The sequence below is a fragment of the Hyaena hyaena genome, unplaced genomic scaffold, assembly GCF_003009895.1.
Source record: "Hyaena hyaena isolate Hyena2069 unplaced genomic scaffold, ASM300989v1 scaffold_80, whole genome shotgun sequence".
Classification (NCBI taxonomy): domain Eukaryota; kingdom Metazoa; phylum Chordata; class Mammalia; order Carnivora; family Hyaenidae; genus Hyaena; species Hyaena hyaena.
In genome coordinates, this window is record NW_024080712.1 from 440467 (window position 1) to 728824 (window position 288358).

The 288358-nt window shown below is 47.9% G+C and overlaps 2 protein-coding genes and 1 pseudogene across 10 annotated transcripts; all 3 read right to left on the reverse strand.

Moving 5' to 3' along the window:
• Positions 1-19645: 19645 nt before the first annotated feature.
• GPM6B (glycoprotein M6B) lies at positions 19646-174047 on the reverse strand. 5 transcript variants are annotated; one of them, XM_039233943.1, is made up of 8 exons: positions 60768-61053; positions 52365-52484; positions 34146-34332; positions 32452-32608; positions 26299-26470; positions 24545-24618; positions 23706-23771; positions 19646-20883 (listed from the first exon to the last, which is right to left on the reverse strand). In XM_039233943.1, the coding sequence occupies exons 1-8, from the start codon at positions 60826-60828 to the stop codon at positions 20734-20736; spliced, it is 987 nt and encodes a 328-aa protein (XP_039089874.1). In that variant the 5' UTR covers positions 60829-61053; the 3' UTR covers positions 19646-20733. The 5 variants fall into 5 exon arrangements, with proteins under 5 accessions (XP_039089874.1, XP_039089877.1, XP_039089876.1 ...); XM_039233944.1 differs by lacking the exon at positions 19646-20883 and adding an exon at positions 22024-22444 and having other exon boundaries at positions 60768-61057; XM_039233946.1 differs by lacking the exons at positions 52365-52484; positions 60768-61053 and adding an exon at positions 173903-174047.
• A 57331-nt stretch (positions 174048-231378) lies between these two features.
• Positions 231379-249936, reverse strand: GEMIN8 (gem nuclear organelle associated protein 8). Of its 5 annotated transcripts, none has more exons than XM_039233959.1 (5): positions 249832-249936; positions 245108-245223; positions 241945-241989; positions 240710-241145; positions 231379-231898 (listed from the first exon to the last, which is right to left on the reverse strand). In XM_039233959.1, exons 3-5 carry the CDS (start codon positions 241954-241956, stop codon positions 231642-231644), a joined length of 705 nt encoding a protein of 234 aa, XP_039089890.1. In that variant the 5' UTR covers positions 241957-241989; positions 245108-245223; positions 249832-249936; the 3' UTR covers positions 231379-231641. The 5 variants fall into 5 exon arrangements, with proteins under 5 accessions (XP_039089890.1, XP_039089892.1, XP_039089889.1 ...); XM_039233961.1 differs by having other exon boundaries at positions 240710-241121; positions 245108-245227; XM_039233958.1 differs by having other exon boundaries at positions 245108-245227.
• Positions 249937-258447: 8511 nt separating this feature from the next.
• Positions 258448-258646, reverse strand: LOC120232885 (annotated as a pseudogene).
• Between the last annotated feature and the right edge of the window lie 29712 nt (positions 258647-288358).

Below are 288358 nucleotides of genomic sequence, written 5' to 3' on the forward strand. Positions count from 1 at the left end.
GGCATTAAGGAGGACACTTGTTGAGATGAGCACATGGAAGTTGATGAATCACTAAATTCTGTTCCTGAAATCATTATTACACTATATGTTAACTAACTTGAATTCAAATTTCAAAATAATGTTTAAAGGTATAGAAGGTGTTGACGTGGTTGGCCTACATGTTGCAAAATTAGTACCAGCACGATGTTAGCAAACACGTGATTCGTGTCACATAATTTTCACTTACAGGTACGAGAACATAGTAACTTTCAAGTACGTGTTAATATTTTTAACTGTAGTCACAATGCTGTGCATTGGATTTTCTGAATTGGCTCATCTTGTAACTGGAAGTGAGTACTATTAGACCAACATCTCCTCTTTTCCATTCTCCCCAGCTCCTGCTAACCACTATTTTAGTCTGTTTCTAGGAGGTCACCTTTTTAAGATTTCACTTAGCATAATGCCCTCAAAGTCTCTCTCTCTCGTTGTAAAGAGCAGGATACCTTTTTTTCTCATGGCTGAATAATATACCATTGCGTGTATATATGTACCATTATAATCTTGACTCATTCATCCCTTGATGGCCACTCAAATTTCCATATCTTGACTATTGTGAATAATATCGCAGTGCATGTGGCAGTCCAGATCTCTCTTCAAAAGCCTGCTTTCATTTCCTTTGGACAAGTACCCAGTCATGAGATTGCTGGCTCACAGGGGATTTCTAGTTTTTACTTTTTTGAGGAGCCTCCCTACTGTTAACCACATTGGCCACACCAGATTGCATTCCCTCCGACAGTGCACGAGGGTTCCCTTCTGCACACCCTCACCAACACTTGTTATCGCTCGTCTTTTTCATGATCACCCTCCTAACTGGTGTGATGTGATGTCTCATTGTGGTTTTGATTTGCACTTCCCTGATGATGAGTGATGTTGACTGCCTTTTGATACACCTGTACGTTGGCTTTGGGAGAATGTCTGTTGGGGCTGCCTGGTGGGCTCAATCGGTGGAGCACGGGACCCCTGATCTTGGGGTTGCATGTTCAAGCCCCACATTGGTTGTAGAGGTTACTTAAAATCTTTTTTAAAAAGTTCAGTTCCTCTGCCCATTTTTTAATTGGATTGTTTGCTATTCTTTAGTCATATGAATTGTTTATATAGTTTGGATATTATCCTTCTTAACCAATATGGTTTGCAAATACTTTCTTCCACTCCATAAGTTGCCTTTTCACTCTGTTGATGGTGCCCTTTGCTGTGCGGAAGATTGCTGATTGGATTTCCTCTCACTTGTTGATCTTTGCTTTCGTTGCCTTTCAGTTTTGTGTCAAATTAAAAAAAAAACTCATTGTCAAGGCTGAGGTCAGTGAACTTTCCCCGTGTTTCCTTCCAGGAATTTTATAGTCTTGAGATCTTAGGTTCAGGTCGTTTTCGTTTCAAGTCTTTAATCCATTTTCATTTGCTTTTTGTGTATGGTGTACAATACGGGTCCAATTTCATTCTTTTGCATGTGCCTACCCAATTTTCCCAGTACCATTTATTGAAGAAACGACCCCGTCCCCTTTATTTTATATATCCTTGTATATTGTGGGCTCATTTGTTGTAAATTAATGGACTGTATATGAATGCATTTCCTTCTGGCCTTGCTCTCCTGTCCCACTGATCTAGGTGCCTGTTTTTATGCCAATACCAATATCATAATACATTTTGATTATCATAGCTTTGTACTGTAGTTTGAAATCTGGAAGTGTGATACTTTTAGTTGCGTTTGTTCTCAGGATTGCCTTAGCTGTTCAGGGCTTTATTTTGTGGTTTCATACAAATTTTATGATTGATTTTTTCTGTTTCTTTTTTGAGCATGTAAGTGGGGGAAGGGTCAGAGAGAGAATCCTAAGCGGGCTCCACACTGGGGCCCTCCACGTGGGGCTGGATCCCATGACCCTGGGATCATGACCTGAGCTGAACTCAAGAGTCAGATGCTCAACTAAGCCACCAGGACCTTCCCCTCCCCTGCACTTAATTTCCCTTTCTCATGCCTCATTTTTAGTGTGTAGAAACACAGCTGATACCTGGAAATTGATTTTCTATCCTGCTGGTTTACTGCTATCACTTCTTGGTTTTAATGTGTTTTTGGGGTTTTTTTAAAGTGGAATCTTTAAGGTTTTATATATATAATATTATGTCACCTGTAGATACAGACTATTTTACTACTGTTTTCTGACTTGGATGGCTTTTCTCTCCCTTGCCTAATTGCTCTGGCTTGGTCTTCAAGTACCGTGTTGAATAAAAGTGGCAAAGTTGGGCATCCCTGTGTTGTTCCTGATTTTCGAGGGAAAACTTTGAGCTTTTTGCTGTTGAGTATATTAGCTGTGGGCTTGTTACATACGGCCTTTATTGCACTGAGGCATGTTCCCTCTATACTCTGTTTAGAGTTTTTATCATGAAAGGATATTGAATTTGTGAAATGCTTTTTCTGCATCTAATGGAATGACTGTATGACTGTTATCCTTCATTTTGTTAATGTGCTGTATAACACTGATTTGCAGATGTTGAACCATCCTTGAATCCTTAGAATAAATCCCACTTGATCATGGCATGTAATCCTTCTAATGTACTGTTGAATTCATTTTGCTATTTTGTTGAGGATTTTGGCATCTGTTCATCAGGGATGTTGACTTCTAATTTTGTTTTTTTTATTATGTCCTTATCTAATTTTGATATCAGGTTAATGCTAGACTTGTAAAATGAGTTTGGAAGTGTTCCCTTCTGTGTTTTTGAAGAATTTGATAAGAATTGGAGTTAACTCTTCAAAAAAAAAAAAAAAAAAAACCGTTTAGTAGAGTTCACCAGTGAAGCCATCTGGTCCTGGACTTTTTTCTTGTTGGAAGATTTTTTATTATTCCATCTCCTTACTGGTAATTGGTCTCTTCAGATTTTTTATTCATGGTTCAGTTCTGTTAGGTTGTAGATTTGTAGGAAGTTATCCATTTCTGCTAGGTTGTCTAGTTTGGGTATCATTATTCATAATAGTCTTCTAGGAGCCTGTGTATTTGTATAGCATCAGTTTTAATGTCTCTTCTTTCATTTATGATTTTAAGTCCTCTTTTTTTTTTTTTTTTTGGTTCATCTAGCTAAAGGTTTTGTTTATCTTTTTTTTCTTAAACTTTTTTTTTAATGTTTTATTTATTTCTAGGAGAGAGAGAGAGAGAGAGAGAGACAGTGTGAGCAGTGGAGGGTCAGAGAGAGAGGGAGTCACAGACTGAAACAGGCTCCAGGCTCCGAGCTGGCAGTCAGCACAGAGCCCGACGCGGGGCTCGAACCCACGAGCCGCGAGATCATGACCTAAGCGAAAGTCGGATGCTTAACCGACTAAGCCACCCAGGCGCCCCCAGGTTTTGTTTATCTTTTCAAAGCACCTAGCTATTAGTTTCATTGTGTGGTTTTTGTTTTTTTTATGGTCTCTAGTTTCTCTTTTATTTATTTCTGCTCTGATTTTTGTATTTCCTTCCTTAAGCTAGTTTGGGGCTTAGTTCTTTTTGTAGTTCCTTGAGATGTATTAATGTAAAAATGTAAATTTTAACGTGGTTTTTTTTTTCAAGATTTTTCTTGTTTCTTAATGTAGGCATTTACTGCTATAAGCCTCCCTCTTAGAACAGCATTTGCTACATCCCATAAGTTTTGATACATTATGTTTTACTTTTCATTTATCTCTGGATGTTTTTTTTTTTATTTTTCCTCTTTGACCCATTTGTTGCTGAAGAACATGTCGTTTAATCTCCATGTTTTTGTGTATTGCAGCTTTATTCTTTAAAAAAAATTTTTTAATGTTAATTTCATTTTTAGAGACAGAGCGCAAGCAGAGGAGGGGCAGAGAGAGAGGGAGACACAGAATCCAAAGCAGGCTTCAGGCTTTAAGCCATCAGCACAGAGCCCTATGTGGGGCTCAAACCCACGAACTGTGAGATCATGACCTCACAGTTAGTGGAAGTTAGACATTCCACCAACCGAGCCGCCCTGGCCCCCCTCAGCTTTATTCTTGTAACAAATTTTTAATTTTATACCGTTGTGGTTGAGAAAGATGCCTGATACGATTTCAGTCTCCTTAAACTTTTTGACTTGTTTTGTGGCCTAACGTGACGCATCCTGGAGAATGTTCTGTGTGTGCTGGAGGAGAATGTGTAGTCTGCTCCCGCTGGATGTGTGAAAGTCAAAAAAGGGAAACCTTACTTGGAATGGAGTTGGAAAGCCCTGTCGGGAGGAGCTCGCACACACTCAAACTTTCCATCATGGCCTACTTCATTCCTGTGCCAGAAATAGTTGACTTTATTGCCCCAATAGGAGGAAGGAAGATTGTCTCAACAGCAACAGCCTACCCAATGAGAAACTGCCACAATTCAGCGGATAAGTAGCCGTCACCACCCTAAACTTGTTTCTCGCCAATAGACTTTTAGCGCCCCACCCCCATTTCCTCCTTTGTCTCTATAAAGTGGTGGTCCTCTCCCAAGTTCTTGCAGTTCTGCTGCTATTCTTGGATAAATTCATTCTGCTGGTAAAACACCTCGCTGTTTTATTTTTAAGGTGGACATTACCTGGTGATCAGCAGTGGGATCTGAAGGAGACGCACCCTTGAGGAACTAAGGACCCGCGGAACTGTGTGTGGCAGCCACGTGAGCCATTCGTGCCCTCTGCTTCCCCGACTTGTCTTTTTCCTGGTGGTCGGGGAGACCTCCTCCCAGGCTCGCGCTCGCTCCCTCGGGTTCAGCTCTCGGACTTTAGCTGCGCTCTCTTGCTGTTTTTATGAAGGCATCGCCCTTCCTGGTGAAGACTCGTTGGTTTTTATTGGTCCTGTTGCTGTTGGCCGTACCTTCTCGGTAAGTCACCTATCCTGACCACAAGGGGGGGGACACACAATTCCGGGTGTTTCGTAGTTAAGACGCTTGAGGGACTCTAAAAGCAAGCAAGCTAGGGTCGACCTAGTCCTTGGACCAGGCTCTGTACCCTTCTGGAAATGTAGGCGAATCTTTGGATGATTTGGAATTGTAATGGCCATTCTGGGGAAACTTTGACTTGGCTAAATCCACCGTAAGGGGCACTCTTAAAAGAGGATCCCGACCCTCTGAGCAACAATGAAGTGGTGTTGGGTATGCGGAAGCTTCTAAAAGACAAAATGATTTCAAAAGCACTCCTAAAGAGCATGCAAATAAAAATTTCTCATGAAAAACAAAACAAACTGGCCATCTGAGCAGGTAACCTTAACTTAATCCATCTTCTAGAAATAGAGTTTGAATCCAATTCTTCTTTTGAGTTATGAAGGGCGCCTGGGTGGCTCAGTCGGTTAAGCCTCCAACTTTGGCTCAGGTCACGATCTCAGGGTTCATGAGTTAAAGCCCCGTGTCGGGCTCTGTGCTGTCAACACAGAGCCCACTTTGAATCCACTGTCCCCTTCTTTCTCTGCCCCTCCCCCACTCGCGTCCAAGAGCTTGCTCTGTTCTCTCTCCTCTCTCTCTCTCGAAAAAAAATAAGCATTAAAAAAAATTTAAACTTCTAAGTTTTGTATTTGAGACGTGGCTAGGGTTTTTTGTGGATTTTTTGTTTTTTAAGCAAAAGCTCTTAACATCTCTGTGTTCGTCTATTTATGTATATCTGTGTATGTCTATATTTTTCTACTTACAGATAGTACTGCCAAAATTAATTTGTAAAGAACTCTGGTTAATTGGCTTAAAGAAAAAAATGCATCTATAAATTAAGTAAACCCAAATGTTTTCTGGGTTCACATGATCGGGATAATCAGTAAGTAAAAGCTAGTTGAAGTTAATTCATTTAATAAGACTGACATGCCTTAGAATTCTCAACATTGAGGGGTGCCTAGTTGGCTCAGTCGGTTAAGCATCCAACTTTGGGTTATGATCTCACAGTTTGTGGGTTAGAGCCCTGCGTCAGGCTCTGTGCTGACTGCTCAGAGTCTGGAGCCTGCTTCAGATTCTGTGTCTGCTCTCTCTGCCCCCTTCCCACTCATGCTCTGTCTCTCAAAAATAAATGTTAAAAACAATTTTTTTTTTTTTAAAGAATTCTCAACGTCGGGGCGCCTGGGTGGCTCCATCGGTTAGGTGTCCGACTTCAGCTCAGGTCACAATCTCGCCATTTGTGAGTTCGAGCCCCGTGTTGGGCTCTGTGCCGACAGCTCAGAGCCTGGAGCCTGCTTTGGATTCTGTGTCTCCCTCTCTCTCTGCTCCTCCCCCACTTATGCTCTGTCTCCCTCTCTCACAAAAAGGAAAGAAACATAAAATTTTTTTTAAACAGAATCCTCAACGTTGACTACAGTGCAAACGTGCAGTGTTTATTCTACCTGGGTTTATTAGTCAATAAACTTTATGTGGTTTCTTGCAAAATCTGTCAGCAAGAAAACTCACCTGAGATGATGGGTGGTGGTGTCTAATGTGTCATGAAGCTTTTGTGAGTAATCTGAACATAACTGGCAGCACAGAATTGTGGAGGTAGAGCCCCCCCACTAAGGAATGTGGTGGAGGCCTCCTCAGAACAAAGGAAGGTAATGTGGCCCAATTAACTCCAATACACGTGTGCATAACCCTGACATGACTCTTTAACATGGACTATGTCCACTCAGAGTATATGTGTCACCATATACGGGAGACAGGCAAGTAGAAATTGCATAAAAGGCTGCACCCCTGTGTGCTTGGGTCTCCGCCTTTTTGGGGTCTTAGCTTGCTGAGCCCGTGCCTGCAGGAATAAAGCTGCTTCCTGGAAAGAAGAGCCTTGGTGTCCTGTCTCTCTGTGCCAGAATCCTGCTACATTTTGGGGCGGGAGGGGCTTGCTTCCAGGACTCAAAGATGATGCTTTTCATCTCCTTTGTCGCTGGGATGTGAACCTTGGGGTCGCTGGGAGGTGAACCTTGGGGTGCTGGGAGAAGCGACCCTGCCTGGTGCCAGCAGACTGCTTGATGCAAAGGAGACCAGCCCCTCCCGGTGTGGCAGGGTGAGGACCCTGGACGCACAACGGAACCCATGAGGCCCAGGTGCCGCCTCGTGCCCGCCAGCCTTTTGTGGGCCACTCGAGCGGCCCTTGGGTAGACTAACTGCTGGACCCCGACACCATCCCTTATCAGCTCGAAGAAGCCAGAATGGTCATCGTCCATGTTCCCTTACGACAGTTAGGGGCCTTATTCTAGGGGGAGGAATGAGCAGGGAGAGGGGTAACATTAAGCAGGGAGAGAGAAGGGACCTTCCGGGAGGGCATAAGGGGGGATCTAAATGAGACGGGCAGTCTAACCCTCAGGCAACAGATGCAGGCCTTTGGCTCTACCCGAACCACCATAAACCGCTGGATCAGGGTGCGGTTACCTGTGAACCTGATCACAGGCGCTCACTCCTTTAAACCAGGAGATGCTGTATGGGTGAAGGAGTGGAATGTCCAACTCCTAAAACCCCTCTGGAGGGGCCCTTTCACTGTCATTTTGTCCACCCCTACTGTAGTAAAGGTAGCTGAAGTGGGTCCCTGGATTCACCACAGCAGAGTGAAGCCGGCATCTCGAAACCGGGAGTGCGTTCCTGATCCATCCACGCGGGGCGAGCTGACCCTCTGCAACTCCGGAGGCTCTGGGAGACGGCAGCCCTGCCCGAGTCACTCCGGAAGCTGACAACGCACAGGAGAAGCCTGAGAAATCGACAGTCCGGTAGAACAGACCGTCCTTATTTTCCGTATCTGTTTTCCTTATCGTGATCCACTGTCACCCGTGTTCCTCCCTGTTACTGTGATTCTGGCTCTACTTTTCGCCATGGGATTGGCCAAGGCTGCCCTGGCTAGCTGGGAATACGATGAGAGGCTTCTGTTAGCCCTCACCTTTCCTTTGTAGATAGGAAGCTTCATTGGTACGGGTTGCTTCTAATCTGGACCCCTTCTGTAGACCTGGGTTCCTCGTCACGTGACCCATGTAGTCACATAACCAAGTCAGGCCAGGGAGTCGCTTGGACCTTGCTATATGGCCCTGCCACCTGGGCGGAGGATGGGTCCTGGGGCTGCCGCACCCCCGTTTACACGCTAAACCGCATAATCAGTCTGCAAGTGGTTGTGCCAATTATAGTCAATGAAACTGCCAGGGCTTTTCCCTTACTAGCCAAGTAGCAGACCAAAATGCACGATGCCATCTATCAGAGTCGCTTGGCCTTTGCCAGATTACCTGCTTCCTTCTGAGGGAGGAGTTGGTGGAAAGATCAACTGGAGCAACTGCTGCCTACAGATCGATGATGATGAGGGAAAAGTCCTAGAGGCGATCGCAGACTGACTGAGAAAGGTTGTTCATGTCCCCATCCAGACCTGGAAAGGTTGGGAGTTCCTGGGAGGGTGCCTTCCCGCTCTCGAGGGATTCAGAACCCCCATCGGTGTTCCTCTCTTGATTTGGGGCGCTGGCTTACTCCTGCCTTGCCTAGCTCCCCAGCCTCGCTGAGGCAGTGGTCAAAAGGAAAATGGCCACGCATGTGATGATGTTATAGAAATAGAAACCTCTGAGCCAAGATGATGCTCTTTGACCCAAAATAGGGGGTCTGAGCATCAAAGGCAGGAATGTAGTAGAGGTAGAGCCCTTCCCTAAGGAAGGTGGTGGAGGCCTTCTCCCAACCGAAAGAAGGCAACGTAGCCCAATCGACTCCTATACACATATGCATAGCTCTGACACGACTCCATACCATGGACTGTGTCCAGTCAGACTATATGTGTCACCACATATGGAGACAAGTAGAAATTGCATAAAAAGCTACACCCCGCTGTGCTCGGGGCTTAGTTTTTCGGGTACGAACCCACTGAGCCCGTGCCGGCACGGGCTGAATAAAACTGCTTCCTGGGCAAAGAAAGCCTCAGTGTCCTGTTTCCCTCTGCAAGAATCCTGCTATATACTGAGTTGTTAAATTATGGAATTTCATTGACTACCTGGGTAATTTTTTAAGCAAGATAAAATACTAAAATACTAGTTACTGAACGAAGATTTATCCACTTGGGGCTTCTTAGTACAAAGACCCCAAAATATGTGGGTCTATTAGTAAAATGTGCTGAGAAAATTTTCTATGAGAAAAGCATATTTCTTGAAATGATAAAATATATTTATCAATTTGCCACAATTGCTTACATTTTAGTTTCTGCTGGGAATTAAGGGTTCTAAGGGTTAAGGATTCTAAATGCATGTAAAAGTACACCTGCTAGAGGCAATAAGTGTGAAGGAAGAAGACGACTGTAGTTGAAAAGTGTGCAAATGATGGGGTTTTGGAGTGGTGGGGGTTCAGACCTGATGGCCAAGAAAGAATTCTTGAGACGTCTTTGGTGCAAAAAAGGTGATTTTATTTTATTTTTTTCCAACGTTTCAGAGAGATGGGGCGTGAGCAGGGGAGTGGCAGAGAGAGGGAGACACAGAATCCGAAGCAGGCTCCAGGCTCTGAGCTGTCAACACAGAGCCCGATGCGGGGCTCGAACCCCCGAACCGGTAAATCATTGACCTTAGCCAAAGTGGGATGCTTAACTCACTGAGCTAACTAGGCGCCCCCAAAAAGGCGACTTTATTAAAGCACGGGGACAGGACCCGTGGGCAGGAGGAGCTGCCCTGGGGCCGTGAAGAGTGACTAGGTACACACTGTGGAGTTGGGGGAGGGGAAGGCAAAGGGGAGGCCTCCGGAGGGCTTTGCTGTGCTAAGAGGTCTCGCAAGATACCTGGGACCTTGCTACTGTCAAGCTAAGGTCGTTTTCCCCTAGCAAGGCCTTAGCATCAGGAGGTAGGGTAGGGGGCTCCTGGAGAAATGCTCTATTCTGTTTTTATTTGTCTCAAGTATCAGCCAATGGGCTGCGGGTGCTCAGGAAACTTAATTGAACCTCCACTTCCTTGTTGCCTGTGTTCCCCACGTCACCATGGAGGGGAGGGTGATGCTGGGCTCCGGGCAACTGAGTCTGTGGGTTTCTGGAGGCGAGGCTGTTGGTAAGATTGCCTTTTTCTTATAATTTACGAAGACATTTGTAAACTGACGGAGACTCGTGTCCGGCATGACTGTGACCTCTGTCGGTTAACCAGCGGTTTTCTGTCCTCTGCCCTTGGGCAGCCCGGAGTGCCTGAGGAATGTCCCACGTATCCGCGGGAGGGGGCGGGGAACACGGCGGGTGTCACCTTGTGCTGGGCCCTCAGCTTGCCTTATGCTCCTTCATCACAAAGCTTTCGATAATCTTGTCAAACTTCTCTAAAATTTTAAATGAAATGTTTTTGAGCTCCAACTATAAAAAGAGCGATGTTGTCTAGGGCCATACCACCCTGAACACGCCCCCTCTCGTCTCGTCTGATCTCGGTTATACTAATTAGGCTTATTTGATATGTTAAATTACATGGGAAGCATTGTCAAAGAAGGAATACTAAGCCTTCTTTGTTTCGTGTTTGTATAGGTATGAATATACGTGTTCTAAAAATTACATGAAATTAAAAAAATTCTGCTATGTCCTGGTGCAGTGTTATCAGTCATAATTTTTAAAATGTATGTCACAAAATGAACCAAATTTACTTATCAATTGTATCACTGTTTTTTTGGATGTGCGTATGAACTTTTTTTTTTAAGAAACATTTTTTTTATGTTTATTTTTGGGAGAGAAAGTGTGAGGGGGGAGGTCAAGGACAGAGTGAGAGGGGGGACAGAGGGTCCGAAGTGGTCTCTGTGCTGAGAGCTGTGAGCCCGATGCGGGGCCCGAACTCACGAACCGTGAAATCATGACCTGAGCCGAAGTCGGACGCCTAACTGAGCCACCCAGGTGCCCATCTTTTTTTGTTTGTTTTGAGAGGGAGAGGGAGGAGAACACCTGAGAGGGGGCAGAGGGAGAGGGAAATCCCCAGCAGGCTCTGCAGGCTCCGTTCAGAGCACAATGTGGGGCTCTAACCCACAAACCGGGAGACCACGACCTAAGCTGAAATCGAGTTGACACTTAACGGACTGAGCCCCCCAAGCACCGCTGTGTGTGTGAACTCCTATCAAATCTTTGACAGTGGCCATTTTCAAGTCTGTTGTCACCTACAGTTACTGTTTTACTCTGATGCTTATACAACAAATGTTCCTACAGATGCTTCATCTTGGAGGAGATTCCTGAAAAAGGAGTGTGACAGGTGGTCTAGAACACAGGGATTTGATTACTTGAAGAGCCTAACACTGAACTGGGTAAGAATTTCTAAAACTCTAATGAAAACCGATTGCTTTAATGCTTTGTCTTCCTGATTTAAAGCGCGCGCGTGCGCGCGCACACACACACACACACACCCCCCCACCCCCCGCCTTTTTTCCCTCCTCTCCTTTTAAGCTCTCTAGAACTTAAACCAACTTGGTAACAATGATCGAAGCGTGCGTGCGTTTATTTTTCTCTACCTGATCCCTCCAGAATTCTGAGACTCTTAGTAAATACTCTTATTTTTCATACCAATATATTTTTGGAAGTTCGGTGCGAATCTGCTCTTTTTGTATGAGGATGTCCAATTCACCTGGCCTCTGCTTTGGATCCACAGCTGATAAAAAGGGACATACTTTCAGTTTTGCAAAAGCACAATCAAAGCCATACTGACCGATCACACTCGGAGAGAGAGTCTTGCACGGTGCGCGCTCCTGGGAGGCAAAAGCGTCGTCCTAATGTGCAGCCCAGAGATTTTGTCTCTTGGGGAGGACGTCTCCAGAGAGACTCTTCAAGCCCGTGGACAACCGTGAACCGGCTCTGCCGCTGAACTTCAAAGAATACTCTCGGAGCCGTGTATCGCATCTGCGGAGGTGCCATCCCCTGACTGGACCCACGCCATCCGGTGCCCCGGGAGTAAGGGTGCCCAGAAGCTGAAACAGGTGAAGCTGCTTTCCCAAGGCGGCCGTGATGTGGTTTCAAAGGGGGTTTGGGCACCAACAGCCAAGGAAGAATTCTTGAGATGTTTTCGGGACAAAAAGGTGGATATACTAAAGCCTGGGGCAGGGCCTGTGGACGGGAAGAGCCGGGGTTCTGAGGAGTGACTGATCGTACACTTCAGTGTTGGGGGAGGTAAAGACCAGGGAAGTTGCCAAACGGAATTTTTTTTTTAAGTTTCTTTATGTTGGGAGGGGGCGCAGGGGGAGGGAGAGAGAGAGAGAGAGAGCGCGAGCGGTCCAGAGGGGCAGAGACAGAATCTCAACCACGGGTTAGCCTGGAGCCCGACTAGGGCTCGAACTCACAAACCATGAGATGGCGCCTGGAGCTGAAATCAAGAGTTGGACTCGCTTCACTGACCGAGCCCCCAGGTGCACCCCCCCCCCCAAAAGGATTTTCATATGCTCAAAGAGTTGTTTTTTTTTAATTAAAAAGTTTATTTCTTTCGAGAGGGGGGCGGGGGAAGAGAAAGAGGGAGAGAGAGAGGATCCCAAGCAGGCTCCACCTGCCAGCGCAGAGCCCAACGTGGGGCTCAAACTCCTCAACCCTGAGATCATGACCTGAGCTGAAATCCAGTCAGTTGCTTAACCAACTGAGCCACCCAGGCGCCCCTGATTGCTTCCTTTTTGTTTTTAATGTTTTTATTTATTTTTATTTTTTTTAATATAGTTTATTGTCAAGTTGGTTTTCCTGTAACGCCTTGTGCTCCTCCCAACAAGTGCCCTCCTCCGTGCCCCTCACCCCTACCCCCACCCACCATTAGCCCTGTTTGTTCTCTGTATTTAAGAGACTCTTATGGTTTGCCTCCCTCCCTCTCCTTAACAGGCTCCTGGCGGCCTGGCTGTTGTCAAGCTAAGGTGGGTTTGCCTCATCAAGACACTAGGGGGCGCGAGGAACGTCCCCCTCTGGCTGCCTCAGGCACATGTCAGCGGGGCCGCAGGTTATGAGCACATCGGATTTTCTCCTTTGCCTTCGGTCTCCACATCAGCTACACCAGGCCAGTACGCCTTCTTCTTGCGGTCACTTCTTACTTCTCCGTCTCTGACCGTGGAATCTGTCTAGGAACTCCAGGAGGGTGATGATGTTGGCGATCCCTCGGTCTTACGTGTCCCAGGTGCCGCTGTTGATCGTACCTGCAGGTCTCTGGGGGTTACGGGTCGGAGGAGGCTCTTGACAGCTCGGCGCCCTCCTACCTAGTTCCAGACGTTCCCCAGCCACAACCACGCTAGTTTAGCCCGACACGGCCACGTTGGCCAGCCATGTGATGTGCGCAGCCCCCACTTTCTTTTCCCTGTCCAAGTACAGTCTATTCTCCTGCGAGGGAGGTGCAGACGGGCTCATTCCTCCTTGCAAAGCTTTCAGAAAAGACCCTTTCAGGACGAGATGGCACCTCACAGAGTGTCAGGCCAGGTCCTCTGACTCCCGGCTAGGAACCGTCACTCGGGGAATCCAGACCTGAGACGCAGCCCTCTGACTCCACTTTGCTTTCCCTGTTTTTTTGTCTTTTGATTTTTGAAATGTTTGTTTATATTGGAAAGAGAGAGAGACAGAGAGCAGCAGAGTGGCAGAGAGAGGGAGACACAGACTCCAAAGCAGGCTCCAGGCCCTGAGCTGTCAGTGCAGAGCCCAGCGTGGGGCTCGAACCCACAAACAGTGAGATCATGACCTGCGCCCAAGTCGGAAGCTTAACAGACTGAGCCACCCCGGTGCACCTTCTTTCCCTTCCTGTCTGCGGTGGATGGCATTGCCCACAGGCCTGGGAACGTTTGGACGGCTGGGGGTCAGCGCTAAGTGGCAGCTTTGAGGGTCCCTGTCACCATCCATAGTAAATCAGAAGGCTCCCTTTGCCCTACCCCAGCAAACCTCCGTGACCACCTGAGCCGGGAACTCGCACGAGGCAGTGCAGGGGACTGTGGGTGGGCGTCCGTGGGGAGCTGCTCCATGCCGCCGCAGCAGTCCGCCCAGCGGTGATCACTTGACCTGTGGGCCGAAGGAGGTGGGGACAGTTCCATAGGCCTCAATAACCTGCTTGTAGCAAATACCACCTGCCGCACAGGGGTCACTCCTCGGGAGGGGCAGAGACCCCGCCGTACAATGTCAGGGCGCAAGCACGGCGGTGCAACGCATTTCGCCTGGTACTCCACGGTCCTTTGTTCAGTTGGCTACCTTCAGGCCTAGGGTCGTACTTCCGAACCATAATCCAATTTGGAATTGTCCCGCTATGTTTAATTCTACTCTGTGTCGTTAAAGTTTTGTACCTGTGGCCCGTCAAACCTTCGTAGATATGATGAACCCAATAAGGTAATGTGGGCTCAGTGCTTTGAGCTGATCTGCAGATAGACTTTGAAAGGGAAATCTCCCTCCTAACCTTGTTACTCAAATGTGACCGTAAGTGGTTTCTAACTGCTGTGCACTTTCCCTCTGACGTGGGACAGGATAGCCAGGCAAGGTCTGGCATAGCACCAAGGGACAAAGTCACTAAATAGAACTCACCTCTTGGTCACTTACGCTTTTGGAGAAAGATCTGAGTTTTTTTTAAATGTTTTTATTTATTTTTGAGAGAGAGTATAAGCAGGGGAGGGGCAGAGAGAGAGGGAGCACAGAATCCGAAGCAGGCTCCAGGCTCTGAGCCGTCAGCACTGAGCCCAACGCAGGGCTTGAACCCACGAATCGTGAGATCCTGTCCCGAGCCCAAGTAGGACACTTAGCCAACTGAGCCACCCAGGTGCCCCACAGGGACACTTGATTTAGACTGGAGCCAGGAAGGCCTAGGGGGAAGCCTTCACACATGAACTTCCTGTCCCAGCTTCCTTCATATTCCCAGGCGGGCCGAAGTTCCCTTTACTGCCTCGGCAGGAGGAAGGTTTTTCTCCTTGCCCACCAGTCGCCTAGCAGGTGAGACACCCGTCACCCTCCTGGACTCTGGCTCAAGGCGGTTCCCCCTTGCTACCTCCTCTTCCCTCTGTAACGTTCCTCTCCTTTGTCCTCTAGGCTCTGCCCGTGGTTTGCCGGCACTCGTGTGTCCCAAATTGCAATTCTGCTATTCCTGAACAAACTCATTTTGCTGGTAAAATAACTCGCGGTTTTATTTTTAAGATTAACAGATGGAATGTTCTATAAATGTCTGTGAAGTCCATCTGGTCCAATGTGTTGTGTAAGTCCAGTGTTTCCCTATTGATTTTGTCTGGATGATCTCTCCATTGTTGAAAACGGGGTACTGAGGTCCCCTCCTGTGACGGTATCACTGTCTAGTTCTCCCTGGAGGTCTGTTAAGATTTGCTTTATATGTTGACGTGCTCTGATGTTGAATGCATCAGTATTTACAAATGCTCTATTTTTGGATGAATTTACCTTTTTACTATTATCTGGTGAATTTGTCTCCTGTGACCGTTTTTGTTGTAAAGTCTATTTTGTCTGATACCCTATTTTTTGTCTGATACAGTTACCCTTGCTGTGTTTTGGTGCTTTGCATGGAATACCTCTCCCCATTCCTTCACTTCTGGTCTGGGGTGTCCTTAAAGCTAAAGTGTTTTGTACGCAGCCTATTTATGGATCGTTCGTTTTTTTTATCCGTTCAGCCACTCTGTCTTTTGACTGGAGAATTGGGTCCATTTACATTTAATTATGATACATACGAAATTACCATCACCATTTTGTGGTTTTCTGGGTTTTTGTTTTTACTTTTTAAAAATGTTTATTTTTGAGAAAGAGACAGAGCATGAGCAGGGGAGAGAGAGGGAGACACAGAATCTGAAGCAGGCTCCAGGCTCCAGGGTCCGAGCTGTCAGCACAGAGCCCGACACAGGGCTCGAACTCACTAGCCGTGAGATCATGACCTGAGCTGAAGTCAGACACTTAACAAACTTGAGCCACCAGGGGCCCCTAATTAGAAATTAGGTTTTCTAATTCCTTTGTTTCTTCCTCTTGTTCTCCTCCTTTGTATTGATGATTTTAAAAAGTTTTTTTTTTTTTTTTTTTTTTAATGTTTATCTTTGAGAGAGCAAGAGAGTGAGCACACGCATGCGAGCAGGAGAGGGGCAGAGAGAGAGGGAGACCCAGAATCCAAAGCAGGCTCCAGGCTCTGAGCTGTCTGGACAGTGCCCGACATGGGGCGCAAACTCCAGAACAGTGAGATCATGACCAGAGCCGAAGTCGGATGATTTTCAGTAGTGACATGCTTAGGGTTCATCTTCTGTGTATCTTCTCCAGGTTTTTGCTTTGTGGTTACCAAGGAGCTTACATAAAATATATGTTTAACAGTCTTTTTAAGCTCCTAACAACTTACCTGCGAATATACATAAATGCTCTGCATTCATACACTCTCCCGGCCACATTTTTTTTTTAAGTGGCCTCCAAGCCCAACATGGGGCTCAAATTCGCCACCCTGAGATCAAGAGATGTTCTACCGACTGAGGCAGCCAGGAGCCCTTCCCCACCCCCGTGTTCAGTTTTTGATACACATTAGCAAATTATCATATAGTTCTGCTTAATACTTTTGTCTCTTAATCTTCACCCTAGTGTTGTGACTTACCCAATACCATGCAACATTACAGCATTCTGAACTTAAGTGTATGTTTACCTTTACCAGTAAGTTTTAGAGTTTGATGTGTTTTCCTGTTGCTAATTAGCATATTTTCATTTCCGCTTGAAGAACTCCCTGTAACCTGGAAGGCTGGTCGAGTGGTGCTCAGCTCCTTTACCTCTTGTCCACTAACCTTTCTCTCGCCTTCAGTTCCAAAGGACAACATTGCAGGTACAGTGTTCCTGGTGAACTCCATTGATAGCCTTGTTGGGTTTCTCCTGTATGTTACAAGGTTTTCTTTACCTGCTTTAAGACTCTCTAACTTTGACAATTCAGTTATAATACGACTTGGTGTGCGTTTCTTTAGATTGATACTTTTTGGAACCCTTCAGGCTTCCTGGCTCTCTGACAGGATTAATTACAGTGGCCTATCTTCCAAGTTGGCTGATCCTTTCTTCTGCTTGATCTAGTCTGCTATTGAACCCCTCTACTGAAATTTTTAGTAGTTATTATTGCGTTCAGCTGTATACTTTTTAATATTTTCTCTTTGTTGAAATTTTCAGTTTGTTGTTCTGACCTCTGAGCATCTGTATAACTTAATTTGAACCCTCAGGTAAATCACTTTAAGGTCTGTTTCTGGAGCTTTATTCTTTTTATTTTTTATGCTTATTTTTTGAGAGAGTATGAGCCAGGGGAAGGGCAGAGAGAGGGAGAGACAGATGGGAAGCAGGCTCCAGGCTCTGGACTGTCAGCACAGAGCCCAACATGGGGCTCAAACTCCCGATCCCTGAGGTCATGACCTGGACCGAAAGTCAGACCCTTAACTAACCCACCCAGGTGCCCCAAAAGATGCAATGCACCTTTTCAGATGGCTTTATCATCTAGAAGGTCTCTCGGTGCATGCTGTGCAATGTGGGAACGCCTCTGTAGGCTTCCCTGATCCTACCTGGACAAGACCCTCGGAATGCATCTCTTCACACCTGCCCCAGGTAGGTAAAGTTTAAATATCAAATCAGTGAGGAAGGCTGGGACACAGTTGGGAACAAAGGACTTTGCCAAACCTGACTTCGCTCTATTTGTGCATTTGTTTCCTCGAAACTTTCTGTAGTGTTATTCATCCCTAACCGTCATTTTGAAATTTTGCTGCAACATCCCAGCCCCAAGGGGCTCTGTGCTAGCTAGAGAAAGATGTCATGCTGTAGGAAAAGATACTAGTAAAGCGGAGTGTCTGCTTTTAAAGCTTGTTCAGTTATTTAAAGAGAGGGGGAGAGAGAATCCCCAGTAGGCTCTGCAAGAGCAGCACAAAGCCCAACGTGGGGTCAGATTCATGAGCTGTGAGATCATGACCTGAGCCAAAGTTGAGTCAGATGCCTCAGGTGCCCTAGTTGCCATTTATTTGATGGACTTCAATTGTGGCTTTATTTTCATCTCTTACAAGTCCCGTTGCAAAAGGTAAAACTAGAGAAATGAAAAATTGGTACTCTGCCTCTGCGAGGTTCCAATAGTTTGGGGTAGGATTACGGTCCATAATCAAGAGACTGCATGCGATCTTATCTAGATGGGAGTCACACACAGCTTATTATTCAGGGGACTCCTGTAACAGTTGCACAAATGCCACCAAACATAAGTAGTGGGACAGCATCCTAACTGGGCCCCTGACTGTTCTTCTGCAGAGCCTGGAGGAAGGGCCATGACCTGAGGGGCCGCATCACTGAGAAAGGCAATGTCTCCATAAATGGACAAGAGCCGATGCTTCGAAAGGTCAGGTGAAGACAATCCAACCGGAGACTCCTGCAAGCAGGTAAGTGGTTGAAACAGTCAGAGAGAGTAACTGTTGCATTGCGATCTTTTACTATTCCTCAATAGGTCATCTTTCAGTAGACTTTTATACCTTGGGTTTGTAAAGGAGCCCACAGTTACGCGGACCTTTAGGAAGGATCGTCGCTGTTTTGTTTTTACTTTCCCCAGGCCTACACTTCGTATTAATCCCATACCGATAATTGCTTTCACTTGGTCACGGCTCTAGAGCTGTTGGAAGCATTTTCTTTTAAACGCGATCTCCACGCACATGTGAACGCTCAATTATGCGTGCTGTTTAAAAACGAAAAAGAGAAATGATCTATAGACACAGAAAGATCGTATTTATGTATGGTAAAAAGGCAAGTGAGTGAAGCTATACTTTTATTGCATTACTCTTAGTACATCCACAACTATTTCCACCTAAATAGATCCTTAAAATAAGCATACACAAGTATTGACTATTATCTACAAATATTTATTGTAACACTTGAATAGAACTACAGGAAGCCCTTGGCACGGATAGAAAATATTGATTCACTGTTAGGTTACAAAAATTTATACATAGCAAAATTTAATGCTCTTTACATAAAAAATATTAGACTACTTCAACAAAACTTTCAAAAATTCCTGGTAACAGCTACCAGAATTAGAAAAGTAAAATTAGGCTTTAGACACGGCCTCTTCTAGAACACTGGACTCTAACAGCACCTCCACTGCTGGAAAAAAAAATATTGAAGTCTGTCATGCAACAGGAGAACAGAACAAGCTATTCTGGAACAACTGATCTACGTAGAAGAGAGCTTCTCCCAATTAAAAAAAAAAAAAAAAGATCCAAATAGGCATTTTTAGGCATTAACAACAACAACAAAACGAATCCAAATGAAATCTTATCCTTGATGTTCAATTTTAATAGCATCTTGATAAAGGTATGCTTCCTTTCGTATGCTTCCTTTCATCTGAAGACGTTTCTGCACACGTGTAGGTTTTAAAATCCAGGGAACAGCCAAACCACAAGTTAATTCTTAACATGAATATACAGAGTTAATCCTATATTATGCAGCCCCTTTTAAAAGCACGGATGCACCCAACGGTTATATGTATCATTTCCTAAAGAGCAACACAAAAGTTTACCGTCACGAATACCCAATACCTCTAATCACGTAATGTTCTGGAACAGAATGACCGAGGAGGCAAGTTTCTTTTGAAAATGGCTTAAACTCAAGAAGGTGGTTTTTTTTTTTTTTTTTTTTTTTTTTTTTTTTTTTTTTTTTTTTTTTTTTTTTTTTTTAGGAACTAAATACCAACCCTAATTCAAACTACTGAAGTATTCAAGTCTAGAAAAGTAGGAGGTCTGTGGTCTCTTTGTAATTCGGTCTTATTTATAGTTGGNAGAATGACCGAGGAGGCAAGTTTCTTTTGAAAATGGCTTAAACTAAAGAATTTTTTTTTTTTTTTTTTTTTTTTTTTTTGCTGAACATCGAACTTTTTTTTATTATTCCAGGAAAGATTTAGATTTAAAAAGGAACTAAATACCAACCCTAATTCAAACTACTGAAGTATTCAAGTCTAGAAAAGTAGGAGGTCTGTGGTCTCTTTGTAATTCGGTCTTATTTATAGTTGGTGTGAAGCTGTAAACTTGCTATTCAGACCACGTAAAAATGGTTTAGACTGGTGGTCATTTTAATAAGGTAACACTTCTTAATTAAGAAAACATTGGTGGAACCAAGGTCGATGAGGGATTTGGGGTGTCCTGTTGTAAAATAAGCTCTTAGAAATTTAAAAGATACTCATTAAGGCAGAGCTGACATTGATTTCCCAGGAACAAGTGGGCCGCTGGATTAAAGGGAAGCTATTATCAAATTGACTTTGGAAAGCTTGTCAATGCGCCACAATCCAGCTTCTTCAATGGCAGGTGTAGCCGAATTATAGTATTGGCATTAGTGAAAAATCGATTTCTGATTGGATCAGGAGATGAAAGTGTCCTGGGCCTAAAGGGTAGGGAAGTCAGCAAATTAAAAAAAAAAAAAAAAAAAAATTATTAAGACTCACATGATCTTTGAGCCAAAGTTTAATAGATGTCAGCACTGGAGCATGACAGCCACTGCACTCGATTCCCTCCACAGGGCACTCGGCGGGCAGAGGGCGTACGTGAATGGACAGTCACCTCGCTTCATGCCGGCGGTCCCGCTCAAGCAGTATGCCGCATGCCCCTGGCCTCTCACGGGAGGCTCGCTCTACTGCTGAATGTGAACAGGCCCCAAACCTCAGAGAGCTGAACAATCATTTTGTCAAAGTGTTGCCCTTTAAAATGGCTCACGTGAAGCCTCTGGTATCTGCTGTAAAGAAAAAGTTTGCCCTCCTGGAAGGTGCTCCTAGAACTCCCTGCCAGCAGGTTGAGACAGACAGTGAAGGGTTTGTACCTCTATGTGGGGGGAGGGGGGGAGGGGGGACACCTCGGGACGGCAGAGCCGCTGTCTGCAGATTTGGCAGAGCTGTCACTGTGGCGGCGGTAACACTCTGGCAAACGTTTATGTGTAAGAATTGAGTTGTTCTTTTGACCGGGCCTGGATATCCTGCAGCTCTTGCTCTTCCTTTGCTTTGATATCCTGGTAAGCCTGCATTTTGCTGGCGTCCTTTAAGTAAGCCCAGTTAGAAGACAGTATCATGAGGAAGTGGATCTGGAAAAGAAGGGTGAGCATGAGGGCTAGTGAGCACGGCAGAAGGGAAAGCGAGCTGTGAGGCAGGTTAGACGCTCTTAGCTGTAAAAAGGGAGAGGGTTATTCTGCATGAATTCTCGTTCTGCGAGCAGAGCCGGAAGCAAGCTCCACTAGAAGGCTGGAGCGAAGTTAGTACACACACGTGATGAACTGGAAAAAATGGCCCAGGTTACTGTTAAAAAGCAAACGCAAACTAGGAGAGAGTGTGGTTTTGTCGGTTACCCTTGAGGGAGTCATTTAAAAACAAAAACAGAAACGCGGACGTTCAGAAACACGCTGTGTGCGGAGTTTAAAGTAAGGGCCGGGCAAAGATCTAGCTTTTCTGTGGATGAAAATCGATTCCCCAGAGGCCTAAAAGCGAACGATATTTATTTCGAGTGAATGAGAAACTACACATTTAACACGGAGAACTCAAGTGAATGTCAAAACCAGAATTAGGAACTCTAAGCAAACAAGCAGGCAGTCTGGGTTAACACATTTTGAGGAGGGAAACTACCTTTTCTGTTGCATCACTGCCATGACTGCATTTCACAGAACGGAAACGTCCTTATTCTTTACAGCTGACGTGGCAAACACTTCTTTCCCGCCTATTTTCCTGGTCTTTCCTGCAACATCTACACCCCGAGTTCCTCATCTCTCCTGTTCAACACAGTGGAGGCTTTCCGACTGCAGGCACGATTTCTCTTCCCCTTACAATCTTACGTGCGGTTTAAGAGCTGGCTATGCGGAATCGGTCACTACTCACCAAAACACAGGGGAAGGTGGCCCATTCTGTGGCTCTGAAAGGGAGGGTCATGGTGTGCAGAAAGGAGCAACCCCCTCCCCCCACACACACATAGAAATCTTGGTCTCAGAGAAAGCAGCGGGCTGGGCTTTACTTTTCTTCACGCTGTCCTCTAGCTGACTTACTTGAGGGGCATGTATGGGGCCGTGAACCAGGTAATCAGAAAAAAAATTTTGTAATCAATGTAAAATAGGTCTTTTTTCTCCCCAGAGTCTAACAAAACAGAATGCAGATCAAAACCGATCTCTCCTCCATCTTCTTTTGAGCACTGCTGCTACGGGTTACGAAGCCAGCAAAAATAACGGACAATGCAGGTGTGACAACGTGTTAATACTTCATTTAGAGATACCGCTCAAAGGTCAAGAAAATTATTATTTTTTTTAACAGATGCTCACGCCATGCCAGTAAAGAACTGAATCCTTTTCAAAACGTGGAAATAAGCCAGATCTCATCGTTTCTGTAATTCACTTCCGGTAAGTCATCTCATTAATCTACAATGCAAGGTGAGTTGACTAAAGCTATTTACAAATTACTGTACCACGACGGTAGCAACCTAGACTCTGCGTTCGTCTGGGAGGGGTCGGGGTGGGGGGCGGTCAGGGCTATTTCAGGCTACCGGGTTGAGCTCGCTAAAGCTCCTTGTTGGCCTTATGCAATTTAGAATTTAGTGCAGCAATCTTCCCGACTCTTAAACTTCAAAACCGCATAGTTATAGGTAGTAGCCATCATGTAGATCAGCTGGTGAAAGAGAACAAACAGGACAGTGAGATGCAGGCAATCAGGGCTGGTGCCCGCTCAGCCCCAAGGGCTTTCTGGGTCCCCCACCTTTCAGCACACGGGTTTGCCTACGGCGCACACGCACTTTTTCTCACGTGCTCTACACACCACTGGTCCTCGCCTCTGCCCTCAGTACCTTGATGACCAAAACTGGGAGGTGTCTAAACAGTTACTAGAGAGCGGGGTCCGCAGCCTGCGACTGGAAGCTAAAGGCCCCCTTTCACCTCGCCTTCCCCCAGCTGCCTACTCAGCACCAATGAGTCACCTCTACAAGAGACCAGGGTGCCAGCATGCTATCACAGGCTGTTCTTCTCAGGACCTCTAAAGAGCACAGGTTATTTCCCTCCTGTCCCCCTGCCCCCAAGTCTTAGATTTCTTAAGATCACAAAAGCAAGCCCTCCCAAATTACACCCATATCTGCAGACATAAACCTCCACGTGCAATACAGTTGACCCCCCCCCCACCAATATTTGCAGGTTCCCTATTTGCAAATCTCCCTGCCTGCTCAAGTTAGGCTGTAGCCCCCCAAATCACTGCTGGTGGCACGGTCACCGGCGGGCCTGCCGCACCGTGGGGGCGACGTGGTCTCCCACACTGCTTCCCCGGTTGGGACCCGTACACGGGTGTCCTTCCTGCAGTCGAATTAGGGCTGTGGGTTTCGGGGCTTTTTGTGATTTTTGCTCTTCAAATGTTTCCTAACCGTAGCACTGAACGAAGTGCTCTCGAAAGTCTCTGGCCAGCACGAGGGCCCGGAGGTGCCACACGAGCTTCATCCCGGGAGGAGCTGTACTGCTGGGGGCCCGGGGTAATGAAGCAGCAGGAGGTACTAACTCACAGTCCTTAGACAGAAACCCCTAAAGCAAGGCCACATGTTGACCAGTTAGGCGAAAAAGGGCGGGACCAGGGCCTCCCTGTTTAAGGTACGTGCACGGATGTGTATGCATACATGTTTCTGGTTGGAAATGAACCTTTCTTGGCAAAGTAATCGGTAAATGCCGATTCTGTCCGTGACTGAAGCCATGAAAGGAAGGGGCTGATGAAGGTGCAAGCCCGCCCCCGGCCAGCCCAGGCTAACAGCTGCGTTGTTCCCACAGAAGCCAAACTCCACTACCCGCCTGCACTCTGGCCGGGTGGCGACACGTAGCCAAGGTGGCGTCCCCGAGGTGTCTGCCTGAAGGGAAAGCAGGGAGCAAGTCGCGGCCGGCCCGGGGCCGATACTCACCAGGGCGATGACGGTGGCCCCGGCTCCCGCGCAGGCGACGATGAACAGGTGATAGGACACGTAGAACTAGGAGAGAACAGGGCAGCGTGTGATGCTCTAGGTGGAAGGATGGGGCCTCACCCGTTCCTCCCCCGCGACAGGCCGGTGCCGCGTCACAGCCCAGCCAGGCCGTGCCCTACACCTGTGACATCTTGGTAGCTGGGGGCTGGGCCACAGCGGGGAGGCACGAGTAGGAGCCCCTAACTCTCCCTGCCTTCCAGAAGCATGCTAGCAGTCTCGGAAATGTGCACGCTTCCTCCAGCGCGTTTAACAATGTTCTTTTATAGACAGTTATAAACCAATGCCTGAAGAATCTTCTGAGGTCCGATTTTAAACCAAAGCGTGTTAGGATTTACTGCCAATGAAGGCTGAACGCGAAATAGCGAACCAGTGATGAACTGACTAGATGAATAGAAATTGGGCTTAGATAGTTTCAAGGGAAGCATTTCGATGAAGGTTAATTTGCATTTGGTCTGTGATAAATGTCCTAATTTGAAAAACTATGTGAAGGTGAAAGAAGAATCTAACATGAATTTTCAGATGTGCGGGACTCACATTATTGCCCAAAGAGAAAGCTCTCGGCCCATTTCACACGGTCTAGCCCATTTAGTGAGGCTCCTTAGCATTTTCTAGGTCCCAGATGGGCAAGTTCCGGTGATTATGTACCATGCACTCAACAAGATTTCCTTCCTAGCGTTTGCACCACGTTTTGCTCTGTCTAGGGAGGAGAGCAGAGCCCTTTCCTCAGCCTGCTTGGCCAAGTGACCGGCTCTACGCCCCGTGGTGGGAGAAGGGTTTACCTCGTTGGTGTTGCAGATGTTCTCCAGGGCAGAGCCACAGATTCTTCCTGGGAAAGCGTTCCAAGGGATGATCCCTGGGAAGTGAATCCACACACGACGTTAAGTTACCAGCACGCACGGCAGTGGCGGGCTCTCGATGGTTCTCACCCCTTGGGTTCCAGTTACAAGGGACTCACACGCTTTCTTCTTCACGGACGCTTGGCCTGTCTGCGCTCTGCAGACCCGGCTTTTTAGAATCAATAATGAGTCCTCCTTGGACAGGAGGACCAGAGCAAAGTCAAGTAGTCTGTTAGAGACTTAAACCTGAATTTGTTTTTCCTCCAGATTATGCTTTGTTTAGTTGGGCCGATATCTGTAAAGACTCATGTTCAAAGCTGTCTGCCCTAGTACGCATTTGTGACCTCTAAACAGCTGGAGGACAGCCCCCCTTGTAGAGCACTTCCTGGTCCCTGGACTTGCTACTCAAGTCCCGAAGTGGAGAGTCTGTACACAGAGTTTCAAGGCAATTACTTACTATGGAATTTGGATTTAGTAGGTCTTTTATATTCATCTACCATGTGCCTCTCACTATACCCTTGATTCCTCTCTGCCATAACCTGGCCCATTGGGTTGCTCTTCTGTTCGCGATCCTGTAGCAGGTGTGTGCTTTTTAAAGAGAGCCTACGGCTCACGTTACGCTTCTCCCAGGAGGTAAGGAAGGATTTTTTTTTTTAAGTTGCTTATGTCTTCCATCCGTGCCCAAGGGGAAGGGGAAAAGACAGGTCCCCACAGCGTCTGTGAAACCAGCGATTTCAAATATAGAAGACTGAAAAATATGATGGCTGATGGCCAACAATTCATAGTGAAAATATTTAATAAGGACATGATAGACATCTAGACATTTACAAATAGTGTAAAAACCATCTTTACGCCCTGATTTCAAACCCTGGGCAAGATGATAAAAGAGCAGTCCCAGGGGCAGTTCTGGGCAAGTTTCTCATTATGTTGTAAGATAAGACATGGAAGGCCAGCCCCATGGGAAAAACAAGAAGCACAAACAACACAGTCCTCTCTCCCCCGAAATCTTCCCTTCACTTTTAATGAAAAGTTCTTTCCCCCCCACCTCACTGTTTCTGCCAGCAACAGGATTTCCTACCATCTTGGCTAAGGCACTAATTAAACTCCCTATTGAGGAGGCCGCCTCTCAATTTAGTTGACAGGAGCAGCAAGGGCCCCTTCTGGGGCTTGGCAAAAGGAACCAGCCTTAGCGGCCTGTGGGGAGGATCCCATTCATTAGAAAACAGGCTTAAAGGGGTTTCCAAAGAGCCGGCTTTTATAGCGTGCAGTCTGATGACTTTCCGCTATGGCTGGAGTTTGTTGTTTTCCAGTACAGATAAAGTTTAGTCATTGTTAGAAGACCGGATCTGAAGAGTGGGACAGGGCAATTAATTGGACTCCAGTGTCTCTGCAATATTTTGGATGGAAAGTGGAGCAGTACAAAACTGAAAAGAACTGGAAAAACAAGTCTGGGGGCTTGGGGATCATAACACACAATTCAAAACGTTTCCTTCGCTACGTAACCAAAATCTGAATTACAACTAAGAGCCTCAGTGAGGTTTCCCTCCAGAAAACAGAGCGTAAGTGAAGAATGTACACTCTCCCAAGAGAAGAATGTATGAAACCGATCACGATGATTCAGGACACAGCCCTGTAACAATTCAGGTCCAGGCGTGTGCACAAGGACAAAGGTGTTGGGGGGGGTCACAAGGAAGTACCGTATTGCCGGATATCCACGCAGATCTGCTCCACACCCGCGGTGCCGTTGGTCTGGGGGGACTTGATGACTTCACAGGTTGACCATATGTTATAGAACATAAACACCGGCACCGCAGAGAAGCCAAACACGCCGAGCCAGGCCACTCCCAACACGTAGGTGAGGAAAACGAACTGAGGCAAAAAAGGAGAAAGAATCATCAGCGCTCTGGGCCACGTGCAGCCCCTGGAAAGAACGCTCTCATAGTTCTGGCCAGATAGCGGACCGGTGGGACGCACTCACGGCGCCACCGGAGCGACAAGGCAAAGTGACAAAGGAGAAGCGAGGGCTGGGGCAGGGTGTTCGTGCTCTCCAGGGCTACAGCATGGAGGATGTACTGCCACTGCGGGGACTCTGCAGGGCCCTCTCTTCACTAACTGGGACGTGCTCTCCCTCGTGCAAGGTTACAGAGCCGATCGGAGCAGCAGGGAGGAGGCCGTCCCTAAGTGTCCGGTCCACACTTGCCAGGGTAGGGGGGCGGAGGCGGTCACAGGCCACTAGAACCTTGCCTTTATTTCACACAACATATGGGCCGTCACCAACCTGTGCTACAGGAAGCCCTTTCTCAAAAGGAACCGCGCTAATTTCAAGATCCTGCGAAACTGCTCAAAGCGTGAAGTGTTTGAACCTTTATAAGAGCCTTGAACACAAGCTTCATGCACAGCGGAAGACAGAATTCTCACTTTCCTCAACTTTTCTTTGTCGTTAGGATTCAGGGCGCAGAGCAGTGGTTGAGGGGAAGATCTTCCGTCGTGTCCCCCCACACGTCGCCATGGACAATTTCAGCAGGACTATAATCCTTCTGCTTTACTTCCTAACCTGCCTTGACTACCGGTTTTCAGAGAACTTTGAAAGGCTGTTCCAAAAACGTCATGGCGTGGTATTCATATTTTCAGAACGCGCACCCACAGAGCTTGTGGGCGATGGTTTGGAATTCTAATTTGGCTTTTATTTTTTTTAAGCCAGTGCTGATGCCCCGAAGCTTCCCTCAAACTTTCGATTCTGCAGGAGAGAGGATGGGGGGGGCGGGAGGGGGTGGGGGAGACAGGCTCCCTCGGGCCGCCTCCTGCTGGGCCCTAGCCCCTGAAAGTGCAGAAATAAGTCACTTTTATTCCAAAGGCATTTATACTGCCGTGAGCATTTGCATTTCTAAAGATACTCGAAGAGGCAGATTTCAGCAGTTTCTGCGCTCTGGAGGGGCTACTGGAGACTGGAAGGGTCAGAAAAGGAAGCCTAAAGAATACTTTCTGCTAACACCGCAAAGACTTGAAAAAGGGCTCGTGGTTCCTGACTCCGTGAACCTTCCAGCGGGGGTCTGCACTCCAAGTCCGGTCATGGCGGCCTTAATAAGCGTTCCGTTGCTTTCTCAGGGCACCAGGCCTTCTAGAGAACAAAGGGCAGTTTCTGCCCCTCGGCTCCCCTTCTGTCCTTACCATGCGGGCTCCAGCTGTCACCAGGCCTCCCTGTCACCTCCGATTTCTTGACATGCTCTAAGGCAGCCTTGAAGGTAGAGTCAGACCCCCAAGGTATTGTGCTGAGGTTCCAGACCACCACAGTAAAGCACCCCACTAAAGCGAGGCACAGTAATTTCCTGGTTCCCCAGTGCATATAAAAGTTACAGTATAGTCTGCTCAGGGCGCAATAGCATTATATCTGAAAAAGGTACCTACCTTAATAAAAAATACTTTTATTGCTTTAAAAGCAAAAAAACAAACAAACAAAAAAAAAGCTCCCCGTCACCTGAGCTTTGTCAGGGCGTCCATCTCCTTGCTGGTGGAGGCTCTTGTCTTGTTGATGGCTGCTGCGGCAATTTCTTCAAATAAGACGACAGTAAGTTTGCTGCAGCGCACGACTCTTCCCTTCACTAACGATTTCTCTCGAGCCTGCAGTGCTGTTTGATAGCCTGTTACCCCCAGAGCGTCTTTCAGAATTGGACTTAATTCTCTCAAAGGCTGCTTGATTCAGAAGCCCTTCTAGTTACCGGCTGCTAACAAAGGAGAGTCAGCTTGTCCTTGGAAGCTGTGAAGCCAGGCACCGACCTCTCCTCTCCTCTCTAGCCATGAGAGTCCTAGGCAGCATCCTCCTCCGGTAGAAGGCTGTTCCATGTACACTGAAAACCCGTCGTTTAGAGGAGCCACCTTCGTGCGGCACCTGAGCTAGATCTTCCGGGTCACTGGCTGCAGCTGCAGCCTCGGCACCGGCGGCCTCGCCTTGCACGTCGGTGTTATGGAGTCGGCCTCTTTCCTCAACCTCATGAACCGGTCTCTGCCAGCTTCCTCACCTCCCTCCGCCTTCACAGAACTGAAGAGCATCAGGGCCTTGCCCTGGATTAGGCTTTGACTTCAGGGAATGCAGTGGCTGGGTTGATCTTCTGTCTACAGCACTGAAACGTTATCACTTGTGTGATCATTTCCTTCAAGAACCTTCCTTGGCATTCACAACTTGGCCGTTGAGGCTGAAAGCTGGGCCTCTTGTGCCAATCTGGGATCTCGACATAGCTTTCTCACTGAGCTTGGTCATTTCTAGCTTTTGACTGAATGTAAGGCATGCAATTCTTCCTTTTCCTTGACCTTTAGCGGCCACTGTAGGGCTAGTAATGGCCCTGATTTCAATAGTGCTGTGGCTCAGGGACTAGGGAGGCTAGAGGAGTAAGATGGGTGTGCGGGGGAGGGGGGGCAGCCAGTTGGTAGAGCAGACGGCACACACACGACCGTCAAGTACCCCATCTTCTATGGGTCATGCGCCCGAAAATAACTGCCCTCGGAAAATCAGAGATTACTGATCACAGACCCCCATGACAAATAAAATGAAAAAGGCGTGAAACAAGGGAGACAGGGGAAAGGCCAGTCGGTGAGGCAGGCGGAACACGTACAAGGCGTATCAGTTAAGTTTGCCTTCTTAGATGGGTGCATTGGTTGCCCCCAAAGCAATGACCATAGCAAACTCGGAGATCACCAAACACGACGTGAAACGAGCCTCTACTTTTGGGAAAATGGCGCCAATAGACTTGCTGGACACAGGATTGCCACAAACCTTCACTCTGAAAGAACAAACCTCACAACAGCTGTGAAACCCAATACAGCAAAGCACGACAAAACGAGGCCTCCCTGCATCCAGAACACCAGGGTGTGAGGTTCCAACTGCGGCCTTGCCGCTTGTTGGACCCAAGCTTCTCTTAAATCTAACATCTAGAACAGAGAAGAGTGAGCCGTGCTGGTTGGCAGGGGGGCCCTGGAGCTTGGCATGGTGGTACAGAAGCCACCGTACACACTCACACCTCGTCCAAGAGAACTGTGTTTCCCTCTCTCCCTGCCCCTCCCCTGTTAACGCGTTCTCTCTCTCTCTCTCTCTCTCTCAGGAATAAACAAAAAAGCCCACTTGAAATGACAATCTGACTTGGGGTATGGAATTGGAGAGGCTCCAGTCACCAGACAACTAACTAGTTCCCACAATGTGTGGTGGGTCTCATTTCAGTAGGTGGTACAAGAACACGGTTTTCTTAACGCCGCCACCGACACTGGAGAGGACGTGGCCGTGGGAGCACGGGCGCATGCACGTTTCTGTCCCAGCACTGAGACACGGATTATGCAAACCGATCCGAAAGGGGCCTGGCAGAGACTGAAAGCGCAAGTGCGCCATTGTTGAGGTCCCACACCCCCTGGCCTTCAGGTGAGCTTAACCACAGCCCCCAGGGGCCACACGGCTCAGGCCGGCTGGCTCCGTGGAGCGCTCTCCCCTGGCTGAGGCCGATGGGGACCGGAACACAGAGCTGGGCCTTGACCACGAGGCATCACCGACATGAAAGAGTAAAGGGGCACAGACAGGGGCTGTGGGGGTGGAGAAGCGGGGTCCAGGGGCCCAGCCAGGCTTCTGCACTCCCGCACACATCGCCTCTGGCAGCCCTGCCCCGAGACTGTCACAGTTAGAGCCCGGTGTCGCTCGTGCTGCGGGAATGAGGGACCAGCGGCTGCTGATGGAGCACAGGATGGGCGGCGTGGCAGCCCGCCAGAGGGCGGAGCCTGGGCGGAACCAGATGGCCTGCCTGAGACATTTCCAGAGCTCACTGGGTAAGAGATGCCAGCCAGAGCCTGTGGGCTCAGATGACCGGGAGGTGGGCCTGCAGAGCAAGAGGGACGTGGAGGTGGGACCTGAGGTTCTGACAAATTGCACCCCTGGGGGGGCATCTCCTTGGCCGCCTCCTTGAGCCCCACGGCATGCCTTACCTCTCTGTTTCTCCTCAGTTCCCCATGAAGTCTCCTTTTCTTCGGGCCCCCCGGGGCCCTTCCCCTCCCCCAACCCTCGGTGTCACCGTGACCACGCCCACCCCGGCGCTCCCAGAAACCCCGGCCCAAGTTTCTCTGGGATGCGCTAGGTGACTGCCCCCAGATACCATCGAGGGTCTGACGCCGGAAGCACAAGCGACCGATCTAGCGCTCGTCCCCTCCTGTCACACTTAGTCCCACACACCAACCGTGGCGCCTGGCGGGCCACAGCCTCGCACCTGCCCCCCGCTCACCTTCCCTCCCTCCTGTCCTCCGTGCGCGCTTCTTCCTGGGCAGGGGTCTCCCGCTCCCCGCCGCTCTCCGGGCCTTTGCCCAGCTGGTCCCTGTCTCCTCCCCGGCAGCTGTTTCCACCCTTCTGCACTCCGGCAGGGGCACACCGCTGGCTCCCGGGAGCACCCCCATCTTTGCTGGTTCCCTTCCCCCCGGAGCCGGCCCCCCCCATACTGTGCGTGCAGCAGCGGCGCCCTGCTGCCGGTGGCTCCGGGCTGGGTTTCTTGCCCCAGCCTATCTGGCAAGGACTCCAAAGCTTCCCAGGAACCACGGGCCAGAAAGGGAAGCAGCAGGGAGGGGGCATCTCAGCAGTGTCCTTACGAGCAAGGTCACTCCTAGGACAAGCAGAGGCCAGGGCCCCCCAGGGTAAGATAGGCCTGGCGCTGTGCCACACGGCACACACCCGGGCACAGAGCAACGAGCTGCCGGCCTCCGAGGAGGATTTTTCTGAATGCTGGGCTCCCCTGGCACCGGAGCCAGTCTGTACGTCCTGTCTTCGGGGAGAGCAGAAAGCTCGGGGAGCGCCCAGACGCCAGCAAGCCCGCGGCGCGACAGTACGGGCCGGCCCGCCGCCTTCCGCAGCCACCGGGGGGTCTCCTCCTCGGCCCTAGCGCTCCTCTCTCGACCGAATAAATGCCAGACCCACACAGCCCCCTGCCTGGGAGATTCTTTGACGTGAACATGACATTTACGACCTCCAATTCAACGTGCCCCAAATCAGACTCCATTCATGCCTCTTCCCCCGTGTCCCAGCCTCTCCACCCACCACTGGGCTTCCTTTGGGGGATGTGGCACCTTACGAGCCGGTCTTTTCATGAGCTCCTAAGCTCTGTCCTCCTCTAGACCAGGGGTCAGCAAACAGCGGCAGGAGGCCCGACTGGGGACAGTTGAGACCACATACCAGCCCGGTCTCAACTCTCGAGCTCTGCTGGGAGAGCACGGAAACAAACAGCCACCGACAGCGCGGGTGTGGCTGGCTGCCCAGAAGACGACGCTCACCAAAACGTGAATCTGACATCATTTCCACGGATCATTTTCCCCGACAAGTTAAGGACACATAGCCATTCTTAGCTCGTGGGCCGCACGAAAACAGATGGCAGGCCAGATCGGCCCCCAGGGCTGGCGTGCGCTGCGAGCTTCTTGAGGACAAGAGCCTGTGACGAGCAAACACCCCGCCAGGTGCCTGGGAGGAAAAGAGCCTGGTACTTCCAGAGGAACGGCGACAGCGTAGCGCAGCCCACAGCCTTTAGGGCCACAGTCCGTGTTCCAAGACCAACGAAAGGGGGCACGGAGACGACATGGCAGTCACCTCCGGTCATAGTGAGAACCTTCTATCTGAAAAACCCATCAGGGCCCTGATCGCCTATATATCCATAAGGGAAATGCTTGGCGCTCCAGCCGCAGGCTTTAGTCTTTACCGAGAGGAAGTTGGAGGTTTCTCCATCTCCCCAACCCCAGACTGTAAGAGCAACGTCTGTGTTGTGGACTCTCCCTCCACCCTCCCTCAGCCCACAGCGCTGTGGCCCTCCCTGTGTGTCACCCGACCGGAGACACGTACTCACCATCCCACTGATGCATCGGCCGCAGGCGGTTGTTTTAAACTCGCCATGCAGCTCCTTCACGGCGCTGGTGGTGTAGAAGCCCTCGGCCAGCAGAATGATCCCGTACAAGAAGAAGAAGGACGCGATCCCGTAGATGACATACTGCATCAGCTGTATTCTGTGGAAAGGAAGGCGAGATCCAGAAAAGGGAAGCTCACGGCGTGGCGAGGGGAAGATGTTTTCGCCACTGCAGGGAGCACATGAGGGTGGGTGATGTCCGGGACGCCTCGCGCCCCAGCGATGGCTGCCGTGGGCTCACGCGGCATTCCAGGCAGCCTGGGCCTTTCTCCCAAGGTGGGCCCGAGGGTCAGATGGACAACCTCCCGGACAGGGGAGATGTCTGCTTGGTCAGGGGCAGAGGCCCACTGGTCATCGTTGAATATGCACCCCAGTCCTGTGCCGTGAGGGTTAGAACCCTTGTTTCGCGAATAAGTACACACAGGCATTGATTGCAAAGTGAAGTGACGCACCCAAGGACACGCAGTTAGTGGCAGAGCCAGTCCTGAACTCTGACCAAGGACAACACACTTTTTCGGCCATCGCCAAACGCCTCCCAACCAGGCCCAGTGCGTAACATTACCCTCATGAGCCCCTACAGAAACGCTCGGGGCTTCTTTAAGGAGGAAGTTCTGCACTGATGTTCTCGTCACACAAGGAAGCATGGCCGTGGGTATTTTGTTAGGCTTCCTGGACGTTTAAGAGCCATCGATTGGGCTCACTAGCGAGTTAGATCAGGACACCTCACCCAGGGTCAGCTTTGGTAGCTAGTTCTTGGACTTCCTCGCACACAGCTGGCACTCAGGGAGTCCCCTGTCTGGGCTGATGGTCTTTACCACTGCCCCCCGCCCCCCACCCCCGCCCCGCTGCATTTCTTTGGATGTCATTTGCGAACACATTAAACAAATAATAAAATCCCCTAAGGACTCTCCAACGTCATTCCATTATTGTTCAATAAAACTTCTCGCCTTTTGCATCTGGGAGACAAGTTTCTTTGGGTCACAAGATGCCTAAACGTGGTGTGAGACTTGGGGAGTCCAGGAAAGCGAAAGACGGCGCTGAAGGAAGTCGAGTAAAGGGGACTATTTGGAGGGGATGAACACGCTGCTGTTGAGCTCGCGCCGTCACGAGAATCTCTGCAGGGAGCTGCTCAGCCTCCACTGGAAATTCTAGAACGGGCGGCCAGAGACTTGGGTCTCAAGCCCTGAAACGTCCCGTTTGCTGCATCGGAGGACACCCTGGGATTCGTTCTCCTGGAGGAGTAAGCAAACTGGCCCTGCACACTGAGAGTTGGGGCAAGTGCTCAATAGGGTCCCTCGCAGTGTGGGGATGGTCCTTTCCTGCAAAGACTAGGGGGCATCTGCCGCTTGGGAGCTAGGGGAAGCGTCTCTGGCGCGAGCACCTTGCCACCGCCCTACCACGTGCAAAGCTACCGGGTGCGGAGTCCTGTGTGTCCCCCGTGCAGGCTCCAGGGACCAAACCCTCAGTGTCTGCTCGGCCATTTCCTTTTTCCTCCTCTCGTGCGCTTTTTTCTATCTGCCTACAAGTAAGCTTCAAGAAAAGCATCCGTCTTCTGCCAGGAGAGCACACCAGGCTCTTCGAAACGATCACGAGGCAGCTGCGTGTTCAACACGTCTGCAAAGGAAGCGAGTACTTACACCTCACTCAGCAGGGCATGGTCACTGGTGTTGGTGGAGAAGTGTTGCTCGAGAATCGCCACGGTGCCTGCGAGGGCCACGTGCCCACAGCCGCAGAACAAGGCGACCCCAGAGAAGCAGAGGATGGTGGCCACCAGAGAGGCATAGGGGACTCCTCCCAGACACTTGATGCAGCATTCAAAGCAGCCTGGACCCAAAGGAGAGAAAACGCAGTGGTTACGGGCACGATGCCTCTGTCTTCATCACCACCGCGCCTCCGCAGAGACGCTCTACCTTGCCGTCTCCCCTCGCATGCTCTGTGCCCAACGGCTCAACGTGCCCAGGGCCAGTCGGGTCGTCTCCCACTCTGTGGTCAGCACCCTGGGGGTCTGAGGGGGGAACGTAGCCCAATTTACTCGGGGTGAGCAGCAGAGCAACCAACTGACAAATATTCTGAAATAAGTCCCAATCCTAGAACTTCCTCACTGACCTGGGGCTGGGGGGCACTCATTCCACTAATGAGCTCAGAAGAGAGGGCAGCTGTGAAGCTATAGTTCCATGAAGAATAGTCACCGCCCCCAACCTGAACTTTTGGGGGGTTCAAGTGGCTCTCTCTCTGCAGCAGCCAACAGCTTTCTCCCAGCCTTTGACCTCCTGGGTCACCAGAAGCAGCAGACACAGTAATCACACTGTTGCTGCATTCAGAAAGAGGTCAGTGTGGTCGTTTGGGAAAGGCCCTGGGGATTCTGGGTCCCCAACAAGTACAAAGTCACCCACATCCACTCAAGTGGGTCCACTCAGGTTTCATTCAAGTCACTCTCAAACGCCCTCAACTTTTTAATACCAATGCCACCCCAGCCCAGACAAGGCCAACGCTTTATTCCTCTTCCCACCCTCCCCCACTTCCACCTGCCTCCTTCCCCAGTACAGGTGTTCAGAGTCAGATCCAGAACTGGTGGGTGACATTTAAGTACTTGAAGGAAAAGGAACAGAGGAAAAAAACAGAAAAGACAAAATGAGCGTCCATGAAGTGAAATGAAGGAGAAAGAGCCACAATGCATGGTTCATCTGAAGAAGAGTTTTCTTCACTTAAAAAAAAAAAAGCAAAAACAAAACAAAACAAAAAATACAACTTTTACTTGAGATGTCCAGAAAACTCTTCCCAAGGGGCAGCGCCAGGTGACATTTTCAGTTCGGAGACATTTACGTTTCAGTTAAAGCAGTGCTGGCCTCGGGGGAATGTGGGTACCTCTCCTGACCTGCTATCCCTGTTATTATTATCCAGGCCTTTAAGTAACTGGCTCGTCAGGGAAATTGAACTCTGAAGGCATTAGGATGTTTAACAGCAATCAAGAGCGGTTCCTTGCTTCAAGGCGAGCACTGATTAAGCCGGCTAATGTTCCCCCCCAATCAGTCTTTATAGTGGACGAGGAAGGACTACCCAGCATAAAGCGCTGAACAGGACTTTTCTGTTTGGGGGAACGTCTCATTCAAAAGCAGCATTTGCCTGGGGCGCCCGGGTGGCTCAGTGGGTTAAGCGTCCAACTTCAGATCGGGTCATGATCGCATGGTTCGTTCGAGCCCCACACGTCGGGCTCTGTGCTAGCAGCGCAGAGCCCACTTTGGATCCTCTGTCCCCTCTCTCTGCCCCTCCCCCACTTGTGCGCGCTCAAAAAATACACATTAAAAAAAAAAGCAATTGCCTAAACCCACCCCAAAAAGGGACTATAAATCCTCGTTACCAGCTGTCTCTTCAGTTCACTGGAAAATAAGAATGGTCAGGGCTTCATAAGCAAGTGTGCTTTCTTTTCTGTCAAAAGATGGCTGGCAGGTGTCACGAAGAACCACCTCCCAGAAATGGATCACAAGGCTAGTACAATGGGAACCGGCACACAGTACAGTTCAAGTTCACTAGTAAGGCGGTACCTTCAAGAGCTTTGGACACTTGAGATTTGGGAGCAAGGACGACGGAGTTTCGTCTTATTCTGTCATACAACTTTCTGGGGAATGAGGGGAGAAGAGGGCAACTGGAGGTTCCAAATGGTCTCCAGAAACCCCCCCCCCAACTCCTAAGCAAGAGAAACTATGATCCTCAGCCTCGTGGCCCCTTACATAAAGAGCAAGCAGACCCGTGTGTCATAGCTGTCATTCACTGAGTCTCCCGTCCTCAGCCTGTGGGGCGGTGTGCAGAACAAGGTGAATGCCAGCTTTCTGCCTAATGAAGTGGTGGCTGCTCCTCACCGGACACACGGCCCCGTGCTTGCTTTAATGCTCTGTTACTGCCATCTTGAAGTTCAGCAACCCACCTCTGCAGAGGGACTGGCCGGGTGCTTGAAAGAATGACTTTTCCCTTCCCTCTGAAGGGAGGGGCAGTTCCCACCGTCCTGACCATCAGACTCAAGGCTCAGAGTTCTCCTCGACTAGGGGCAGGCAGACTACGGCCTGGGTTTTTTGTAAACAAAGTTTTAGTGGAACGCGGCCGTACTCATCCGCTGACAAGCTTTGGCTACTTCTGCCCCACGATGACACAGCCAAGGAGCCCAGACAGGGAGCACGGGGCTTACAAAGCCTGCAACGTTCACTAAGCATTTACAGAAGGGCTCTGCCGACCTGACCCGGGACGCAGCGGTGCCGAGAGGGAGTTCCCAGCACCAGCGGCATCACCTCTCAACAGACTACAAAGTGCCAGTTCCTGCGTCTCGCCCCAGAGCTCCCCAAGCAGAAACTCTGGGGGTAGACCCGGGGACCCGAGTTCAGCAAGCCTTTTGGGGAAGCGCCATGTACGCCCCAGCTGGAGAGTCACGCAAGCTCTTCACTCGGTCAGCTCCACCTGTTTCCCTTTAAGACCAGCCAAACTCCAGCACAATAAAAACCCAGCTCCACAAGAGGATTCCTGGCTCCTGGCCAAGACAGAGTACCGGGGAGCGGATTTATTCTCCTGCCTGAAACAATTAAGAAACCGGACAAAACATATGAAACAACAGTCTTCAAGACATTAGACAGCAGGCTATGAGGAACCATCCGCGGCTTATGAGTCAATTGTTAAAATAAATGCTCAACACAACCAAAGAAGCGGTGCTCGCTCAAAAAAGAGAAACTCTTCCCCAGAGCCTTGCTCTAATCTCCGTCACTGCGGTCCCTTAAAGGCCTTGTTTAACTGAAGCTGTCGGTTAAGCGGATTAACAGCGGCACTGGGAGGGAGGCAGGGAGGGGCCGGCCCCTCATTTGTTCCATCTCATTCCATCAGTGACTGTTCAATGCTCACCAGGTGTCTCCAACGTCCCACGCACAGGGCTGGTGGCCTAAGATGGGCACGATGCACCCTCTGATGGGGTTTACGGCCTGTGGGGGGAGAGCGACATCAACCAAATGGTCTACCCCAGAAATGCTAGGGGAGCAGACAATGCGGATGTCCTAAAGCTTGGGGTGCGGCGCAGCGATGGCTTCCAGAAATACAAAGGATGGATTTGAATTCCCTCAGTAAAGGGAGAGGATAGGTGAGGGAGGGTGCTCCAGGAAGCAGGCAGATGGCGAACAAAAGCTCTGTGGTGGAAAAGAGCAGGGTGCTTTCCCAGGGATGAAAGAAGCCAGAACACAGAGCCTGGAGAGGGCAGGGTAAGGAAGGCAGGAGGGGTCTACCGGAGCTTGACCCCTTAGGGCTTTCCAGGCTGCGTTAAAGACTCTGGATTCTCAGAATCATGTGAGGCCATCGAGCATTTTTATCCATAGGCAACAGGTTGGGGTTGTAACCAATCACTCTGGCTGCTGTGACAGGCCCACAGTGGACGTGGAGACCATTAGGTGCCCAGTGTAATAACTGAGGCAGCCCGATCAGGACAGAGGCCACGGAGGCAGAAGACGTGGTCACAGAGGTGGTTAAGATGCCAAATGGGCACAACTTGGTGTGGATTTGGTGGGCTGGGGACAGACTGGGGAGTGGCATGGAGGACTCCGTAACGTCTGGCATGTGTAACTATACGGGCCCTGTGCCCCTCCAGCCAGGGTTGACTGGAGGAGGGCGAGGCTTTGAGAGCACACAGGAGTTCAGTTTTAGACATGCTGAGTTTGAGGCGACTGGATATCACCTCAAGGGAGGCTTTCTGGGGGCCGATCGGATTCGTGGGTCTGTAAAGAGCTAAAGCTGGACGCCATCAGCTTCTGCTGGATGGCAACGAGAACTTTCTGAGGCCAACAAGAGACATGAGTGGACCACTTACCAGCTGAAAGGGACTTGGACCCTTTGCTTTGCAAAGCGGGGTCCTTGCATGAGCAACATGGACTCCAGGAGGGAGCGTGGGAGAAACACACTCTCGCCCCAGCCCCACCCAAGGCCAGCAAGCCCCTAGGGGATCTGTGTGCCGGAGAGTTTGAGAAGCCCATTTCTGCAAACAGTCCCATCTCCCCCATCCTGGGGGGTGGGGTGCATCCTGAACCCAGCCCAGGGGCCCGCTTTTGTACTCGATCCGTGTTTGAGGTTTTCTCCCTAAGAGGCAGCCCGGTGGACTTGGCCATAACGCTCTAGCCACTTGCCGATCAAGTGGAAGTTCCAGGGTCTGCAACGAAGCAAAACAGAATGTTCCAAGTTGTTCAGTTGTCTCCAAAGGAGTACAACTCCTTTGTTACAACTCTACCCAAGTACCGCCCGCTTCAGAGATGCTGGCAAAGACACTTCGGTGGCGCACCAAAGTGGGGCCGCGGAAAGCCCGCTCCACGGTCCCCGCGGCCGCGGTGCCCAGGGTGCCTCTACAGACAGAGGGGCTGGGTCTGTGACTCGGGCTGTCCCCACTGTGAAGAGTCAGTCGGGGCCGATGTTTCCAAACACGGAGGTGGCGCAGAGGACTGGCAGAGCACCCCGCTGTCAGAAGTTTCTGCTAGCTAAGGGAGAGGCATGCTTTCCTTGGGTCGTCCCGCACATGCACAGACTGAGTTTTCCCAAGCTTCACACCAGCGATGGCGGTGGTTACCACAGACCAGAAAAAGCCAGGAAAGCATTTTCTGGTGACTGATCTGCTCATGTAAAAAGGGAAAAAAGAAAAAAAAAAAAAATCAACGCTAGGGTTTCTAGCACGTTTTACTAGTAATGGTCAGTCGCTCTCACCAAACCCCCAAAAACCTCTGTTAGGTTAGTAACGTCTTATGCCTTCATGTAACCAGGCTCTGGCTAAAGAGATTTTTAGATTTTGATTCACACAAAAACTCCAGTGTGCGTTAGCCTAAGAGAGTTTAAATATAAACCACATAGTGGGGGGGTGGGGAAATACGCATCAATGCCTCTGACTCTCAATGGCCATTTTGTCTCCAGCGCCTCTAGAACCTTTTGTGCAGAACAACAGAATAAAACACGTTTTGTCCCCGGGCTTGCGGATGGCCGTTGCCATGGCTGAGTTCCTAAGAGCCCAGTGATTTGCCCCCAGTTGTCTGTGATCCTGGCTGCAGATTTACTGCTGGCTCAGAAGGGGGGACGGCACGAACAAGGGCTCAGATTCTTTCCCAGGGAAGGAGAGTGAGCGAGCGAGCAACATATTCTCTCTCTCTCTCTCTCTCTCTCTCTCTCTCTCACACACACACACACACACACACACACACACACACACACACACGGCCCTCTAAGCGCCGCCTTCCCTGCTACTTTACTGGTTTCCAAGGAGCCAAAAAATTGGAAGAATTAACCAAGGTTTGCAACTTTGAAACAACAGGCAACCGGAAAATGGAGGCAGACAGAATCCTACTTCAGAGAAACAAAAGTGAATGTCAGCAGACAGAGGCCTCCCTCATTCTGAAAGGGCCTGAGCAGCGGTTCTCAACAGGGGGGTGACTGTGTCCCCCAGGGGACATTCAGCAACGCCTGGAGATATTTGTGGTTGTCACTACATTTGGAAGGAGGTGCTACTGGTTCTTGTGCGTGGAGGCCGCGGATGCCATGCGATGTCCTACGGCGCACAGGACAGCCGCAGTGCCGAAAGTCAACGGGGCCACGGTGGGAAAGCCAAGATCGCAGGAACAAAAAGTATTCATTGTTTAGATCGGTGATTTTGGGGACGCTTGTACCAAGGAGCCAGGGACGGTGCCCAAGACCGTGCAGTGCAGTGTACCACCCTCCCGCCACGTGCATGCGCACAGACACACGGCAGAGGATGACGGGACACAAGACGTCAATAGTGCCAAAGGGGAGACCACCCGGCTCAGAGGTTACAAGGGCAGTCGCGGTCCGCGACAAATTCTACCACTATAAAACAAAAGCATAAGGGGCGCCTGGGTGGCTCAGCCGGTAGTTGGGGGTCTGGCTTCAGCTCAGGTCACGATCTCACAGTTCATGGGTTCGAGCCCCGCACTGGGCTCTGTGCTAATAGCTCAGGGCCTGGATCCTGCTTTGGATTCTTTCTCTCTCTCTCTCTGCCCCTCCCCCCAGCTCGTGCTCCATCTCTCTCAAAAATAAACATTAAAAAAAATTATTTACGTCTTAAATTGAAGAGCATTTTAAAGTCCTGATGCCCAGACGTCACCACAGACCAATTGAATCAGAATTTCTATGGTGAGACTCGAGAACTAGAGGTTTTGTTTGTTTGAATGTTTTTTTTATTTTGGAGAGAGACAAAGAAACAGAATGTGAGCAGGGGAGGGGCAGAGAGAGGGAGACACAGAATCCGAAGCAGGCTCCAGGCTCTGAGTTGTCAGCACAGAACCTGACGCAGGGCTTGACCTCACATACCGTGAGGTCATGACCTGAGCCCCAGTCGGACCCTCAACCGAGCCACCCAAGTGGCTGAGGTTTTGTCTTTAAGGATAAACAACAACAACGAAGCTCCTCAATTGATTTCAGTGAGCATCCACGTTGAAGAGTAAGTGTCACAGAGAAAGAGGCAACAAACCAGAGCCCATGGGCCACACTCCACTCTTCCTATGGGCTGGGAACTACTAATGCTTTTTTTTTTTTTTTTTTTTTACATTTCTAAATGACTTTTTAATATCAAAGAATCACATTATTTCATATTATTTTGTTATTTCACAATGCAAGTATATGAAATTCAAATTTCTGCGTGCATAAATAAGGTCTGATTGGAACGCGGCCACGTGCGTTAGTTTAGGTACCGTGTGTGGCTATTTTCAAGCTGCAAAGGCAGAGTTCAGTAGTTGCCACAGCTCTTTACCATCTGGCCCCTCACAGGACAAGTTCGCAGAGGTCTGTTAAACAGCGGTGCCTCTCAAACTTGAATGTGCCTAGACGTTCCTCGGGAGATCTCGTTAAAGTAAAGATTCTGTTTAGGTAGGTCAGCATTTCTCACCCACTCCCCAGGTCATTCTATTCTGCCTAGAACGGAACCGGAACAGGGGTGGGCGGGGGGCCAAGGCCCTGGGAGACCCTGAGACTCTTGCAGGGGGTCTGCAAGGTTAAAACTCTTTTCATAAATAGCACTACGGTGTTAGCATTTTTACTACGCTGACATGTGCACTCACGGCCCAAAGAATGAATAAATAAAAAGTTAAAAAATAATTTCACTTAAAAGGGCCTTGACACAGTAAAACATTATTAATCTGAGTTGCGAGCTGAACTAGCACTTTTTTTTTTTTTTTTTTTAGGAACATCGCTTTTTCTTGAATTAGTGGCTGACAAACTATAGTTAAGATGCGGGTGTCTGACAGAAAATGGCTCAAAAAATGACCCGAGTGAGCGGGCCTGTCACTTCGAAGGAAACAGGTGATGGAATCCGTTTGTTGCCAACAGATGCGGGCTAACTTGGACCTGCCACAGTGAAAGTGCCAGCTTCCCCGTACTCCAAAGACTTCTGGATGGACTTGGTGGCCATATTCACAAATGAGACTTTTCTGATCTGACACAATGAAACGTAGCAGTATTTGGAAGACCTGCACAACTCAAAGAACCAATACATTCCACGGGACCGATGGGCAATGTTACAAAATCACCTGAATACGGAGCCAACCGAAGGGCAACAGAGCGCAACCGATTTTAACAGAACAGAGTACACAAAGGTCACAGTATGGCTTCAGAGTCCACATTACAAATGATGTTTAGGGATCCGCCCCTGGTTGAATTTTGCTCTGTTTATCAAGCTCCACAAGTATATGGAAAGGCCATTAAGACATTGCTCCATTCTCCAACTACGTATCTAGTTTTTTCAACCAAAACTAGTTATCCAAGGTGCCTGTGGATGAATGCCAAGGCAGACAGGAGAACGCCGCTGGCTGACGGTAAGCAGATAGTAAGGAAATGTGCAAAAATCTAACCCAATAGGACCCTTCGCCCTGAGGTTTTACTTTGTTTTGAAAAGTAGTTCTCTTTCCTAAACACTATTTCTGTTAACACGGCCTGGGTTATTGTTATTCTAAATAAATATGTCCATTTAATAATAAATGTGGTATAATTTCTAATATGGAAAATATTTATAGATATGACCCACATCGGCAAAAGTTTTTTTGGGGGTCTGTTATTTTTAACAGTGTAAGTCAAGGAGGGTGAGGGGGGGCTTCCCGATAAAGCGCTAAACAGGAAATCACTTGAATGACCGTTCGCTCCTTGGATCTCTCTCGACCTTCTTAGAGTCGACATAAAAGTCCGACTGTACAATGCTAAGAATGCTGAGACTATTTTTAATGCTGCACAAGGAATGGCTTCTCAACAGATCCTTTTACAAGCTTGCCCTAAAATTCATTAAATGAGAAACGTTCCTTTTTGTGGCACATGGCGAAACCCTTCAAATAGATGAGCTTCTAACATTTGCAATACAGCAGGAGCAGCCGAAGATCATTATTCTCAGAGGAATGATACAGTCCCACGTTAGCAAGAAACAAATTCAGGAAACAGACACCGGCCGGTCTCTTCCTTGGCCCGTTGCGGGATCGGGCTCAGGTTTTCCTAAAGATCACGCAAGCCCTCTGTGCCTAGTGACCAAGTGTGGGAGTGAATCGCTGGGGAACCGGACAAAGAGTAGGGGAGGCGAGCTCAAAAGTTCAGAGGACACAGATTTGAAAAGCATGGGGATCTGCAGGGCATCCAAGAAACCGGAGAACTACCCGCAGTAGTGAGCTTTAGCTGCAGTCGACCTCCTTGACCGCTGGGGGCGACAGCGTCTGTACATCCCAGGCTGGGGTTCGTTCTGCAGGCCCTGTGCTGCCACTTGGGGCTGGACTGAGGGACATAAACACAGGAGAAATCATTTAAGAAGGGACTTGACTCAGGGACACGGGGAGTGAGCTAGGGACAGATAAGGAAAGGGTGACGGGTGGCAGACATGTAGACAGGCCTTGAGGAACAAATGGCCCCCGTGGTCAGGACGGATGGACAAGCGTGTGGGGAGGAGAGTAGGCCCAAGGGGACCATGGGCGCGTGGGAGAGCTCAGGATGACACCAGGGCGGCGCCAGGGGAGAGGGCGGGAAGGGAGGTGGGGCCCCCTACGGGCGGCCTCCCAGCCAGCCAGCCCCCCAGGCCTTGCGCGCCTCACTTCGCAGGCAGCCGGGTCAGAAGGCAGGTCTGTGAGCAGATCAGTGTCGTGGGCTGCGAGGTGCATGTACGATGCACGTGGCCGGCTGTGTAGGCAGGACTGGAAGGGGTGCGAGGCAGCCCCTCCTGCTGGGGGTGGGGGCGGGGCGGGCCTTTATTCAGAGGGCACAGGGTGCATTCAACGGAGACAGGAAGGATGAAAGCCGGACAAGGGCTGGAGCCATTAAGCAGCTTTTAGAAAGAAAACACCAGGCCCAAAATGGCGTCACTCAGGCCAAGTCCTCAAACCAGGGGCTTAATACCTAACCTAACTGTTGTTTCAACCTCTCCCAGAAATGCAGTCTTAACCAGTCAGTCAGGAATTGCTTCAATCAGCCCAGCGCCAGAGTCTGCCACGGGGGCCTTCTCCATCCCCTGAAGAAAGAGGAGGTCATCCACATGAGACCCCTTGCTTTCCCCGCCTAAGGAAGAGGGGCGTTGCCTGGAACAATCCTTTTCTTCTGCTAAAACTTTCCCGCCCCACCCTCCTTCTATGAAAACCTTCGTTCTGAACAAATATCCAGAGCCCCCTCTACTTGCTAGACGGGATGCTGACGGATTCGTGAATCACTTAACAAAACAAATTAGATCTTCAAAATTTACTCAATTGAATTATTACTGAACACAGTCAACATCACACCACACTTTATAGGGATGGCTTGGCGACACACAGTGGAAGAATTTATGGGAAAAAATCCTCCTAAGGGCCATTCCAGAAAACGCAAACTAATCCGGAGAGACTGAACGCAAAATAGCGGCTGCTTGGCCAGGGTAGGCGAGAGGGAGGGCTAACGACCCTGGGACCCCTGCGGATCCACGGACGTGTCACCATCTGGCTTGTGCGGCTGGTGCCACGGTCATATGTCAAACTTATCAAATAGGCCACTTTACGCATGTCAATTATACCTTCGAAACGGCAAAAAGACCAGTTTCTCAAGTTTGATTTTTACAAAAGACACTAGTAATTTTAAAAGGCTGTGAATCCTTTTGGGGAGCTAAGGACTGGCAGCAAAAGGCAGGAGCCACAAGCACCTGGGCGGGGTGGGCTGAGGGGACATGTCCTCATCTCCTGTGGCTGCAGAGCCCACAGGCTCTCCCGACTCGGTGCCAGGGAAGTGCAAGGGCAATTGCAAGTGCAAGGGCAAGGAGAGAAGACTGTGCTCTAGGAGGATGAAACATGCACTTCCATGTTGAAACATCTGTACAGTGTGTGGCAGACAGCCTTCTAAGATCCACCCAGAGGTCCCTGTCACCTGATATTCACACGCTTGTGTAATTCCCTCCCCTGGAGGGCGGGCGGGACCTAGTGACTTGCTCCCCTGATGAGGGACTGAGTCCTGCCGATGACCGCGGCAGTGAGCTGGGATCCTTCCATGGTCGGGCCTTCAGATGAGACCGCAGCCTCGGCCAACACGTTTATGTGGCCTCATCGGCCTCAGCACTGTCTGCTAAGGATGTGGCGACTTGGTGGGGGGCATCTTGATGGTAAACACGTACACAAGTTGCCTTTGGGTTTCAAGTTGCCGTTGTTCTTTAGAAAAGTATTTTGAACTGAAATGATACTCTGCCCAAGACAGTATAATGAGGAGCTATTTTCCTAACCAAGGTTAGGATCCTCTGTGAGTACAATAGTGGTCCTCCAACTGCAGAGGGCATGTGAACTGCCTGGGGGCACTGAGGAAAATATGCCAACTTCCTGGGACGTGCCCCAAGGCAAGCGGGTGTTTAACCAGCATCCCTGGCCATTCTGATTCAGGGCATCAGAGGCCCAAACTTTGAAACATCACTTAAAGAAATGAACGCTAGATTAAGGAGTAGCACTTGTCATGACGAGCACCAGGTAAATAAAACAAAAACTTAAAAAAAAAAAAAAAAGACCTCAATATTACACTAAATAAAACAAATGGTCTTTACGTTATCACAGAACAGAGACGTTGCCCAAATACACAGGATGGAGCAGCGGATGGAAACAGCTTCCTGACATCCATTTCACAGCACGTGGCTTATTATAGGGACCCTCAGAGAAGGACCTGAAAGAGACCAGAGAGGCTGAGCTTCCAGAAAGAGCCATGGTATACTCTCTGAAGAAGGGCTGCGCTTTAGCCTAAAGTCCGTGAACAGTGGATCCCCTCGGGGAGCAAGAATTCTGGGGCCTGGAGAGAAGACGGTAAGGGATTTTGAAGATCTCAGGAAAGTGAGTGATTAGCGAAATCTCTGGGTGCTGCCTCCCCTAAGGAGATTAAATTTGCAATGTGGGCTAAGAATGCAAGTACTTTAAGTCAGGGGTTGGCAGGATTTGTTTTTCCCTGTGAAGGGCCAGAGAGCAAATATTTCTGGCTTCGCAGGGGCCGTGCGGTTGCCACCACTCAATTCTGTTGTCGTGGCAGGAAAGCAGCCACAGACCATCTGAACGTGAATGGGCGTGGCTGGCTCTGATAAAACTTTAGTTACCAAAAAATGCGGTGGGTGGCATCACCAGCTTGGTCTAAGTCAAGTCGTCCCGGGAATCTCTCTAAACTCTTGTTTATTGCCATGGGGAAAGAGCACATGAATGTAAACAGGGTTGTTTTAAGAGCATGGAAATGCTCGTTTCAATCCCATTACTTCTACCAGCCTGACATTTTACCACTAGAGTTATTCCTTGGGGGGGGGGGGGAGCCCTGTCCACAGAAGATTCCAGATAAAATGCAAGCATGATGATCTTCAGAGAAAGCCTCATCCCACCTAAATGACTCTCTGACACCCAGAGCTTTCTGTTTAGCACAAAAGGCATTTTATATAAGCTTTTGACAGACATGGAAACACGTGGGTGTGTGTGGCTTATTTGTGCGCGAACAGAAGGGATGGCCGAAAGGACACGGCCTTGGCCGGGGGGGGGGGGGGGGGGGGGGGGGGGGGGCGCAGTCTCAAGCCTCCAGCAGCAAACTTCAGCTCCGTCCCAACTACTTCACGGTATGTCCAGTTAGCTCTAAGGGTGGCAAATGGGGTCAAAACACAATTCAGTTTAATTCACTCTCAACAGAAAACACAGGACACAAGGGGTGTCATAGAGGAAGCCGAGAGCAGATGTCACTGTTCTGAAAAGACTGAGAATCAGTGCTTTGAATCCAAGTTGGTGTCCCTAAAACCAGATGCTGTGCCTGACAGAAAGCCCCAGATCAACATTCAAGAGTGATCGATTTGCTTCGCATCTCGGCTTTCTTCGTCTGCCGCCTCTGAGTGGAGGCTCAGAAGCAAGACCAAAAGGCAAAGGGAGCTCTAGATCGGGCAGCCATCATCAGCCACGGGTACATAATCAGGCGCTAACCACAGACTAACAAAATAGCTGCTCAAATAAATGAACATTCATGAACAAGAAGTTATATATATTTGGCTGACCTAATAATAGTCTTTCGTAAACGTGCCATAAAATCGCTAACTGCTATATATGCCACATTTTGGAGGGGAAGGCGCAGGTGATTTGAAAATGGAATCACTGATCCATAGCAGAAAACCAAATGAACAGAACTCTAAAAAGAAAACAAAAACTAAAAACACAAAACCCTCAGAAATGTTATAGCATGGAGATGCCCAGGTGGCTCAGTCAGTTGGGCGTCCGACTTTGGCTCAGATCATGGTCTCATGGTTTGTGAGTTCGAGCCCCGTGTCAGGACTTGTGCTGACAGCTTGGAGCCTGGATCCTGCTTTGGATTCTGTGTCTCCCTCTCCCTCTCTCTCCCTGCCCCTCCCCTGCTCATGCTCTTTCTCTCAAAAATTAAAAAAAAAAAAGAAAGAAATGTTATAGCAGGAACCTGAGCTGTAATACGCTTACATTGTGTCCACTGTTAACCTTTGTCTAAGTGGAAACACCTGGAGTTGCTGGCCACCCTCAGACTGGGCCGTGTAAAGGAAGAAAACTTCTCTAACCAAACTCTCGCAAACAGGGAGGCCTGGCCAATCGGCCATCGGAGTCCACACTGCACAACCACATTGTGTGTTACGGGTGACACCAAACTTCAGACAGAGCCTGCGATGCCAAAAAAAAGATTAAGGATCTTTTCCTCCCTTGAAATACAGTTCGAGTGTATTCACTGAGGACCTCACATTGAATGGCCTTACAGCCCCGGGTTAGGAAAGAGCGACCCTACAGAGTAACAAGAACCCAACAGCACTTCCCGGCACGTGGACTTCTGCTCAACTCTCAGCTCAACACCCGCATCCACCCAAGCTCTCCGCACACCTTCCCGACTGAGTAGTTCCTAGGTGACAGAGCACTCTCTGTCTGGACTTTTGGAATGATCTACAGCCATCTTGAACCAAGTATCCGAACAGTTCGGATTCGGGAGACGGGCAAAGAGGGAAGTGGTGATTGGCAAAGGGTGGGGGTGGGGGGCGGTGGCAGCTGTGCTGCTCCTCAGCTATCAGACTGAAGGCGGGGCCACCCGTGGAGGAGCGCATGCTGCGTCATCCCTGGTCCCTGGGCTGACAGCCCCGGTGACGTAACAGCGTCTTGCAAGTCACTGGGTGGGATGAAGGAACATGATGAGGGACACTTTCTCCTCGCCCTCTCTGTGCCACGAGGAAACCAACCTTTCCGGCTTTCCCTGCCCCCCCCCCCCCCCCCCCCCCCCCCCCCCCCCCCCCCCCCCCCCCCCCCGGCTCCTTCACCAAGATTTGGAACTAAGGAAGGAGAGAGCAAAGGTCACTGTCCCTCAAACGAAGCAGGACCTTAATGACCAGCAAGTCTTGTGCACCCTCTCCGTTAACACAGGGAAGAAGAAGGACTCCCTGCAGCAATTCTCAGCCTCTTCCAGAGAGAGAGAGAGAGAGAGAGAGATTTCTAGATCCCATGAGGATAAAATCACTTCCATTCCTTCCCAGTTCTCCCTTCTTACTCTTGGGCCTTCCTCTAAATTAGTGCTTCTCTTGGGGCCCCTGGGCAGCTCTGTCAGTTGAGCATCTATCTGACTCCTGGTTTCGGCTGAAACCATGGTTCGTGGGATCGAGCCCCACGGCAGCCTCCGCACTGATGGCGTGGGGCCCGCTTGGAACTTTCTCTCCCCCTCTCTCTGCCCCTGCCCCGCTTGCTCGCTCTCTCTTAAAATAAACAGACACCTAAAGGGAAGTCAATAAAAAAATATTAAGTTAGATCTGGAAATCTTGTTGAAATGGAAATCGTGAGTCAGCAGGTCTGGACTGGGGCCTGAGGCTGCATCTATCATCAGCTTCCAGGTGACGCCACTTCTGCTGGGCCACAGACCGCACTTCTAGTAGAGGACGTACCTCCTCTCAGATGACACCCTGAAGTCTGCATCGCGCCATGAAAAACAGCAGCCTGGGATATTCCCTACGTGTTAAGAACGACATTCCATCAAACGCAGGCACAGCATTAAATATTCCTTCTACTGCCGCCAGCCCAGGCCCCCAGGCAGCCACATCCTTGGGTTCCCCATAGGCCTGGAGAAGATGTGAATGTTATCTGGCCAAAGCAGTTACAAAATGAAAAAGTAGCAAAACCAAAACACACACACACACACACACACACACACACACACACACACACACACACAAACACAAAAAAACCCAGATGGCAGAGGGTAACTATTCAAGTCCCCAAAATGTAATTCTACTGGGAAGTTACACCAAAGAGGAACACGAAAAGATCAAGGTTTGCAAAGCAAAATGGAGCTACTTAGACTTTTCCAATTGGGAATAAGTGAGTTGGGGTTAGGAGCAGAGGGGATCGCTGCTCTAACAGCTGCACAGGTAGGAGAGGCATCCTCTTTTGGCAAAGATCTGCTCAGCCTCTCTCAAAGCCTCTCCCCCCTCCCCCACTGGAAAGAAATGAGAACTCTGGAGAAAAAAAAAAACCCACCAGAGCCATATGGAATTCTCTATTTTTTCCCCTCACACCATCTGGTTTGGGATCTAAGTACAGAATGGCAACTTGGGTGATTTGAGAGCCAACAAAATCTCCAAGCAACTGGAAAGGAGCTAAGGTGGCTGGGCTCGGTGCCCTCGCTCCGGGGCCCTAGCTGCCTTCTTCATACCTTGCTGCGTAAGCTCTGTGTGGCTGGCTCCGGCCACACAGGGTCCCCAGTGTGTGTGCCGCAAAGGCGGATTTGTCCCAATGATTTTAGCCAATACACACAAAAAGGGACAACAGCGTGCGGGTATAAGGGCGTCGCAGGATCCGGGAAGGTGATTCTATACACCGAGTTTGGTTTCCTCCCGTTTAGACAACAGCCTGCCTCTTCACGGAATTCTCACCTGTTAAGTGTCACCAGCGATGGGACGCTATCGAGAGGTCGACATTCCTCGTCATACGGTCCCAGAATCCCCCAAACTCCGAAAGCGAAGGACTTGGGGCTCTTGTCTGGCTCATCCGGCAGCACAACCTGTTCCGATCTGAACCTGATGCCACAACCTGACCTGAACGGGCGAGCACGTGCCGGTCTTGGGTTCCCCAGGGAGATAAGCGTGCCGGACCCATGGGAGCGCCCAGGCCTGGCTGGTGGCACCGTGCAGCACACAGGGTGTGCACCCCATTCCCTCCCCAAATCCCAAACTCAAGTCTGAAACAAATTTGGCCCCAAAAGTTTTGGGGGGGAAATGAAGCCTATATTTCAGTGCTGCTCAGAATGGCCGCAGCCCGGCATCCAGCTGTAGGGTCAGAAGCACGGGGGTGTCCTCCCAACGCTGTGACAGGCGACTACCCGACAAGTAGCCACTAACAGAAGCTACCTCTCTCCCCCCGCCCCGAGAAGATACCAATGTCTACTCCTTCCTGTACAGTCCAGGAAAGACACTTAGGTTTCTTCTTCATTTAATTGGCCTGTTGCATGCCAATGCATCCTTACATCGCAGCCCACGCTCTCTCAAGCAGGTTCTGATAACGTGGAGGCCTTCCTGTCATGGTACCAAATATCCTCATCCCTGCGTCCTGTGCGGTCTCCTGGTGCTGGGGGTGGGTGGGGGGGGGTATTGCTTTTTAACAAGAGTTTGAGATACAATTCACCTACACAAGTCGCCTGTCTTAAGTGTACAATTCAGCGACTCAGAGCGCGTTCACAGAGCTGTGTAGCCATCGGTAGAGCGTAACTTTAGAACACTCCCATGACTCCAAAAAGGATCCCTTATAGGCACGAGCAGTCGTTGCCCACTCCCCCTCTCCTCCAGCCTCTGGCAAACACGAGCCCACCTTCTGTCTCTCTGCATTTGCCAATTCTGGAAACTTAATATAAATGGAGTCACCAAGAGTTGGTCAGTTACGTCTGGCTTCTTAGCATAGTGTTTCTGAGTCTCATCCATGTTGTCCTATCTATCAACATTTCATCCCATTTTATTGCTGAACAGCATTCCACTATGGATATATCATGTCTAACAGCAATTTTTAAAAATGTTTGTTTATTTATTTTGAGAGAGAGGGAGACAGAGAATCCCAAGCAGGCTCTGCGCTGTCAGCGCAGAGCCGGACGCAGGGCTTGATCTCACAAACCATCTAACAATAATTCTTGAATCAAGATTCCAGAACCCTCTCCATTCTTAAAAGGATCCACGAGAACAAAGGTCTGATGTCACTTCTTGCTCACTCTTCCTAACTGGCACCGTGTGTGCCCGCACACACCCATGCACACACGTACACAGCACGGATGCCTGACAGCCACATGTCAAAAGAAGGAATGCATAATTCAAGACGTAGAACTAAACCCGACATCAGATTTCACGTTAATTGACCTGAAGCCCCAGTTTAGGTTTTAAAAGAAAAAAAGTTTTATTCAATTAATTACAGGTGTCACGACTCTGTGACCCAGTGAGTGTCTCACGCTGTAGGTCAGGGTTGCTCTTTCTCTGGTTGTGGATCCCGCCCCACTGCTCCTGACCGGTTCCTGAAAAAATATGCAGTGCAAGTACTTGGGAGGCCTAGGACCACTACGGGATCCTGAAAAACCAGAGCGATACCTGAGGCCTTTGTGGTGCTTACATGATCTGCCACCCTCCCTTTGGATCCACAGCTTAAGTAACTTGAGGTCACCGGAGTTGTAGCTGACCCAGCCGGGTAATAAGATACGTGCAGGCTTTGGGAATGCGGAGCGTGGGCGTTCACACCGCTCACTGTTCTCCCTGCCCCTGGACCCCCACGTGTCCCTCCAACCTAGCACCTGGCGGTTCTGAGGGACCAGTGCTCCTCAAGAGCAAGGCAACAGGAAACCAGACCCAACAGACCTACCTGATGGGACCGAGCACACAGTTATCCGATTCTCGTGTCATGGGCTTGGATTTTTCCTCGTCAAAGACCATGACTGATGTTCCGACAGAGCGCTGCAAAGCACTGTGGCCTGGAGGCCGTTTGGGGACACTCATGGCTCCTGGAGAGTCCCGACCCCATCTTTGGTGCCATGGAGGCCAAACGTGCCACACACCTCCCCGCCCCTCCCCCCCGTTACTGGCTCAGACGTTGGAAAATTTCGGAGTTAACCCAAAGGTTCATGTCATTGCACACTGCTCCCTTTGAGAAGAGGAGGTGAGGGCGAGGAGAGGGGAAGGAGGGAGAAGAAAGAGGCAAAAGATGGGGTGGAATGGAGAGGAGGAGAAAAACAAAAGATGATTACAAAAATTTTAAAGGGCCACTTCCACCCACGCCCCTGTGGACAAATTAACGCATCAAACAAAACATGAAATATCACCACACCGAAAGAGCCATCACAAATATTCAAGATAACAGTTGACTTGCTATTCGAATTCACCCCGAGGCTGTATTTACCTGGACTGCTCAAGGGGCTAGCCCTGTCCCCCAGGGCTGGCACGGGATGGTACTGGTGGTTCTTTGAGCCTGGGTACATCCAGTGGTACCTGCCAATTTCCATTCCAGCTCTGCTGCTCACTGCCAATTTCAGGTGGCAAAGAGTCAGTGTCTCTATCTCTGGCAAAGATTCTATATCAGCATTTATTCTTTTACCACAGAGTTAAAGGAAACGGGGAGTTTAAACAATACGCTACTGAAACACCACCTTTCTGTACTGTCTGGTCAACTAGGCAGGATGAATCGAGAACGCTGGCGTCCCCTCCGTTCTTGAAGTTTACAAAAATCTGCAAGATTGCCTTTCCCCTCCTTACTGTTGCCATCGCCGCCCCACTCCCCACCCCACCCCTCAGAATGCTCACGCTGGATAGCTACTACTCGTGGTGAAAATCTGCCTTCTCACAGGAATGCTGTTCTTTCTGTTTACTGCACTTTTGAGCCAACAGAGCACCATCACCGCACCTGGCCAGGCGAAGGGAATACAGGCTCACCCTCCGTTAGGGCGTCCAGCTCCAGCCTTGAAAATCTGCCAGAGACCCTGGGGTCTGCTGAACCTTCGATAAAACCCCTGTCCTCTCATGGACGTCTGCCATATTCTGTCAGCTCATCTTAAGCTCCGTCCTTCAGAGTTAGAATGTTCTGGATTAAACCCTGTCCCAAATACCTCCCCGTGTTCTACACAGAGGTGGCTGCTGGTCGTGGGCTCCAACCATCATTTACTCACGCACATGGTGACAAGTGGCCTCCTAGGGACTCAGGTCCCTATGTGGTAACAGGACTCCGTGTCCCACTTCTTAAGGGACTGGAGAGAGAGGGATCCACCAATGTGCCTGACACAGAGTAGGCTGCTCGTAACGCTTAGTTGAATCACAATCTTGAAATCCCTAACAGAGCATAAGGTCAAGTCGGGCCGGTTTCTGGCTGAGCACCCCACCAAACCTCCCCTGGGGCTACGCCCTGTGTGGTGCCTCAGATCATTAAGGAGAAAAAATGATTCTGATGTTGATGTGGGCAATGATTCCATCAGAAGACCAGGTTATAATGCTCCATTAGGCACCTGCGAGCGCTGAGGGTGAGGCCGGAGGAGACCGCCACGTGATGGGGCAGCAAACCAAATGCCAGACCGGGTGCGCTCGAGACCTCGCGAAGCCTGGACAAGACCCCGGCTGCACCTGGCACGACCTCGGAAAACTCTCAAGGTTCTTTCCGGCTGGGAAGTAGAGGCTTTTCTAGGCCGTGTTTTAAAGAAAGCCTCTTTGGGGGCGCCTGGGTGGCTCAGTCGGTTGAGTATCCGACTGCAGCTCAGATTATGATCTCCCGGTTGGGGAGTTCGAGCCCCACAGAGGGCTTTCTATGGTCAGTGCAGAGACCACTTTGGAACCTCTGTCTCCCTCTCTCTCCGTCCGTCCCCTGCTTACGCTCTCTCTTCCTCAATAACAAACATGCATTAAGAAAAATTTAAAGACAGGTGGCTTCCAGGTAAAGCAAAACTGTCTTTTCAAAGACATTTTAGGGGCAAAGCGGTGCTAGGGTGAGATCAGAACTGCACGATGAAACTGTGCCGCTGTGTTGTCAATAACAGTGAGGGCAATTCACGTGGGCGGGTTCTCGTGATGCGCCAGCCATCGTGCAACGCACGCCGCACCTGCTACCTCAATAATCCAAGGTCTCATACGTGCCACAGCCATCCTGTGAAATCGGTACTCTTGACTACTCTATCTTTACAAGTGGAGAAACCACGGGCAAGAAGAAGGGAAGTTGCATGCCCATGACCATGCAGTCAGGGGCGGAGGAGCCTGGCTATGAACCTGGGCCATCAGACTAGAGAGGGCACACCTGTGAAACCGCCAGATTATCCTGCTGCTGTGGCCCGTGCATGTGCTACAAGTTTCTACTCTTGCCAAGGTACTGGTGAGCTCAACAAGGGGTTTTCTGAAGTCTGCAGGGAGGCGAGCCGTGCTTCGGGCCTCCTAAAGACCTGTCTCAGGTCTCAAGCTCCTGATGTAATTTCAGAGCTCTGAAAAGGACTTACCTCTCCCCTTTCCCTGGGTTTAGAGTTTTGCTTTACTGCTCAGGAGATTCTCTCTCGGATGTGGGTTGTGCTACGTTCTAAGAGCAAAGAAACCCAGTGGAAAGAACCAGAAGGAGGTTAAGTGTCTGTGAGCCCTTCACATTGACCTCAAGCAAGAGGATCCCAAGTAGTTCGATCACTTTTGATCTGAAAATGTTTCGTCTTCCTCTAAAAAAATCTCTCTCTCACGCCCAACACTCCAGGAGGTGTCCACACAGGAGTGTGTATTTGGCTGAAGGCGAGGGAGCACCTTGGGACCCTGTGGACCAAGAAATGGACCTCCAGGTCCCCCACCACACTGACCTCACCCAAGCCGGGCCATGCGAGTCCCTGAATCTCTGCACAGGACACATCCATCCTCTAGACCTTCAGGCAATCGGGCACAGGCTGCTGGGCAAGGACAATACGACACCATGGAACGCCCAGAGCTGATGCGCTTCCTGAGCAAAACATGGCGGCCACGCCAGACATGTTGGACTCAGCATAAAAATACTACCGCTCCAGCAGATGTGGAGACAGGATCAGTAAGTGGATGGTTCTTTTCCAATACTTCTGGGAAGGCCTTTCTGCAACAGTCAATCTTCAGATATGAAAGAAAAGAAAATCATGTCTTCTTTGTATGTTTGAGCCCAACTTAAAGGCTCAATAATAAGTAAATAAATAATAAATAAATAAATAAAACTAGTAAAGAGCACGGTATGCATTTTTGCTTAAAAGGACAGCATCCCGTGCCTCGGAAGGGGGTCACAGGATTGCAAGGAGAAGCCTCTGCCTGAATGGTCTATTACCTCACTGTCGATGTCGGGCAAGTGGCAAGAGTGGGGAAAATGTAGCCACTCAGCCAGGGAGATCCCAGCTTATGCCCTATGGGAGCGTGGGGGGTGGGGGGTGGAGGCTGCAAGCGTTCTCCTTAGACAGAAGAAGATCGAGATGGGCAGGAGATGACTCTAGGTTGTCGAAGAAGTACAGAAAAAGACTGACATTGGAGACACAATGTGTAGCTGGGGCTGAAGGGAGCAGTTGTGGCTGATGGAGACAGTCCCAACTGTGGGTGGCTGTCCCCAAAGGTGGGTATGAACCAAACAACGGGGACTTGAGGAAAGGAAAACAAAACAACACCTTGTGCTCTTTTCTTTTTTTTTCATGTACTTCGATAACATGACTGATTTATGCCACAAGGCTGAATAACTGAACTGCAGACTGGTATCTTTTTAGCACCTACAAAACTATCACTGGAGGCAACGAAGTGACGAAGACTGAGCTTCCTAGAAAGACCACTGTCACTAGGCAAGGTCTTTAAAAGCTGTATCTATCACCCTTCATTTTTAGGTATTTAAAATATTCAAGGAAAGCTACAACAACACTATGAAATATAGCAGAGGTCAGCAAACGATAGCCACCTGTTTTTGTAAATAAAGTTTTATTGGAACACAGCCACATTTATCGGTTCACTATCCATGACTGTTTCATGCTACAGTGGTAGATCTGAGCAGCTACAAAAGAGACTGCATGGCCTAAAACACCTAAAGTATTTACTCTCTGGCCCTTTATTGACGAAGGGTGCTGACCCTGGATATGGAACATAGCCAGTGAGGCTTGAATGCAGCAAGAAGTTAATGGAATTAATCAGATCAGCCTCCGTAATGACTTTATTTTCTCTTTTTACTTTTTTTTTTTTTTGAAAAGAAGCATCACTGGGCTGGCTAAGGATGAAAATTCTCCTCTCTGGTACTGCTGTCTGCTAATGAATCTGCCACCAGTCGGCTAATTTACGGTGAAAACCAAGACCCTAGGACACATGATGGTCCCTGAGATGAGTTAGCACCCTTCTACTCCTATGACTTGAGCTGGGAAGGCAGAAGAAGAATAAGGTTTCAAAGGAGGATATGGTTAAGTGACTAAATCAACAGATGAATGGGCCACCAGGTCCATTTGTGAAGCAGAGACTGGAGCCTCCCTTTCCTACAAGCCAGTGTGTGTCGCCTTCTTCCCCCGTGCCACGGCCACCGCTCTTCCCGGCCAACCATCTCACGGGGCTGTAGGCTTCATTCTCATCACCAGTGCCGGTGAGGGGGCATTTCCTTCATGGGGACACTCGCTGGCTCCTTCCCGCGTTCGCAGGTACATCAAGGCTAACGAGTCATGTTAATAAGCTTACTTACTCTAAATCGACTTGTAGTTTCAAGTAACAGGAAAAGGCAATTCGTAACATGACAACCTGAACGCAAGATTTCCACTCAATTTCAAGGAAGGCAAATCTGGGGTTTCCAGAAGTGGGTCAGAATTCTTTGTCTAATGAAATAGCAAGGCCAAGTCTTGAAAAAAATCTGCTGATGGAAACAATAACCTAAAAGTAGGAGATGCACCAAATGGCTCAACTGAGATCGTTTCCATCCTTAAACTGTCTAAAAAAAATAAATAAAGTAAAAGCAAGCTGTATCATACCTACCACATACATCCAGCACCATCTGGCAGGCCGTGCTTTTTCTACAGCCTATTCCCCAGACACCCTCTCTTCAAATGTCCTCCTTGGCAGATTCTTAAAGGGGAAAAACTGCATCTACAACTTTCTCTGCACTACAGTCATATACTCAAGTTAGAAAATGTCAAGAAAAATCTCAAACGCTCATCATTTATAGATCATCAGGAAGAGCATAACGTGTTAAATGCGTCCCTCGGGGACTTCAGCTCACACATATTCTGTAAGAGTGCTGTTCTTCCTAAACAAAAGGTCAGAGGGCCCGAAGCGTACCCGTTTAAAACAAAAAACCTAGACACGTAAGATATTATAACTATGTGATCAAAAAATTTAAATGGAGGTGTTCATTATCTGAACGAGTCAACAACTCAAATTCATTTCTCACTTTGCTTACGTCCTAGAATTTATTTCTAATTACGCATCATTTCCGATTCACTGTCTTTTTTTCTTCCTCTGTGGTCTGAGACGTGGAACTCTCCTCATTATTTCAGCCGTGATTCCCGGCACTTAAGTAGTCCGGCTGTAACTGTTTCAGTGGACTCCAGTTTCCTACATGTAATAAAACAATTTGCATCACAGATTTTTTTCCGCACAAAACGGCAATGGATTCCATTGTTTTCCTACCCCTTGACTGAGGGCTCCCAGAAATTCCAGATGCACTGGTCTTCACAAATGAATTGCTATCAAGTAATACTCCACAGAAATAAATAGAAATGTAGCCCCTCCAGGTCTTCATTATGGAGGCCCATGATCCGGGTTCCTCTGTCTTACTCATTTCTTCCACTTACTCTATTTCACGAATTGGTTTACTCAATCCTCAAACTTTGATTTCATTTAATGCTTCCGACGTAAAAACGGTTATTTGTAATCTGGCGTTTCTTACGTCCATCTGACAAGACCAGCTTGCTTTCCTGAAAAATTTCTGGAGATCACTCAATACCTCTTGGGAATTTTGACCTCCCTGCAGTGGTCTGTGGCAAAAGCGAGGAGGTGATTTCAAAAACACGTATGGGTTTTTTTCCCCTTAAGGATTTAGATTATTTTTGTTTAAAATAGGAACACAGTCATTCTGATTTCAAGACACAGCTCCCTTTGTCTTGCCGAAGGAAGTGAGGCCAACTAAAAAAGTTGAAGTCAATGTACAAAGCTAGGTTTAATTTATAGTCTTAATAATAATCCAAATAATTCTCCCAGGCTAGAATGCCCAAGCTACGGGGTACTAGCCAGTGGACAAGAATACCCCGAGTTAAGAGGCAGGTATGGTCCCTAGCACTAACTACTGAAAAGAAACAGGAAAGAGGGAATGGAGAAGGGGAAAATAGACATGCATGAAAGACTCTGTGGGGAGTGACAAATGTATAGGATTAAATTTCGTAAATTAAATCCCTTGCTGCAAGGCTTAAATGAAACACACACACACACACACACACAGATCTGCCAGCTCCAGAATTATATAACGCATTCTCCAATTATCTCAGGATTTTAAATGTACATTTCCAGGAAGTCAACATTTATCTTATAAATTTCAAATTAAATCTGAAGGAATACGGGAGTGACAAGCGGCAGAAACATTTCTGACTGTCACTTCATGTCTCTGTGTGTGCGCGCGTGCACGCGTGTGCCCTCAGAATGACAATGGGTGAGCAAGCTGGGAAATGACAAAGGTGAAACTTGTGTGGGTTGTGACTTGGGTGCAGCTGGCATATGAACTTGCTTGTCTCAACGAAGATTAGTAGATGAGCCATCCTGCAAATCAGCATTTATGGCGGGTCAGAGAGCGATCACAACCCTTGCGGGCGCAGGGCACACACACACCCTGGCCCGTATTCTTACTCGAGCCCGTAACTATCCGTGCGATAAGACCTCGTGTTCACCTGGCATTTGTGAACTATGTCAACAGCCAGTGTCTGTCAATTTTGGCGATTTTTAGAGTTCCTCCAGGAATTCTCTTTCGCTTCTAATTTTGTCTCTGAAACCATAGCTAACTACCAGCTTTTCCCAAACAGACAGTCAAAAGATGTAGTGCAGCCTGTAGGTTTGGTATTAAATAGTATTTAATTGATGTAAAGTAATAGCAGTCCCTTAAGACTAGATGAGGAAGAGAGACACAGCCGTGCAGTGAGGATTTTAGATCGGGCGTATGCCCCTCGCTTGCGTTTGGAGAGAGAAAAGAAAGGGATGTTTTGGCGGAGTCCGTGATGGTTTTATTAACGGCTTCTCAACGGTTACTCTGATTTCTTAATACGGCAAACACAGTATTAATAAAAAGCGTGCACTAAATGAAGCCGTCTATTTTAGGAAAGCGTTGCTATAGACTCTGAGAGGCTTCCTCACAACATCGCTATTACGTTATTTATGGCCCCTGAACTTCATCTCCACTCATCACGGAAATGAATCTTTACTTTTATCTCCGTTCCTCAGCTTCACAAACACTCCCAGGAGCTTCTCTGACTGCTGTTTGGTCATCCTATACATTAAAAATATATACAAGAAAAGGTACGGTGTTGGTTTGGTTTTGTCGCTGAGGGGAAGCAGGCTTCATGCAGGGACTGAATTAAACTACCAATTTTAAAATCAAAACGCTAGGTACCTAATGAGTGACATGCTTAAAAACAGTTACAAGGGCAAATTTCATGGTGTGTCTATTTTCTCATACACTGATATTTAATTCAAAAAAAAAAGAAATGGCTCTGTTTAGGATACAACATTATTCAGGTCCCGTGTACAGAAGAAATCCCATATAAAAACAGGCAGCCTGTACCCAAGCCTGCCGTTAGGCATGAAATTGTCATGTTTGTAGGCGTAAAATGGTTGACGGTCAGCAATCTGAGGCCGTTCAACCTACATATTCGTAAGTAAGACAGAGTTGCGCTCTCACCCTGGAAAGTCGCTACTGCTCAGGGAATGTGTGCAGACCCCAGGGCCACGGGAAAATAACCTGAGCACGATGGCTTGGGACACGCGAGCCACCGCAGGTGGAGAATGGGATATCCTTTAGGACAGCCTGTACGTGTGGCTGAGGGGGACAGGCGAGCGCACCTCACCGCATTGTAATTTAACGGTGGCAGAGCGGATCCCACGGGGGTGTCACGCTTGACACCAGTTTTCATCCGGCAGAAGACAGATTAATTTTAGCTTCTGTTTTCTGCCGTTTTCTTACCGCAAAACTCTGGTTTCTCTCGCAAAGCCATTCCCTGGGTCAACATGGTGACAGGATTCCCCTTAAGGGACAGGACCTTTACCAGTTTCCCTCCTTCAAATCTCCAAGTCATAAAGAGCAGGGCACCCTGCACCCCTTTCCACCAGCACTGGGCGACAGAGCTGACGTCTCCTCTCTGAAGCTCCAACTCTAAGGGGTTATTACGTGTCACAGTCAGGGCCTGATACAGGGAAAGAGCAATCATATTCAATAAGAACATCAGAAAATGTCCAAAATCACTATGGCATCAGCGGAACCGAAGCACATTTAGTCCGTGTGCCCCTCCGGTTCCTGCTCGGCATCAGCAAACAAGGCATTTCACGTCCCCGCACTACCGCGATCCAGCTACCCAGGGTGACAAACTGCGGACATCCTTTTGGGAAATCCCACATTGGGTAGGAAGATCTGGAACACGAAGGGGCTGAGGAAAGGCTGCTCTATTAATTTAACATCAGCCTGCGGGAAAAAGAAAAAAAAAAAAACCCACCCCAAAGCAAGACCATGCCACGGGGATTGTTTCAGTAGTATTTTACAAGAGACACAAAACCGGGCTACCCCCTTTAAAGCACCCCCAGTGAAAAGCTTGAAACAGGCTATTGTCAGAGCGCTGGGTACCTTTTCTCTCTTGGCTTTGTTCAGTATTTTCCTCGGCTGCAGTTTCCATGGCTGGCTTCATACCATCCACCAAAAATGCTTTTCCCCGCTCCCCCGACACGCACTTTTCCCCTCCTCTTCCTTTTCTCTTGGACTCCCCTCCGTCTCTTATTTACACCGCGTGATTGAGAGGTTCTGTTCTTCACTACAGTAGATTACAGTCCCTTGCAAGATGCAAAAGACTCGTCAGCGGCAGTTTCCCCCTGCCTACTGGTGCAAAGAGACAGCTGCCAAGGAGCAGGCGGCCACACGTCAGCGAGGATCCCAGTTATAACGCGGCCATCCAGCGCCCCCGTCCCACTGCGGCTCGGGGGGGGGGGGTGCCGGGGAGGAGAGCCGCGCCCCCCCAGCCGCCGGCTCCGGCCGCCTGCGCCTGCTGAATGCTAATCAGCTCTCCCAGGGAAGAACAGATTTGTGACATCAGAGGACGGGATGCGGAGGAGAAGGGAGAGTGAGCCCCCTCCCACCATGTGACTCAGCTGGTCCCGACATGTGTTCTCTTGGGAGAATGCACGCCTTCCACGGCAAAGTCCTTCCCGGGGGCTGGACCCCATTAGGGGGCATCACAGTTTGAGTGAAGTTCATTTGCCCGGACCCTGGCAGACTATAGTCAGAGGACTAGCCCATGGTCTCTATTTTATTTGCCTTCTTTACGATTTGTCTTTCACATAGCCTCTAGCTAGCTTGCTAGATTTTAAATATATATAATAATAGTAGTATATAATACAATCCTGTATTATATATATTATAGCATCTATATTAAAGAGAAGAGAAAAGTACATAGGAGGGAAGAAAACCCAAAACGTAGATTTGACCATAGCTGTATGCGACTTGGCATTAGAATTCTAACCCATTCCCTGTCTGTATCTGTCTGTCTATATCGGTCTATATCTAATCCATTCCCTGTCTATAACTCACACACAAGGCAGTAAGAGAAACTTTAGCTCGAGCCCAATTCATAAAAAGCTTTCCCTCCATATTTAAAAGCCTCACGTGCTACAAGCATATCTAACTGACATCGTGGTGGCCACCTGGAATGAAAATGGAAATGCAATGGGTTTTCTTACTGGGCATGATTATTTGTATATAGAGCGTTATTCATTAGAACCTATCCCTCAATGTCAAAAGGGTGTTTTCAAGAGCATTCTCAGTGTTCAGCATCAAGGCTATTATTGTACCAATAATGACCGACTGCCGGTTTCACAAGCCTTCCCGTGTACCCAGATGCTATGGGACCACAGATCTCAGCCCATCCAAGCATATGAAAGCCTTTATCATGCTCAGGAGCTGTATGTTTCCAAGTATCACTGGTTTCTATACCATGATTTAAGCATTTGATTGACCCACTTACCTTCACCGTCTCTATTAAAGATATTTATAGAAACTCAAGTCAACTACAGGGATGAATGTTGAAAGCCACGGGGTGACGGGCTCCCTGACAGAGAAGAGCCTACTACCAGTTTGTTGGGTTCAGCACCCACCTTAGAAGCCAACTTAAAAACAAGTTAAAGACCACGGTCTCCTAAAAAAATCTCTTCCCAGGGTCTCCTAAAAAAATCTCTTCCCAGGTTTGACGCTTTGTCGCTCAACACTTAAGAAAAAAATGTGTAAGACCCTGAATCAAAATCCTCCAACAACCTGATCTTTCAATGCCTGAGTTTTAGATAATCCCCAAAGCCTTCTACATTCAATATCCTTGGCCCCTAGTAAGCCAGAAAAGACGGTGAAAAACCAGTTTAGCCTGTTCCAACATTTTCTTTTAATTTTACTTCTCACTTTTCACGTTAACCATCCTCCTCGAAGTCCACACCCACAATCAACAAGGCCTTTAGATTACGGCCCCAGACAATTTTATTGTCTCATGGCGAGAGAATTGAGAAGCGTGGCAGCCTACAATTTCAGACCTTCAAAAAGGGATTCATTTGTGATGTAACTGCCTCCACAGGAACACCTGACGATATGTCCGAACAGGGCGGTCTAGTGTATTTTTGCAGAGACTACTTATGGGCACTCAGACCCAATGATGGCACTTGTCACTTTGTGACAGCCCTGTTTTCCTGCAGCAGTTTGAGAACGAAAACCGAAACAAAATTCAATTCGGCACCAAAGGGGACAATCGTGATTAGCTCTGTTATTGGTTTTATTTAAAAAATATGTAGCAAAACCATTCAGTTAGAGAACTGGCAGAATAGAATACTTTTTAGGCTATTACTTAAGAATACTGGGGTGCCTGGGGCGCCTGGGTGGCTTAGTCGGTTAAGCGTCCGACTTTCACTTAGGTCATGATCTCGCGGTTCGTGGGTTCGAGCCCCGCGTCGGGCTCTGTGCTGACTGCCAGCTCAGAGCCTGGAGCCTGTTTCAGTCTGTCACTCCCTCTCTCTCTGACCCTCCGCTGCTCACGCTGTCTCTCTCTCTGTCTCCTAGAAATAAATAAAACATTAAAAAAAAAAACATTTAAAAAAAAAAAAGAATATTGGGGTGCCTGGGTGGCTCAGCCAGTTGAGTGTCTGACTTTGGCTCAGGTCATGACCTCAACAGTTTGTGGGTTCGAGCCCTGTGTTGGGCTCTGCGCTGACAGCTCAGAGCCTGGAGCCTGCTTCAGATTCTGTGTCTCCCTCTCTCTCTCTGCCCTCCCCTGCTCGTGCATGCTCTCTCTCTCAAACATAAACAAACATTAAAAAAAAAAAAAAGAATATTATTCTCAAATGTTGTTAAAGTGGGAAGGCAGATTACGGAAAACGTTCTACATCAAATACGGAAGGCTTTTTAAATTTAAGTACAACTCTGGTTCTGTATCATAGTCCTAGAAAACAAAACCATTGGACCAAAGAGTCACAAATTCTCCAGCTGACACCTCGATCTACTTTCACCTTGAAAAACTACATGCAAAAGAGAAATTCACCATTTCTGCCTTATTCACAATGTCACCGCTTCCTTTTCGTTAGGCTGGGAACGTAGGACAATTCTACAAGTTACCTTTGTAACTTCAGACGAAGACTCAAAATCTCACTGATGTCTGTGAAAAACCATTTGAATCGGAAAACGCGAGATAAAAAAAATATTAACAGCAAAAAAGAAGAATATACATTTATAACACTTCTGAGGCACGCAACCATTTTTGGCCACAATAACTGGATTATGTAGAATGAGTAGGCTGGGAAATGTCTCATAAAACTGAAAACAACTCCTTGAGCGCCATGAGTTAAGTCGGTCTGACTGGAGGCAAGGAGACTTCCGAAAGCCAAAATAAAAAATAACAATCACTGACCCGAAATGGATGGGTGAGACCAAACCATGTATAATTGCTAATGTGGACTAAGAACAGTAGCCCCTCGTGGTTCAATATATCCAAGACTTGTGTAGAGTTCTGGCCGGTTCAGTAAACACGCACGGAGTAACCTTCCACGTGCTAGCCTCTACGTAAAGCATAGACTTAACGAGAGACCGTGCGGGTCCCCAGGTAACCTGCAGACGAAGGGGCCACAGAGAGCCTTCCTAACTGGGCAATCCCAGCGGCTGCAAGCACCCTAGGATCACAACACGGAAGGTGAGAGGCGGGAAAGAGAATTTGGGGAAAGCTTCGCAGAGTTGAGCCCTTTGGTTGGGGACTGCCAGGTAGGGAAGGGCAGGGAAAGGTGGAAAAGGGAAGGAGAATGGGAAAGGGCAGGGCAGGGTGGATGAGAGCAGGGAAGGGAGAGAAGGGGAAGGTAGAACAGGGAGGGGAGGGCATCCCAGGAAAAACTAGAAAGCACACAAGAAGGAAAGCGGGATGGTCAATGTGGCGGGGAGCGGATTTTTCTGACCGAGGGTCCAGAGCACAGGGCGTGTGTGCTGGGGATGGTTGAGTGGCGGGAGGGAGAGGAAGCGAGGTGGCTGGGGATCAGGGAGGCTGAACACAATACCTGGTTAGTCCTGGAGGCAGCGGGTGAGGAGGGAAGGCCTGAAAACAGATGTCATCCGTGCTTTACAAAGGTCATGGGGTCGGTGATGTAAAGGACAGAGGGGCAGGGTGAGGCCGGCACACTAACTAGGAATCTCCTGAAATAGTCCAAGCGAGAGATCGTGAGGGTCCGAACTATGGCCTGGGGAGGAAGGAAGGACCCTGAGGACGTCTCACTGGATACTTAGCGCCTGGGGATGGAAAAGAAGGATGCCAAGGAGCATGGATGAGCAAAGAGACGATCGTGGGAGGGATCAAAATGGGGACCCAAAGAGGAGGAGGAAGACGCTGGGCGCAGGAGACGAGCACCCACGGTTTGGGGGGTGTGGGGACACCCCGTGGGAGCTGTCTGGGAACGTGGCTCCAAAGGAGAAGGGCTGACCAGAGACTGCGGTCTGGGGGTCTCTGGTGTAAAGGGGGGACCTTGGGAATACAAGGCCACAGCTCTGCTCAAATGCCACCTTCTTGGGGACCGTTCCTGACTTTCTTGTGATAGTAGCCTTGACGTGCCCAGTCCCCTTAAGCTGCGTTAGATTTTCATGACCCAGCACCGACCCATCCAGGCCATTTCCTCGCAGACTGTTTCTCTTCCCCCTGGAACAGGAGCGCCTCACGGACTGCGACTGCTGTGTTTTGTTCTCTGCTGTACCACCAGCTCCTAGAACGGTCCCCGGCACGCAGGAGGCCCTCGGCCCGTAAACAAATGGTGAACAAGCGGCCAGACGTAATCAAGGACAGAGACCAGACATACGGAGATCAGAATTTAAGGGACACAGTCTCTTAAAAATAAAGGGACAGGGAAAACTTTAAAGGGAGGGTAAGAGGCTAAGGAGGAAAAATCAGAAAAGCCGGGGAACAAAGCCAAACGACGCATAACGTTAGCATCAGGGGTCATCAGACACCGTGGAAGGAGCAAAGAGGGGGACGGCGGACAGGCAAAAGTATCCTTGACCACCAAGTAGTCACTGGAACTTCCTGGAGAAGAGTTTTGGATGATGGATGGGGTCAGAGCAAGGTATCTTGGGCTCCTCCACAATTACTCTCAGAATATGACATTCCCAGGGTCCAGGCAAAACATGCATCCCCTACCTAGGGCTTCATGCCTCTTCCTCTCTGTCTTGGGCCAAATTCCAACTTGTCAAGATAATTTTGATTTTTCATCTGTGATCCGTTCCATTAATATCTTCCCAGGTTTATTTTGTGACTAATGACTGGCCGTCAGTTCTGCAGCGTGCGTGTACGTGTGGGGTTCCCACACCAGCAAGCAGCTCTCCGACACCAATAGGACGTCCTATGATTCAACTCGTTTCTGACACTATCTACCCAGGGCATAGCATCAGGTCCCACAGGTCAAGGGCTCAGGCCGGCGAGACTGCCGCCCCTGGCCAACTCAGATGCCAATTCCAAGTCCGGGTTTTCACCTGTGCTTCTGACTGACCGGCTATAGATCAGAGGTTCCAACGACCCCCTTTCCTTCTTGGGTTCAACTCATTTCCTAGACCGGCTTATAGAATGCAGAACAACATTGTACCTATTAGATTACAGGGTTATTATAAATGATATTAAGGGATAGGAATTAAGAGCTAGCTGAAAATATGCACAGGACAACGTACGGGGAAAGCACACAGCTACTGAGCCCTTGCCAGGCATGTGACTGTCCCCAAATTTCCAAGTGCTCGCCAACCCAGAAGCTCTCTGAACCCGGGCCTTCTGGGTTTTTCTGGAGGCTTTGTTACAGAGGCACCACGATTTCATTAGTGGCCAGAGCTGGGCCGGGGGGGGGGGGGGGGGGGATACACGGCGAGGCCGCAAGTGAAAGTTCTAACCCTCTCCTCACTTGGTTGGCTCCCCTGGTGACCAGCCCCCAACCTTAGCTTCCACAAGTCACCTCATTCACATAAAAAAGGCACCTTTATGGCTCTCCATTACAGGAAATCCCAAGGGTTTTGGAAGCTCTGTGCCAGAAATGACGACCAAATATTTGTCTCCTAATAAACCACAAATTCAGTCTCCTACTAAGTGTGCCTTACGTGTCTCATATGGCCGTGATCCAAGTAACTCATGGAAGAGTTGAATGTGACAAGATGGCGGCGAGAGAATCTTGTACGGGCCACTGCGGACACCATCCCGGTCAGCTGACTGGCTCGTGCGTTCATTCACTCCTTCATTCATTCAGCCAAGGTTCATTAAGCACCTACCGCGTGCCAGACATCGAGTCCCTGCTCCATGTCACATGGCCATGACTGTTCAGTCAACTGGGAACTCATCAGGAATGGGAAGGATGCACGAGAACGCACAACAATCCACTTACACGTCCTTATCCTGGTCGCAAGGCTATCAAATCAAAGGTGTCAAATCCCTACTCCTTCCACTTTGCTCAAACCCTATTACAGGTTTCTTCTCTTCAGAATGACTCCTCGCTGGGGAGTCACTCAATCACCAAGAGGGAGGTTTCCATATTTATTCCAACTACGAATTCCTCTGAAATTTTTACATTTCAACCCACGGTTTTTTCCCCTCAAAGTCCAGCCTCTCAGTACCCAAGGCAGAGCCTCCTTCATTTCCTTTGCATTTACCTCTTTTTCCAGTCTGGTCACTGACGGGTTTCTTTACAGACCATCCCTCCTCTCCCGGTGATGGACGCGCCCTCCATCTTTCCCTTCTAGTGAGCCAGCGTGTCCTCCTGATCCCCCAAGCTCCTGCTTCTCACTAAGGCTGCACTGGTGGAAGACATCCCGCTGGCCAACTCTGGCCAAGGCAAGCAGCCCACAGCCACTGAGTTTCCCCAAGTCCTATTCTTCCCACGCAGTTTCCGGGGCCCAGAAGGCCTTCACGTGCCCAGGCGTAATCCTTGCTGGGCCGCGCAGAGGAGATCGGTCCCCGGAGTGGAAACCCCAGAATCAAAGACAGCCTCACTTCACATTCTCGTGTGCTTGCGTCAATTTTACATAAGCCGTGTTTTTAAAGAAAGTTTTGTTCAGCGACTCTTATTTTCACATTATTCCTGAGGATAAAATGAAAGATGTGTCCTAGAAGCAAACATCTGAGGTTTGGAGGGGAAAGAATTACCAGTACTGCAAAAATTCTTAAATCTTACGTTTCAAGCAGAAAAGATATATATATATTTTTTTTATTGTTTAAGAGAGAAAGAACACAAGTGGGGGAGAGAGACAGAGGGACAGAGAGAGAATCTTAAGCGGGCTCCATGCTCAACACGGAGCCCGACACGAAGCTTGGTCTCATGATCCTGGGTTCATGACCTGAACTGAAATCAAGAGTCAGACACTCAGCCAACTGAGCCACCCAGGTTCCCCAGAAGAGATACATTAAAAAAAAAAAATTTTTTTTAATTTTAGAGAGAGCGAGTGTGAGCTGGGGAGAAGGGGAGGGGTGAAACGGAGAGAGAGAGAATGAATCCCAAGCAGGCTTCATGCTCAGAGCAGAGCCTGACACAGGACTCGAGATCGTGAGATTGTGACCTGAGCCAAAATCGAGAGTCGGACACGGAACTGACTGAACCACCCAGGCGCCCCAAGATACGTTTGACACAAAGAAGTGATAATATTCAAAATAATACTTCTGTGCTGTGTTCAAAAGGTAGCATAAGTTAAACACCATGGCAATTAGAAATGGACAGCCAGAAATTTAGAATACGATTGTTTAGAATTGGATCTTTTCCATAATTGGACCTTCCCAAAGCCTTATCAATTTGGCAAAGCTTCTGTGTCCCTTTACCAGAATGAAAGTTCTCATTTCACATCCAGTGTGGGGTTTTAATGCCTTTTGATTTCTTATTCTTATTCTCTTTGCTGATTTCCTCAGCCCCTCCTCTACGTTTGTTATCCTTTCCTTTACAGGACATGACTCTCCAGAAAGCCAAGAGCTACAATGACAAATCACATCGGATGACTCATACCAAAATCTCTTTGCAAAGCTCCGCGGATGGAGGCCGTGCTTCTCTTTCATGCTGGAGGCAGTTCCCAGGTGGGCCACTGCCACAAACCTGCTGACACCGGGGACGACAGGGAGCCACAGGAGCCCCTGTGAGCCCAATCCCGTCACCTGTGTAAGGACGCGCAGGGTCCTCCGTAGAAGCGACTGGGGAGTTTGGCAAACGCAACCGGAGGGTTGGAGAACCTCTCTCTTCTGGCAAAAATTCCAGCAAACACCATTTTGTCAAGGCGAGCCCGAGAGCCGGTTTGGCCGGCGCAGGCTGAGGCTTCACGAGACAGGGACAGGTGTGGCGCGACGGCTGTGACACAGGGGCTGGGGGGGTGGGTAGGAGGGCGGTGCTACGGTGTCGGGAGGGTATGGACTGATCTGTCTGCCCCAAGTCAAGGGCAGCGCTCTGTCTTCCATCAGTGGTGCCGAAGGTCAGCACCAGGGCCGTCTGGGGCTGGGTAATTCCTTGCTGGTGGGGGGGGGGGGGGAGGCGCCCTGTGTACCGCAGGTCAGTAGGCAGCATCTCTGGTCTCTATGCACCAGATGCCAGTAAGCTCCACCCCGACCCTGCCAACCACAGATGTCTCCAGACGCTGCCAAGTATCTCCCGGTGGGCAGTCAGCCCCACTTGAGAGCCACTGCCTTAAGTCTATTCTTTCTTCCCTACCGTTTCCTTGGGCTGTTGTGACATCCGGTGGGCCAGGGGCTTCCTATCAGAACCACGTGGGAACTCTGAAAATACCCGTCCGTGGCCCCACCCCCAGACCCTGATCTGACTGGAGGTGTGCGGTGGGCCTAGAGCTTTAAAATCGCCCCAGGGGACATGCAGCCAACAGTGATGGTGACCAACCAGAGCCACTTCAGGAAAATTCTACAGAAGGCTGTCTGAGCGACGACTAGGAGGGGGTCAGGGCGGCCAGGCTGGACCAGGGAACAGGTGAGGCAGAAATGAGAAAGTGGGCATCACAGCGGGGGGGGGGGGCCTCAGGGTTGACCCGGAGACTCTGCTTGGATCCCTCAAAGGACGGTGAGTGCAGAAGGGAACGCGCGGGGAGGTCAGGGTCTCTATTCATTTCCTGCGGCTGCCATGACCAAGTGCCTCAACGTGGGGGGCTTTCGACAACGGGAATGATTCCCTCACAGTCCCGGGAGGCTGGAAGCCCAAGATCAAAGAGTCAGGAGGGCCACGCTCTCTCACGTGGCCTCCACGTGTGTCTGTGTCTCTTCTTGTAAGGGCACCAGTCCTATCGGACTAGGGCCCACCCTCATCGAGTACGGCCTCATTTTAACATGATGACATCTACCAAGACCCGATTTCCAAATGGCGGCATACTTGAAGGTTCCGGAACTTAGGGCTTCAACATTTTTTTTTCTGGGGGATATAACTGGGAGATGGTCCAGAGCGAGAGAGCCCCCGGGGACCTAACAATACGGGGTGGGGGCTGGGGCTGGTGGGAGCACTCCTCTCAAAAGACGCAGGGGAGGTCGGAGATCTCGGGCAGGAAGAAGTGGTCCGCAGTCGAGGTGGCCAGAAGGGGCAGGCTTGGCAAAGGCCGCTGCCATGGAAAATTCCAATTTCCTTACGAGCGTCAACACGAAGATCAGAACGGAAACCGGCTAACAGGCGCACTGGAGGTCCGGGATGCCAGCCGGAGAAGCGAAGACAAGCGCAGGCAGATTAAGGGGAAACGCAGTAAGGAAGCGGGTCCCAAAGTGGCTGGTGCTGGAGACCCCAGGACAGGCGGGGGCAGCTGTGGGTGGGGGTCGGAACACTTCCCGTCCGGAGTGGGAGTCAGGGAGCAGCAAACGGAGGGAAGAGAAAAGGATCGTCCAAGATTGAAGGAATTCCATTTTACAAGAGGCGGCGGGGACAGGGAGGTGCAAAGGGACTGTGCGGGGGGCACCCGGGGCGACAGGACGGGGGGTGGGGATCAGGCCGGTAAACCTCCGACTCTCGATGTTAGTTCAGGTCATGGTCTCACGGTTTGGGAGTTCGAGGCCTGTGTTGGGCTCTGCTCTGATAGCACAGAACCTGCTTGGGATTCTGTCTCCCTCCCTGCCTCCATCTCTCTCTCTCGTCCCTCCCCTGCTCGCTAGCTCTCTCACTCTTAAAATAAATAACCTAAGAAAAAAAAAAAAGGAACTGTGCAGAACAGTGAAGGGTACATTTTTCACTGGATTTAGTCCATGTCACAGCCGTAAGAGGGACGTATCAACAGCCCCATTTTAGGGGGGACATAACGGAAGGTAAGACCATCTCGATCTTAGGCCGTTTTCCCCGAGTCCAGATTGCTTGGGACTCTAGCGGGGCTGAGTCATCAGGGGATCTGAGGCCCCAGGGAACCCAGGGGAGCAGAGCACGGAGGCAGAGGGAGGGACATAGGCGGTACCGTCACTTTGAGTCTCGTCGCATTGGAGGGGAGCGGACCCCCGCGTGATGGAGCCTGACCTAAAGCCCAAGCAGCACCAAGGACCAGATGACGAGGTGGCTTTGATTAAAAAAGCGAAGCTGCCCTTCCTCCTGGGTACACAGGGCGCACACAGCAGGGGACAGAAGGCAGGTGCACTGATAACGTGTTTCCTGAATCCCCTCCCCGAGCTCAGATGGCTCACTAAGAGCGATGCATCATCAATGAGCTCCCCCTGCCACGGCTCCCAATCAGGTCACCCGTCGCCCATGTGCCAGCCGACACGGGCAAGGGCAGGCCTCCTGAACCCCAGCGAGCCGCGGGGCTGCAGCTGCTGGGATCCGCCGCGGGTGCCCGGGGACGGCTCCGCCTCCGGTGCCCAGAAGCCACAGGGACTTGGGTCTTCCCCAGAGAGCAGGGGTGGCTCCACTCCAAGCCGGGTAAAAGCGGGGCACTCAGCGGGGGATCTTCCTTACACCACCTGCGAAACCCCGAAACCCCAACCCACGCCGCCTCCCCCAGCTCCTCTTCCCTTCCTGAAAGGCACGGCCCCAAAGCCCGCCTCCTTCAGGAGGCCTCCCGGGTTTACCTGCACTCATTTCACACAGGAGACACCCTGCCTCCGCCTGCCTTCCACACAGCTGGGAGACGATGACCTGTGCCGACCCGGAGCGACCCTAGCTAGCCCTCCATGTCGCACCCCACGGGAGGCTTCAGCCTGTTTTGCTGCAGGAAGCCAGCCATTTTCAAATTCAAGGTTAACTCACAAGACGCGTGGGCTGTGAAAATTCCCACCGCAGAGGTTGCCCAGTTATGGCACGAGCCTGGCGCGGTGGGGATAAAGACGGCGTGGCCCTTTTCAACCCCGAGAAGTCCGCGTGAGGTGAGGGGGCCTCGTTCTCTTCCACAGGCAGAGTCCCTGTCCCCTTCCCCCAAAATGCACTCGACGGGAGGATGAACGGGTTTCTGTTAGGCTGCGGGGTAAAGGCGCCGTATCCGGCGGCCGCACCCCTGCACGTGCCTCCCCGGGAACTGGACCCTCCAAGCCCAGCCTCACAGCGCTCCCTTCGCGCTGCTCTGAGCGGAGAGCATCACCAGCCCCGAGGGCCAGTTATGGTTTCCCACCTTGTTCACGCCCTTCCGTAGCTCTCACCAGGTCACCACGCAAAACCGGAAGGGCTGGCTACTGGGGACACGCGGCCGGCTCCCGTCAAGGGCTGTCCCTGTCTGCTACGGGGCGAGCCAGCAGCCGGGGTCCGCGCAGCGTCCAGAGGGCCCACTGCGTCCCCACGAGATGGGGCGGTAGCTTAGGGGGGCGGACAGGCCCAGGACTCAGGAACTGAGGGGCTGTGTACCGACGCTGCCGCGGGAGCCTTGAGCCGCCTTCTTTCGTCTTTCCCTTCCCCGGGGTGGCCCGAGGCGGGCAGAACCATCCCCCTCACGTGGATGGAGAAGCCAAGACCCGAGGGAGCCCGAAGGCCTTGGCCAAGGTCACACGGCTGGTCAGAGGCTGGGCTGAGCCTTGACTCAGGCCACAGGATGCCACAGGTGGGGACTCAGGCGTCAGACTCAAGTGGAGAAGTTCTACAGGCCAGGCGACTGGGCCATCGGCTGCCATCAGCTGCTTGCCCCAGGGAATCCAGGCCACCACGCAGACTTGTTCCCTCCTGCCCCCTCTCAAACCTCTGGTACAATGCACAGCACATGTCCCCAGTGAGGGGGGGGGGGCTCTGTCTGTATCCTCGCCCACCACCCCTTACACCAGCTCTACCAGCTACCAGCCTCGTGAAGGCACCTGGCCTTCCTGAGCTTCGGCGGTGCCATCTGTGAAATGGGCCCACGGAGCACTTCCTTCATCAGGCTGCCGTCAGGGCAGTGAGGGAGCCAGGGCAGACAAGGTCTCTGAACAACGCTTCCTACGTGATCCTTGAGAGACATTAATATTTCTATCTCCTCGGTTCTTTTGCTCCCGCCACCATCAGACAGGTCCAAGGTCCTTCCAGAGCTTTCCCTGTCCCCGAGGGGTACACTTCTGAGCTCTCGTCCGGCCTGACTGGATGTTGCAGGTCCCTCCTGACTCCCACATCTGCCCCAGACCCCCCCGAGGAGGTCCGGCTGGGATGTGACTAAGCTGCAAATAAATAAATGGGGCCAAGATGAATAAGGCCATGAGATTCAAAAGGATGTGTCCCCAAGGGCACCCTTTAACAAACTGTCAAAATCGGTTGGTGGAATCTGGAGATGTTGCCCACACCTGGGTACTCAGAACCAAATTAGATTCGCCTCTGATTTTTATTAAAAAAAAAAAAAAAAAAAAAAGAAAGGAAGGAAGGAAGGAAGGAAGGAAGGAAGGAAGGAAGGAAGAAAAAAAAGAAAAGAAAAGAAAAAAGGCACAGAGAGCCCTGCCCTCAAGAAGAGCCTCGAGCTTGGTTTAATGCTCTGATGTCACGGTGTTCGACCGCCTAGTAATTTGATCTTTAAATCTGTATTTTGCAAGTGAGGCCTGATGAGGCAATGGAGCTACGAGCTCTGTGCCACAGCACTTGCACTTGACATTGACAACGCCCTGTGAGCACAGAATTCCAGTAGGCCCACAAGGCACAGTAAGATCGGTGAGATTCAAAGTCAGCGCGAGGGAAGCAGGTTACATTCACCACGGAGTGAGTGAGCACTGGCCCGGTCACCTGCCATCATGGGGACTCGGGCCACACACATCTGAGCCTCTGCTTCTTTATCTGTCAGAGGCAGGACAAGAGGCGTGAAATAACCATCCCCGGCAGGCCAGACGCCAGCTATCCTAGGGTGTAAGGAGGGCCACCAACGGAGAATAAATCTGAGCGACCTCACTGAAATCTACTAGTATCTGACGTCACTAAATCGCACACAAGGTCTTCATATTGGGGAATATACAGATTCAGAGTGTCTCCAAAGAAGGACAAATCTGAGGGACGACCTCTGTACAGCGTTGTTTTTCCCTTTGGAGAGAGTGCGCGCACACCAGGCTGGGAGAGGGACAGAGGGGGAGGGGGAGAGAATCTTAAGCAGGCTCCACGCTCAGGGAGGAGCCCAACTCGGGGCTCCATCCCATGCCTCCGGGATCATGACCTGAGCCGAACTCAGGAGTCGGAAGCTCCACCAACTGGCTGAGCCACCCAGGCACCTCTGTATCGTTTCTTGACCTCAGGAACGGACATGGGGCCAACGAGCTACTAGGTAAAGGCGCTGACCAAACGTTGACGGTTTGGTCAAACAACGTGAAAGTGTGTCTCTAGGTCCCAGCAGGACCCCGAAAGCCAGAGACGATCACCGTGAAGCCAGAGAGATGCTGAGAGCGGACTGAGAAACTGCCCTGTGTCCCCAAGACAGAACAGAAGCACTGAAAACACACTCCAGCAGGGGTTTCCCCACAGAGGATTGAAGAACCCTCCCGACGGAAAACGATTTGCACCAGCCAGCACCGCTTCCTGGGGAACAAGTAACACCAAACGAACCTGCTTTCTTTTGCTATTTAAATATTTAATTTGTGAACATAAGAACGGCTAATTAGAAAAAATGGATTTTTTTCCCCATGAACACTTTACGAATCAATTTTATTCAAACTCTTCTGCATCTTCAACACTGCCTCTCCGGCCAGCCCTCCCTGTGCGCCCCTGCAAAAGGACTATGTGGAGTCACCTACCAGGTTCGAAGGCCCCGCCCCGGTATCTTTGCTAACTTCCGAGCGGACACCCAGCACTTCCCAATGCTCTGCAGAGGCCACTGAGACACGCACAGCAGGCAAGCGGCCGCTCGCAGCACACGTAACTTCACGTCCTAGTTTCTCCTAAATTCGACACTAATAATTTCTATGGCAGAGGCATGATGCATTGCCAAAGCCAGTCTTTTTTTTTTAAGATCACCAGATCAGTGAGTGCCACCTTCCACACTGACCCCGCAAGCCATTTGGTCAAATCCTTCTCCTGTCTGTGGGGGTAAGATGGTGCTGTGACGTCGGCTACGTGCCTTTAACACGTGCTTGTTCACTCTATGTTCTCAAGCAACAAAAAGCTTGAGGTCACTTAATCTTAAACTCAAGTGGAATCAGAATGGGCTCATGGGACTTCAAAGTGGACACCAGATGATGGGCGTCAATTCAGAGAGGACGGTACCGAGTACCATGCCGTTGGGCTTGCCCTCTGTCTGCGCCATGGAGTTTGGCAACGTCACCCAGTGCCCTGAGAGGGCGAGCCCTTTACCTCCATTTTACCGCCAAGCCAGTTCATGAGGTCACTGGAGTCCGCCTAGAAATTCTTCACGGAAGCTCCAATGAGAAGAATTTTGTTCAGTTCTTCCCTGATTTTCTGGTCCAGCTTAAAATAAATGTCACGTACGCGCCGGATCCCAAAGCAGGAGGAAAATCTTAAAACCATCTAGCTCTTCTTTCCTTTTCTAGTCTGTAATTGGGAAAGACAGGACTCAAGATCCAGGTCTCTTGACTCACAGCCAGAGGAGCACTTGTTTTCGCCTGACGCACAGCTATCAGAGCAAGCACTCTGTTAGGGTAAGACCTAAATGCCTCTTCTGCAATGCACGCCCTAGACAGAGATAATTCTTCCTGAAATACACATTACATCTTCACACAAACACATTCATGTATTCCACAAGATACCTTCTAAAAGCAAGAAAGTACTGGGCCAAGACAGCGTGACAGAAAAGGCGACATAAATCTTTGGAAATCAATGCCTGTTAACATCAATTTATCTTTTTAATGAAAAGCCACTGATAGACTATGCCGCTGGATTAAGTGAGCTAACGCACGCCACGGGCTTTGCAAGAGAGCTGGGGACACTCAATAAAAAGTAGCAGTTATGATTAATAGGCAAGACCAGAGTGGGGTTTAAAACGTTCCCCTCCCCACCCCCCCACAAAGGCGATAAAGCTCCAGGGTGAGGCTTGTCACCCAGCCCCGGCCACCGGATAACGGATGGGGAATGGTCACATGCTCCACCCGCTCTCAGGAGAGAACCCAGGATTGTGGGAAATTCCCGGCTCCCGAACGGAGATCTCACTCATTCCCGCCCACTCAGGGAAGGAGATCCAAGCGCAAGGCACGGACAGCAGTGCAGGATAAGAATAGAGGCACGCATTCATCAACATCAAAAGGAAATCCACTCACACCTCCACGCTCTGTTACTGGCGACAAACGGGAACTTCTCACCAAGAACCCTAGCGCGTGTGATACGTTCCAGAGCTGAGAATGGCTTTCTTTTTTTGAAGTGCCGGTTTCTGAGGGTTGGCTGGGAAAGGATGAACTGAACACAGCACTCTGAACCTCCTCTGGATTCAGAAAATGTAAACATTTTTATCTCTAACTGGCCACCCTGATCACTAGCTTGCTTAGAATGTCCAAAATCCTACCGGAAGAGGGACTTGCTGGGTAACCTTTTCTGCTGCTCAGAGACCAGTTTCATGGGTGAAAGGGATGGGCAGTGCGTCACGTTCACACCAAAGAGTTGACCAGTCAGTACATTAATTAGGTGGGACATGGACTCCTTTTGAAAAAGTTACCTGATTATTTTTCACTAATGGCTGCTCATTTCTTTTGTTAATATGCGAAAGACAGGAGATCTACATTTCTAAGCCTACTAATCCCAGGCATTCAGCGGGGTCAAGACAGAAATTATTTCACAGTTCAAACTCTTATCATGAAAAGGGATTGTTTTTATTACTGGGAATCACAAGCAGTCAATGTGCAGATTTGCCTTCCTCCATCTCAGCTGGGCTGCTCTATCGGTTCTCAGTCTGAAACCTGTGCCGAACATCTGAACTTCCGGACTTCGCAGCCAGGACATCTGCATTTCCTTCGCCTTGCCCTCCTCTTCCTCAGAGAAAACCCAGGTACCTCATTATTTCGCCATCAGAGCCATACGAGCACTTACAGTAGGACGCGCGCAGAAGGCGCCGGAAGCCAATTTCTTCCTTTCTAAATACTCGTGATTTACTGCCAGCAACACCGAAAACCAGTTCTAAACCTTTTAACTCTTCACAGCTCATTTGTTCACCTGACACACATTGATCAGGCTCCAGCCCCGGAACAAGGGTTGTGCCGGGCACGGTGAGGTCACGAGAGCGGAGGTGGTCCGCGTGCGAGCAGCCGCGGGGATCTGGGGAGCAGAGGGACACACTCCCTCACTCGGAATTAGCGAATACTGACCTACCTACCCACTGGTGTCGCGGCACCGTCGCCGCGGCGGCAATCACACGGTATCTCCCTCACCGGCCCGGACAGTCCGCGACAGGCTCCGCGTCCTATTGGTTCCCCAGCGCAGGTGCGGCGACCGGCCAGCACCGGAACACACACCACCCTCCACGGGAGGACCAGAGGAATGGGAGGGGGGCGGATGGGTAAGGGGTAGGGATGGAGCAAAGCTGAACTCATAGGCGAGTGGCAAGGAAGCCTTCCTGGAGGAAACACCATCTGGATCGGGATACGGAGCAGCGGTTCACACCCAACGATGCTTTAAGGAATTTCAGTGTCTTCACGAGTCCTCACCTGTCGAGTCTGATAATATTCAGTCCACACACCTTAAACGGACCGGAAAGACGAAATGAGAAGAGAGCAATGCGGTAAGAACAGGGCCCGGCTACTACAGCAAGTATTTACATGAGTGCAGACGAAAGCTAGTCATTTCCACACGCCTTTCTCAAAGCCATCGTTACACACCAGACTCGCTCCAAGCTGGCACCGTTAGCAGCGGTGGTCGGAACCATCAAGAACCCTTCTGAGGGTTTTGCGCATCACTGAGTGTCAAAACAGGCACAAGAAGTCTCGCTCCCTCGCTCGGGTTTGCTCACCTCCCAGTTGCGTTCAGCTTTTACATTTTTTATAGTGAAATGTGTAAGCACACGAGCGCTGCTACACATGAAAAATGCTCAACACGATTATGTATTCACTTCCGGGGAGCTAGGGACAGGGGGGCAGCTAGGGACAGGGCGGCAGCGGACAAGCGTGCCCGAGTGAACTCAAACACATGCGAGATGTCACTCAGAGTAAGGTGGCTCTGGAATGCTGATCTTATGCCACCTGTCGAGGTTAAACAACAAACAAACAAAACACATGTTGGACCACTGCTTTGTGATCGGAGTTTCAGTGACACAAGTCTTGGGCTCGCCACCCTTACCAGTTGGCACTTTAAGTCACTAAAGGAGGTGGTAGATCTGTTTCTTCACTGTGACATTCCTGACCTGCTGATTTGAATCAGAAAAGCGGATTAAAGGTAGCTGCTTACAGACTGTGATTTTAAAGCCGAAACTGTGCTTCCCACACCAAAGAACAAAACCCAGACCTTAATAAGGAAGAAACAAATCCACACAGCCCGTCATTTAAAACCCTGCGTGTGTCCACTGTGTGAGCTACTTTGTGGAGGTGGATGCACGAGCTCTAACCTGCGTTTCTATCCAGCGAAGCTCTGTGGGTGTAAGGAACGTCTCATTTTCATAGGGCAGAGATGTACCAAGTGTTAGTTTTTCAGAATTTATAGTCAAGAGGAACAAGGACTCAATGTCTATTTAAAAAAAAAAAAGCACATTAGAGACCACTACGATAAAGACCCGTTTTGATTTCACACCTAAAACCAACCGCCATTCATATCCACTCAGCACTCGACACGAACCCAGACTGCAATTAACATTCATTTTCTAGCTTCAAACGGTAGCATAAAATTCACTTTCGTGGGCTATATAGACTACACTCCAAGTATACCTGACAAATTTACAAATTGCCTCCAATGAGTCATGGGGAATTTCAATTTGGAAGCATTTTTTCTGGTCTTAATGGCTCCTTGGTAATGCGCGCGTCATTCTCCGGTTATAAAATTCGCGCATTTAAAAACTAACCGAGCTAAAACGTGCCCACAGGAATCAAATCAATGCACCTCCCTGCATAAAAATCAGCCAGCCGGAGCAGGAAGGAAAACACATTTTTCCCATTGTTGAGCGTGGGAGTCCACATCCAACACCGTCATCTCACTGTACAGAAATCCCGGCTAAACGTGCCGCACAGAAAGTAAAGGTTTAACACATAAAATCCAGCGACGCATCCAGGGAGGGCACCGAAGCCATAAGTTGAAGACTTGACTTCAGCTATTAAACCACAGTAAGGCTGGTGTGGAAAGCACAAGAATCCAGACAACCCTTTAGTCATGGCCTTGGCCTGATGAAGCTTTTGCCATTTCAGATCACTAATTTCTCTCTCTCTCTTTTTTTTTTTTTTTGTTCTTTTTTGTTGCCTGTGTCTCGTCTAGGAGGCGGAGGGCCCGGGTGCCTTGCATAACGCCCCCACCCCTGTGCGCGGAATAAGGAGCACAGGGCCTTCCTGCAAGGGGCCTGGCCTCAGTGCCCTATACAAGGGGGCTGTCTAGCAACGACAGGAAGCAGCGCCTGGGGGAGGAGAGAGCAAACCCCCGAGAACCCACTCAACCCTGGGCAGCCTGCGGCCCCAGGGTGGGGGGTGGGCGTCCGGCTGCGGAGGAGGGGGCAGCAGAGCTACCGTCCTATTCATCCCTTTGTCCCCTTGATCTTCATTCATATCGCAGAGCTGACAGGCCCAGAGAAGACTCCGGAGGGGGAAAGGGGCCTCAGATTAGCATATTTCTCCCCTCCACACAATGGAGGCTTTTAAGCTTCTGTTTTTTAAAGCCAGGGGGCAGAGAGGAGGAGGAGGAGGCGGAGGAGGAGGGGATAAAGCTGGGCCACTCTTAGCAACAATGTCTGCCAGCACTGATCTGCCCCTCTCGGAGAGGCCGGTGTGTGTTTCAGTTTCCTTAAAGCAAGCCCCTCGACAGGCCTGAAAACTTAGGAGAAGATACTGATCGGGCCGCGGTGTAATAAACATCCTCCCTCTTGTCATTAAGGGGCAATGAGACCCTGATTTTAAAAATTAATTCTAAAGCGTCAGCCCTCCCTCCAATCCTGCTGTGGCGTATGGCGTCCCCCCTTCCTCCTGGACGGAAGGACGAAATGAAGAGACGCGGTTATTGTAACTACTTATTGAGGGGGAAGCCTCAGAGGGGACGCCCTCGCCAGGTTTATTTACGCGTTTCCGATCTTCAGAGATCAAATGGGGAGAAGAGGGTGGGTGACAGGCGGTGGGAAAGCTCCGATCGCCCCCAAGACGCGACTGGGGGCTGGCAGCAATGACCTTGGGGCACCTCGCCTCAAAGGCGGTCTGTGCTAAAGACCTCCCCGGTCCCCTTCGTCTTCGCTGAAGGACAGCCCTGAAGCTGCAAGAGGCGCTGGCCCGCAGAGCAGACGGGAACACCGGACAGGTCATAAAAAACCCACATCAACCCAGAAACCTCTAAGAGGCCGGCCGAAGACATGATCTGTGTTTCACGCCACCGTGTTATCAAATTCTCCAAAAGATGGGGGGGGGGGGGTCTCAATCCGAGGCGGAGAAATGAAGATTTCTCTGACTCAGAATGAATTCTTTGAAAGGGCTCTGCCCCTTAACAAATAACTCCACGCCATCGGAGAGCATTAAAATGCTGCCCTACTTCACGCCAGCACCGGTTCCTTCCTTCCTTCTGGCTCAGGCTGATCTTCGAGGCCCCCGGGGAAGGCAGGCCGGGGAGGCTGCGAGAGCTAGAGCTTCTCCCAAGGCCAGGAGGAGCCAGGCGCCGGCTCGGGCTAAGCCTGGCTCTGGAAGGCGGCCCATGCGCTCCTGCCTTCTCTCCCTTCTGGAAGGGACGAGGCGGCGGCTGAAAACGATGGACGGGCCATCTGCTCTACCTCCCAACCACGTCCCCACAGAGCTGGCGTGGTCTCTCGCCTCTCAGAGATGCCTAGACATCGCCCCCTCCCCTGGGTCCGCGTCCCTGAATAGGAGCCAAGTGCACCTGCATCTGTGTGTGCGGTCCGGTCCCTCTCTCCAGTGTCCCCGGTGTCCCCCCAAACCCTTGGCTCCTACGTCCATCTCACCTTCTCCTCGACAGCACACACCCTCCCCCTCTTCTCTGTTCCCTGAGGTTTCCCTGGCCTACGCGGCCCCTCAGTGCGGGCCTCTCCTGAACCCGGCTCCTCCAAGGATTAGGGCCGAACTCCTACACTGATGTCCGTGAACCGCTATGCTGGACCCCTGAAACCACTCTGGCACCCTGTTAACTAACTGGAAGGAAAATTAAAGCTTGAAAAGAAAATAAAAGGAAACAAAGTTTCCAAAAGAAAAAAGAAGAACACTCATGTTCAAAACGGTAGCTTAATTCTCTCCAACGTAACGCAGAGGTCTCGGGCAATCAAGTCAAAACGCTGACAAGCCTTTCCGTAGGCCATCAACAAGCTCATTCGCAAGTTCTTCGAATGGCAAGGCGAAGGGACTACACCAGCCAGAATTATTCCGAAAGAGGACAAAGTCAGAGGCCTCACATTACTCCATCTCAAGACTCCCTATAAAGCTCCATCAATCAAGGCAGTGTGGTTTTGACAAAGGACAGCCGCACAGATCAGCGGAGCACAATAGAGAGCCCAGAAATAGACCCATGCAAAGCAGCTCACTTTTGACGAAGGTAATTTCCCGGAGAAAGGATATTCTTTGCGACAAAGGGGGCCGGAACATTCGGACATCCATATGCAACATATGAAGTCAGACCCACATGCCTCACACACAAATGAACTTGAAACGCATCACAGACTGCAGTGTTAACCTATAAAACTCCCAGAGAAAAATGCAGGGTGAAATCTGCATGACCTCGGGTTTGGTCATGGGTGTTTATTTGTATTCATTTATTTTTTAAAGATTTATTTACTTTTGGGAGCGTGCGGGGTGGGGGAGGCAGAGGATCTGAGGCAGCCTCGGAGCTGTCAGCGCAAAGCCCGATGCGGAGCTCGGACTCAAGAACTTGAGATCATGACCTGAGCTGAGGTCGGCCACTCAACCTACGGAGCCACCCAGGTGCCCCGGGGATGGGCGTTGAGATAGAACACCGGAAGCAAGATCCAGGAACAAAAAAACCTGCCAAGGTGAACTTGACAGCTTAGGAGAGCATGTAAGAATAGTTTGAAAGCCCTTAGTGACACCGGCTTCACCTAGCTGATGAGTTTATATGACAAAGCTCATTCTGGATGATGCCACAGCAGAGCCGGAGTCCTGTCCTCCAGTACCAATACCTGGCTGAGCAGCACACTGCCCACCAACCCTCAGACTCGGTGCCCCCCACCCTGCAGCCACACGGGCCGGCCCTCTCTCTGAAGCCACGTGCGTCCCCTTGCTCATCTGTTCTGCTCATGGATTAAGTGTGACCTCCCCAGCTGCCTGAGGGCTCTGAGCCTTCCGAGTGTCCCCTATGGCCTCCCTCAGTGGCTGGCGCATTGGTGTACAAGAAATACCGCAAACCCAAATGCTCACGCCCAGACATTGGTCAGGCTCCCATTTCCATTGAGCGCTGCCTAGAACACTTAGCCGCGTCAGAAGCAATTCCTTCCCTCCCATCTTCCACTGTTTTGGCTACACCTCTGTTCTCCTCATGATCCGTCTGTGACAGTGTACGAGGCTCAGTTAAGGAACCGGTCTCTCTCATGAAGTCGCCCTTCCTGAAAAGGTAAGATGGCTCCCCAAAAGCCCTGAATACTAAACGGTAGCCAGCGATTTCTCTGCGAGGCGTCAGTGGCTCATTCGCAACACATATGCGTGCACGTTTGTGCACACGTCCACACATGTGTGCACATATACATACATGAAGGGAAGGATGAAGGAAGTTTCAAGGGGGACGAGGAAGACGAATTCAGCTTAGAGTATTTTGACTTTTGAAGGGTGTAAATAAAATATTTAAGTACACGGATGTATATATGCCTGTGTATGTGGGTATATGCGTGTATACTATATATATATACAGATTTGAATGCACATATAAACATAGGTGCACATGCAGACGCGCATCGCACATGCATACATTCATGTATGTACATGTGCACACACATTCATATTCACGTATACACATACCGTCTGCTAAGTATTTCACAGCCTTCTAAAGTCAAAATGTGCTAAGCTGAATTCATCTTCTCCACCCCCATCTGATGCCTCCTTCTCCTTCCCGAAGCTCTCCCTTCCTGTCAAGTATCACCACCAGGCAAACGACTTAGATCTTTCAGGAGTTCAGAATCCCAGTTCCTCCATCTACCAGCTGTGTCGCTTCAGGGCGTCATTTCACTTCTACCTCTCTGGCCACCCGTGGCCACATCTACTGTAAAACCGTCCTAATAAATGCCCACGTCAACATATTGCTTGGAGGAGTCGTTCAAATTCTACAGAATCTTTCTACAGACCAGACACACTCTCTCAAACGTACAGTATTTGGCTACGACTCGTACGTCCTGGATGAGTTACCAAGTGTGTGTGTGTGTGTGTGTCTGCGCGCGCACGCGCATGCACGCACTTCAGCAGCCAAAATCCATCCTTGCCCCTTTATCCACCCTGTCCTGGACTCAGGCTTGGGTAGCAGTGATGGCTTTCTAGCTGGTTATCAACCTCTGTGATTTCCTGGACCTCAAATCCCAAACCAAGCCTTATCTGCCCAAACTTAACTCTCTCCTGGAGCTGTCCCCACAATCTCCAAGGGACCCCCTGCCTGCCAGATCAAGATGGCCCACGTGGGTCACCACCCTCCCCCACAGCGTCATCCATGCTCACCTGCAGGGCTCGCCACGGTTACCCACCCGGAGCCTCCTGCCTCCGCTTCCCGGACCAGGTTCCTTCTCACACTTTCCTCTCCCCTCCCCCTTGTCCTAATTCTATTCATTTTCGTGGCATAACTCAAGGGCCACAGCTCGTGGGAAAGCCTGCCAATGATTCCGTTCTCACCCCATCTCACATCCATGCCCCACCAATTTACCGCATTATGACGTTCTGTCTTTTTCTCCAGAGCACCCTTGTGTTGAAGTCTTACATTCCAACAAGACTTTGACCTCTGATGGGCCAGAGGTCACACACGGTACCCCTCTGGTGCCTTGCCACCACCACACCTAGCTTGGGATTAGAAAAAGGTGGTCCCATTCGATGACAACGCACTGGTTTTCAAGTACTGACTACTAGAATATTTGAAACGCCTCTGTCCTGCGGACTTCTAAAATAAGAGTATTATTTTTCTATCTTAAAAAAAATAAAAAAAAGGACCACACCGCGCCATCTCTTTGAAGACACTGGCAAGTAAACAGCACTTGATTACCAGAGAGGGAAAATCTGGCCAAGTATATTATAAAGTAGGGCTCAATATGTGGAAACACTAAGTGGTTTTAACTTTCCACCTAGTGTTTGTGAAGCCCAGGGGCCTCAAATGACCTCAATGTTGAACAGGAGGCACATCCATCTGCCAGCAGTAATTATTTTATTGACCTGATTAAAGAACAACTATTTCCATGCTCAGAAAGATCTATCCAAACGCATCAGCCTTAGGCACACAATGGCAGTAATTAGAAATGCATATTTCCCTAATTAAAATATGAGTCAATGGGCAGAACATAAAATAACAGATTAATATTTACTCAGCATCTTTCCTTCACTGGTCATGATGTATGACTAAGCGAAAGCCCATTTTCAAAAAGCTTTGAGAGATTACTAACACACCGTATAATTCAGCCCATTTCAAGTGTGCAGTTCAATAGTTTTTAGTGTATTGCTTCCTTAGGTCACCATGGTCTAATTGTGAACATTTTGGTCACCCTGAAAGAAACTCCGATCCTATTAGCAGGCAATCCCCAGGCCCCTCTACCTTACCCCCCAGCCCAACTCTGGTTCTAAGCAACCACTCATTTCTCTATAACCTTGCTTGTTCTGAACACAGGAGATGCGGTCCTTTGTGACTGGCTTCTTTCACCGAGCACACTGTTTCCAGCGGTCATCCCTGAAAACTTGATGTAGCAAGTATCAGAATTTTTTTTTGACATGAATAGACACTTCTCCAAAGAGGACATCCAGTTGGCCAACTGACACATGAAAAGATGCTCAACATCACTCATCATCAGGGAAATACAAATCAAAACCACACTGAGATACTACCTCACACCTGTCAGAATGGCTAACAGTGACAACTCAGGCAACGATAGATGTTGGCGAGCATGTGGACAGAGAGGATCTCTTTTGCACTGCTGGTGGGAACGCAAACTGGTACGGCCCCTCTGGAAAACAGTATGGAGGTTCCTCAAACAAATTAAAAATGGAACTCCCCTATGACCCAGCAATTGCACTACTAGGTATTTACCAAAGGGATACAGGTGTGCTGTTTCGAAGGGGCTCATGCACCCCAACGTTTACAGCAGCGCTATCGACAATCGCCAAAGTCTGGAAAGAGCCCAAATATCCATGGATGGATAAATGGATAAAGAAGATGTGGTGTGTTACTTGGCAACACAAAGTAAGTATTGGAGTATTACTTGGCAATCAAAAAGAATGATATCTTGCCATTTGCTACTATGTGGATGGAACTGGAAGGTATTATGCTCAGTGAAATTAGAGAAACACAATTATCATCTGATTTCACTCATACGAGGAATTTAAGATGCTAAACAGATGAACACAAGGGAAGGGAAGAAAAGAATATAAAAACAGGGAGGGGGACAAAACGTAAGAGACTCTTAAGTGGAGAGAACAAGCAGAGCGTTGCTGGGGGGGGGTGTGGGACGGCGGACGGGCTAAATGGGTGAGGGGCATGAAGGCATCTACTCCTGAAATCACTGTTGAACAACATGCTAACTAACTTGGAAATTTTAAAAACCTTAAAAATCAAATCAAGATGCAGATCTCTTGAAAAACTTTTCCTTCTTTTTAAATTGATAAATAATATCCAAAGGAACGATACACCACATTTTGCTTATCCGTTCTTCAGCTCGTGGGCATTTCCCGCTGCTATGGACATTCATGTACACATTTTTGTGTAGACTTGAGTTGTCATTTCCCCTGGGGTATACACGTGGGAATGGAATGGCTGGGTCACATGGTAACTGTATTTTACCATGTGAGGAACTGCCGGACTGTTTTCCAAAGCAGCCATGCCATTTACCATTTTCACCCACAGTGTAGGAGGGTTTCATGTTTTCCATATCTTGACACTTGTTACGGTCTTTCTCATTCTAGCCATCCTAGTGCGGGTCAAGTGGTATCTCATTGTGGCTCTGATGTACGTTTCCCTAAAGACCAAGGCTATTGAACATTTTCGTGCTTCTTGACTATTTGCATTATATTTTTTAAAAGAAATGACCGTTAAATCCTTTGTCTACTTTTCTTTGGGGGCGGTCTTCTTATTATTCAGTTTAGGACTTTTAAAAAACATGGATGTATATTCTGGATCCAAGTCTCTTCGAGGACTTTCAAATATTTTTTTTCCCCAGTGTGTAGGGTGTTTTTTTCACTTTCTTGACAGGTACTTTTGATAAAGTCCAATTTATCTCTTTTTCTCTTTTGCGGCTCGTACTTTTAGTGTTATTCCATCTAAGAAACCACTGTCTAACCCAAAGTCATGACAACTTATTCCCTTGTTTTCTTCCAACAGCTTTAGTTTTACCTCTACATTTAGATCTGTGATCCATTTTAAGTTATTTGCTGTGAATGGTGTGAGGTGGGGCCCATCTCCATTTCTTCTGAACGTGGACATCCAGTGGTCCCAGTATCATTTGTTGAAAAGAGTATGCTTACCTCCATTTAACTGTCTTGGTACCTATCGGTCCATTAGGGCTGTTCTAACAAACTACATAGACTGGGGGGCTTAAACAGCACTCATTCATGGGGCTCCTGGGTGGCTCAGTCAGTTAAGCGGCCAACTTTGGCTCAGGTCATGATCTCACAGTTTAGGAGTTTGAGCCCCGCCTCGAGCTCTGGGCTGACAACTCAGAGCCCGGAGCCTGCTTCCAATTCTGTCTCCCTCTCTCTCTGACCCTCCCCCATTCGCGTGCGCTCACTTGCGTGCGCTCTCTCTCTCTCTCTCTCAAAAATAAACATTAAAAAAATACCTCACTCATTCATTTCTCACAGTTCTGGAGAACAAGAAGTCTAACACCAAGACATGAGTAGAGTCCCTATCTGGTGAGTTCCACTTCCTGGTTCATAGCCAGCCCTTCTCCTGGCATACTCCATATGGGGGTGAGGGAGATCTACGGGGCCCCTTTTACAAGGGAACTCATCTCATTCATGAGGGCCCTACCCTTATGACCGAATCCCCTTCCGAAGCCCCACCTCCAAATACCATCTCACTGGGAATTAGGGTTGAACATACGAAGGGGAGCGGGGGAGGGGGACGCACAAACATTTACTCTACAGAAGTACCCTGGTTAAAAAGTCAACTGACCACAAATGGAAGGGTGATTCCTGGACTTCCATTTCCAGTACTGATCTATAGTTCTATTTTTATGCCAGTACCAAAATGCCTCGATTACTGTAAGCTTTTTAGTTTGGGGGTTGTTTGGGGGTTCCCAAACTCCATGTTGGTAAAATCCTATTTTAACTCAAGTGCTGGATGCACCAGAAGTGACTGGAAAAACCTAATTTCACATCTGACCGCTCATTAGACAGCAAAAACTTTCAGTGCCTCGTCTTCTGACAATCAGAAGGCGTCTGGATCACATATACAGCCTATGAAAGTCAAGGATCCCGTTTACCAATTTCAGCACCTTAGTGTATTCGGAATTATTTGACCAAATAACATCAAAGTTATTATTTCAGCCGGATGCAGTAAGAGGAAGGCCAAGCCGTGGACACGAAGACCCAGGGCACAAGAAACTGGACAATGTTATTGTACAGGCCAATGTTGGGATCTAGAAGGATCTTCAAACTTTTTTTTTTTTTTAATGTTTTATTTATTTTTGAGAGAGAGACAGCATGAACAGGGGAGGGTCAGAGAGAGGGAGATACAGAATCTGAAATAGGCTCCAGGCTCTGAGCTGTCAGCACAGAGCCCAACGTGGGGCTCAAACCCACAAACCGCGAGATCATGACCTGAGCTGAAGTCGGACGCTTAACCAACCGAGCCACCCAGGTGCCCCAGGATCTTCAACCTTAAATAAGACAAAATATTTCATGCCTGTCTACTGCTTCAGGTGGTTTCCCCTTGGAACCTACCGACACGTCCCCTACTGTCAGGGATATGTATGGTTGAGAGTTCATGAGCTATTCTTTACCACTGGCTATCCTCAGACCAAAAGAAAGAAAACAAAAGAGACCACTCATCGTCTTTAATGAGGAAGACCAAGAAAGCCAAAAGAGGTCTTGCCTCACTTGCTTGGCTGTCTTCTAACATTTGCCAGAATGTTCTTCTTTTCCACAGCAGAAATTTGAGCACCTGAAAGACTTCCGGCAAAGAGTATTTATTTAGGATGGACTGCCATTTCCCATCTCCCAGAAGTGTGGTTCACTTGTGTGAAATAGCCTTCTAGCCAACCTATTCCGACAAACATTCCAGAAACAAAACGTTTCCTGATTGCACGGAAGACAGACTGTGTTTTTCCACGTGGGAATAAGTTAAGAGGGACAGTTCTCTCTCCTTTACTCTGTACTTTTGTGTTTATGTTCAACTAAAAGTTCCTTAGCTTTCAGCGTACCACTAGTTATATACTCATAAATCAGTGTTCCGGGTTCTGTCTAAATCTTCCGCATTCTACCACTTCTATGGAATGGTTCGGCTGTCCACAGGATGGCCAGCAGCCTCGGAAGGCAGGTCTTAAATTTGCAGTGCCATGTTCTGTGAGGGGTACGTGGCCACACAGAACCCAGGGCGACTCCAAATCCATGACCCTCATCGTGCATTTTTCCCAGAAACTTCCCCCTCTCCGTGCAGGAAGTGGTGTCTTTCCGAGGGTTCTTCCCGAGCCAGGAAGGGGCACTGTGTCCAAACTGGTGGGTTCTTCGTCTTGGAGAAAACAAGTGGGAAGGGGGCGGTGCTCCACAGGAAAGGAGGCCCAAGCCGCTGCTCTCCGTCCTCCATTCCTTCCCCCTTTTTCATTTTCTGTCTGTCCCTTCCTCAGTCACTTGGCCGTCTCCCCGTCACATCCAAACCTCTGGTCTTTCCTCCTGAGTACTGTCCCTTTTCCGCATTTGCATTTCCGCTCTGCAATTCTGAACTTCCACACCTCTATCTACACACCTAATCCAATCGCCCCCAGAATTTCTAGCCTCGTTTGTCTAGTTCTGATCTGCGCTTCTGGACACTGTCATCGATGTTCCCAGGCTCTCCCTGAACCGAAAGAGACTCTTTCAACATCCTCTACTGACAAAAAGGCTGCCTTACACTCGCTGTAGGCTCGTATTCCGGTTTTCTTGTTCCGTGGAGCAGAGTGTAAAGAAACCTTCTCTGGCCACCTAGAGCAAACACGGACGTCTCCTCTCTCCACAACACTTTTGTTTTGTTTTGTGCACTCGCTTTTTCTTCTTTGACTAGTTATCTTTCCAAGAACTGACTCAGCCTTGCGCAGCAAACATCAGGACTGTAGTGGGCCGCCTGCACACCCAGCCGCGGCTCCCTTTCCGGCCTCTTCACATCCGTGTACAAAAGAGGGGGGGGTGCTTTTGCTGATCTACACCACCAGGACAACTACTAGCGGGCAAGACCAGCAGATGGTCTGTCAATACGTCTGTTTATATTGAGCTTTTATCTCCCAGCCCTGGTCATGTTTCTGTCTATTAAATATATCAACAAAGTCCTATAAGTCCCAAATCCCCAAGTCAGTAATAACATAAAGATGAGACCTCAGGAGAGTACTGAAGCAAAGATACCATCTCATATGCCCACAAAACCTCCTTACATGCGATAGCTGCCCACATTCTGCGCGTCGAACAGAAAAACTGGACAGAAAAATCAATGAAGAGAGTGATAAGGCAACTTTGGTCAAAGTCCAAATCATTTTTAATATAATTAAATATTCAGAGACCAAATTTTAACATTTACCAGTAAGTATCTCTCTCAAAGTCTACTTTAAACACAGAAGGATTCCTGTTCTTTATGGATTTTGGATTACTTCTAAACACAACACCTAAACATCCCATCGAAACTCTAATGCGACACTAATCCCACCTATATTTTTGCATAGTTTAAATACACAAATTATGGTTCTATTCAGCCTCCTTTCTGTCACTCAGGCCCTCACAATAGCCATTTCTTTATAGAAAATGGAAGGGTTTGCTAATCCATTAGTCACTCAGCTCTAAGTAGATTAATGCTGGCACACTAAAAAATGGCTCCTATAGATCACGTCAAATGAGTAATTCCAATTTTGGACTTTATAATCAAGCCCAAAAGGCCCTCCAAATTATAGCTTTAACACCTGCCTCGGAGCAGGGTTCTTTTTGTAAGCAACGTTTTGTAAGCACACTGTGGCTTAAATATTAACGGATTTTCAAAATTGTTATTTCTCCAATTTTACTTGTTTCAAGACGGAGAAGGTCAAGTACAGAACAAACACCTACAGTTTCTTTCTCTAGTCTAAGCCTAGAACTACATGGAGGTTCGATGGCCCTGACGAAGATATTAGGGGAGCCAGCTACCAAAAAAATAAACTAAGAAATTTCAAACACTTGGCCTGTTTACTCAAGCAATTGCCCTACATCACAAATGTCCCTTGCCTGGCAAAACTCAACGTAAGAAGGATACACTGCTTCACACAAACTAGAATGGTCATAATCAAAAAGACGGTCACAAGCGTTGGTGAGGATGTGGAGAAACTTGACCCCTTGCTCACTTGCCTGCTGGCAAGGATGGAAAATGGTGCGGCCACTTTTGGAAACAACATGGGAGTGTTTCCAAGAGTTCAACAGAGTTAACACATGGCAACCCCACTCGTAGGCATAGACCTAAAGGAAATAAAAACATGTCCACGCAAAAACTTATACACGGAAGTTCATAGCAGCACTGATCATAACAGCCAAAAAGTACAAACACCCCAAGTGTCCATCAACTGGTAAATGGACAAACAAAATGTGGTTCATCCACACAGTGGAACACTATTTGGCAATAAAAACCAAGTACTGTTACATGCTTTTCACACATATGAACATGCTGCTCAGTGGAAAAAAAGCCAGACACAAAAGAATGCATAGAAGTCCATTTATAGAAAAAGTTCAGAAAAGGCCAGCAGTGGAAAGTGGATTTGTGGTTCCCCAGGGAACCTGGGACAGGGCAACGGGGACTAATGGTAAATAAACTCAAGTCATCTTACTGAGTGACGGAAATGTTCTAAAATGGGACTGTGATGGCGATCGTACAGCTTGGCAAATTTACTAAAAGCCATTTAATTGACCTTAAAACCGGTGAACTTTCTGGTATGCAAGTTATACCTCAATACAATTGGTTAAAAAAAAATAGATGTTGGAGAAATAGTCAGGAAGCAGGTACAGTAATTTGGGCCAGAGCTGATGACGGCCTGGGCTAGGGAGGAATGAAGTGAGAGAAAGGTGAACTCATTCACAAGAAGCTGAGAAGACGGAACCGTCGGGATCTCCACAAAGCCCTTCCTTACCCGCTGTAGCATCGCACAAACTCCAGGGGCACCAACGCTAAGTCCCATTCGTTTCGACCTAATCACACACTGCCTTCCATTATCAGCTGATTGCTTCGTGCACACGGTCATTGCCTGGAGGCCGGATGTGTCCGTGGATGCACCATAAATACTCACAAACACACCGATGGTGGAACAATGGGACATCACCAGCCCCAGGCTAAATATCACTGATTATTCTGGATTATATCAACAGTCATCATAATGTGAAGACAATAAAACTAGCAATTACCTTCACACAGGACTGGCTAGAGCTGTCAACACAATAATAGAGTAAAATCAATTTGTCAGAAAATAACCACCATAACCGAGAGCAAACACAATCATGGAGCTGGCCAAAGGCAACATTTGTATTTTGGTGGGAAAACTAGAAACATAGCAATACTCTGAAGAACAGGCTTGTCTCCCTAATTCAGAGTCTGTCCATTTACTAATTCAAGTTTTAAGCCCATGCAGAGCAGGAGAAAGAACAGGGTCCGGCATCTAAGAGTCTGGATCATGGCTGAACCATTCCCGTGAGCTTGGACAATATGTGTAAGCCCTGTAACTGCCAGCTTCCTTGAAAAAAGTGAGAACACTAAATGTCTTTCATTAAGTCCACGGGAGACATCGACAAAATTACGTGCAACCCTCAGGACACGCAATGAATCAAAGTATTACGGTTTTTATTGTGGGGGGTGACGGACCTCCCATCCTGGAACCATGGCCCAGTTGTCCAGAAACTCATGGAGAAGGTGCTGGCGCTGGGGTCAGTGCTGCTGTGACTTACTCGAAGGTTCGACTGGCCATATTTTGGCACTCTGCCAAAGCTGAGCTGGTTCCTCTAACCATGCTGAGATCCCTACCACTACTCAGAGCTTGAAAGAAATAGTCACGAATGCTCAAACTGGTAGCTTCGAACTGCTCACAGTTAAGGAAACTCTGCTGAATAAGTCTGGGGGCCATGAGGTACGGATGTGATTTCATGTCAGTGGCGTCATAGCCAAGTATGGCATCACTGGCTATGGTGTTTCAAGACCAATCTTTAACATCGGTTTCTATTTGGTACTAGGTGCGTGCTCTTGGACCATGTGTGATCAGGCCAGTATTTGAGCAAAATAATGTATCCAAAAACAAGTATTACTGTTTTTATTGCGATTATCATTTAAAATATTAGCAGTGACCTGGTGGGAATGCAATCTGGTGCAGCCACTCTGGAAAACAGTATGGAGGTTCCTCAAAAAATTAAAAATAGAACTACTCTATGGCCCGGCAATTGCACTACTAGGTATTTATCCAAGGGATACAGGTGTGCTGTTTCGAAGGGGCACATGCACCCCAATGTTTATAGCAGCGCTACCGACAATAGCCAAAGTATGGAAAGAGCCCAAATGTCCGTCGATGGATGAATGGATAAAGATGTGGTATATACGTACAATGAAGTATTACTCGGCAATCAAAAAGAATGAAATCTTGCCATTTGCAACTACGTGGATGGAACTAGACGGCATCATGCTAAGCGAAGTAAGTCAGAGAAAGACAAATATCATATGACTTCACTCATATGAGGACTTTAAGATAGAAAACAGATGCACATAAAGGAAGGGAAGCAAAAATAATATAAAAACAGGGAAGGGGACAAAACATAAGAGACTCTTAAATATGGAGAACAAACTGGGGGTTGCTGGAGGGGACGTGGGGGAGGTGGGCTACATGGGTGAGGGGCACGAAGGAATCTACACTTGAAATCGTTGTTGCACTACATGCTAACGAACTTGGATATAAACTAAAAAACTAAATCAATAATAAAGTATTAGCAGCGATCGTTTTTACAATCAAATTAAACTTGTGTTATATTCACATCCTCGGAGAAAAAAGTTTATTTGCGGACACTTCTACCTAGTAACTCATTTCTGTTCCAAACCACTGAAGTACGAGCAAGAGAACACAGATTCTGAGCCTGAGCTGGGTTCTAATTTCAGCCCTGCCACTTACTGGCTGGATGGGCAATATTGCTATTGGGCAATAGCTTACATCCTCCAATCCTCAATTTCCTCACCTGTAAACTGAGGATGATAATAACTCCTTCAGGCTGACAGATGGTTAAATAGATCTAATGCACACAGAGCGCCTCATACGCTGCCGGCGACACAGCGGGTCCATGATGAACGGTACCTACCATCGTTATTAGTCATACGAAATCACCATTGTTAAGAGACGCGCCTTGCTTATGGTTCTTCACATTTTTTGCTGATCGCTAGATGTCTCAAAGAATAATGCATTCTGTTGTAGAAGGATAAGTGCAGTCTTTCTCAGACATGCAATGAAATAATCAACTGAAATGGATGGAAAATTATCCCATCCCAGACTTCAGTTCCCCAAGAGAAGTACACTTTCCACAACCTTTGATGACCCACACCTTCAAAGACGACATCTAGCCAAGTTATCATTGCCAGGAAGGCGGCCTATTCTCTGTCTTGGAGACACACGCATTTTTAGGAAAGAGATCACTTGTTTGTGTCTTCAAATTTCTCTTGCCTCTTTGTAGAGAAGAGCTCCTCTCCACCTTCCTCCGTAACCCTAAGCAATCACATACCCAACAGAGCATATACCAAATTCCATGGGGAATTGTTCACGGTTTACCACAAATAGCCTCTCCGAAATGATTGCCATTGGCCTTGCCTATTACAAATGAAGGATAAAATCAAATAAAAATGTATCCCAATGTCCTCAGGTCAACATCTTCAATCAAGAGATGGAAACCACTTTTTTAAAGTTATCATAAACCAGATCTATGAGATGTTCAACGAGAATAAGAGAATTCCCTTTATACAGCTTATGTCTTTTGGTCTGTGGAAAGAATACCTGCATTGTTTGTTTTTGTTAAAGGTAACAGAGTGCATGGAAAATCCCTCTATGTACTGTATGCATTAATAAAATACAGAAATGAACATTCTAAATATTTCACATGTGGGCCTAAAGCTAACAAGCCATGGCTCCTAAGGAACCTGTCTTGTTTGAGTGCCTCCAGGAACTGAGCCGGAAACAGAGCTTGGTTGCAAGTAGCTCCTTTGGGAGTTGATCACAGGAAACGTGGGTAAAGGAAGCGAGAGAAGGGAAGAGAAGGTAGGCAATAAAGGTAAGTTAACAAGCAAGTTATCGCTGGGGGTGACTGGGTCTTAGGCCCACCACTGGATTCCGAGAGACTGTAGAGAAGAGGTGCTTCAGAGCTCTCCTGCCATGGGGCAGGGGAGCTGGGGTATTTATACACCAACTGCCATCCATCACTGCTTGGGGCTGCTCCTGGAGGGTGTTAATTCTCTTGCCGCTTCTGCCCTGTCCACAGAGGGGCAAGGCAGAATCTGGTGGCCAAAACCCTCGGGCAAAGAAAAGCAGGTGCTGGCACTCCGAAGTTAGATGGGAGTTCACTGAAGTGGTATGGGGAGGGGGCATGGCAGCACCCACAGCATCTGCTGCAGGTAGGTTACTTAGGCTATTAAAGGGAAATCGCATGAAAACACACATCAGGATAAGGGCCAAGGACGTCAGGGTGGCTCAGTCAGTAAACGTCTGACTCTTGATGTCGGCTCAGGTCGTGATCTCATGGTTTGTGGGACTGAACCATGCATTAGGCTCTTGCACGGACAGCACAGAGCCTGCTTGGGATTCTCTCTCTCTCTCTCTCTCTCTCTCTCAAAATAAATAAACCTAAAAGAAAAAAAAAGAGAGGGACTAGAACCTTCAAAAATGCCAATCCCTGCTCAGAAGCGAGCTATACTATGGAAAATGAATTGGATATGAATCCACAGAGTAGCGACTGGATTTTTTTATCTTGTCATGTAATGCTTTTCTTATACGTAGGTATTTTCTTAATTTGCTTTCTATCAAGTATATGACGGTATGAGCCATAACTAAACAACACTGTGTAAATATTCTAGGCTTTTGCCCGCCATGTGGTCTCTGTCCCACCCTACTCAGCACCTCTGTTAAAGCACCAAAGCAGCCGGAAACAATACAGAAGCGAGTGGGCGTGACTGTGTGTCAAAATGTTTTTATTTACAACAACAGGTGGCTGACTTTCTGTGAGCAAAGGGAAAAGCGAGCTCCAAGACGATAAAATTGCTTGTTTTCACTTATGAGATGCCCTTGACAGACCTCATCTGATACTGCCTCTTCTCAGCCCTTCTGATTTTTCGTTGATTTTTAAAAATTTTAACAGCTGATACAAGGACACGATTGCAAACATCAAAAACAATGTAAAGAGCTATGCTTTGAAAATTCTCACTTCCCTGGCTTCTATGGGTCTTACTTGCCCCCACGAGGTCACCGCACTTCATAGTTAGAGCTGAAGTACACTTCCCACCTTCCCTATGCAAAAAGCAGCACTGTATCTACCGTTCTGCACCCTTTTAATTAGTTTATTTTTTTAAATATTTTTACTTCTTTCTAGGAGAGAGAGAGAGAGAGACAGCGTGAGCAGGGGAGGGTCAGAGAGAGAGGGAGACACAGACTCTGAAACAGGCTCCAGGCTCTGAGCCGGCAGTCAGCACAGAGCCCGACGCAGGGCTTGAACCCACGAACCGCGAGATCATGACCTGAGCGAAAGTCGGACGCTTAACCGACTAAGCCACCCAGGCGCCCCTGCACCCTTTTAATTTAATAGACACAAGAAATCTTTCTACACAGCAGTATACAACTTCATCCTTTCTTTTCCCAGCTGCGTAGGGATTCCTGGTGGGAACCTACCCTCTGATTGTCCCCTCGGAGACCCAGCTGGTCCCCTCCCCGGGCAGACCCTGCTTTGGGGTTTTTAGCGACTGACCACGTATCCTCAACAAGGGCTGTTCACGTGTGCACTCCCAGCAGCAGCACCCAAGAGTACCTTCTGACCTGCTTTTCATCGGGAAAAGCCAGAAAAACACCTCCAGTAACGATTCACTTAGGTATGTGTCCCCAAGCCCACACCTGTGTGCGGAGAGCGGCCAGACGGGCTGCTCGCAGCTGCGCTTGTGGCTAAGATTGATTACAGCGACGCGGGCGGGTCCGCAGGGGGAAGGCGCACGTGGAGTCTGCAGGAATGCACGTGCGCCTCCCCGCGCGCTCTCCCTCCCAAGAAGGGTCACACGGAGCGCACTGGGCTCTCGGCAACGGAAACACGACACATCCGAGACGTTTCTGCCCAGGGAAGCCATGGAAAGGACTCTGACTGGTCACGTAGGCACCCCCCCCACCCCCCACCCCTCCACACACACACACACACACACACACACACACACACAGATCAGGATTCCAGACTCCAGGAAGGAAAGCAGGTGTTCGGTATCATCCATATTGTTTGCACAGTCTAGGTCCCCCGGAGCAGCCTTATCAGGAAGGGCAAGTTTCACACCCGTGTAGGGAGCGTGTTTACCGGCCGAGCTGGCACACACCAGCCAGGGGCCAACCTCGCCAGGAGCCAACCTCGCCAGGAGGCCTGGTTAAGGGGGGCGGCCTCAGGCCTGCCTTGTCAATCCCCGACCCGATCTCGGATGGCACGGTTTCAGGGATGCTAACCAGCTACTCTGAAACGACGCGGCCCGTGGCAGGAAGGGGATGTGGCTTCTGGCACACTCGGGCTCAGAGGGGGGAGTCTGGACCCGGTCGGCCGCGTGCCTCGACCCTCTCTCCACACCACTTGAACCCAGCCGTAACTCCCAGGTGCTGCCGCGGGGCGATGTGCCTGGCCTGACAAAATGGTCTCCCAACAGAAGTAATTACTAGTTATTCCGAGCTGCTTTGGAAAAAATGACCCCATTCTTTCACTCTACAGAAGTACCAAGAGCCAAAAGGGCATGGAGGGCGGGGGCTGGCTTCACAGATTTCCCGGCACAAAAGGCTGTCCTAGCTCAGGGAGCAAGCAGACTACGGAACAGCGGTCGATCGGTTTACAACTCAGATTTAAGAATCCACATTCCTTCCAGGAGACTTCTCTTCTGTGAGGATACACATTTCCTAACACAATCTACGTGCGTCCCTTTAAAATTCATCATAGAACACAAATTGCAAAACGCAATTCTTCAGAGCTGAACGGTAGGAAGGCTTACGAGAGGGCGCCATTGTCAAGTTCATTTTTTTTTTTAATGTTCATTTTTGAGAGAGCGAGCGAGCAAATGAGTAAAGGAGGGGCAGAGAGAGATAGATGGAGGCACAGAACCCGAAGCAGGCTCCAGGCTGTCAGCACAGAGCCCGATGCGGGGCTTGAACCCACGAACCGTGAGATCATGACCTGAGCCGAAGTCGGATGCTTAACCAACTGAGCCACCCAGGTGCCCCAATTTTTCTTAAGTTAATCTTTAACTGGAGTATACATAAATGCACAACCAAGTGTACATCTCACTTTGTTTTCACAAAAGGGATAGAGTCGTGCAACCAGCTCCCAGATTTAAAAAAAAAAAAAAAAACCCACGTCCCTGGCACCCAAGAGCCCTTCCTCTTGTGCCCCTGTGGCCCCACCAAAGCCAGCCACTACTACTCTTTGACCAGCACTGACCCGCTTACTCAGTTGGGAGTTTTATATAAATGGATCATGTGGAATGTTCTCTTTTTTTGTCTGTGGTTTATTTGCTATCGCTGCGGAGAGAAATCCATTGTACGAGATTTGAACCGTGTCCAGGTTGGGGCTATTATGAAGAGTTCGCCTGTTCATCTGCAACATGGTCGTAAAAAAATTTTTTTAAATTGACAAACAGACCTAGAGCCAAGCACGCAAATCCTAAGCATACGAGTTGATGCATTTTACACACACAGGCACACACCTGTGGAACCAAACCCAAGAGCAAGACACAGGATGCGTCTGTTGGCACAGAGCCTGCTTCGGATCCTCCGTTACTGCCCCTCCCTGCCCCTCCCCTGCTCGCTCGCTGTCAAAAATAAAAATGGGGGCGCCTGGGTGGCTTAGTCGGTTAAGCGTCCGACTTTCGCTTAGGTCATGATCTCGCGGTTCGTGGGTTCGAGCCCCGCGTCGGGCTCTGTGCTGACTGCCAGCTCAGAGCCTGGAGCCTGTTTCAGTCTGTGACTCCCTCTCTCTCTGACCCTCCCCTGCTCACGCTCTCGCTCTCTCTCCTAGAAATAAATAAAACATTAAAAAAAAAATGAACATGAAAAACAAAAACCCAAATAAATAAATAAATACCAATCGCTTCAAAAAGAAAAGCAACTGCCCAACCCCACAGTGCATTGTCCACGGAGGTGGTGCAGCGAACCTGGCCAAGCCGCGAGTTCGATGCCAGGCCCTGCCATTTGCTGCAAAGGTCGCCGCAGCCCAGTTCGACCTCCGCAAATGAGGCGGCGGGGCTCCACGGGCCCCAGGGCCCTCTGCGGCAGCACAAGGCCACACGTCAAAACCACAGCCTGCCCTGCCAGGCCCTCATTCCCAAACCCACATTCTTTCTGCTTTTTTATCCTGGATAAAGACAAGGAGCACTTAACCACGGTTTCCCACTCATTAACTCTCGAGTTTCTGATGTCTCATTAAATCATCCCTCAGCCGTCTCTTCTTCGGGTTGAAGACGTGCAGCTCTTTGAGTCTTCCCGTGTTGGCTCTACTCCAAGTGTTTGTGGCTCACCTCAGAACCTTCTCTGATTCTCTACATGCCTCTAGAAACTTAAGCCCCAACAGAACGGGGTTTTTGGAAAGCCAACCAAAGGCAATTGAGGAGAGAGAATCCCAGACAACGAACATCGCATCTGGAAAGAACCTTCCTCCTCAGAGTGTGGGCGGAAGCCGGCAGCCCCAGCGTCGCTCGCCATCTTGGGACAACAGCATATGATCACGCTCCTCCCCGGAGCCCCTAAATCAGAGTCCGTGTCTGCACGAGACCCCCAGGGCTCCTACGTACCCTGAACCTTGAGAAGAGACGATTTACTGGTTTCAACTGCTGCTCTAACAAGTAACCACAGGCCGAATGGCTTAAAGCACTACAAATTTACTCTCTCCCAGTTCTGGAACCAAAGACCCAAAATCATTTTGATGGGCTCAAGTCCTGGTGTCAGAAGGGCTGCTTCCTTCTGAGGGCTCTAGGAGCGAATTTCTGGGCCTTTCTAGACAGTGGTAAGGTCTAGTTCATGACCTCGTTCGCACCACCACTATGACTGCCTTCCCAGAGCACAGAGGAGGGAGGACCCAGCTCCGCACTGCACACACGGCCAAGTCAGGTGCTGCGCAGATCTCAAAGTCGTTGTTGAGGCTAGAGGGAGCCCCATTTACCCAAGGCCTGAAGGCACCCCATTTTGCACAAGGCATGCTAATTCCATCCTCACTTGTGGGAAGGCATATTACTGTTCAGGTGCTTTTCAAAACGACCCCAAATGGTCCTACCTCTCTTTCATTATTAAATATTGGTGCATCTTGGGTGCCTGGGTGGCTCAGTCGCTAAGCGTCTGACTTCAGCTCAGATCATTATCTTGCGATCTGTGGGTTCGAGCCCCATGTCAGGCTCTGTGCTGACAGCTCAGAGCCTGGAGCCTGCTTCAGATTCTGTGTGTGTGTGTGTCTCTCTCTCTGCCCCTCCCCCTCATGCTCCATCTCGCTGTCTGTCAAAAATAAATGTTCACGGGCACCTGGGTGGCTCGAGGGGTTAAGCGTCTGACTTCGGCTCAGGTCATGATCTCCCAGGTCATGGGTTTGAGCCCTGCATCAGCCTCTGTGCTGACAGTTCAGAACCTGGAGCCTGCCTGGAATTCTGTGTCTCCCTCTCTCTCTCTGCCCTTCCACTGCTCACGCTCTCTCAAAAATAAACATTAAAAAAATAATAATAAACAGTCAAAAATTTTTTTATTTTTAAATATCTGTGCTTCTTCATCCCCTGCGCTCTCAAGAGTTTTCTTTCTTTTTTTCCCCTGCTCTCTCAAGCCCAGGCACCACTAAATCATTCTGTTTGCTCCCTTCTCCCAAGCTCACACCTATTTGCCACCACTATCAGTGGTATGCTGGTAAACTGCTAACAACTGGCTCTCTGGGGAGTGGGTGGGGGCGGGGGTGGTGGACGGGGACCCACACCTGTAGCATTCTCCCTCCTCGGTGTTGTAAATACTCCCACCACGGCCGATCGTTAGCTACCAATGTGACGTCACCGAAGTCAGAGTTGGAAGGAGACCTCACAAGCAGGGCAAGAACCCGTCGCTACCACTGCCGTCGCTACCACTGCAGCAGACCGGCAGACGGGCGGGAACCCTCTGCAAGCAGATCCGTGAAGATGACCAGCCTCAGGGTCCTCTACAATCGGAGTCTTCCCGACATGCTCCAGTGGGGCCAGTTTCGAACATAAATCGTGACCTCTATGCCGCTGCTCACATTACTTCCAGCAGAGTCTGTCCAGCCTTTCAAAGTCTTCTCTGCCAGGGACCCTCCCCAGCCATGCCATTCCTCCACTGAATTGTCACCCTTCATTTTGAGCCACCCATACTCAGCCACGCCACACACCTTGAATTCTATCGCTGGTTGAGTGCATGCGAGCATCTGCAAAGCCCCGACAACTTCTCTAACAATAATGATCGGCAGTGTTAGGTATCTTCACCATCACCCTCTGTATCTTTCACAGCAGACAGGCATACAGTGAGCGCTCGAGAGCGTGTGCTTACTTTCTCCTCGGACCTCTCAACAGTCCCTCCTCTGAATCATCTCAATCATCTCGTGAGCTGGGTCTGTGTGAAAGCCACTCATCCCTGTTCTAAAATACAAAAAAAATCTAGGTATCATACAGCCTTACAACTGGCAGCGAGCGTGTTTTAGCTCTGAGGTAAAATGGATATACGTTAAGCTTCACCTACTTTTTAAAAATGTTTGAGAGCGAGCTTGTGCCCGAGCGGGGGAGGGGCGGGGCGTGGAAAGGGGAGCCACAGAAGGATCCGGAGTGACAGCAGAGAGCCCAAAGCGGGATGCTTAACCGACTGAGCCCCCCAGGCGCCCCGAACGATTTTTATTGCTCATTTTTTACATCTTCATGGAATTTTTTTTATGTATCAGGCACAGTTATAAATGTATTATGCTTACTATCTTCTTCAATGCTAATGTCAACGCCAAGGGATGGGTGCTGTTAAGTTCATCTTTTTAAAAGACATGAACTTGCTGGGGCGCCTGGGTGGCTTAGTCGGTTGAGCGTCTGACTTTCGCTTAGGTCATGATCTCGCGGTTCGTGGGTTCGAGCCCCGCGTCGGGCTCTGTGCTGACTGCCAGCTCAGAGCCTGGAGCCTGTTTCAGTCTGTGACTCCCTCTCTCTCTGACCCTCCCCTGCTCATGCTGTCTCTCTCTCTCTCTCCTAGAAATAAACATTAAAAAAAAAAAAAACATGAACTTGCACGTGTTTACACAGCTAGGCAGTGGGAGAGGCGGGTTGGAACCCTGCTATCCCACGCGGTTGTCATAGAGATTCGAGTGGTTAATACGAAGCTAACGTGAAGTGCTTGGAACAATAAGGTTCCCTACATGTTAGCTCCTAACTGTGCTCGTCCCCACCCCCTCCACCCCCCGCAGGCTCCCACCACCCACAGACTATTCAACAGCCTTTGAAAGAAAAGCCGCTCAGCTACCGCTCAGCTACAGAGGTGAATGAACAATGCAGGGTCGTTGCCAAGTGTGCCTGTCCGTTACACCGTCCCTGTTCCTGGCTCCCCTCTCTTCTCTTCCCCATCCTCCATTCCAGGCCCAGAGCGAAAAAGAAATCCCGGTTTCATCACCTTGGCAACGGATATCACGTCACAGCAACGACCAAAACATCACTCAGTGCGAACCCACACGCTACGACGGCCACGCCAGCGAGCTGAAACACTCGATGAGCTAGCTGCCCACGTGGTTTTTACACAGGAAGGAATTTTAGAAGGCGAGAGAATCCTCATTAGGTTGTTTTCCCATCAGCCTCTCTCCTCCCTTTAGTTATTTCACTTTTAAGGATTTTAAGAACCGACCACAAAAATGTCACATAAACCTTGCTGGGAAGAGTAAAATACGACTGCCACTTAAAATCGACAGGACTCTTGGGGCGCCTGGGTGGCTCAGTCGGTTAGGTGTCCGACATCGACTCAGGTCATGATCTCTCAATTCGTGGGTTTGAGCCCCGCACTGGGCTCTGTGCTGACAGCTCAGAGCCTGGAGCCTGCTTTGGATTCTGTGTCTCCCCCTCTCTCTCTCAAAAACAAGTAAATACTAAAACAAAATTTATTTTATCAACAGGACTCTTAGAACACTCTGGTACAGTGAGTGGCTCCCATGTGAAGCCCAAGCAAGGCAAAGCCCTCACTGCAATTCCAGAAGATGCTTTTTAAACAAAAAAGCAGTCAGGTAAGAAAAACTCTGGTGAAAACCCTGTGGAGAGGTGTCTGAGCACCGTTCCTGACACGCTAATTACTTACTGTTCCCTTTTGATGCTATCAAGCAACTCTAACATTTTCCCCATGTGAATCAGACCATCATTAGCACAGTCAAACCCTGAACCTATTTCTATCTGCTTTTAAATAAGGGATTTCTTTCATACTCTTTGCTGAAAATAATTCCGAAAAAAAGTCGACCGTCGGCCATTTTTTTCCTACTACTATACTGGCTCTCAGCACTGGCTTTCTGGCAACCACGAGGATTGGTATTGGGATTTTGGTAGTGAAGAGGTTAATAACGAACACCGTGCTTTCAAATGGACTCTCAGGGCTCGATATTGTACTTAATCAAATAAAAAAAAATCTATTTTAGGCTCTTGGTCTTCTAATTAATTTGTTAATTGAAAAAGGAACCTAGATAGATTCAATTGAGAAAAGTAACAGATGCAGATGGAAACGAAACTCACAAGAGAAATAAAGGACACAGAGCGTAAGGGCGTCCCTCCGCATGCCTGCACCGGGCCTGTGAATTCCCACAGAAGTGGAGACAAATCCTACACATATTCATATCGACACTTCTCGGGGTGGGGAGAAGTTTCCAACACCTTCTTCAAGTGGGCTGTGACCCCAAAATGGCCTAAAATCTCCAGGTTAAAACCACACAGTCCAACAAGTGGATCCTGGTCCTTGGAAGCTCAAAACCAAAAGAAACATCTGCTGGCCTGCAGCTGTGTCCCCTTCCACCCTTCCTGGGGGCGAAGGAGTCACGATCCGGGTGGAAATAGGGGAGAGACTGGGGGGGGGGATCCCTGTCGGTTCTCGCTGTCCTGTGAGGTCACATGCATGAGTTTGTGAGTGACTTCTGCAACATGGCAGGTAGGTACAATATAAAGGATGTGAAACAACACTAATAAATAAAAGCATGGTTTTTTTTGTTTTGTTTTTTAATGTTTTATTTATTTTTGAAAGAGAGATAGAGACTCAATGAACAGGGGAGGGTCAGAGAGAGAGAGGCACAGAATCTGAAGCAGGCTCCAGGCTCTGAGCTGTCAGCACACAGCCCGACGCGGGGCTCGAACCTACAAACCGTGAGATCATGACCTGAGCCATGTCGGACACTCAACTGACTGGGCCACCCAGGTGCCCCAAATAAAAGCATGTTTTAGAGCCTTTGGAAAATACCCATGAGGAAAGTATTATGAATATTACCCCCCAAAGAGCTCTCTCACTTCTGACTTCGTTTGTGGAGACACCATTTCAAAACTAGTAGAACCACTGAAAGCCACACAGCCTTAAAGTAACCCCCCTCATCACAAGCACCAACTCTTTGCATCTTGGAAAGGCAACATGCAGAATCTTCGCGAACAGTATCCTTCTCAGTTCCGCTCAGATAAGGGATCTTGTACATTTGTACCTGTAATACAATTTCATGAAGCCATGTCCGTGGGCAATCTGAAAAATGAAGAGCAAAAGCCATAATTTCGCCTAGTCTTAGTATGTCTCATTTCTGGAGAAGAACAAATGCCCCATCCACACCAAATAAAAATTAACTGAACCCCGTTTGGTTCATTTATGCTGCAGCGACTGTTTCCAACTCCTATGAACATGGCGGATTACAATTCCACACCCCAGCGTGGTTTGAAAGAAGACAGACTCAGTGGAAACTTCGTTTGAAGACCTCAGGGACTCGGCCTCAGAGAAAACCACAAAAGCTGTAACACCACAAGCAAAAATAAGCTAGTAGTAGTTATTCAGACGCCAAACTGTCAATTGTGCGACCTCTTTCCATGTTGGCCACTTCCCAGGGCTCGTTATGAGAAAGGTTGTTCTCTCTCCCAAATGAATGCAGCTTTTGAACACTTTTCTAGTTACATTTGGTCCCAGGGCCGAAGGATTATTTTCACCATGATCTCCTAATGGGAAACTCACTCACTTTCTTCCTAGAGAAAGAGCAGCCCTGTGATGATTCTAGCCAGTTTTCAAAACCCCAGGATCTGTGGCATTTTCAAGGCAAAGAGATGAAGTCTTTGGCAAAACAACAGAGAAATGATTTCCCTCTGGTCCACCCTGGTCCTTCTGCTTCAGCTTGCAGTGAGGTTCTAAGAGGAACCAGAAAGAATCAGGCACGGTGCAGCTGCAGATTTGTACGGCCTGTGAAAACCAAATTGGGGATTTTCCCTAAAGCGGTTCTTTTTGGGAATCTTACTTTATTATACCCAGAGCTGGCAGCAAATGACAGCAGGATGGGGCCCATTTATTTCTGGGGAGCAGCGAGAGGTCAGTGCAGGCAGGAGAAAAGGTTACCATACGTCGTATCAATAAAGTTCTATTAAAAAGGTCATCTGTTGCCAGGTCGTCCAGTCCGTAGTACAAAGGGACGTTGAAAATCACCAAGAGACTTGACAAATCTGAAAGAAATCGATGCTGACCCTTAACCTTCTCCCCATCTCTATGAGGACACGTGTGGTCCTGTAAATAATTCTCTGAATCATATCTCTGGAGCACCTTGTTCAACAAAAAAGAAGAGCCGATAAATTCTGAATGACTTGGCCTGGCCTGGCCGCAAATTCCCTCCTGTAGAAAGCAGACGAGGGGGCCACTATGCTGGACCAAAGGTCTAGAGGTTCAGAAAAATGTAGATTTGATTCCAGAGTCAGATCTGTGTTTCTGTGTTTTTTTTTGTTTTGTTTTGTTTTTACTATTTAGTTTTGAGAGAGAAAGAGCAAGCAAGAGTGGGGGAAGGGCAGAGAGAGAGGGACAGAGGATCCCAAGCAGGCTCCGCACAGGCAATGCAGAGCCCGATGTGGGGCTTGAACTCACGAACTGTGAGGCCATGACCTGAGCCGAAATCAAGAGTTGGATGCTTAACCAACTGAGCCGCCCCGGCGCCCCACTGGGGTCAAGCTCCAGAAGAAGGGAACCTGAGGGAAGACGGAACAGTTTAGGGGAGGCGCCCTTCTCATGCAGTAGATGTGAAAGAGAAGGGCATGTGTTAAAGAATACATAAGAATTTTAGAGGATAAGGTCAGAAACGGTGAGCTTCCGGAGCATGGAGTGTCAAGTGCAGCAAAGGCTGCGGTGAGAAGGCCAGGGGGTGCCTGGTTCTGCTACGAACCAGTCTCATGAGGACTCAGGGAGGGGGGGGGAATCACTCACCCCTACAGGTCACTTACCCTAAGTACAATTCTGTTTCCTCATTTAAGTATATTAACTTTGAGAGAGAGAGGCAGAGAGAGAGAGAATCCCAAGCAGGCTCCGCACTGTCAGCGCAGAGCCTGATGCCAGGCTCGAACCCACAAATCATGAGACCATGACCTGAGCCAAAATCAAGAGTCGGAGGCTTAACTGATGGAGCCACCCAAGCACCTAGATTTCCTCATTTCTAAAATCAGGTAGTCACTGGCTTATAGGGTGGTTGTAAAGATCACACGTGGGGGCACTCTGTAAACTCCAAGGCCTTCCAGGATCTCATGATCAAAAACAGCCAAAAGATCACGCGCCAAATTCGTGGCCTGATGTTTTAATTCCAACAGGTAAAAGGAAACCTGATGGCCTCTTCAACTTCATCTTGCTTCTGACTCTCGGACAAGAATAAGGACGTTCAGCCAAGAAACAGTAGAAAAAACAATACGTAGAATAGAGCATGAAGGCCTCAAACTGACTGGAAGAGATTCTAAAGGAATTTACACAGTATAGTCAAGACAGATCACACGCCAAGTGCTTGCAGAACCGGAAGATAAAATAGTTAAATCCTCCCCTGTCATACCAATGGAGTCAGGGAAATGCATTTGTAATTTTCCAATGTGAAAAAAAGACCCAATGCCTCGAAGACTCTGGATTACTGAACTTGATATACATCCTAGTCAAGGGTCTGCAGTAGATAATTAAAGAATGCCTTGTGAGCACTCAGGGGAAGATGCAATGATTATTAGATGTAAGAAGATTAGCCTCTCTTGCTTTTTTCCCCCCAGAAAAGGTAATTAGATTGCAAGGCTGAGGGAATTTTCGAGACACAAACTACGTGGATAACACAAAGCGCCTGTAAAGGCCTTTCAAACTCCCCTTGTTGACAAGAGAATGTGGAGGAGCCGACCTTTAGCGATGTCAATCCCTGACAGATGTCCAGGCTGTGACAGCAGCAGCGATCCAGGCGTTCTCCAGGGACTGGAGTGGACTGCGGCCGGCCCTTCCGCTACCGAAGCGCGCTTATCAGCGGCTCACACAAAGGTCCTGAGACCTTAAGTCTGTAGGCGACATGAAACTAGGAAGTAAGGCCAACCCCCTCAGTGACAAACATCATCAGATGCCAAAAGGAGTATGATAGACTGAGGAGAACCTCTCTGAAAAGGCTAAAGGTCATAGGAACAAAGGTCATATCCGAACTTAGCCGTCAGAAACCAGATGCGTGATTTCCAGATGGGGGGAAGCAACACGACTCCTCAGCAACACGCAGGAAAAGTCTGAGGGGCTTAGTGGACAGAAACACCAACTTGAGCCCCCTAAAATGTTCACTCTAAAGGGCAATTAAAGCTTACGCTGAGCAAAAACACGGAACCAAGATGTTATCTTTTGTTTGGTATTCAGTTCTGGCTGCCATACTGTCTAACGTAACTATACGGAGTCTGATAACTAGGCGGAAGGGCTGGCGGCAAGATTAGAAAGTATGGAACACAAGTACTTGACACGGCCAGGTTCTCTTAGATTCGGTGAGCTGTCTCCCTTTCACATCAGTAGGACGCCAGAATAGAGAGGAAGATTTAAGTTGGACAAAGGATTTTCCAGAAAGTGCAAAGTTCTTCATAGATGGTAAAATAGAATGTGGGGGGGGGGGGGGACACCTGGCTGGCTCAGTGAGAAGAGCGTGCTCTTGGGGTCCTGAGTTCAAGCCCCACGTTGGGTGGAGAGATTACTTAAAAATAAAACCTTAAAAAATAAATAGAGTGTGTGTATGGAAAGGTGACCCTGGAAAAGTTATTTAAAAGATAGAAAATCTGCTTTCTATGAAAAATAACTTCTACAGAGTATTAATCGACATTGCTAGGTTTCAAAAAAGGTCAACACCTCAGCAAAGTAAGTTGGCAGTTTAATCGGGTTCTGAGTTTTGAAGGTAATCTTTTCAACTGAGTAGAACTATAGGATTTTAAATCCAGACCCAAAGCCAGTGTTGGAGTTTTCTTACATTTCCTTATTTCCCGTAACTTTTGCTAATGGAACATGAATTAGATATGTAAATCAGCTCTCACTAAAAATGGAATACAGGATCTTAGTCATCTTTTCTTAGATAAAATTGTCTACTGTTGGTTATTAACCAGCCTACATAAGAAAGAATAACTTCTGAAATGGGAGGGTTGCATAAGAGTTTTCCTTTACCCTTTGGGTCAAATGAGGGGAAATTCCATGGCACAGAATAAAATGTATGCTGTTCCCACAGACGAGATTGTTTCCACAAAGTTTGGCAATAGCATTCTTGGACAACTAGTATCTTTCCTTTCTCACCCTCATTCAATAAAGTGATTCACTCGGCAGCTCCCTGAAGTGGTGGTTATTGATTTGGACATAACATAACCCACGTTTTCGTTTCCCTTTCTGGGACCCTGGGGTCATTTCTTGCCTCAATTCTGAAGATGTTCCAAAGTGGCTGATCGTGTACATAAGTAAACGGCACCGTGTGGGATGTGTGGAGATGGTGTACAGACTTTATCCCAAGTCTATCTTGTGGATCAACACATGCGTAGACCATGGGAGGCTCGGGGAGTATTCTACCCTAGGATGCGACCAAAAGCCATCACAGTAACGTCCAAAAGATACTCGGTGTCCATCGACTGACGCATGGGTCCACTAGATGGGGTCCGTTATGCATACAACAGATGACCACTGGGCCATAAAAAGGAAGAAGTGTCAACACAAGTTACAACACGGATGAATCTCAAAAACACGGTATGTGAAAGACATCAGACCCGCGAGATTAAACAGGATTCCATTTAAAATAAGTGTCCAGAACAGGACGTGAACAGAGAATGACCTAGAGACAGGAAGTAGAGAAGTGGTTGCTTAGAGCCAGGGGAAGGAGTTGGGGGAAATGTCAAGCGATGGACGTGGGTAGAGGGGTTTTTCTAGGGGGACGGAAAGGTTCTAAAATCCTAAAATCTAAGTGCAGGATCTAAAACCCTCCAAGTATTCTAGGACAGTGACTTGTATGCTTTAAATGGGTGAATGGCATGGTATGTGAATTACAGAACCACCAAGCTGTTTAAAAACCTTAGAGATTAAAAAAAACATTAGGGATTCATGATGAAAACGTAGGGCCATCGATTTGTAATCAGGTTATCCAGTTTAGTTTTTTGTGATGAACCAACAGTCTCTTCTTGGGCTTTTTTCTTCTCCTTCCAGGATCCCCTGTTTGGTGGCATTTCAATGACTTCCCACTCCTTTAGATATAATTGGTTTTTGTTTTTATTTTTTATATATTTTTATTTATTTCTAGGAGAGAAAGAGAGACAGCATGAGCAGGGGAGGGTCAGAGAGAGAGGGAGACACAGAATCTGAAACAGGCTCCAGGCTCTGAGCTGGCAGTCAGCACAGAGCCCGACGCGGGGCTCGAACCCACGAACCGCGAGATCATGACCTAAGCGAAAGTCGGACGCTTAACCGACTAAGCCACCCAGGCGCCCCTAGATATAATTGGTTTTTAACCACTCTTTCGGGAGAGAGAGGCTGACATAACTTCAGGCTACCAGAAGGGTCACAAAAATATTAGAATCTTTCCACACATCCTCCACCCAGCTTCTCCTTATGTTAACATCTTACGTAACCACAGAACATTTACTGAAGCTGAAATATTAACCTCGATACAGTGTGAATAACGAAGGCACAGAACCCCTTGGGCTGTTGCTAATTTTCCCCCACTCACGTTCCTTCTCTTTCTATTCCAGGATCCAGTCCAAGATCTCACACTGCACATCTCCTTAGCTGCCTTCCATCTGTGACAGTTCCTCAGTCTTGGTTTTTCATGCCCTTTCGTCTTGTGAAGAGTACTGGTCACGTGTTTTGTGGACTGGCCCTCCACATCAATCTGTCTGATGACTGCTCCCGATTCAGTTCACCTTGCACATTACCGGAAAGGAAATCTGGGAAGTGATGCGATGCATTGTATCGGGGCCAACGGTGTTGAGATATTAACCTTGATCCCTTGGCTACGGTGGGGTCTGCCAAGACTCTCCATGGGTTTAAACTTTAAGATGTTATTTCCATACATTAAAAAATATTTATTCACTGTTCGCCATGTGCCAGAGATAAATAACATTAGGCTCCAGGACCATGATGCTCATTCCCGTCTACAAGTCAAGATGGTTTGTGAAGCCACTTAAACGCACACATTCCTGGGGTGCCTGGGTGGGTGGGTCAGTCGGCGGTTGGGAGTCCGACTTTGGTTCAGGTCATGATCTCACGGGTCTTGAGTTCAAGCCCCGTGTCGGGCACTGTGCTGACAGCTCGGAGCCTGGAGCCTGCTTTGCATTCTGTGTCTCCCTCTCTCTCTCTCTGCCCCTCCCATGCTCATGCTCTGTCTCTCTCTCAAAAATAAAGAAACATACAAAAAGAAAGAAAAGAAAAGAAATTTCAACACACACATTCCAGGCTCAGGCTCTCGGGACTGAACCAGTAGGTGTAAGGGAGATATCCCAGGAGATCGTGACCGTGGCCTGGGTAGAGACACAGAAAGAGGACAGTGGCCCTACTTTGGAGGAACGCTCAGGCCAGAAGGAAGGAGGGCACACAAGTCTTAAGTGATGACCACCTTTCTGGTGAGGTACGAACTCGGGGCTGTACGAGCAGCAGAGTCCCAACATGGTGGCAGGGAGGAGTCTGACCACCCCCCGCCCCCCAAGTTCCCATGTGCCTAACTCTTCAACAGCTCTGGTCTCCGTATTTACTTCTTTACAACCGTGCAATGGATCTACGTGTGCCAAGAAAAGAGTGATTCACGGAGTTTGCGAGCATTTTGTCAGCAAAGCCATGTTGCCTAGAAAAGTCCCGGCAAAAAGGGAAATCCTTTACAAGTGTGAGGCCAGGGCTGTTTGGCCGCTTTGAAATCTGCTCAAAGAAATCAGAGCTGTTCTAGCCTCTGGCAGCACCGAGAGATTTGGTTGGGGGGGCGGGGGGAAGGCAGGCAGGGGTCCCCAAGCAGGGACTTCAGGCTGAAGAGGAGTTGGCGCCACACAGGAACCCCAGAGGCTACCCGACTTGTGTCCACGAGCTCATTTCACTCTGTTCACCTGATACCTTTCACGACCAGGTCTTGTTTAAGCAGCTCAGTCTGGGCTTATCTTACGTTTTGATCGCCCGGGGAGCTTCGAAAACATACAAATACCCAGATTACTCCCTGAGCTCTTGATTTCCCTGGTTTGGGGCACAGCCTGGGCATCTAGCAGGTTTCGTAATCTTCCCAGGTGTGGCTAACAGGAGCCAGGGCCACCCGCATTCCAGCAGCATCGATTTCACTTGGGAGCATCAGAAACTCAGCAGCTCGGGTCTTATCACAGACCTAGTGAAACAGATTCTGCGTCTTAACAAGATTCCCAGGTAAGCTGTACGCACGGTTAAGTTTGAGATGCCTTCAGGTAGAGCTGCTCTCGACCACAGAGTGGCCACTAGGTACGTGTGGTTATTTAAATTAAAATTCAATAAAATTTCAGAGTCAGTTCCTCAGTTGTATGAGCCCCACTTCAAGGGCTCAATAGCCACACGTGGGCAGTGGTCGCTATACTGGGCAGCAGAGACATGACATGCCCACCATGGCAGAAAGTTCTATGGGCACTGGGCTAGAGTGTCGAATGAGCAGTAACCCTTGATACCCAAGGAAGGAGGGGTGTCAGGGAAGAGGGGCGGAGGCTGCTGGGTCCAGCTGTTACTGCAGGTGCGGCGATCTCCACTCACCTTTGGAAAACAGGCTTCCTAATAACTACCCAAGAGAGAAAGCCAAGATGGTGCCACCTTTAGGCAAGACAATGAGGTACCTGATTTTGACCTGTTGAACTTCATACGCCTGTGGGACATTCTAGTAAAACAGAGGCACTGGGGAGGAGGATTGCAGAGCCTGACCAGATGCCGCTTTTCGGAGTGACAAGAGGCACCACCAGGAAGGATTCTAAGACAGGAGGCACACATTGGGACTTTGGAGGCCGACCAGGAGATACGATCACTGGGGCAGAGCGGGGGAGAGAGAACAGGGCTAGAACTGTCAGTCTGAGTCAGACACACAGATGGGAGAATGTGGAGTGGAGGGGACGACCCAGCTGGGTGTGCAGGGCAAGGAAAAGAGACAGTCACGCACAGTCTGTCAACGTGAGAAGGGCGAGCAGCACAGGAGGAGCCGGAAATCAATGCTCAGAGACAGGAGGGAAAGCTCCTCGAAGTCCTGTAGACGGAGGCAGCCAGGAGAGGGGGCGGAAGGGTAAGAGGCGTGCACGACTGAATGTGACCTTGGAGGTGGTGGTACAGGGCAAGGCCAGTACCCGCCTGACCCTGGGCTTACGCGGCTGCACAGTGGATGGCTCCTACCATTCCCCACCCCAGGCGTCTCTCTGGCCCCGGGGAAGCAGTTGGAAGCTTGTGAACTGAGCGCATGAGTGCCGACACAGAGAGACAGGGCGGTGGAGTATGGGAAACAGAGGGGAACCCCACCTCGTGCGCTGTTTGCTCGGGGGAGCCTGACGGAGGAAGACAAGTCTGGCCCCAGGCCCTCGCAGAGCTGTGTGGGGACTCGTGCATAGGCCCAAGGTCTCAGCAACCAGCAGGTCAGCTCACCTGCTCTTCACGTGAACCTCACGGAAGACAAGGGGCTGAGCGCCCGGCCTGAGGCCCGGCCCCCACCCAGCGCCCAGGAAGCAAGGGGAGCTCAGACTCATCCCTGGACCTGCCAGGAGTCACGCGCAGTAGCCTTGTGTCCCGGGGCTCAGGTTCAAACCCCGGCTGTATCACTTAGCAGCTGGGGAACCTTAGGAAAGGGGCTTATGGACTCCAGGTCTCTGTTTACGGTTTTTTTGTGTTTTTTTTTAATGTTTATTTTTGAGAGTCTGCAAGTGTGAAGGGGCCAAGAGAGGAAGACAGAGAATCTGAAGCCAGCTCTGCAATGACAGCAGCGAGCCGGATGTGGGGCTTGAGATGGTGACCTGACCCAAAGTCGGACACTCAACCGACTGAGCCACCGAGGCGCTCCTGTTTCCGGATCCTTAAAAAAAAAAAAAAAAAAAAAAAAAGATGACGGTGTTTCCTTTTGGGATGCTGAAAAGGTTTTAGAACTTGATAGAGTCGGTGGTTGTAAAACACCGTGAGCGTATTATTAAATGTCACAGAGTTGTTCAATTTAAAATGGTTTATTTGGGGGCATCTGGGTGGCTCGGTCAGTTAAGTGTCTGACTCTTGGTTTCAGCTCAGGTCATGATCTCACTGTCCGTGGGATTCTCTCCCCCTCTCTCTCTGCCCCTGCCCGGCTTGAAGGTGCTCATGCATGCTGGCTCTCTCTCCCTAGCGCTCAAAATAAACTTAAAAAAATAAAAATGGTTAATTTTAAATTATGTGAATTTCATCTCAAAAAAAAAAAGGGGGGGATGACTACCTGCTTCATAGGGTGGTCTTGAGATTAAATTAGAACATTAAGCGATGAGAACAAAGTCTGATGCACAGTAAGCCCTCCAATGATATTGATTATGATTAGATCACAGTCCAGCTGTCCCCTTCCTTGTAAGTGCCATGAAAATGTGCTCCAGGGATCTAGACCATTCGAGTGTCTCCATTTTTGCCTAATGGATGGTTTTAAAACAAGCATTTATATTTAAATATGCATTTCCTTTTAAAATGCATCTCAAGTATCCTGTCCTCCACATTTTCCATCATTGAAATGGCAAGTTCCCATTTCATTAAGCTGTACTTTGTCTTTCAAAAATCATTTTAAATAGAGCATTAAAAAAAACTGGGCTTCTTTAAACGACAAAAAACACTGTGTCATCTTTTCTTACCCTGAGTAACACAGGAGAATACTTAATAGTACGTATTGTACAAAAAGACACATTTCAAAATGAGCTGCCGGCGATTTACAATGGATATATTAATACTATTTTTATCCAAAAAGAATGGGATTACAGAAGACATTATGAGATAGTCCAAGGCTTTGTTTCAACCGTTTGTAAACAAATGCAAATAAAGACTGAAGCTCTGATCTAGAAATAAATTGCAACCATCTCATAAACAGAAGCGTACCCTTTTCCGAGGCGTAAGGAGAAAAAGTAACAAAAAGGAGTACGTTGCGGGAAATTAATACAATCAGTGACATATTCCTTGGTAATTAGATTCAACAAATATGCATTACACGACTAGTACATTTGACACGTTCCATAAGGTGCCGGGGGATACGAGAACTGTTGAGCAGCTCTGAAAGCTGCGGGCTCGTCAGGAATGATGCGACGCTGGCCCACTCATATACTGTTGAAGGTTGAATTGTATCCCTATAAAAACAGATGTTCGGATCCCAACCTCCAACACCTATGAACGTGGCCGTATTTGGAAACAAGATCCTTGTAGATGGAATTGAGTCAGGATGAGGTCATACTTGATCAGGGTGGGCCTAACCCAATGACTGGTGTCCTTACAAGCAGAGGGAAATTGGGACACAGAGGAGAGACACAGAGAAAATGTGAAGGTAGAGGCAGAAAAGCTTCTACGGACCAAGAAATGTCAAGGATTGCAGACAGCCCCAGAAGCTGGGAGAGAGGCCGAGAATGGATTCTCCCTCAGTGCCTTCAGAAGGAGCCAACCCTACGGGTCCCTTGGTTCGGGACTCCTGGGCTCTGGAACTGTGAGAGAAGAGACTTCTGTGTAAGGCACCCTGTTGGTGGTACTTTGTTACGGCAGCCCTAGGAAATGGATACACATGTCATCTTGGACATACCGTCTTCAACGACCACAAGAGGCTGAATAGAAAAGGGGGGTCAATGGCACAGGCTGTGAAGGCCTTGAGCTGTGTGGCCTTGAGCCAGGTACTAAATCTCCCTGTGCCTCCGTTTGTGGTTCAGTGGGAACAACAGAATCCACCTCACATGACTGTCGTGGAGATTCAACGTGACCTAAGTCAAGAAGGCAGCAGTACTGCTACTACCATTATTCTAAAGCTTTTAGTTTTGCCCTATATGACTAACAATCCCTCCCCTCAAGCCCCCTGTCCCTCTGGACTCCTTAACTGACATTTCAGTATTTCAAATATGGTAGAACCAATGATGCCTAAATTTCCATGAAAACCCAAGTTTCGTTAGCAACAGAATCAAAATCTATGTTTGTAATCTCCAATTGTTACTAGAATAGCCCAATAATAGAACGGCAAGAATAGTTCCAAGCATGTTTGGGCACAAAGAACACATATCCTTGAGAGGCTGGCTGCAGTTGGGTGCAGACAGAGGGACAAACATCCTCAAAACCAACAGAAATGGGGCAGATACAAATGAAGATGCGAGGAGGCAAAAGTAAAGCTTCTCTATGTGGAGCTGAGCGAGAGGCATTCATCGGACAGTCACGGACGCACAAGTCATGGGAAGTTGCAGGGAACCATCGGGAAAGGCATCACGATAGAGGCGATTCCTAACATGGGTTTGAAGCAGAATGGATCTATATGGTAGAGGAAGACTGGCAAAGAACCAGCATGGGTAGCTCCTTTGTAAGTTAAACATCAAATTACTGTAAGAGTAAGCAATTTTACTCCTAGAATACCCCAAGAATTTAAAACAGGTGTGTAAGCAAAATCTGTATACACATGTTCATGACAGGCCACAGAAAGGAATGAAGTGCTGATACGTGCTATAACGCGGATGAATATGGAAAACCCGATGCTAAATAAAAAGAGCCAGACACAAAAGGCCACACGTTATAAGGATCCATAACAGGCAAATTCAAGGAGACAGAAATGAGATCAGTGGTTGCTAGGGGCTGCGTGGAGAGGAAGATGAGGAACCGCTGACGGCGTTTCTTTTTGGGGGGGAGGGGTACCAATATTCTAGAACTAGGCAGTGGTGTTTGTACAACATCATGGACGTACTAAATGCCGCTGAACTGTGCACTTTGAAATGGTTACTTGGTAAGTTTTGTAGGTGTTTTATCATAAAATAAAAATGAACTAAATGACGAGAATAAAAGGAAAAGTTATACAAGAGCAACAAAAAAGCCACGGTGAGTGACACAGAGCAACGAGTTATAAGAAAGGAACTAATGGCGATTCATTTGTCACGGAGAGGAGGTTAATTTGATATAGTGCCTAAGGCGATCCCTTTTTAATAAAAGATCAAGGGAAGAGCCGTGCGCAACAAACGATGGCCATCTTCAAGACTCTACACAGCCTCAGACTACAGATTGGGTCCTACGCTACTTTGGGATCCCTAATGAGGGTCTTCAGGGGGTCACGGACAAATTGTGGTGACTGGTTATTCATCAAGGGAGACACCCAGGTGATCATGCAAGACATCTACATCTTTGCCTTCACAATGTTACGTCTCACTTGTTAAAAATTTCTACATGCAAACGTTCTCTGGTGAATGCTCAGCAGTCCTGCGTTGCCAGCATAACCGGCCACCCAAGAGTGGTACACCCTTTCTGAGTAGATAGTGGCACATGGAACTTTCAGCTGTTTATGAGACATACTAGGGAACAAGACGCCAGTGTGAGGGGCAAACGGTGGGATGGATCCAGCCAGATGGGCAAAGGCGGTCTGGAACGATCTGCTGTTGTGAACCGGGCCTGCGGCTGACTCTGAAGGCATAAGGAACCTTCTGCAAGCCCGTGCAAGCTCAGGGACAGCATATGTACCCACAAGCACTGGGGACGGCAGACAAGAGAATGGCTGTTTCCCAGTGGGACCCAGCCTCCGGTACAGAGTGCCATATGCACATCTTGAGCAGGCCTGTTGTCTGACAGCGTCCGAGATGACATCATGCACATACCATGAGGCTGCATCATCCCCTGTCTACTTCCCGCAATAATGGACAAGCCACCAGAGTCATTTGGGAGCACCAAGTCAACTCCCAAGCTGGGGGGCAATGGTGAGCCTGGGATGTGTGGGAGTACACGGGCCAGGCCAGACTATTTTCTGGGTGACGTAATGTCCAGCTGTGTTTCAGGGTCACTGCAAAGCCTGGGGCATGGGGCAGAGGAGGACACTTCCCCGACCACCCCTCTCCTACAAAGCAGCTCCTTGCCGCACCCACATGGCTGAAGACCAGTTGGGAAATACATCCCAGATCGAAGTACAGATGATGGGATCAGCTTCCTTCCAAATACATAATGCTCTCCATCTACAAGTGACACGGGGCCTTGAGAAGCTGAAGAGTGGACTGTGACGTGGGACAGAACAGTGGAACAAGATCTCGACATTCTCTAAAGTATAAATGGATAGCCCACCAAACCGTACTGGGGGCATGTAAACCTGACGGGGGACGCTGAGTAGAGGGTTACTTAGGGCACCTGATCAAGTGGCAGAGTTCCTTCCCCAGCAGTAGTTTAAAAAAAAAAGTCACAACACGTGAAAAGATGCTCAACGTCACTCTTTTTTTTTTTTTTTAATGTTTTTATTTATTTCTAGGAGAGAGAGAGAGAGACAGTGTGAGCAGGGGAGGGTCAGAGAGAGAGGGAGTCACAGACTGAAACAGGCTCCAGGCTCTGAGCTGGCTGTCAGCACAGAGCCCGACGCGGGGCTCGAACCCACGAACCGTGAGATCATGACCTAAGTGAAAGTCAGACGCTTAACCAACTAAGCCACCCAGGCGCCCCTCAATGTCACTCTTCATCAGGGAAAGGCAAATCAAAACCACAAAGAGATACCATCTTACGTCTGTCAGAGTGGCTAAAATCAAGAACCCAAGAACAAGTGTTGGTGAGGATGTGGAGAAAAAGGGGCCCTCGTGCCCTGCTGGGGGGCTGCAAACCGGTGCAGCCACTGTCGAAGACAGCACAGAGCTTCCTCAAACCATTAAAAATAGAACTACCAAGGGACCCAGTAATTCCACTTCTGGTATGTAACCAAAGAAAATGAAAACACTGATTTGAAAAGATCTACGCATCCCTACGTTTATAGCAGCATTATTTACAATAGCCAAACTACGGAAGGAATCCAAGCGTCCATCCATAGATGAATGGGTAAGGAAGATTCCATTTTACACACACACACACACACACACACACACACACACACACACACACGCATAATGGAATATTACTTAGCCATAAAAAAGGGTGAGATCTTGTCCTTTGGAACAATGTGGATGGACCTAGGAGGTATTGTGCTAGGAAGTAAGTTAGACAAACACCATATGGTATTACTTATATGTGGAATCTAAAACAAGTGAACAAAAAAGGGCAGAAACAGACCCATTAAATACATCAAACTGGGGGTGCCTGGGTGGCTCAGTCAGTTAAGCGTCCAACTTCGGCTCAGATCATGATCTTGCAGTTTGCGGGTTCAAGCCTCACATCAGGTTCTGTGCTGAGAGCTCGGAGCCTGGAGCCTATTTTGGATTCTGTGTCTTCCTCTCTCTCTGCCCCTCCCCCACTTGTGTGATCGATCGATCTTTCTCTCTCTCTCTCTCTCTCTCTCTCAAAAACAGATGAACTTAAAAAAAAAAGTCTCAAATAATATCTCTGGCCATCTGGGTCCTTTGATTCACTGGATTATATGTGTTTTAAAAACCATTTCACCATATTTGCTTTATCTTTTTCCTGAAGACATTTCACAACCAAGTATTTCAGTAGACATCGAAAAGACACACTTTCCTATATAAACACAATGCTGTTATCACCCCTATGAGAGTTAACAACTTCGCCCGCCCGTATCATCATGCAACGCCCGTCTCTATTCAAATTTTGCTAATTATCCCCTGCCCCCCGCCCAGATGTCACTCACAGTTGGTTTTGACTGGACCAGGACTTCACAAGGGCCCGGCTAGGAGACAATCAGAGGCAAATCTAGAAAGCAGAGAAATTCTAAAACTCAAAAATTACACCTTGATGAAGCGGCGTCGGGCTCTGTGCTGACTGCCGGCTCAGAGCCTGGAGCCTATTTCGGAGTCTGTGTCTCCCTCTCTCTCAGACCCTCCCCTGTTCACGCTCTCTCTCTCTCTCTCTCTCTCTCTCCTAGAAATAAATAAATAAAAAAAAATATTTAAAAAAAAAGAAAAGAAAAAATCAAACCCAAACTTTTGTGGATTTTCTTTTTCTATTTAGCGCTTGGAGGGAAAAGTAGGAACAGATTATTTGGGCCAAGAAGGGCTTCCCACCCACCCACCCACCCCCCCCCCACACACACCCATGTGCAAATGCTGTGACTATGGGTGAATCTCCCCATCAGCATGGGGCAGGGGACCACACAGTGGGGGTGCCAAGGAACAGACAGTGTACGAACAGTGTACGAACGAGAAGGCAGCCATGAAATAATTTTTTTAAGAACCAATATAGAAATCTGGGAACACAAAAATGTTGGAAATTTTCAGCGCCTCATAAAAGGTCACCAACATTTACTGAAGAACGGCTCTGTGCCCGATATAACCACATACTTTTCCTTTAATCCTTGATGAGATCTTTCAAGGCCATTTACCATCCCCATTATACAGACAAGGACACGGAGACCGGAAGAAATTCGGTGGCCTGCTGGGTGGCCAGAATCATGGTCCCTTCCCCCTCCAAAGTTGTCCCCATCGTCATCCCTGAAACCTGTAAATACCCTACATTATACAGCAAAGGGCGATTAGGATTATGGACGGAATTAAGGTGGCTCGTCCGATGACCTGAAAATAGGGACATGAGCCTGTAGTCATCATGGCCTTAAATGTGGAAGAGGGAGGCGAGAGAGTCACAGTGATGCAAGCCTAGGCATGGGGGTGGCTTCCAGATGCTGGGAAGGGCAAAGAAAAAACTTCTTCCCTTAGAGCCTGCAGAAAGGAAAACGGCCTCGCTAACACCTTGTTTTCCGCTCAGTGCGACCCCGGTGTGACTCTGACCTCTGGAACCTGAGCTACCAAATTTGTGCGTGAAGCCACTGTCATCACAGTCTGTCACAGCAGCCGCACGCCACTTAAGAGCAGGAATAGAAAAGCCCGGACATCCTTCAATTTCACAGTATTACCTGGTATGTTTATCCGCCACTCCTCCCTGACAGTAGCTAACGTGTCCGTCTGCTTTCCTAACTCGGTGTTAGGATCTGAAGGTACGGGTCCCCCACCCCCCACATTTAATGCCGCAATCCTAACCTGCAATGTGACATGTTAGGTATTAGGACGAGGGGCCTTTGGGAAGCGCTTAGGTCAGGAGGGTGGACACTCATGAGTGGAATTAGTGCCCTTATACAAAAGGTTCCAGAGAGTTCCCTGGCCCCTTCCACCATGTGGGCACACAGCTGGAAGGTGCTGGTCATGTGCTAGGAAGAGGCCACACACCACACACGGAATCTGCCGGCATCCTGATCTGGGATCTCAGCCCCCAGAACTGGGAGATACACATTTCTGTTCTCGGCCACCCAGTCCATGGTGTTTCGTTATAGCTGCTCAAGTGGACCAAGCCAAGCAGATCTTATACAACCAAAGGAAAAGACCCACAAGCAGGTTGGCTGGCAGCATGAGCCACCCAGGGATTTAAAAAATAACCCACTGAAGCGCCTGGGTGGCTCAGTCGGTTAAGCATCCGACTTCAGCTCAGGTCATGATCTCACGGTTCTTGGGTTCGAGCCCCACGTCGGGCTCTGTGCTGACAGCTAGCCCAGAGCCTGGAGCCTGTTTCAGATTCTGTGCCTCCCTCTTGCTGTGACCCTCCCTTGCTCACACTAATTAAAAAAAAAAAAAATTTAAAAAACCCACTGGAGGGAAGTTGCCATGTAGACCATCACCCACGGGTGATTGGAAATATGGTTCTTAAATTCAAATACAAGGCTGCTGGTTGTTCTCAGGAAGGGTTTTGTTTTTTTTTTCTTTTTCTTTTTTTATCAGGACAGCCAGGGACTTCTTCCAATTTAGACCCTTAAATTCCACTCAGGAAGGACATAATTACTTCAGTTCTACAACTCGGAAAACTCTGATAAGCAACCAGCCCAGAGAACTTGTCAACACTACACCCTACAGCGCCATCTGATAGGAAAAACCGAAGTAAAACATGAATAGCCTCCAACATAAAGAGCCGGATTCAAACGCTTAATGCCAAAAGCTACCCGAAAGCGCACCACTGGCTGGAAAGGATTACAATGAAAGAGACGAGGCTCGGCTGGCTCTGCTCCTGGGCCACGTAGCACTTTCCACCCTTCTCTATCAGCAGAAGCCAATGGTCCCCCCCCCCCCCATTTTGTGGTGCATCACCTGGAGGGCATATTAAACCAGTGCTGAACCCACCTCCAGAGTCTCTGAGTGCGTAGGTCTGCTGAGAAGGGGCCCAAGAATGTGCATTTCTAGCGAATCCCCACAGGATGGACCATCGGTATGAATCCATTATTATCCTCACCTGAAAATCAATTTCACGGTGGGGGGGGGTGTCAGAGTCAGCTTTTCGTTTTGAAGAATGGAGCCCAGCCGTGTAGATCATTATGACAATTTTCGGCTTCTGGGAGAATTTCTTTTCCCTTGCTTCACAAAGAACATGGAAGACCCTTTGCTTACACACCCGCCGACTCTGCTAGATATGGGCAAGCACATACATGGGGCTGTCATCATCTGACATTGCAGACCACATCAGGGTGGAGGGCTCACTACACAGCCATACAGGCAGAAAATGATGCTTTGTGGAACCCAGGGTAGGCAGAGGAGGGGGTCGCAGGGGACGGGGAGTCGTGCCCAATCTCCCATTATAAGAGACAGCAGACAGTGGTGGTCCCCTCTCCCATTCCCATAAAATCCAAGGAAGCCAGAGTTCCATTTTCTTTTTTTTTTTTAAAGTTTATTTATTTTGAGAGAGACACAGAGCATGCACATGCATGAGCAGAGAGACAGAGAGAGAGGAATCCCAAGCAGGCTCCATACTGTCTGCACAGAGCCCAATGTGGGGCTCGAACCCACAAACCACGAGACCATGACCTGAGTCAAAACCAAGAGTGGGACACTTAACCGACTGAGCCACCCAGGCGCCCTTCAAGTCCTCTTTCTAAATCAGGGCAAGAGTCTTGATTAATCTCTCATTACCTGGGTTTCAGAATGAAGACCTTTCGCTTTGTTGTCCAATATGGTAGCCACCAGCCCCAAGTCATCACTGAGCACTTGACTGGGGCTAAGCCAATGAGAAGCGTTTGAAAGGTAAGATACATACCAGACTTCTAAAAGATCTAGTATGAAAAATAATGTAAAACATCTCAAGTTTTAGGCTACGTGTTGAAATAACATTTTGGATATATTAGGTTAAATAAATTAGATCATTAATTTTACCTTTTTAATCTTTTAAATAATTTTTAATTATTTATTTTTATTCATTTTTTACTGTTTATTTTAAAGAGAGACAGAATCCGAAGCAGGCTCCAGGCTCTGAGCTGTCAGCACAGAGCCCGACACAGGGCTCAAACTCACAAACCATGAGATCATGACCTGAGCCCAAGTCGCACACTTAACTGACTGAGCCACCCAGGTGCCCTATCTTTTAAAATTTTTAATAGCCTTTTCAAAATTACATGTTGCTCACATCATATTTCTATTGCAAAATATGGACCCAAAATATTCTAGAATAGTTCATACTGGATAAAATATCTGAAATAGTTTTCCATGTTGGTAATGCATATTTTCTTCATCAGTTTTTTTTTAAGTAGTCTCAACACCCAATGTGGGGCTTGAATTCATGACTCTGAGATCAAGAATTGCATGCTCTACCGATCAAGCGAACCAGGCGCCCCCTCTTAATCAGATTTTTAATCTAGAAACAAATATCCGATTCCTCTAGAGTCTGAATGTCAAATAAATTCATCAGGGCTCCTTCAACTTATCCAAAGGCACATGACTAAGTAATGCTCTGCACTTTCTCTCTTTCAAGAGAAGTGTGTTTAGGGGCAATTCTACATTGTTCTGAAGCAGAAAAAAAGGTTTTTAAGGGCCTATCCACCGATAACGCAACCTCCCCAGTCGAAAGATGCTGCAAATTTTACCTCATCTTCGTTTGCTCGTATTAAAAGATTCTGGAACCATGGTCTAAGAAGAAATAACAAGCAGTCTCCATTTTCTTGCCACATCGTTTCCCTGGAGAGCTACAAAATAATGCGGCATGTCATTAAGTGGGCTGAGTTTTCCCACACACATTAAAGAACTGAGCCTGAGTTCCTGACCAAGGACTCCAGACCAAAGAGACAAAGACATAAATAAGAGACAGAATATATGCTCTCCAGCCTGCAAACAAAGGATTCAAAATACGGAGAGGGTCCATGTAGTGGATGGACCCAGAGGGTGAGACTCCGGAGAGCATTTGGCCCAGCCTGTAATGCAGAGGGTGGAGAGGAGACCCAGAGGAAGGGATAGGAAAATAACGTTTGTCAAGCATCTACACACAGAGTGAGTACATCACCAGTCGCCGCTGAGCACGTGACCTGGCAGATCACCCTCCTGAAGGCACAAAGGTGCTGATGGCCTTACACGCCTACAACCCTACTTAAGGAGACATCAAGTCACTTGTTAGTGCACGAGACCCGTTCCCCACTCTGCAGTCCCAGAATGGGGCATCTTTTCTATCCACTCTGCACCGGTTTTCTACCAAAGGCGGTATAAACTGTGCGGAAAACAGCTATAATTATACACGGAGAACTGGGTTATGATAAAGCCTACAGACGCTAGATGAACAACACAGTTTCTGTGACTTGATTTCATCCCAAACATATTAGTTAACACAAACACTAAATATTCGACCACTCATCTTGCTTCCTCACCTGAAAACGAAGAGTTCTTCGCTATTCAGATAGATGTCCAGGAAGTGTAAGCCACGTACCTTTCTTTTCCCTGCGCTAAGTTACCCCTGGGGCACACAGAGGCCACCTTCGAAAACGCCTGCAAGACTTTTGCAATTGCTGAGACACCACGACCATGTGGTCGGGAGGTGAGAGGGCAAGGACCCCGAGAGGTGGCCCCGCTCCCTACCCTGACTGTGCTATGCTTGGGCAACCCCCCCAGTGGAAAATCTGCAGAGGCGGGTTGGCGGCAGTGCACGAATGGGGGTGGGGCGCGGTCACCCTCCTAAGGACACAAAGGTCCGTACCACCGTGCAGTCCCTCCACCTCCAGTCACTGCTGCAGACAGAGGGATGGAGCGGGCCAAGTGCAGCTGAGGCAGGCATTCGCCAGCAACGAATGAGCAGAGAAGGAAAGCATGCACAGCAGGGAACCGAGGCTTGCCTTACACGGGAAAGCCTACAGTATTTTATGTTTGGATTTTGAAAAGATGGTTTTTAATGTTTATTTATTTATTTATCGGGGGGGGCGGGCAAGCAGGCGAGGGGAAGAGAGGGAGAGAGAGAATCCCTATTAGGCTCCTTGCCGGACACAGGGCTCGTCGTAGGAACCGTGAGATCATGACCTGAGCCGGATGCTTAACCAACTGAGCCACCCAGGGGCCCCTGGATTTTGAGAAGTTTTAGTTTTTCACCTCCTACTGCCTCCAACTGTTATCATAACAGGCCCTCGTGAAAAGCAGACACGTTTGGTTTTGGTTTTTTTCCAGCTAAAACCCACAGAACAAGAACATCTGAGAGGCATAAAAACTTACACTATGCTTTTCTGATACACTTGTAATTTGTTGAACCAGCAAGAGAAACGCATTTTTGACCTTGCGATCTACCCCCGTCTCCTGATTGGACAACCAACAAGCTTAAAATGCTTGTCCTTCCCACCAAGTACTGCAAAGCCTTCACCAAATTAGTATTCTCCATATGCATTGATGCAAATTTATTCCAATTTTAAGCTAATGGATTAGAAAGCAAAATCTCCTCCTGAATTTTCATATCTAATCAATGACTCATTTAACCTGATGCCTTCAGGAACTCAATCGATCTCTTTGTGGGCTACCACATTCTTCTCCAGTGAAATCTTAGAACATTCCTGGTAAACCCCACACCCCCGCATCTGTATGTTTATAGCACAGTACGTATCAGGACACAGCTGCTTTACTTGAGCGTGTGAAAAATGTTCCTATACATCCACAGTGTTGATAAGTTCCCAGCACTGTTGACATGACACAGCCGGGAAGGGATGAAGTCCCCATGCAATCCAGTCCCCTGTACTCACATTTCATGACACTTCCCCTTTTGGCGTCCATGACGGGAGGCCATCAAAACCTAAGCGCTCCCGCTGACATGGGCACGTCCCCAGCTCTCGATGTGACGTACCAACATGGAACAAGTGAAGAACTTCTTTCGGCTCCCAGTGCCCTCGACCTGAGGTCACTGCTGGATCGAAGGTAAGGACAGCAAAACAGAGCAGCCCTTGTTCTCAGCGGTTGATGCACGAAGTGGGGTACGAAGCACGGATTCCCCCTCTACAAGTGCCCTTCACCTTCCAACCACAGGAACCGCGGTCCGATCCGTGCCTACTGAGTCCGCTGGGAAGGCTCTGTGTTTCTACTGCTGGTAACAAACACGGAAGTCAAGCTCAAACGATGATGAGCCACGTGGAAAGAGTTCATTCAGTTCATCATCTTGGCTCTCCCGGATTCAGAGGGCACTGGAGCCCCTTGGGGGAAGACACAGGTAAGGGGGAACAGCAGGAACTTCCTCATCCCGGCCTAACTATACCAGAAACAAGGGTCCCAAGAGCAAGGTAAGTGAGATTCAAAAGTGACCACCGTCCAGCCTCAAAATCCCCACGTGATGGAGCCGGTGCTCCTAACGGAGCAGCTTTATATTCTGTGGGTGGGTTGACTACAAAACCACAGACTGAGAACCACTCGCTTAGAGAATCCCTAGGCCCCCTTTTCAGCGTTCAGGGTCCATTTTTTTGTGATGCCAGTGGCGACCCCCAGGTCACGAGGAACACGATAAACACGCATGGAAAATGTCACACGCTTGACACATTTCTCCACACAGCTGTGGGTCGCCACAAAGCCCACGTTCTTGCAGGCCATTTGCTTAGAAGCTCGGTGCCGAGAACAAGCTCTCAATCACGAGGGATCTTCAAGGGCATGCACAAATCTACGGAAGGTAAATTACCTTCAACTGCCTCGCGTGTGAGGCGGCAAAGGAGAGAAAGGTACACATGCTGCTTTCTCGCTCACCCTGGGAAATGCAATCAGGGCTTGCGTTCGTCACGTGGTTTCTGACCGAGCCAATATTTGGCAGTTCAAACCCTGCCCGGTCAGCCGCGTCTATGTTCTCTGTCCGGAGCCCTGCACACACTGTGGCATTATGCTCCCGCTCTCAGCGAGGGCAAACGGGAAATGCATTCTTTTCTCTGGAAGAGAAAGACGTAACTTTTTGGCCTTCTATTTTTCTTCTACATGGGGCAAGATTATGTCGTTCCGTCCACTTGTTTCCTGCAACTCCCTTTTGCTCGGTAGATGGTTTCAAAAAGCAAGAATAGAAATGAAGTAGAAAAAGAGTAGTAGTTTCTTTATTGGGTTTTTTGTTTTTTGTTTTTGCCTTCTGTCTCCCAAGCCAATTATCTAATACAGAATCACAGCTGATTGTGATGGTAACAATACCTCTTTCTCTGTAAAATATTTTCGCATGGCAGTACGGCTCTCTGGCCTCCAGATATACGCACCATTTTCCTTCACGGGCGACCAACAGCTCTCCAGGCTAACTGGAACGGGACATTAACCAGAAAGGAACTTACAGACTTCTCAGACCCAGAAGGGGTCTGGGGGCTTTGTTCATAAGGGAGATTCTGATTCCGCAGGTCTAGGGTGGAGGCTAGGCCCGTGGATATCTAACAAAGACGCAGGTTTGGGTGACATTAATAGGCATTAATAAGCAAACTACCCCAGGGGATCCTAATTTAAGCCAGTTCTCACAGAACAACATCAGAAAAATAATGCTTAGGCACCACCTCTCCATCTTACCACTCATCCGGTGGAACATAGAGGGTATTAAATCTGGATATGTGGATAACAACCAATTCCCATTCCCAGGAAGGTTAATATATATGGTAGCAGTAGATCCATCCATCCAAAGACTATTTGCAGAATGTCTACTAAATCCCACAAAAACTGCTAGGCACTGGGGATATCGCGGGGACCAAAAGATATGGTCCTTTACCCTCATAATGCTGGCAGTTTAGTGGGGAAATAATCATACAAAGAATCAAATAATCACACAAGTCGGTATGATTTCAAGCTATGGGTAAGTACTAGAAAGAGACAAGGGTCTAAGGATAACGTAGAGAAGGGAAGCACACAGGGAGGCCCGGGTGGCTCAGGTGGTTAAACGTCCGACTTCCGCTCGGGTCTTGATCTCACAGTTCATGAGTTCCAGCCCCGCATCGGGCTTGTGGCTGTTGCTGTCAGTGCAGAGCCTACTTGGGCTCTTCTACGACCCCCCCCTTTCCCCCGATGACATTCTCTCTCCCTCTCTCAAAAATAAACACATTAAAACAAAAAAGAACAGGGCAAAGATACGGCTGGTCTACTGTCCAACCAACGATCACAGAACCACAGATTTTTTTTACTGTAGTAAAATATGCACAGCACAAATTTTTAATTCAGTGGTATTAAACACATCCAGTGTTATGTAACCATCACCACTATCCATTTCCAGAACTTTTCCATCACCAGAAGCAGAAACTCTTGTACCCATCAAACAGTAATTCCCCATTCCACCCTCTTAATCACAACTTTTTAAATATTTCTGAGAGAGAGAGAGAGAGAGAGAGAGAGACAGCATGAGCAAGGGAGGGTCAGAGAGAGAGGGAGACACAGGATCTGAAGCAGCTCCAGGCTCTGAGCTGTCAGCACAGAGCCCGACATGGGGCTCGAACCCACGAACAGTAAGATCATGACCTGAGCCGAAGTCGGACACTTAACTGACTGAGCCACCCAGGGCGCCCCCCCCCCTTTTTTTTTTTTTTTTTTTTTTTAACTAAAAGGGGCTTTGGGAGCTTATACTTCCATAGCCTGATTCTACAGGAGGAAAACCGACTTCCTGGTTCAGGGTACACGCCCCAGTTGGACGCTGTAAAATAGAGTTAGACATGGAGTCACGCCATCAGCTACATGCTATTCCTTAATCGCTCTCGGTAGTCACTGACAAAGGACAGGGGTGTTAAAACTTCCAGCCCGTGAGGGCGGCACTTAGGAAAGTTCCACCATGTCACTTGACACAGACACCAGAGACATTTGGGGCCATCACACTTTGCACAGGGCCCAAATATCCCAGTCGGTACCTGGAACGGCAGCCCTGGCCTCTCCAGCTGTGACAAACCAGTCTCCAGAGACTGCCACACATCTCCCGATGGGCACCATCACCCCAGCCGAAAACCTATCAGTTACAAGGATGCTTTTCTTCAAGGGCTGAAGGACACGGCGTGTGCCGACTCAGGACCCAAAAGGAAGCCATACCCTCCCTTCCGAGAGGACAAACCCACTTCTTACACATGCAAAGCTACGATGTCTCCACCAGGATGCACATTAAAACCACCCACGGGGATGTTTATGGGGTGCCTGGGTAGCTCAGTCGGTCAGGCGTCTGACCCTTGATTTCAGCTCAGGTCATGATCTCATGGTTGCGGGATAGAAACCAATGTCAGGCTCCACACTATTCTCTCTCTCTCTCTCTCTCTCTCTCTCAATCTCTAAGTAGATAAATAAAACTTAAAATAAAAAATATTTTTAAAAAATCTCTCTGCCCAGGCCGAGCCCCAGACCAATCAACCCGGCATCGCTGGGGGCAGGGCTTGAGCCTAAGTGGTTTTCAACGCTCTCCAAGTGAGCAGAACCGCTGACCTAGCACTTACTACTCAAGCCTGGTGGGGGTCCGTGGCAAAGCAGCAGTGGCATCACCTGGAAGGTCGCCCCGGGCCCCACGGCAGACACACTGAATCCGAATATGCATGCAGCTTAACTAGACGTGCAGGTGATTCACATGCACATTGAAGTTTGGGAAATGTTTCTCTGAAATTCTTAAAAAACAGTATCTTAGCCTGTGAACGGTCATGTTCATCTTGTTTTCCGGCTGCACAAAGCAATTCAAATAAAAACAAAACAAAACAAAACAAACCCTGCCAACAGTAATTTTCAACGAACTGCTTCTCAAGTTCCCTCCTCTAAGCCCAAGAGGCCGTACTTTGGGGGACGGAAACATCAAGGGAGAAATGGGGCGCGTCTGCCATGGTGGACAGTTGTCTGGGTCTGCAGTCCCCAAAAGGGGGCCGACGCAGGGCTGTGTGCTCTGTGGGTGCTTAATCAATACTTGTCGGCTGGCTGACCGGCCCAGATGTGAGAACAAAATGGGTTTCTCTGGGAGTCGGGGGGAATTTATCCACCTGACCATCTCCTCTGATTTGAGGAGAGCAGTCACAGGTCCGCTGGTCTCTAGGTTTGGGGAAAACAGGGTGGGGGAGGGGGGAGCTGGAGGAAGGGACGCCGAGAGGAAGACCAGAACAGCAAGAGGCTGCAGAGAGCACAGAATGCATTACTGTACTCATGGCATGAAATACACAGTACACGGAAGGAGAGCCTGCCAATCACCGCATAATGAATTCGCTTCTGGCTGCCAAAGTAGGACCCACAGAACAATGGACAATTCGAGCGGCTTCTGTTTCCACAATGCAGCCTTGTGAGTGTCCACAGGCAGAAAATTGTGCCTACCATGCACTGGGCATTTTTCTTTCTGGGCTGTGCTCTAGACCCGGGCAGCAAATTGTGTCCCTAAGAAACAATTCATGACGGGGCTAGGAAAACGGACCTCTGGGCCGCCTGTCCGGGACAGTCCTCGGGTAGGAGACAGGATTTCTTTTTCTGGACCCCATTTGCATAAGTAAAAGCAGGCGTTCGGAACAGCAGCGACTGCTGAGTTGGCGGAAGGCTGACATATGGAAAGGACTTTGAGGATCTCCTTGTCCACAGAACCATCTCAGGCACAGCCTGGGCGTCATACTGTCGCCTGTGAGGATTCAGTCATTACTGGTCAACTGACTTGACAAGCCGTCGGTACTCCCCATCAATAAGCTCTGACGAGCGCTAAGGGAGATTGAGAAAAGACAATCCACGTTATCCGTTTCCGTGTGCGCCGCACTACCACGTGGCCTCCCCAAATGGTCCCCAAGCGAGCATTTTCAGAAGTCTGAGAGTACCCACATCTGCACACAAAACCTAGGGGCGTTACGAATACTGGCCCGGTGAACACGGGACAGATTTTCACTTTTGTGCCTCCTCTGAGACAATAAAATCTTTGCTTCTCCACTACACGTTCACGCATGCCTGCGTCACATACGGTGCGTATTGCTTTGCCGACCCTAGTTTGGCTTCCGCATCTGAAACGGGGCTTGTTGCGTGGTGACCGATACTATGTGACTTCTGGAGAGGGAGCAAGCGCAACATGTACCTGTGATGCTCAACGCTGAGGAGAAGGTTCTGAGGAAAACACACAAAGGCAACGTGTATACACCTTCCAATACCCTTTTCTTTCCCAGTTCAAATGAAGAACGAGCTTTGGTTCATTCAGTTCTCCTGAAGTCATCTGTGATAACCTATCCCCCTCCTTCCCTTTGAGGCTCCAGCAAATTCTACAGGGGTACCAATGGGCTCCACGTAGAACTTAGGACCTCCTTCCTGAGGCTTCTATCCAAAAACAAATGGTCTTCTATGCAGCGCCCAAGGGTCAGAAAGTATGCACGTTCACCCCTTCCCCCAACAGTCTCCCAATGAAAAAAAATTTTTTTAAGTAATCCCTATGCCCAACATGGGGCTCAAACTCATGACCCCAAGATCAAGAGCCACATGTTCTACGGACTGAGCCAACCAGGTGCCCATCCCCCATTTTTCTTTTTATTGATATGACTCTCTCGAGAATAAAAGCCCACATATTCCCAATACCTGTAAACTGAGATACATATTATATAAAGTACTAGAAGCATATATATTAAATGTTTTCTTTATTTTTAATTTTTTAATGTTTATTTCTGAGAGAGTGTGCACGTCATCAGGGAGAGGGGACAGAGGATCCTAAGCCGGCTTTGTGCTCACAGCGGTGAGCCTGATGTGAGGCCCAAGGTCACAAACCGTGAGATCATGACCTGAGCCGGAATCAAGAGTCAGACGCTTAACCGACCCGAGCCACTCTGCCGCCATTTCTTCAACAGAGTCTCAGGGATCCTCAAGATCTCCTCAAGATCTCCATCTGAAAGGCTCACTATTCTCGGAGTTTCTCAAATAACCAGATTTCCCTCCTAGCTTAAATTGAGTCACCAGCTAGAGTGGGATGGCGTGCCGGCCACACTGGCTGAACCCACAACGCAGCAACACTCCTTCTGCCAAAGACTGGCTTCCACCTTCTCTCCAACCCACACACAACTGGCGTGGAGGCTGATTTACATAAAGTACCAGCCTCAATCTCCCTTCTTTTCGCTGCTCCGCTTCTGAGCGCTGATGCCGATGAAAAGCGACGGTCACATCTGACGTGGTGGCCAAAGACGCAGGCAGAGAGAGGAGGACATGCGGGACCGCAAAGTGCTGTGTGTTCCGCGCACTGGTCCCAGGAGAGACTGGGCAAGTCAGGCTCAGACCCCGGAGGCCACCCAGGACCGGCGTCTTTACTCTCACCGCGACCTGGCCTTCCCCGAGGGCGTGCAGGGGCGCGGCACGCAGGGGCGCTCCGCACAGGGCTGGCCGATTTCATGCGCGGAAGGTAACTAAGCACTGCGCCTTTGTCATCAGGCCTGGGGACAACTGAGGAGCGAGGAGGGGCCGCCCTCCGTGCCGGGAGGCGGTGCTCTGCTGGACGTCTCTCTCCTCCTCTCCTGGGAGCCTCAGACATGCCCGCAGGTCTCGAGTGACAGGCTGCGGCCCTGCAGGGCACCCCGTCTCTCCAGTCCTCGGAGACCTCACGGGGAGCGCGTGGCTGGCACTAAGCCTGGATCCTCCCCAGGAGTGTGAGCACAGCCGGTTCCAGGACCGAAACTCACGGTGGCTTGGGGAAGAACGCTCTCCACGGGGCCCCTCAGGGGACACGGTTTCCGCAGCGCAGCCTGGAGACAAAGGAGCAAAGCCTGGCCACTCTGATCCCCTCCGGGTGACCCCAAAACATCTGTGCCCACGAAGCTTTTAAGCAAGCCCACCGATTAGGGGAGCGTGCATGACGGCCACCGCAGATGCGACACGGAGCTCTTCCTCTCCGACCTAAAGCCCCGCTCTGGCACCGGAAGGGTTGGGGAAAAAAGGATGCTGTGCTCTTGTGGTAAATGTAGGCGAAATACCGTGCGATCTGGCTACACGGACCGGCTAGACAGTTAAAGTTTATCACGCAATTGCTGCCCAACCTGGATCTAAGTGCGTTTGTGGAGGGCAATTCCTTCCTGCGTGGGTCTTAGAGTCTATGTCATTTCACTTGTCCGAAACAGCTGAATGACAGACTGAGGTACTTTGTTCCAACTTTTTGCTACAAATGAAATCATAGCTTCACTCATTTGCCACCGATCATTTACGCTGAACAAAAAATCGTAAAACCTCCTGAGGTGAGGATAAAGAGTATAGCGGATCAAACAGTTCGTTAGAAACACAATGCCGGGTTCTTTTCCGGATGATTTGCTGTGGAACCGCTTATAGATCTTGAATCTGCAATGGAAGGAGCCTGCTGCTTTTAACTTACTTTAAGGACATAATGTATCAATTTGCTGGGACGTGGGGGTTTATAGAAGCAAAGAGCCTACCCAGGCTCTCTCATCATCCTCTTTGACAACTGGTCCCCCCTAAGAGATTTAAAAGACAACAGCAAGTGAGTTACAGTCGCTGCTTTCCCTGAAATGTTACAACATCATCTTGGTGAGAAAAGAGCTCGTTACTTGCCATGCAAATATTTTCTTTTGGGGATTTTTCTTATAATGGGAGATCTTAGTATGAGCAGGCCCACTGGGGCATCTTGGGCGATGCTCTCTGCTTTCTTTACAGCTTCTAAATATATCCACATAATCGCAACAGCCCAGAGGGGCCCATAAGCTCTTTAAGATCGTCCGCTACGACCCCGCCCCACAGGAAGGCACGGACAATGGCCACCGCTAAACCTGCAAATCAATTTCCACACAACATCCCATAATAATCTGGTATTTTTCATTTTTAGTTGTTTTAAGATTTCTAAACATGTGTTGAAACAGGCCGCTTTCATTTCCCTAGAGGGTAATAATATTCCTGAAGCAAAAATCTTAGGTCAAGCCCATGTGTATTTTGGAAGAGACCAAAAGCTGGAAAAAAAAATAACAGATATAATGGGGGCGGAGGGGGGACAAAATCATAGCCAATTAGTAACAAACCTTTCTAGGGGTGCCTGGGTGGCTCAGTCAGTTAAGTGTCCAACCTCGGCTCAGGTCATGATCTCACAGTCCGCAGGTTCGAGCCCCACGTCGGGCTCTGAGAGCCTGGAGCCTGCTTCGGATTCTGTCTCCCTCAATCTCTGCCCCTGCCCGCTTGCTCTGTCTCCGTCTCTCAAAATAAAATAAAGCCACTAAAGAAACAAAAAAATTTAACAAACCTTTCTGGGAAGTGACTAGCATGGAACAGAATTTTCCAGAGTGTATACTGAGGATTACAAGTTCCAAGAGATGTTAGGTATTCCACAATTCAATAGCTTTGAAAAATGATGCAATTTATCTCTCTCCCATGGAAATGAGTGACAGGCTTTAGAAATATAGCAGCAGAGCAACTACTTTTTAAAGCCCAGTGTTCCAGACACTTCTAGGACCTCAAAATCCCCGTGTTCCCCCTAGGAATAGCTGTCAGTATCTTGAGACCCTAGATGTCCGGCTGACAGGACAGAAATGCTGATACAACTAGAGTCTTTTAAATCTTAAATATAGCACTTATGAACAAGCATTTTAAAACACGTATAGCTAGAAGGTAAGTAGTCCATAATTTTAAAAGTAAAGAGAAACGAGACCTCTGTATGCCTGGAAAATAACAGAACGAAGCACTGTGACTCATGCACTGTATAGTTTCAATTGCCACTAGCTAAGTGAGAGGTGTTACTGCTGCGAAACCATAGCCGTGTGGAGATGAAAAACCCAACAGTCAGAATCAGCTATTCAGAAAAACACACATTCAGCCTACATATTACGCAGTCCTTGTGCTTCTATAAGCTATTTTTAACACAAGACTTAAAACACATGACTAAAGGGGCGCCTGGGTGGCTCAGTCAGTGACGCATCCAACTCTCAATCTCAGCTCACGTTGTGGTCTCCTGGTTCATGGGATCTAGTCCCACGTTGGGTTCTGCGCGGACTCCGGAGCCTGCTCGGGATTCTCCCTCCCTGCTGTGTGCGTGCATTTGTACATGCGTGGTCTCTCTCAAGATAAACAAACTAAAAAAAAGGCATGACTTAATATTAGACTGAACCACACGCAATCGCTAATTTTGTACGCAAGAAAATGGGCACGTGTTGGCAGGTTCATACGGTTCACTCTAACAGCGGACTTACGTAGAGACAGGCAGAAGATAGGATAGTCTGGCATTGTAAAACTTAAGAGAAATTGTTATAGTTCAGTGGATTGATTCTACAAGTGGGGACAAAAAAATAACGTATATTTATTCCAGATGACCCCGTCAACTGTTCAGCAGACATGTTTTCACTTGTAGGAAAAGTCTGGATTTTCCTGTCCTAAGTAGATAGAACATGCAGACTCAACAAGTCGTGCCCCACTGGTGAGCTTGGTCTATAAAATTCCACCAGCCTTAGGGTTCGTTAGGCGTGTATTTTTCAGATGCTTTGCTCCCTCGGGGTCAAGTTTTAAAATCCTCCAAGACGACCCAACAAACCTTTTCTCCCTTCTAGGAGCAGATCAGCATCATTCAGTTTACGCAAGCTGACTATCATGTCATCTTCTGAGAGAGACTCTACTTAAACTTAAAAATACTTCCCAGGAGAAAAGTGCATAGTATTAAAATTTTTTTAAGCCAAATGGAAAATCACATTTGACAGGAAAGACTTTTCAAACAACCCAGTCTCACACGAGCTACCTTTATCTCTTGCTCTTGTTGTTCCAAAGGATTCAAAGACCAACTGCATTTAGAGATCCAGATGCTGCCACATGTACGGCCTGCGAAACAAGACTGGCTTGTTAATAAGCACACCCAGACCCGTGTGTCAATTTGTGCTTGTTACTCTCTCGAGGCAAAAGTCTTCCACATGGAATGATTTCTACTGTTACAAAGAGTCTTCCATCTGTGGATCCACTGCACCACTTTCCTACCCAGCTGCAAATCATGTTCAAGAATCTAAAGGAATGTCCCAAGTCTCTCCCAAAAATGTCCAGATGGGCTCACTCACATAACACTCCAACGAACAGCGGCGGCTGGGCATGCGTAGCCTGGTCGGCAGCCCACCACATTCACATTCCATGAGACATGGGCGATCTCACCCTCACCCTTCCCCCGGTGGGGTCTCCGTCCCCAAGGACATGCAGATCTCCCTGGACATCTCACACTTCCACGTGTTTTCCTTTTAATCTACTTAACTGCATTTCTTTACATCAATGTTCATTTCCTTCCCCGAGTGCAACTGATTAGAGGTATCTATTGATGTCAATTGCAGCACTTGACTGCAACAAACTATTTGCTGCTACCAAGCCATGTGGGTATCACTCTTATCAAGGAGGAGAGGGTGTGAGGGGCGCCTGGGTGGCTCAGTCAGTCGAGCGCCTGACTTTGGCTCAGGTCAGGACCTCACGGTCCATGGGTTTGTTCGAGCCCGCGTCAGGCTCTGTGCAGACCGCTAGCTCAGAGCCTGGGGCCTGTTTCGGATTCTGTGTCTCCCTCTCTCTCTGACCCTCCCCTGCTCATGCTGTTTTTCTCTCAGAGATAAATAAAACATTAAGAAAATAAAAAATAAATTTACAAAAGGAGAGGGGGTGTTTTCAGGAGTCTGTGCTTCCTTACTGGAGGGGAGAGGGGAGCATGTAGTTTCCTTTGGGCAAGGCTTTCCCATTTAGGCACTAGTGACACCTGGGACCAGATGATTCTTTGTGGGGGGGCTGTCCTGTGCACTGTGGGATGTTTAGCAGCGTCCCTGGCCTCCGCCCAGCAGATGTAACAATCAAAAACGTCTGCAGACACTGCCAAATGGCCCCTGGGGAACAAATCACCCCCAGCGGAGAAGCACTGATTTAGACTTTCTGGAATTCTGAGGGTAGGCTGAGGACCCTTTATTACTGCCTCTGTGCTCTCTTGGGATACTGCTGCTCAAGGCTGGCCAGGACCAGCGGCACCTGGGAGCTTGGCGTTAATGAAGATTCTCAGGCCCCACCGAATCTGCATGCTAGCAAGATCCATGGCTGATTGTGATGCACAGAAGAGTCTAAAAGGCACTCATCTAATACCTGAGCTTGGCATCTATCTTTCAGGATCTTATAAAAATCATGATGCACAACTAACGTGCCAAATACGGCTGACACACCAGAGTCACTTATTATTCAACAGGTGATTTCTTTCCATTTGTTTTTGACTAAATGAGAGAGAGCGAGGGAGGGAAAGAAGGAGAGAAGGAGGGAAACTGAAAAATTAAGCCCTGGTTCTCGACCCCACCGTCGCATGGAGATATTAGCTTGGTGCCAGTCACTAACCATAGACTTCCCAGCCAGGCTTACTCACAAGGCAACAGGAAACACAACTAACAACAGTACTTGTCCCCTGCACACTCCAGTGTACTGTCCTAATTTCAAAAGCAGATCTATTTATATATAAAAATGTGTGTTTTCAAAAGAGCAATATCCCCCGCTCCCCGACAGGATGAAAACGAGTTGAGGGGCAAAATACAATCTTACTCTTTTTATGTCCGAAGTACAAACACACACACAGTACGTAAACATATATACTGGGTACCTACGGTACTCGTAACGTTTCACGGGGAGGCAATTAGGAAACAAAAGTCTAAAAAGTCTTCTTGCCTGGACAGGTAGATAATAAATAAAAAGATTGAGAAATACTCCTTAAAAAATGATGTCTTAAAAGTCAAAGATTTCTAAGACCCCAATGTAGTCTTGGGTAAACGGACCCTCATTAAGTGCACAGGAACGCACTAGTACTTCCGGTGGGAGAAGCAGGAAACAGAAGGCTCAGGGACAGGGAACAGCATGGGGACCACACCCTCAGAGGCCACCCTCAGAGGCCACTTCCAAACTGGAGGGACCTTGGGTACTCTCTCTGCTTCCGAGCCTCAGTTCCCGACCACCTGAGCAGGTTGCCATGAGGATGACGTGCACCAGTAAAGGCGTCCAACACAACCCGGCATTGAGAAAGTTTTCATGAGGCACCTGGGTGGCTCAGTCGGTTGAGCGGCCGACTTCGGCTCAGGTCATGATCTCACAGTCCATGGGTTCGAGCCCCACGCTGGGCTCTGTGCTGACAGCTCAGAACCTGGAGCCTGATTCAGATTCTGTGTCTTCCAATCTCTCTCTCTGCCCCTCCCGCGCTCATCCTCCGTCTCCATCTCTCAAAATCAAATAAAGATATAAAAAAAAGTTTTTAAAAAGAAAGTTTTCATAAAATGTTAGCTTTTACTATTTAATCATCCTCCCCAGCTAGAAGACTTTTAAATGTCGCTAATTTGGGGGGTTTTGGCAAAAAACATCTACCCCTTATTTGTAGTCCAATAAATAATAGACCTTTTTATTTGAGAGAGAGAGAGACCATGCAGGTGTGTGCATGAGTAGGGGAGGGACAGAAGGGGGGTAGAGAGAGAAGCCCAAGCAATCTCCACGCCACAGAGGCAGTCCAAAAAGAATCCTCGCTCTTTGCAAAAACACAATAAAAAACCCCAGGGCTTATGGGAAAAATGGGGTTAGAGACACGTGTTAAAAAGACAGAAACCCAGTAAAAATGGTAGGATCATGTCACACACGCTGACGGGTTAGGAAATAGGACTAAGTATTTTACATCACCGTGAATAAAGACCTGAAGTTTGCTGGTGGGGGACGCATCAGAGAGCTGTAGTGCAGGGGTGCCAGGAGAGGACCAGAAATGGGGGTGTTGTCACCCCAGGCGTGGGTGGCTGTGGCTCCTAACGCACAGGGTGTGCCAAGGAGCTCACAGATGGACGGGTGTGCACGTGCGTGTTCTGTGGAGCCCAGCTCTGCGTGGGAGGGAGAGGTCATTTTCGGCTTTAACCTAGTGTTTCGGCAGGAGAAAAACGGGCCCGTAAGCAAACGTGATCTTCTGATTGTTCCCGTTCCCCAATAGATCAGTCTCATTGGCACACATTGGCGGTTTCAAAGCAGGCATCACGAGGGGCGCCTGGGTGGCTTAGTCGGTTGAGCGTCCGACTTTCGCTTAGGTCATGATCTCGCGGTTCGTGGGTTCGAGCCCCGCGTCGGGCTCTGTGCTGACTGCCAGCTCAGAGCCTGGAGCCTCTTTCAGAGTCTGTCACTCCCTCTCTCTCTGACCCTCCCCTGCTCACACTGTCTCTCTCTCTCTCTCTCTCTCTCTCCTAGAAATAAATAAAAAAAAAAATTAAAAAAAAAAAAGCAGGCATCACGGCAGAACTGACCGTGTTTCGGAGCGTGCTCAACTTCCTCATCTTGGGTGTTGTGTGAAGACAAGGGATCGTTCTTCGTAATTCCAAGTCAGACCCATCGGAATTAAAAGATACTTTAATACCCATCAACTACAGTCTGAGGCCCCCAGAGAGGTCTAGCCCATTTTCTGTCCAACAGCGCTGTCGAGTAAGAGCGTTTCACACCGTTCCTGAGTGTCCAGAATTCAAGAACTCGCAAAACACACATGATGTGCTGAACATGGGTGGGACGCGGCTGTGGGGAGGGTTCTAGATTCACAGAGAGGGGTCTGCACGCACACCCTTCGGTGACACGCGACATCCCTTCACCTCTCTGGGCCCTGTTATCCCATCTGTAAGCTAAGGTTGCTTTGAGATGAGAGAACACACGTTGAAATCACCTAGGCCAGGGCTCGAAAAACAGCAGTTGAATGTCAGTCTGTAACCAGACTGACACGCAATCACGAAGAAAGCACAATCCTCATCCTTCCAAGAGGTAAGGGGCACCGTATCAAAAACATCCTTTATTCTCCTGACTTGACAAAAAACAGGGCATTGAGAGGGCTCTAAAAATGCAGAGGAAATACAAAATAAACGCCGCAAACACTAAGACAGTTTCGAGACCCAGTAAGACGTGGAAGCAAGCAGCAACTCGTACCAGCCCAGGGAGAACTGCATTTCCTCCCCAGGGTTTCACTAGCTTTTGTCTCCCTGGCTTCTTGGGTTACAGTCTAGAATGTCCCACTTCCTGGTCTAAAAAGAAGACTCAATCTCCTGAGTCTACAAAAAGTTATTCTTGCTCAATCCATTCCTCCCGCCATGGCCTTTGAGGGAGCTTTGGAACATCTGGATGTTTCCACTCTTCCCCAGCTCTGCCAGCAATAAGGACCTCTTGTTCCCAAAGTCCAGCCAGACACACAAGGTCAACGCTACAAAATCCAAAGATGTTTGCTTGCTTGCTTGCTTGGGGACTCCACATTCAAATCTGCTTCTGGAGCAGAAAAACAGGCACTTCTATTTGAAGACAGACACAGAGCACGAGAACTCGGCTGTGAACCCCACAAATTCTCCTGACTCTTCCTCCACTCAACTGATCACGGACATTCAGACCCCAGAAAGGTTTCCCAACCAAGAAAAGAGATGTTTTGAAGGCCAAAGTCTGCCTGCCGATTTTATCCCCCATTACAAATGAATGAAATAGGGGCGCCTGGGTGGCTTAGTCGGTTAAGCGTCCGACTTTCGCTTAGGTCATGATCTCGTGGTTCGTGGGTTCGAGCCCCGCATCGGGCCCTGTGCTGACTGCCAGCTCGGAGCCTGGAGCCTGTTTCAGTCTGTGACTCCCTCTCTCTCTGACCCTCCCCTGCTCACGCTGTCTCTCTCTCTCTCCTAGAAATAAATAAAACATTAAAAAAAAAATTAAAAAAAAAAAACAAATGAATGAAATGGCCTCTGATTCGAAGTTTTATTTTTAATAAAGAATTAAGTGTCACACAGAAGCAGAAAGCGACGAAGCGTAAGCTTCTAGTATCAAGAGTCCTCATTTGTCGATCTGAGTTCAAAGTTCCTCTACGATCATTATGCTATTAGTGGAAGCAGACAATCAATTGACTACATAAGAGGAACCCAAGGGTGAGTTTTTCCTGGTAAGGTCCTTCTTTATTCCTTTCTGAGAACAGATACCTTCAAAAAACAAGGAGGAAATACTTCAAGCCTAAATACAACGTTTCCCCTCAATTTCTTATTAAAGGTGGGGCATGCCTGAGTGGCTCAGTCAGTTAAGCATCTGACTTTGGCTCAGGTCATGATCTCACGGTTTGTGGGTTCAAGCCCCGTGTCAGGCTCTGCGCTGACAGCCTGGAGCCTGCTTTGGATTATGTGTCTCCCTCACTCTCTGCCTCTTCCCCACTTGTGTTCTCTCTCTCTCTCTCTCTCAAAATACATAACTGAAAAAAAGAAGAAAAGAAGAAAAAAAGCTCCCACGTAAAAGAGCCGCCCCAAAGCTAGCAGAAAATTAGGAAGGGGACCAGAAGGACCTCAGCCTTCTGTCTCCCACCCTAGTCGGGGCTCATGATCCACACTCACACCCAAAAGCCAGTCCAATCAGAGAGGCGGGTCTCCTTCTATGCAGCCAGCCTCCACAATCCCAAAGGCAGCTACTGGTGCCCCTCCCGCCGCCCCTGAAAGCAAACGCGCAACCACACCACAGGGCGAACTACAGAAGGCTCATGTGACCCAGTCACATAGAAAAAGTACAAAGGATCAGGCTCCACAGAGACGGAAGGAGACTCAGCGGAGTGCACCCAGTTGGATATGAACAGGTAGGTCCGTAGGTGAACTCTACAGGTGATCCTAGAACCAGCCTGGGACTCTGGGGCTGGACACTAGTTCCCAGAAGTGACCACCAAGCAACCTGTTACGAGCGTCAGGGTCAAAGCTTCATCGAGGGGACGTCATCAAGGCATCGCTGAATGGGACAGACTTGCTCTCATGTTCTTTGCCGTGGCCACTCTGTCCAAGGGTCCCTCTTCCAGACCATCCCTACCCATGGAGGCTCTGCAAGGTCAAAGCCCCTTGATACCAGGCCCATCTGGTATCCATCCCTTTGTTTTCCACCGAGGATTTCAAGGCTTCTCTGCAGGTCAGAGGGCCAGCCTAACTCCAAGCTGGGCAGATACTACCTGCCGGTTACAGAGCCTTAGCGATGCAACACGCACCATGCCACGCGCTGTTCGTAGAGCCAACGCACTACTGACTTTTCACAGCATCCTATCAAGAAAGCACAATGGCCGATTACAATGTGGACACTGAAGCTTGGAGAGAAGAAGTATGGCCATTTGCCCAAAGCAGGGAGTTAGCAGAATCGAAATGTGAGCGTCTAATCCCTAGGCTTGCGGGCATTATCATTTTGTCACGCGGGTCCCTGGGTCTTCCCTGGTACAGGGCCAGGCTCCAGGCAGGGGGGCGCTGGCGTGCTCAGGAAGGCACAAGGTCACCATCACCTAACTGCATGTGTCTCTGGGTAGGGTTCCCCTGGGTAGGGTTCCCCTGGGTAGGGTTCCCCTGGGTAGGGCTGGGAGAAGTGGTTCCTTCCCAAAAGGCATCACAGATCCAGTGGGTTTCGGAGGTGACTGTCCCACTCAGGACAAGGCATAAACATAAACAAATACAACACGACCACAAGGCGGAGCCAGACGTGAGTGTATGTGTCTGGCCCGGGGTAGCAGAGCCAGCTGGGTGTGAAGGCCAGGCTGGGCCATGGATGTGGGAAGAACGAGGCATCACAGACAGAACGGGAGATGAGCGCCCCTCAGTGGCTGGGAGCGGAGGGACAGACTCAACGGACAAGGCAGGTTCTGAGACAACATGGTAACAGGATGGAACTTCTATCCCCTTGGCCATCGACTCAACCCTCAGGACGCCTGCTCTGAATTCCGTGCTTACTGCAGGAAATAAGACCGAGCATTTGGAAGAAAACAAACTAAACTGAAGTACAGCTATCAAAATTTAAGAAGCTGAAATATATATAGAACATATGTAATCACATAACGCGTTATTGTATATACACGTAGAGTAAATAGGTTTGTCCTTGATTCATGGGGCGGGGGGGGGCGGGGGAGAGCATCATATACAAAGTAGTGATGACCATAACACTATTTTGAGATCTCTGCCACCCCTACAATGAAACACGAATAGACCTGTGATTTCTATTAATGACAAAGTCACAGAAATTGCCCAAGTCACCATGATTTGTTGCCCATGTTTGTAAGAAAGCAAACGCTAAGTTTTCACTGGATGTGACTGAAAATACGGATTTATGTTTTTCCAAATCCAATCCCTTCTGAGTTCTGTCCCCAGGAACCCCCTGGAAGCGTGTGGAGCCCTTTAGAAGCCCTTGCTTTAAACCAGGGGTCGGTAAGCTCTAGCCCTAAGGCCAAATCAGGCTTGCTGCCTGTTCTTGTAAATAAAGTTTTATTGGCACACAGTCGCATCCATGCGTTTCCATGTTGCCTAGGGCTGCTTTTGCACTACAATGGCCCCGGGTGAGTAGCTGTGACAGACATTTACTACTGGCCCTTTCCAGAAGCAGTTTGCTGATCCCTGTGTTGGACGGACTCAGTGAGCTGGGAATTCCCTCAATGTCTGGCACCAGCCACAGCTCAGGCCTGATACCCTGGGGGTGGGCGAGGGGGCCAAAGATTCCAAGCAGATCCTTAAGGCTCTACCAGGCAAGCACCTAATGCCTCATCCATCCCTTTCAAGGCCTCCAGATCTTGCTCAAACTTCAGACAGCAGCAGCTCCCTGAACAAGAAGCTGGTCTCTGGGTCTGAGACAAGAGTGAGGCCAGAATAGGCTTCTTGTAGCTTCGGCCTTCGAGAAAAGTCAACTTCTGTTTTGCTGCAAGGATGTGCTGTGGCCTTTCGAAGACCACATCATCCTGTACTCGAATGCGGCTCTATTAAGGAATTTCTTTTAGTTCTGAGCTTGTCAAGGCCCAGCGGCTGCCCAGCATGCGTCCTGAATCCTAGGAGGAAAGTGTCGCTCACACCCGACAGCTGGAAACTCTGAAGGGAAGCGAGGGCCGCGTGGACTGGAGGGTCCCCTCTCGGGCACGCTGATCCAGCCACCCGCCTCGCGCCCGAACTTCATGTCATCTCTCCCCAAAGAACGAACATCTAGAAACCTTCAGCAACTTCGGGGCGACCGAATGCCGAGCGAGGGCTTCCTCTTTGGAGAGTTCGAGCAGCTGCGGCAGCAGCACTGTTTTTCTTCACATACACCCCCCCCCCACCGGGTTTTCTCTCCAGCAGCTGCTTTTGTTGCTTGTTCGAGGGCCTCCTCTCACTTGCCCTCCCCTAACTTGTTACAAAGTTGGGGACTGGGGAGGGCGCCGAAGTACAAAGGCGCGCTTGTTAAAAATTTGAGTAAATCTGGGCTAATAGCCAAATTTAATTCTAAAGACCCATTTTGGAGGCTCAGGGCGAAAATGGAACCTAGCATAGGTCTGGCTGTTTCTAGGACACCATGTCCCCATTGCGGGGGGAGGGGGGGAGCGTGGGGGCAAGAGCTCAATTGGAATCTGTGGGCCACCATGTTTTGAAGGCTTGACACACATTAAAAAATCAACCATTTTTCACAGAGCTAAGCTAGAGGGATTTTTCATGTGCAGTGGCATTTTGTGATCACAGGAGATTTTAAACACACAATCACAGAATTCTTCTGTTTTCCAAACCACACCTCGTTAGACCCCGCCTTCCTAGAAATGGAGCAAATCTAGCATTTTTATGTTTTCTTCTTTGAGGAAACGTACCCCCTAATGTCGTTCACAGTTTAGGATTAAATCCACTAGAAATATCTAATACTTCCAAGAAGAGAGCAGCTGTTGGGAGAGAAAATCACCACCCAGGTTCATCAACTCTTTTCTATGATCTCGTTACTCCCCAAAGTGATTCCACAGAACAATTTTTAAAAAGCGAACCTCGGGGCTCCTGGATGCCTTAGTCAGTTAAGCATCTGACTTTGGCTCAGGTCATGATCTTGCAGTTTCAGGAGTTCAAGCCCCGTGTCGGGCTCTGTGCTGACAGCTGGAGGCTAGAACCTGCTTCAAATTCTGTGTCTCCCTCTCTCTCAGACCCTCCCCTGCTCACGCTGTCCCTCTCTCTCTCAGAAATAAATTTAAAAAAACAATTTTTTTTTTTAAAAACAATTTTTTTTAAAAAAGCGAACGTCAACATATCATTCGCTTATTAAGTTATGTGGTAGTTCTGGAAAAGACACCCTTTTGTGTTTTATAGTCATCCTCGTGGAGATTCTGGAACAGTGGTCATAAAAGTAATATCACTAACCTGAAAATGATCAAACTGCACTTAAATTTGAGGGAATAACTGAACCAAAGAGTCTGTAGACTTTTTCTGCTTCCGTGTCTCCTATCAGCTCTACAACCCATGCGCAGGTTAATCAGGACATAAAGCTAATTGTTTTTTTTTTTAATTTTTTAATGTTTTATTTATTTCTGAAAGAGAGAGAGAGAGCGCGCGCATGCAAGCGTGAGCAGGGGAGGGTCAGAGAAAGGGAAACACAGAATCAGAAGCAGGCTCCAGGAGCTGAGCTAGCTGTTAGCACAGAGACCGATATGGGGCTCGAACCCATGACCCATGAGATCATGACCTGAGCCGAAGTCGGACGCTTAACCAAGTGAGCCACCCAGGTGCCCCCAATTATTTATCTTTTCAGGCTCCGTCAACTCGTAAGGGGTCACAAGAGCCCTGTGTGCGAGAACATCAAAGTGGCAGCTGATGTTTACTGGGTACCTACCATGTCCAACCACAGCGCCCGGGACACGCCTGACATCTCAGTGAGTCTTCACGACACCCCTGGAGAGGTTTTGTGGTGCAGAGACTGTGGCTTCCTAGTGAGGGGCAGTACTGGGATTTAAATCCAAGTTGGTGTGGCCTTAAAAAGGACTCTTAACCATTTAGATGCGAATCCAGGTCTTTTGTTTGTTTTTAAGTTTATTTATTTTGAAAGACAGACGGGGTGGAGAGACGGGCAGGGAAAGAGAGGGAGAGAGAATCCCAAGCAGGCCCTGTGCTCTCTCTGCAAGGGGCTCAAAGCCATGAACCTCGAGATCATGACCTGAGCCGAAATCAAGAGTCGGACGGACGCTTAACCGATCGGGTCACCCAGGCGCCCTGGTTTATCAAACTTTAATGTGGACTTATTAGGGGTGCCTGGGTGGCTCAGTAAGTTGAGCGTCCAACTTCGGCTCAGGTCATGATCTCACGGCTCATGAGTTCGAGCCCCAGGTTGGGCTCTGTGCTGACAGCTTGGAGCCTGGAGCCTGCTTCCAATTCTCTCTCTGATTCTCTCTCTCTCTCTCTCTCTGTTCCTCCCCCCCTCACACCGTCTCTCTCTCTCTCTCTCTCAAAACTAAACATTCAAAAAATAAAATAACATGGACTCAAACACTGCACATCCTTTTTTAAATTAGCAGGAAAAAATGACCCCCCAAAATACCTATTAGAGTTCATGTACCTCATTTCCAGGGCACTCTCTCAAGTCTTGATTTTTAGCCTATTCATTTTTACTTTATGTACAATTTTAACAGCTTGATTATCTGCTTTATCAACCACGATGAGGGGCAGAACTCTGAAGATGGAGACAAGGCAGCACTGAGCAGACAAATGAGACTGGAGGGGGAAATGATGCAAATTATATATAGAAAGCGCAGCTCTTTAAAACCACTTAAATGCGTGGGCCTGATTCCTCCTCACTCTTATGTCGTAACACCGCCCGAGTGGTGTCCTCCATCAACGATACTTACAAAAATCGATCCGAATCCACGGATGCCTCCTTAGCCAAATGACTAGAGTTAGTATCACCAGCAACGAAACACACAGGCATCACGTGTCCTCTGACTGACTACACCTCAAAGGGAACGTCAGACATCCCGTGGTATTTTTCTCGAAGGACAGAATCTCAATCTAATCACAAGAAAACATCAAACCCAACTTGAGGCGCACGCTCTCTGACCAGCACAGTGCAAAAGAGCACAGACCGGGAAAGACCAGGAGAAACTGAGGCACGGCCACAAACGGGAGGAGACGAAGGACAGGTCACAACTAAATGCCACGTGGGGTCCCAAACTGGATCTGCAACAGAAAAACGGAATCAGAGGAGAAACGGTGGGCTCCAAATGGACCCTGTAGTTTAGTTAACAGGATTGTGCTGATGTAATTTCCTGGTCTTGATAATCCAGCTTGGTGAATGGAATACGGGAACTTTGTACTCTTTTTACGATGTTTCTCTAAAATGTTCTCAAAATAAACAAATTTTAAATGGACCAAATTTGGTTCCCTGTATGTATGTAAAATATATCTTAGAGATCTCTGCTCCAGAAATATTTAAAACAAAAACATCCTGGTTCTTGGGGCACCTGGATAGCTCAGTTGGTCGAGTGACTTCGGCTCAGGTCATGATCCCGCAGTTCGTGAGTTGGAGCCCCGCGTCGGGCTCTGTGCTGACAGCCAGCTCGGAGCCTGGAGTCTGTTTCAGATTCTGTGTCTCCCTCTCTCTCTGCCCCTCCCCTGCTCGTGCTCTGTCTCTCTCTCAAAAAAAAACGTTAAAAAATAAACGAAAGAATAGACTTCCCATGTACTGAGCAGAGAGTTCGCACATGAACACGTGGTAGAAAATAAATCTCATTCCCATTTAATAAGGCAGTACCACTTGGGCAATACCTTTTTTAAACAAACTTTTTATTTTAGAACAGTCTTAGATACAGTTATCTAAGAGAAGATAGCACAGAGAGCTCGCATATACCCCACAGCCAGTTTTCCCCAGCGTTAGTTTCTTAGATTAGCACAGTGTATTCGTCACAATTAATAACGAGCCCCACCCCAGATACCGGTGTTTCCGCGGTGGCTGGCCCCGCTGGCAATCCGGGCCGACTCCTTACATGGATGACAATGAAGATGAACTTGGTGCTAATCCTGTCTTTCTTGAGCACTTGCTACAGGCCAGGCACTGCACTCGCAGATTACATACATCATTCTAGTGAATTCTCACAATAATGGAATTAGGTAGGTGCCTTTTATTAGTCTTTCTGCATGCTGGAGAGACAGATTACCCAGGAGGAAGGGGTGGAATGGGATTCAAACAAGGACTTTTTTTTTTTAATGTTTATTTTTAAGGGGGGGAGGGGCAGACAGAGAGGAAGACAGAGGATCGGAAGCGGGCTCTGTGCTGACAGCAAACAGCGTGATGTGGGACTCGATCTCATGAACCACGAAATCACGTCATGAGCCGAAGTCGGACTCCTCACTCGGACTTTACCGAATGAGCCCCCCAGGAGCCCCAGGACTGGCTGGTTTCTAAGTAGGGACGCCTAACCGCTGCAGCCGTCAGCTAACCGACACCTATCCCCAGCCGTGCGTCCAAGCTTCCCATGTGCTATGCGCGGTCACTCGGCTTGATTTCCAGTAACTAAAAGCCTTCAAATTTCTTCCAGTTTGACTTTCCCTTAGACTCACCCATCCTTCCCTCTTGCTGGTCAGTAACGCGTTTGGCACCTGTCACTTAACGTGTACCCTCTCCTTCCAGCCTAACCCCACTGTCCGAGGACTTGATCCAGGTCACTGATAAAAATGGGAAACTGGACAAGACCCGTGAAAATTCATCCAGGCTCCCGTGGCTCATTAACCAGCAACGTTTGGGCCACACTTCAAAAAGTGTCCGCTGTGTCTCACGAGGCAGAGGCTGGCCCAGTGGTTCTCGACCCCGGCTGTACATCAGAACCACCGGTGGAGCTTAAGAAAGTTCCTATACCCGAGGAACACTCCAGAAGATTACATCAGAATCTCTGGGGGTACGATATAGGCATCAGCGTTTTCACAGCTCCATGATCTAAGAAACTGGAGAGATAGAACAGAAATATCACTGAAAGGGAAGATGCTTCTCGAGTTTCTCAGTACTGACATGAGGCTCATTCATTTAAGAACCAATTACACAGCTAGAATATCAAAGAATAAAACGTGAGAATGCCATTTTACGTAATTTATTCTCCAAGTGGGCTCAATTCATGCAGCAAAACAATCATCAAGAAGCTACAACGTGGTCTATTTATATTCCTGTATAGCCACATGTGGCCAAGATGATAAAAAAACAAAATTCCAAAAAACTGAAAACATCCTTTGTAACAAAAAGCTTTTTTTAAGTTTATTTATCCTGGGGGGAAGAGAGAAAGAGAGAGCAGGGGAGGGGCAGAGAGAGAGAGAGAGAGAGAGAGAGAGAGAGAGAGAGAGAATCCCAAGCAGGCTCCATGCCGTCAGCGCTGAGCCTGACGTGGGACTCGAACTCATGAACCATGAGATCATGACCTGAGCTGAAATCAGGAGTCAGGTTCCTACCGGAGTGAGCCACCCAGGCGCCTCCCCTTATGATTTTCTTAACATTTTCTTTCTCTAGTTTACTTGACAAATAAGTACCTAATACATCTAACATACAAAATGTGTGTTAATTGACTATGTTATCAGGAAGGCTTCAGATCAACCGTAAGCTATTAGTACTGAAGTTTTGGGGGAATCAAAAGTTCTACACAGGGAGACCTGGCTGGCTCAGTTGGAAGAGCGTGCAACTCTTGATCTTGGGGTCATGAGCTTGGGCCCTACTTTGGGCACAGAGTTTACTTTAAAAAAAAAAAAAGTTCTACGCAGATTTTTGACTGAGTAGAGGTCGACACCCTAGCCTCCCACACTGTTCAAGGGTCAACTGTAATAACAACAACAATAGTAGTAGTAGTAGTAGTGACGATGATGATGGCTTAAACAGAGTATTTTCTATGAGCCAGGCACTGTTCTATGCACTTTATATGCACACAACCATTGAGCACTCAATCTTACAGCAACTTCTGTCGCGGTGTTTCAGAGAAGAACATCAATGCCCAGAGAAGTGCTCCTGTAGGTAACTGGTGTTGAAATCCAGCAGTCTGACTCCAAAGTCCAAGCACTAAACCATAAAACGACAGAAAGAGTGGTGGTGGCATCGACACACAGACTGAGGCCTGGGGTGGTCCAGAGAGAAGGTGACAGAGCTTCAAAGGGCTCAAATCAGAAGAGAATCCTCTTGGGGGCGCCTGGATGACCCAGTCGGTTAAGCGTCACACCCTTGATTTCAGCTCAGGTCATGATCTCACAGTCATGGGATTGAGCCCCGTGTCGGACTCCGTGCTGACAGCATGGAGCCCGCTTGGGATGATCTCTCTCTCCGCCTCTCCTCCACTGGTGCTCCCATGCTGTCTCTCAAAATAAATAAACTTAAAAAAAAAAAAAAAAAAAAAACCGAGAATCCTCTCTTGACTTCCGTGCCAGGCTGCTCCTTCCTATACCATAGTTAGTCGTTTCTTAGGTGCCTTATGTATAGACCAGAGCCGCCCAACAGAATTTTCTCCAACGACGGAAAGAGGAGATTGGTGTTGTCCGGTATAAGCAGCCTCTCGCCACGTGCGACTGCTGAGCATTTTAAATGTGGCTAATGTGGCTAAAGAACTGAATTTAATTTAATTTCAACTACTTCAAATGGAAAGAGCTAGTGACTAGCATATTGCAAACACTGCTGGGGAGGCCACGGAAGGGGTCTCCGTTTGGCCTTTTACAATTCCTTTTCAACCCAAATTCCCTTCCAGGCTCGGCCTCCACGCTCATTTAACAGCTCAGCGGCCCGGCTCAGGCTCTACTGAAATAAAAGGCCACCAAGGGGTTTACGGGAGCACGAGCTCCCTGAGCGCTTGCCTGGCAAAATCGCCACCGCAGGCTCGGCTCCAGAGTGGACTGCGTGACTCACAAAATGGGGCAGAGTCCAGGAAAAGATTTCCTGAAGAAAAGCCATTTCCTTGCAAGTTGAGGATTGAGCTGGTTTCCAAGGAGCCGGAAAAGGTTTCAAGATAAGGTGAGTGGCCTGCCTGCGACACGGGCCCCAGCCGTGAAATTGAAGACATCGTCGGCCAAAGCCATCGCCCCCCACCCCCCACCCCCCCATCAGGTCTTCATTACCTCCTTCCCACCGTTTGCTTTCCCTGGCTGAGAAGGCGGAGGCCAGGAGGAACCTGAACAAACAGTCACAGGCTTAATCGATATCAAATCCAAGGATAAAATCCAAAATATTGACGTCGGGGCTTCTAACACGGAGTTCCGGAAGGCACTGCCTTCCCCGCAAGAAAACAGGCCCATTTCTCGGCAGTTTCTCTCTAGTTCAGAGAGCAGAGTAACGCTGAGCCAACGCAACGCTCCACTGTTGTCCCGTTCCAGGCCCTTTATACACAGGACACTTTATTAGCATCTCAACTCCAATTACAGACACCCGCTCGAGCCCCGAATCGCCTGACCTCCTCCATTACGCTTGCCCCCCGTGACTGAGGTTTCTGTGAAGTGTGGACACAGAACGATGAAGCAGCAGACAAGAACGCGATGCTTTCGAAGCAATCCTTTTCAGAGACACAACTGCAAGGTCAGTGTTCTTGCGTATTTGCGGGAAAAAATGTAATTAGAATGATCATCTAAATGAGGAAGCCAGTAATGGGACGGGAAAAGAGAGGACCGGAGACGGACGATCAGAGAGAGAATTCCGCTGTCACCCGGGGAAGGAGGGAGCACTTCCAGACACGGTTACTTCCTGTCGTGCATGCCAACACAGCCATTGCCTCGGACGCTGGGTCCTGCTCGGGTTATTTAAAAACGGCCTGCCCATATGCTCACTGTGAGATGGCGACTGAAACGTCCCACGGTCACCTGTTTCTTTTTCTTCTACATCGTGGCCTGAAGCAAATTCCATATGGGATGAGCAAAATTACTGAATCCATCTTATGTTAGCGTGAGAAAAATATAGTGTCTATCTTAGTTACTTTTATTTAGATGAAAGGTACTAAATATCTATGATACAAAGTTGAAGGGCTGAGAGCTGTATGCTTATCATTCATTAATAAGCAGGGAGACGCTCGGGGTGCCTGGCTGGCTCAGTCAGAGGAGCAGGAGACTCTCGATCTCAGGGTTAGGAGTTCGAGCCCCACATTGGCTGTAGAGGTTACTTAAAAGTAAAATCTTAAATATGTATAGGGGCACCTGGGTGGCTCAGTCGGTTAAAGGTCCGACTTCAGCTCAGGTCATGATCTCGCAGTTCGTGGGTTCAAGCCCCGCATCGGGCTCTGTGCTGACAGCTCAGAGCGTGGAGCTTGTTTCAGATTCTGTGTCTCCCCCTCTCTCTGCTCCTCGCCTGCTCGTGCTCTGTCTCTGTCTCAAAAATAAACCATAAAAATATTTTTCAAACTATGTATGTAGACACTAAATATTACCTTAAAAACTAGAAGACAATCGTGAGACAGACCATTCCTTCTGTTCTCTCTAGACCACTACACCTGACCTTGAAGTAGGGTTCCGCCTGAGTGCTGAATGTCACTTTAAAATAGCCTAATTTGGGAGCGCCTGGGTGGCTCAAAAGCGTCTGACTTCGGCTCGGGTCACAATCTCCTGGTTCATGAGTCCCGGCCCCTGCGTCGGGCTCTGTGCTGACAGCTAGGAGCCTGGAGCCTGCTTCGGATTCTGTGTCTCCCTCTCTCTCTACTCAAAAATAAACATTAAGGGGCGCCTGGGTGGCTTAGTCGGTTAAGCGTCCGACTTTCGCTCGGGTCATGATCCCGCGGTTCGTGGGTTCGAGCCCCGCGTCGGGCTCTGTGCCGACTGCCAGCTCAGAGCCTGGAGCCTGTTTCAGAGTCTGTGACTCCCTCTCTCTCTGACCCTCCCCTGCTCATGCTGTCTCTCTCTCTCTCTCCTAGAAATAAATAAAACATAAAAAAAAAATTAAAAAAAAAACATTAAAAAAAGGAAAATGAAGTACACGAATTTTACATTAGAAAATGTGTTATTCTTCAATTTACGCTGCCAAGACGTGAACCAAAGGCAGGGGTGAGCCAGCCACCTAACATATTGTTCAAATGTTACGCAACATTTCAGTATCTTCTTGTTCTATCCTGTCTCCAGGCTGAATTTTGGAACATTTCACCAAACAAGAGAACTGCGATTCAAAATGTGTTAACCCTATCAACTACTCGAAAAGCTCTTCCTTTGGGTGTTAGATGGAAATGCACTTGACAATAAACTACTCGAGAGAGAAAAAAAAAAAAAAAGGGAAAGAAAAGCTCTTCCTTGTCCCCACTATCATGGAAGCAGCAATACGCTTATCCCACCGGTCACAGGGATTTTTTTTTTTTATTTTACATTTGTAAATGATACTATGAAACCTGGATTACAAGTGTATCATTGTTCTGAAAGAAAAATTATGCCAGCATCTGAGGTTGTTAAAAATCTGAACGTTTCTACGTTTTCACCAATTGCACTTCCCTATTTGATATGAAAGTATGGCAGACACTGCTTCCTGTTTTCCAAGATCTACTGCCCTCCTCTTCTGCAGTAACTGGGTTTTTAGCTGGCTGCCCAGCCGAAGGGTACGTTTCCCGCAGCCACTTGCAGTTAGGTGTGGTCATATGACCACGTTCTGACTGCTGGGAGAGGAGAAAGGACACAAGCAACATCCCCACAAGGGCCTTCGAGAGCCTGCCCACTCTTTTCTTCTTCCCATTAGCAGGAACGCGAAGGTGATGGCAGGAGCTGCAGCAGCCATCTTGGACCACGAAAAGGAAGCCAAGTCTTAAGTATTGACACAACAATGAGACAGAGCCTAGACCTCTGAATCCCTTCTGGAGGAGAGCCCCCATACCAGCTGGCACTTTTATACCACAGGGATGAAAACTTCCGGCATGTGGAAGTTATTAGTAACATTTTGGGGGGTTTCGTTACAGTAGGTAAACGTATATCCCAGCTAAATATAGTAGGATACCTAACAAAAAAGTGCTTTCCTCTATTAAAAAAATTACAAAAATGATAATAATTATAGAAATATAAAAGAGCTGTTCTTCCAAGTCACCTGGCATCCAGTGGTGCTACCAAAGCATTTTCAGAGAGGATACACAATTTGTGTTATTTTCATGGGATCCCCAAATGTCAGTCTTCCAGTTGGGTCATTTGCCTTGCTCGCTGGAAGTGGCCCCATCAACTGTGACCACTTTTCAAAAATCTAACCCATCATCACAAGTGTGTTACCACGGAGACCAGTACAACAACCGAGCAACAGATTTCCCTCTTCTCTTTCATGCGCTCACAAAAGAAAATAAGTAAGAGAAATGGCATTCTCCATAGCTACCCTCCACCCCAGCGGAAGGTCCCCTGTGGTCATGAGCACCAACACCCAACAAACAAAACCAACCATACCCTTAAACGACACCGCCTATACCAGCTGCCTCAAGGAGAGGTGAGGAACACAGAGACGGAGCCAGAGCGCTTAGGTTCCAACGCTGGCCTTGCCACTTGCTGGCTCTGTGATCTCAGTGGCGATATCTGCGCAATGGTGGCGATTACGCCAGCTGACACAGGTAAGGCACTCAGACCAGCGTCCACACACAGCAAGGACTCGGTGGACCTTTTATACGTGCGCACGTGGGAGGGCAGCAAATTTTGCCAACCCAAGATATGCCTCTTGGTGACTGTTTTTGTTTTGTTTTGAATATATATATTTTTTATTTATTTCTAGGAGGGGGAGAGAGAGAGAGAGAGAGAGAGAGAGAGAGAGAGACAGCGTGAGCAGGGGAGGGTCAGAGAGAGAGAGGGAGATACAGACTCTGAAACAGGCTCCAGGCTCTGAGCTGGCAGTCGGCACAGAGCCCGACGCGGGGCTCGAACCCACGAACCGTGAGATCATGACCTGAGCGAAAGTCAGACGCTTAACCGACTAAGCCACCCAGGCGCCCCGACTGGCGATTGTTAAGAAACTGCAAACGCAGGAGAAGCTCTGAAAAATCAGTAAGTTAGCCGTTGGTAAGGGACATTTACAGGTGTAAGGAAAATCTCCATCTGTAAGGGTGGCTTCCACACCTACCGGGAGGAGGGGGAGGGCTCTAAATCTCTAGAAACTCTTACCAATAGAGAAGGCCAGGCCTGAAATCTGCATAACAACTCTACCCTTGTTTACTGTGCTTTCCCTGGTAACCTCCCCACCCCCCCCCACCAGCATATTTGTCCAACTTCCTCCTGCTAATCTGTTTCATGTCAGTTTTAATTCTTAGGCCAGCCTGAATTACCTTGAAGGGGAGAACATTTTTCCTCCCCAAAAGTGTGTATAAGTGTGTACACGTGTATACGTATATATGCATACGAGACACATAGGCTATACACACAACACCTATATGCATGTCTGTCTGCACACGTCTACGCTATACGTACAAAATAACCGGTTTATATATAATTCGTATACGTGAAACATTTTATACGATAGGAATATATGTATATTTTTATATAATGGGGATGTCCCGTATGTGTATGGGTTTCCATTTGACTGTACACACATGCTCTTTTCTGTGAAAACCAAGTTGACTCATAAAAATAGAGTGTTCTTCCGTCCCAAGTTCAAAACCGTGTCCAAGCTTATTCTCCAGCATTTGTAATACAGCTAATGATTAAGTGCATCTGCTCCTTCAACTCTGAAAGGCCCAGCAGGATTTTCAGCTGCACTGGCCCAACCCCAAGAGGAGGATGGGATGTGGGTACAGAGCAGGACCGGCGCCCAAGGCAGCAGTGACCGGACCTGCCTCAGGAGGCTCTGAACTCGATTTTATTTTCTCGCTGACCAAGGGAGCTTATTCGAGCTAGCAAAAAAAAAAAAAAAAATGTGTAACAAATACAAACACACTCTGCTAAGGAAAGTCAGCCAGAAAGGCTTCAGAAATATATGAAAGAGCAGCTCCCAGGTGGAGCTGACCCTGTCTGCCCCCCCCCCTCCTCAAGCTTTTGGAACGGATATAAAGGAGAGGGACAGCACAGTCCTTGCCTTCCTCTCCAGATCAGGACAGGTTTGGGTCACCAACACACAACACAATTTACGCACGGGTAGATCTACATCAGTGGTCAGGTCCCACTTACGCAGAATTTGAAATGTGCAAAGCCCACTTTAAAGGAGGCAACCGAATGCTGCATTCGGCACCGCTGAAGTTTGTTTACAAAGAACATGTATTCATGGGTGTGTGTGTGTGTGTGTGTGTGTGTGTGTGTGTGTGTGTGTAAGGAGGTTCCACCTTGAAAAAAATAGAGAAATTAGGCAGCACCGTTTATCCGTGGTTTCCAATTCTCTAGAAAATCCAATTAAGGTTGTTTCACTCACTTAAACGTGGCAAGGACTCCACTGAGCTAGGTGTAAACATTCCAATTCTTAAATGACAGACGTTGAAAAGAACTTGAGTGCTTTATAGTAATAACCTCCGGTATTTCTCAAAACAACTGCGTGATCAAGTCAAATGAGGGGTGACTTGCCGGACTTGAGAAAATTGTGTTTATTTTTATGGCAATACAACTCTAGATATTTTTAACCCAAGGAAGCTACAGCCTGCCATTTTTAAGTACAAAGTTACCATGGCAACAATGCCATATACCTGATCTCCTGTACCCTAAAGATAAGTATTTGTAGGTAACAAAATCATAGAAGTAATTAAAGTTTTCCACTTAAGACTCAACTATGTAACGGACTAGAATCTGTCAGGCATTCAAGCAACACCTGAACGTTCAAGGTGCCTGCGATGGGGGTCACTGGGCTTCTGGAGAAGGAAGCATTGTACAACGATGATGTTTCAGTAGGTGAGGACAGTTATTGGCATCGTTTATGGTTTATTCTGTGATACAACTTGTGGTTTTGATCAGCGTATCTTACCCATCATCTCAACTTTCCTAATCGCGTTAAACTACGAATGGTAATTTGCTACATTCAGAAAACGCCCTTTTGCAAAGGTCTGATTCTCTCCCACCGAAAACCTAGGTTTGGGCAGGATGTTCACTGGCAAAAGTAACAACATTCAGATGTAACTAAATCTGAAACTTATTAATAGGGTCCTTAAAATACCCAACTACTATGTAAAGGAGAGAAATGGCTACTATGCGGGAACATATGTAGCAGAAATGCAGACCAGCATTGGTACCCTTCCATCGCCCAAAGAAAATGCGTTCTCTTGAACACATTTGGGTTGTTTTGCTTTTAATCCCTATCACTGTACATCTGACCCACCACCCTGTGGGCTCTTCTCAAGGCCAAAGACTCTCTTAACTCACCACATAGTTCTTGTACACACAACTGCACCTGGGCACGGACCGTGCACCGTGAAAATGAAGCAGGCTGGGCCACCCAGCCGCGTCTCAAATAATGGCTCTGATGAGCCACCTGGGTAGTTCGGTCAGTCAAGCGTCTAACTTCGGCTCGTGTTTGTGATCGTGCTTTTGTGAGTTCAAGCCCCACATCGGGCTCACTACTGTTGGCACAGAGCCCTCTTCGGATCCTCTGTCCCTCTCTCTCTGCTCTTGCCCTGCTTGTGCTCTCAAAAATAAATAAAACATTAAATAATAATAATGCCTTTGATGAGATCAACAAAAGCAGCAACATCACAGTCAGTAACTACTGTCACAGCAAATAGCAACCGCGGACATTCAGAGCTTGGGCACGGATGTGCTTTGGAGGGTCGGGGTCCAGAGCCAATGGCCAAGAAGGAATTCCTGAGGTGTCTTTGGTGCAATTTCCTGGGCAGATGATGCACAGTAGGACCCATCTTTCTTTCCTTCGCCACCTCTTCCTTCCTGAACTTTCCCACTCCCTTTACTTACTTGGAGAGGCCATCAAAACCCTCTTCAATTTCAGCCACCAATCTAGAGGCCAAACCTTTTACCACAAAGATTTCAAACAACAGTATACCAACATGGCGGCTATCACAAAGAGGGATTAGGCAACTGGACTGGAGGCGGGAGGGGTGTTTTCCTGACTGGCCAGTATCTGGCACTAGGATTTCTGTGGGGTAATATTTTAGTGAATAAATACCTGTTTGGGGGGATTTGTTTTGTTCTGAGAGAGGGAGAGACACAGGGCGCAGGTAAACAAGGGGCAGAGAGAGAGAATCTCAGGAGGGGCAGGGGGAGAAAGAGACGGAAGGGGGAGAAAGAGAAAGGAAGTGGGACTCGAACTCACAAACTGAAATCATGACCTGTGCCAAAGTCAGATGCCTAACGACTGGGCCACCCAGGCGCCCCACACCTGCTTTCAAATATAAGGACAAGTCCTATAATAAACTGGGTTCTGATTACTTGCTCTTTCCAAATACAATGAACTCTTAATTCTAGGAAACCAAGGTGGGTTTGACCATTCTTAGTGTCACCCTCAAAGAGCAATCTGTTCATTTCAAGTCATGTTCATGAATGTTTAGCAGTTTTATAGAAATCACACAAAAGAATAAGACTTTCAAATGAGCTGCACAGAAGCCTCAGTGTATGAAATTATATTGGATTTTTTTTCACAAAGACGTCTAAGTAAGATGCACCAATTAAACATTCACAGGAAGAGAGATATAAATATGTTTAGGAATAATTAAAGTGCATGGACATAAAAACTTGACTCTTATCCAGAACAGACATTTTTACCAAATTCTCAAGATATGGAGGAAAAACTTTCCTGCAAAGATTGACTACAGTTACTTTTATATGCCAGTATTAGACCACTGAGAAGCAGGTTACATTTAAGCGAAATAACACACTGAACATAACTAGACACGGCTTCCTCCACGTTGTACTTTAAAAAAAAAAAAAACTTTTTATTATTTTTTTTGAGAAGCAGGAGGGGCATAGAGAGAGGGAGACAGGATCCAAAGCAGGCTCTGCACCGGCATCACAGAGCCCGATGCGGGGCTTGAACTTGTGAACCGCAAGATCATGCCCTGAGCCAAAGGTGGACACTTAGCCGACTGAGCCACCCAGGCGCCCCTCCGTGTCATACTTAACCATTACCCACGTAGGGGTACCACACACACAGAGAGAACCTAGCGCACACACACACACACACACATTTACCGAGCCGATAAAATGGGGGCGGATTCTGTGCTTCACCAAAGGGGATGCTGAAGGGCAGCAGTCTTCAGTTCTTAAGTATCTGGGAGGGACCCCCCAGGTTTGGAGACAGAGAAACCTAAAGCCAGAGTCCTTTAAAGACTAATCAGGAGGAGGCTATAGCCACCATCTGCAACATTTCCGGGGGCGGGGGGGGGGGGAGGGGAATGAATGGGGATTTCTTTTGTCTCACGGCAGGACCAGGCAGGAAATGGCCCTTGGGAGGGAATATTCCAGCTACCACCTCTCTTCTAGCTTGTTGGACAGCTGGGCTATATTAGACCAAACCATACAAACATGCCATATTGGATGCCGTAACGGCCCAATATGGTTTACTTCATGTGTCTCAACCCAAGCCCTTCACCAGGGATTGGGGACATCAGGGAAATAAGACACTTTCATTAGCCTTCGTGTTATTCATTAGCAGCTCTTAGAAGAAAATGAAAAGGTTAATGAACTTGTTGCTTCAAATTAAATGGCAAATGAGACCATCATTGGTTCACCTCAATGTTCTATGTGGTTTTTTTTTTCTTCCCCCGGTTACCTGAGCATTTCAGAGCTTGCTGGAAACAGGCTGGTATAATAAATAAAACCCCTCAGGTAAAAAGAATTTTCTGAATCCAATTATGATCCATTTCATATCATACATGTGATCGTTTGTCTCATTATTCTTACCATAAAGAAAGCCTCGATTGTGGTAGGAATTCACTGGACATCAATGGAGTTCAACAACTGGGTCCGTACAAGCGGCAGTAATTAGGCACATCCAGGACTCAGTCTGTCTGCATCAGAGGCTTGTCCCAAAGGCTGTCAGAAAGGCACCCTTTGAAACGGGCAACTCAACTCCTTCCCCACCTGGGTCCCTTCATTTGGGGTCTACAGTCCCTCGTTCTCTTTCAGCCCTAAACCCAAAGCTTCCCACAGGCTACGGTCTTAAAGGTTTACAAAGATGGTCTTTTATGACCTCAAAAGTTCAGTCTAAGTGTGCATCCCCACCTAGGCGCCCTTGACACTGGGGTCTAGAGGATTGTTTGTTAGGGGAAGACTAAGTTCTGAGCACCGTAGGATGTTTTCAGCATCTCTGGCCTCTACCCACCAGAGGTCAGCAGCACCTCCATACCCTGGCTACAGCAACGAAAAATGTCTCCAGACGTGGCCAGCTGTCCCTGGGGGGCAAAAATCGACCTTAGAATGGAACCATCAGACTGACTGACAAACTCTTCTTCGAACCAAAAAACCACTCCTTGCTTCTTAAAGAATCTGAGGCCTGCACTGCTTACCAGTCCCTCAAGAGAGACACTTGGACTTCCCAAACACTGCCACTGAGCACTGAGGAAAGAGCTGCCCAGGCAGCAAGTCAAACAGCTTCAAGCCACCAACCAAGTAGTGGCTGCCAACCAACAACCCACTCTGTGTCATGGTTACTCTGATCCGACGTTTCCTTTTTCCTTTTCGTGACATCTCACTCTTCCCGTTAGATTGAGGAAACCACAGTTCACTCACAAAGTAGAAAATCCCACCATTTTTGTTCAAATCCCTAAATGCTAAAATAAGAGGACAACAAATTAAACGAACTTTCATTTCTAAATTTAGATTTCAATTTTAAATTCTAGACTTTCTAGAGGCGCCTGGGTGGCTCAGTTGGTTAAGCATCCGACTCTTGATTTCGGCTCAGGTCATGATCTCATGCTTGGGATTCTCTCTCACTCTCCCTCTCTGGCCCTCTCCCACTCCTCTCCAAACAGTTTTGGTTTTTTGTTTTTTTGCTTTTTTTAAGTTCTAGGGGGCGCCTGGGTGGCTCCATCAGTTCAAGGCTGCTCATCCGCTTTCGCCTAGGGTCACGGTCTTGCATTTTGTGGGATCGAGCCCTGCATTGGGCTTGCTGCTATCAGCGCAGAGCCTGCTTCAGATCCTCTTTCCTCTTTCCCTCTGCCCCTCCCCCTGTGAATTCCATCTCTCTCTCTCTCAAAAATAAACAAACCTAAAAAACATTTTTTTTTAAATTCTAGAGTTTCTACATTGAGAGACCACTCCAAGAGAAAAACATACGACAAAAAAATGGTGAATTTTAAGAATGGATTCTATGACTGGATCTTTTAAAGATTACCTAAGTCTAAATATATGGAGGTGGTTTTTTTGGTTTTTTCTAAGTAGCTCCACACTCAACACAGCGGCTGGCTGGCTCAGTCGGTACAGCATGCAACACCTGATCTCAGGGTCATAAGTTCGAACCCCACGTTGGGTGTAGAAATTATTAAAAAATGCATACATACATACAAACTTTAAATAAAAATAAACGTATGGAGGGGTGTGTGTGTGTGTGCGCGCGCGCTGCTTGGTGGCGGGTGGCGGCCAGGGGCAGCAGGCGGTATGCAGAAAATGTCCGACAGCCCGGGTTTGTTCTGGCTGTCATCAACAGTAAGGGAGTAACAACCCTCTACTATTAAAAATTGCATTTCCAAAGTTATGTCCTAGAAGAATTTCAGTTCATGATTTCTGTTGCCTCCAAATAAACAAACAAAAGTTTGAGGACTTGTGGGGGAATATTTCTGTGAAGTGATGGGTAACAGCACACATAATCTCATTTGACAGCTGAATAAACCACTTTCTGGAATAAATCAAGCTCGTGCTCCAGCCCGATGCCGGCCCCCTCTTCAAGGGTGAACAGCTATGTGAAAATATTCCCGGGAAAGTGTTCTGTTAAACTACTGAGGGAAACTGGGTAATCTTGAGTCAACCGTGCAAAGTTCATTTTCTCGAATAACATCACCAAATGTGGAAGTAACAGTCGTTTAAATCACTCTAAAGTTACCTTTGCTGCATCACTCTAACAGATTAGTGGAAAATTCCCTTTTTTCTCTCTTTCAACTAAGAATTTGCGTCCTGAATATAAACTTGGTCTTTGTATTGAGCCCAACCGGGTCTTCTTTTTCTTTTACAAGAAACCCTCATTTTAACAAATTGAAGGTTTTCTTATCTAGTCTTTTTATAGTGTGTCAAAGGTTGGTTGAGATAGAGATACCTCCCTTTACTTGGGTTCTTAGGTCCAGGTTGGTACGGGGGAGCCGAGACTCGGCTTCTACGTCAATCTCAAGAGGTGTGTCCATTCTACTGTACTTCCACAAGCCACACGTCTGTGCAGGGACATGATGACCATCCACAGAATGAGACTTGACACTGATTTACTTTTTCTCTTAAAAAAAAAAAAAAAAGCCACAGAAACTAGGCGGGACCTTTAATACTTTTTTTTTTTTTTTTTTTTAAAGGTGTGCAGAAACATTACTGGGGAACATAAAAGACAACAGAATTGTACAAAGAGCTGTATCATGTATACAAATGGAAGGTTCAGTATGGTAAACACATGGACTATCATGGAAATTATGGTGCAGATTCACTGTAATCCCACTCAAAATCCTAACTGGGAGTTTGTGGAACATGAAAAGCCAATTCCAAAAGCAAGGGAAAAAAAAAAAAAAAGACTACCTCAGGCACTTTTAAACAAGAATGAGACGAGCAAAATTCTCCTAGGAGACACCCAGGCTTATTATACACCTACGGCCACCAGGACGGTGTACTCTTAGCACATAGATGGCATAACACAGCCAAGAAACAGAGTCCAGAGACGTACACGCACATACAGGAGGGAAATTTAAAACATGACAGATGGTATTATGTAAAAATCAGTGGGGAAAGGATGAACCATTAAGTGCATGGTGGTTTCTGCATAGGAAGGATAAAATAAAAATAGATTTCTATCTCTTACTATACCCCTAAATTAAACTCCCAATGGAATAAAGACTGAAAAATGGAAAGCACTACTTAAAAAAAAAAAAACAAAAAACTTTACAAGAAAACACAGAAGAATAGAAGAACACCTTCATGACCTTGGATATAGGAACAATTTTAAAACAAGGCAACAATAAAAGGCACAAATCATAAAATAAAGGAATAGATTAATTAGGACTTACTACAATAAAAAAAATTCAGTACAACAGAAGATACAGCCAACAAGATGACAGAGAGGAAGAGGACACTGTGGACACATTTAACAAAGAATTAGTATCCAGAATGTATGAAGAATCACAACAAGCCAGTAAGAAAAAACAAGGATATAAATGAAGGAGAAAACCTCAAATGGCCATTAACCTACCAAAACGTTTCAAACGATCTAGGAACATCCAACATAAAAAAAACAATGAAATGCCACTTCATACCCATCAGAGTTTTGAAAAAATTAAACGCTGCTGACGATACAAAACGCTGGTGAAGATAGAGACGAACGTTCGCGCACTGTTGGCGGGACGGAAATGGATACCGCTACGTGGGAAGCAGCGACACTCCGTTTTCTGGCCGGCCTCGAGTGATGACAAAGTGTTCACGACATCATTCATTGGATGAGGAACTTCGTCCTCCCCAAAGGAACGAAGGCAGATTGTTTGTATACATCCAAACAACACAATAAGTTCATTTGGCAAAAAATGTTTCGTTATCGATTTCTGAAAGCTTTCAGGAGGAGGGCCAGGAACCATCCCAAGCTCCCAGCCCTTGGCTAAGTTGCAGTGTACGACGGATAGCCACCCACCAACACTCCACTGACTACTACTGTTAGTTCGGACAATTCTTAAAACTCCCATCTTCTTCGGGAATCTGCTCGGGAGGACGGCTCAACATCTGTCATATCCTTAGAGCTCGAAGCCATAAAATATTTATACTGATCAGCTCCTAAATAAATATGAAACACCTACAACCATCCCTTTATTTACAACCCTGCCATCCCGAACTTTCCATTTCCCAGGGGGATAATGGGGCTACCTTCCTTATCTCCGAATCTCTTCAGCCATATGCACGTTTTCCATGTGCCTGTCTCATGGCTCATCAACGGTTTTCAAAGCGCTTCTCACACCTGCTGTGTCAGTTTTCCACTCAAAACAGAGAGTAGGAACCAGTGGTCTGTAGACTCCCTAGCACACCTCTATACGCGAAGGCATTTAATAAGCGCTTTTAACATAGTGATTTATTTTTTTATTTTTTAAAATATTTTTGAGAGAGAGAGAGAAAGAGAGACAGAGCTCAAGTAGGGGAGAGGTAGAGAGAGAGGGAGACACAGAATCTGCAGCAGGCTCCAGGCTCCAAGCTGTCAGCACAGAGCCCGACGCGGGGCTCAAACCCATGAACCACAAGATCATGACCTGAGCCGACGTCGGTCACTTAACCGACTGAGCCACGCAGGCGGCCCTTAACCACAATGATTTAGCAGTCTATTTTTCAGACAGAAAACATCACCGGCTTTCAAAATAACATTATTAACGCTGATCATAAGCTGTCAGACCTGTTACCTGTAGGGTTCCATTTATATAAAGTGGAAAAACAGGCAAAACTATGTTGGCAGAAAATTAGTGATTACGCTTGGCTTGGGTGCCTCAAAGGGAGCGTGCAGGAGAATACTGCCGGGCTGGTAACATTTCGCTTCTTGATCTACGTACTGGTTAAGGTTGGAAAAACTTACCAAGCTATATACGCTTACAGTTTGCCCACTTTTTGTGTTGATAAGCTTCAATAGCAAATTTTTGTTAAGTTTATTTCCGTATGGGGGAGGGGCGGTAGGGACAGAGAGAGAGAATCCCAAGCAGCTTCAGCGCTGTCAGTGCAGAGCCTGACTGCAGGGCCCAAACTCACAAACCAGGAGATCATGACCTGAGCCGAAATCAAGAGTCGGACGCTTAACCGACTGAGCCACCCGGGCGCCCCTCAATAGAAAATTTTTTAATGCTTTTTATAAAATCCGTGCCTCTTACAAAACGTCTAGAAGTATTTGTGATGATAGCATTACATAAGAGAGCTCAAACCAGTTTTCAGGAATCCAGGACATTGGCTTTGCAGAACGGTAATATTTCATGAAATGGAAATTCATCTCTTTAATGTTCTGAATTCGATTTTACTTACCATGGCAACTGTCAGAAACGCCACATGAGAAAACTCAAGGAAAATATAAGATAAAGTGCTGCATCAAATCAAGTTAGCTTAAGGGTCTGCATTCCTTTGCTAATTACATCTCCATCCTTTGCTCTTTGTGTGAGGAACAGACGCCTGAATTCAAGCTGCCATTTTAAACCTTCCATTTAAACATTCTTTTCAGGGAGTGTGAAACATCACATTCCTAAACCTAACAGAGGGTCCCGATGCACATACAGAACAGTGCAGTTCCCGGGCTCCTTCGAACCAGCACGTCCAACGTTCTTGCGCTTTTTAAGAGAACTAGTTTCCCAGCGTGCTCAGCCCTCTGAACAGACCGAATTATGGTCTCCCTGGGGTTGGGGGGGGGGGGGGGAATCAACGGCTGTGGGAACTGATGCCGATGCCTGTGAGCCACAGGGGGAAAGGAGTCCTTCCTCTTCCTCTCACTACCCCTGGGTCTCCCAAACACATAGAAAAATGTAAGGAACCCATGACTACAGGCCCTCAGGACAAGATAGGACAGAACGTGCAGCAAGGCTGCCTCAAAGGCTTAATCTGGGTAGATTTGATTATAGCTAAGGGGATGAACTCTAAATATGGAAAGGCCATCAAGGTAATTAAGGATATTACAAAAATGGGACTAGATCCTTGATGTCTTTCTACTTAATGAAGAGCACAAATGATGATGAAAGCGATTTTAGTGAGCAGGATCAATTTCCTCTAGGTTCAGCCCCCTCAGGGCTCCGGCGCACTGAATGTCAGAACAGCGAAAGCCGCGCACCCCCCCCCCGATCTCCGGGGGGGGCGTCTGCTCTCATTAATGAGTTGGTTTCATCCCCTTTTTACTCCAAAGAGAGAGTGAATTAGGTGGTCTGCAAGGGTCCCCATTCTGTCTCCAGATTCTCTGATGATGTTGAGAAAGGTTAAAAATTGAAAGAAAAAAAAAACCAAAACCCCAAAACTTCCTTCAGCTAGAATCAAACATCCCTTTTGGAAGGCGAACACCCTTTTCACCAGCGATCTGCCTGCGCAGTAAACGTGCTAACAAAGTCCTCACAGACGCCACTGCTGAGATTTTAGAAGACCGTGAGGCACAAAAACGTTTTCAATCTCTCGCATTCTAAAGCAAGGTTGTCAAATCTGGCCACGTGTAGCAACGTGGATGGAACTCGAGGGGGTTATGCTGAGCGAAATCAGGCAGAGAAGGACAGCTACCATATGTTTGCACGTATAGGAGGATTAGGAGGAACTTGACAGAGGACCGTGGGGGAGAAGGGGGGAATTAGTGGGGGAGAGGGAGGGAGGCAAACCATGAGAGACTCTTGAATGCTGGGAACAAACTGAGGGCTGATGGGGGTGGGGGGAGGGGGGTGATGGGCATGGAGGGGGGCACTTGTGGGGATGAGCACTGGGTGTTATATGGAAACCAACTTGACAATAAACTATTTTTAAAAATAAATATTAATATAAAAAAATAAAGCAAGGTTGTCAGCAAGGGGCACTTCTGCCGCTCAACGACTGTTCTTTGGCCACGTTGGAAGACATTTGCGGTTGTCACAGCAAGGACAGTGTTACGAGCATGTAGCGGGTAGACACCAAGGATGCTACTAAATATCCTCCGGAGCACAGAAAGCAGAAATTAACAGTCCTACAGAAAACAAACCAATAAATAGACAACCAAACACTAAGCAGTGACTCTAACTCCGCATCCTTTACAATGTATGTGGTCATACCAAGTTCAAATATACGGAGTTACGTGTACACACACACACACACACACACACACACACACACACACAGCCATTCAGAATAAAATGCAAGGGGCACCTCGGTGGCTCAGTCGGTTGAACATCTGACTCTTGATTTCGGCTCAGGTCATTATCCCAGGGTCATGAGGTTGAGCCCCGTGTTGGGCTCCACACTGAGCATGGAGCCTGCTTGGGATTCTCTCTCTCCCCCCGCTTCCCTCCCTCTGCCCCTCTCTCCAGCTCTAAAATTAAAAAAAAAATTAATAAAACAAAACTCAAAAGATCAGGTTTAAGCAATTTTTCCTTTGGCAGACTTTGTTTTCTGACGAAGGAAGCAGTTATTAGCTGTAGACATTAAAATCCTACCCTCTGATCACTAGAAAAATGTACTCTTTTTATTAAGTGGTCAGTTCATCCATCCACTGTAGTTATCAGATGGAAGTATCAATCTACCAAGATAAATTTTAAAATAATTGGCCAAGATCGATCCAGAAGGATACAGAAAATACAAATTCCCTACCTCACCAGGAATGAGCAGGGGGGACCACTATGAGCCTTGTAGGACAGGATTCAACGGTCAATTGATTCAACATCAATACAAGTATATGACGAACACTCTATGTCCGCAAAGTTGGTAACTTAGAGAAGATGGAAAGAGTCCTTAAACACAACTCAGCAAAAATGAAACAAAAAGAAAGAGGAATTCTGAACACCACAATCTCTGAAAAAAACATAAAACATAACTTTATAAATTCTTTTTCATGTTTGTTTATTTTTGAGAGAGACAGAGCGTGAGCAGGGGAGGGGCAGAGAGAGAGGGAGACACAGAATCTGAAGCAGGCTCCAGGCTCTGAGCGGTCAGCACAGAGCCCGATGCGGGGCTCGAACCCACAGACCACGAGATCATGACCTGACCTGAAGTTGGACGCTTCACCGACTGAGCCACCCAGGTGCCTCTAAAACACTTCCACAAGGAAAACTCCAGACCCAGATCACAGTGCTGAATTGTTTCAAACGTTTAAGGAAGAAAAATGCCACTTTTAATATTAGTAATGAAATAGACAAGACTGGGTTCCATTCCAAGGGCCACCCTCTCTGGGGTCATAGCTAAGATGACCCTTTCCAGCCCAGAAGGGCTCAGGCTTCCTTCCTTCTCCATTTCCTCCTTTGAAAGGGAAGAGGAAACAGACAATATGACAAACGGTTTTGCAAGCTTCCCATCTAGGTGTCCAATGGTAACTAAAACGGCTCCTCCCCAATCTTGCTTCCTACGCTCCCCACCTCATTCTTGGCTCAGGCCAAGCCAGTTTCTTCACGATTCCACCAGCAGCCAAGCCCGCTCACTGCCACCTCTCTTCCGCTGAACCCTAAAGCGTCTCCACTCTTTTCCAAACACCTCAGCCCCAAGTGTCCACCAGAAGCTTCATGTAAGCGACAAGCTCTCACCCTTCTCAGGACTCCGTCTAGACTTCGGTTTGGAATCTGACAACTAGACACGAAGGATCCTCTATCCCAATGGTTTCTCTTATGTCCTCAGATAGATGATCGCTTCCCTCCACCCATCACTTCCCTGCTTAAAATCCCTCGGGGATTCTCCGCAACCAAGGCGGGGACCTGAAGTTCTTTCCTGCTCTCACCTGTGGCCTGCCCCGCGCGCCCCCCCCCCCCCCAGCCAGCCCCACGCGTCTGTATTCAGGGAGGGCCTGGGATGGCTTCCGATGGTCACCGCGACCCATCAACCACTCATCCTTCAAGAATGCGATCAAGGGTAACGGTGTCCCCAAGGAACCCCACTCTGAAATACCAACACGGGCCCCCCCACCCCTCCGTTTTCCTCAGACAGAGGAAATTAGACATACGAGCTGTGCTTAACTTCTGTTGCAACTGTTCATCTCTCTCAAAGGACTGTACTGATGAGGACAGAACCCAGTTGGGGGGGGGGGTGGCTTTTTTTTTTTTTTAAGATTTTATTTTTGAAGTAATCTCTACACCCAACGTGGGGCCAGAACTCACAAGCCTGAGATCAAGAGTCGCAGGCTCCACGTGCGGAGTCAGGCGGGCGCCCTGGACACGAGCCAGTTTTGCCGGTTTATCTTTTGTGTCGGGACTCAGCCACAGTACCTGGCTCATCCGAGCAGGGCTCCCAGTGCTTGGTGAGTGAGCAGCTGTCTTACACTCCCAAGGGCCCCCAGGGTAGCAGGCACTGAACGGAACTCAAATGCCCTTGGGGAACGGCCCACGCCAGTGGCCTTGAAGTAGGCACTGTGTAACCCAACGGCAGAACCCAGGGAAAACACTGCAACCGCATTCCCTTCTAATCCTCAGGGAAGTGATGAAGCTCATGCAAACAGTGTCTGACTCCAAGCTTTCCTGGACTTCAAAAGTCTGACAGGAGGGAAGTCCTTTTCACCAAGGACAGGAAAAGATTGTTAAGACATCAAAAGGAAACAAACAAAAAAAAAAAAGCTAAAGGAAAAAAAAAAGTAATGACATAACATTCAAACTGCTCTTTAAATTCTTTTGGGTCTGTCTGCCTGCAGCAATCAAATTACTTCTTAAGTGTCTTCAAGCTCTGAATTCTGTTATTCTGTGAAAATCCGTGCTGAAAGTATTCATGTTATTAAAGAATAATTAATCCCATTTGCCCTATTTAATTTAGCATGGTTTAGCACAGTACCTTAATACCAAATATAATTTCATGCACCTTGTCATCCATAATTTATAATGTAAATAGGCCTTGATGAAGTACATTTTACACAGCAAAACCCTGATGCCTTCAACAGATGCTTGTGAGGCACCTACGATACGCCAATCATTGGAATGAAGGCTGGGACAGAAGAATGAAACAATCTTTGCTCTTGAGGAATTTGAACAGACAAGCAAGCGTATTAAAAACACGAACAACAGGGGTGCCTGGGTGGCTCAGTCGGTTAAGCCTCCAGACTTCAGATCAGGTGAGGATCTCGAGGTTTGTGAGTTTGAGCCCCGCATCGGGCTCTGTGCTCACAGCTCAGAGCCTGGAGCCTGCTTTGGATTCTGTGTCTCCCTCTCTCTCTGCCCCTCCCCCACTCACACTCTCAAAGGTAAGCATACATTAAAAAATTTTTAACCAAAAAATAAATAAAAACACAAACAAGCCAGCTAATAGTAACCAGAAAAATGTTAAAATTTTCACATGGAGGACACAGGCTTAAAAATGCAGTAGCGGCCCTCTTATTAGCATTTAGCCCTTGGACACACCCAATCGCCCCTTATTTCCCATTCCTTTGTAAACCACACTGGCCACGGAGCATCTCTATCCTGCTCTGCCATCAGCTGACTTATGTACCTAAGAGTCAGCTGTGTTAGCTCTCGGGACTATTTAGGCCAGTTGTATTTGTTACTGTAATTTTGAAATGTGATTCAGTACTACATAGACTAATAAAATGTGTGCACAAGACAGAGTTCCTATTTCTCTGAAACCCAAGGTGCCGGCTTTGGAAAGTCTTCCAGGAGGGTCCCTTGGAAAAGTGATGTTAAGAGCATTCTGCACACAGATTGGTTCCCCATGCCTGGAAGTGCTCATTCTACTTTACCAGAATCTGAAGCAGGAAATCAAAAGCTGAGGCATCTGAGCTGTGATTGATACACGAGCAGGACTTCAGTAGAATCCCGATCAGGGCTCTCATTGCAAGCAGGGGCCTCGACTCTATGACTGGAGGAATCAGGTTGAAAGGTAAATAGAATGTTCAAGACATGTATGTGGCACTTCTGAGGATTCACCACTTGGGCAGTTTCAATAAACCATCTCTAACTCCTTGACCCTGGATGAGGCAGTGAAGGATCATCTCTAAGAAACCCTTGCAGGGGTCAAGTGGTTTGGCCAACAGCTTTCGCTGGAGCAACAATATCCTTTTAATTATTTCCTGTTTGTCACAAACACGCCTCTGCGCTACTGCACTGTGAGGTCTATTTACAATCTCAGTTTGCATCCAGGAGACTTTAGGGAGCTCTCTCCCAAGGCAGGAGGGCAGGCTCATTTTAAGATCTTTACCCTCACGGAGCAAGAGACTAGCACGTTCTGGAAATACTTCCTGCCCAGCTATTCATCAGGATACCATTCCTGGGTCTCCAACTGCATCTGAATTTCGGAGCAACCTTCCAGAACCAAACACGTATGTATGCATGTATGGCCCCGCAGGGGGCTGCTTTCGGAGTTTTGCCTCTGAAGGTGGTCTGGGCCCTGTGGGGGGGGGGGGGGGGGCCCAGAGGCTCTAAGGAGCGGCCAGCTCTCAGGANGTGCCCAGAGGCTCTAAGGAGCGGCCAGCTCTCAGGAGAAGGCGGCAGGAGAAGCCAACACTGGAAACGCTACAGCTTCTTCCACCAGGCTCCCTGGAGAAGGGCCAATCGTCCTGTGATGTTGGCTTCGTGGAAACAAATAGTGTTGAAACAATTAGGGAGTTGTTTTCTCCTGTTTTTCAAGCATAACATTACCCTCTCATTTTTTGCGCCTCTAAATTACATCCATTTAGATCTGGAAGAGCCCAAAGAAATAATCTCACCAAATCCTTTGATTCCATAGTCAACGGAGAGCAAGAAGAGAAAGTGATTTGCCCCAGATCACAGAGCAACTTGGTTGGGATGGGCAGGCGGGTCCGCGGCCCCTGGCTTGCCCCGCCTTTTCCTCAATTTCCTCACCCTGGGGACCTGCGGCATCAGCGCCAGGGAGCTTGGTAGAAATACAGAAACTCCGCTCCCATCCAGGCCCACGGAATCAAAAACTGCTTTTTTTGACAAGACCAAAGATGATTGGCAGGCAGGTTACAGTGCAAGAAAACCTGCTCTGAACCAGTTTTTTGTAACGCTATCTTGTGAAATGACGGTTTCAATTCATAATCCTCGGAAAAACATCCTTCCCACAAAATGGAGGGGAACAATTACTTGGATGTATCTGATCATTTCACATGCAATTTTCTATGGAATTATAGGTAGCTCCTGAAACCCAATCAGCATTTCTCTCTGGATACGTGATCCAAGTGAAAGCAAGGTAGTCCACAAATGCCTTTATCAGAGGTTCCTGCACTGAATCCATGCCGTTACCTTCAGGCCTGCGAAGAAGATAACGGCATAAAAATTCTGGGGGCGTCCGGCTGGCTTAGTCAGTCGAGCATGCAACTCTGGATCTCGGGGTCGTCGAGGCTGAGCCCCGTGTGGTGCACAGAGATTACTTTAAGAAAAAAAAAAAATTGTTAGGCAACAGGAGTTCCCGACAGATAAACCCAGAGTAAAACTGGGAATGCGTGTGCGCCCACGCACGCATGCGCACAGAGGCACGGCGGCCAAACGTGGAACTCTCCAGCCAGGGAAGAAATCGGTTTCAACACCCTTAGGTGGTGTGCTGTGTACAAACCATGTATCCACATCTTTCCACTTGTGTCCCGCAACCGAAGTTACTGAATAGTCCAACACACTTCCAACATTAGTTGGCTCAGTGCATTTACAGGAAATGGCCCGAATAGGCAAATCCAGGGACACAGAACGTAGATTAGCGGCTGCCAGGAGCAAGGGGGATGGGACCGAGAGCGACTTCCAATCGGCACAGGGTTTCTTTTTCAGGGGAGGACACTGTCCGTGGTGGTGGGGACAGGACTCTGAATACACTAAAAATCACAGACTTTGTACACTCCAACCTGCAAATTGTATGGCATGTAAATTATAATTTCAACAAAGCCAAAAAAACCCGTTCAACAATAAAAACTTATTTTGGATTACGTTGAAAGCTCCCACTATACGTACCACTACTAAGTATTTTTCCATTTTAAGGTGTTGAATACTTTAAAATTTGAGTCCAAAGAGGCTTTTACTTCCATCAACCTCACTCGTTTTACTAGTAAATTAACAGCCGGTTAAGGAAGTGACTTGTCTAAGAACCCAAGTCCCAACTCAATGGACCAATGGGGAGAAGTTTCCCAACATTAAATCATTTCAATTAAAACATTCATAAGGGCATGTTGGATAATTAAATACATCTGGAAAAATAAAACCAGCTCATGGCCTCCTGGTGTATTTACTAAGAATCTACCAAAGGAAATCAGGATGTTTCCTTTTGGCATCAAGAGAACTTTTATTTTTTTTATGTAAAAACTAAAAACTAAAACCAAGGACACAGCCAGAATGAGTGACGCATGAACAAATTACCAAGAACTGGCAATGGAAATGTAGAACCCACGATTGTGACTGTCAACTGGATCCACAAGACGCAAAGCACTTTCCTGAGGACAGGCCTCTCTCAGGTTTGGGCATTTGCTTCAGGAGAACAGACATCCACACGTATTTAAAAACTAAAGTCTGCCCCCAGTGAAATACTGGGAAAGTCCCCCTCGAGAACACACGTGGTAACTGAACGCTTGATTTCTGACCGGTTCGAATCCCAACGCCTACTACTAAAAAAAAAAAAAAAAAAAAAGAAAAGAAAAGAAACGAAACTTGAATTCAGAAACATTAGTTAACGCCTCCCTCAGTACTGCACTTTTCTGGAACTTCACCATCTCTGTGCCAAGCATTGCCAAAAACAGTTCAAGTCTTAGGGCAGCCAGCTGATGGGGGTGTAGGAGCCTCATTTAAAAGGGAGCACTGGAGGGCGCTTGGCTGGCTCCAACAGTGGCGCACAAGGCTCTGGATCTGGGGATTAGGAGTTCGAGCCCCACTTTGGGGGTAGGGATGTCTTAAAAAGTAAAATCTTAAAAATTAATTAATTAAACTAAAGGGAGCATTGAGGGATGGGACTACTCGGGTGGGGGCGTTGAGAGAAGTAGGAACCAGAGGTACATGTCACGCAACCCTGCCCTTTCTAGAAGGATTTTATCCTAGCCCGGCCCTAACTTTTTGGGAAGAAAATTTTCTGGTTGGAGTCAGGGGCCTCATTTGCTTTCATATTTTGATCACCTGATAAATTCGAGAAGCTTCAGCTGTGAAATTCTTTGCTCTTCACTTTAAATTCAAAGTAAATATGCCCTTCTTAGTGTCTGTCCCTCAGCAAAATGACGATCGGCACAAAATTACACTCCCTCACTTACACATACACACACACACACTCTCTCTCTCTCTCTCTGTCAACAGCGGAGAGATGCAGACTGGGTGAGGGGCCACGGCCAGGGGTGGCGGCCGGCCAGGAATTCCCAAGCCCTGACCATTATCCCGCAGTGCTTAAGCCCCCGGCGCTGCTCATTAGGAATGCTTCGGCGGGGCTCTCCAGCCTGTGGTTTTTGTGGCGCGTGTGGCTGCAGTCTGGCTGCCACTGGAGACCGAGAACGGAGCAGGGGGAGAAGCCCTTCCCCAAACACAGCTCGCAGACATTGCCGGCGGTGCGGCGGAATTAGCAACCTGCCGACAGAGTCCCCATTCAACGACACGCTGCTGACGGCAGCAGTTCGGGGTATTAGCAGGGGGCAGAACGAGTCCTACAGCCGCCCCAGGGCCAGGTTGGAGATTTCCAAGCCCCAGAACCGGGCTTTCAGCGGTACCAGTCGATCCCCCCAACTGCATTCGAACCCCCTTGGCACACAGCCGCCACCTGCGCCCAGGCCCGCATTTTGATAGTTGCAACAGGGGACAAAGAGACTCCCCCTCTGTCCCATCCCGTCCCTCCCCCCTCCCCGGCTTCAGGGTCACGGTTCCCAAACGAGCTCTCGGAAGACCCCAGCGTTGGGGAACTGGGCGTCTGTTTCCTGTGGGGTTAAGGGCAGCAAGATCACGGCGGGGGGCGGGCGCCTGGGAGCTGAGCGCTCGGACGACAAGGAGAGCGTCCCGGGAAGCCGGCAAGAAGCTCCTCTCCAACCAACCCTGAAAATAAAGCCGCGGCCCGCTGCCCGGGACGCCCCGTCCGCTCTCCCTGCAGCCCCTCCCGGGAGGCCAGCTCTTCCCCCGCCCCCCCCCCCGCAAGCGCCCCGCCGGGGGGCCGCCCGAGCGCGGCCCGGGCGGGGGCGCCCCCACCGCCGGGCCGGGCCGCGTACCTGGGCGCTCGGGACACCTGCGCCGCGCCCCTCCCACCTCCGGCCCCCGCGCCCGGGGTGCCCCGGGAGCCCCACCTGAGCCGAGGCGGGGCCGGGGGCGCGGGGCCGGGCGCGCTGGCTTACCCATGGCTGGAGACTGGCGGGAGGGGCGCGGGCTCCCCGGGGACGGGCAGAGCCGGTGGCACAAGTTTGCAGGTCTGGCGGGCACGTGCGCGGGCCGGGCTCCGGGCGTGCTGCTGCGCTGCTGGGCTGGCGGCTGGCTCCTGGCTCCGGGGCCGGGGTGGGAGCGCCGCGCGGCTCCGCCTGCACTGGGGGCCGGCCGTGCCGAGAGGGGCCCTGACGTCAGCGCCGGGGGCTTTGTGCGCCCGCAGCGAGGGCCCGAACCCGGCAGCGGGCGCGCCGGGGCGGCCGGCGCTGTTCCAGGCTTCCTCTGGGACCCCCAGGCGGGCGCGGAAGTTGCGCGGAAACCCGAGAAGCCGAGGGGGTGGGGAGGATCTGGGGGTGGGGGGCGCGGGTTCGCTTCCCAGGCCCGAACTGTCAACAGCTGGAGGGAGGCTTTGCGGTCCTAGTCTTAGCCCATTGTGCAGATGATGAAACTGAGGCCCGGGACACCGAACCAAGGACGGCCGGTGGCTGGCAGCGTCGCCCCCATCCGTAGTCCCGGATCCTTCTGTTCACATATGAGCTGCGGGTGATTGCTTAACTCAACGCTGGTCGTACATGAGAATCAGCTGGGGAGATTTAAACACCCCGTTGCGTCAGGGCCTCTGCGGGTGGGACCGAGGCATCCAAGCTGCAAAAGCTCCCCAGGTGATTCTCATGTGCATCCAAGGTCGCCAACACTGGCTTGAGTTGCTTGCTGGTAACGATGGTCCCGAAGGGCACGGGCAGGTTGGGGTGGTGAGAGGTTTGGTGGTGTCCTTAACCGGCCGCCTTGATCCGCGGAAGCCCAGCCGGGTCAGGCTCTGGGAGACTTTGCAGACTCGCCCGTCACTGCTTCTCCCACTGCTCAGGCCTTGCACGCGAGCCTGTAAGTGAATTCATGGTTTAACAGTGTCCAGGGCTTAAATTCCTTCTGTCTCCTTAGAGAATAATTTCCCTGTCTCCAAAGGTATTAGAAAAGCGCCCAGACCCCTGTCACGTTTCCACGGTTGATATTTGCGAGACATTTCTGAGCCCGCTACTCCGGCGGACAGTTCATGTTACTTCGTTGTTCTGAAAATACTTCCATCGTACTACGTGAACAGAGGGCTGCATAAACTGTAAACCGTGGCTAGTACACTTAAGGGACATTTAACCCCAAAGCGAGAGCCTTTCAACTTGAGAAAGAGTGGAGGTAGCAAACATTTCATCTATTGCAATTGATTGGATTAGGAAAGATTTCATCAAGCCAGAGCTCTAGAAAACCTAATAATATTTTTGCATTAAAGGACAGAGATTTGTGCCAAGAGGATCACTGGCTCATTTTCACAGTCCCACGGAAATAGTCCTCACCAATCGTTATGCACTAATGAAACAGCAGAGAGCTCATCGGTTTAACTTTTTGTCCCCCGTTACAGGAAAGCCATCCATTTGAATGAGGCCCGAATGCCTCGCATGCAGGAATCCAACTGCAGACAGCAATAAGTGAGATTGCCTTGCTCTGCAAGGGCAGAGACCAAGGTGGAGGTGGTTGGGGGCACAGAGGAATTCCTTCAAAGTCCTGGGTTAGAGAAGAGCCTCTAGTCTTGCTCTTTCTTGCATCTTGGGAGACTCCTAGGAGACTGTGCAAATGACAGAATGCGACTCCGGCCTGACATTCGGAAATCGTATTTTGGCCAGCCATGACCTCACTCCACCACCCCGGGACCAAAAATTCTTTTTTTTTTTTTCCTAATGTTTTATTTATTTCTAGGAGAGAGAGAGAGAGAGAGACAGCGTGAGCAGGGGAGGGTCAGAGAGAGAGGGAGTCACAGACTGAAACAGGCTCCAGGCTCCGAGCTGGCAGTCAGCACAGAGCCCGACGCGGGGCTCGAACCCACGAACCGTGAGATCATGACCTAAGCGAAAGTCGGACGCTTAACCGACTAAGCCACCCAGGCACCCCAAAAATTCTAAGGTTTTGTACCCTGAGATGAAAGTAAACCCTCTGGTCCGCTTTCTATCATTCCCTAGAAGTCTTGGATTTTTTTTTTCTAACCAAAGAAAAGAAATAACAGCTGTCCAAATATTAAAGCGAGCCACAGTGGGGGTGGGGTGGGATGCTGTGATAAAAAACCAGGTTCTAGCAACTGTGTCTACAATGTTAAAGGAAAGCCACATTTTAATAGAAATTTTTACTCACTTTGGAAATGTCATGGACTTATTTCAACAACTGTCCCTAACACTCTTAAGAAGGAAAAGAACTCCCCCCCCCCCAAAAAAAAACCCACCAAAAAACAAACCAGCAGTTGCGAAATCAGCAAGACTACTACAGACAGGGTACAGAAGATGGCTAGTAAGCATATTTGAGTATTACTCAAAGAAATGCTATTTTAAGATAAATCATTCTTCTCATATTAAGCAACTGAAACCTTTAAAAAATAAAGTAAGATTTGAGGCACCTGGCTGGCTCAGTCAATAGAGCATGTGACTCTTGATCTCAGGGTTGTAAGTTCGAGCCCCACATCGGGTGTAGAGGTTACTTAAAACTAAGATCTTTAATGGGGCGCCTGGGTGGCTCAGTCGGTTAAGCGTCTGACTTCGGCTCAGGTCATGATCTCACAGTTAGTGGGTTAGTGGGTTTGAGCCCCGCATCGGGCTCTGTGCTGACAGCTCAGAGCCTGGAGCCTGTTTCAGATTCTGTGTCTCCCTCTCTCTCTGCCCCTCCCCTGCTCACGCTGTCTCTCTCTCTCTCTCTCTCTCTCTCTCAGAAATAAATAAAAACATTAAAAAAAATTTAGAAAGCTTTTAAAAAAAACCAAGATCTTTAAAAAAATAAAGACTGCTTTGCAGGTGGGCGAGTAAATTGGTAGAGCCTTTCTGGAAAGCAATTTGGCAGTATATATCAAGGCACTTAAAAATATTCCTAACTTCTGACCTAATAATCTTGCTTCTGGGACTTTCTCCTAAGTAAATAATGACTGTTTCAGTCAAAATTAATGTAAAAAGGTGTTTATCTCAGACGTGATGTAAGCAACACCTATTCAATAAAAGGGAAGCTGTTACATAAATTAGTGTTGCTCTAGTTGAGTGGCTCCCAGCTGTGGATCATTTAACTGCTCAGGAGACCTTTGGCAATCCCCAAAAACAGTTTTAGTTGTCGTATCCGGGGAGGGGATGCTACCGGTTTCTGGTTGGGTGTTTTTTTTAAGCAGAAGAAAAAACTAAATGTACAATATAATCCCAGTCATATTCATATGTACATATATATGTATTAAAAAAGAGAAAATGCACTATTAGAGACTATTACTTACTCACCAACTATAGATCGGCTATCTGCCCACATGGCTGAACTACAGTTCCCAGATATCTTTGCAGTTAGGCGGCCTGAGTTCTAGTCAGTGAGGTCAGAAGTGCCAGCCACCACTTCCAGGCCTTGCCCTGAGACTTCCAACGCGAACGCTTCTACACGCTTTCCCCTTCTCTCAGCTGGAATGTGATGTGGACGCCAGGGTGGCCTTGGGAACCACATGTTAGAGATGGAATTGCGCGCACCAGCCTGGGGACCTGAGCGGCTTTGTGGAGCAGAAGCGCACGCTCACAGCCTGGAAGTGACTCACAGACTTGCGTGGACCGGAAATAAACTGCTGTTATGTTTGAGCCATTATGCATTTGGGGACTTATTTGTTATAGCCATGATCCTACCCTTATTTATTTTTTTTTGTTTTATGTTTATTTTATTTTTGAAAGGGGGGGAGGGTCAGAGAGAGAGGGAGACACAGAATCCGAAGCAGCTCCAGGCTCCGAGCTGTCAGCACAGAGCCCGACGCGGGGCTCGAACCTACGAACCGCGAGATCACGACCTGAGCCCAAGTCGGACGCTTAACCGACTGAGCCACCCAGGTGCCCCGATCCTACCCGTATGCATAGATCAATATATTCATATATATTTATCTCTGGGATGAATGGGAGTTCTTAGTTTTATTTTCATACGCTTTTGTGTTTTCCCAAACTTCTACAATGAGCAAGAATTACTTTTCTAATCAGGAGAAATATATAGTTTTACCTCATTTGACACTAGAGATGGTCTCCTAAGAATTTGGTTTTAAGCTATAAATGAAATATTTCCAACTTTTATACCATTTGACGACGATCTTAGTGACCCTCCGTGCCTCATCTAGGAGTACACATTCATTATAAACTGTAAGGACACGGAGCGCCTGGTGGGCTCAGTCGCTTGAGTGTCCAACTCTTGGTTTCGGCTTAGGTCATGATCTCACCGGTCGCAAGTTCAAGCCCACATTGTGCTCTGCGCTGAGAGAGCCTGCTTGGGATTCTCTCTCTCTCTCTCTCTCTCTCTCTCTCTCTCTTCCTCAGATAAATAAGCGTTAAAAAAGAAATTTAAACTGTAAAGCCACATGTTGTCTGCTCCAATCCTTTTTGTGGGGGCATTTAATCACGTGTGCCCCACACTCCTTTCTGTTTCATAATTACCATGAATCTTGTGTCTGCAGCAAAAATCTCCTCATGGGCAGATTCTTGGCTTGATCTTTGATTCTTAAAACCTATCTACTTCCTTCTTAGTGGAGTTAGTTTACTGGCCCAGCAGGCACAATTTCTAATCTATGTAGCCTTTTCTCCCGTTTCTCAGAAAGATGGCTGCCTTTTCAAACCAATGGGAACTCCATGAATTGGTCTTCTACTCTACAGTCACTTTACGGACAAAACAAAACACTGAGCTCTGTTTTGCAGAACTAAATGACAATCTTAGCAAACCTTGACATATTTGACCAGGCCAACAAAAGCACAGCCGACACAAAATGGAACATGAAAGAATATGAATGAAAAAGCAATGCTGCTAATGCTCCCAGCTGCCGGGGGGGGGGGGGGGGGGGGGGGGGGGGGGGGGGGGGGGGGTGCGGGGGCGGCGGGGGGAGTCAGACGATACCATCAAAGTTTGATGGGGGAAAAAAAAATAGAGCTTTGTGAGGGCACCTGGGTGTCTCAGTCAGTTAAGTGTCTGGCTCTTGATTTCAGCTCAGGTCATAATCTCATGGTTTGTGAGTTCAAACCCCCGTGTCAAGCTCTGCCTGCTTGGGATTCTCTATCTCCTTTTCTCTCTTCCCCACCCCTGTCTCTCTCTCTCTCTCTCTCTTTCTCAAAAATAAAAAAACATTAAAAAAAATAGAGCTTTGGGGCGCCTGTGTGGCTCAGTCAGTTAAGCGTCCAACTTCAGCTCAGGTCATGATCCTGTGGTCCATGAGTTTGAGCCTTGTGTCGGGCTCTGTGCTGACAGCTCAGAGCCTGGAGCCTGGAGCCTGCTTTGGATTCTGTGTCTCCCTCTCTCTCCGACCCTCCCCTACTCACACACTCTCTCTCTCTCAAAAATAATAATGTTAAAAAAATTGGGGGGGGCGCCTGGGTGGCTCAGTCGGTTAAGTGTCCGACTTTGGCTCAGGTCATGATCTCACGGTTCGTGGGTTCAAGCCCCGCGTCTGGCTTTGTGCTGACAGCTAGCTAAGAGCCTGGAGCCTGTCGCAGATTGTGTGTTTTCCTCTCTCTCTCACCCTCCCCTGCTCACACACACTCTCTCTCTCTCTCTCAGACATAAATAAAATAATTAAAAAATTTAAAAAAATGTTTTAATTAGTGCTTTGAGAGGAGGGATAATGCAAGTGACCTAAATCCTCATCTTTCACATCAAGGAGCCAGTAGATATTAGCTAACGTTGGTAAAGAGAGAATTAAGCATATTACCAAGATTAGAGCCACCTCTACCACCCTATCATGTCCAATGTCACTTATAAACAAACATTTTGTTAAGAATTTTTCTTAAACTATTTTTTTAATGTTTTATTTATTTCTGGGAGAGAGAGAGAGAGAGAGAGACAGTGTGAGCAGGGGAGGGTCAGAGAGAGAGGCAGACAGAATCTGAAGCACGCTCCAAGGCTCTGAGCTGTCAGCACAGAGCCCGACATGGGGCTCGAACCCACGAACCATGAGATCATGACCTGAGCCGAAGTCGGACGCTTAACCGACTGAGCCACCCAGGGGCCCCTAAAAATTTTTCTTTAATGTTCATTTATTTTTTAGAGAGAGAGTATGTGAGCAGGGGAGGGGCAGAGAGAGAGGAAGACACAGAATCCAAAGCAGGCTCCAGGCTCTGAGCTGTCAGCACAGAGTCCCATGCGGGGCTCAAACTCATGAACTTCGAGATCACAATCTGAGCTGAAGTCGGATGCTTCACCAACCGAGCCACCCTGGCGCCCCTATAAATAAACATTTCTGGTGCCCCCTTGGTTCTCTACAAATGAAATCCAAATTAAAGAATAGATCAATATAACTCTTCAATTATAAAGTAAAGGAGAAGTGAAAGTAGTTTCTAACCAGTAGTGTTTCTCTCGATATGTAAACACTCAGGCACGATTACACTGGAAGATGCAATGAGGTCACCCAGTGAGCCACCGAGTTGTGGCACCACCGGGAACGCGACTGCTGAGATCCCAGCGATCGAGATGCGATCGAGATGTGTTGCATTGGGCATTCAGATACTAAGAGCGCCATTGCCATCAGCGTCGTGACGTCCAAATTGGCGAACGACAGGGTAAAGTTCCAAGCAAGACAAAGTGCTGTCTTCCCTCGATTTATACAAGAATTGCATTCCTGAAAAAAAAAAAAAGTCCACACTGCTTAAGACCACCCCAAAATATCTTGTGTTTATACGTAAGATGGACTTATTGTTTAGGTACCAGTAACTAGAAGCAGATTTTTCATCTACATAAGTGTCCAGAAGGCATTAAAAAATTGGTCAAGAAATGGGGACATGTCTTCATTGTGTGAGACTCTCTTGTGCACTGCTGGGGGCCGGTGACCCCGTCCTAGGCCCACTAAATGCCCACGGTGCCCCCTCCCCCTCACGGTGACAACCCCAGACTGCCCACGCTGATACCCAAAAGGCCCCACGTCCACACATCTGGATCGTGGAAGTGCTTCCAGAGAAATTCTGACATGAAATAGTTGGAAGAGGTTGCCTCTGGGAGTGAGGCCACCGGCTGGGAGGGGAGGGCTGGGGGACATTTTCTGGGAGCCCACTATTCTATTGAATCGTTTTCACACGTATGAGCTATGACAGCTATATGTATTTAAATAAAGGACCCGTGCCTGTCAGGTGATTATTCTATGCCTCCCGGGCTCCTGAGACCTTATTTCCAGACCTACGTCTTCTCTAAAATGGGTATAATCATAGTCCCCAACTCATATAATTGTTGTGGGAAGCTGGGTCTGGAGATGTGAGGTCCTATGACCCAGGTCGCACCCGCAGCTCATGGCAGATCCGGATTTAGCTTCGAGCCCAGCGCTCTGCAAATCCAAGCTCCGTCCGCACGCCACGTTGCTAGCCGTAGAATGTGTTTCCGGATCATAAGATTGCTGTCTGGGCACAAGGGACAAGTGCAAAGCCTTGGCCAGGGGCCTGTCGTGGGGCGTCTTTTAGAGTCAGTCTCCTGTTGGGCTGTGGCCACATCCTGCCTCCGTGTCTCCCAGAGTGACAGGCTGCGTGGGAGGAGGAGGTAAGAGAGAAAAGAGCCACCTCCCAGGGGGCCCAGGATGTGAAAGCTGGCTGAAATCTTACCCTGCCCTGAAAACACGGCTCATTTCTTGCTGTCCTTTCGCGAGGCAGCGCGATCGGCAAGTGCTTTTCCTTTGGTTTGTACTGAGCGTTTCCATCCGTGAGTCTGGGTCAGGTCCACCCCTGCTGCTCATGTCTTCCAGGGGACATTCTACTTCAGGACGGTGGCTGAGGGAGCCCCACACGCGAACCCAGACCAGAGTTCACAGTGGGCCATCAGGAACTCACAAGAAGACCGAAGAACGTAGCCGTTCGGACAGAGTGTCCTCATTTGTGCAGATGAAAAAATTAAAATGGATTTCCATGCAGAGCTCAAAATTATTTAATTAGCCCTTAATTTTCAGTAGCCGACAACGATTTCTCTTACGCCCCGCACACCTCCCACTTGCCTGGTAACAGTGAATTTGGTAGCCTCGTAGAAAAAATAGTGTTGCTTTACTTTGGGCTAGAGTTTTCCTATCTCCCCTCCCAAGTGATACTTGAAACTGTGTCACAGAATCTCTGAGTTAAAGGGAATTTTTTTGTTAATTTTTTAAGGTTTATTTATTTTTGAGAGAGAGAGAGAGTATGAGTGGGGCAGGGGCAGAGAGAGAGAGGGAGACACAGAATCTGAAGCAGGCTCCAGGCTCCGAGCTGTCAGCACAGAGCCCAACGCGGGGCTCGAAAACCCACAAACCGCGAGATCATGACCTGAGCCGAAGTCGGACGCTTAACCGACTGAGCCACCCAGGCGCCCCATAAAGAGAATTTTATAATTCAGTCCGACGAATCCTCTCATTCAGGAATCCCTTGTGCCCGGGCTGTGGCCGTCCTCCTTTCAGGTATATTTGAATACTTCTCAGGACAGGAAGCTCACTACTGTCATTTCTCAACAAATGTGGTTGTTCAAGTGGGTGCCTCCCAACCTCCATTGCCTATCCCTGAGGGGGGGCTCCTTTTATTCCAAACTGTCTCAAGTTTCTTTGACTGCTCTTCATTATGAAAGTTTTAAAGCTCTCTCAGTCTCCTGGTCATTCCATGACTACCATTCCATCATTTTGCAAAATTCTTCTTCAAGTAGGGGGCTCTAGCGAAGATGTAAATCTCCAGGGCTGTGTGGGTGGCTCGGTCGGTTAAGCGCTGTCTCCCTCTCTCTCTCTCTCTCGATCTCTCTCTGCCCTTCCCCTGCTCACACATGCATGTGCACTCTCTCTCTCTCAAAATAAATACATAAACTTAAAAAAAAAAAAAAAAGATGCGCATCTCCAGCTGGTTAGGTTGAAACTCTTTCTTCCCTTGAGATGGAAACACTCTAAGTAATACGGGTTTTTCTTGTTTGTTTTTATTGACATAAAATGCATACAACATAAAATTAACCATATTAAAGTGTAGAATTCAGTGGCGTTTACCACATTCACAGTGTGGTGCAAGCATCACCAGTGTCTAGTTCTAAAACACTGTCCCCAGCCCAAAGGGAAACCATCCAGTTAAGGAGTCGCTCTCCATTCTCCCTGCCCCAGGCCTTGGCAGTCGCTAAGCTGCTTTCTGTCTCTATGGATTTGCCTCTTCTGGACATTTCATTAGCAATGAAATCATACAAAAGGTGGCCTTTGTGTCTTGGCTTCTTTAGTTTAGCATAATATTATAACATGGGCCGGTATTTCATTCCTGTTTTTATAGCAGAATAATATTCCATTGCGTGGATAGACGACAATTTGCTTAGCGGTTCAACCATGGGACATGTTTTCACCTTTTGGCTACTGGGAATTACACGTCTGTGAGCAGCCGGTGTAAAAGTATCTATTCTAGTCCTTGCTTTAAATTCTTTTGGGTATATATACACCTACTGGAACGGCTGGGTCATGCGGCAGTTCGATGTTTAACTTTCTGAAGAACCGCCATAGCGTCTTCCACATTGGCTGCACCATTTTACGTTCCCAACATCAGTGTCTGGGGGTCCCGATTTCTCCACGTCTCCGCCAATACTTATTTCCCATTTTTTAAAATTATAGCCGTTCTGGGACACCTGGGTGGCTAGTCGGTTAAGTGTCCAACTCTTGGTTTCGGTTCAGGTCATGATCTCACTGTTCGTGAGATCGAGCTCCATGTCGGGCTCTGTGCTGAACAGTGCAGGGCCTGCTTGGGATTCTCTCTCTCTCTCTCTTTTAAAATAAATACATAAGCTTAAAAAATTATAGCCATCCTAATGGGTGTGAAGTAACCTCCCTCCCAACAGATCCCCATCATTCCGCTGAAACCGCTCTTGACAAGGACACACACAAATGGTCGCCGTGTGGCAAGATGGGACTCTTGCAGTGGATGCCTCCATTCTTCCAGAAACACGTTCTCATCTCAGCTTCTATGAAGCCACACGTTGCTGGTTTTCCTTCTACTTCATGGGATGCAACTTCTCAGTCTGCTTTGCTACTACTGAAAACGGTCTTGTCATGGCGATGTTTATTTCTCTTGTCAGTTTCAGCCCTGGATCGGAAGCTCCGGGTGGGCAGGGACCTTGTTTATCTTCATCACGGCTGTAATCTCCACACACAGAAAGTATCAGACGTTCCTGTTTTTGTTAAATAAATGACTAGCTCCTCCATTAGAGCTTACATAATTTTGAACCCAAGACTCGTTAACAATTCTTGTTTGTATAAAAAGTATGGTGACATCGTAAAAGCATCATTCTGAGTTTTGAGCCTTCTACCTAAAATGCTAACTACCCCTCCTACTTTCGGTGAACACGCCTCCTGAAATTTCATCCATTTTGTGGATCAAAATACTGACTCTGACAATCTTTCTTCCTTCTGGTTGACCTCAACTTATTGATCAACATGATTGTTTTCAGGCCGCTAGGTAATCCTTGATCGTGTTGACACCCAGCACACATTTCTGTACGTTGTCCACAAGGAAACGACAACTTGTGTTGTGGAAAAAGGCCACCGTCTGTTTAGCACACACAGCGTCCTGGGTTGATTCAGCTGTTCAGCTGGGGCAGGCACCTGTTAACAGAGTGGTTTCCAAAATGCACCACGGCAAGGTCCATTTAAAACTCAGAAAGAGGAACGGATGCAACAATTACGCACCCCCTACATATTTTCAATGCCCAGCGACTGCCTCATGGAAAATGAGCCAGTTCTCGTACCATACTGAAACCGAGGTCAAGGAACACCTTGAGTGCTACTGTGGCCGCTGCTCTGATGAAGCCAAGGACATGGCTTCAGGATCCTCCTGTCCCCAGCCCCTGTCAACGGCTATCCCTCTGCCTCAACTCTTCCCCAAGTCCACAGAGGATGTTGAGCACACCCCCGTTCTCCCATCTAGAAACTTTATCCAGGGAAGCAATGAAGTGGGAGGGGCGTGTGTGTGGCGAGGGACTGCTGTACCTTAATATATGCCGTGCCCTACGATCATCTCCCTCTTCTAAAAATGCTCAGAGATCTTCATTGTCACTCTGCATACATGTGTAGACGCACGCCGCACATCGCCGAATATTTTCCCTAACGGATTCGTGAAAGAGAGGTAGGCAGGGTGAGCGTTACCCAAATGTTGCATGTTTTCTTTTGAGCAGGTGACCAAATGCCTTTGAACCTGTTTCCTCGTGCTTGCAAGGCCCGTGCTACCTTGTGGCATTTTGAGGAGGCTCCAAGGAGTGTTTGAAAACACGTGGTTTAAGGTCAAGCCCTGCCTCCAGGCTTACTATTTTTGTTGTGATGGCCACGATCTGTCAAATCCATGTCTCTTTCTCTCTCATTCCCTTTATTTAAGTGGAGGCTCCTGCTTCAGTTCAGTTTCCTGACATGATACAGAGTCTGTGATCCTGTCTGCAAAGCCCTAGCGAGAATCCCGGGATGTAGACTGACAGGCCTGCGATCCGAGACTCACATTGAAGGAGGAGTTCATTCCCAGCTTACCTGGGGACACACTAAGTACCGGCTAGACTCTTCTCCCTGTGCCCTTCTGTGTCCTCAGTCCCTCGCTGATGTTTGTTGAGTGAGTGAATGAATGAATGAATGAATATAAAGAGCAGACCGGCCTGGGATCAGACCTCACCTTGAGCCCTTCTTTGAGCCTCAGTTTCCCAGTCTGCAAACTGAAGATAATAGACCCCCTCGCAGGGTTGGGAGGAGGATGTAAATAATAGCTTTAATAATAATAACTAATAAATAGGTACATAATAGCTAATAATAGCTTCTCTTTGCCCGCGCTCAATTTACCCTCAGTGCCCCTTTCATAATGGTTATCTGCTTTACATTTTACTGTTTCTTTTCCACTTTTGGTCCTTGTTAAAGGCAGCAGCAAACTAGGCAGTGGATAGTTCTGCCTTCTCTCTGTCATCCGATCTGCCCCAAACCTTACTCTGTCCCTCCTTTGTCTCGTCAGGAATCAAAACATACCCTTTGTACTTTGTGGGTCACAAATAAAGGCACAGCACAGACAAGGATAAAATATTGGCAAATCAGCCCACCTACACAGCGTCCTTTTTGTCACAAAGGCAATCAAAAAAGGCGATTCTAATTCTAAATACTGGTGCTTTTCTTTTGATTTCTTAAAATGCAATTGAATTCGAGATAGAGAATCAAAATCCTTTAAGAGAATTACATTGGAGTCGCTCTCTGTCTCCAAACAGGTCATATTTGGGGAGCAGTCTCCCATATGTAAAATCAATCATGATTGCTTTAGAATAATCATAATTACATCCCCCGAAGGGAATTTTATCTCGGCTAATTTTTTTCCTTTGTACTGTCAAATGACTGATTCTAATGCAATTATAAAGCACTGCATTATTTTTCGCCACTGAAAAGCTTGGCCATTACCCTTCACAGTTCCCTGTTTCCCTGCGACGCAGGCATTTGAAGATGGCAGTTTTGTGATTTAAACTTAATCAAGCAAACCGCCATTTAGGAGGCTCGTTTGCCAATTGACCTTTGAGAGCCTATGTCTTTGTGTCCCGGCAAAGGACCGGGACAAACTCCGTGGGCGGGCCTCTGCTGGGGTACTCTTCATTCTCTCTGGGTTTGGTTTCCACTTTCCTAAGGAGTTTTGTGTGGGCGGTGGGCGCAGATTGGCCATCGCCAGCAGCCGAGCTCCCCCTCCTCTGTGGAAGAGGGCCCCCCTGCACAGCAGCTGTGCGAGGCTTCCTTGGCATCCATCCCCTGGGTAGGACTTGGCGTCTTGGGCCTGTCTTCGGGGCCAGGTCCTCTGGGGACGTGCCTCCCTGCCTCTCCCTGATGCCTGCCGCGTTGCGTCTTGCGTCTCCATTGGCCCGCGTGGGCCTGGCTCCCTCCTTGGAGAAGGATCACATCCCAGTCAGAAGGCCGGGTGCTGAGGGGGTGCTGATGGGTGCCCCTCTGTCTGCCCCAGCAGAATATGCGCAGCCGAGAGGTGTGACCCAGTGATTCAGCAAAGAATGGGTTTTGACCAAGCCCGGGCTCAAATCCTGCCCGGGCCGTCGTAGAGGCTGCGGGGACTCTGTTGGAGCAGCCTTCTTCCTCCGCACGATGGGGGAGGAATGGGCCTCTCTCTTTTTGTTGTTGTTGTTTTAAGTAGGCTCAGCGTGGGGCTTGAACTCAGACCCCCCAGGTCAAGAGCGGCATGCTCCACCGACCCAGCCAGCCAGGTGCCCCTGGGATGGGGCCTCTCTTAGAAGAATTGTACTGAAGGCTCAAGGAGTTAAAGCGCTTAAAGAGCATAGTGCAAGGCCTCGCTTCCAGAAAGCGCTTGAGAAACACGAACCACAGTGACCACGCGGGCAGAGCGGTCCCCGGAGGACCGAGCGTGGCTGACCAGCACCTCATCTTCACTCCCTTACGCTTGGCTTCTTTAGAAGGCGCTGTTTATTGAGGCACCGGGGTGGCTCAGTTAAGCGTCCGACGTCAGCTCAGGTCATGATCTCACGGTTCGCGGGTTCGAGCCCCGCGTCGGGCTCTGTGCTGACAGCTAGCTCAGGGACTGGAGTCTGTTTCAGATTCTGTGTCTCCCTCTCTCTCTGACCCTCCCCTACTCGTGCTCATCTCTCTGTCTCTGTCTCTCTCTCTTTCAAAAATAAACATTTTTGAAAAGAAGAAGAAAGCGTTGTTTATTGGGTCCTTTGAGCTTGTGTGGGGCCCAAGAACCCCTTCCAAATGGACAGCGACTTCCAAGCTTTTACCGTGTATAGTGGCTTTTGTCAAAGCTCGGCAGTCGTCTCCCTTGCTCTTCCCACATCTTCCTCACGATCACGGACTTTCTGGTTTCCTTTTTCTTATTCCTCCGCCTCCTCGATATATATATATATATATATATTTTGGCTTCCATTTCCTGCTCTGATTCCCACCAGCCCCAGGCTGACAACACGTACCGTGTGGCAGTCTTCTACCTGACGCCACTGTCTGTGCAGACCCGGCCGCAGAGAGAGCCGGGGCACCCTTCCCGGGCTCCTTCCAGAGCCAGAGCCAGAAGGTGGCACGGCCTTGAGTGGGCTCTTCCCAGTATTGCTTTCCAGGAGGGGGAGGCTGAGTGATGTCATGTGCCAGCTGGTCCCTGGGAGCAGCGGTGCGGGCTCTCTCTGATCATCTCCTTGGAGGAGCCAGCGGGCCCCGGCCACCAGTTTCACGGTCATTGGGGTTAACTGACTCCGGCACAGCGAGTGGAGTGACCCTCTGTGTGATGAGTTGACAAGTGCCTCAGAGTCTCTCCCTGCCACCAGCCTGCAGGGCCAGGAGTTCCCGCCCCGGAGCCTCTCAGGTTCTCTGTGTCGGAGTGTGACTGGGCGCCATTTGGCACCATCAGCTGGAGATGCTCGTGAAAAGACAAGTTCCGGGGAGCCTGGAGGGCTCAGTCGGTAAAGCGGCTGGTTCGGCTCAGGTCGTAATCTCTCTTTTCCCAAGTTCGAGCCCCGCGTTGGGCTCCGTGCTGACAGCTTGGAGCCTGGAGCCTTTTTTGGATTCTGTGTCACCTCTTTCTCAGCCCCTTCCCTGCTTGCACTCTCTGTGTGTCTCTCTCTCAAAAATAAATAAACATCGGGACACCGGGGTGGCTCAGTCGGTTACGCATCCGACTTCGGCTCAGGTCATGATCTCACAGCTCGTGAGTTTGAGCCCCGCATCGGGCTCTGTGCTGACAGCTTGGAGCCTGGAGCCTGCTTCAGATTCTGTGTCTCCCTCTCTCTTTGACCCGCCCTTGCTCACGCTGTCTCTTTCTCTCTCAGAAATAAACAAAACATTAAAAAAATAAATAAATAAACGTTAAAAAATTTTAGAAAAGACAAGTTCCTGGGGCACCTGGGTGGCTCAGTTGGTTAAGTGTCCAATTCTCGGTTTCTTGGTTTTGGCTCAGGTCATGATGTTGCAGTTCACAGGATCGAGCCTTGCATCAGGTTCTGGGAAGCCTACTTGGGATTCTCTCTCCCTCTCCACCCCTCCCCTGCTTGCGTGTGCGTGCGCGCGCGCTCTCTCTCTCTTTCTCTCAAAATGAATGAATAAACTTTTAAAAAAAAGAAAAAAGGCTCTTGACCTCTTGAATCAGAAGTTATCTGTCAGGGAATGTGGGTTGTAACAAGTTTTGGGGGCCACTGCTACCCAGAGTGTGGACCTGAACCCACATCAGCCTCACTTGGGAGCTTCTTAGAAACGCAAATTCAGTTTCGGGCCGACCTCCCGAATCAACCGCCCTGGAAGTGGGCCCGGGCCCTCTGCGTGATTCGCGTGCCCTCTGCCCCCTGCCCCCGGTGAAAGCGGTGTGTTCATTTCTTCTTGCTGCTGTGACAACTTACCACAAGCTTAGTGGCTCAAGACCACGCAGATGTATTCTCCTACAGTTCTGGAGGCCAGAAGTCTGCCGTCAGTTTCACTGAGATAAAGCCAAGGAGTCCGCGGGGCTGCGTTCCTTCTAGAGGCTCCCGGAGAGGATCCGTTTCTTTGCCCGTTTGCACCTTCTCGTGGCTGCTTGTGTATTTCTTGCCTCGGGGTACCTTCCTCCATCCTCAAAGCACGGCGCTGCTTCTGCCGCTCTATCTCCTTCTGTAACTCTGACTCTCCCGCCTCTCTCTTATAAGGACCCTTTTAATGACACTGAACCCACCAGGATAATCCAGAGAAATCTCCCGTCTCAAGATCCTTTACCTGATCACATCTGCAGAGTCCTTTTTGCCGTATAAGGTACCATTCCCAGGTCCTGGGGTAGGACATGGACATGTTCGGAGTGGGGGAGGGCCTTCCTCAGCCTTCCCCAGGCTGTACCCAAAGAGATCTTTGTCGATATGTAACCGTGTTACGCGAAAGCCAATGGACCGGAGTTTATCAAGGGTCTTGACTCTGCCCATCGAAGTGATGTAGGGAGCTAGCTCCAAAGGTGAGGACGGGGAATCTGAGAGTCCCTTTGTTTTTTGTTCTTTTTTTGTTTTAATTTTTTTAATGTTTATTTTTGAGAGAGAGAGAGAGAGAGGGAGAGACAGAGTGTGAGCAGGGGAGGGGCAGAGAGAAGGGGAGACATAGAATCCAAAGCAAGCTCCAGGCTCTGAGCTGTCAGCACAGAGTCTGACGCGGGGCTTGAATTCACGAACCGTGAGATCATGACCTGAGCCGAAGTCGGACGCTTAACCGACTAAGCCACCCAGGCGCCCTGAAAAAGCACCATCTGAATGCTTACAATGATTAAAACGTTTGAAATTATTTTGTCCTAAACGTAATAAAGCTCGTTATAGAAAAAGGGTGACAAGGACGGAAAAAGGTCACCATCCACCCAACACCCTAATGTCACTGCTATGCTTCCATGTGCACATTTCCGCATACCTACCTTGTGTGCCGCCCCTCACACTTCGTTCCTTTCGGAGGCTTTTTCACCGAACCTGGTCCGAACATAGCCGCACCGCCATTATTCCCACGGCTTTATGACAGTGGAACGGTTGATTTCAGCGTTCCCCAATTGTCGGCAGGTTTTCACTCATCTGAGCAATTTTGTCTTTGTGCACATGGCTTTTGTCTAAATGGAAGGTTATGTCTTCAGAATAGATTTCCCAAAGTGGAATTACTGAGCCCTTGGTAATAAAGACTCAAAAAAAACCCCACCACATTTTACGATAGCAGTGGTACGTAGTTTGCACGTGTTGTGTGTGTGCGTGTGTGTGCGTGTGCATGCGTGTGTGTCTGTGTAAGCTGGGAGCTGGTTTTGGGAGCACAAAAATCTAACCTTTTTCATCCAGATTTCACGACAGAGTGAGGATGTCTCACCTCCGCCTCTTGAACAACTGGGCTTGGGTTCAGCCTGTGGAAATGAGTCCAGCTCTTGGAGATGCCTGGTGACCTTGCTATGGGGAACCACTCACTCCCAACCTGGGATTCTTGTCCTCTAAGACAGTGACCTTGGTCATCAGCATCACCCCTGACGAAATGGGTCACGGGGACATGCTCACTCCTGTGGTCATTTATGGCTACATGGCTGGTTTATGGAAATAGATGGGTGCCGATGTTAACTGTTTTGATGTGTCATGTTAGAAAGTAGCAGTGACTCAGTCACTGTCATTTGATTTCTGTCCCTTCATTTTTCACACCAGTCAGAAAGCAAAAGCGGGACAAAGATCTGGGTGTGTTATTTTTTTCTGGTGAACTTTTTTTTTGAAAGTTTTACTTATTTACATAATCTCTACACCCAACACAAGGCTCAGATCACAACCCTGAGATCAAGAGTCGCATGCTCTTCCAACTGAGCCAGCCGGGTGCCCCTGGTTGACTTTTTAAGTGTACAATTTCAGTGGTTTTAAATAGCAACTATTGGGGTGCCCGGGTGGCTCAGTTGGTTAAGCGTCCAACTCTTGATCTTGGCCTCAGGTCATGATCTCACGGTTCATGGGATCAAGCCCTATGTCCGACTCTGCACTGATGGTGCAGAGCCTACTTGGGATTCTCTCTCTCCCTTTCTCTCTGCCCCTCTCCCTCTTGTGCACTCACTCCCTCTCTCAAAATAAATAAATAAACTTAAAAAAAGTATTTTAAAATTTAAAGAGCAACAATCACCACAATCGATTTTATAACCCTTTCATCATCTCTAAGATACCCTAGACCAAATAGCAATCACTTCCAATTGTCCCAAAGCTTCCCCCTCATCCCCACCCACCAGACAATCACTAATCTAGAGATTTATCTATTCTGGTTATTTTATATAAATGGGATCATTCAATGTGTGACCTGTTGTGACTGGCTTCTTTCAGTGCAGTGTTTTCTTTTTCTGTTTTTTTAAATTTTTAAAAATTAAAAAAAAAATTTCTTTTTTTTGAGAGAGAGGTCAGGGAGGGGCAGAGAGAGAGGGAGACACAGAATCTGAAGCAGGCTCCAGGCTCTGAGCTGTCCGCACGGAGCCTGACTCGGGGCTCGAACCCATGAACTGTGAGATCATGACCTGAGCCGAAGTTGGAAGCTTAACTGACTGAGCCACCCGGGTGCCTCTGGCATAGCTTTCAAGGCTTGTCTATGTTGCAGCGTATGCTAGTATTTCATTCTTTTTATGGAAGAATAATACTCCATCATATATGGATGTATGGATAGATCATGTTTTGTTATTCATTCATCTGTTGATAGACATTTGGGTTGTTTCCAGTTTGGGACTGTTATGAATAAATCCTGCTGCGAACATCTGTGTATACGTTTGTGTGTGGACACGTTTGCATTTCTTGAGTACCCGGGAGTATTATTGCTAGGTGATATGGCGACTCTGTTTTTCACTTTTGGAGGAACTGCCAGACTGATTTCCAAAGAGGTCCACAATTTGGCATCCCCACCAGCAGTGGAAGAAGATCCCATTTTTTTCACATCATCACCAACACTTGTCTCTGTTCTTTCATCTAACCATCCTAGTGGGTGTAAAGTGGCACCTCACTGTCATCTTGTTTGCGTTTCCCTCACTGTTAATGGTGTTGAACGTCTTTCATTGTTTGTTAGCCATTTGTATATCTTCTTTGAAGAAATGTCTTATTCAAATTCTTTGCCCATTTTTTTAACTGGCCTATTTGTATTATTATTGAGTGGTAAGAATTCTTTGCATATCCTGGTTCTACGTCTCTTATCAGATAAACGATTGACAAATCTTTCCTCCTACTTTGTGGGTTGTCCTCACTGGTACACCATTTTTAGTCTACACAGAGGAGAAGCTGTAGCATTTAAAAATTTTCTTTTGGTCTTTTTTCCACCATAGTTTTCTGGTGTGTGTGTGTGTGTGTGTGTGTGTGTGTGTGTGCGCGCGCACGCGCGCACAGGTGCATTAAATCCAAACATTAAGCAGCATTTTATTTTATTTTATTTATTTATTTTTTTTAATAGTTTATTTATTTCTAGGAGAGAGAGACAGCGTGAGCAGGGGAGGGTCAGAGAGACAGGGAGTCACAGACTGAAACAGGCTCCAGGCTCCGAGCTGGCAGTCAGCACAGAGCCCGACGCGGGGCTCGAACCCACAAACCGCGAGATCATGACCTAAGCGAAAGTCGGAAAGTCGGACGCTTAACCGACTAAGCCACCCAGGCGCCCCATTAAGCAGCATTTTAAAATAGAGTGCCTGGGGCGCCTGGGTGGGTCAATCAGTTGAGCATCTGACTCTTGATTTCAGCGCCAGTCATGATCCCAAGGTCGTGTGATCGAGCCCCATGTCGGGCTCTGTGCTGAGCCTGGAGCCTGTTTGGGATTCTCTGTCTCCCTCTGCCCCTCCCTGTAGCTTGCACACACTCTCTCTCAAACAAAAATAAAATAAAATAGGGGCGCCTGGGGGGCTCAGTAGGTTAAGCGTCTGACTTCGGCTCAGGTCATGGTCTCGCGGGTTGTGAGTTCAAGTCCCGCATCGGGCTCTGTGCTGACAGCTCAGAGCCTGGAGCCTGCTTTGGATTCTGTGTCTCTCTTTCACTCTGCCCCTCCCTGCTCATGCTCCATCTCTCTCTGTCTGTCAATAATAAATAAATGTTAAAAAGATTAAAAATAAAATAAAATGGAGCGTTAGAGCAGAAGCAGACTATTTGTTGGCTGATCTGACTCTTAGAGTAAGTAAAACTGAACCAATAGCGAAAATGACAGCTTCTTTTCTCTCTCCTGTGCCCCAGCCTCCCCAGCTAAGCACAGACCTCCAGAGATGGAAGAATGCAAAGAAGAGGCCATAAATCATCCACATCTTGGCAGGATCGTCTTGCAAATAGCAACATAACACTCAACCGAGAGGCTGAGTCCGTCAGTGGAGCCCGTGACACAGAATGTCTTAATTGAAAGAAAAAAATAATAAACATCTTCAGGAAATTAGCCCCACGTTGACAGGAAACAGGACCGTTCCATGTGTTGGACAAATGGTCCTTTCTGAAGAAAAGCGCTGATCCTTCCACTAATGACACATATAGGCAGGATGACTTAAAGCAGGAGCTGAGCATGTGAAGCAAAGTGGGGACACTGTCTTCCGAAGGCCCCGCCACACAGCAGAGCAGGATCGTGAGACCGGTGGGCCGGGAAGGCCCTTCCCTCTCTTTCCTGGCTGGACACATGCCTACGCCCCAGCTGTCAGGCTCAGCCAGGCCTCCCTCCCTCCCTCCCGCATCCTCCTCAGACCCCAGCAGCCCACACAGGTCACCTTGCTCTCTGACCGCCCCCGGGGGCTGCTTTCCCTGCCACACACTGTTGCACTCGAGCCTCTACTTCCTGAGATAGTTTTGTCTGTTAACGTCTTGACTCCCACATCTCCCTGCGAGTTTCTAAAGGCCTGTTGTTCCTTTTTTATTTTTATTAAATTTTTTTTTTAATTTTTGAGAAAGAGAGAGAGTGGGAGCGAGCACGAGTGGGGGAGGGGCAGAGAGAGGAGGGGACGGAGGATCTGTAGCAGGCTCTGCTTTGTCAGCACAGAGCCCGATGTGGGGCTCGAACTCATGCACCGCTAGATCATGGCCTGAGCTGAAGTCAGATGCTCAACCGCTCAACCGATGGAGCCACCCGGGCACTGCTGAGGCCTGTTGTTCCTTATGTACAAGAGGGACCCTCTCCGTGCGTGTTGACGTGAGGGCCAGAAGATCGGGAATTCCTGCTGGGTCAGCGCGCACCATCTCACACGGCTGCACTTTGCCTCAGTTCTCAAGGCCACTGGCAGGAGAGGAGGGCAGCAGGCTTGGGGGCCCCATTTGGCTCTTCCTCGCTGCCTCTCCCCTTCCTGTGCCTCTGATGTCTGTGTCCTTTCATTTCGGATTTTTTCGAGACTTCTATCACTCCCACCAAATGACAAGAGGAAAAATGATCGTCACCGAACTCGAAGAATAGCGAATGGAAGGAAGCCTCGAATTATTTGTTGGGTTCTTGTTCATCTCTCTTTTCCTTCTTTTTTTCTTTTCTTGTTTGCATTTTGTCAAATGTGGCCAAGTGAGTTTTGGAAATTTGTTTCTATTTAGAATCGTAGATGGTGGAAGAATCTCGAGGCAGATCACGCAGCTCAACACGTGCCTTTACAACGAAGAAATGGAGGTTCAGAAAGGTACCCCAAATAGCACAGCTAGTGAGTGGCAGGGTCAAGGCTAGGACCTGAGTCTCTCTCTTTCTTAAATGTTTATTTATTTTGAGGTGGGGGGGGAGGGGAAGAGAGAGAGGAGGAGAGAAGAATCCCAAGCAGGCTCCACGCTGTCAGTGCAAAGCCCGATGCGGGTCTCGAGCTCACAAACTATGAGATCATGACCTGAGCAGAAATCAAGAGNGGGGGGGGGGGGGGGGGGGGGGGGGGGGGGGGGGGCGTGTCTCTGGATTCCTTCTCCCATGCTTTTGCCCCTGCCCCTGGGGTGGGCTTTACATGCATATGATGCCTCCTTCATAAGGGGAGGGTGTTTGATAAATGTCATTAGTTTTATCACCACTAGCAATGTCTCCAAACCAATATACGTCTCTGAATGTAGGCTGATACAGAAGCCAAAGCTCGAGGAGGCAAATTCCACATCAGACAGAAAGAAAGCAATGCATTGCTCTGTCTGACAGCTTTCCTAAAACTCATCATGGCAGAGTTTCCTAAAACTCTACAGCCTCCTACTCGGTAAAAGCGCTGGCGTATTGCTGGCAGATGATTAAACCCCAAATCCAACGCAAAACCAGGACTTCAGAGCTGAAGATTCAGAAATGCATATGGAGGTCGAGACGCCTCTCCCGACCCTCTTCTGCCTCACGTGCGGCTTGGAGTCAGGCTGTCCTGTGCAATTAAATGTCATGCTCTCTGTCAGGTGAGTGGCACGTTCCAGAATTAGCAAGTGATGCTGCTAGAGGAAAAGGCTCCATGAAATGTATCCATGGCATGGAATTACACAAATATATCCGTGTGAGAATCAGCTGATTCTACGGAGGGGAGGGAGGGGGACATCGGGGCCCCGAGGAATTCTCATTATCTTGCTTTGAGAACCTTCCAGAGAAAACAGACAGACATAGGGCTTCCTTCCAGCAGAAGCCCTAGGATTAGCTCCTTCTGCCTGCAGAGACAGTGGAAACGGCACTCTCTTATAACCCTTCCTTGTGGCATAAAGATCTTGGTTATATGATGTAATAAAGACAGAAGAAATAACAGGAATAAAATGGAGCCAAGACACTGAGATAAAAGGCATAGCACAGTTTCTCTGTTTGATGTTTTCTGAGAAGTATCGTGATCTGACAAGATTTTTCCTTCTTTCATCCTCTTGATGGCTGAGGCCTTGATGGTCACAATCGAAGTCGAGTGGAGTACCCGGGTGAATCAGCTCCCAGGGTAACGCAACTCTGGGGAGCTCAGCGCAGAGCTTTAGAAGGAAGGTGCATCAGAACCATGCGACATGCTGGCTGTCAGGGAGATGGCCTGTGTGGGGACCCTGGGGGCCCGCGGGCCAAACAAAGCCTTCTGTGACCTCCGGGTTCATCAGTACATCCAGGAGGGCACAGTCCCGACCCAGAGCAACATGGCGCCAGGGAGGCACCCACATTATTTCAACCCTGTGTCTTGGGCTCTTGTGGTTCATATCTTGCTGTTCTAGGAAGGGTGGTGGGAGAGACCTCAGGGCTTATGTGTTTCTACGTTAACCGTTTCTGATGGTGCGAATAAGCAAATCCTGCGGCTTCGGTGGTTTATTGGAATATTAAGGATCTGGAGGGCATTTGCTCTATAAATACTCCCTGAGCGGGGCGCCTGGGTGGCTCAGTCGCTTAAGCGTCCGACTTCGGCTCATATCATGATCTCACAGTGCGTGGGTTCGAGCCCCGTGTCGGGCTCTGTGCTGACAGCTCAGGGCCTGGAGCCTGCTTCAGATTCTGTGTCTCCTTCTCTCTCTGCTCCTCCCCTGCTCATGCTCTGTCTCTCAAAAGTGAATAAACATTAAAAAAATACATACTCCCTAGGCATCTGGTGGAGGACCATCTCCACGTGAGAGGCTGAGAGAGTCAGGAAACAGGAACCCAGCCCTCCGGGAATTTATGGTCAGAGGCTGGCTTTTGAAGAAGTATCACCAGTGACTCATCTCATTCAAGGGTGGCCTTGTGTAAAGAGCGCTTTTGTGTCACTGATGCTAGGACACCTCAGTCCAGACGTCACCCTGCCCGAGAGCCACGGCTCCCTAGGATCCTGGGATTAATGATCAGAAGGCAGGAACTGTCTGGCCAGAGAATCTCAGGACAGTTTTAGGCCACGGGGCACGCACCACGTGGGAGTCAGATGGTACCCCACCCGGCTTATGCCTGATCCCGAGAGAGAAAGCTCAAGAGGGTTTGGCAAACGTCAGTACGTCAGTGTTTGCTCTTGTGTCTCCTCCCATTTATAGGGCTACCCACGTAACACAAGCTGAGGGAGGAAAGGGAACCTACTGGCTTTTTCTCGTCTTCCATAGTTCATGGTGGACAGCACTGTGTCCTGGGTATTAAACACCCCAGTTTGCTTCCATTTGAACCATCGGGGTCTGACTTCTTACGTGATGGGCTGAAAAACAGCAGAGTCATTCCAAAGCCATTTATTGAATAAATAGAAGAAAGAGTGAGAGAGCAAGGGAACAAGGGGGTGAGAGAGTGAGAGAGCAAGCGAGAGTGAAAGCCTTTACGCAGATGTCCAGAAAGTCCAGTGTATTCGGCCTTGAGGTTGAATTACTTAGATCTGTCATCTCAACCGCAGACACTTCAGAGCCAGGCTGTGTGTGACAGTCCCCTAGGGAGCTTTCAGAATGTACAGATGCCCAAGTCCTACCACAGATGAATTAAATCCAAATCTCTGGGGGTGGTTCCCAGACATTGGTATTTATTAGCATTTCCACTGCTATAGAATCATCAGACAACTGAGGATCACTGCATTAGAGTTCTGCGAGAGGATTTAGGGGGACCAGATTTTTAAAATCCTCTGCTCTTCTGAGTATGCTCCAATCCCATTTCAAAATAAGACCCCGGCATGATTAGTATCGGGGCTCAGTAACCTCAACTTGTTATTATTCTCCACATTTTGCGCTACCAAGAGAATACTGCTCATATGTATGCACAAACACGTTTAAGTATACGGTCATGCATCTGTGCAGAGAGACTGGTTTAGCACCATGTTCCTGGAAACAGAGTACATAATGGCTTCATTTCTGTCAGGGACGCGTTCACCTCCTTTCGTGACACGGACCCCGGAAAACTCATCCACACCTTCATTCAGAGAACATGCAAAGGAGACAAGGGCCCGGCCAGTGTGAGGGGAGAAGAGCATGCTCGTATCCAACGAGACGGCATTGTGTTGGGAGCTGCCGGAGGTTTGGGCCCACATGATGGCTTGAAAGAAAGAGCTAGAAGAGATGACTTTTCTGAGACTCGAGGGACGAGGCGTAACTTGCCTGGCAGCTCAGGGTGGGGATGGAATAGCAAGATGGGTGTAGGGTAGGCTCAGAGCAAGGAAAGAAAGAAGTTCCTACATGGGCCTCCATCTTGCCCTCATCTATAATACTCCATTAAGAAACATGACAAAACAGAGTGTTATAATCCCGTTTCCTCCTAACGCAGGGGGTTCTGGACACTTCTTCCCATAGGTGAATGAGATAGAAGCCTTGCCCTTTAGGAAATTTTGGTCTCATGGGGGGCTCCGAATGGGCCTGCATCACCACGCTTTCCTTTTGGAATGTTTTTTTTTTTCCTCCCAAGCAGACTGTTGAATCTGCTATAACTGAACGCAAGACAAACCCAGTGAGAGGAATTAAAGCACGTCATTATATGTAAGTAGCTGAAGCAGCGCGCCTGACTTCAGTCTGGCAATAACACCCTACGGTATATATCACTTTGCCATTTATTAGCGTATTTGATCTTCATAAAAGCTTTGTTAGGTAGACGAGGGGAGACAGGCAATATTATTCCCGCTCTACTTGACTCAAAGGATCAAGTGATTGACCCAGAGTAAGGAAGTAATGAATTGCTCTAGAACCCACATCTTCCGACTCCTTATTTCATCTTTCCACATATTTCTTTCCCTCTGGCTGAACACCAATTTGTCACAAATGTCTTGATGCCATACCATTTAGAAAGCAGAGAAAGCTAGTCCTAGAATAACTCAATTTGAGGAGAATGTCTTAGTCCCCAGTTTAGTCTCTTAGCAACCACATATATTTAGTGATGGCTCCTTCTATGCTATAAAGCATACCCAACACGCACTTGGTTTCATATGTATTCCTTGAGCTGGACCATAATTTAACTACAGCTTTGGTCTAAAAACTCTAATGACTCTTTCATACTCAGAATCCTATTTTTCACCCTCTCTGCTATGCATATGATGTATGAAACTCTGACACTTTCTCATTTTAAAAATAAATTTTCTCGAGGCGCCTGGATGGCTCAGTCAGTTAAGTGTCAGACTCTTGATTTAGGCTCAGGTCATGATCTCATGGTTCGTGAGACTGAGCTCCGTGTCAGGGTCTGCACTGAGCATGGAGCCTGCTTAAGATTCTCTCTCTCAGGGTTCCTGGGCAGCTCAGTTGGTTAAGCATCTAACTCTCAATTTTTGCTCAGGTCATGATCTCACAGTTTGTGAGGTAAAGACCCACGTTGGCCTCCACACTTACGGCACGGAGCCTGTTTAGGATTCTCTTTCTCCCTCTCTGTCCCTCCCTCTCTCTCTCTAAATAAATAAACCTAAAAAAAAGATTCTCTCTCTCTCTGCCCCTCTCCCCTGCTCATGTGCTCTCTCTCCCTCTCTCTGTCAAAATAAATAAATACATATTTTAAAAAAAAGAAGATGATCTCTTAAAAAAAAAAGACATTTTCTTTAAGAGGATGATGCTAATGAAGGATATTTTTTTCTTAAAGGTGGTTTATGAATTCAGTAAACTTATGGAAATTTATAGGGGTACAGCCTTTTGGGGAAACAATCTGATAAAGAGTATCAAAACCCTAAAATACATCCTCTGTTTGACTTGTTAGTTACACCTCTGGAATGTGCTTAGGGAAAGCAAATCTAAAGTGCAGACCAAAATTTGTACATACGAGTCTTCATTGATGCCTTATTTAGGGATGCGTTGAGTTAAATTTTATACAGTCATAAAACAGAATATCGTGTTTTCATAAAAGTAAGTCTTTTAGTGGTAAAATGCTCATTTTACTACTTACAAGATCAAGCGGAATATGTGTTTGCATACTATGAACCCAGCTACGCGAAGCCCCATGGATGAGAGAGAAACGCACCAAAATGTCAACAGTAGTTGTGTCTGGGAGGCACCATATTGGTAAATTTTTTTCCTCATGCATGTTTTTCTGTTTTTCTCAAGTCTTCTACTGTGGGTGTGTGCTATTCTTATCACGGGAAAAACGAGCTTTGAAGGACTGTGCTTCTGTGTTGAATGTAGCATCTTTGCATGCATCTACTTTGAATGGCTCTGAGAATGTGCTCCATGGAGAGAAGTGAGGAATAACAAAATCATTCTGGCGCTGGCTTCTACCCTGGACTCCCTACAGCTGGTGCTCTGCACGCCAACCAGAGGTATGCTCTTAAGATGTAAGAACCGATTTCACCCTTTCACTCAACATCCTCTAGTGGTTTCCCATCTCGTTAAGGCAGTGTCTTTTTAAAATATATTCTTTTAATGTTTTATTTATTTCTGAGAGAGAGAGAGAGAGAGAGTGAGCATGAGCAGGGGAGGGTCAGAGAGAGAGGGAGACACAGAATCTGAAACAGGCTCCAGGCTCTGAGCTAGCTGTCAGCATGGAGCCCGATGCGGGGCTCGAACCTATGAACCATGAGATCATGACCTGAGCCGAACTCAGGTGCTTAACTGACTGAGCCACCCAGGTGCCCCAAGGCAGTGTCTTTAGCAGAGCTGACAAAGCCCTGTGGCGTCCATTGCCTCCTCCCCACCACCTGTGCCCCCCACCTCCATCTACTCCGGCCACACTGGCTTCCTAGCTGTCCCTTCAATAGGCCAGGAAAGCACCTGCCTCAGGAATGTTCTCTCTGCCTGGAAAGGCTCTTCTCTCAAACACCAGGGTGGCTGCTCGCTCCCCATTTGCCCATCTTCCCCAAATGTCACCTTCTCAATGAGCCTTCCTAACCACCCAATTCAGATCTGTACACCCGACTCTCATGCTAGGTATCCATCCTACACTCCTGATCCCTCTTACCAGATTCATGTTTCTTTTATCTGTAGGACACATCATCTTTTAATACTCGATGCAGCCCACTAACTCAGCATAGGCTTCAATCTGTAATTGGTGGGCCAAAAGACTGAGCTCTCCTGGCTCCTGCACTGTGATAATGCAGAAATCACCTTTTGTGCCTGGTTTTCCTCTCCTAAAATATTTATTTTTGGCAGAGAATTGAGCACATTGTCTATTTAACCTCGCATTTGTCTTTTGTGTATTTATTACAACTGGCCATGTAAAGGTACATCATATAGGTCACTGCATATGATTTAGGTCTCTACTAATTCTATTTGAGTCACTGTCAAATACATTTCCAAAATGGCCCTAATATAAAAACATACTCAATGTCACTGAAATGTGTATTTATATTCTTTTTGAAAGAGTACTATATGCACATGGTTCAAAAGTCCAAAGACAGAAAAAGGTATACAGTGAAAAATGTCATTTGTATCCCTGTCTTCCAGTTATCCAGTGCCCCTCACTAGTGGTCACTATTGTTAGCAGTTTCTTATGCATTCTTACAGAGACATTTTACCCCTACCAAAGTAAATTCATACATAATATATAGTTCCCTTTTTTACCCCAAAGGCACCATACTCCACACACCATTCTCTCTACCTTGCTTTTATTCTTAGTTCATCTAGGTGACCATTCTGAATCAGTACATAAAGATTCTCCTTATTCTTTTGTAGTGGCATATCATTCCATTGTGTGTTTGTGTCAAAATTTTTCTTAAACATTTTATTAAAAATTGTTTATAATGTTTATTTGTGTGTGTGTGTGTATGTGGAGAGAGAGAGAGAATGAGCAGGGGGGAGCAGAGAGAGAGGGAGACACAGAATCCGATGCAGGCTCCAGGCTCTGAGCCATCAGCACAGAGCCCGATGCAAGGCTCAAATCCATGAACCTCAAGATCATGACCTGAGCCAAAGTTGGGCGCTTAACCAACTGAGCGACTCAGGCACCGTTTATTTTTAAGTAATCTCTACACTCAATGTGGGGCTCAGACTCACAACCCCAAGATCAAGAGTCACATGCTGTACTGAGCCAGCCAGGAGTCCCTAAGTATTTTATTTTTAAGTAATTTCTACACTCACCATGGGATTTCAACTTACAACCCTAAGATCAAGCAAGAGTCACATGCTTGACCGACTGAGCCAGCCAGGCACCCCTTGCACATGTCAAAATGTACTTAGCCAGTCCTATACTGGTGGATAACTGGATGTTGGCACTGTTTCCAATCTTTGGTATCATAGACAATGCTTGTATATAAGTCATTTTGCACATATACAGCTGTATCTGTAGAATACATTCCTAGAAGTAAATCAATGTGTCATGTTGTACATTTATAATATTGATGCGTATCTCACTTTTGGATATGAGGACACAGGATTTTCAATATATCAACCTCTGGGACACGTGGCTGGCTCATTCGGTAGAGCATGTGACTCTTGATCTTGAGGTTGTGAGTTAGAGCTCTACACTGGGTGTAGAGATGACTTACAGGAAAATAAAAGATGTCATCCTCTGTAAATTAATGTGTGATTTCAATGTCATTCCAACCAAAATACCCATAGTATCGGTTTTTGGAACTTACGTTCTGCTTATGACACACCTTTGCTCCATATGACCAGTGGGTCCCCACCTTGCTCAGAGAAACAGCTCAAATCTTCATTCCTCCACAAGGCCCTCTTTGATTCCTCCTTGTTACTTCTCTGACCTCGCTTCCTTTCCTCTCTCTCTCTCTCTCATGTGCTTTGCTCCAGGCACACTGGCCTCCTGTCTCAGGGCCTTTGCACATGTTGCTTCTGCTTGTCTGTGCACTTTGTTTTCTCACCTCAACTGCCATATTCCCAGTGAAGCCTGTTCTGATCACCTGGTTTTGTACTTCCCCCCACTTCCTATCTTCCTTCTCTATTTTGTCGCTCTCCATCTCACGTATCACCCTTTGACACTGTGGGTATTTGACTGATTTAATTTGTCTTTCTCTCTCATGCAGCTAGAACGTAAGCACCATATGGGCAGAAATTTTCCCTGTTCTCGTCACTGCTGTATCCCTAGTGCTCAGACCACTGTCTGGTGCTCAGTAGCTGCCCAGTCAACATTGATTGGTTTAAATAAGCACGTGGGAATAGCCAGAACTCTGGGGGAAATGATTAATGGGTAAGGGGTGGTTATTAGGTTTACTACATAGTAAAATATGTTATAAAGCAAAAATAATTAAAACAATTTGGTTTCAGGACCAAGAATAGCTTGAGCAGAAGAACAGAAGAGGATTTGGAAATAGACCCAAATCCATATGAGAATTGGAAACACGATGACAGTCACATAGAAAATCAAGACAAGAAAAGATGGATTATTCAAAAAATGGGTTTGGAATATCTGTCTAGTCACTTGGAGAAAATAAGATGAAAACTCTATGTCTCCTCTTACACCAGAGAACCAAAGATATATAATAAACCCTTGGATGGTGAGTCACCTGATCTGCAAGTGTTCCGCAAGACGAGCAGATATTTCTAATAAATTTTAACTTGATAAACGAGCAATGTTTTATTTTTTTTAATTTTTTTTTATTTTTTCATTTTTATTTTTTTAATTTCTAGGAGACAGAGAGAGAGAGAGAGAGACAGCGTGAGCAGGGGACGGTCAGAGAGAGAGGGAGTCACAGACTGAAACAGGCTCCGGGCTCTGAGCTGGCAGTCAGCACAGAGCCCGATGCGGGGCTCGAACCCACGAACCGCGAGATCATGACCTAAGCGAAAGTCAGACGCTTAACCGACTAAGCCACACAGGCGCCCCGAGCGATGTTTTATAATACATGACACCGAACATCACATGATCACAACTGAGCCAACGGTTCTTGAAATTCGCTTTGATATACAAGTGCTTTGGATTACACGCATGTTTCTGGAATGACTTATGCTCGCAAACTAAGGTTTTACTGTATATGGAAAAAAATCACCCAAAAAATCCAACACTAAAATTTGGAGGGATTAATTTGCAATCACCAGGACAACCTTTCCATGCAGGACACAAGACTAAGAAGAGATGTACGAAAAGATGAATAAATTTCACAAAAACCAAAAGAGCTCCTGCAGAGAAAATTGCATAGACAGAGTTAAAAGACAACACGTACTAGTGAGAACTTTTCAAGATATATGACTTATGACTAATTTCCCAAAGTTGCAAAAGGCTCTTATAAATCAGTAAGAAAAAGATGAAGAACCTGACAGAAAAATGGGACAGGACGTGAATAAGCAGTTCTCAGAACAAGAAATCCCAACGGCCAATAGTGACAGAAGGTTTACTTCCACTTCCACTTTTTAAAATGCAGATTAAAACATCAAGAAAATACTTTTTTTTTTTTTTTCAATATCAGATCGGCAAAGATCCACCAATTTGTTAACAGCTGTCCTGGCAAAGATGAGACCTACACATTCTCACCTACTGCTGGGAGAGGCCAGTTTCAGGCGATCTCTTCGCAGAGCACTTGGCTATCTCTCTGAAAATTAAAGCTCGGCAATGCTCTCTGACCCAGCAAGTCCACATCTAGAAACTTGTACTATGGAGACAAGGAAAAAGGATCAAGGATGTACACTGTAGAATTATTTGCATTGAAAAATAAGAACCCGATTGTCCAATAATAAGGAAACACCAGTTAAATAAACCATTCTTTACCCATACAATGGAATACTCTATAGTCATTTAATAGATGACTTGGGATCTTATGTGTGATGATGTGATATAATGCAAACAACACGTGTAGTGTATTTCTATTTGTGATAGAACGGATGTGCGTATATGTTATTGCATATGTAGAAAAAGCATTCTGGAAAGATCAATAATGTAGCAGGTAGTGGGAGTTCGGTCTATGGTGGGGGAGACAAAACTTTGCCTCTCATTTTGTTGCTTCATTTCTTACAATGTGTATGCGTCACATGTATTATAACAATCAAACACGCAGACACACACACGCACGCGCGTGCGCGTTAAATTGCACTCTAAAAATTGTCCTAATTCTAAGGACTGAGGTTCAGGGCACCTGGGTGGCTCAGTCAGTTAAGCGTCCAACTTTGGCCCAGGTCATGATCTTGCAATTCCATGGGTTTGAGCCCCACACTGAGCTCTGTGCTGACAGTGTAGAGCCTGCTTGGGGTTCTCTCTCTCTCTCTTTCACTCAAGCAAATAAACTTTAAAAAAATCTGAAGAAAAAAAATCTCTAATGACTAAGGTTCAACTATGGAAGATAGTTCACTCCTCATTCATATTATCTTTGTTACCAATAACAAAAAATGCTTTCCAGAGGCTGGAAGCTGGAATCAAAAGAGAATGTGTGAAATAAAGACCTGACTTAAGTACATGAGATCAAAAGACATTTTCATCTCCCAATTAAAGGAACATTCCCACTTACCAATCCAAAGACACGGATGATTCGCCCCAAGCATACTGTGGCCTGAGAGAGCTTGGTTTGCATTCCCAATCTCTAACTACAAGGTGACCCAGGAAAAGTTAGGGAGTCCCTCTCCGTCAGTTAAGTTACTAAGTTGTATATGAAGCAAATCCCCCCAAAAATGGCTTAAAAGACATAGAGGTTTTTCTTCCTTCGGACACAAGGTAATTCCAGCGTTGTGCACGCTGTGGAAATTGCGAGATCAGAAATTTGTGTTTAAACTGCTAAATTAGTTGGTGGCAACATGTGACACAGCTCTAGAGAACTAATACAGAGGATGGTGAAGGGCGTTTCCCCTACATCAGGCGTCAGCCAACTATGGCCTGGCCCACCAAACAAACCTAGCCCACTGCCTGGTTCTGTAATAAAAGGCTATATTGGCATGCAGCCATGCCCATGTTTTAAATGTATTGTCTTTGTGCTTATGTCTGCTTTCGTGCTGCCATGCTGGAGCTGAGTAGTTGTAATGCCTAAAATATTCACGATCTGGTTCCTTACAGAAAAAGTTTGCTGACTCACACTCTAGAAGACCTTGAGATAACCAGATGAGAAAAGCAGTTTGCTTGGGTGGTGACCCCTGAAAGCTCTGGGGACATAGGGGATGTGAGACGGGGAAGGAAGGCACCCAACAGAGTGTGTTGTCGAGCAGGGCATCACTGCGGGTGACTGAGGCTGCATCCTACCAGAAAGTTCTGGGAAGCGGCATAGAACTTGCACCTCAGTTATCTATGTGATGTAGGCAAGGGAGCCGGGAATTTATCAGCCCCCATCAGTCACTGGTTGTGCGTGTTTGCTTCCGTGGTTTGGAGAAAGCCCTTGGGAAAAAAGATGTTCACACAGGCAGTCGGAAATCAGCCTTAGGTGGTAAGTCCTGGCGGGTAGAGATGAGGCAAGAGCTGGGTCTGTTACAAGAGAGAAAAGGACATGTGTATGAGTCCAGCTTCTGCCCAGGCCCCTGCCCCACTAACCAGCTCTCCCCAGGGAAGGATGACACATCTAACTGGTGGATTTGGAAGAAGGAGGTGAGTATGCTTGGCTCAGGGGTTCTTGAGTTGTTTCTCTTCCAGATTTGTCTGCCCACCGGAAGGGTCCTCTCCGGTTTGCTCTCCATTATGAGAGAAGCTTATGGGGTGGGCATTGCCCCAGAAATAGCAGAGCTCACAGTTCAGTTCAACTTGAGGAGAATGTATTGGAAAGTCTGTTGGCCCCTGGATTTAAGGCCACGTTCTTCAACCATCTCACCGGTAACAATGCTGATTATTTCTATGTCTGTTTGTTGGACTCTCGACTATATTTTTCAGTTAGTCTTAAACTTGGGTGGAAGGAGGGTTGCAATTTATTAGGCTCTTAAACCCCACAGATGGTTATTATTTCTATGGACTGTCTTACTTAGGTTCTTAACATAATCTAACACGTTACTGTGAAAATCTCAAACAACGTCCAATTTGTGGAATGGGTGTCTTGCAGTTATACTGGGTCAGTATATCTCTTTCCTTATATGAAACAGGTCTAAGAACAGCAGACGGAACGTTGTACCAGAAATCTGCTTTCCCAACTAGTACACAGAACTGACTGGAAAGCGGAAGGAGCCACAGATGAGAGTAGTGCCTTTTAAGGGCTCTTTTTAGAAACTTGATTCTTTTTTTTTTTTCAATATTTTTATTTATTTCTAGGAGAGAGAGAGACAGCGTGAGCAGGGGAGGGTCAGAGAGAGAGGAAGACACAGACTCTGAAACAGGCTCCGGGCTCTGAGCTGGCAGTCAGCACAGAGCCCGACGCGGGGCTCGAACCCACGAACCGCGAGATCATGACCTAAGTGAAAGTCGGACGCTTAACCGACTAAGCCATCCAGGCGCCCCTAGAAACTTGATTCTTATACCCCTTTGCTTTTCACTTCATGAATGGTTATACTGAGATTCTCTGTCACTTGTGTTCTATCTGTTTGGTAACAACTTCTATTTCTACTGCACATTTTTTAAAAGAGCTTGAAACATCTCATGAAAGGCTCGCAATAGAAAACAGAAAGAAAAATGATACATGCAGGGAAATAGAGAAGTCAGACAAAGTGAGTTATTATGCATGTGATCATGGCAGGCAGAGGGTGTGAGTCAATAATGGGAGGAAATTGCCATGGCCGTCCTCCACCTTGAATAGCCCAGACCCTGACCGGCCTGACCTGGGGCTTTCTCACAGTATGGCTGGCAGCTACGTGTATCAAAGAGGATTAGGTGCAGCTGTCGGTAAAGGAAGACTCTAAATCACGGTAGTTCAAGAAGGTAGAAGTTTGCTCCTCTCATGTAAAAGTCAGGGCAGGGCAGTCCAGAGCTGGCATGGCTGTTGTGCTTCCTGAAGTCCTCAAGGATCCGGGCTCCTTTCATCTCACTGCTCCCCAGTCCCCGGGGTGGGAATTCATCACTGGGATGTGTTCTCCATGTGGTGGTCCCAGATGCTGGTCCTTAGAACCAGTGCCAACCCCAGCATTCACTGGGCTCCATTGAAACATAGTCAGGGGCACCTGGTGGCTCAGTCGGTTAGGCGCCAGACTCTTGATTTCAGCTCAGGTCACGATCTTACCATCGTGAGATGGAGCCCTGCATTGGGCTCCGTGATGGCTGTGCAGCCTGCTGGAGATGATCTCTTTCCTTCTCCCTCTGCCCCTCCCCCACTCTGGCACGAGTATGTGCGTGCACGCTCTCAAAATAAATAAATAAATAAAAAGATTTTTTAAAAATGTAGACAAATTTGTGCAATGTTGTTGATTTTTTTAATAGCTATTTTTAAAGTTTATTTGTTTATTTTGAGAGAGAGAGAGAGCACAAGCAGGGTAGGGGCAGAGAGAGAAAGAGAGAGAGAGAGGGAGAGAGAGAGAGAATCCCAAGCTGACTCTGTGCTGCCAGCACAGAGCCCAACTTGGGGCTCGAAGTCATGATCCATGAGATCATGACCTGAGCCGAAATCAAGAGTTGGATGCTTAACCGACTGAGCTACCCAGGTGCCCCAATAGTTATTTTTTAAGGGACTCCATGGGAATGTCTGTGGGGCTTCCTAAAACACTGTCCACCTCTGCCAGCCTCAGACACATGGGGGACATTCTTTATTTTATTTAAAAAAATTTTTTTATAGTTTTTTTTTTTTTTTTTTTTTTTTTTTTAGACAGAGAGAGACAGAGCATGAGCAGAGGAGGGGCAGAGAGGGAGACACAGAATCTGAAACAGGCTCCAGGCTCTGAGCTGCCAGCACAGGACCTGATGTGGGGCTTGAACCCACGAACTGTTACTCGGACGCTTAACCGACTGAGCCACCCAGGCACCCCTCACATGGGGAACATTCTTTCGTGCCCATGCCTGGCGGCCCGAGACCCCTTTGCCACGGATGGAGAGGCCATGCTTTTACTAGGGTCTTGTTCCTGCCGTGGTATTCCACCCAGGAGGCAAGACACAGCCTCCTCTGGGATCCCTGGGTCGGGTCCATATTAATTAGAAAGCTTTTGGCTGCATGTCAAGTGGCTTAAAAATATGGATTGAATCATCTCATGTGACAAGAAGGTTGGAAATAGACAGGCTATTTCTCTGCTGTTCTCTTGGCTTCCTGCTCTTAGTCATAAAATACTTGCTTGGCACTAAGTATCACATTCTCTCATGACCACATCCAAAGCAGGGAGGAGTGGTCTTTTGCTCTCTTTCAAGGAGGAAGAATCTTTCCAGAACTCTTCTCCATAACCACTCATTGGGCAGAACTGGGTGACACGGCACCCCTAAACCACCCGCTGGCAAAGGGCAGGATCACCGCGGCTGGATTTGAATGATCGCGATTCACTCCCTGGAGCTCAACACATTGTCACCCAGTATCTGAACGGCATCAGGGTTCAGGACAGCCCGTGGTGTCTGTCACAGCTTCTTTCAGTCCTCTCTAGCCTCTGGCTTTGCTGGGGGAGGGGTTACAAAACCCAAAACGTATCTGCTTGTGTAACTGCCCCTCTGGCAATTGCCCCTCCTGGTGGGAATGGCTGAAGACAGGGTGACAACGCATTGTTGAAATTGATCTATTCTCCAGTATCTGTGATATTTGCGCATACGGGTTCCACTTATCCCTCCTGAGCACAAGGCCATTGGAACCCGAGAGCCCAAAGGTGACTCTTTCTTTCTCTATTTCTGGATCCCATCTCCTCCCAGAGTCAACGAATGGCGGAGCAGGGGTAGAGTTGCAGAGCAGAACCCTTTCTTTCACATTCACCTCTATCTGCAGGTAGTCAGCCACTCCAGGGGGCGGGGGGCCGAAGCTCGCTTTGGTGCCCCCAGCCCCCGACAGCCCCTGACAGCAAGCTCTCACACAGTACAGATGGAAAAAATTACAGACCTCTCCCAGGGGCAGGAAAGGAAGCTGTCAAATACGTCAGCCGGCTCAAACACTAACTTTTGCACTCATAAGTCAAAAGGGATGACATTTCAGCGCTCCAAAGTTTCTGATTTTGCTGAAAGGGAATATCCAGATCAGGAAGATGAGGCAAACCAGCTGAGGCCGAGCTAACTGGAATATGACTTGAGTTACTACAGGATTGATAAGTCATCTCGGCTTCACCTTAAAGGTATGGAAAGAAACTGCAAAAGTTGAAACGTGTTCAAGATGGGAGGGGTTGTCTCCAGTGCTACGATCTCAACAGCAAAATGGGAGAGAATCCTTTGAAATCATGCAGATGGCTGTACTCTGAGGAAGAGCAGCTAGAGTCCAAGCTTACCTACAAAGAGCTTTCTTAACACAGAGGGCTGGGAAGCTATTGTCTACATCCAGTAGAAACTCAGAAAAACCCTGAGGTGGTCAAAGATCAGAGCTGTAGAAATACAGCGTAAAATCTCCTTCTCACTGTAGGTAAGACCTTCTTTGTATTTCTCCTTCCTTCCTTCCTTCCTCCCTTCCTTCCCTCCCTCCCTCCCTCCAAGTACAGTTGACACAATACATTAATTTCAAGTGTACAACACAGTGATTCGGCAATTCTATATGTTACGCTGTGCTCGCCACAAGTGTAGCCACCGTCTGTCACCATGCAACGCTATTACACTACCATTGACCTCCCTACGCTGTACCTTTCATCCCTGTGACTTATTCATTCTGTAACCGGAAGCCTGTATCTCCCACTCTCCTTTGCCTATTCTGCCCATCTCCCCACCTCACTCTCCCCTGGCTTCTATCAGTTCCTTCTCTGTATTTATGGGTCTAATTCTGCTTTTGGTTTATTCATTTGTTTTGTTTTTTAGATTCCACACGTAAGTGAAGTCATGTGGTATTTGTCTCTCTCTTATTTCACTTAGCATAATGCCCTCTGGGGCCACCCATTTCGCAAGACCTTCTTTGTATTTCTCAGCCTTAACACTTTTTTTTTTATTTATTTTTGAGAGACGGAGAGAGACAGAGTGCGAGCGAGAGAGGGGCAGAGAGAGAAGGAGACACAGATCAGAAGCAGGCTGCATGCTCTGAGTTGTCAGCACAGAGCCCAACACGGGGCTCGAACCCATAAACTGTGAGATCATGACCTGAGCCGAAGTTGGACTCCCAGCACCGACCGAGCCACCGAGGTGCCCCTCTCAGCCTTTTTTATAACAGCTTTATTGAGACATAATTCACACCCCATACAGTTTAGTCATCTAAAATGTATAACTTGGGGCACGTGGGTGGCTCCGTCAGTTAAGCATCTGGCTCTGGCTCAGGTCATGATCTCACAGTTAGTGAGTTCAAGCCCCGTATCAGGCTCTGCACTGGTGGTGCAGAGCCTGCTTGGGATTCTATGTCCCTCTCTCTCTCTCTGCTCCTTCTACATTTGTGCTATCTCTTTAAATAAAGAAATAAACTTAAAAATGTTAAAAAAAAAATCAAGTGTGCAATTTAGTGATTTTTTTTTTTTTTTTTAGCATTTTCACAGAGCTGTGCAACCACCACCACAATCAATGTTTGAACATTTTCATCACCCTGGAAAAAAACCCCGAACTCATTAACATTCCCTTTCTCCTCAGTCTCCTCAGTCCCTGGCAACCACCAATCAATCTACTTTCTGTGTCTATGGATTTCCGTCTTCTGGGCAGTTCACACAGACAGAATTACCCAATAATTAGATACCGTATGTGGCCGTGAACTTCACCATCCTCATAAGTAGCACTGCTACAGTTAAACAGACTGGAGAAGCCATGTTTGTCATTAAATGGGCAAAACCACGTCATCAGGCCATTGTCCTGGCATATCCAGAAAAAGAGCTGGGATGATCATGGATTCCCTTAAAATATCTGTGTTATTTGAAAATTAATACTAACATGGGAAGGCCATATTTTTGACGTACAGCATTATTAGTGTTTTCATAAAAAATGTTGTTCTTGGGGGCACCTGGGTGGCTCAGTCGGCTGAGCGTCTGCCTTCAGCTCAGGTCACGATCTCACGGTTTGTGAGCTCAAGCCCGGCGTCAGGCTCTGCGCTGACAGTGTGGACCCTGCTTGGGATTCTGTCTCCCTCCCTCTCTCTCTGACCCTCCCCACCTCTCTCTTGTGCTCCTGCTCTCTCTCCCTCAAATAAATAAACTTAAAAAAAAAAAAAGACTTAAAGAGAAATTTCGTAACAGATATTGGAGAGTACTTGAGTCAGAATCAGGTTTCGCATACGGATCCCACACACAGACGGCAGAGGGACTCGCAGAGGTGAGACATACCCTTTCCCCCTTTCAAAACATCTGCCTGCTTCTTGCTGCACATGGTACAGATCTATACTTGTTTCCACCGATGCCGACCGCAAACCAGTACTGTCCGATAGGACTTCGTGGGATGACGGAAATGTTCCGTCCCATGCCGTCCCTGTGGCTACTGAGCACATGAAGTGTGGTCAGTGCGATTGAAGAACTGCATTTTAATTTCGATTCAAGTGCCACATGTGGCTAGTAGCTACTGTACTGGACAACGTGGATGTTGAACATTCCCACCACTGAAGACATTGGTATTAGATAGCCCTGAGACAGGGCTTGGAATTTACTGGGCAGGGTCGGGGAGGGGAAGATGAGACAGGAAAGGAAGGGAGCCAGAAAGGAACATGGCCGCACTGGGAGCGCCTACATGGGAAACCATGTAGAGCACACACTGACGAAACCAGGATCGTCCCCGTTAAGAGGTATGAGACTTGGTGTATTTCTCCACCAATTCCCATCAGCCACTGATCGACGGTGGCTCTCGGAGGTGCTAATTCTCGAGCACTTCCACCCATCGGGGGCACGGCCTGGGGAAGGCTCTGTGGCCCCAACGATGCCTCAAGCCAAGTCATGAGGACAGTGGTTGGGTTGACGGGGCAGGAGTGCTGAGGGCACCTGCGGTGTCTGCCCCCTCCCACTCCTGACCCCCAGTTTGCTCTCCAGAGAAGACCATAACCTTTCATGCATCTCCTCAGAGACATGTTTGCATGTATAAATATAAATACATATAATACCTGTAAATACGCGTCTATTTCTGAGTTTTCTTTTTCATTTATACAAATGGCATCATTCCATCCATAGTCTCTCGCACTTTGCCTTTCGCACTTAATAGTTTACCCTGGAGCCATTTCATTGTAGTTGTTTCTGTAATTTCCTCTGCTTGGCTGTCTTTATCGTGAAGAAGTTCAGACGCAAAGAGAAAAAGAGCTGCACCGGCTTGGCTGAAAGCATGCAGAGATTTGTGTTTAGCTTATGGATTTAAAAGGCAAGCTGTTTGTTGAGACTGCAGAGTTCGGTTCAAGGCATTGCAGGATGGTGTGATTTTCCTGTGAAAAACAAATGGGAATTTGCTTGGTGATAAACTCGGGCAGTGTGTGGGCTGGTTAGACAATAGAGTCTGCAATCAATAGATTAACCTCCTAGGATGATTGCGGTAGCAGAAGGCAGCTGTCTCCGGGTAGCGCGGCGGCAGCCTGCCCTGTACAGAAGCTTCTGGAGCCCGGGGTTCAGACCCCAGCTCCGCCATTGACCTGCTGTGTCACTACGCGGCAGCCTCTTGACCTCTGAGGGCGTCTGCTTTGTCTGTTTAGTGAGAACTGTAATGCCGATGTTGCCCTCTCTCAAGAGGATTGACGCACGGACCCACGGGGGGGGGGGGGGTGCAAACCCAAATGCCCTCGGGGGCTCGCAGGCCAGCCCAGCGAGGCTGCTAGAACAGGCAGCAGTGGGGGCTCCGGCTACGAGGGGGTTAACCGCACCCCGCCCACGCCCCAGGTTGAAATCTTGAAACCTCATCTTGGCCAACAGAACGATCTGTGGGCTGCGCGGGGCCCTCCGGCAAGAGTGTGCATCCTACAAACCGGGGTCGTCCTTTCCGCAGGGAGGAGACGTCTGGCACCACTGGGACGGTTTCCCAAGCCGCCTCCCTAGTGACTCTTTCAGAAACCGTCCCCAGCCCAGCGGGTCCCTCGCGGCGCCGGTCAGGAGAAGTTAGACTGGGCTGTGGGGACGACTCTGCAAGGTGAGGGGCTCTGAAGTGCAAAGGTTTGTTTCTTGCTCACGCTGCACGTCTCTTGTGGCGCGACACTGCCGGGGCCGCACCCTCCGCGCGCAGCCTGACGGAACTCGCCAGCCCGGGCCTCACGCTGGCCCCGCGCGGCCACGGCCGGGCCTGGGGAGAGGACCGGAAGCTCGTGCCCAGGCTTCCGCTTGCGCCTCATTGGCTAGAACTGGTCATGGGGCCCGGGGGCACCCCAAGGCCCAGGCCTATGGCATCTGGAAGCATGACCGGAACCACCTGTGCACGACGCTCCTTCAGACGTCCGGCCAAATGTGCACCTTCCTTCCTTCAATTTCTGTGCTTTATTGGATTAAAGATTTTCCTCATCGGGCTAAGTTCTTTATTCACAGGAAGAGTGACATTCTTTTGTCATGTTTGCTAACATGAAGAGTGACATTCTTTGGAGTCTCCAGGACGTTTCTTCTTCCTCGTTGCCATGGCACTCAATGCCTGAGCTCCTCATAGTCAGAGCAGCGCCTGAGTGGCGGGACTGCCCCTTTCCAGCTTCTGCGACAACCAGAGCTCCTGAATTTGGGGTCCCTCTCTGGCAGGTTTATTTTTTCAGACTTTATTTTTTGTAGAGCAGTTTTAGGTTTACAGTAACATTGAGAGGAAGTTACGGAGATTTCCTATCCTCTGCCACCACACATGCACACCCTCCCCCATCATCAACGCCACTCACAACAGTGGTAACGTTGTTTGTTCGTTTAAGTTTATTTTCAGAGAGACAGAGAGAGCACGAGCAGGAGAGGGGCAGAGAGAGAGAGAGAGAGAGAGAGAGAGAATCCCAAGCAGGCTCCTCACGGTCATTGTGCAGAGCCCGAGGTAGGGCTCAAACCCACAAAATTGTGAGATCATGATCTGGGCAGAAACTAAGAGTCAGATACTTAAGCCCCTGAGCCACCCAGGGCAGAGGGGCAGAGAGAGAGACAGAGAAAGAATCTCAAGGACTCTGTTATCCCAGGACTCTGGGATCATGACCTGAGCTGAAATCAAGAGTCAGGCACTCATCCAACTAAGCCATTCGGGAGCCCTGAGTGAGAGACAGACAGAGAGAGAGAGAGAATCTTAAGCAGGCTCCATGCTCAGTGCAGAGCCTGACGTGGGGCTCGATCTAATGATGGACACATGTCATGTCATTATACGTTTGTCCAAGGCCATCAGATATACACCACAAAGAGTGAACCCTAAGGTAAACTATGGACATAGTGTGATGATGATGTGTCAATGTGGGTTCATTCTTTATAAAAAAAAAAAAAAAAAAAAACATACCCCTGGGGTGCCTGGGTCTCAAGCAGGCTCCACGCTCAGCACAGAGCCCAACATGGGGCTGGATCCCAGAACCCTGGGATCATGACCTGAGTCAAAATCACGAGTCAGACGCTCAACCGAATGAACCACCCAGGGGCCCCCAGAGTGCCATACAGTTGGAATCACACAGTATGTACCTCTTCACATTGGCTCCTTTCACTTAGTCATATGCGTTTAAGGTTCCCCCATGTCTTGTCATGGCTTGATAGCACAGGTGTGTTTTTTTCCCCCAGCACTGAATAATATTCCATTGTCTGGATGGACCATGGTTCATTTATCCATTCACCAGCTGGAGGACATCTTGGTAGCTTCCAGGTTTTGACAATTATGAATAAAGCTGCTATAAACATCCATGTGCAGGTTTTTGTGTGGACACAAGTTTTCAACTCCCTTGGGTAAATACCAAGAAACACGACGACTGGATCACATGGTAAGAGTATGTTTAATTTAGTGTTTCAAGGTGGCTGGACCGTTGTGCGTTCCCTCCAGCAAATGTAGGAGAGTTTATGTTGCCCCAAGTCCTTGTCAACATTTAATGTTGCTGGTGTTCTGATTTGGGCCATTCTCTAAGAGATGTGTAAGTGGTATCTCATTACTGCTTTAATTTGCATTTCCCTGATAATACATGAAGTGGCGCATCTTTTCATTTGATTATTTGCCACATCCGCGTATCTTTTTAGTTGAGGATTTTTGCATCTATGGTCATGAAGATATTGGCCTGTGGTTTTCTTTTCTAAAAAAAAAAAATTAATGTTTACTTTTGAGAGACAGAGAGTGTGAACAGGTGAAAGACAGAGAGGGAGACACAGAATCTGAAACAAGCTCCAGGGTCTGAGCTGTCAGCACAGAGCCTGACACGGGGCTTGAACTCACAAACCGTGAGATCGTGACCTCAGCCAAAGTCAGATGCTTAACAGACTGAGCCACCCAGGCGCCCCTGTGGCTTTCTTTCCTTGTAGTGCCTTTGTCTAGTTTGGTTTTAGAGTAGTGCCTGTCTCATAGGAGGAGTGAGGAAATATTCCCATTGTTTCTATCCTTTGAAGGAGACTGTAAAGACTTGGTGATATTTCTTCCTTAAATGTTTGGTAGAATGCATCAGTGAACCTATCTGGGCCTGTTTTCCAAGATTGTAATTACTGGTTCACTCCTTTAATAGATATAGGCCTATTCAGCTAATCTATTTCTTCTTGTGTGAGTTTTGGAAGATTGTATCTTTTAAGGAATTGATCCACTGCGTCTAGATTATCAGATTTGTGGGCAAAAAGTTGTTCAGGGTATTCCTTTATTATCTTAATTTCCATGGGATCTGTAGTGAATATCATTTCTGAGATTAGTAATTTGTGCTTCACTTATTCTTTGTTCCCATGTTAATCTCTGACTCTGTTTCTACCTTTGGTAGTTTTAACTAAGCATTTTATAGGACTCCATTTCCTCTCCTTTCTTAGCATATCAGTTATGCTTTTTTATTTTTTTTTTTTACCTGTTTTAGTGGTCTCCCTAGCGTCTGCAATTATACATTTACAACAAATCCAAGTCCAGTATCAAATATACCGCACAAGGTGGTGTGAGTACCTTAAAATAACAAAATAATCCTAATTCCTCCCTTTTACCTTTTCTAATATTGCTGTCATTCATTTCACTTATACATAGGCATACATAGGCATATACACTCATAAGATATATACACAAGTATACGTAATTGAATACATTGTTGCTATTATCTTGAGCAAACTGTTATCTGTTAGATGAATTAAGAATAAGAAAACTAAGAAATAAAATAATCTTACACCATACACAAAAATCAACTGAAAAATGTATTAGGGGTCCCTGGGTGGCTCAGTTGGTTGAGCATCCAACTTTGGCTCAGGTCATGATCTCATGGTTCATGGGTCTGAGCCCCGCATCGGGCTCTGTGCTGACAGCTCAGAGTCTGGATCCTGCTTCAGATTCTGGGTCTCCCTCTCTCTCTGCCCCTCCCCCACTTGCGTCTCGTGCACAAGCTCTCTTTCTCTTTCAAAAATAAATAAACATTAAAAAAAAATTAGATCGCTTCTCAGCCTTTTGGCTAAGATCAAGTGTAAAAAAAAAAATTGGGTGTGCCTGGGTGCCTCAGTCGGTAGGGCATCCGACTTCAGCTCAGGTCATGATCTAGTGGTCCATGAGTTCAAGCCCCGTATCAGGCTCTGAGAGCCTGCTTCAGATTCTGTGTCTCCCTCTTTCTCTCTGCCCCTCCCTCGCTCGGGCTCTCAAAAATAAAATAAATCTTAAAAAAAAATTTTTTTTACATGTATTAAAGACTTGGATATAAGACCTGAAACTACAAAACTCCTAGAAGAAAAACAGAAGGGGTAAGCTCCTTGATATCAATCTTGGTGAGGATTTTTTAGATTTGACACCAAAAGCAAAGGCAACAAAAGTAAAAATCAACAAATGTGACTACATGAAATGAAAAAGCTGCTTACAGCAAAGGAAGCCACCGATAAAATGAAAAGACAACCTACGGGATGAGAGAAAATATTTGCAAATCATATATCTGATAAAGGGTTAATATCCAAAATACATAAGGGACCCCTACAGCCCAACAGAAGAAAACCCAGTCTGATTAAAAATGAGCAGAAGATCTGAAGAGACATTTTTCCAAAGAAGACAAACAAGTGGCCAACAGGTACCTGAAAAAGCGCTCAACGTAACTCGTCATCGGAGAAACGCAAATTAAAACCACAGTGAGAGAGCATCTCACATCTTTTAGAATGGCTTTTATCAAAACAATAAATAACACTTGTCGGCGAGGATGTGGAGAGAAAGGAAGCCTTGTGGACCGGTGCTGGGAATGCAAATTGGTGCAGCCAGTCTGAAAAACTGTATGGTGGTACCTCAAACAATTAAAAACCGAGTTACCATATAATCCAGCAATCCCACTTCTGGGGATACATCCAAAGGAAATGAACTTCCTCTCTTGAAGGGATCCCTGCACACTAATAATGTTCACTGCAGCATAACTCATGATAGCCAGAACGTAGGAACAACCTATGTGTCCACTGATGGAAGAACACACAATGGAATATAATTCAGCCACAAAGAAGGAAATCCTGCCTAAAGATGTTATGCTAAGTGAAATAAGTCAGACAGGGAAAGACAAATACCACATGAGCTCACTTACATGTGGAATTAAAAAGAACACCCCGAAACCCCCATAAACTCAAAGATAGAGAAAACAGATTGGCGACTGCAAGAAGCAGGGGGCTGGGGCGGGGAGTGAAATGGGTGAAGGGGGTCAAAAGGTTCAAAGCCCAGTTATAATGTGACGAAGTCCGGAGGCTGTAATGTACAGCATGGTGACTATAGTTAACAATACTGTATCATTTATTTGAAAGTTGCTAAAAGAATACATGTTTTGTAAAAAATATTTATGTATTTAAGTAATCTCTACAGCCAATATGGGTTTTGAAGTCATGACCCCAAGATCAAGAATTGCAGGCTCTACTGACTGAGCCCGCCAGGCGCCCCTAAGAATGTATCTTTAAAGTTCTCATCATGAGGAAAAAAATGGGTTTACTATGTGTGGAGATGAATGTCAGACTCAACATACAAAGGTGATCATTTTCCCATGTACATATATGTATACATATACATATATAATTATAATGCTAATACAGTGTTGTATGTCAACTGTATCTCAATAAAAAAATTTTGTTAACTTAAAAAAGTTCAAGTAGAAGGGAAAAGTAAGACCTTTGTTGGAATTCAGATTCCAGAAGAGGTAGCTGGATAGGTTAATAGAAAGCTATACTGTTGCATCACGGTATTATACCCCTGAAACTAACATACCACTGTATGTTAACCACGCTGGAATTAAAACAAACGAAATGAAAGGACATACTGGTAAACGGCGGGTTGTACTTTCTGCTTTATAACTGGGTAAAGCTGTCAAAGAAGCACACTCCGGATTGTTCCTCGGCCCATGATCAGGCCTCAGCCTCTTTGGCCCGAGTGTCTCACGTGTGACTCATTAGCACAGCACGTGTATCGCGTATCCACACCCGTTTTGGTGGTTTGGTGGGATGTATCTGCAGCGTTTCCCAAAGACCCTGACTTCCAACTTGGCAAAAATGAATGTACTCAGACATTCTGAATTTTGCCTTGGGGCAGACCAGCTTGGAAGTGGCTCCTGGACTAATATATACACATGTTTTAAAGCAAGAGTGGGAGCGTAAAGCATAACCTAATTCTCTTTCCTACAGAGATTCTATGTTATTTAAAATCTATTTTTACACCCGTTAGCATCCTGCTTTCTGGCCAAATACTTGGCCTGCACGTCCAACCTTGAAGAGGCCGGAGCAGATCGCAGCATACTAATGAAGAGAATCCCAAAGAGTTTGCAAAGCCTGCTTGCTCCTCGCTCCTCCGCTCCCACGATCATCTCCAGCTGGGAAGATAGAGAGTTTCAGTTCAGGTGGGATAAATGTTCTGAAAGGCTGTGCCCAGAGGAATGAGCAAATAGGAAAGGTTTCCCAGCTCCTTGAGTGTTTCAGAAAACGTTCCAGGGTCGCCTGGGTGGCTCAGTCGGTTAAGCGTCCGACTTCGGCTCAGGGTGTGATCTTGCAGCTCGTGAGTTCAAACCCCGCGTTGGGCTCTGTGGGAGAGCTCAGAGCCCGGAGCCTGCTACAGAGCCTGTGTCTCCCTCGCTCTCTGCCCCTCCTCCACTCATGCTCTGTTTCTCTCAAAAATGAAAAATGTTAAGAAAAACAAATTTTTTTAATTCCAGAGTAAGCAGTCTTACCAAGATATGTAAAGAAAATGTTTAAAAACAACAAATTGCCTGTCATGTTTGAATTTGACACTATCATGTAAGAAAGCTAGAAGCTGTTAGTGTTTTGTTCAGGAAGGAAATAAACTACTTAACCTCTCGGTACTATCTTGAGCAACGACATTGCATTAAAACAACCAAACCTTAGTTAAAAACATTAAACAGACAGATAGTTTGGGGCACCTGTCAGGCTCAGTCGGAAGAGGATGTGGCTTTTGATCTTGGGGTTGTGAGTTTGAGCCCCATGTTGGGAGTACAGATTATAAATAAATAAATAACCAAATTTTGAAGTGAAAAAAAATACAATGTATTTATTTTACCTTGACTGATTTCTTCTATGATGTGAATCCACGTTTCTGACTTGTATCATTTTCCTTCTCCCCGAATTTGTTATCATTTCCTGCAAGGCAACAACTTTCCTCAATTTTTTAAAATTTATTTATTTATTTATTATTTATTTTTTTAATGTTTTATTCATTTCTAGGAGAGAGAGAGAGACAGCGTGAGCAGGGGAGGGTCAGAGAGAGAGGGAGTGACAGACTGAAACAGGCTCCAGGCTCTGAGCTGGCAGTCAGCACAGGGCCCGACGCGGGGCTCGAACCCACGAACCGCGAGATCATGACCTAAGCGAAAGTCGGACGCTTAACCGACTAAGCCACCCAGGCGCCCCTAAAATTTATTTTTAAATGTTTGTTTACTTTTGAGAGAGACAGAGAGTAAGCAGGGGAGGGGTAGAGAGAGAGGGAGACAGAATCTGATGCAGACTCCAGGCTCTGAGCTGTCAGCACGGAGTGCGACACAGGGCTCAAACCCATAAACCTCGAGACCATCACCTGGAGACCAACCCTGAGATGATCTCAGACACTTAACTGACTGAGCCGCTCAGGCGCCCCAACTCTCCTCAATTTTTATTTGAGAAAGTCTCTATTTCTCCTTCATGCTTGAAAGATAATTTCACCAGGTATAGAATTCTAAGCTGGTGGGATTTTTCCCTCAACACTGAAAAATTTCATTCTACTCACCTTGCTTGCCTGCTTTCTGAGACGCTTACCTCTATAGGTAAGGTGTTTTTGTCCTCTGACTTCTTTCTGGATTTTTTTCTTTATCTTTGATTTTCTGTCATTTGACAATGACGTGCCAAAGTGCTTGGTGTTCTCTGAGCCTTCTGGGTCTGGGCTTTGGTGTCTGACATAAACATGATGGAAATCCTCTGTCATTATTGTTGCAAATAGTTCTTCTCTTCCTTTCCTTCTCCTTCTGGTCTTCCCATCACGTGTATCTAACACGTTTTGTAGTTCTTCCACAGTCCTCGGATAGTATGTTCTAGAATTTTTATTGTTCTTCCCAGACTTTGTTCTCTGCTTTTTGGTGTTCAAGCAGTCTATTTTTTTTTAAGTTTGTTTATTTTGTAGGAGAGAGAGAGAGAGAGAGAGAAAGGGCACAAGTGGCGGAGAGGCCGAGAGAGAGAATCCCAAGCAGGCTCTGCAGAGCGCGGTGCGGGCCTTGAACTCCCGCCCTGTGAGATCATGACCTGCGCAGAAGTGAGACGCTTCACCGACTGAGCCCCCCAGGCGCCCCTCAAGGAGTCCACTGGTACGTCCTCCGGCTCAGAGATGGTTTTCCTCAGCTGTGTCCAGTGTACTAACGACCCACTAAAGGCATTCTTCGTTTGTGTTCCGGCGTTTTTTGATCTCCAGCGTTTCCTTGTGGTTCTTCTTAGGGTTTTCGCCCCTCGGCTGCCACTGCCCGGCTGTTCTTGCACGCGGTCTCTCCACCCGAGCCCCACGCCCATGAACCGGAGCTGTTTTGAATTCCTGGCCTGACAATTCCCCCATTCCTGCCATGTCGGGTTTTGGTGGTCGTCTGATCTCTGCAAATCGTGGTTTTGGTCCTTCGCTCTGCCTTGTACTTTCCCCCCAGAGCTGGACATGACGTGCCAGGTAAAGGAACCGCTGTGAATGGGCCTTTGGGCTGTGGTGGTGAGGACAGCGGGGCAGGGAAGCAGTCTTTGGTCGTAGGATCAGGTCCCGTCTGTCGGTGAGCCTGTGCCTCCGGACCGTGAACTTCACCCGTGGCTCTCGGTTCTGTTCTCCCACTCGGGTGGGACAGGATGGCTGCAGTGGGGTTATTTCCCATCCTCAGGTCAGTTAGGTTCTGAAAATACCCCCGCGGGGTAGGTTCTGCTTAACTAGCTTCCCCTGCGGGCAGGCAGGCCCCGTTAAGGAAAACAGAGAGCCCTGGGCTTGTTCAAAGTGGTTCCTTTCCGTCTTCCCGTGCCCGAGACCGAGGGGTTTTCTCCCGTGTGTCCTGCGGGAATCTGCACCAGCCCGTGGAGCTAAATCTCACCACCCATGACTGGGACCCCCCGGAGCTGTCCGCACTGGGCTCCCAGCGGCCTGTCCACTACAGACCGGGTCTTCTCCCCCCCGGTTCCCACGGCCGCTTCCTTCCGCCTGTGGTCTCAGCTTGTGTTCACCTGCCTCCCCGGCCCCACTCGGGCGCGGCCCTTTGCTGTGTGTCTCCCCCTTTCTCCCCGAGCCTGGAAGGCACGTTGATGTTTCAGTCTGTTCAGCTTTTTACTGGTTATTAGGATACGGTGCTGACTCCCTAGCTCCTCCTGCGTGGAACCAGACTCTGCAGGTTTTAAATCGCCACAAACAAGCGAATGAAAGGTTTACACTCACATAATTTACAAGTCCATTAACCCTGCAAGACTTACTCGGAAGAGCAGCAGCCCGGGGTCCCGGCTGCCATCATCGCACACCTGATTCCACTCCCCAGGGGCCACATCTGCACGTGGTCGGAGATGCTCCGGAGGAGATAAAGGTGGCTGGGTGTGTGTGTGTGAGGGAGTGTGAGTGAGTGTGAGTGAGTGAGTGTGTGTGTGTGGAGCGCTCTCCTGGTGGAGGGACTGAACTGGTGTCAGAAGGCGAGTAGGGGACCAGACCTGGCTGTGCTTCGAGGACCCTGGATAACACGGAAGCAGAGCGTTTTGGAAGCATCTGGGTAGGGGCGGTGCTGGGAAGAGCTCGCAGGGGGGCGGGGGCGGGGGCGGTGAGGAAGCCGCTGAGTGAATCAGATGAGAGGGGCGGCGCCTTCCGACCTGGAGGCGGCTTCGGGGCTGGGGGGAGGCGGAGGCGCCCACCAGATCCCTGATGGATTGGCTGGGGGAGTGAGGGGGGGGCTGCTGGGGCAGGTTGCCCGCTCTGCCCCATCCCTCCCTCCCTTCCATCTTGTCCCCGCAGTCCCCCGGCCACTGCCCCGGCCAAGCCCCGCTGGTTGTCTTCACTGTGACTGCTCGCACGTGCTCGGATCGGCCGGGCCTTTGCAAAGACCTCGCGGTTGCCTTCGGAAACTGGCCCTTTCCGCCACTCCAGGGCCACCACTCCCCTTCACGAAGCCGCACTCCGGCCCGGGGCCTGACCTTCTCCCCACACTTGCCGCGGGGCAGGGACAGCTGTGGGGAGCTCGCAAATCCGGCCTGCGGCCCTGACACCAGCCCCGCTGTGTCCCGTTCACACACTGGCACCCACTGTCTTCTGGGTACTTAAACCACGGGCAGGCTTCCCTTCACTGTTCCTTTATTGTCCAATCGCATTGCTTCTCTCCGTGCTACTCAAGGTCACCCGGGGGCTTGATAGAAATGCAGGTTCCCCGGGTCACCCCAGCCTGCTGATCGGGACCCTCGCAGGAGCTCCCCGGGGGGCTCCTAAACAAGCTGGAGTCTGAGAGCTAGTGCATCACGCCAGAGCCCAGGCAGCGGGTCTAGACTAGCGGGCCCAGCCCTGGCTGGCCGTCAGCGGGTCGGCGGAGCTTTCAAAAAAAGATGTGGGTGGGCCGCCTGGGTGGCTCAGTGGGTTAAGCGTCTGACTTCGGCTCAGGTCATGATCTCACGGTTCGTGGGTTCGAGCCCTGCATCAGGCTCTGTGCTGACAGCTAGCTCAGAGCCTGGAGCCCGTTTCATATTATGTATCTCCCTCTCTCTCTCTGACCTTCCCCTGTTCACGCTGTCTCTCTCTCTCTCAGAAATAAATAAAACATTAAAAAAAAAAAAAAAAAAGATGTGGGTGCCTGGGCCTCCCCAGCCAGCACTGACGTACTTGGCCAGAGCAGGGCCCAGGGGAGTCTGACGGGCCGCCAGGTCTGCGAATCTTGGGGGTTTGGCAGATGGCCCTACGTTCTGTTTCCCACTCACAGCTGTACTTCCTGTCCCTCCCTGGTCACCCTACCTGGCGTGTGTCCGTGCCATCTCCGTCTTGCCCAAACTACCCATTCCGGGAACAGACTGAGCCCAAATAAAGCTGCTCCACAAACTGGTCTCGGATTCTCTTCTTTCAATTTCTTGAAGCCACGCGGGCGGTTCCTGGGTGCTTATAGCCGAATGACACTCCTGCGTTGTTCTCTTTGTTAAAATGAGGCCTCGTTCAGTGAACTAGTGTTTCTCAAACTGTGTCCCGTGGAGTATTCGTGTTCTGGCAGATACTAATGCCCGTTTTGTGAACAACTGGTCTTTGGTCAAGACCTAAAAATCGAGAAATAATTACCCACCAGATGATTTCTGCACATCACTCTTTGGGTTTGTCTCCCGTCCCTACACTACAGTTTCTCAGTCTTCTTTGTGTGTTTTTACATTTTCTTTCACGGAGCTGAAATTCCTAGAACACAAAAGCAGCCATCTTGAAGTGAACGATTCGGGGGCATTTAGTACATTCACGGCGCTGGGCCCCTGCCACTTCTATCTAGGTCCACAAGTACATTTTCATCGCCTTAAAAGCAGTCACTCAAGGCGCCTGGGTGGCTTAGTTGGTTAAGCGTCCGACTTCGGCTCAGGTCATGATCTCACAGTTCGTGGGTTCAAGCCCTGCGTCGGGCTCTGTGCTGACAGCTAGCTCAGAGCCTGGAGCCTGTCTTCAGATTCTATCTCTGTCTCTCTCTCTCTGACCCTCCCCTGCTCACGCTGTCTCTCTCTCTCTCTCTCTCTCTCTCTCTCTCTCTCAAAAATCAATAAAACATTAAAAAAAAATCCTAGTGTTCAAGAGGTCAGAGTCCACGGCACTCAAGAGAAGAAAAAAGGCTTTTGTGAATTCCGCCTTTAGAAAAATAAAAATACATCTCCCCTTTTGAAAGGCGACACAAGGTAACTGGTGTAAATACGATTACCAAAAATCAGTATCACATTTTCTATTTTTATTTTAAAGGTTCTTTTGGAATTATTTTAGATTATAGAAAGGTTGTAAAGATCATAGGCTTCCTGTTACTTCTCCTAGTTTCCCATAGTAACGTTTTACAGGACTATGGTACATTTGTCAAGACTAAGAAATTAACATTCGCACATCTCTATTAAATGAAACTACAGACTTTGGGGCTCAGTCAGTTGATGGTCCGACTCTTGGTTTCGGCTCAGGTCCTGATCTCGCGGTCCGTGAGTTCGAGCCCCATGTCGGGCTCGATGCTGACAGCTCAGAGCCTGGAGCCTGCTTCGGATTCTGTGTCTCCCTCTCTCTCTGCCCCTCCCCAACTTGCTCTCTTTCACTCAAAATAAATCAATTAACTTAAAAAAAAAAACTACGGACTTTATTTGGATTTCACCAATTTTTCCATCAATATCCTTTTTCTCCTCCAGGATCCAATCCCCGATCCCACATGGCAGTTAGTGGTCATGTCTCCTTCATCTCCTCTGGGATGATCTCCGTCCTTGTTTGTTTTCCTAACTGTGAGGGTTTTGAAAAGTGCTAGTCAGGCATTTGGTAGACTGACCCTCAGTTTGGCTTTATCTGATGTGTTTCTCAGGATGAGACTGGGGCTATGGTTCTGAGACTACCGTAGAGGTGAAGTGGCCCTTCCGGTCACATCAGATCACATCAGGTAGCACAAGGTACCACAGAACTTATCACTGCTGATGTTAACCTTCGAGCGCTGGCAGACTGTGGCATCTGCCAGGTCTGTCCACTGACAGTTGTCATTTTCTCCTTCCTGGCCTCTGTTCTTCGGAGGACAGTCACGGGTTTAGCCCCCACTCAGTGGGGGAGGAACAATATGGCCCGCCTCCTGGAAGAGGCGGTATCTACAGATCTTTGAAATTCTTCTGTAAGGAAGACTTGTCCCTTCTCATTTATTATTCACTCATTTATCAGTACGGACTCCTGTGTATTTCTTTTCTACTGTGGCTCCCAATCCGATACTATGTTATATATTGGACTCGTGTATATTTTTTTCTACTGTGGCTCCCAATCCGATACTATGTTATCCGATACTATGTTATATATTGGACTCGTGTATATTTCTTTTCTACTGTGGCTCACAATCGGATACTGTGTTATATATCTGTCCCTCAAATTGTTCCAGTTTGCCCACGGGGAACTCTTTCAGATCGGCTGCCACGTTCCTTTGACATGCCCCAATCCTTCCCCACCCCCAGCCCAGTATATTAACTTTTGATGTAAAATTTGGTTTTCTTCCTCACCAATCTACTGAAACTGCTCTAAGGTCTTTTCGATTACAACGGTCTCTAGATTGCCAGGTCAAAGTCTACTCTTCCGTTCTTAGTTTACCAGACTTTTCTGTGACAATACTACTCATCTCTTTCTTTCAAAGTGCATTTCATTTTCCAAAAATTTGCTATGGCATTTTCAAACACAGACCACGCTAGAGAAAAGGGCGTACTCGACCTCCGTGTACCCATCTCCCAGCTTAAGTGGTTCTCGAAGTTTTGCTCACCTTGTTTCAAGGGTCCCCTCTCACGCTCTCTACCACCTCCGTGTACCCATCTCCCAGCTTAAGTGGTTCTCGAAGTTTTGCTCACCTTGTTTCAAGGGTCCCCTCTCACGCTCTCTACCACTGGAACACTTCAGAGGGAATCCCAGGCGTCCCACGAATTCACCGATAAAGAGTACAGTGTCTTGAACAGGTCAGAACTTTAAACAAACAAACAAAACAAAACCCATACGCACAGAACAACTATTACACCTAAGAAAATAAACAAGTCTTTAATATCCTCTAGCAGTCCACATTCAAATTTCCCAAATTAAAAAAAAAATTAATGTTTATTTTTGAGAGACAGAGACAGAGAGCAAGCAGGGGAGGGGCAGAGAGAAGGGGACACAGAATCCGAAGGAGGCTCCAGGCTCTGAGCTGTCAGCACAGAGCCTGATGTGGGGCTCGAACTCATGAACCGCGAGATCATGACCTGAGCCGAAGTTGGACGCTTAAGTCACTGAGCCACCCAGGCATCCACAATTTCCCAAGTTGAATAATGAATTTGTTCAAATTAGGGCCCACACAAAGTGCACACATTACATCTCATACCAGTTCCCCACTCCTGCCACCACCCCTTCTCCAACGTACTTTTGTAAAGGCCATTGATTGAAGAAACTGGGTTTTCTGTCCTATCAAATTTCTTACATTCCTGATTGTATCTTCATAGTGCCTTTAAAATTTTTTTTTTAAAAATATTTATTTTAGAGAGAGAGAGAGAGACAGAAGCAGAGACAGAGCATGAGTGGGGGAGGGACAGGCTGCAGGCTCCAAGCTATCAGCAGAGCCTGATGTGGGGCTTGAACTCAGGCACTGCGAGATCACGACCTGAGCTGAAGCCGGATATGCAACCGACTGAGCCACCCAGACGCCCCATTCATAGTGTCTTTTAACATGTTAACCTACTCCTTGAATTTCTTGTAAGCTAGTAATTAGATAAAGTCTAATGAGATTCTGTATGTGTGTATATATGTATTTGCAGTATATTTGAGATCTTTCTCTATCTCAGTATATCTATCCATATATTTGCCAAAAATGTTTCTTTGGTGGTGAAGTCAACTTCCTAATGCGTCACACAGTAAAAGCCGTATTGTCTGGCTGTCCCACTTGTAATTTTCCCTTTTGAGACGCCTAGCTCCTGGCTGTCTTCCTCTTTATCTCTGCCATTTCTTCTCGGTTCCCTTCACAGACTCCGATGTTTTCAAGTCATTGTTCTTCAGGACCCCCGTGTCACCGGCCCGTTCCTCCTTGTCTATATAGATGGTCTCCTTTTCCATATCCAGACGGTGAGGACTCAAAAGTCTGTATTCAAAAAGATTTTTAACATTTATTCATTTTTTGAGAGAGAGACAGCACCAGTGGGGGAGGGGCAGAGAGAGAGGGAGACACAGGATCCGAAGCAGGCTCCAGGCTCTGAGATGTCAGCACAGAACCTGGCACGGGGCTCGAACCCACGAACTGTGAAATCATGACCTGAACTGAAGCCGGATGCTTAACCAACCGAGCCCCCCAGGTGCCCCAAAAGTCTGTATTTTGTGTAGCCCCTCTCCACTGACTGGCTACACAAGCTCCTCAAACTCTGTCCCAAATGGAATCAGTTCTTCATCCCAAACTGCCTCGTTGTTTTCTTTACCTCAAAGACTAGAACCGCCATCCAAGACGGAAACCTGAGCCATCCTAGACTTTTCCCCGCCTGCCCCCAAGTCTCCAAGCCAAAGAACTTTCTACCCTCTGTATCTCAAGTGCCTCCCCTTTTCTTCTAGCTGCTGTAGCCTCAGTTCTAAAATTCAGACAAAGAGTGCATGTGCACTATCCAAAGTCACACCTTTTCAAGCAGAGCCGGGACGTAGAAGCTCACCCCGTGCTCCAGCATGGAATATGCTGGAATCTTGCTGAGGGCTCTCATCAGCTCCAGACTCTTTGCTGTGCTTCGGATATACTGTGCTTTGCACATATTGTGAATACGGTTGTAGAGGGCGACTTCGGCAGGGTGAAGCGGCCCAAAGCGGGGAGTTTAGGGCTCAGCATACCTGGGCTTCACGCTCCCGTCGGCCACTGAACGCGGACTTGGTTAAGCTGGTGACTTTCTCTGTGCCGTTTCCTCATCTCCACCACAGGAGTGCCGTGCCTTCACCGCTGTTCTGAAATCCGCGAAGCCCCGGACGCTGGCAGGTGTGCGTGTGTCTTAAATAATTTGTTTGGCAGCTAGACCTGATTTGCCTGTTAGGATTTGATGACAAGAGCTGACCTGAATGGAATTGAGGGTATTTATGGTCTTTACTTGTCCCACTGAGAATATTACTGACAAGTGTCTGTGATGAGGGGTGTGCTGGCCTGGCCCACCGGGCCAAGTTCTAGGACATGTTGTTTTACTTTTCAAAAGTACCCCAGCGCCTGCATTCTGCAACACGCCTGACGGAAGGGTTGTGGAAAACAGGCCGTGTGGCTGAAACAGCTACTCCACGCATCTGTCGTACAGGTTAATTGCTACAGAAATTAGTATTCATAAAGCAATTAGGAAAGCATGTGCCCAGAGCCCCGCAGGAGTGTTTGATAAACACACCACATAACGGGTAACCCTGTGAATGAAGTGAAAGATGAACTATTTTTTTAACATGTATTCTTTTTTTTTTAAATATTTTTATTTATTTCTAGGGGAGAGAGAGACAGCGTGAGCAGGGGAGGGTCAGAGAGAGAGGGAATCACAGACTCTGAAACAGGCTCCAGGCTCTGAGCTGGCAGTCAGCACAGAGCCCGACGCGGGGCTCGAACCCACGAACCGCGAGATCATGACCTAAGTGAAAGTCGGACGCTTAACCGACTAAGCCACCCAGGCGTCCCTAACATGTATTCATTTTTGAGAGACAGAGAGACGTAGCGCAAGCAGGGGAGGGGCAGGGAGAATCTGAAACGGGTTCCAGGCACCGAGCTGTCAGCAGAGCCCGATGCAGGGCTCGAACCCACAAACCGCAAGATTATGACCTGAGCCGAAAGATAAATTATTTTATGTCAGAGGAGAGTCTGAGGAATTCGGGGGCTTCCACCAAAGCAGGGATCCTACCGTCGCTCTTCTGTTGGAAAGAAATTAAGTATCAGAGAGACAGAAACCGCCCCCTTGAACAGCCCTCCCATCCTCTCCCCGCTCGGAACCGCTGTTTTGAAACTGGTGTGGGTCGTGTCCGTGCAGGCTTCTTGGTTTTCGCACACACATGTGCATCCGGGTATGTAGTTGCTTTTAGAACCAAGGACGATCCAGCCCCAGACGTCAATAGCACGGAGGCTGAGAAGCCCGGCCCTTAGCCTCGCCTCCTTGCACTCTTTCTCACTCTCTTCCTTACCCTCACTTCTGCACCCTCTTCCCCTCACCTCCCCCCACCTGCACAGGCCTCCAGCAGCGCACACCTGTCTGCCCCCCCCCCCCCAATGCCAGACAGAGCAGTTCACGCCCAACGGCTGGGCTGCTGCCCGTCCAGGGCGGCTCTGCAACTGGGCCTGAGCCACGCGTACTGTCTTTATCTGCGGGAGTTCAGCACGAGAACACGAGAGCTACTCAAGATCTGAAATTGTAGTCATGTGTCACCTCAGGGGAAGTTAATTCTGATGTTTGTCCCCAGGACCCAAGGGCAAATTACAGCTCCAGGAACACAGGGAGAGCCTGGAAACACAAGCACCACGGGCTGATGAAAGTAATGCGTTTGTCTCGGGGCAGGGGCCGAGCTGCGGCGCTAAATGTTCTTCGGGAGAAGCCGTGTCGATACTAAATCTCTTCCCCCACCTTTGATGGATGTGCTAATCTTCTCAGGTCAACGTGGGCTCGCCCAGGCAACACGCTGTAATAACTTATTTAAAAGGCAGCTGGCGTTTATAAATGGACTCTTCCATCAAGTTTTAGATTTCCATCCTCAGAAATGTTTTCTCTTCCCAAAGCAGTATTTGCTACACAGTCAGAGCTCAATTACACTTTTTCTGCAACAGGGGAGACTGCAGAGGTGACGTTTGCGGGTTATTGTTCTTTGCTCTCAATTCTGTGTGACAGTCAAGCTCTGTAGAGATGACGAGATAACCAGAAGGTCAGAGAGGCATTCTCATTCCATTAGAGCAGGGGTCGCCAAATTACTGCCCATAGGCCCAATCTGGCCCAAGGCCTGTTTTTATAAATAAAGTTTTATTGGAACACACTGACACTCATTTCTTTACTTGCTGTCTATAGCTGCTTTCATGCTGCAAGGGCGCAACAGAGTAGTTGCAAAGCGGCGGCCTGCAAAGCCAGAAATGTTAACTCTCTGGTCCTTTGTGGAACACGCACACTGACCTCTACATTGGCGAGAAGCGCTCTATGTCCTGCTGTAACATTTTCAGTGGGGGCTAATGGAGCTCGAGCAGGGGAGGACATCTGACTCATTTAAAGCATTTGTGTAGAACTTCAGTTGGGTTAAAGGCAGGACAGAAGAAAATAGAAAAAGGCAAACAAACAGATACAACAAAAATCACTAGGCAATATCTCTGAGGACTTTAATGAACTAACTGAACACGATGATTAACCTCAAAATCAAGTGTAAACTACATGGCGATGGTACCTGTCTTGCCGACTTCAAGTGGCCAACACGGCACCCCTCCGATGGGCCCCCTGGGACTTTGGTGAACGTGCCTATTTCTCAGGCCCAGAGACGTTTCCCTGAGACGACGCGCGGGAGAGGTTTAGGGAACGCGAAGGGAAGCGGGTGGTGGGTGGGCGCGCTGCGGCCGCGGCTCAGAACTTGAGCGGAATGACCGGCCAGTATTTGGGCTGCTTCCTGTCACAGTGCTTGTTGAAGCTCAGCTGCACGGCGGCCTCCATGGCCTGGATCTTGGCGGCGCTGGCCCCGTACAGGCGCGTCATCCGGGCCTGGCGCCGCTCGCCGGGCCTCTCGGAGGGGGGCTCCACCGAGCGCCGGGTGCCGTCGTACAGGCCGTGGTCGGCGTTCACGTAGTCGGCCAGGCGCTGGGCGTCCAGCTGCTTCTGCCGCCCTGAGAAGGAAGGGACACGGGGCAGCAGGCTGAGCGCGGGGACGCCCCGCCCCGCGCGTCACCCGCACACCATCGCCCCCGCGGTCCGGGAACGCGCCGTTGGTTCGCTCATCCCGGAGGCTCACGCTGCGAGACACGGCAAAAGGCCTCCAGGAAGCGTGTCGCCCAACACCACCAAACCTCTGCGTGGAGCCCCGAAACTCGGGCTCGCTCTCTTTCGTGTACGCGGCCTGCCCACAACCCGGCCGGCTGGGCCCCGCTGGGGCAGCTCGCCTGCTTTCCCACTGCCCCGGGGCCAGCAGGGAAATGACGTGCTTTCTGGAAAAGTCCAGGGCTGCAAGAAGTAGTACTTCCGCCCACAAATGAGTCGCTGGGGGAAAAAAGTCAACCCCGTGTTAGAGGCACTGATTTTGGGTAACCTGCAAAAGAGCCAGTGCCGGTAACCACAGAATCGCAGCGACGACCGGCGACCGGCCACGCGTCCAAAGCACAGAGCCCCCCCGGGCAACGGGAAGTCAAATGATGCAACACTTGCTCAAGGTAACAGGGCAGAGCAAGGGCAGTTCTGCCAACGCAAGGAAGACCCGACTTCTAATCTTCCTGCTGTATTCGCAGATCTGCAACAGCGTGGGGACTTCCTCACTATGGGATTTGACTTTATACTTCACAGATGAGCTTAGGCTAAATTTCGAGTGATAAAGTTATCTGCTTTTAATCCTAATTATTTTCTTTCTCTCTCTCCCTCCTTCCTTCCTTTCTTTGGAGACAGAGAATGTGCTCGCAAGAGAATATGAGCGGGGATGGGGAAGGCAGAGAGAGATAGAGAGAGACAGAGACAGAGAGAATCCCAAGCGGGCTCTGCACAGACAGCGTGGAACAGGATGCGGGGCTCGAACTCATGAACCGTGAGATTGTGACCTGAGTGGAAATCAGGAGTCGGAGGGTTAACTGACTGAGCCGCCCAGGCACCCCTAATCCTACTAATTTAAATGGATTCTTGTAAAGCAAGAAATTAAATCTATTCTCCCTTCTATTTTTACTAAATCGAGTCCTAATATCAGAACTTTTATGCTTCTGTAAACAGAAGTAACAATGAAACAATGATGCATATGGTGAAATTTGGCCAATGGACAGATTTTTGTAAGCAACTCTGTCGAGAACAGAGAAATAGACAGTAGAAGGCACACATCTGTAGCTACTATTGCTAACGAAAAATGCTACTGAATAAGGAGTGAACATGGTTGTAGGGGATAAAACAATGATATAAACCATTCTTTCTTTGTTAAAAAAAAAAAAAAAAAGAGCAGAATGAAACCTTAGTAGAGGAGGGAACCCAAAAGCGAGTGGCAAGATACGTCTGTGGCAGTCACACTCCTAAGCCCGTTCTTCACAAACATCACCTTGGAGCTGAAGGGAAGGAGTTCTGGAAACTTGGAAACACCGTAAAATGTGGAGAGTCACTTCTGACTTAGCACATCTGCAGTTTATTTCTTATACAAGGAGGTAACCTACGGATATGCCAGGTGACCGTCAAGGAAATAAATGCAACGTAACTGTTACCTCATCCACAGAAGAGAGGCAGTCATCTTACTGTGAAATGCAGAGCTAAACCAAATATTGGCGTAATGTGCACATGAATGGGAGGGCAGTAAGCATCTGCTGCTCATTTTTGGTCTTTCTGCCAAGGCTGAAACCTTAGGATGTTAAGTGTTCAGTTCTCACGGGTGTTTAGATTGTATATCCCCGCCCTCCAAGGACTACTCTTCTGAAAGTGTGGCATTTCCACATTAGCCAAGGACAACAGACTCCCTCTGCCACCTACGGGAGCCCTGGGCGAGTTGCTGATCCTTGGGCTTGTTTCCTTGTAGGTCCAGGGCAAACAATCCCATTGGTGGGGGCGGGCGGGGGCGGCATGGGGGCCCCAGAGCGCACGCATCTAGAGGGCAGAGATTCCCAGACCGCAGTCCTTTTTACTTTCCGATTTGTCCCAAGCCTGTAATCAGCTTCACTGACAGATCTAGTGACACAACAGATGTTCAACTTCCTGTCTAAATTGGAGTCTTTGCGTTGAGAATTTTTTTTTTAATGTTTTCATTCATTTTTGAGAGAGAGAGGGAGACAGAGAGCACAAGTGAGGGAGAGGCAGAGAGAGAGTGGGAGACAGAGGATGTGAAGTGGGCTTTGCACTGTCAGCACAGAGGCCAACATGAGGCTCAAACTCACGAACTGTGAGATCATGACCTGAGCCGAAGTCAGACGCTTAACCAACAGAGCCACCCAGGCGCCCCGCATTTATAAGTTTTAATCAATACCGGGATCCTCGCTCTCTCAGCAAGTGTTGCTCTCTGATGCTAGGATATGCACACTTCACTTTCTTACTTTGCATCTTTCTCTTTTCCTTATAACTGAACATGGTTCTAATTATGGTGCTTTCTGCTACTCTTCTGACCAAAACGATCTTACAGACAGTAAATCAGTATAACAATTCTACATCGAGATGTTTTCTCTGATCGTTGACATCTGTCAATGAAACACCGCTAGTCACAACCGACCGCAGCCACCGAATCAACATAGCAGTGCACTTCCCAAGTTCACACGTGGCATGTGCCCAGGGGTTCCCACCACAGGGGTTCAGTTAACAAAGCTCGTACAGTGTAAAAGAATAAAAAGCACAGTCCACCGCTCTCAGTTCTTTACGTGTACCTCTTTCCCGTTCAGGTTTCCTTATGAAAATTTGGGGCTCAACCCTTGTCCTCTCTCTGCCTCACAGGAGGCCCAGAGCTTTCCCGGTTTCCAGGGTGGCACGTAGTTGCCCTAAAACATAGACGCAAGGGGTGGGAAGCCCATCCCCTGCACTGCCTGGCCAGTGCCAACACCCGCCAGTGGAATGGGATATGTGCGTTTGAAGGCATCACTTACTCTGCTTTCTGTCTATTGCTTTCTTCCTCCCAATGACAGAGAGGATTCTCAGTCACTAGCAGTTTTTCTTCCTGTCAAAACAAGGTGAGGGCTCAACCAGATGGAGACTCTGACTGAAGCACAACATCACACTTCAGACGTAACTGAATAGGTGCTGTGTCATGGAGAAGGTGGTCATTTTTTCCCTGAAAACGGCTGTGGGACTCAACGTTACCCAGTGCTTTTTTCTGACAGGCTGTCCAGCCATGGGGCTTTGTTTGAATACAAATCAGAATATCTGTCTAGATCCCAGCTCTAAAACAGGGCTCTAGTGGGTTCAATAGTGTCCCATCCAAATTCACACCAACATGAAACCTCAGAATACGACCTTCTTTGGAAACAGGGTTTTTGCAGATGTAATTATGGCTCAAGATGGGATCGTACTGGATTAGCACAGATCCTAAACCCAATGAAAGTGTCCTTATGAGAGACAGAAAAGGACACAGAGAGACACGGGGGAAAACGATGTAAACATGGAGATAGTTGGAACTATGCTCCCACAAGCCAGTGAATGCCAGGAGCCACCAGAAGCTGAAAGCAGCAACGTCCCAGAAACTTCTGGAGGGAGTGTGGTCCTGCTAACACCTTGATTTCGGACTTCGACCTTCCAGAACTGTGAGAATAAATTTCTGTTGCTTTAAGCCACCCAATGTATGGTACTTGTTACAGCGGTCCTGGTAAACGAGTATCACGGTTCATACACACATAGGGCTCAAAACAAGAAAAACAGTGACATCCTGTTAAGGAAGTGCTACTGGATCCCGTCTGGGTTCAGGACGTATAAGCTTGACATTTCCCCCCTCAATCTATAAATTCGCGTGACGTTACCAATGTGGACTTAATCTACAAAGGAAAACAAAATCACGAGAAGTGACTTGGATTTTAGAAGACGTGACACAGGGCAACATTCATTCAGTATTCCATAGATAATTAGCCCAAAGGCAGAACGTTTTGGAGGAGACAGCACTAAGACGAGTGTTGAAGAATGTTATTGTTCCTCGTTTTTCTATGATAAGCAAGGCTTTCTGGTCGTACTCTCTGCTATGCTGCCAGAATTAATGATCTGAGCACAGGGGCGTGAAAGCACAGACGATTTCTATCACGAACGACTCATTTCTGCCTCGTCGGCCCCCTCCGGGAACACAGGTGCCTGCCAGCAGGCCTGGAGCTGTCTCTGATGGGTGTCCGTCCTCAGCCCACATCCCTCTCTCCATGACAAATGAAGCCAGTGTATGATTACCATTTCACTTTGGGGACAAAGGTGCATCTCCATCCCCCCCGCCCCACTTTTCTGCAGTGCAGGGCTCAGTCGGTACGATTCCACGCTTTCATCTCATCGACTAAACCACAGCAGCTCACTAAATACTGGGTTGTACGGTTCGCCATATGCTCCCGGTTTTCCAGAGGGTGGACTGAGGGCGACCTGGATGGGGTTCCAGCTGACTGACTGAAGGTTTGGGTCAAAACTGGAGTGTAAACCTTCCGGCTTCAGTGGACTCCACATGATGGGGCACATGTCTCCCATCAGGTATCTAAAAGCACCTGGGGCCCTATGGTCAGGACAGCACTCAAAGCCTAGAGCACACTCCATTTTCCACCACTTCCCCGTGAAGCTTCTCCTCTGACGGCAGAATTCACTGGCTCTGCCCCCTCACTGCCAAAGTGCCTGTGGACTATACCACAGACAGCTCTTCTAGGTATCAGTTTTAATGTGATGTCATCTCCTCTTCTCAACTGAGTTTAAGCTCTTTCTGGACATGTCACGGTTTTGACCCAACAGCTACCCAGAAAACACAGGGAATGCTACCTGGTTGGCTCAAGGCTGAGACACCAGTGGCCGTGTGTGTCGGAGGGCCGTCTCCCCCACTGGGGATCACTTTCACGCATTCTCCTATTAGGACTGTAACCTTGCAGTCTCGGTGGTTATTTATGACTTAAACGGGGTACTTTTCTTAACCTAACAGTAAGCATTTTTTCCTAAGAAATAACCGAAAACATAGCTGACCTTTAAAACGCCACAACTGTCTACTTTCCCATAAGTATTGTTATCATTGAAGTTTTGAATAACGGAAATATCTCTTCAGGAAATGACATATAACGTAATCAAAAACATGTCTGTTCCCAGTGCACAGGAGTTTATTTATCTTACTTAATTTTTTGGTTAGCATTAAAGTACGTTCGAGATTATCTGGAAAAGCAGTGATCACAAATAAAAACACGCTCTCCAGCACGAAGGATTTTATTCTAAGAAAATATTAAATAAGACTCAGATGATGGTGCTGATGATGAATTATATAACATACATGTTCTCGGGGAAGTGAATAATACTGAAAAACAAAAGCTCTCAAGTTTAGCTATGTTTTTTCCTGCTAGTGGAATTTCATAAAATTCTGTGTTTTCTAGACAATCTATATTCAAGGCTGAACTAGCCTTTATTGAATAAGTAGCTTCTAGTGGTTCAAAACAGGAAAACAAAACAACTTTAATCAAGTATTCACACCACTCAGGTCCCTAATTGCTGTTAAAATATATCCCAAATGTGTATGTAACTAAACTTCCATGAACATTTCTAGTGAAGGTAATAGATTGGAAAGCACTTCCATCTGAGTTCAATCCTTCGTTACTGCTCAAAGGAACATGTGTTTATCCTACACGCCACTAAAAGTGCTGGTGAAAAAAATAATGCCCGATTGTTTTCAGGGTGTAGGGTCAGGCCCCGGCAGCTTCTCAGTCTTTGGCGGTCAGATGAGACTCTGACACCGCAGCATGTTCTCACCCGTGCCAGACAATCTCCACGTCTCCCAAAGACCTGGTAATATCTCCGGGGCTCACCACAGGGCACAAAGGCATCGCGGAGACCCTATGACAAGTAGTTTTCAGTCATGCTACACTACACATTCAGAAAGCATAAAGCAGCAAGAAGCTCAATGCATTTAGCGCTGTTATGAGTAATATGAAAGTGCATTCCTTTTCCCGTGTATATTATTAAGTTGTATCAAGCAAGAAATGTCCTTGAAAGAGTGAACTAAAAGTTGTATTAATCACTACTTTGATGAAACAGTGTTAATGACTAGACTGGAGAGACATCAAGACTGGAATTCTTTTGCTTTTTAAATATTCTAAACCAATTTAAGAATTCTGAAAAGTGCAGAGTAGAAATATGACTTCTTTTGAAGCCACAAAACATCTTTTATTAAAAACGTACAGGGGTGCCTGGGCGGCTCAGTTGGTTGAGCATCCAACTTTGGCTCAGGTCATGATCTCACGGTTTGTGAGTCCGAGCCCCGCATCAGGCTCTGTGCTGACAGCTCAGAGCCTGGAGCCTGCTTTGGATTCTGTGTCTCCCTCTCTCTCTGTTCCTCCCCTGCTCACTCTGTTTCTCTCTCCTTCAAAAATAAACATTAAGGGGCGCCTGGGTGGCTCGGTCGGTTAGACGTCTGACTTCGGCTCAGGTCATGACCTCACGGTTCGTGGGTTTGAGCCCCGCGTCAGGCCCTGTGCTGACGGCTAGCTCAGAGCCTGGAGCCTGTTTCAGATTCTGTGTCTCCCTCTGTCTCTGACCCTCCCCTGCTCATACTGTCTGTCTGTCTGTCTCTCTCTCCCTCTCTCTCTCTCTCTCTAATAAATAAAACATTAAAAAAAAATACACATTAAAAAAAAAGTGCAGAATCTCAGTGAACCACTAACCCACACAAAGAGCATCCCAGTAACATATGGTTAAGGAGCCACATTAGAGGATGAGTTATTAGCAACTAACCGTAACAACTAACATTTCCTGGGCACAGACTTCGTACAGAGCACAGTTCCAGAACTTTCTTTTATTGTCTCCTTTAACTTTCATAACTTCCACTCCACGAATGAGGATCTCTACCTCAAGTGAGGGGAATGAGGGCCAGACTGGTTAGGGCAGGTGACCTGCAAGGCAAGACCGCTGGTGGACAAATGGCAGAGGTGGGCAGGGCCCCGTGATTTGAGCGGTTCGACCACCACCAGCCCTGTATGATGTTAGTGACAAGGACGTACATATGGAGGAGGAAGGTTAAAGGTGAAGGCTGTACGGGTTCTCATAACATCCACTCTTTTATCTGTTTGCTATCTAGATCATGGTAAAACAGATATGTACTAGTTTCTTCACAGCGATGGCAACCTGTGCCCTTTGCTTCACGTCCCCTTGCAGAAGAAAATTCTCAGAGGCAGGGGGACTGTATTAGTTCCCTTGGGCTGCTGTAACAAAGCTCCGCAAACAGGTGGCTTGGAACGACACAAATCTCTTGTCTCACAGGTCTCAAGGCCAGAGATACGGGATTAAGGTGTGGACAGGGTTGTGCTCCCTCCGAAGGCACTAGGGAAGCCTAAGTCTTTCTCCTGGCTTCCAGTGACAGAGCTCCAGTCTTCACATGGCCTTCTCCTGGGTGCACGTCTGTCTCTATGTCCGAATGTTTCCCTGTTTATGAGGACACCGGTCCTAAGTGGGTCGGGGCCCACCCTAAACACCTCATGTTCACTTGTAAGACCCTATGTCTGGGGAAGGCCACATCCTGAAGGGGGTTGGGGGGGAAGGTTAGGCCTCCAACCAATCTTCTTTTTTAGGGAACACGAGTCAACCTGTAATAGTGAGGATTACAGTGTCATCTGGAGGCCTGAAGTAAGCTCAGTGATTTAGGAATAAGACACAATAGGAGGTTCATCAAGTTTATAAACGATTCAAAGCCTAACTCACTTTGTACAATGTTCCACGCAAATGGAGCAAGTTGAGCACTTTGTGTGATATTTCAAAACCTCTGATCTAAGGCTCATGATTAATACTGAAATACCTCATTCATTCATTCCAAACAATATTCAGCACTGGGCATGACTTAGCAGGTGGTTTCCATGGCCTTTGGTTTAACTTCCCTGGAACTCTACCTGACTGAGTAAGAGGGATGGGACAGTTCGCAGCCATATCTGAACCTGAGCTGCTTACGGTGGGAAGCTACACTGCGTTACTGTATTTTAATTACACTCAAGTCTATTTTCTATCGGATAACTATGTATTGAGTTTATTTGAAATCAGTGGATAAATCAAAATGTCTTTTAGAGGACTGGGGTTTGCTGCTGTCCTTAATGAGAACTTCTCTCATAAAAATGTCAACCTCTGGTGGGAAAAACACCTTATTTTACTCTTTGGTAAGAACAACAGAAAGAAATCCCACATTCGTCATATTTGCTTTTCGGAAAGCTGTGAAAAAGAGCATTCCAACCAAATGTGGATATGCTTGAACATCTCCTCTCCTTCACTGTTGTGTACTTTCAAATTAGACTTAACAGTTTGTATGTATTCTGTCAAAAAGGTAGAATTTATTTCTTAAGATGAGGGAAAGAAATGTATTTTATGTAAAATAGAAAGCACTGTTTTAAAAATACTTGTTTGGGTACACTTTTTACTTTTTATTTGAGAGAGTAAGAGCGTGTGAGTGAGTGAGCATGAGCAGAGGAGGCACAGAGGGGGAGGCAGAGACAGAGGGAGAGAGGGGTAGAGAGACGGAGCGAATGGGAAGGGGGTAGAGAGAGAGAGGGAGAGGGAGAGAGGGAGGGAGAAAGAGGGAGAGGGAAAGGGAGAATCTTAAGTAGGCTCCACACTCAGCTCTGAGCCCGATGAAGGGCTCGATCTCATGAACTGTGAGATCATGACCTGAGCTGCAATCAAGAGTCAGACCCCCTGGAAAGTCCCGTGTTAAAACGTCTCTGGAGCGCGGCAGGGCTGAGGCGGGGCTGGACGTGGCGCCCCAGGAACCTACAAAACGAGCCCGAGGGCAGAAGACGACGCAGAAGGCGGGGCGAGGGAAGGGGGGCACGGGTCCGGGTCACACTTACGTCGCTCCTCCCTGTGCCGCTCGGTCTCGGCGAAGTACTGGCGCAGCTCCTCGGTGATCTCCATGTTGCTCAGGTCGCACTCCACGCCCCCGTCCGACTCGGCGTCCGCCTCGTCCCGCGCGGGCCGCGGACGCTGCCCGGGCCTCCTGGCGTGCGAGTGACCGCGGCGCGAGTCCGGGAGGCCAGGCGGGCGGTCACGAGGCGGCCGAGGGGGCCCGGCCCGGTTGGCGCAGGAGCTCCTGGGCGGCGCCACGGCCGGGAGGGACCAGGGGCCGGCGAAGTAAGACTCCATGGCCTTCCTGTAGGCACCGTGGTGGCTACGCATCCACGCCATCGCCTGATGATAGTGTCGCCAGTATCTCGCGTACACGGGGTGAGAAGACCAGGGCTCGGCGGGGTGCCGCGCTGCCGCCTGCAAGATGCCGGGAGGCGGGGGCTGCACTCCGCAGCAAGACACCCCCCAGTGTTTAAGTGACGAGGCAACAAGTATCTACTAAAGTACCGAGTAACCACTAAATACCTACTCCCCATCAGGGTGCTACTCCTGTGCCAGGGGTCACAGGACAGGCCCCCGCCCACAGGAGATACCAAGTGTATGCACGTGAGCTCTGAAGTGCGCACGGGGCAATCAGTTTAAGGTTATGGCCATGATAAAGTGGGGGCAGAGGCTCGTAAGTATCATTCTTAGATAAGATGCAGGGAGAGGGGCACCTGAGTGGCTCAGTCGGTTGGGCATCGGACTTCCGCTCAGGTCAAGATCTCACTGTCTGTGAGTTCCAGCCCCGCGTCGGGCTCTGTGCTGACAGCTTGGGGCCTGGAGCCTGCTTCCGATTTGTTCCCCGCCCTACCCGGCTCATGCTCTGTTTCTCAAAAGTAAGTAAACATTAAAAAAAAAAAAAAAAGAAAAAAAGGCAGGGAGAGATAAGGACATCAAGCATCTTGGCCCGCTCTATCCACTGTAAGTAACCTGTGCGTTCCAGGAACCACGCGCACTGAGGAGCACATGTTCTCTGGCCCTTCCCTCTCTGCTCCCTAAACACCCTGGCCCGGCTCACTCCTCGGTGCCCAGACAAAAGAGCTCTAGCAACCTACCCAATGGTGCCTTTGCTTTGAGTTTTCCGATGTTACTTCTTTCTTTGGTCTTCTCCATCATAGACTGAGAACCCCAAGACTCTAAAGACTAAAATTTACCTTTTTCTCTTATGAGTTAAAAAAAACAAAAGAAAACTCCTTACCTTTGCTGCCATCTGTGATGGCGGAAGTCCGAACGGGCACTGAATCTAGGAAGGGGCAAGCACAGTGCGAATGCGTGGTCAGGACGCGTGGGCCAAGTTCAGAGGCTGCCGCCTCATCTTCACGCGACACACACTACCGCCCCGCCACCTGGGTTATGGCCTTGTGGGCTGAAAAGGAGGGATCCCCTTAGGTACGATTAAGGAGCTCAAAGGACACTGCATTTTTCAAATATTTATTTACCTATTGCAAGACCGAAGAGAAGTGTTATCGTTTGTAGCTAGCGCATATATAAAAAATACCAATACAGAACATGAATTAAAAACACACAACATTCCTTCATTTCCTAAGCCTTAACTCATGCCGATGCCTGTTTAAATTAACCCTAGATGACCCCACGGCTTGAACAGAATACATCTCGCCAACTCCCTGGAAACCGCGGTTGGGTCTTGCCTTGGATCTGGGCCTCGGAGAAGCCTCTCCAAAGGAGATCTCTTTCCAGCGTGGGTTGTGCCCTGGGCTTTAAGCCCCGAGATGAGCCTTGATTTGGTTTTGACCCTGATAAACCTCTCTAGGTGTGGTGTGACAGCACGCTCTCCCTGCTGATCCACTGTGCGTGGCTTTGGGGGAGAAGCTATTCATTCCACAGGGACTCTGCACCAAGCGACTGCACAGAATGCCTCTGCCCGAAGGCCTTGCTCAGCCAGGATTTCCTCCTCCGGCCCCCTCCCAGCTGCTTCTGACTTCACTCATGCGGCAGAGGGTACCCAAAGGTGAAGTTTAATCTGCAGCGGTACCTTTTAGAACCGATTTAAAACAGTTTTCTTTTTTGCACTCCTGTTCAGTTCAGAGCTACTAGAATACCAGCAAGTGTGAGAATGTACTTAAATTAAAAAAAAAAAAAAAAAAAAAAGGTTAAGCAAAATATCCTGGGGCGCCTGGCTGGCTCAGTCGGTGGAGCATGGGACTCTTGATTTCAGGATCATGAGTTCGAACCCCATGCTGGGCGTAGAGATTACGTAAAAAAACAACAGAAATAAAAATTAAAAAATAAAACAGAAGTAATATCCTAAAATGCATGAGAATGTAAGCGTCTGTGAGATGAAATCACTAACAACGTGATGCTGAGCAAACAGCTACTTGGGTTTTGAAACTCGGGGAAATCAGACACAAGGAGGCCTGTTTCCTCCTTCACTTAATTAGAGGGTGGAATTTAAAAATCTCTAAGCCTTAAGTAATAAACTTGACTTATTTTGTAATCTCTATCAGATGTTTTGCTATGGTTAATGTGGAAAATTGAGATGTTAAATTGACCACATCTTTTAAGATTTGGCCTGAAGAAAACCATTCACGTTCTTTTAAAATATACTAAGCTTTCAAAAGTAGGCGATTTCTAAGAGTGCTGACATGATCTTCTGAAAATTTATTGTAAACATAGCCCACACTTCCTGTTCCCTGTTCTAAATTCAGGAATACACACACAAGCAGTGAATATAAACTGGGAAAAAGCTAACCAATGCAGTGAAAATATAAGTGTAAATTAAGTCCACGTTACTTTAGAACTATAAAAGTTTAAGACATATAAAATAAATAACTAAACATTTAAAATGTGAGCACTTATCTGAAACCTTGGCTAACTCCGATGTGCTTTACAGGCTACTGAAGAAATATAAAAGTCAATACAATTAAGGGGTTAACCACTCAGAGAAGTAACACTGACACAAATGAAATTACGGTGGAAATCAGTACACACTTGAGTGCTAAGCTGTAAGGTTCAGCCTATGAGTGGCTAATTCCTTCCAGCTGGGTTTCGTATTTAGCTCACTGAAATCTGAACACTTTTCTGAGAGCCCGCAGCACGTAATGCCATTACAGTGAACTTCATGTGTGTCTTAATCAAATTTGTTTTAGAGATTAACAAGTAGCATAGGAATTAAATTTGAAAAATCTAGGAGGCATCTGCGAATCTTCTGGAAATGAAGAGTTTTGAATCCCGACTTCCATGCCTCATAAAATGTACTTAGAACCAGATCAGCGGAAATATTAATTATCTCGAGCTGGGAAGTGTGACAGCCTCAAATATGCAATAAAGGTTATTGTGATTGAACACTACCGCAGACCTCAGGAAATCCTGTTTTTATTTGTACTTGGGAAAAATCCAGCCTGGCTTTAAAAGTCATAGTACCAGGGGCGCCTGGGTGGCTCAGTCGGTTAAGTGTCAGACTTCAGCTCAGGTCATGATCTCACCGTCATGAGTTTAAGCCCCACCCCGAGCTCCGCGCTGACGGCTCAGAGCCTGGAGCCTGCTTCAGATTCTGTGTCTCCCTCTCACTCTGCCCCTCCCTAGCTCGTGCACTCTCTCTCTCTCTCTCAAAAATAACAAACATTAAAAAAAATTATTTTTTTAATGTACCAGAATTCTGAAAATGTCCAAGATGGCTTACGAGAGGCAACTGTTACCGATTTCACTGATAGTGCTTTCCTCACTGTCCTGGCCGCTGGGCCACTTACAATCAAATCTGCTGCTGTCCTCTGGCAAGGTGAGTCCTGGAGCTGGACAGTGCGCATACTCGCTCACCCTTGGCTCCCTCACTCTCCCTCCCCAAATTCCAAAACCCATGTTTTCATAGGTTCTTTTACACTGTAAGTATTTTCAGATTCCTAAAATCCTACAGATACTCAGTTAAACGTAGTTCCTGAGAATGAATGACAAATTAAGTAAACTTCCAGGAATCAAAGAAAAGAAAGTATGGGAAAACACGTCTAAGGGAGTAGGCAGCTTGCAAGGACAAGGAGCTTCATAATTATGGGCTTGCTCTTTCCAACATGACTCTTGGTATTTTACGCCTGCACATTTTTTCCGTAAAGGGTCAAATAGTAAATATTTTGGGCTTATAGACCGCATACAGTCTCTGTCACACATTCTTCATATCCTTTTTAAAACTGAAAAACAAAACAAAACAAAACCCCAACCCTTGGAAGATGCAAACCCCATCGTCAGCTCCCGAGCAGTACAAAGAACGGGCAGTGGCCGCCGCTCACAGCCCTGTGTCATGGGAATGTTAACTCAGCTATACGGACTGCCCTTTGCACGTGGAGCCCTTCACTGCTGCTCGTTGTCTGCCTGGTGATCCATGGGAGGGGGACTCTGCGATTCTCACTCACCTAGCAAACGAGGAGGCTCGGAGTAAGACTAGTGCAAGCAAGACACATGTGACGATGACCTCCAGCAATCCTGGTGACCAGTTCCTAACATCCGGAACAAGACTCTGTCTCCACGACTAACTAAGGAAATCGGACCATTTCGTAAAGATCAACACAGATTATTTAAAGGCTTAATTAAAAGGACAAACCCACTCCTGCCATCAGCAGGGCTCAGAATGCACCTGTGGTGCCATGCTTGCTGATCGAGACCTCAGCCGCCACCACAGGCCAGACTTAATCCGGCGACGGAGGGAGGCCAGGGCGTCCCCCGGTGGGAGAGAATACGTAGCCTTCCCTGCAAAGGGCATCGGTTGGCTCCCAAGGGAAGGTGAGGACCTTCTCCAAAAATGGGTCCTGTTAACTTTTTCAACTTGGCTGCCCCTTCCACGAAGAGCGCATGAAGACCTGAAAAAATGCCTGGGTTCCCAAAAAGCCAGCCTGCAACTAATCCTGGATATCACAGCAGTGCTTTCAGACACCACCGCCAGTTCAAAGGGGAGCAAGCTGATGGTCACAGATGTGGATGCCCTTTCACCGTCTTTCTCTCTCACTCCCCACCTCTTTGGAGTGTCTCCTACTCTTTGATGGCCCACAGCTTCATGGACCGAATGGCGGCTTTCCTGCCACCGGGATGGTGGGGCCGAAAGAAAAGAGAATGGCAATGTCAGGGCAGGCCGGGAGCCACAGTACCACCAGACCCGCCGCTCTCCCCAGCGAGCACAATGGCATAATAGTCACTCCCCAGCTGAGCCCAGGCGAGGACAGAGACCGAATTCATGCTCTGTCCTCAACCACCAGAGGAGGAAGGAAAAAAACAGCGCTGAGGTCATTCACGAAACACTGCCGTGCCCTGGGTCTTGAACCATATATTTTCCCATATGGCCTTTCTTAAAAAAATGCACTCATTCTTCAATGAACATGCTTATCCTGAGATGTATGATGTACGTATTTAGGGGATGTATTCTCAAATGCATGCATATACATGAGGGATGACAGGCGAGAGCTTTGTTATTTTCAACGAGAAAAGCCGAACTATTTTCCATGAAATTAAGAACTTCCACAAATAAGTAACGCGGCTTTATCAAAAGGTAGTGATGTCGTATACTTTTAACAGCATATTTATATTCCTATAAAAACAGGATACAGGACATGTCGTCCCAACCAATAAGACAAAAACACAAATTCCTCGCAAACAATAATGTACACTGCAACTGGACCTTCCTCTCTAGTCTCCTTTTCCTTTTTTTTTTTAACGTTTTATTTATTTCTAGGAGAGAGAGAGAGACAGCGTGAGCAGGGGAGGGTCAGAGAGAGAGGGAGTCACAGACTCTGAAACAGGCTCCAGGCTCTGAGCTGGCAGTCAGCACAGAGCCCGACGCGGGGCTCGAACCCACGAACCGCGAGATCATGACCTAAGCGAAAGTCGGACGCCCAACCGACTAAGCCACCCAGGTGCCCCTCTAGTCTCCTTTTCCAATAGAATTCTGAACATTAAACACCTGAAAACTCACTTGCTTTGATTTTTTTGCATAGAAACCCATTAAGTCAATCGTTAATGCGCTGCCTAAAGGCCCTGCAGTCAACCCTTTCTGATTAGGCTCCCAGTGACCGGGCTCTCTGAACCCGGTACTTTGGGGGGTCTGATTTAGGCCTTCAGTATATGTTTCAGGGTAGAAGGGGGTCCGGTAGAGACTGGGCAGAATAAGTGAAGGTACAATGAGAACAGTAAATTATGTAAATTGGGTCGTGTGGTTCTAAGGGATTTCTGTATCTGCAGTAATAACTCACTCAGAGAAGATATCTTCCAATAACGCAGGTACCAGTAGGAACTTCCTCAACCAAGATAATAAAAGGAGGTTTTCTGACAGCATGGCTTCTGCCCCCAACCCCCAGCTGCCCGAGGGCAACCTCAATGGCCACACGGTGCCCTCATGGGCTCCCTCCTGTGGCTTAGCGTGGTCCCTGCTGGGTATTGTATTGTGGACATCAAAGATGGCTGAAGGCACGCCTGGGTGGCTCAGCTGGTTAAGTGTCTGGCTTGGGGTCAGGTCATGATCTCACAGTTCATGGGTTCCAGCCCCGCATCCGGTTGTGTGCTGGCAGCTTGGGGCCTGGAGCCTGCTTTGGATTCTGTGTCTCCCTCTCTCTCTCTGCCCGTCCCCCACTCACACTCTGTCTCTCAAAACTAAATAAACATAAAAAAAAAAAAAAAAAAAAAGATGGCTCAAGGCCGAATGGTCTTCTCCTACCCTCAGGAGTCCAGGCTCTACGTCTCGGCCGGACACAGGCCTCTTACAAGGGCACACGCCACTGAGTTCAGAAAGCCCGTACCTCTCTGTCTATAACGACTATCATTAAAACTGATGGGCGAGGGAGCCAAAAAAGTTTTATTTCCTTTTCATCCCTTCAACCCCAAACCCCAATTTCCTCTCTCCTGGTTGATGCATTGAGAAGTAATGTCACAAAGGAGGCACTGCACGGGGACGGACAGAGACTGAAAGGATGTAGTTAGGCGTTCTTAAAACAAAACAAAACAAAACAAAGAACATTCCACACACAGAATAGCATTGTTTAATATGTCAGCAGGGTGATGGACTTGTGAGTGGATTTATCTGCAAGTTCACCAAATCCCCACGTGGCTAACATCAGAATCTTAAGTGAATACGAGGCCACTCAAAAACAAAGTTACCCGGTGACTTGCGAGCGACAGGCAATGGGGGCGGTTGAAAACTGGGGTCACTAAGAAGGACATAATAGTAACAGCTCAAAAGAGGAAACCACCCTGCAAGCGTATCCATCATGTATCAAAACCTAGCCTGACTGTAAAGGCATAAAGGTTGAACAGGCGGCTTATGCAAGTTCAGAGCAAGTTCAGAGCGTATCAGCAAAAGCCATGCCTAGTTTAAAGTGGTGAAAAACACCAGTAGATTTCAGGAGCTCTATTTCAAGTATAAACACATACATGGTAAATTCCATTCCATTTCATCGCTGTCTTTTCTGAATTTACACAAGCTGGATGCCAGGCTTGATCTCATGAACCACGTGAAATCATGACCTGAGCCGAAATCAAGAGCCAGAGGCTTAACCAACGGAGTCACCCAGGCGCCCCACTAACATGTTTTCAAAACTATTTTCGGGGCGCCTGGGTGGCTTAGTCGGTTAAGCGTCCGACTTTCGCTCAGGTCATGATCTCGCGGTTCGTGGGTTCGAGCCCCGCGTCGGGCTCTGTGCTGACTGCCAGCTCAGAGCCTGGAGCCTGTTTCAGTCTGTGACTCCCTCTCTCTCTGACCCTCCCCTGCTCATGCTGTCTCTCTCTCTCCTAGAAATAAAACATTAAAAAAAAATTTCAAAACTATTTTCATCTGATCTTTGATCAACTGCAGTTAGGCCGTTTCGTCACTTGTCCAACTGTTCTATGGCTGGATTTCCTGTGGGAGAGGGGGCGCTCTAAGAGTTCCGCACCTAGTTTGTAATACCTTCTGCCTCCACTCTGGCCTTAACTGTTCAATTCCACCACTTCCCCCTATTCTCATCTCACCCCTTAAATGCTGGATCCTAAAAAACAAAATAAGCCTTCATCGTCTGCCGAACAGTTTTAGAATGAAAATTTGTCTCTGGAGCTTTCATTTGTATACCTCCCCAGGACAGCTACAAACACAGATCTGTGTTTGTACACCGTACTGTGAACCTGCCTTTGGTTACACCATCCCAAGTTACTAACCCATGATCTTTAAAAATACATGGTATCCGTTTCCATTGCCATCCCGATGGGGCTGCTATAAACTGTGTTATAGAAGTTGTATTTGTAAAGGTTACCTCCAGCCCAGAAATCCTGGAAACCCTGAGTAAATAAACCCAGAAGTGTTATTAATCTTTAGTCTAGACTTTCGAGTAATGTTGTTCTGACTTGCGGTGCAAAACGGCTGAATACAGAACCCAGCCTAGGAAACAACTTTAAAAATCATTCCTGAAAACGATACAGTTGCTCGGAACCACGTGATCTATACTAAGGGACTCCTAGGATTTCAGAGCTAACGGGTACGTCTTCGGTCCCTGGCTCAACTCCACTTCGTTACCGAGGAAGAAAAGTGAGCAAAGACGTTCTCCACCTTCACAGATAAGGCGCCTAAAAGACCACAGGTGCCAAATGTTCCCCAGGTAACTTTCACCAAAATGTCTGATCTCCCACAGAGGTCAAGGTGTGAGGTGAAGAACGAAAACGCCAAGTTTTGAGTAGACGGGCCAATACTGCAGGCACCCCTCCAAGGATGAGGCTGCCGTGGGCGGCACGGCCCAAGTCCGTATTCACTTTCCGGACCTGGCTTAACCACAGCGTTACTCGGCACCTCGGAATCACGGGGGGGAGCTTTAATAAAAACACCGATGCCTGGGCCCCACTTCCAGAAACTCGAATTTAAACGGGCTGGGATGGGGGCCCGGGCATCAGGGTTCTTAAAAGTCTTCCGCTGATTCCGAAGCGCGGCAGAACTGAGTCTCTGGAACCGGTTCTCCGTCACAAGTGAACCAGCAGTGACAGGAATCTCACGGGCCCCGCGGGATGATGCTAAGTACGACAACGGGGCAGCCAAGCCCTCGGCTCTCCCGGCATCAGAAGAAGCCAGGTTCCGGGGCCTCCAGGCTCCTCCCTCACTCCCCAAAGGAAACCCAGCAGTCCCCGGAGTCACCTCGTGGGCTCGTAGCTTGCTGATCGCGGGCGGTGGGCGAACATGGACCTACTTCCTGTGAGGAGAACGAAGGGGCGCGGGCGGGAGGGGCTGTTGCCCGGGAGACCAGAAATGCACTTCCGGCGCGGGTCACGTGAGGCGCGCCGCCGGAAGTCTCGGGCTCGCCGCCGCTGACGCCACGTCCGCGCTGCGTTCTACGCCACGTGGGGAACGGTCGCGAGATGAGGCTCCACCTCCTGGGGCGGAGCGTCGGGGTGGCTGGAGGAGGGCGGGGAGGACGGGGTGGGACTCCCGCGTCCCCAGCGCCAGGTGGGGCGGCTGTACCTGCGCCGTTCCGTGTGGCGGCGCCGGAAGAGGAGGGTCGTTTCTGCACCCCTTTGGCCCCGCGCCGCTGTCTCGACTTTCGACTTTTCGCCCTTCTCTCAGCTCTCTCGTCTTCCCCCTCCTGTCTTTAGATAGCCTTTCCTATTTTTTAAAAAACTAGCAAGGCGAAAGGTCGTGGCCCAGGACACGCCCAGCCTTTGGAAACAGCCACCCGAATCTAGTCCGAGTGCGATCCTAGCCTTTAGCTTATTAACCTTGCGAGCCGCCTCGGGCTCTCGCGCATAAGATGCGCACAGTCCCCAGCGCACCGTGCCTCGTACGACATAGCCGACCGGAATGAGTACCTATTAACACCGTTTGGATCACGATCATTATCAGCAACAGCCGCCCTGTTAGCCTCGCAGGGATTCATTAATAACCGAGCAAAACCCACTGGGGTAATTTGGAAAACCACGGCAATAACCCTGAAAGGGGGAATACTTTTGTCCTAAAATTTTCACTTCTGGGAATTTATTCCGAGGGAAGACAGCCGTTAAGCCAGGTGTTCTTTGCAGACTTATTTTTAAAAGTGAAAGCCAAACAAATATAAATGCCTTAATAGGAGGAGAGGCCTAAGTCCGTTAGGCTCTACCCATGGTGTGGATGCTATGACCACGTTATTCCTCTGCCACAGAAGAATCACGCAGTATAGAAGATTAACAAATACGTCATGGATGTCTGCTATGTGTGAGGGATTATTCTACATCTGCGTTGTCTCTCGAAGCCAGGAGACACACCTGGCTGTTGCGAGCTTGCAATGTGGTAGTTTGAACTGAAGTATGCTGTGAGGGTAGATCACACAGTGGATTTTGAAGAATTACTATGAGACAAAGGATGTAAAATACCTCACTTTACTGGTAATAACATGTTAGGGAAGGACTGTTTAGATAAAATGAGATTAAAACGAATTTCACCTTTGTCTTTTCGCTGGGTTAATGTGACTGCTAAAACATTTACAATTTTTATTTATTTATTTTTGAGAGAGAGAGAGAAGGTGAGTAGGGGAAGGGCAGAGAGAGACAGGGAGACAGAGAATCCCAAGCACGAGTGGGATGCGGGACTCCAGCTCAAGACCTGTGTGCTCTTGACCTGAGCGGAAATCAGGAGTTGGAGGACGGACCAAGGGAACCACCCAGGCGCCCACTGCTAGAACATTTGAAATGAACTGTGTTCTGTGCGTCATATGTTTATATATTTCTGTCGGACAATGGTATTCTATTTACCAGATATACAGTGGTGAACAAGACAGGTTTTGACCTCATAAAAGTAACACTCTGTTGAGTAGAGCATAGACAATAAACAGATAAATAGTGTCCTTGTATATATCAGTTAAATGAAGAACATAAAGCGGGGTAAGGGCCGGAAACGGTGTGTATATTGAGGGGAGTTATTTTAGACGGGACTCTTGCTCCCCTGTTTAGAAAATGGACGTGGGCGGAATGAGACGTCTGTGGATAGAATGGGAAGGCCGTGGCAGGAGTGTGGTGGCTTCTGGGCCCGGACAGATATGGATTGAGGCTGACCAATCAGTTGAGCCTCGTGGAATCTCTGCCTTAGGGCAGAAACCACATCCGGGGAGGAAGGGAAGAGAGAAGAGGGGTAAGATAGCAGGTCGAAAGAGCTCAGGGGGTCCCGTGTGAGGGGCAGAACAGAGCAGGCTGCCAGTGGACAAGTCTCGGGCAGTTAGCAGAGAAGTAGGAGTAAGTATGCTGTTAAATAGGATATTACTTTGCTGTCACGGAGACCCAGAAGGAGAGTGGCTCAAACTCTTGAAAATCTATTTCTGTCCCTCTGGGTGTAATAAGGTGTCCAAAGGTGGGGCCAGGGACTCCGATTTCACCTCTCTTGTAGCTCCATGCTCCCTGGTTTGTTGCCTGGGCCCACGTGGTCAAAGATGAGACACCACTGTACCTTTCTTCCAGCCAGTGGGAAGGAGGGGGAGGGGAAGCTGGGCATGCCCCTTCCCTCTAAGGTAGGGTTTTCTACCTGGGCACAGTTCATATTTGGGGCTGGATAGTTCTGTGTTCTTTTTTGAGGCTTTTTTAAGCACTGTAGGATTTGAGTCGCATCCTTGGCCTTTACCCGCTAGATGACAGAGGCATCCTCCAGTAGGACAACCAAGAATGTTTCCAGAAGTTGCCAAATGTCCCCCGGAGGGCACAGTCCCACTGGTGGCCAGAAATTCATCAATCAGCCATCCTAAGGGCAAAGGAGTCTTGGAATTGTCTGCTGGCCAGGTGTCCAGCTAAAAGTTCCTGAAAGGAGGCAACAAGATGCTAGAAGATTCTCCCGTCCCCTTGTTGCCGCAGGGAATGGAAACTCCGCAGATGACCGAAGACGTGACCGTGTTCTTTTCATCTTCCAGACTGTTTTAGTCATTATTCATTTAAAAAAATGTTTATTTTTGAGAGAGAGAGAGAGTATGTGTGAGATGGAGGAGGGGCAGAGAGAGGGAAACAGAGGACTCGAAGCAGGCCCTGCACTGACAGCAGAAAGCCTGATTCAGGTCTCAAACTCATGAACCATGAGATCATGACCTGAGCTGAAGTCAGACGCTTAGTCGGCTGAGACACTCAGGCGCCCCTAGTCATTATTCATTTTTTTCTAAAGTTTATTTGGGGCGGGGGAGCGGAGGGGTAGAGAGAGAGGGAGAGAGAAAATCCCAAGCAGGTGCTATGCTATGAGCACAGAGCCTCACGAACTGTGAGATTATGACCTGAGCCGAAATCAAGAGTCGGACCCTTAACCGACAGAGCCACCCAGAAGGCGCAGTCATTATTCATTTTAATTCATTTGCATAAACATATTGGTGGTGGGAAACACTGCGTACCTAAAAAGTGAGGCTCCCGTTTGAAAAGGATGGGCGGTGTTACCCCAGATGGCTGACCAGAGAAAGTGGATTCTGAAACGGAGGCGGCGGGTTGGATTTTCTCCTTGTGTTATATCGCCATCTGGTGGACGTTTGTAAATCCTACCATTCTTCACTCCCTCTTGCCTGAGATGGTCTTTCACTTGCTTGGGCGGACACCTCAAATTATAAATAACCTTTACGTGGGTTTTAGCAAAACCTTAAGGGTCCTTGCGGACGAGGAGCTCTTTAAATTAGGGTTTCTCACCCTCGGCAGTACCGGCTTTAGGCAATGGCCTCTGTAGATTCCCTTGCCGTCGGGGATTTAAAGAAACTCTACATCCACTTCCCCGGCCTTCTGGGGATGATCGCGCTCGGTGTGGGACGCCATGGCTCATCTTCTGGGGGCTTTTTGGGTGTCCCCACCGCCGGGCCCCCTCTGCGGCCTGAGTGTTGTGGAGAAGCTGGTGAGGAGCCAGCCGCCTTGCCTGGGTGCAGTGAGCCGTGCTGAGGCACCCGCAAACAGTCCTCTGAGTTCCTACCTGGGAGCTGCATGAAGGAAGGGCACTGAAACATTTTTAAAAATGTGTATTTACTTTTTGGAAGAGATTGAGAGACACAGTGCGAGCAGGGGAAGGGACAGAGAGAGAGGGAGACACAGAACCTGAAGCAGGCTCCAGGCTCTGAGCTGTCAGCACAGAGCCCGCTGTGGGGCTCGAACTCCCAAACCGGGAAGATCATGACCTGAGCCGACGTCAGATGCTCAACCAACTGAGCCACCCAGCCGCCCCAAAGATGGTCATTTTAGATGTGAAATGTTGGGGTTTGGGGGCGAACGGTCAAGAAAGAATTCTTGAGACGTCTTCGGTGCAAAACTGGTGGTTTTATGAAAGGCCGGGGTGGGGCAGGACCCGTGGGCAGAAAGAGCTGCACGGGGGGTGTGAAGAGCGACTGATTATATACTTCTGCGTTGGGAGGGGGTGTGGGAGGGCCTAAGTCTCTAAGTAAGGAATTTGGGAGCAGGGTTTCCAGGACCTCGAGGGCTAGGTGCCGTTAGGAAAAGGCCATTTAGTACTAAAACCTCAGTCCTGACACGCTTCAGATGTGTATCGGGGGCCATATGCTTGGAGGATGATGGCTAACATATTATCTTCGGGGGTGGAGATAAAGGAAGTTTCCAAAGGAATTTTTATAAGGAAAAGGAGATTTACAGGATCCGGGAGGTTGGGCTAATGTCAAGCTAAGGTTGCCTTTCGCCTGTAGCAAAGCCTTCACACTGAGGCCGCTGAGCCCCGGGGGAAGGTCACCCTGCGGGTCTCAAGGACTTGTCCATGGGCTGCAAGTTGGAAGATTTCATGTTTTCTACATTTCTTTATTTTCTTTATTTTAATTTTTTAGTTTTTTTCTACATTTCTTTTGCGTTTGTTCTCTACATCAAGGCTCCCAGGAGCACTGACTCCCCCTGAGGGCCCCTTCTGAGTTTCCTGGTCTCCTTGAGCTTTGCCCCCCCCTCCGGACCCTTCCTTCGCGCCCCCCCCCCCCCCCCCCCCCCCCCCCCCCCCCCCCCCCCCCCCCCGCCACTCCGGACAAAAATGCAAATAAATGACCGGGGCGGGTGTGTCCTCACCTCCAAACGCAGCGCCCTCTGAGCTCCACGCTCACCTGGCCTCTTGTTTTAGAGGAAGAGGGATCCTGGCTTCAGTTTAGGCCGATCCACGCTCCTGTTCTCTGGATCCAATCCTGCATCTTCGGGGGTGGCGGGGGTGGGGGTGGGGGGTGGGGGGAGGGCACTTTTCCTTCCCCAGCCCCGTCCCCATTAGCATCAGCCTTGCTCGGCCTCTCCGATCTTTACAGTTGTGTTGGTTGATTTTTCACCTCTCTCTCCTTCCTATTCTTTCCCCTTCTCTTTTTCGTCCTGCTTCTATGGAAAGTGGGCTACCTAGGTTTCCTCGCCTGCCTTCCACTGAGCGCGCTGCCGTTTCTCTGTGACCCTGAGGCTCTCTGCTGACTTCTTCCCGTCTCCTGCCCACTGTTACTTGGCCTCTGCACTGTCTGATACTATGGGCTCTGTCTTCTTTTTTTTTCTTTCTTGCAGTTCCCACACTCCTCCCCCCCGCCCCCAACTGCACAGTAACACACGCTTAGTGCACAGAGCAAGACACAAGAAGAAATCCACATATCTCAGAAGACACTTAAGCACCAAGGGAAACGCCAAGAAACCCTCCCAACCCCATGACTTTAAACGAACCGCCTTTATAATGAGTGCATATCCTTGTACTTTTGCTTTATGCTAATAATTTTCAACACAGACACACTCTTTTTCTTACACGTGCACAGAGAAAGCTGCCTGGTTTCCCTGCAACTCTTCCCCAGAGAGCTGGCTCCGTGATGGAGTTTAGGGAGGAGGGAGATTATGAAGAGATGACCTTGGCGGCGACACCCAGGAAAGGGAAAGGGAGTAAGTAGGATGGGGCAGAACGGGGTTTCTCAGCCGGACTTCGCTGACCTTCTGGGCCAGGCGCTACTGTGTTGTTGGGGCCGTCCTGTGCCTTGCGGGACGTTTACCTTCTAGATGCCAACACCATCCTGTGCGCGCGCGCACACCTCTCCTCCCCCACCTCCCCCAGTCGTGATGACCGAAAATGTCTCCAGACATTGTCTCCAGACAACACACTTCACGGACCCCACAGGCATCCCCGGAGCTAGAATGGCCCTTCTGAGCTGTTGCCCATTGGGTGGGGATGGGCTGGCCATTCTTCTCCCACGGGGGGGGGGGGGGTCCCCGGCCAGGGCGCCCCACCGCCCCCCGGAAAGCCGCCTGGCGTTGGGTGAGGTGGCTTCCTGTGTGTGGAGCGCCAAGTCCTTCACTACAAGGGGTATCTGGGCCACCCCAGTGTTCATGCCATGCGCTACTCTACAATTGTCGCTTTACTTCTCAGCATCTTCCACTCAGCCATAAGCCTCCTGAGAATCGGGGCCATGTTTTAGTTGGCTCTGTGTCATCAAAACCTAGCATCCTACATGGGAAAAAACACTGGCTCGATGAAATAATGAAATGAAATGGGACAAGGATTGCGGTTATTTGGGTATTTAAGTCGCAAGCGTAAACACTAACGAAAGGATTCGTTAAGCATTTTCTTGAGACGTGGGAAACTCCAAAAAGATTAACCCATATTTACACTTTCATGTTGAATTATGGGTACTTTTTTTTGAGAAGTCACAAGAGTTAGTATCAGCTGATAAATACTAACAGTGCTGAGCTAATCTTTTTAACAGTGTTTTGAGTCTTCGGTGGATGAGATTCTTGAATAGTAATTTATAAAGAGGATTAGGGGATTGGTGTGAGATAGAGCCAACTAATTACGAAATGTTACTCAGAATTCAAGTACTGAAACATTTTTGCTTAAATAGATAAGATATAAAAGGCACCACGTTGTCTGTGCAGAGCTCTGCAAAACAGCACCCATCTTCATCCAGCAGAGGGCAGAGCTGGATAGTTAGTGATGGGGAAATACTTCAGAAAGTAACCGGGGAAGTGCATGAATCTCACAGCCAGACACTAATGACCTATGTCGTCGCATGTACACGAGTGGGACCGTACATCTAAAGTTCAACAAGGTGTTGGCTGTAGACTGCATTTCCAACTCTACTCTTTCCCATGTAAAAAAAAAAGTTCTCTTCAATAAACTCAGGATCACGTTAATCTCCAAATAATACTGTTAATTTCAACTGGCTAAGATCATTTGAGCCCAACAACGTGTAAGGAGTTTTTTTTAGAGCATAATTTCACGGATGGCATGTTTTCTGTTCTCACGAGATATTTTATAGGTCATGACACAGAAGTAAAGGACACCTGCATATATATATTGTGCAGTATTATAGCTAATGGGGGAAAAAATCAGGTTAATATTGTGCCCCACCCCGCATGTTTTCAGATTTTGCTTGGCACGGATCTCATGCCCTCGGAGCTCATGTGGTGACAGGGACAAAACAGCCCTAGGGGATGGGCGATCTGGCTTTGTCCCTTACTGCTTGTGTGGCCTGGGTCAAGGGACTAGTCCTCAGAGCCTGTCTTCATCTGTTCAGAGAGGAACAATAATGCCCGCTGGGCCGTTTTCACAGATGGGTGACGTGTGCTCAGGTGTAAGAGCTGCGGACACGCGCTCCTCCTGAGCAGGGGTCATCTCTGCCTTAATACAGAAGCAACCGACACCACAGACGCCGTCACCCAACGTCCGCCAGATGGCAGCAAAGGGCTCTAGCTTTCTCTGCGAAGAACAAATTTCTGGGTTCTTGGGCAATTAAAAAACATTTTTTAAAAAAATGTTGATTTATTTTTTTAGAGGGAAAGGCCGAGCGGGGCAGGGGCAGAGAGAGGGGGGACAGAGGATCGGCAGCAGCCTCTGTGCTGTCAGCAGCAAGCCCAAGGTCAGCGGCTAGACCAAAGTGGGGCCAAACTCCCAAACCCTGCCTGAGATCGTGACCTGAGCTGAAGTCCGAGGCTCAACCGACCTAGCCACTCAGGGGCCCCGGGTTCTTGGGCCGCTTAGAGCAGTGTGAGGATGCCGGCTCCAAGTGGAAGGTTAGGTTGAGGCTAATCTGGGGGGTGGGAGGTCTTGATTAGCGGTAAGCCCACCTGTAAAGCAAGTCACGTTTCAGATACAGGGCTAACTTTAGATAGATTTCGAATTCCATTTTGGGGAATTTATCCTGTGATAGTAATTCAGAACCGTAAAAGAACGTAATAGCTATATACATCTACCTACATAGATACAGATGTTTATTACAGTATTGTGTTAAAACCCAAAATTCAACCGAGGGAATTTAAAGATCTGGAGACGCATGGCTGGCTCAGTCAAGTGGACCCTCCGACTCAGGGCCTCGGAGTTCAACCCCCAAGCCGGATGTAGAGTTTACATTAAAAAATAAAAAGAGATCAGTGAGTTAGTGATTCCCGAATGGAGCCGTATCCCAGCTAACAAGTAGTGGAGAGAGAGACTCGAGGAGGTGTATGGACTGGAAGGTTTTCACAGGAAGGAGGGTGGGGCCTAAAGTTATTAGCAAAAGAAAAGAAAGGATTGTTACTTCTTGTTTGGTGGGGGGGGGAGGGAATAGGAGTGTTTTTATTCTGCAGAGGACTCCAATGAGATGCCAATCAGTTTCAATCTGACTTAAAAGGGCTCTTTCCTGCAGAAGGTGAAATTTACGAAGTATGGGTTTGCCATGGGGGGGGGGGTTGCCAATGACTCCATTTTGGGCTGCTTCTTTCTTTCTCTCTCTTTTCTTTAAAGCACTCATAATTGAAGTATTTTTATTTTATCCACGAAGAGCCCGCATTAAGGTAGCTATGCTGGGTATCTGCAGTTGAGGTAGGGACCCTGAATGACCCGTTCAAGGAAGGTCACCTAATCCAGTTTGCTGAAGCCTGTATCCCTCGAGTGCTGACTGACACACTGGTGGCACACATTGAGGCCTTCTTTGCGGATCAGACCCGGGGTGGGGAGTGGCTGGGGGTGGGGGGGTGCGGTTTGAGCTGAAGCGGCAAGACCGAGGACCCCGGCCCAGTTTCCTCGGAGGGCTCCCGTAGAACTGCTGCTGATCCATCTTGCTCTCTCGGATGCAACAAGGCAAAAGGAAAGAGCTTTTTGTTTGTTTCTTTTTTAAAAATTGGTTTTGGATAATTAGTAAAATTGGAAGCAATTTAGGATCCTGGAATGTGGATAGGTGGCTGGGGGGAAAAATGGCAAGAAAGATGACATGTCGAAGAGTTAGTGGTCTCTCTCTTTCTGTATCTCTCTGCCTCTGTGTGTGTCTCTCTCCTTCGGGAATCACGTTATCGCTGTTATAGTGGTATTTGCAGAACATGACATTTCTAAAGAGATTTTCATGCTTTGTTTGAAATCCGGTAACGTCTCCCGTATCCTGCATGGTAAGGAACATGTGGCATATTTAAATGACTTCTGGATCTGAGTCTCTTTTTTCTGTTACAGTTTTTTTTTTTTTTAACTGCTTAAAAAGTAAAACATCTCCCCCGCCCCCCTTCCCTTTACTCATTTAAATACAAAAACGACAGCGAAACCATTTGGGCGAGAAATCTTTCTAAAATGTATCGCATACTTCCTGCCTTCTCCAACGGTTTCCTGAACAAACCTTGTTCTTGTCTTTTTCTCTCAGGCTTCCCGGGATGGAGGTCAGTTTCTCTCCCACGCTGGAATCCAATGATTTTCTCACATGCAGTTCAAGTCCGGGGTGATTTGCCTCTTCGTGGCATGATTCAGTCTGTGAGTTTCGATACCGTGATTCTTGTTTTTATAGGTTTTCATGTTTTGTTTGGTCTTCTTCTCTCTTGCAGTCTATCAGATGTCATTTCCACGGTGGCCAGGGTCGCAGCCTTTGGCAACCCTTCTTTTCCAACCTCCCAACACATTTGCAGTTTCTGACGTGCTTTGCTAGAAAATCACAGAGGAGAGTTTCCTAGAACTATGTGCAGAGAGCAGCAGAGGGCTTTCCTATTTATGAAGTGTTTGGACAGTGGAGACTTGGCCATATCTGTTGTAGTTGCTTGGAGGTATTTTGGCTTATGTCTTCACCCTTGGCTGTTTCCTGGCTACTTTGAGGTCTCCAGGAAACCACCTATGCACCAGGGACGTGCCGCTGCAGGGAAAATAAAACACTGGCTCTCAAAAAGAACCAAAAAAACAAAAAACTGGCTCTCTGAGACAAAGCATCGCAGTAGTAGATCCAGTCAATGCCAACAAATCAATGGAAACTGCAAGCAGAGCCAAGCAGTCAATAGCCGGCAAAACCCTGCACGCTTGCATCTGCCCCATACTTCTTCTGAGTCACTCTCCTTCCACCCGCAGACTTCATCCTGGGCCGTGTTCACCTCCAGCTTACAAAGGAGCGACGGAATGAGAAAGAGCAGAAGTTACACAAAATAAAGTAGAAAATAATAATTTATGTGATTCAAGGATCTTCCCCCTAGCAAACCGATAAATGGCATACATATACGTAATGTTTACTTATTTATTTTGAGAGAGAGAGCGAGCATGAGGAGCATGAGCAGGGATGGGACGGGACGGGAGGGGAGGGGCAGACAGAGAGGGAGAGAGAGAATCCCAAGCAGGCTGTGCACCATCAGCGCAGAGCCCGATGCGGGCCTTGAACTCATGAACTGTGAGATCGTGCCTTGAGCCAAAATCAAGAATATGACACTTAACCCACTGAGCCACCCAGGTGCCCCTAAAAGGCATCTTTTTAACATATAAAGCAGGTTGCCAGATGCTTTGTTTGTTTGCAAAGGGTTAACTGTAGGAGTGGACCATTTGTGCAATTAAAATCGAATGACATGTCATTCAATGACACATAACTCTCTAGGAGTATATGTGTTATATGAGTTCAGTTATTTCTGCTGTCGAGGGTCAGTGCTAATTTTCTTTGGTTCTGGAGACTAAAGAGTCCAATTCCATGCTAGCCACAAGGGATGTGTAGACACTCTTTTGAAGAGAGTTTCTGGCATAATTTTTTGACTTCCACCCTGCTCTTGGAACTATTTACACACTTCCAGGACCTGGGAAAACTCGTGACCCTTCCCAGCCTTCTCTTCATTCCAAAAAAGACCCAACAACATTGGCAATAACCACAAAACAAAATAAGCAAACCCATTCCCGAATCTTCGGAGTAGTGGTTGAAAGATAACTTGTAATGGAACATAATTCTTGATTTCTTTTGCTTAATTCTGAGGAGTCTTATGGATTCCATGGATCAACGTGTAAGGAGTGACTTACACTTAGATCAGTGTATGAGGAGTGACCATCTTCTAAGAATCAATGCAAATTGCTGGACAAAGTTTTGTCCAATGTCATTAGAAATGATTGTCAGTACTAGAGAAATGATTAGAAGGTCCATACTGTATTCTTGCTTACCGTGTGCAGGTGTAGACTCCCCAGGGACCGAAGGGGAGGATATTTGGCATGAATAGCGGTATTGTATCTACATTACACAAGATTTGCTGGTCATTGTCATAGAAAGCAAGTTGAGAAAATGGTCATCTTTCCCATGGTTTGAAGGTTAGTTTATAAAAATCTACAGTGTCCTGTTGTTCTCTGAATAAATCCCATAGTAGAAATGCATTTGTTGCATTTGATCCCGTGAATTCTGGATTGTTCATGGTGGTAAGGACAAGGTCAACGTGTAGAAAAATCACCTAATCAAAAATACTGGAACAATCCAAAAGAAAGTGTTGAGAGCCCTGAAACCATTCCAAAGCACATTGTACCCAATAATGAAAAAGAAATGTCTTCCACGACAGTTTTACAGTGTTGTGAACGACTGTGAAATGAGTAATGACATTTCCAACTTTTTTGTTCATTTTCTCCTGGAAATGATGATGGGAAACAAGATGGCCGAAAAGTTGGCAACTAGAGAATGCCTTCCGTTCTGGCTGGAGAATGCAATGAGCCTCTACAAACTTGATGATGATCAATGAATGTTGATGATAATATATGTACCCAATTTATTAGGTAACCGTTTGGTTTTCTATTAGGTTAAACAAGTGCAATCAGTTTACTATACATAATTGATAAGACCCATAGAAATAAAGTACTAGTTGAATAATTTATAGCAGCGGTCCCTAGTTTTGGATTCATACTAGCAGCACTTGGAGAGCTTTTAAAAACCCTAAACCCAGGCCACATCCCAGACCAATTAAATTAGAATCTCTCCTGGCTGGGACTCAGCTATCAGTACTTTTTAAGCTCAGTAGGTGATTCTAATAGGTAGTCTGGGAAACACTGCTTTCGAGAATATCTCTGTGTACTCTTAGGTAAGCTTAAGTACACCGCGGATTCTTTCTTTACCTATCTTTACCCGTCCCTTATTAGCCTTTAGGGATTGTTTCTGTTTCTTTTGCTTCAAACAACAGCAAATCAGCCCAAAAGAGTAAGTGTATTTGTTTTCATTTCTTCTTCCTTTCTTTTTCTCTGCTCTTGGTTTTTCTGCCATACTGATCAATACAGCCAAAGAGCATATGGCATCAGGTCATCCGAGGTTTGAATACAGGTTGGGCTATTTACTAGTTACCATAGATTGGCCTTTTATTTAATCTCTAAACTAGCCCTCCCCTGCCCCGGCCGTCTATAGCAGTGGTTCTCAACTGGCGGTAATTTTACCCCCTAGGAGACGTGTGGCAACATTGCAGACATTCCTGATGGTCACCACTCGGGCGTTGCTTTTGACATCTAATGGATCGAGGTCACCAGTGTTGTTAAACCTTCTACAGTGCACATGACAGCCTTCACAGCACAGTGTTATCTGGGCCCAAAGGTCGCTAGTGCTGAGGTGAAGGAACCCTGATCTACAGAGTGAGGCTCTGTTTTAGAATTCTTGTTCCTCCCCTTCCTAGCTGTGAAACCGTTAGCACCTTACGAGCACCTTACTAGCCTGGATCGATCTGAAAATGTAGGTATTATGAACACTCACCGTGGAGGTGATACGAGGTCTAAATGGGCTCATGCAAGTAGAGCATGAACACAGTGCCAAGTAGCTAATTAGCACTGAAATATGTCTCTTTCTATTTTGAGGCATTCATGCCTTCTTGTCGGGGTCCTTGACATCATTTGCTTCACCCAACTCTTGACAGTCTCAGCATTATTATTTCATAATTGGGTGGTAGGAAGGGAAAGAGTTTGCAGGGCGGAGTTGTCTTCGAGCAGGCACCTGCTTTGGGCTCCAAGTGGACATTCAGAAGTGACCAGCCTACAGGGCACTATTACATCCCTTCCCCCACCTTTCACGTTCCTCTGCCATGTTACCACTAGCTTGACACCTGTGTTGGGTACGATGTCCACATAAACAAGCTTGTATTGTGTCCAAAAAAAAAAAAGCCCCGTCAAAGGTATTCTTGCAAGTGCTGATTCTAAGAGAACAGGGTTAATACCAGTGAACACAGTTTCGTAATAAACTTTATAGTTGTTATTTTTTAAAAAATTTAACGTTTATTCATTTTTTAGAGACAGAGTGCAAGTGGGGTAGGGGCAGAGAGAGAGGGGGAGACACAGAATTGGAAGCAGGCTCCAGGCTCTGAGCTGTCAGCACAGAGCCGGATGCAGGCCTTGAACTCACAAACCATGAGAGCATGACCTGAGCCAGAGTCAGATGCCCAACTGACTGAGCCACCCAGGTGCCCCTAGTTATTATTCATAAGAGGCAGATGGCTACAGGGGTCAAACTCCGCAAAGAGCTCTGTGCCGTAAATAGACTGGCAAATCTGTACTACAGAAGGGAGTCAAGGTTATAGGTGAGAATGAAACTGTTAGGGAGAGTATGGGGAGGAGAGAGAGGGGACTCAGTATATAACCCAAGACATATCTGCTTGGCTAATGATTCTTATGGACCTACTGTGTGTTTGTAAGTCGCCTTTTTTTTTTTTAATATTTATTTTTGGGAGCGAGAGAGAGTGAGCACAGATTGGAGAGGGACATAGAGAGAGAGGGAGACACAGAATCGGAAGCAGGCTCCAGGCTCTGAGCTAGCTGTCAGCACAGAGCCTGATGCGGGGCTCGAACCCACGAGTGGTGAGATCATAACCTGAGCCAAAGTCGGGAGCTTAACCAACTGAGCCCCCCAGGCGCCCCTGCCAGTCACGTTTCTAATCTATTCTACTACCTTTGACTTCTAGGGGAGAGTTGTCTTCTCTTCCCTCAGTCCCTGCCCCAAATGTTGTAAGTCTGGCCTGAAAGTGCTACAATGAATCTTTACTGCAGGCAACATGGAGCGCTTACAAAACCAGCTTGCAGATCTCTGCACTGATACCTCTCCATTAATTGGATTCCTTTTTATTTTTGTTATTATGATTATATAATCACATTGCAAAACATTTTAAAATTTGAACTTTTTCCTGTCTGGATCTGCTTTTCTCTAGACACCGTGTGCATATAACTAGATGTGTTTTTTATAGCAACTTTATTGAGATATAATTCATGTACCATGCAGTTCACCCATTCAGAGTATACAATGGTTTTTTTTTTTTTTTAGTTTATTTATTTTGAGAAATAGAGTATTATTGGGGGGAGGGGCAGAGAGAGAGAGAGAGAATCCTAAGTAGGCTCCCTGCTGTCAGCTCAAAATCCAATGCAGGGATTGAACCCATAAATCGTGAGACCATCACCTGAGCCGAAGTTGGACGCTTAATCGACTGAGCCACCCAGGCTCTGCTCAGTGATTGTTAGTATAGTCACTGAGCTGTGAAACTGTCAGCACAATAGATATATATTTTTTGAGTTTTTTTTTAAGTTGATTTACTTATTTTGGGAGAGCGAGAGAGTGCATGTGTGAGCAGGGGAGGGGCAGAGAGAGAGGAGAGAGAGAATCTCAAGCAGGCTCAGCCTTGTCAGTGCAGACCCCGACCTGGGCCTCGATCCCACGATCCATGAGATCATGACCTGAGCCAAAGTGAAGAGTCGGATGCTTAACCAACTGAGCCACCCAGGTACCCCCAGCACAATAACTTTTAAAGCATTTCCATCGTCCCCATAGAAACCCCCCTTTCCCACTGGCAGTCACACCTCATCTCCCTCCAATCCTGCTAACCCTAAAGATGTTCTGTCTCTATAGATGTGCTTATTCTGGACAGTTCCTGTAAATGGATTGACTCAGTATGTGGTCTTCTGTGACTGGCTTCTTTCATTTCGCCTAATGTTGTAAAGGCTGATCCACATTGTGGCATCTATAAGTACTTCAGTCCTTTTTACGGCCACATCACATTCCACTGCAGTTTCAATGGGGGTGTGCCACATTTTGTTTATCCGACCATCAGAGGAAGCACGTTTTCCATCCCTGTCAGCAATGAAGGGGTGGTTCTATTTCTGCACCCCTCACCCACACTGGTTATTGGCTGTCTTCTCCATTTTAGTCATTCTTGGGGTATGAAGTGGCATACCGTTCTGGTGCTGATTACATATTGTTCTTTAAAAATGTTATGTGATACGCATTTTCCCGGTCATTATCCTTCATAATCAACACTTAAATTGGCTTCCAAATATCCTTTCACATGGCTCTATTGTAATTTGCTAGACCATTCCTTCCGAGGACATTTCGGTTGTTTCCAAATGTTTACCATTCTGGATAGATTTCCCTGCATACCTATTTTCTAATGGTTGGATTATTTTCTTAAGCTACTTACAAGATCCATTTTCGAAGTCTTCCATTATCTGTGAAGAATGTATAAAGGAATATGCAGCTGGAAAATCTTGTGTGATGGAGAAAAGATTCTATCATGGATTAATATTTATCTTCAAAAGTTTAAACTGGCATAAAGCTCCCATAAAAGAGCAGGTTTTTTTTTTTTTTAATGTTTTTTAATGTTTATTTTTGAGAGAGACGAGGCGCAAGCGGGAGGGGGCAGAGAGAGAGGGAGACACAGTATCCGAAGCAGGCTCTGGGCTGTCAGCACCTAGCCCCATGCGGGGCTCGAACTCATAAGCCATGAGATCATGACCTGAGCCGAAGTTGGAGGCTCAACCGACTGAGCCACCCAGGCGCCCTAAAGAGCAGGGTTCCAGCCACGAAGTGAACACTAGTTGGGCCCACCTCCTCTGTCTTTGAGCAGTGATGGAAAGTTCTTCTCCGATTTCCACCTGAATAAACACAGAGGTCCCAAGGCTCACAATTGAGGTGGTCCGCTTCAATTTATCGTTGCCTAAAAATAGATTTTTTTTAATTGTATAAAAAACAGGAAATGGAAGGAAAATCCTCTTTCCTGGAAATAATCGTTGCCTCTTTCTCCAGGGCCCCCGGGGGAATCATTAGCAGGTGTGAACCACCTCCAGTGGTGGAAACTGAGGCCAACCACGTACAGCCACAAACGCTGGGGTCCCGAGCTCTGAAAATGCTGGGCTTTCTTCAAGGCAATCCCCTCGGAGAGAGGTAACACTTTTTCTATTTCCTTTGATCTTTTGGGTAGTTTACACGTATTTAAAGCCCAATTCATACAAATATGTGGAAGACAGATGTTTAGTGGGCTCTTCCAACTAGTTCAGAAAATTGGTTTCAAATTGCAGTGACAGGAGCGCCCAGCTGGCTCAGTTGGTAGAGCAGGCAACTCTTGATCTTGGGGTTGTGAGTTTGAGCCCCGTGTTGGGTGTAGCGGTTACTTAAGGATAAAGTCTTTAAAAAAATCGGAGTGACACAAATTCCCAGTGCATGAATTAGACAGCTTGCAGGGTCCATCTTCTGTTCATTTAAATAATTTCCCTACGTTCTACTTTACCATTTTGTGTGCAAACATGTGCCACCGGAACTAGTTTGAAAGAAGTCCAAAGGACTTCTTTGGACTGAAGAAAAACAGAGCTTAAAAAAAATCTTAATGTCGGGGCATCTGGGTGGCTCAGTCGGTTAAGCATCCAACTTCAGCTCAGGTCATGATCTCGCGGTTTGTGGGTTCAAGCCCCGCATCGGGCTCTGTGTGGACAGCTCAGAGCTTGGAGCCTGCTTTGGATTCTGTGTCTCCCTCTCTCTCTGCCCTTCCCCTGCTCGTGCTCTAGTCTCTGTCTCTGTCTCTTTCTCAAAAACAAATAAACATTAAAAACTAAAAAAAAAAAAATCTTTGAATGTCAAATTATGAATACAGAAATACTTGCACACATCTACCGTTCACATCCAAACATTTATTGACCACGTACTGTGTGTGCATAAGGCCAGATGCTGGGGCACTGGTCTCAATTATAACATGGGTTGGGTGCCAGGGAGAAAGATTCATCTTGAGACAGAAAGGTTGCATCGTGAATGGAAGAGGGTCCACTGCCTAGGGATTCTCTGAGGCTTTTCTAGACGCCAGCTTTATTTCAGTTTCCGTTTTTAGAAAGCAGAGGTGAAAACCCAAACATGTTTGATTAGCAAGAGCGCAGGCGTGGAGGTGCTGCGTTCGCAACACGGAGCCGGTCCGTGGGCCCCAAGTGCACTTACGTCCCTGCCCACTTCTGCCCCTGTCCCTATGGGGTGGCCAGTGCCCGGAGGCGCATGTTTGCAAAGCTGTGCCCTTGAGATCTCTTATGTCTCTTCAGAAAAATACAAATAGCTTGACCCCAAGCCTCTAGACTGTGACTCAGTTGGTGGGCGGGGAGCCTGGAAATCTGTATTTTGGCAAAGCATCCCAGGGCATTGCGCAGGGACGGCCAGTTCGGGGAACCCGGGCAGTGCGGTGGTGCCCCACGTGCCAGTGCTGCCTTGTGACCGAGTCGCGCATCACAGTCCGCGGCAGACTATTGATAGTGCTGATGCCCAGGTCCCGTCCCTAGACATTCTGATGTCACCTGCCTTCTGTGGGCCTGAGCACCGGGATTCTCCCAAGCTCCCAGGTGGTTGCAAAGGGCGGCCCAGTTGAGAGCCACAGGCCGAAAGGCGTTCAATCTTGATGAATCCTCCGTCTTGCTGTCAAAAGTCCACGGGAAGAAATGGGGGCCGTTTGAACGGATTCAGAGACTTCAAGAGAATTGAGAGGTCAGAAGAAAGGATCCAGGGCAGACTCGTAGAGTAGGAGCGGACAGGCACATCCGTATCCACGCCCCGGCTCCCAGAGCACGTGTCTCAGGGACAGCCAGGACACACAACCTCTTTAAAAACCTGCTGCTTCTGCACTCTCCACAATAGCTAAAACATGGAAAGAGCCTAAGTGTCCATCAACAGATGAATGGATCAAGAAGATGTGGTTTATCTATACCATGGAATACTACATGGCAATGAGAAACAATGAAATCTGGCCATGTGTAGCAACATGGATGGACCTTGAGGGTGTTATGCTGAGCGAAATAAGTCAGGCAGAGAAGGACAAATACCATATGTTTGCACGTATAGGAGGATTAGGAGGAACTTGACGGAGGACCAAGGGGGAGAAGAAGGGGGGAAATGGTGGGGGAAAGGGAGAGAGGCAAACCATGAGAGACTCTTGAATGCTGACAAAAACTGAGGACTGATGGGTGTGGTGGGGAGGGGGGGATGGGCATGAAGGAGGGCACTTTGGGGATGAGCACTGAGTGTTATGTAGAAACTAATTTGACAATAAACTATTTGTAAAAAAAAAATAAATAAATAAAAACCTGCTGCTTCTGTAAGTTTCATAAAGTGGCCGGTGCCTTGACTCTGAAATGAGCGAGAGGAAGGAAGTGAAATTTTAATTTTATTTAATTCGAGTTAAGTCCAACTTAAGTAGCAACATAAGGCTCGTGGCTTCCGTACTGGACAGTACAGCTCTCGAGAACGAGTTCTGATCTGTCACTTAACTACCTGCTTCACCCGGGGCAAATTTCAAAACTTCTTAAAGGCTTGGTTTCCTCACGGAGACAGAACTCACTGTGTTTGGAAAAATAACCTTGACGGTATCATGAAAATAAAGGCCTCAGAGAAGGGTCTGGAAAGGAAACGCGGGGTACAGGGGGGAAGTCAGTCATTTGTTGTTGGCTCTGCGAGAAGGAGTAAGGGAGAAAGGAAAGAGCCGGTAAGAAGTGCTGGGGCTGCGTGGAATGTTGGGGTGATTGAAAGGACTCCAGGACGGGCACCTGGGTGGCTCAGTCAGTTGAGCCATGGGCTTCAGCTCAGGTCACGAACTTAAGGTTTGTGAGTTCGAGCCCTGCATCGGGCTCCCTGCTGTCAGCACAGAGCCCACTTTAGATCCTCTGTCCCCTCCGCAGCTCACGCTCTCTCTCTCTCTCAAAAAAACAAAAAACATAAAAAAAAAAAAAAAAATAGAAGGAAGGACTCCAGGAAGAGGGAGAGCTATTATTAGTTCCTACTTATTTCTCTTACTGTGCTGTATACCTAATCTATCTTTCTAAAGCTTTGGTAAAAATTTGCTGTAAATACAAATGGCTGGGTTGGATTTGTGTGTGTGAGTGTGTGACTTAAGTAAAGGGATGGAACTGGCGTTCAGTGTAGAAGCAAATGGAAGAAAGAAAGATGTAAATACAGAGAACAAACTGAGGGTGGGTGGGTGGCGGGGGGAGGGGAAGGGGGGTGATGGGCATTGAGGACAGCTCTTGTTGGGATGAGCACTGGTGTCTAAGCCAATTTGACCATAAAATATATTTTAAGAAAAAAAAGACGGAAGGATCAGATACTTACGGAGCAAAACTCATTCAGCTAAAACAAGAGCTCAGAGGCAGAGGAAACGGAGAAAGTACGCTCATAAGGAAGTGCTCAAAATCATGGGGCTAGCATTGCTTTTTCACGAAATGGAGGTTTATACCAAGCTTACGCAGATCTCAGAAGGAAGGGTGTCCCAGCTAACACTTGCAGTGTATGTAAACCAGGAATAAGAATACCTAAGATAACGCACGTAACGTGTTTAATATAGCGCATGACACACAGCGAGAGCTTACTCAGTGATTGTCAAGCTTGGGTTTCATATTTTTAAAATAGGGGCGCCTGGGTGGCTCAGTCGGATAAGCGTCCAACTTCTGCTCAGGTCATGATCTCACGATTTGTGGGTTTGAGCCCCCCATCGGACTCTGTGCTGACAGTGTGGGGCCTGCTTGGGATTCTGTCTCCCTTCCTCTCTGCCCCTCCCTCACTCGTGAGTTCTCTCTTCCAAAAATAAACTTTAAAAACAAATACACTTTTTCTTTTTAAAGAAAATTAAGGGAGATGCCATGTAAAGCTCTTGGTTCCTAGCACGGGTTGCTTAAAGGCCATGCGCCTTCCTTTTCCAGAAGGGCAACTTCCTCTGGACCCTGACTTGCTACCTATAGCATTTTACACTGTAGAACCACACAGGCCCCGAAACATCTTGGGGATAAATGAGGTCTCCCCTTCTGTCCCTTCTCTCGGTTACCTATGGGGTCCCTTTGGGGAGCAGTGCAGCGAAGCAGGCTATTTTGTGGAATTACAGCAATTCTACTGGGCTGTTGTCTCATGTCCAGGCTCCTCTTTCATCTTGAGCCCCAATCAGCTCAGATGTTTTCTCTCCCTCACTGCTCACGTGGGCGCCGTGCTTACATCAGTGCCAGCTTTCATCTAGTTTTGCCCATTTCGGGGGGGGGGGGGCGGTTCATCCAATCAGCTGTCCTTGCCCTTCCCCTAGGGGCCTTCATCTTTTTTTTTTTTTTTTTTTTAAATTGCTCATCAGCAACTTTTTTTTTTTTTAATATTTTTATTTATTAGGAGAGAGAGAGAGAGAGAGAAACATCGTGAGCAGGGGAGGGTCAGAGAGAGAGGGAGTCACAGACTGAAACAGGCTCCAGGCTCTGAGCTGGCAGTCAGCACAGAGCCTGACGCGGGGCTCGAACCCACGAACCGCGAGATCATGACCTAAGCGAAAGTCGGACGCTTAACCGACTAAGCCACCCAGGCGCCCCGGGGCCTTCATCTTTAATCATTTTTATTCCTCCTGCTTTTCAAATGTCACTAATTGCCTATTCCGTACACACTGCCTTTGGCTGAAATATGTTATTTTCACCTTAAAAAAAATCTTATGTGTGTCACCGTGGTCCCCGTTGCTAAGTGAAGTGTTTATAGATCGTTCTTGTACATAGGAATCAAACCTCTTCCTGAGGACGGGCAGGGAACATTCTGAGAATTACGGGGGACTTTGACTATAGCTTCCGTAAACCTCAGACAGTATAGATTGCTCCAGTGATCACCAGACAGAGGGCTGGTTTTCCTCACAGACGATGTGATAACGGAAAGTTGGAAGATTCAGATTAAAAGCGGGAACAAGGGGCGCTTGGGTGGCTCAGTTGGTTAAGCATCCCACTCTTGGTTTTGGCTCAGGTCGCCATCTCACGGTTCGTGAGTTCCAGCCCGGTGTCAGCGCAGAGCCCACTTGAGGCTCTCTCTCTGCCCCTCGCCTGCTCGCTCTGTCTTTCAAAAAAAAGTGTTCACACCGTTACCACCGCGTCTGCGTCTGCAATTCCGCGATCTTACCTCTGGGTGGCGGTGTGTTCGGTCCGAGGCACTCAAGGGCACGTGGGGCTAACTGAAAGGGTGTTGATCGAAATCATGATCACCATGCCTTCTGTCCCTCAAAATCGCTTTCTTATTAAGACAGCTTAATGTAAGTACCAGGGCATAAGAGATCAGATTTATTACTTGAATTTTCAGCCAGCATTTTTATCCCAGAGGTGGGGAATGGCCTGGGATCCTCACCGATTTTGGTGCTGAGCCGTTAATGATCCGAGGCGCGGGGAATCTTGCGTTTTCCAGAATGCTTAGGGTGTTAATGCCGGGGCTCAGGTGTCCTGAGTGAAGACAATTGCAGCTCCGCTTCTGAAACCCCGACTGCAGAATGGTAATCCGGGAAAAGCTGTGCTCCACATTCAGGTGTCTCCAGAGAAACCCCATTTTGTACTCCTTTCATTTCTGCTGCTCACTCTCCATGGTGAATAATCAACATAGGCATAAACTAGAAAAAAGGTATTTTCTCTTCCAGGAGATGGAATTGCCTAGAAAAGTCTGGAATTAAAAACACCCCCAAACCCTAAATATAAATCTTGCCAGACCTGATAACTAATGCTTGAAATTTTTATCTACTCTCAGTGGGGAGAGCTACCAAGGACTGTTTATCAGTCAGTATTATATATGAAAAGATCCTCACAGACGCAGCCTGTCGAGCTCTCTTGTTTTACCGTGTTTGAAATATAAACGAGTGGTGAGCCCTGATGTGTGGTGAAGGGTTCCTCTGCGCGTCAACTTTCTTTCCCTACACCTTTCCTCCCGCGAGGAAAATACTAGCGCACCAAGGGAGCACATGCCGAGAAAGGGCCAATCGTGCAAAGGTGCACTGGGCATTTATTAATTTGTTTTTTGAGGGGCAAGTTCGTTTTTAGAACTGGTGCCACCATTTTTCAACATCCCTACGGTTGGCATATCAGTTAAGGTACAGCCAGAAGAGAGGGGCCACGCAAGTTGTTTGAACGCTATCAGGTGGGATAGTTTGTGAAGTTCTGGATTTTCACAAAATGTTACCTAATACTTTTTCACCATCTCCGTGGTGCGGCAAACACGAGAAAGGTGAAGTTATGTATTTTAGCAGTTTCCATTATTCAGACACAAATCTAGTGAGGTTTATTTTATTTTATTTTTTAATGTTTTATTTATTTTTGAGAAAGAGATAGAGACAGCGTGAGCAGGGGAGGATCAGAGAGAGAGGGAGATACAGAATCCAAAGACAGGCTCCAGGCTCTGAGCTAGCTGTCAGCACAGAGCCCGACTCGGGGCTCGAACCCACAAACCGCGAGATGATGACCTGAGTGGAGGTCGGACACTCAACCGACTGAGCCACCCAGGTGCCCCTAGTGAAGCTTATTTTAAAAAATGATGCTTGAGGGGCGCCTGGGTGGCTCATTCTGTTAAGCGTCTGACTCTGGGTTTCAAGCCCCACGTCAGGCTCCATGCTATCAGCGTGAAGCCTGCTTGGGATTTTCTCTCTCCCTCTCTGCGCCCCCCCCCCACCCCGCTAGCTCTCTCTGTCTCTCTCAAAATAAATAAGTAAACTTAAAAAAAACTTAAAAAATTATGCTTCAATCTGAAAAACTATATTGTCGAAGAAAATACTAATGATGAAGGAAAATGTCTACGCTAAATTGTTAGGTGGACAAAGCAAGTGACCGAACAGTGTGTGTAGAGGATTTCCAGTTTTAGTGGTGGCAGAACAGCTTGGGTGGGACCAACCCCCTGCGTATCTACATTGTATACCTCCGAGGAAATTTTTACAAAACTATTTAAAGGCACTGGAAAATGACAAAAAGGTGGCAGAAACAGGATTTGACTCTTGAAAGAAGAGAACTGCACCGGATCCAAGTTTATGCAGCGCTTCCTTGGAAGGCATTCTCCAGTCAGGGCTAAAACTCAAAACAGAACGCTGGAGCCATATTGGCCAGAGGTGTCAGAAGACTGAATCGGGATATGTAAGAGTGGCTGGAATTTGAGGGGTAAAAAGTCTAGAAAGGAGGGGATCACAAAGGTGGCTGCATAGAATCTCCCATCGAATCCTATATATTCATCTCATATGCATACAAATCTGGGTTCAGTCTCCCGTGACATACGAGGCTGATCCCTGAATCGAACTTACACCAAAGAGCATCCAGGGATACCAGTGGAAGGCCACGGCTAAAAGGCTGAAATATGTGGGCAGAGATTTAAACTCCTGCCCACAACAGGGGAGACAGAGTTTGGAGTTTGAGTCCTGCCTAGGTATAGAGGTTTGGCAAGTACTTTGGGATTTCCACCGAAATTCCAGAAAAAGCCCATGCCTGGGGTTCTAACACTTTGCCACAGGACTAAGAGATCAAGTCTAAGACCAAGGACAAATCAAAACAGATCCTCCCTTGACAAAGTGTAAACCCAAGCCTCCACAAACTCAGGGTTATCAGTCAGCGATTTAATAACCCTTTAAAACAAAAGCCAACACGATTTCATAGGGGATAACAGAGCCCAGATTCTTTAAAACATACCATCCATAATGTCTAATGTACAATAAAACTTGCAAGATGTGTAAAAAACAGAAACATGTGACCTATGAGCACTGGGAATGAGAAATACTTGCGTAAATGTAAGAGACTTGTTTTTAAACTTCATTTCCTTAAAATACAACAGCCTCTTTAAGGCAAAACCAATATTTTGTTGTGGCATTAATACTACATATATAGGTATATAATGAAACAATGATAAGAAGGGAGAGGGTAATAGAATTATACTGTTACAAGGTTCTTACATTTTATGTGAAGCAGTGTAATGTTAAATCTACATAGTTTCTTATAAGTTCAGGATACACAGTGTAATGTTTACCTAGAAGAATAAAGAAATAGAGAGTGACCAAGAAAAAAAACAACAACTCTTGGAGCACCTGGGTGGCTCAGTTAAAAAAAAAACAAAAACGTTGTTCTACCTGATATCAAAATGATAAAACTATAGTGCTTAAAATATTGTAATACTAGCTAGCATAGGAGAAGATAGGCCAATGGGAAAAGGCCCATGAACAGAGGAGGGTTTGGTATTTAATAAAAATGGTATTTCGGGGCCCGTGGGTGGCTTAGTCGGTTAAGCGTCGAACTTTCGCTTAGGTCATGATCTCGCGGTTTGTGGGTTCGGGCCCCGCGTCGGGCTCTGTGCTGACTGCCAGCTCAGAGCCTGGAGCCTGTTTCAGTCTGTGACTCCCTCTCTGACCCTCCCCTGCTCACGCTGTCTCTCTCTCTCTCCTAGAAATAAATAAAAACCTTAAAAAAATTTTTAAAAAATGGTATTTCAACTTGGTGGTGGCGGTACAGAACCCACAGGTAATGTACTCATCGGTGAAAGGCTGGACACTTCCCCCAAAGATTGGAAAGAAAGCAAGGATATATGCTCTCGCAACTTCTACTCAACGCTATTTTATCTTTATTTGCAGATGACACGGTGATGTCAAGCTAATCCAATGGGAGAAACGATAACGTTTGCAACAAATGTTCCTGGAACAATGGAATATCCATATGGAAAAGACTAACTGTAGCTCAAAATTGACTCGCCATTTACCCAAGGGATACAAAAATATAGATTCGAAGGGGTATCTGCACCGCAATGTTACAGCAGCATTATCAACAATAGCCAAGCTGTGGAGAGAGCCCAGATGTGCACTGACTGATGAATGGATAAAGAAGATGTGGCATATATACATGATGGAATATTACTCAGCCATCGACAAGAATAAATCTTGCCATTTGCAATGAAGTGGGTGGAGCTACAGACTATTATGCTAAGCAGAGTGAGTCAGTCAGAGAAGAAAAATACCGTATGATTTCACTCATATGTGGAATTTAAGGAACAAAAGAGATGGACATATGGGAAGGGAGAAAATAGAGGAAAGCAAACCAGGAGAGGCGCTTAAAGATAGAGAAGAAACTGAGGGTTGATGGAGGGAGGTGGGCGGTGGGATGGGCCAGACAGGTAATGGGCATTGAGGATGACACTTCTTGGGATGAGCACTGGATGTTGTATGTAAGTGATGAATCACTGAATTCTACTCCTGCACCCAATATTGCACTGCATGTTATCTAACTAGAATTTAAATAATTTGAAACAAACCAACAAAAAATTGACCCACAGCCTCCACGCAGTTCTGATCCAAATCCCAACAGGGTTTTTGGTAGAAATGGGCGAGCTTATTTGAAAATTTACATGCGAATGCAAAAGGCCTAGAATTCTCCAAACCTTCTTGGCACAGAGAAACCAAAACAGAGGGACCTTACCTTACTTCGAAACTTGCTTGTCGTGGGTGTGGGTCCATGGGGAGAATGCTCCGGGAATGTGCTATCTTTGCCCGCTGGGGCTTCGCTGCAGTCGGCTCTCACGAACACCCCTGGTAAAAGTAGGGAAAAGAAGTATGATTAAGTCAAGGGAGAAATGGGATAGCGAGGGGGCTCAGATGGACACGTCCATCGATTTCTCAGAGAACCCTGCAACCGGGACAGCCCTTCAGAGCTGACCTACTTTGAGGTGAGGGAGGCCTCGCTTTTCTAGCCTCAACTGGACTGCTTACTTGCTGCCAGCCTTCGCTGAGGAGGGCCCATATCCTTGGGCGAGTCACCCTTCAGCTGAGGGCCATGAGCCGGTGGCATGTGCGGCAGCCTCAGCTTAGTGGGTGCCTCAGAGCATCTATTACAACCCATCCTCTGGGCCACTTTGGTGCCCTTGTATCCAATAATAAGTTCCGGGAACAGCTTCTTTGCCTGCAAAAACTTCCCAGAGGAAAGTCCGCTGTACTTCAGGCTGAGACTCACCAGCTCTCTCCTGTAGTGCCCGTCTTACGTTCTCCTCACCCTTGGCTCTCAACAGGGGTAGACACAATATGGGGCACCCGTGGAATGGAATACTGCTATACGCATGTGGTGGAAAATGGCTAAGTAATAACAGTGGGTTAACTATACACGCAATGACGCGAGTGAATCTCAAGGACAATCTGTTGTGTGATTCCATTTTTATGAATTTCAAGAACAGGCAAAACGAATCTACAGTGACAGAAATCAGAACAGTGGTTGCCTATGGAGGGTGGGGATTGACTGGAAGGAGCCACAGGAATTGTTCTGGGAAAGATGGAGGTATTCTACTTCTTTTTTAAAAAATATTTTATTTATTTTCGAGAGAGAGAGAGAGAGACCGTGTGAGCAGGAGGACAGAAAGAGAAGGAGGCACAGAATCCAAAGACAGGCTCCAGGCTCTGAGCTAGCTGTCAGCTTAGGGCCCGATGCGGGGCTCGAACCCACAAACTGCGAGATCATGACCTGAGCCGAAGTCGGACGCTTAACCAACTGAGCCACCCAGGCGCCCCAGAGGTTTTCTACTTCTTGATTTGAGTGGAGGTTACATGGATGTATACACTCATCAGAATTCACCCAGATGTACTGTAAGGCACACGCCAAAATGTTAACTGTGTTGGAATTGAGTTTGTTTTCTTATTTGCTATCTTTGTGTTTTCCAAGTTTTCCCCCAATGAATGTGCACTTTTTGGAATAACTAGAATTTATTTTATTTAAAGATTTTTAAAATTTTATTTTGAGAGAGTGAGCGAGCGAGCGAGCAAGCGAGGAGAGACAGGTAGAAAGAAAGAATAGAGGAGGGGGGAGAGAGAGAATGAGAGAGAGAGAGAGAGAGAGAGAGAGAGAGAGAGAGAGAGAGACAGTTCATTCCAAGCAGGCTCCATACCACTAACGCAGAGCCTGATTCCAGGCTCGACATAACAAACCTCAAGAGAGTCCCCGAATGAGCCACCCAGGTGCCCCTAGAACTTATGTATGTATGTATGTATGTATGTAATGTTTATATATTTTTGGAGACAGAGAGACAGAGTGTGAGGGGGGGCAGAGGGGCATAGAAAGGGAGACACAGAAACACAGAATTCGAAGCAGGCTCCAGGCTCTGAGCTGGCAGCACAGAGCCTGACGCAGGGCTCGAACTCACAAGCCGTGCGATCATGACCTGAGCTGAAGTCGGACACTTTACTGACTGAGCCACCCAGGCGCCCCCAAATATCTTAAATTTGTGTGAGGACCAGGTGTTTACATATAGAGACTCATGGCTTTGTATCATATATGAGTCAGCGATGACCGCTCCCTCCCATTTCCTTCATCCCTTTCTCTTTCCTTTCTTCTCTCACCTCCTAATTCCTTCCCTCTCCCCTAATCTATTCCATAAGCATACTGAGCTCCAGCATCTGAGAGGTAATTCCAGAGGCAAGTTGGAGATGTTCTGGAATGCTAACTGGGACTCAGAATTTCTTAATGTGTCAAATCAGAAGAGAAGGAAAATACACGTAGGAATCCTTCCATGTGGACACCATAGGACCAAATAATTTATCTTCCAAACCAGGATACTTTTGAGAGGGAAAGGGGTCCTACTGCTAATTTAGGTAGCACAACAGCCATAACAGAACCCGTCCCGGGCAATCTAGACTAGAGCGAATTCATCCAAGCTGCTTGGAGCCGACCTGTGAGTGATGGCTACAGCTGCCTGAGTGTTTGTTCGCCGGAGTTCGCCGGGGACAGTGTCTAAAGGAGGGAGATTCCCGTGAAGCGGGGATGGGGTGGGGTGGGGGGAGGTGGTTTGTCTTTATGAGTTTTGGTAAAGAAGAAAAGTAGTCTGTTTCTGTCATGAATACTGTAACCATATTTGTTTCTGTCACGAATATCGTTACAAATACAGATTTCATTGCATTTTTGTGGTTTCTGATGCTCTGACCCTTGGTGGGAATACGGATTGGTGGAAGCTCTTCTCTTCTGGGGGGCGGGCTCTCTTCTTACTGATTTTGTGGCGTGCGCTGTGTGTCTGTTTGTGAGAGACAATCTGTTCGCCTAATCGTGAGGCAACTTCCCTTTGGCTCCGTTTTTGGCCTGCTCAGCCCTACCCTGCATTACCGTTTTGCTTTACACTAATCGAAATTGATAGCTATCGACCTACTCTGAACCTTTCTGATTTGATGAGTGTTACTTGCACACCAAGGGCTCCTGGGTTATGCCTGTAATTGGTAGAGTGGCTGCGGGACCATGTTTACATTTAATCGGCTCTTCTCGACTTTACTTCCAAGTAGTTTTTTTTTTTGTGTGTGTACAAAACAGCTCCTGAATGATCTGATGAGAATACCGTACATCAGTTTAAAAGCATAGGCACACTCCTGGGTCTGCACCAAGGAGGAGGAAGTTTGGTAAGGAAAATGTGTGGACCATGAAGTAGACACTCAGTATTCAGTCGTGTCTGGGAACAGATAAGGGCAATACAAAAATGCTGACTTTCACTTAATTCAATCACTTGTTACTTTGATTCCATTTAATTTGATCAAAAACCCATGAAACCAAATCATTTGTAATAAGGGCAACACACCTCCTCCTCTTTTATTTTGATAGATGTTAATTACTGCAGGCAGGAGCTAGGGAGTAATTCAATTACCGGCTGTAATAATGGCGTCATTTAATTAATAATGCATGCCTCATATCTGAGTGAGAGAGACGAGTGCGAAGGTTTTGGAGAATTGACTGCGACGACAACAAAATGTGATTCAGATACATGCGACGAAAACTCTAAGAACTATTGCCAAGGGTAAAGGCCTTCTGCAGCCTACAGGGAATGGAGATGATAGACCGTGTCTGAACGCTTGGTCAAAAAACTATTGCTCAGCGAAAGAAAGAAGGAGGGATTTTGCAACTGTTGTTAATAGCAAGGTTGCCAATCATTAAAAACGGAGATGCAAGAGTAAATAATAATAGTACTGATGATAGCAAACATATAGTGCTTATTAGATGCTTGGCAATTTCTTAACACTTTATAGATACTCAGTCCTTTAATCTTTATGGCATCCTCCTTCACCTTCCCATAATGGAAAGGTGTTGTGTTAGCTTAGATTCCCTTAGAAGACTCCTGAGATAAGAGTTTGAATGCAAGTAGTCTCTTTGGGAGGTCAGAGAAACTCTAGTAATGAGTGGAGAAGTGAGACAGGAATGGAAAGGCAGACAATAAGGATTAATGAGTATGTAATGGTAACTGGTGAAGTTTGTGGAGCTGATATAAGGCCATACCTGAGTTATCTCAGCTAAAGGGCAAGGGATCTGGGGTATTTTTTTTTTTTTTTTTTTTGAGAGGCAGAGAGAGCACACAGCGGGGGAAGGTCAGAGGGTGAGGGAGGGAGAGAATCTTAAGCAGGCTCCACGCTCAGTGTGGAGCCTGACAAAGGGCTTGATCCCACAACCCCGAGATCATGACCTGAGTCGAAATCAAGAGTCAGACGTTTAACCAACTGAGCCACCCAGGCGCCCCTGGGGTATTTTTATATGCCAACTCTCATCAGTCATTTGTTGAGAACTGCTCCCAGGAGGCATTAATTCTGTAGAACTTCTAGCCTGACAACAGGTGGCCAAGGCAACTAAAATGCCAGAGAGAGCTTTTAAGCAATGAGATGTAGGGGATGACTGTAGGAAGTTGGGCTGCAGGCACTGAGGTGGTAAATGCTATTAGGCATTTACCTATTAGGTAAATGCTATTAGGCTATTAGGCCCTAATAGCAGTTACTATAGTCCTGCAAAATGGATAAAATTTTCAAAAGCAGGATATGAAACCAGATGGATACGACGACTTCATTTTTGCGATCCCACTCTGCATACATATGCACACACACTTACAAATATGTAGAACCTTCCCCTGGGTTGCTGTGGTTCTCTTCCCTCCAACCCTTTGAGCTCTGGATCCCATCCTCTTATATCTTATTGAGCACCTCACTCCTTGAACATCTGTCTGCTGCCCTCTCCCTGCCCAACTTCCCAGTCACATGTAATAGTGACCTTCTTCCATTGAAATGTTCTCATCTGATACACATATACTCTACTAGTGCTCATCTTTTCCCTTGGGGGAGATGTGTACCCTGACTGCAGATTGAAAACACACTGCTAAGCCTGGATTTCAACAATTTAACTGAGATAGGCCTAAGTGTAGTTTTCTTTGCATTTATTCTGCTTGGGGTTCACTGAGCTTCTTGAATCTGTGGATTAGTATCTTTCATTGGTTTCCTCGGTACTGGAGACATTCTTAGCCATTATTGCTTTGCTTTGAACATCAGTTCTGTATCATTCTCTTTATCGCCTTTCTTCCTAGGAGTCCTAATATGCTTGTATTGGGCATATTCTTCATGTTTCCACATGGCTGTTATGCTCTTTTTTTGTATTTTCTTTTTCTTTATATTTTTTTAAAACATTTATTTACTTTTGAGAGACAGAGAGACAGAACACAAGCAGGAGAGGGGCAGAGAGAGAAGGAGACACAGAATCCAAAGCAGGCTCCAGGCTCTGAGCAAGCTGTCAGCACAGAGCCCGTTGCGGGGCTCGAACCCACAAACCGTGAGATCATGACCTGAGCTGAAGTTGGACACTCAACTGACTGAGCCACCCAGGCACCCCTGTATCTTCTTTTTCTTTAAGTAGGCTCCACACCTAGCATGGAGCCCAATGCAAGGCCTAAACTCACAACTCTGAGATCGAGACCTGAGTTGAGATCAAGAGTCAGATGCTTAACTGACTGAGCCACCCAGGTGCCCCGTGTATTTTCTCTTTCTTACACTCTTCATCAATTTGCAGTTATCTACTCATTTGTCTTCCTCTGTTCTATTGTATCTAATCTAATATTAAACCCATTTATTGAATTTTAAATGTAGATATTTTCTTTTCCAGAGGGATTTTTAGAACTTGTTGGCTTTTCATTTTGGATTCCAGGTATCTGCTGAAAATTTTCATCTGTTCCTCTATTAAGATTCTCTTGGGGCGCCTGAGTGGTCAGTCGGTTAAGCGGCTGACTTCGGCTCAGGTCACGATCTTGCAGTTTGTGAGTTCAACCCCCGCGTCGGGCTCTGTGCTGACAGCTCAGAGCCTGGGGCCTGCTTCAGATCCTGTTCTCCCTCTCTCTCTGCCTTCCCCTGCTCACGCTCTGTCTCTGTGTCTCTATAAAATGAATAAATGTTTAAAAAATTTAAAAAAAGATTCTCTTAATTGTAACTATTTAAGATTTTAATGTCATGAATCACCTGTCATAGTGTTTAAATTGCTTGTTATATTTCTCTTGGGTTTTGGTCAGCTATTCTTTCTCTGAATTTTCAGCATGGCGTGTAATTTTGTAGTGGACACAGGACACTGGGAAAAAATTGTAGAGGCTCTGAATGATACTATCTTCTTCTAAAGAGGGTTAACTTTTCTTTTGGCAGTCAAACAAAGTGCCAGGGCTCACCTTGATCTTACTGAGCCTTGGCTTTTAGGTTTTGGGAGGGACGATCTATTTCAGTCTTCCTTAATCCTACAGCATATTTGTATGTCTTAGTGCCTGGCCTAGGGTGTTTACCAAGGCCCCTCTACCTTGGTAGAGTTGGAGCCACCATGGTCTTAGCACCCTGTGGCTGCTGTGACCTCTGCCTGACTTGTTATTCTGTCAGCTGCTGTTTTCTGATGGGTTTCCTGGGGCTGACAGCTTAGAAGCAGCTGATCACTTGAGGAGAAGTTTTATGCAGATTTTGGGGCTCAGAGTTTCTCTGGGATGTTGCCCTTCAAGTTCCAGCCACTTTGACAGCTCCAAACCGTGCCCTCCATCTCCTCAGCTCAGTAACACAGTGCTGTCTGCTTGGACCATGAGTGTGAACTGCTCTAGAGAAAATCTGGGGTGAATGTGGAGCTTATCTCTTGTATCCCTCTTTTCTCAAAGCTTCTAGCCCAGCTTGGCTTGCCTGCATTGATGGTCTGCAGTGCCTTCAAAGAGGTGTTTTCTATATGTTGTTTGACATTTACAATTCTCTCTCTCTCTCTTTCTTTTTCTCTCTCTCTCTTTCCCTCTCCCTCTCTTTCTTGTTCTTCTCTTTTCTTTTTCTTTCTCATTTTCCTTCCTTCCTTCCTTTTCTTTTCTTTTCCCTTTTTTCTTTCCCCCTCTTTTCTCTCCTCTCCTCTCCTTCTTATTTTTTTCAATTCAAGTTAATTACCATACAATGTAGTATTGGTTTCAGGAAGAGAACCCAGTGATTCATCACTTGCATAAACACCCAGTGCTCAGCTCAGCAAGTGCCCTCCTTAATGTCCATCACCCATTTAGCCCATACCCCCACCCACCTCCTGTCTAGCAACCCTCAGTTTCTTCTCTGTATTTTTTAAATGTTTGTTTATTTATTTTTGAGGGGGGAGGGGCAGAGAGAGAGGGGGACAGAAAATCTGAAGCAGGCTCCCCACGGTCAGCATAGAGCTTGAGTGGGGCTCACAAACCACAAGATCATGACCTGAGCCCAAACCAAGAGTTGGACACATAACTGAGCCACCCAGATGCCCATGTTCTCTGTATTTAAGAGTCTCTTATGGTTTGCCTCCCTCTCTGTTTTTATCTTATTCTTCCTTCCCTTCCTCTATGTTCATCTATTTTGTTTCTTAAATTCCACGTATGAGATAAATCATATGACATTTGTCTGTCTTTGACTGACTTATTTCACTCAGCATAATACATTGTAGTTCCATCCACATTGTTGCAAATGGCAAGATTTCATTCTTTTTGATCACTGAGTAAGATTCCTTTATGTATGTATACACACACACATCTTTATCCATTAATCAGTTGATGGGCATTTGGGTTCTTTCCATAATTTTGCTATTGCTAATAAACTGTTATAAACATTGGGGTGCATGTGCCCCTTTGAATCAGCAATTTTTTATCCTTTGGATAAACACCTAGTAGTGTAATTGCTGGATTGTAGGGTAGTTCTAGTTTTAATTTTTTGAGGAACCTTCATACTGTTTTCCAGAGTGGCTGCACCAGTTTGCATTCCCACCAGCAGTTCAAGAGGGTTCCTCTTTCTCTGCATCCTTACCAACATCTCTCATTGCCTGAGTTGTTACTGTTAGCTGTTCTGACAGGTGTGAAGTGGTATCTCATTGTTGTTTTGATTTGTATTTCCCTGATGGTGAGTGATGTTGAGCATCTATCTTTTCATTTGTCTGTTAGCCATCTGGATGTCTTCTTTGGAAAAGTGTCTATTAATATCTGCCCATTTCTTCACTGGATTATTTGTTTTTTGGGTGTTGAGTTTGGTAAGTTCTTTATAGACTTTGGATACTAACTCTTTATCTGATATGTCCTTTGCAAATATCTTCTCCAATTCTGTTGGTTGCCTTTTAGGTTTGTTGATTGTTTCTTTTGCTGTGCAGAAGCTTTTTACCTTGATGAGGTGCCAACAGTTCAATGTTGCTGGTGTTTCCCTTCCTTCTGGAGACGTGTCTAGTAAGAAGTTGCTGCGGCCAAGGTCAAAGAGGCTGTTGCCTGTGTTCTCCTCTAGGATTTTGATGGTCTTCTGTCTTACATTTAGGTCTTTCATCCATTTTGAATTTATTTTTGTGAATGGTGTAAAGAAGTGGCCCAGGTTCATTCTTCTGCATGTCGTTGCCCAGTGTTTCCAACACCATTTGCTGAACAGACTGTCTTTTTTCCATTGGATATTCTTTTCTGCTTTGTTGAAGATTAGTTGGCCATACATTTTTGGGTCCATTTCTGGGATCTCTATGTGTTTGTTTTTGTGCCAGTACCATATTGTCTTGATGATTACAGCTTTGTAACACAGCTTGAGGTCCGGGATTGGGATGCCTCCAGCTTTGATTTTCTTTTTCAAGATTGCTTTGGCTATTTGGGGTTCCATACAAATTTTAGGACTCTTTGTTCTAGCTCTGTGAAGAATGCTGGTGTTACTTTGATAGGGATTGCATTGAATGTGTAGATTGCTTTGGGTATTATAGACATTTTAACAATATTTATTCTTCCAATCCATGAGCATGGAATGTTTTTCCGTTTCCTTGTGTCTTCTTCAGTTTCTTTCATAAGCTTTCTATAGTTCTCAGCATGAATATGAGTCTGATATTAACTGATCATTCTTTGGGTGATACTGAAATGTCATTTCCTCAGAGAGGTGTTCTCTAGCTACCATATCCAAAGTGTCCTCTCCCTTTATCTCTTCTTCATTTGCTTCTTAGTTTTTTTCTTCAAAGTTTATTTATTAGAGAGAGAGAGAGAGAGAGAGGGAGAGTGTGTGTGTGTGTGTGTGAGAGAGAGAGAGAGCAGGGGAGGGGCAGAGAGAGGGAGAGAGACAGAATCCCAAGCAGGCTCTGCTTTGTCACTGCAGAGCCAGACATGGGGCTCGATCCCATGAACTGTGACATCATGACATGAGCTAAAACCGAGTCCAGCGCTTACCCGACAGAACCACCCAGGCGCCCCTTTAGCTTTTAAAAAATTTATTGTTTTATTTTTTAAGTAATCTCTACACCCAACATGGGGCTTGAACTCACAACCCTGAGATCGAGAGTCGCATGCTCCACCGACTGAGCCAGCCAGGCGCCCTTGCTTCTTAATTTTTATCACAATACGTACTTCAATTTGTTTATTCACTTTTTTGTGCCTGTTACCCCCCTGAATGAATGTGCTGGCAAAATTCTATCCATGGAAATCTTAATTTCAGGGGCTATCTCCTAATGGATTGTGGAGGATGGTAAGGGAGAGTGAAAAGTGGACAAGGGAGGGGCACCAAAGAAACTGCCTACTTTGCCAGGGCTGGGGTTGGTGGGAGGGGTTGCTGGGACTTCCAGGGAGTGGGCTGTAGGCTGTTGGCATCGGGGTCTATGAACTGACAAACCAGTTCCTGAAGTTGCTTCCTAATATGAACATACAATTCATCTGTACTCTTCCTCGGGACATGGAGGTAGAAACCATTATTCCCACTGCCCAGGGGACCCACACAGAGATAGGATTTGTGTCCAACACAAATCTCTTTAACTTCAGAGCTAATGGTCTCTTTCCTACATCTTCAGATTACACGTTTTGGTATGTAGCATACGTTTCTGATTCTCTAGGTCTAACCTGAGCTCAGCCATCTGCTTTTGGTGATTTGGATATTAGCTGTCCAGTGGATGTCACCGGGAGTCTCCTGTTATGGACGTAAACTAAATTTGAGTTTCAGAGACCTTATTAATAGCCTCTAATTAAAATAGACCGTTATCATTAAGTGCAAAAAAGCAAGGCGCATTCCAGTGTGTACAATATGGATATAAAAAGGGAAGGAAGAAATTGATTTGCATTTGCTTCAGTGTGCAGAGAAGACCTTTAGATGATACACAGAAACTAGTATCATGGGAGGCGAATGGGTGGAAAGGGACATGGTGAGAAGAGACTCTTTGCTGTATGGCCTTTTGTAACTTTCAATTTCGTCCCTTGAAAATTTAACATATGTTCCAAAAAATTAAGAGAAAAATATCCACATACTAGCTATGCTGATATAAATGATTAACATTCTTGGCCTTGGGCTATCTGTCTGTTGTCTTATCACTATTATGTTTCAGGCTCCTCCTGCTAAGAAGCCAGTTTTGGGCATACCATGTGGACATTGGGGACAAATTTCCCATAGGAATATGTGGAAATTAGAATTATAATGACATCATACGTATTAAATTTAGCTACCCAGTGGATTACGTAGGGTTTCCAACTGTCTTGACCTTGTATTGTACTGTTTCTATGGGATTATGCGCTCCATGTTTCCTAAAATATAGACTTCTTAAATGAACATAGCACAACTTTTGTAAGTTGTCATCATTTAGGTAAAATATACCCATGACTAATTTAAAAAAACACACATTTTGTTCAGCATTATCACCTCCATGTGGGTAGAGCTGCTAACTTTTGGTGTTGAAAAGGGGAAAGTCAGGCTTTCATTTTAAAAGAGAAAACTGACTTTCTGGATGATGACAGGAGTGAAGACTGTTAAGACATAATTCTATAATTCAAGCAGACTCTCAGGAATCAAAGAAATTCTTTGATGATCCAATTGCCTACTTAAAAGAGAGGATTTTTTCCCCTCTTCTGTTCTCTCTAGGATGACTGGTATTATTCATCTGAATAAAACGTGGCTTTTAGGAGAACGAAAGCATGCGCTATGCCTTTTGCAATTAGTGTATTTTTCTCCAGTAGAGTTTCTTTCACTTACTCCATTAGAGCAAAAGAAGTGACTCTGCTCCTTCGTGTCACATATGGTCATGTCTAAGTAAGGTTTTATGTTTAGCTTAAGAATATTTTGGCTTAAAGGCAGCAAATGAGGTCTTCAGCTTCTTTAAATCCTAGGGAGCACCATCTGACAGCCTGAATAATGCTGGAAACAGCATACCGATGACTGGGCAATTCTCTGTCTCAAGAGCCTTGCTAATTGAAGATGTGTCACGCCACCCCTTCACTTAAGCATTCTGCTTTGCAAATGATGCCTGCTCTTTTACATTTGTGCTTTTCGTTCCAAGCGAATCATGCTTGGTTGCTCTGCTCCACGTCAGGGAAGATACAGGGACTGCTTCGCGGGATGGAGCACCGAGCACGCGTCTGGTACGTGGCAGTCCCGAATGCATGACCTTATGATCTAAAAGCAGTAAAAGGAAGATATGTTTGAACTCAGGTTCCCCAGAAGCAGACCCTGACATGAGAACTTGCGAGCAAGGGATTTCCTGAGGAAGTGCTCCCCAGAGGAGGTGAGTACTCCCCAGAGGAGGGGAGTGTTCTGGAGAGGAGGGAAGAAGCGAGGGTGCGCGACGGGGAACGTCAGCCTCAGCCTAATCCTGGGGAGTTCTGGAGGAGGAATGGGCCTCAGAGACTATACTGCCTCCAGGCCTTAAAGGGAGGGAGCGGGGCCTGCAGACTCCCATACTCCCCGGAAGGAAGTGACCTGGCAGACACTTGTGCTCTCAGTACAGGAGGGCGGGTGCTTACAGAGGATGCGGGCAGTGCTCCGAGCAAAGCTTAGCGCCAGCCTTCAGAAGCAAAGCCCACAGAAGCCAGGAGGAGGATGCACAGAACCTACAAAAGAGACCTAAGGGGTCAGGGAGGGCACCGGTCAGGTCTGCTGAAAGGTCAAGGTAGGGCCTGCTTCATGGGTATGCAACAGGTGCAACTGCACCCGGTCCTGCCCTCGGAAGGGCTCTGCGCTTGGGATTCAATGCTCTACAGTCACCATCTTGGAATTTTTTTTTTTCCTAATGTTTTATTTATTTCTGAGAGAGAAAGAGAGAAAGAGAGAGAGAGAGACTGTGTGAGCAGGGAGGGTCAGAGAGAGGGAGACACAGAATCTGAAACAGGCTCCAGGCTCTGAGCTGGCAGCACAGAGCACGCGGGGCTCGAACCCACGAACCACGAGATCATGACCCGAGCTGAAGTCGGACGCTTAACTGACTGAGCCACCCAGGCGCCCCACACCATCTTGAAATTCTTAATTTGATCTTCTACTGCGTGCTTTGTAGGCGAAGTCTGATGGGACAAGGGAGCGCGCAGAGCCCCTCCTCCCACCGCCTGCTGCCTCCCTGGGACGGGTTCTAGGCACTGGTGTAGCTGCTCTGACCCCGGTGCCCGGTGCCCACGTGGCCTTCCCTACCCCTCCTTGCCCAGCCGCTGGGGCAGTCACTGTTGTGAGGGCGCGGGCTGCGGTGGGCGGGGAAGGCCAGGGTGCCATGGCTGCCGTCCACCTCCAGAGGGGCGGCAGGGTGGGGGCCGTGGGGGTGGGCTTGGGGAGGCCCGGGACATCTCTGGGTGAAGGCTGGCGGCTGTCCTCTCCACACGGGACCCAGCGGGGGAGAAGGGCACGCCCTCTCCCACTGTGATGTGGGTGCTGAGTGTGTCCTGGCTTGGAGCCTTTCACCTCCTGGGGGCACTGGCCACCCACTGTGGGTTGTGGTGGTGGTCCCATGGTGGGGGGGGGGGGACTGGGGACACTGACGAGATGGCCGGGGGCGGGCTAGAGGCGATCGGGGCAGACAGTGGGTTGTGCACACGTGGGCAAGGCAAGGGTCCTGGTCACCTGTGAGGGTCCGCACTCACCTCACGAGAACCCCACGAATGTCCGGGGAGTGTGGGAGTGAAGAGCAAACACCACCACAGGTTGAGAGAGACTCTGTAAAGAAAGGTAAACTTTTTGTATGTTAATAAGTTTTGGATCACTTTTCGCTTTTTTTTAAAAAAATGTTTTTATTTATTTTTGAGAGACAGAGACAGAGCATGAATGGGGGAGGGGCAGAGAGAGAGGGAGACACAGAATCCAAAGCAGGCTCCAGCATCTGCACTGTCAGCACAGAGCCCCACGCAGGGCTCGAACTCACAAACCACAAGATCATGACCTGAGCTGAAGTCAGACACTTAACCAACTGAGCCACCCAGGCGTCCCATCTAGGAATTTTTTTTTTTAACCACTGTTTCATGTTATAGGGTTAAAACAGCAATTAAAACCTCAATGCATTTTCCTTTTGCCTTGAGCTCTGCAAGTTAGAGAGCCAGCCTGGGTCA

What these genes read in the sequence shown, in the direction of transcription:
- GPM6B (XM_039233943.1), bottom strand. Translation starts at nt 60,828, where the DNA reads ATGAAGCCAGCCATGGAAACTGCAGCCGAGGAAAATACTGAACAAAGC. An exon ending in TAGCCCCTTGAGCAGTCCAG is followed by an intron (nt 34,333 to 52,364) that starts GTAAATACAGCC and finishes CTTTGGGTCCAG; the next exon opens with GCTGCTTTGAATGCTGCATC. An exon ending in CATGCCCTGCTGAGTGAGGT is followed by an intron (nt 32,609 to 34,145) that starts GTAAGTACTCGC and finishes TCCTTTCCACAG; the next exon opens with AATACAGCTGATGCAGTATG.
- GEMIN8 (XM_039233960.1), bottom strand. An exon ending in GCGGCACAGGGAGGAGCGAC is followed by an intron (nt 231,899 to 240,709) that starts GTAAGTGTGACC and finishes CTTCCTTCTCAG; the next exon opens with GGCGGCAGAAGCAGCTGGAC.